General features: G+C 45.7%; 1 protein-coding gene and 2 long non-coding RNA genes across 4 annotated transcripts; all 3 read right to left on the bottom strand.

Moving 5' to 3' along the window:
• Positions 1-50,358: 50,358 nt before the first annotated feature.
• LOC129386732 (uncharacterized) lies at positions 50,359-199,100 on the bottom strand. 2 transcript variants are annotated; one of them, XM_072284029.1, is made up of 16 exons: positions 198,302-199,100; positions 193,348-193,365; positions 188,413-188,436; positions 188,095-188,107; positions 186,525-186,631; positions 178,609-178,760; positions 174,140-174,332; positions 173,176-173,404; positions 172,306-172,471; positions 167,325-167,440; positions 164,302-164,470; positions 134,419-134,598; positions 128,938-129,075; positions 128,349-128,384; positions 50,722-50,809; positions 50,359-50,534 (listed from the first exon to the last, which is right to left on the bottom strand). In XM_072284029.1, exons 1-16 carry the CDS (start codon positions 198,303-198,305, stop codon positions 50,461-50,463), a joined length of 1,707 nt encoding a protein of 568 aa, XP_072140130.1. In that variant the 5' UTR covers positions 198,306-199,100; the 3' UTR covers positions 50,359-50,460. The 2 variants fall into 2 exon arrangements, with proteins under 2 accessions (XP_072140130.1, XP_054930869.2); XM_055074894.2 differs by lacking the exons at positions 50,359-50,534; positions 50,722-50,809 and having other exon boundaries at positions 127,921-128,384; positions 173,176-173,368.
• On the bottom strand, positions 115,987-117,486 carry LOC129386759 (uncharacterized). The gene is made up of 2 exons (XR_008614067.1): positions 117,329-117,486; positions 115,987-116,119 (listed from the first exon to the last, which is right to left on the bottom strand). It is a non-coding gene; the product is annotated as an uncharacterized lncRNA (long non-coding RNA).
• Positions 199,101-232,183: 33,083 nt separating the features above from the next.
• LOC140212914 (uncharacterized) lies at positions 232,184-234,409 on the bottom strand. The gene is made up of 3 exons (XR_011889886.1): positions 234,305-234,409; positions 233,076-233,277; positions 232,184-232,673 (listed from the first exon to the last, which is right to left on the bottom strand). It is a non-coding gene; the product is annotated as an uncharacterized lncRNA (long non-coding RNA).
• Positions 234,410-284,938: the final 50,529 nt, after the last annotated feature.

The raw sequence follows: 284,938 nt of genomic DNA, 5'->3' as shown, positions 1-284,938 counted from the left end.
GAGGGCGCTCAAGCTAGCCTTTTAGACTGGAACTCGAGAGCATTCAAAGATCTGCGTTTGTTACGCTTCCCGATAACTGGCGCTTATGTTACCAAATGTTTTCCGGGAAGTGCTGGAGACGAACGCTATGCATGAACGCGAGCTTTCCCGTAGAAACACGGCTTCATGCATGCGCTGCGAATGCGCGGAGCTGATCGCCATCTGCATGGTGCTGTTGAAAGGAACCGAGCTCGGCGCGCCGCTCAGTGATTGGTAGACACGCTGGAAAATGGGTTTATGATTGAGTTGCCGCATAGAAATATCACGTTTTCTGGTACATTGAAATTACAATCCGATGTGATCATGTCTGTCGGTTGTGTGTAAGTCGTATTTAAGATTTCCTTGACGCATTTTACTCTCCTGAATCCAATTAGTTCAGCCACGTCTTCGCCCAACACAGCGGGTCTGCGTGCATGGGTATGCGTGGTTCGGAATGAATTACCCGTCCGGTCCGCTCTGGACGCCAGCTCTGCATTTACTGCGACATGGGTCCCTTGGCGACATGCTGTCGCGGTAATTTACGTGTCTTGCACTGCTTTGATGGGACTTATATTCGGCTCAGGTGTTCACGGAAGCATTTGCTCGAGTGCAGTCCAATTTAGTTGCCATAATAAGATGTGTTGCATGGCCCTTACAAAGGCACATGCTGTGTTGCAGGTTTGCGACAGGTAAGATATCAGTATTATTGAAACATCAGAAATATTGAGATGGGCTGGTTTGAGATAGTGGACCTCCAGATCATGAATACAATCATTATTGATGGAATAACCGAGGAAGGATCTTGTGAAGAAATCAGTTATGTCGCAAACGAAAAACAAGGCTGCTTCCTAGGCTACGCGCACTCGGGATCTCGCCTGCTGAAAAGTTTTCCCTTGAGGTAGTTAAGATTCCGGCACGCGATGATGAAATTCGTAGTTACATAATGCAAATTATCCTGAATAAAAAAAATCACAGGCCATTACGGCACTCGTTAATGCGAATATTTCAACACAAGTCTATGAGCGTTTTCATTTCGCGATATATTCGCTGGTGCGGACAATTTGTCTCCTGCTGCAGGTTGCAAATGCAGCGAAGTGCGGCGCGACTGCCTCGATAATCTGGAGATCGCGACCGCCAACGCGTGGGTGACGCGTGGCTGTGATTCACAGGAGCCGGTGTGGCGCCATCTGTCACGTCACAACGCTTTTCTGCTCACGCTTTCGCCGTACCCTCCGGCGCTTTCCGCCCCATGCTTCCGCTGCACCCTTCTCTCCGCTTTCCTCCTCTCGTCTTTCCCGCTTTCCTCCTCTCGTCTTACCCCGCTGCGCTCTGCGTTCGCCTTCATCTTTGGCTGTGCTTGTTCACTCGGTTATGCCGAAGTACGACGACCTCAGAAATGTGCGCCTGTGAGCTGCGCTCTCAAATTTACCAATACTAGAACTTTACTTTGTTATCTGAGCTGTATATTTGATTGTCGAAGCACTGCGCGCCAGATCAAGTATTACACGTGAAGAAAGAGCTTTATGCAACATGTTGGTTTCAATTTATATAAAAAATACGTGTTAGCGTATGTGTGTAGCATTATGAAGCATTCACACGCTACACTGTGAGTGTTTATGGAGTAGCAACGTAGTTTCTGATGCACAACCCGCCATACCATACTGTAGACGAAGGCTCTCGTTCAATGTGGTTTGTGAGGCCCCAGAACTAATCTGTACAAGTATGCCCACCAACAAAACACGTAAAAGAAAGCAGGCGTCTAAAAATTGTACTTCCTTAGGCTTAGTCTAGATTTCAGATCTTGATTGAGTGTACAAACCAATCGAATAACACGAAGAAATTCATCCTAACCAGAGATGAGCCTTCACATAGTGTCACTCGAATAATAAGCTCACCTTTAATTTTGCCGAGCAGCTATGGACCGGTTAAAGCAAAGTTACCTACAAAGTGTGCTATCACACTTCGATGTCTTTAGTGTCGCAATCGCAGGGCACTCTATGTGACGACACATAAGCTTATGTTAAAAGTGCTCATTGATTTAGGGAAGAGGGGGGGGGCGCTCCCAGCACTCTTTAAAAAAACCTATGGTAGCGTAGGTAGGTACTTGAAATTTAGTCCGTCCCTTGCACCGCTGGCATGAAGCCACTTCAATATTAGATTTTTGCACGTTATTCCAGTGCCTTTTAATTCCGTTATAGAACATCAGCGTACGGTATGAGCAAGAAAGACATACGTATAAACACAAAATTAAACACGCACCAGCATTGCCACTCTTATGGAAACATGTATTTATAAAATTTTATTAGTTTTGAAATATGTGAATTGAAGCATCATTGACGTCCCATAGAAGAGTAAAACACAGAAGCGGTACTTGAGAAAAGTCGCACAGTTACGTATAATGGACTTTCGCGAGTAGAACCTGCACGGCGGACATACAGATGATACGTACGCCGATTGCGTTTTACAAACAGCACAAATCCAAAGTATATTTAAACATATCTAACAATGTTTATGTTATGTAGCATACCTCTTCAGATCTGAGGGGCTGAACTGTGACGTGTATTTTAGTCGTTAACGCGGCAGTTGTTCCGAGGTCCTGAGTTGTAGTTGCTGCGCCGCTGCCTTCTGGACCTTTGTGCTTCGGTGGTTTGTAGGTGGCGGTACCATCGATGTCCTCCTCTGCAAATTCATGGTCATTGAGCGCCGATTGATATATCGCTGTAGTAGCGAAATTGCTCACATACACGGTTGTCATAAATACCAATTAGTTGTATGCTACTACGTGAGCAGCTTAATAGGTACAGCTCATCAATTGTCCTTAGGCACAGAAAACATTCCCCGTTCAAAGCCATGTCATTTAAAAGTACAGTGAAGTCACTTACGGAAAATAGCAGCCACTTACAGATATATAGAGAGATAATATAATCTTATCTCGCACTGATGAACGTGTCCGAGAAATAAAAGATATGCACGTGCCACGTAGCTCGACAGAAATAAGTTAATTGTGTTTTCAGTCACTTTTAGCATGCCGGTTAGTTTATGTATTTCGCCCTATTGCATAATTATTTATTATTCTGTCTATAACTGGTCCAATGCATATTTAGAGCAAAATGACCAATGAGAACATTGCAGACCATCATGAAAAAATGCACAGCCGTTTTTCTATTCCTACAATACGTTTTACACAACAAGTTTTTCCAATGCTGATAGAAACCTACCGAACCACAAATAAATTACTGCAAACACTTCCTCGTCGGACTTATTAAAGATAGCGTAAGCATACCTTCCAGTGGCCCATCTCGGACGCATATTCTGTGAAGCATCGGAATGAGCCTGGTTGTATGATGCAAACGTTTGCACGGTTTCTTTGATTGTTTCTTAAAAGTGACTAATTATTTACTCATTCAGGTGAAAAGTAATAAGTATATGTCAATAATCATAACTAGAGTGAAGTCATCTTCATTAGGCTTAAATATTCTTGATCGGCTTTAAACTATTTGATGTTGCTTCTATCAATGGAAATTTCGCCGAATGAATAAAAACTGCACGTGGTGATAAATGGAACGTAAAATGCTAGTCGCAAAGTTAACAGAGAAAAGTACATCGCTGTTGAATAGAGCAAGCAAGGACAGCCAATGTTTTCATTAACAATAAACGAAAACAATGCGGTGAGGCAAGCCATGTAATCGTAGGGTATGATGGCTCGTGTGTTATAGTCACAGAAAAGGTGCCAAGTTATCGTAAACGCAGTCGAGGCTGCCAGAGAATCAGGTTGTGTGACGATACAGTTTTCACTCTTAAGCATGAATGAGCTGGCGTAACAAAGGCGTAAAATAATATTGCTTAGAGATGCGGTGCAGGGATTTGAACCAAGTACCTCCGGAATACGAGGCAGATGCTCTACCTTTCGCCACCGCTGTTTTAGTGAATAATGACTCCAGTGAGATAATAGTGCTCCAAAAATATATAGGAAGACGATGAGATGGTGGATCCACTGCGGTGCTGGAATATCAGAATACCTCGCAGCAAAGGCGATATAACATAATAAAAAACACGCACTCACTATGGAATGGTAGGTGTGCATAAACAAGAAAATGTAAATTCTCTGCGATTGAAATGAGATACATGGACAGCATGGCTGCGGAATTTTTTACGCCACCTGTGTGTGCCTGGACACCGAGCTAATGCGTCATGACATAAAATTAATACGGCGGTCATTGTTGCGCATTGTGACTGCATTTGGCACCTAGCGCTTTGCAGTGCTGCGAACAGTGCCCTTAGCCATGAGCTTCAAGTATCGCGCTTGAATAGCTTAGTGCTGCAATAAGACTAGACGTCGTTGGTCGACCCGATTAAATTGAACATAGAACATTAAAGTGTACAACTGTAAAACGCAAGGTTTTAGAGATTCAATACTTCCCTCGAACCAATCGATAATTGAATGTACCAGCTGCAGAGGCGGTTGCCTGTCAATCTGTAGATATATTTATAGATGAGCACCAAAAATAACGTACATGTTCGGGATACATCGACTGTGCTCTATCCTTCGCATATAAATCTGTCCTTTTACGTCACCCCACGCATGAGCTTTTTCGTGCTTCTGCCAGCGTTTAGTCGCCTTATAGACGCCAATTTCGCTCTGTCAATCTACATCGCACGACGACCGCTGTCACATATCATACAACATATTTCTTCTAGCTTTCTGCGTGTTTTTTCGAAAACAGAGTGCCAAGGGTCGTTTACTTCCCCCCCTATGTATGTTGGCTTTTTTTTTATTGCTTTAAGAAATACGTTCACACTACGGGCGAATTTCCGCTGCGACCGTCGGCGCAGCCGTGATGTTCTGTGTAAAATCCAAGTGCGGCAACACCGCACGGCATGTGCTGTAGGTGCATGAGAGAGTGGGCGAGGGTTAGCCTAGGACGGCGCCGTCATCTCGCGCGCGCAAGGGCGAATGGTGTGGAGGAAGTGCGCCGTCTTCCACACGCGCTCATGGCCTGAGGCCTGGAGGGGGTCTTCTCCGGCGGCGGCTGCGTATAGCACGATTGAGCGCGGTCGCGCCGCAACTACCTCGAAAGCGAGCTGCAATGATTACAGAGTGTGGATGTACCAAGGGCTGATAGCTTCGTGCGCGCGGCCTTCCCGCCACTTAGTGCGGGTTGAAGCGAGAGGTCAATTCCGCTCACTGCGGCCCCTGTTCCTCACGACAGCGTTGTGACAGGGAGGGTCTGCACTCATCAAGTGAGATGTGTTGATGCTTGCCTATGCACACGCGACGCTATGCTTAATTTATTTTGCAAAGAAATGCTTACGAGCTTATACGGACGATAAAACTGCATTCGTTTTATTGTGTAGCTGCCTAATAATCTGTTTTCCTTATCAATGCTTCAGCTTTGGGCGATACTGCGACTTGTTTAGCGAATGCGACGCCTTTCATGCCTTGTCTTTTTACTTACTGCAATGTTATTGATGTCAGCCAACCCGCCTTGCATTCAATGTATTGTTAGTGGCGCATTTTTCGAATACGGCCAGGCTTTTTTCTTGGAGATATTGCCAACAATGAGCTAACGGCATACATTCGTGACAACAGAATAACCACCTATCTTCGTGAACAAATACAGCCAGGTCACGGAGCCAAAAGTGTTTCTCCGTTACGCGTGCATTAAAATCAGTTTCGATAATACTTACGCTGGCTTTTAGAAATGCTGGATTTCTGACGCACTCTCAGCACTGAGGACGACGTCATTTCGGAGCTGGGACACCTGCGACACCTCCCAGCAAGGATACCCTTCTGGGATTTCTGGCGAGGACGTAGCTTGTAGCGTTCTCTTGTGATTTTAACTAGCAGAGGTTAATGGTAATAAAAGTGCGCCATGCTTAACGTTTTTCTTATGTTTTCTCAAGATATATGGGTTTACCTATATTCTATTTACATGTTCTTATCTCTTGACAATTTCAGTATGTGGCGGCCGACCTATATTCCTGGTAAAACTAAGTTTGAATAATTACTGCTTTGTAACCCTGTGGTGACGGTGACAAGCACAGTACCAAAACTGTATATCATAACATTCTGTTTTGCTGTGGTTCTGAAATGAAAAGCGAGTAAGACTCAAAGCAACACATTAGTGGCGAGCCCTGTTGGCGATCTTCGAAAATCTAGATCCGCGCGTCGACATTTATGCATGACTCGTCAAACTGTCCAGAGTAATCGCTAGTCTCGAATACCTTACAGAAAGTATAACAGTGTTCGAGGCGGCTTTGCAATCTTACCACACAAGATTCGTTGAGAGCCTACACAAATGATAGGAACAACGCTAGTATTCGAGTAAGTTCGAATTCAGGCAGGCGTCTTTCACTCCGACCGATAACATAAAGTAGGAAGTGGGTCTGATGGAGCCCCCATAACAAGGAGAAGTTTGTACGCATGGTAATGCCACCCTTATCAACAGCATCGTCGTAATACTAGAAATACGAGAACAAAAAACTTAATCGACCGTATAAGACAAACACAATAGACAAAAATAGACACAAAGTCTTACACATCGTTAGCAGTGTCAGAAGAGCTTAAGGTTCAATAATCGACGATTTCCGGCCGCGAGCAGTGCAGCTGTATTGCGTAATGTCACGTGGCAACCCCTCATAGGCCAGTGCGCCAGTACGCCGGATGATCCTGTAGGACCAGAAATAGCGTCGATCACTGGGTATTAACCGGCATTTGGGTCCTAATGCAAATGTAGTTACCGGGCTGGTATTCCTTGTAGCGTTGCCGAGAATTGTGGTGTCGACTGCTCGTGTTCTGCTGGCTTTGAGGCGCAGATGTGCAAGTTGTGCTTCTCCGGCGCGTTGTAGAATGGGGCTGCGTCGAGATTCTCTTCGTCGGTGATGCGCAGTCGGATGGCATCCAGAGTCGTCGTGGCGTTTCTTCCGTAAACCAGCTTGAACCGCGTGAGGTCCGCTGTTTCTTGCACTGCAATTTTGCATGCGAAGGTTCTGTACGGAATGTCGGCATCCTCCCTCTTGTGCTAGGCGTCGACACACATTGCTCACATGTCGGTGAGGATCTTGTTTAGCATTCCTGCAGGACAATTCGTCTTCGGGTTGCAGGCAGTTGTCCTGCTGTGGCTTGTCTGGCTGTATTGCAGAATGGCTTGGGTGGGCTTTGCTGCAAAGGCTATTCTGTCGGTGATGAGGACTTCCGGCGCACCATGTTACATCGGTATGCCCTCGATGAAGACTTTCACCACTTCGGTTGTATTTCCCGTCGGCAGAGCTTTCGTTTCAGCGAAGTGAGTAAGGTCGTCCATGCGCACGACAACCCACTGATTTCCGTATGTTGACGTGACAAATTGCGCCAATAAATTCATCTCGGCAAGGACCCACTTTGACTGCCTGAAGCAATCTCGCTAGTCCTGTTAGTACCGTCTTGCGTCGCTGACAGTCTCGGCATGTCCTGAATTAGCAAATAACGTAATCGGCGGTGCGTGTCCAATAATGCAACTTTTGTATCCTCGCGAGCATAGGGGAACAGATAGGTGCTCGGCTGTGTGATCATCAAGCAGGTCGTGCGATTTTTGTGGCCGCAGTGTTGAGATCACCAAGAGAAGGTAAGTTGCATGTACAGCAGAGAAGATCTTAAATACGAGGGCGTATTTTTGCAGTACAAATGATAAGAATGATGATATGTACTGTTTAATAGCGCAAAGGCCAAGTGTGGCAAAATAACGCCAAGGCAGTGGTTATGAGTACGGAATGGTGTAATGGCTGATGTGACGTGGCTAAAACTAAAAGCTATCAATTGCTTAAAATAAAAAAGGAATAAAAAATATGAGAATGAGTGAAGTAGGGTATGCTGCAATTATATAATGTAGAACAATGGGTGTCATAGCGTTACATGAATAAGAATGAACAAGTGATTGTTGATGGCAAGTAGCACAACAGCCCCATGCGGGTGCCTTGAGTAGAAGGGCCCGGAGGCATGTGCTGTAAAAACGGTTGACATCGCAAACGTGGCCTCTCGCAAGATGCCGTGCTACGAATTTCTTGGAAACGATGAGAATCCACGATTACACACCGTTCGGCGAAGTCGGTCACGTCTTTCAAGTACTCGACAAGGCTTCTTAATTCCGCTTCAGCGTGTTGATGCTCGGCGAATTCTTTTGCCTGCATTGTTCATACGAATTTGTTTGACTTGTTCGTCTTGCAATGGCAGCTCGGTGGGGCGCGAAAGAGGCAGCCAGCATGAAACTTTTAACGTTCGAACTGCTAAATCACTGTGGTATCCCATTCTTGCAGTTTCAGGCTCTTCTGTGAAATGTGTTCTGTAGGATCCTTGCAGTTTGCCAGCCGCGACATGGGTGAGGTTGGCTTACAAATTGGAGGTACCTGCCCTTTAGATATTGGCCAAATTTTACAGTAGCTCAATAAATGGGAAGGCATTCTATTTACATCGGTGAATATTTGGCCTGCTGTTTCGATAACGTCCTGGTAGCATGAACAACGACCCTTTCTAGTCCGTCATTTTACTGAACAAGCACTGCAGCGGGCCCGACGCGACTTGCTTTGGTACGGACTTACGTATCGGCGTCATCGTAAAATTGAGCAAGCATCGGTGGGAATGCAGGCATCGTTTGAGTTCTTGAAATGTTTTAGCTCGCGGCGTACCACAGCTATACTTGACGTCGCATTATGCGCGATGGGTCAGTGGCTAGGTGAAGCGTGAGAACTACTTGATGGAGCGCCAGTAAGAGGCACACAGACCCCACTACTACACTACTCGTCATTGGCAAAGCGGCACTTTTCCGGCTTCAGAGCGAGCCCTGGTGACTTGATGGCCTCTAGTACTGTCCCTGGCCACCTAAGGTGATCGTCAAAATTCCCGGAGAAGACGACTCATCTAAGTAGAGAAAACAGGTCTGCCACTTCAACCGCGCAAACACGGTGTTGCAGGGTGCCCGGCGCCTGCAACATCGCAGGTACAGAGCACAGTCCGAATGGCATGACCTTGAACTCATCGAGGCTCTCCGGCGTAACGAAGGCGGTCTTTTCGCGATCCCACTCGTCGACGAGTATATGCCAGTAGCCAAATTTGACATCCATCGACGAGAAGTACTTAGCGTTGCAGTGCTGATCCAATGCGTCGTCTATCCGTGGTAGGGGGTACACTCCCTTTTTTGTTGTGCTGTTCAGTCGACGCTAATCGACGCAGACGCGCAGGGTTCCGTTCTTTTTATTCACAAAGACAACAGATGCACACCGGCTTCAAATTCCAAAGTATTCAGGTTCCATAATAATCGCAAGTGCCCGCGTGTGTTCCAGAAAGTTCAACATAATTCCCTTCGCTAATACATGTAATAATCATATTGTCACGTGGTCGTGACGTCAAAGAACACAGTAGCAATACTGTTAAACACAAAACTAACTTTTAATGGGTGAACCTGTGCCCACAAAAGCGGCTACACTTATAGCACAACGATAGCGGCGAACAGGGTCGGCGATCGTCGAAAATCTTATCAGCCGGTCAAGCGCGTCGGCTTTTATACAGCAGTCGTCGAATGTTCCAGACTGATCGTACGGACCCGCGTGCCTTCCACAAAGTTCTACACCATTCGCGTCACGCGATGAAATCAGATAACACAAGGTTCGGCGACAACAGACAGCCGGGTAGAAGCATCGATAACTTCCTAGAAACTTCGTATACATGCAGGCGCGACCCGCTCTGCGATTACATTTGTTAGGCGGCGAAACGCGGTCACCTGATAAAGATAAGTACTCGTGCCAATATTACCCAATATTCGCCAGAACCTCCTCCCCCACCAGAGAGTGGATAGAACCATCGAAAACACCATTCCAGAAACTTCCGATACATGCAGATGCAGGCACGGTCTACGCTGAGTGAGATCATTTGTTTACACGGTGAAATGCGGTCACCCGAACAAGATAAACAAGTACACGTGTCAATATGTCCATATAATTGCATATCATATACGCCATTTTATTTTAATATCATTGGGGATTAGAGATACACTTAAACAGACACTGTGCTTCATATTTCATGCTTCACGTAGGGGTTAATTGAGTACAAAGAAGAAAGGAGGTCTCACTGGCATTAAAAATGTTTCAAGCTTTCGCCTTATGTAGGCCGGAGAACTCGGTGGCACATAATCATTTCCACAAAAAAGGTGTAGTCGAGAAAAAGCAAATTTGATGCGATGCATAAAGAAACCTAACGCCGTTTGATATAACCACGTTTTCATTACGACACCTGGGCTCTTGAATATTTGTATGAGCCGACGTTATTTTTATGCAATCCTGTAATGGTTTCACATTTTTTTGTTTACACGCATGGAAGGTTAGATCACTCCCAATGTTCTGTGGATCAATTCTCCGCTCTACTAGCCGGTCTTTTGTGCCCCAACAAGTGAGATAACCACTGTCTGACTGAACGGGCGACACGGAATGTGGCAGTTAAAAAAACTGTGCCGTTTTAAATGTTAGCCCACGCGAAAATGAGTGATGCCTTAGTACCCTGCTCTAAGAGGAGCAATAATTCTGTGCTAGGCAACATTTCGAGTAAAACATGACGACTACTCACATCCTAACCGGCAACAGTAGTTATGATGCCGTCGTCAATTACCGCGGCGTTTATGCCCTTGTAAAAGTTTATTTATGAAATATTCAGCCGTAACAAAATCAGTGCAAAGAAATTTATTCTGACGAGCCTAAATATTCATCATATCGCACTTGCAGAATATGGTCCGATGGGACCATCAAACCGCAATGTTACCTTTATAGAAACTGCGCAGGGCCTGGCATTTGTCGTCTACAGCTTGGTTTTCCATTCGCTGCTTCCTGTGACCTAACGGTAACACTTACCCACATTTCATCGCAGTTTATTGCCCTTAGAGAAGAAACACTCATACAGATCAAAACAGCATCACTCACCCTGACTCAAATGGGATGTCCATAAAAACAGACCTATGAGCACCGCGATGAGGCAAACGGCGCAGCAGAACAGAAGTACTTTCTTGCCTGTGTCGTCTGCTTCGTCACTGCGAACGACAATTGCCCCATCAAAATATTCCTTCGGATTAATAGGCTCTGCATGCTTGCCTTTCTCTATTCAACTAATATATTTCTCTCTCTGCGCTATTGCAACAGATTTTCTAGAATTTGCGCCAACAATGCGCGGTAATATGCGATAACCTAAAAAAAAACGCGATAAGCGATTTCATAAAACTTTTCCATTGGATTGCATTTGTTTCCTTTACGAGGAAGTTTTATATTGGGAGCTTCCATCTAAATTAATTTAAAACGATGATTTTCTCCCCGCGCAACTCGCGCACCAAATTTGATGAGACTTGTTAAATTAGGAAGAAGGAACTTAGTCCAGTTGTACTGGACTACTACGTGCCAGAATGGTCCGGTCACTAAAGACGATGACGACCCGTCCAGCACGATGACTGTGTGCGAGCAGTGGAATCTTCGGAATCAGGCTCCAGCCTGATAAAGGGGGTTTGTTTAAAAATATAATTCGTGGACGCAGACACCAGCTTCTGCCTGGTTTTCCTTCGCAGTCTTTAAAGAACGGTGTTACAAATATATTGCACTATTTTTTATAAATAGATCATTGAAAAATAAAACAAACGTTAAATATAATTTTGCAAACTCTCCAAAGCACCAATAAAAGCTATATTCTAATTTCGTCAACAGCAATTGATACATATAAAGCATACCGAAATTAGGCTAAGATGCACGACCCTCAATTCTACCTGTAATTTTCCAATACGGGACTTGAAATGCCCTTGTAATCCATGCAACAGATTTGCGCAAGTATTTTATAGCCCATTTATCATGTCGAGCAACTAAGGACCGTCGTCTTTCTTTCGTCTCCTTTGCTCGGGGCTTGTACACGTCTGCGCGCACTATTGATCTTTCGTTTCAAGCACGCGTGAATACACACATGGCCTTGAGTGCAAGCACCCAAAAGTAAATGGAATTTCGTTCGTCTCTTTCCCCGAATCATTTAGTGCACCCCAAAAATAAAACGCCAAGAACAATCTGTATTTCGAGCGACCGTTAGAATATTTCTAAGTGAGCCATAAAAATTTATCAGTGGGCGTTCCGTTGGAATCCCAAATTATTAAAGTCGGTTTATAAATATATATATATATATATATATATATATATATATATATATATATATATATATATATATATATATATATTTCAGAAGGACGTACTTCAAAATTTTCAGTGCCACATTAAAGCTTAAGCGTTGGGTGCATAGGTATACCACACGCTTACTATTTTGTTGTAGGGCTTGCATATGTTAATTGAAACAGCGCTTCACTTAAAGGGAATCGCCGATGTTAGGTTGAGATGAGAGGCACAGATGCAATTATTGCTCTTTAGAACCAAGAGACGTGCATAATAAGGTAACACACATGTGTAGCTACACGAATAAATGCAGGCGCGTTGTTCTTACCTTAGTTTTATTTCTGTAATAATAACAAGAAAAACTTCGATAAAGCATTTGAAAAATACCGTCAAAATAACGGATTACGAGATTTATCACAAATCGAAGTTCGAAGGTATCTACCTTGTCTCTTTGTTTTCATAAGTTGGGGAAATATTACACGAATTCTTACGTTTACAGTATGAAGTAAGCGGACATTGCCTTAGTCTTGCTGCAGTCAGCAATTCTCTTGAGAATTTTTGAACGTAAGTATAACATTTCTTAACCTATTGTTAGGTGTAAAGTTGTGGGGTGTCTGAAATTGCTAAAATTACTAGTGAGACTCATCTATACCCACAGTTGAGGCGATTTCTGAAACGGCAAACAGCAAAAGGTGAAAAAATGTGAAATACTAAACTCGAGCAACGCCTTCACTCTGCCACTAAAATCCGGCGTCTCATTCATGGAATTGAAGCAAAGGTATTGCACGAGGGTCTGTGCGAAGCTTCCATGAAAACGAAGTGTCTCAGGTGTGCATCTTACGCAATAAGCTGGTGTTCGAAACCCAGATTCCGCACATTTCATCGCATTCTGTTGGGATTGTAATTCTTCCGCCTCGGACCATAAACTTGCAAATGCGGCACGTATTTTTAATACTTGGTTGTTGTGCGCACAAACCAGATTCTTCGTATTTCTTTTTTTTTGGGGGGGGGGGGGGGTGGATGAAAGAGGCGGGAAGGAACGTGAAATTAGGACGCATGTTAAAATATAACATAAAGTAGTGGGTAAATAAAATATATAGAAGCCAGCACTTTTAAGAACGGTAAAAGCTTAGGCAGCCAGTGATGGCAACTCAGGCTAAAAACGTTCGCTGTTCGGGCTAACCACGTCAACAAAACGACCAGTGCGAGAAGATAAACTTGCAATATTTGGTGAAAATTTTTCTACAGCAAATTTCAGTGCACAGAGGTCAAGAAAATATAAATTTCAGTTCTAGTTTATTAAGCTTACCTTTTCACGAGTATAACGGGTAAATGCAAGTATGTAATACACTCATATAAAGACCTAAGATCTCGTGTAAAGGTTGTTTGCGAAAGTATTAACATCCTTTTAAACGCAGGCTTCTGGAATAATGAGAATTCACAGGGTGTCTCGTTGCGTCTCTGATCAAAATCATAGTACCATGTTCATACACTGAAGTGGTTTTACGGAGTTGCTGATGAAAAGGAACAGCATGATGCCTCTCTACAAGCAACGGCCCGTACATAAATGTGCATACATTGCTTGAACACAGCGGCTGGCGAAATTCGCTAGGTGAACAGAATGTTTTTAATACCTCAAGCGCAAATACTTTTTGCTTATACCGGGTTTCTGGCCTAAGCTGCGATAGCGAAATGAATTACAAGACACCATGCTGCACAATCTACAAAAAATCGGCAGTATGTTACACTCCTGTAACACGTGAAGGTGAAGCCCTGCTGGCACAAGTGGTAACGCATCAAGTTATTCGATAGGAGAGGTCATATTGTTGAACGACATAATGAGCTGCAGTGTGAAGTAAACGCATTGTGCTGTCGGTTGATTTCCTCAACAACACATGTGTGCACATAACACACTATCTAAAGGTACTTTTATTCCTTCTTTCGTTCTCTCTTTCATTGTTTTCTCCTTCTTTGCTCTTTCATCGCTCTTTAATTCTTTACTTAGTTCCTTTTCTCGTTCCTTCTTTCGTTCTTTCTTTTTTTCGTTTGTCCTTTCATATTTAGCCATTGCATCTCTGCTTGCTTAGGGGGAATGAGCCATTTCAGGTTATGATTTCCGTTTTGGATATGAGCCATTGCTCATGGCTTATGATATTTCAGAATCACTCGACTAAACGCCGCTTTTTTCGAGTATGAGTCATTGTAACGAGCCACGTAAAGCTTTTGCCCTAACATGCAGCCATTTGATGTAGGTAATACAATGCAAGGGTGTTGTCGCACATTATTTGATTTGTACGTCTTTGCGAAAGTGTGGTTCCGAAGCTCGAGTTAAACCATATTGAAATGGAACGTGCTCATGGTAATAGTTATCTATAGAATCTTTTTATGGGTGCGTTGTCCGTAAAAACAAAAATCTCAGCTTTGTACTTTCCTGTCCCCTCATTACCAGCTAATTTGTAAGGTGAGCATTCATTAAAAGAAATATTCCTTAACAAGAGGACACTACTTTCATAGTTTTAATGCGCATATATTTATGTGACAACTTCGTACAACGCGTCGAAACGCTCCGGGTTTATGTGGGTGGGAACAGTTACTTCTTGTGTAATGAAGTCATCCTGGTTCTATTTATGAAACAGATTGAACAGACACTGCTCCATTTTCGTGGGTGACCTTATTCCATGATTTCAAATGTAATTAGCACATTGTAACAGCAGAACTTTGAACGTCTATTGAGTACTTTATACTTTCTTTATTTTAGATTAGCAAAGCCACCTTACCTGTTACAAGCTTGCACAACTTTTGGCAGCGTAGTAATTTTGCATGTACAACATACGAGTACAGTTGGCCTCTGCTATGGCAGGCAACATAAAGACGTGGCTACCGTCATCAAGTCATTTGCAAGTGAGAAGTACGAGCATGAGCATCTAGCACCTCGATATCATTTCGACAATGAAAATTGCCGCCACTTGTTTCGCAAATATGTGGTACCAAGACGTTCACATGCGAACTATGAAAAGGTTCTATTCTTAATATTATGTAGCCACTCACATGAAACTGATAACTCTTTGTGAGAAACCTGTTTGTCTCAAATTCAACAATGCATAATGCAATTTACCGCCGTTAACGCAAGGGAAAATGTTCGCGCTACCCGACAGAGCGTCGATAAAAAAAAATTCCTCATTATTTTGCAGTGTTCTTAACCACTTTGCTGCCAGTGGCCACATTTGTTGATACTTATTGTAATGCCAGGTACTCTTGAGAGAAAACTAGCGGTTCATTAAAATCATGCGCCTTATTTAGCCTGGAATATGGTCAAGGAGCGAGATAACGGGGGAGGCAAACTCGTAGCCAGCACTTTTTCTTTCTTTTTTTTGGGGGGGGGGGGGTTGAGGGAGGGTGTAGGGTTCGATTAATCTCTATTGTGTTTCTCATTGATGGGGCATCATAATACAAGTACAGTTGAAATTAGAATTAACGAAGGGATGACCTCGCAAGAATTATTTCAATAAATCAGGAAGTTTGCAAAATTGAGAAAGAACTTTTTGGTCCCTCAAAATCTAAAACTGTAACGTAGCGCACCCGAAAAGGCTATCGCAGCATCGCATTTGCCGCTAATCTAGCCATCTGTCACACAAACCATGAAATAACCAAAGCAACCACCAGTGCCCATACCAAGGCGGTGTTGAGTCGGTGGTTCCGTGAATGGGCACATCGCGCAGCCTCGTCAAATTAAAGCTACGGATGTGACCATGGCACCCTGGATGTCTTAACGCGATAACTTTAGAACGCGTGCTCGAAGAACCCGTCTGTGTCGAAATTAGGAAGGAATCACCGTTTTTTTAAACATTTGTTTCATGGCAAACGTCTTCAAATCGAGTTCGGCCAAGTTTCTTTCATTAATTTGGGTTGATGGAAAAACTGAACCCAATGAGTACCTGCCGGGAAGTGGAAATTTCTTCGTAAGATCGCGAACTTCGTAAAATCGCGTTTCGTTAGATCGAGATTTAATTGCATTACGTTGAGCGAGCCGCTGGTCTGCCTGAAGACGTGTACCGTCCTGTAGTTGTCTGGGCGGGCGTTCTAAGGATATGCGCCTTTGTTCAGAAGCGACTTGCCAGGAATAAAAGTGAGCAGGGCGCACGCCGGAAAAAAGGTCTGGCTGGGGGGGGGGGTGGCTCAAGTGCCGTCGGCCCACCCTGGCTACGCCACTGTCCCGAGGGGAAACTCTCCCGTTCCTCAAGGTCAGATGACGTCACGATTAATACACGCCCCGCGCTCCGCGAGCTGGCTTGCAGGATGCGGTATTTGTCGCAGGCATTTAAAAACGTTGTGCATTCAACTCCAGTCCGGCTCCCGAGAATACCTGGTGCGACAGCGCAGCCTCAGAGACCGGGGCTTCCCGCTTGCGGGTGGGCTTCGTAGGCCACGTGCCGAAGCTCGTCGAAATCACGTCCAAAGCGCTGAGGTGGCGAACGTGGCACAATATAACTGTGGCTCCGACAAACAAATGTGTGTGAGCAACTCACTAGGCGAGCACACGGCGTGTGGCGGAGCGCTCGATATCTTGCCTCGGGGGCAACATTTGCACTGCACCGCGAGCGGTGATCGACTAAGGTGCCTCAATATGACCGATATCACCATCGTGCTGTTTATCGCAGGGTGCTCGAAACCTGCTTCCTCCTCGCCATATGTGTGACGCTCAATCGCCGCTCACGCACGCTTGGTCGTGGAGTTTGACTGCCCCCGCAGCTATCTTGATACGTGGCCACAGTGTTTTCAGCTTCCAAAGGGGAACACCATGACATGGCCCGGGCGGCCGCTAAAGAAAAGAACACTGCTGCAAGCGTTTTCGCAAATCCTTGTGTTCACTTCCATTGTCATCGGTTGTGGACATTTTTTCTGAAGCCAAGTACACTTTCCAAAGCCAAGTACAAAGGAGCACGCCACATGTTGGATGAGGTGTCCATTAAAAAAATATGCCTACGAGTAGGTCACGAGGCATTTTGACATCTTGTGTCTGCATTTGCGGAAATTTTTTCCGGTTGCAGAAAGTAATATAGATCACTGAATTATTTTCATGAGTTGTTGCAACTGTGAAAAATAAACAAATAAGTTTTAAAAAGACACATTTTCTTGCCTACACTGTTTTCCGCAGGCCCGAGGTTAGAAGTGGGGCTGTTTGTTCAAAACGGAGTATACATTCGTCGGCGATTTAACGAACTAATGGGTGCATCTCCACAAGAAATTCTGTCACACTGAATACAGCCTACAGCTCGGTGTGGCTGTGCGCAGACTTGGTGCACTATAGCGCATCAACACAATCTCTCTCATTGTATCCTAAAACCGGTCTTTCGTACGCTTTGAAGATTTTCTGCTTGAAGCGGTCGAGCTGTTTCTGACGAAATCTAGAATTTATGATGGCTGCTGCACTGCTGTCCGACCCTTCCTCTTGATCACCCTTCATCTTGATAACGTAAACTATTATGCTTGTGATCATCATCATTTTTTCTTTCCTTTATACGTATACTACACAATTCTTTTCATGGTAGGATTTATAGCGTCGCAAGAAAAAAAAAACGCTGCGGCTGAAATTACATAACGTAGATATGCAGCCGCCGTCAGACTTGGCATGAACACTGAAGTTCCCTTTCTAGCAGGTAACGTGGACAAACACTGCTTTGCAAAAATCGTTCGATGTTTCGGGAAAAATAAGCCTGAAGCTGGGCAATTTAAGGCAGCCAATTCAGGAATCACTAGCACTTCCCACAATAAAATCTAGAGGTTGCTTGATGCGTCTTCAGGCTCAGTATGATGGCGGTTGTAGAATTTACTTCCGTGAGAAAACTAGCTTTTTTTTTCTCAAACGGTTTTTAACAAAAACGCCGGCTCTCGTGCTTCTGAGACGCTTCGTTTGGGGCTGGAACTACTGCATCAGCCAGTATATATGCACTGGCTTAACGGAACTTTTCAATCACCCGCCGCCGTGGCTTGGCGGCTGCGGTGTTGCGCTGCTAAGTGTGAGGCGGCGGGATGGAGTCCCCGCCGCGGCGGCTGCAACTCGAGCGGAGCGAAATCCAAGAACGCCCGTGGCCTGTGCATTGGGGACATTTGATAGATCACATAGTTGCCAAAATTATTCCGCAACCCTCCGCTACGGCGTGTACAATAATCAAATCGTTGTTCATTCTAAGTTTATAATTTATTACAACCTTTAATGCGTGTTTCCTTAGCGAGAACAGTGAAACGCCTAAGGTGTTGCGCACACATTTGTGAGCTAACTTAAGTGACTTATTTGCGCTATTACCCGGTGGAAGGAATGCGGCTGACGTGGACAGTAGTATATGCAAACGATTTGCGTGATCCTTGTAAATAATGCATTTAAGGCCGAAATATTTTTGTGCATTTTTCCAAAAAATTAGCAGCTAAATTGTGATCATTAAAGTTGGAAGATTTCAAATGCACATACTTGATGCTGCACAAAACCCTGTGGAAGAAGTTTGGGAAGGCGTTTGGAAATGCAGAAACCTATTTCTGTTGACAATGCGTGGTGCCGGTTTATATTACGTTGTATACGCACAAAACTTACCATTTTCAGTTTCGTCCCCTGTAAAGGGAAAAAATAGCGGAAAATTTACTGAATTGTAAAACATTATAGATTCACGCTTTATACACATCTTGAAGCATTGGTTGAGAATTTGGCCAGCTGCACTGTTTAACCTAATGCCGGGAGCAGTACCAACACTTAATCTTTCTTAGGCGTTCTATTTTCTACGTTCAAGCTGTAAGGCTTCTATTTTATCAGAATGCGACAGGACCCTCAGAACACACAAGACAGGAAACCATGCCAATGTATTCCGCGTCCAGCACCCAGCCGCAAATTCTTTATTCAGTTGTATTTTACATTTTATCTAGTACTTTTTCATACGGAAGTAACTTTAACTTTAACTGGCCCTCATATGTAAATATAGCTTTTCTTAATCAAGAAGCAAAATTACTTCTTTTATTTGCAGGGAGACCAACTCCTTAAGCTCCTCTGAAGTGGTTGAGGACGATTTCTTAGAACTCATCAAAAATTCTCAAAAACTCATCAAAAACAGTATCATGCCCAGCTTTTTCTAAACCACATAAAACTCGTTGCCTTAGCTTTTTGTAAAACGTTTCCTAGGTTCACCTTAGCATTAGGAGAACTATACATATATATATATATATATATATATATATATATATATGTTTATTACGACAAGTTGCGAAGAAGTGGCTTTATTTACAGGCGATTGATGATGGTCGTAGCGTGATCGTAGCGCAGCCCGGCCTCTCCAGCTCTTCGTTCTCTTCGTCTTTCCTTCTCTCTTCATGTCCGCGCATTTCGTATCGGTTGCAATATATATATATATAAATTGTCACGTGGTGGTGATGTAGAACACAGTAGCAATACTGTGAACGAGAAAACTTTAATTGGGCGAACCTGTGCCCACAAAAAAGGCTACACTTATAGAACAACGATAGCGGCGAACACGGTCGGCGATCGTCGAAAATCTGATCAGCGGGTCAAGCGCGTCGGCTTTTATGCAGAATCGTCGAATGTTCCAGACTAATCGTTTGGACCCGCGTGCCTTGCACAAAGTTCTACACCATTCGCGTCAGGCGAATAAATCAGATAACACAAGCTTCGGCGACAACAGACTGCGAATAGAAGCATCGATAACTTTCCAGAAACTTCGGATACATGCAAGCGCGTCCCGCGCTGTGCGATAAGATTTGTTTGGCGGCGAAAGGAGGTGGCCCGATAAATATAAGTACACGTGTCAATATATATAAGGTATGTAAAAGACTTAGTTTTCACATTATAGCTAGAAACGAAACTATGACATGGCAAAAGCAATTGATGTACATAACGCAAACCTGCAATTTTTTGATGATCGTAAATCGAACGCGTCAAAATATTCAATAATAATCTCCATTTATCGTTAGGTGTTGGCTTGGCGATCATTTCAATGCTGACCGCCTTGTATTCAGGACTGGATCACGAAAGCAGGAAACTGGCCTGAATACTGGCACGTAAAGGTAGTGTTCCAAATGTGGGCTGCGAATAGTCTGAGCATCACCTCCGAGATTTGGCAGCACGGGTGGTCTCGAAGGCCATGACTCGATTCAGTATACTTGCTTCGTATATTAAAGGCAATTCATGGTGGCATGGAAATCCTGGAGTCGCAGCATAAGGCCGTGCTGATATCCACAGCACCAGATGTTTGGTCGGACGATAAAAATACAAGGTGTGACATGGTGAATTTAAACCACAGTGCCCTTAAGTTTGTTTTTAGCTAGACGTTTGTTTTTAGCTAGAGGAATAGTTAAAGCGTGTCTTTTATTTCCCAGGTGGACAGCTTTATTACCTACCATCTGCAGTTGTGCTAGTTCAATGGCTTATCTGAGGCGAAAAAAATACGCAGATCCCACACACTGTAGGTATTACTGACATTATTTGGCGGTGATATATTGACGGAATACGACAGTCGCGACGGGATGTAAGATGTTACCATGCCTGCTACGCTTAAGTTTGTTGTTCTTGCTCCGCTCGACCCTTTATGCAAGCCTTCATCTCGTCGGCACTAAGTGCAAGCTTCGGCACCATTGTGGGTTTTCGCTTACAAAACTGCCTCCTCCCTCTCTCTCTCTATTTCCTGGCTAACATTCTTCCCACTACTCTACTCCTCTAATGTCGTTGCTGTTGCAGGTGAGCACGGAGGCAAGCGCGGCAGCTTCTGCACAGCATTTGAGAGGGGTCACGCCTATGTAGGCGTCCAGAAGGCATTGTACAAATGCGACGCGGTGTAAATATTGATATGAGCTTCTCTCGTCGTGTTTCCTTTGTGCCACACTACTGGCATGTACTAAAGGCCGCGCCACATTCAGCGTTTTTACCAGTGTTTTCTGGCGCTGCGTCTCTCGGCGTCGACGCATGTACGCCACCATAGAAGGCTCCCACCCACACGAGCGGCAGGTGAACCAGCTCTGATTGGCTTGCGCTCAAAAGGTAGTGAACGCCGGGAAAACGCTGCATGTGGGGCGATCTTACCGCGATAGCGGGAAGGGCCGTGTGTCGCAGGACATTCCGTGTCGACGCCGCGGGCATTGCTTGGCGAATAATCATTCTGAACCACAACCGCGCAGGCCCTCCATGTGGAGCATACCCTGTCTTACATTCTTTATGAAGTTATTCCTCGGAATTTTGAGAATGACAGCTCATAAACAAATGACATGAAACAAAACACCAACAGCGCATGCCTTTTGTGTTTTTTTTTTGTGTGACACAGCCATGTCTCGACCACGTACTGACACGGCCGGCGTTAGTGACGTGCGTCTCAACTACCTCCTGACGTGACCGGCTTTAGCGGCGTGGCGAACAGCAGCAGCAGCAGAAGAACCAGCAATGGGAAAGTCGAAGGAAAAGGCAAAGTAAGCTTCGTATTTAAAAAAGAAAACAAGGGTAACGCGACCATGAGGAGGACCGCAACGAGGTATTCAGGGCTCCAAACTACACAGAAGAGAAGCACCACGATTGTTTGGCGTTGAACCGATGTTGAGAGGCAAGTTCACTGGCCTCGGCTCGGACACGTGACAAAGTATTTTCGCCAGCCAAAGCAATTTGCACCGCTGGAAACGCTTCATGAGATGATTCCAACAGCGTGTTCACCGGCTGAAATGCAGAACGGGCATTGCGCGTAAAGCACACGCCGCGTCCCTTGGTTGAGTACGACGCACAATACTGGAACAATGGCAGGATACTAAAGCGTCGGCTGGAGACAGGGCTCATATGGTGCCCGGCATCTGCGCATGACGACAGGGCGTGATTCCATCAAGCTTTATATTACTGAAGTCGCCGGATGCGCCTTATTAAGGCGACAGCCTTATACGCCCCACGAAGCGAAAAATCCAGCGACCGGCGTCAACCCCGCATGGCAAGACCACCGACGTGACAAAGTGTTGACATCACGTTCCCGGCGAAGGACCTGCTGCCTCTAGCACTGTGAAATCACCCAAAAAGCCGATCTGGCCCACTTCCAATATTGCTCTCAGGGGCTATAATTCAGATTAAAGTAAATCAAAGTAAATTAAAAGAGAATAATGTGGATCAAGGTAGACTAAGGTTGGTACAAATTAAAGCAAGGTGGAGAGTGCACTGTTAAAACAGTGTACACGCTTTCAGGCGTATCTTGTACGACAATAATAATCTCCATAAGTCTTGTTTGCGTTTCGTTTCCTTAACGGTGTGAGCCCAGTAATTCCAGGTCACGAATGGCATGAGCGTTGTCAGCATGAAATAGCATTCTCGACATGAAAGTAGCGAGCGCAGATTTTTCTCGGAAGGAAACGCAAGCAAGGCCGATGGCTATAGTTGTGGGACAAGATACGCTTCAAAAGGCGCCAGCATATTCAGTTAAGTAGTCTACTAGTAAAAGAGGCCGTTAGATTTCTATAGCCTCTATTTAGAAATATACACAAATTTCAAAACATCGGTATATTTTTTGCATAAACTAAACCGAATTCATGCGGTAGCCCGTATACATGAAACTCACGGCACATATTCACGGAACTGCAGGGAAACCCTGCGTGATCGTTCTTTATACCTTCGCGGCTGGTGGTTCTGAGTAATATGCTGTCGGTAGGCACGTCACCAAGCGTCTGACGTCCACTTAAAGCGAAGCAAAGCCGCACTTAAAATCTTGATAGCAGTGTTGCGCGCCCCACCAAAAAGAGCACTTTCTCTTGAGTTCCTCATTGGCTCACATTGTTGTTCAAGGGCCCCTGAACCACTCAAAAGTTGAAGGCATACGATTGATTTCTCTCTCGCATTTGTCACGTCCCCCACGGACCATCGCATTTTTCTACAAGACACGTGGACACTGCGTCCGTAGTGAAAGGCACCCAGCCATTCTTTCTTGATTGACAGAATCATTCACTTCCGCTCTTCAGGACTCCGCGCGCTTTGCCTACACGACGATGGTGCCGCACGGTCGGTGGAAAACTGAGTGAACGAGGTGACATTAGTTGATTGCGCGTAACAGGAAAGCTAGACGACGAACAGAAGTGGGTGTGTGAAATGTATGCTAAATGTGTGCTAGCAGGCGGATTGGAAGTGATGTCCCTTGTATGTGATAACTTCGGCATCTTTAAGGTTTCATGACCTCACACGCTTCACCTTGTTGGAGTCAAGGTGCGTGAAGAGAGAAACCAATAAATTTCGGAGAGGAGCGCGCCATTCCTTTTAGTCAGGGAAGCCGCATATCACTTGGATCCCGGGATTTCTTCCTCCACGCCACCAAGAACTTAACCAATTACAGCGGAACGCAAGCGCGGCGTTCCTTGTGAAAGAGCAAGGACCGCGCCTTCCAAGTAACTTGGAAGGAAGTGGCAAGTTTAGCGCAGGAAGCAGAGAGTGACGTTAGTACTTTCATATTTGAAAAAAGAACCGGCCTAGCATTTGATTTCATTTGTGTTGTGATAGCGCTATGGAAGCGCCATGCATGACTCCCGAAGAGCAGCACGAATACCATGAGTGACGAAAAAACAGCAATGTCAGTATGCAGAACAGTGTCGTGCTCAGGCGGGGCAGAACCCAGTTCAAGGCTACGTCACTTGTTCTATTGGATCACGTTATACCACAGCCTCTGGCCAACCACCTTCATAGCGTGGACTGGAGCCCCATTTTCTTTCAGTATTAGCGGATCTTCAAGAACCCTTTAAAAGCAGCAACACCATAACTGCCATCGTCTTTGGGTTAAAGGTAGCTCTTCTTGTGACAAATTTCTTTTGGCGCGACCTGTTTCCTTCCTCCGGCAAGCTTTATTTCAGTGTATCGCAATAAGGAAGCCGTTTCTAAAAAAGTTCATGAGCTGCAATCGTTGCTCGCGTACAAGCGGAATTGATTGTACGGCGCAAGGCATGCGTTCAGTGCGCGTGCGTAGGCCTCAACGCAAACTAGCCAAGCCGTTTCGCAGAAAACATCTCACTGCTCTTTTTTTTTTTTGGTAGTGAGTGCACTGCAAGGAAGAAAGTATTGTAGTCCGTGTTTGCCCAGCACAGCACGCCTCAGTGCCTTTAAAAGCTCAACGCCAAGTACGACACCGGTATGGGTCGATTTTGTACCTGCCGGGCAGTCGTGGGTTACAAGACGAAGCAAACTAAACTCTGAATTAAACATTCACTTACCCATGTTTGGCGCCGGAACCGCAAATATTCACCTGAGCGACTGGAAAGAGGACAGAAGGAGGAGAAACCTTGAGCGAACGTCGTGGCTCAGACCTCGCGCAATACTGCCTTTTCTTCTTCTCCTTTGATAGCCGGGCACTTGCTTGCTTGGTTGTTCTTCATTGGTGGCGCTTACCCACTAAGGGGAATTGGCAAAAATCCGGCGGTTCAAGAGAAAACTACAAGGGGGACGAGGAATGCCTAATAGAAAAAGTAAATCAAGGTGAAGTATAACGCCTATCGCACTTCACTCACGAAGATTTGGATTAACTTTCATTTTCCTTCAATGATGGCGCACATCCACAGTGCGGGATCGGCCAAGATTAGGATAGTATTCCGCAACTTCTATTATTACTAAAATTGGTAAAATTGTCTGAATAGAATGAATAAACATACCCTATGAAGAACTTAAGAAAATCTCCCTGAACCAACTATACATTCCCTCACGGCTGAACAAACATCTCTGTGGCAGCTTTTCTTTTTTTTTTTTTGTGCCCTAAAATCTAGGTTCATGCCCATGAGACTTATTGGAGAAACGAAAGACGATAAAATTACCGTACAGCGCGGAGGAATATTAGAATGAATACCTATGTATTTATTTATTTATTTACTTATTTGTACATGCTGCCGCCAACGTATGGCTATTGCAGGAGTAAGAAAAGAACAACCAATTTCACAGATACATTACGAGTAATAAACAGCAGCAAGAAATTCATCTCAAGTGCATTCGCGTACATTCCCGGGCAACACATTCTGGCACTGAATGGTACGAAGAAAAATAGCACTCTACAAAAACAAGTCTGAACAAGAACTATAAGGAACAATATTTAGTGGATGATATTGACGATTATTTGAGGCTGCTGAAAATGAAATATAATCACAAGAAGAACAACGTGGTGAATTCACATTATTGTGCAAAAACTTCAAGCAGTCAAAGTGGACACTTTTCCGGAGTGTGAATAACTTCAGGTTAGAAAAGTTGAAAGAGAGAGAAAAATATCTATCATAACGACGACAGATAAATCTGACAGGTTTTTTTTTTTCTGTAGTGAGTCTAAGAATTTGACGTCTTCTTTTGTGATGGGGATCCCATATGATAGAGGCGTGCTCTAATATTGAACGTAATAGGGTATATAAGTTAACAATCTAGTGCGTTTTGGTTCGGATGGGTGGGTGCACTGCAAATAACCAAGCGTCGAAGACCTTTTTTGCAAGCTAGTTCAATGTGCGAAGACGAAGACGTATCGTGTGAAAAGGGAACTCCCAAATATTTATATTGGTTAACTCTGTTGAAGGTTTGGCTGTTAAAGGCGTATGTAAAATGTGATAAAGAACGACGCCATGAATATGATAAAAGGACAGTTTTGCTGAAGTTGATTATCATCTGCCACTGTTTGCACAAGCTGCAAATCAACTTGAAACATGTGTTAAGAGTGACGTGATCAGATATTCCTTTGATGACATGGTATATGACACAATCGTCCGCATTTAAGCGCATTTTTCAGGAAATAATGCAAGGGAGATCATTTAGATAAAGTAAGAACAGCAGATGGTCGAGCACGGAGCCTCGCGGTACACCTGAGCACCAGGGATTTATTAGAGCTAAAAAGTACGCATTGTGACCGTTGAGAGAGAAAACTAGACAACTAGTAAACAATATTACAGTTATTTAAAATACTTTGAAGTTTATGCAAGAGTTTTGTGTGAACTACTACATCAAAAGTTTTTGAAAATCAATAAATGAAGCGTCAATTTACACCGACATCGAGAGACTGGCCTAAGGCGTGGGCGATTTCTACGAGCTGTGAGACTGTGCCCAGGCCTTTTCTAAAACCATGTCGAGAAGTAAACAGGATGTCACTAGACTCAACAAACCCGGCTATAAGCTTATATACGATATGCTCTACTAACTTGCCACATTGGGACGTAAATGAAATTGGCCCTTAATTTGTCAAAGTGTGCTTGTGCCAAGATTTGTATAATGGAATAACCATAGCAACTTTACATAAATTATGCGTTTCACAAGTGGGCAAGAATATTTAAAATATAATGGTAAGGAATTCGCAAGTCTATAAGGAGTAATGCAAAAGAAATGTGTTTGGAATGTCATCAGGGCTTGGATTCTTTTTTGAATCAAGATTTAAAGCACCTTACTCGCTCACTTCTATGTCATCTATGGAAGTATCTGCAACGCAATCAAAAGGGGCAGCCTCAATATTATCTCAAGTAAAAGTTCATTTGAAATGCTGTTAAACAATTTTGAAATTTCAAATGGATCACAAGTAGTTAGCCCGTTAAATGTAAATAAATTTTGTCACTTTCTGTAGGCTGGAAATGAGTAAGGCTGTCTCTGAAATATAGCAGGAAGATCACAGGAATAAAAAAATTTGTTGATGTAAAAATCTGTTTATTATGCAAAAATGAACGGAATTGGAATGACTCCGGAATAATTCCACATTTTCACGACCCCGTCGTAGAATGGGAATGGAATGGAGCGCATTTTGCCCCGATTGGGATAGGAATGGAATTACGTCTTTTCCGGAAATAGAGCGCTTTCTATGTACGCCTTGCCGAAGAACCAACCAGTCCACGTTGAAACATTAATAAGTCAGAACCTGGAATTTAACAATACAGCAGTATTGTTAAAATCGCTTAGCGGGTTACAAGCACGGTAGATTTATAAGAAACACGGTTACTACAATCATGTCGATATAGACTGAGTTGCTTCGAAGTTTGTCTCGATTCTTCATGTAACCGCGGTTCTATGCCGCTGGTATCCGTCGAGCGGAACTGCGGCGGTGGCATACGCCTCACCCTCCCGCCCTCCCCTAACGCCTCGTGATCTTTTTTTATTGCGAAGCAATACTACTTTAGGTCGCACTTCAGCCCGTTCCGTGGCGAGGCGGTGGTAGGCACCATTGACCTTTAGTGTGACCTCGCTGCGTGACGTCACACCACGTGACCTAGAGTGACGTCACACCAGGTGTGTAAAAACGGGGCCCCATCTCACGCCGTCGCGAGGCGAGGCGGTAGCCACCAACGGCGGCCTAACTCCCGCTCCTCTCACCAGGGGCGCTACGGCGGGTGTGACGTCACATCAGCTGTGTAAAAACGGGGCCCCATCTCACGCCGTCGCGAGGCGAGGCGGTAGCCACCAACGGCGGCCTAACTCCCGCTCCTCTCACCAGGGGCGCTACTATTGCTTCGCAATCACCAGGCTTAACCAAGCTAAGCCACGGCCGCTTTTCTTTTTTACCTCGGCGGCTTCGCCCTGGCCGCCTGCTGTCTCTCCACCCTTCATTTCTTTGTTTTTGCTTCTGTCGCCGTCGGCGACTCAGACGCATACACGATGAACTGTGCGCCCTCTTGCTCAATACAGAGAGAGAGAGAGAATAAACTTTTGAAAGCATTGGTTCGCGAAGCCACCCGAAGCAGGAGAACCCACGTAACTGTGGCCACGGCGGCGCTTCCCCGAACCACTATGCGACGATTCGCGCCAAAAAAAAAAAAAGAACCCACGTTGGGTCTCTTCCAGGGAGCTCTGTTCTACTGCAAATGAAAAGCGCTTACCGAATACACTGCCACACTGGCTCCTGCGCCCAGCGGCTCACGAGCGCAGTAGGTCCGCCAACATGGCACATTGTAAACGATTCTTTGGAAACTACGCGACAAGAAAACAAACAAGCTTCACGCGGCAAGCCTTGCTCCGAAGCTATAGATTTGATTCGGCACCTGAAAAGTAAGAGACGGACGTGAGCACGCCCAACAAGAGGCAGGGCTGGCAAACCAGCCGAAGATAACGTCGGCCTTCACCGCTGGTTGCAGCTCTGTGCCTGTTCATCGAAAGGCTGCTCTTGACGACGCCATAAGCAACGTGATTTTCACTTACATGGAGCCCCCTTTCATGTTGTCGAGTGGGAGGGATTCAAACGGTTCGTAATGGTAAGTTTGACCATATTATAAGCCACCTTTCATCAATGTAACTGCTTTGTATTCTTTCAAATTCAGGTTGGCGTCTCGGGCTACAAGTTGCCTTCGCAGGATGACCTCAGAGAGAAGTTCCTGCACGGGTAGGCATCAACGCTGCAGACCAAATTATGATCGTCTTTGACGGCAGTGGAGTACGTCTGTATCGCACTGGACCTGTGGACGTCGAGGTCTAGGATGGGCTTCCTGGCTGTCGAAGCAACATTCGTGGAGAGCGACTGCACGGCTCACACGTACCTCCTCAGTTTCACTCGCTTGAAGGGGAGCCATACAGCTGCTCGGATCCGCTCCGAAAACTACGCAGTATTGCTGCAGTGGAACATCGCTGCCAAGGTGAAATATGTATTTGCGTACAATTTTGCCTCCGTTAAGTGTTTTCATCTCATTTTCCAGGTTCTTAGCGTGGCCACAGACAACGCTTCATGAGTGAAAAAGGCATATGCATTTTTCATTTACAAGGTGGGAGACTGAAGAGGACGATGATCATTACAATTTTGATGACTGCCCGGAACTCTTAACCAAGCAGCTTTTATTAGAGTTCCATCAGTTACAGCAATTTCGATTTGGCTCCACCGCCCACTGCCTGCAGCTTGCCGTACAAGATGCCATTCGGCAAGTATGCCCTATTAAAAAACATATTAACGCTATAGCGTTAAGGAGCTCGTGTCGCAGAAAAGCCGGTGTCGTCGGTGTTGGCGTCCGCGGCGTTGGCCGTGAGCGATAAATCTAGGCAGGCACTTCATGAATAAAAAAAGAACTTGCAAGATGGGCTGGGTGGGAATCGAACCAGGGTCTCCGGAGTGTGAGACGGAGACGTTACCATTCAGCCACGAATTTTTTTTTCTTTATTCCACTCAGCCACGAGTTCGATGCTTCAAAGCGGTGCAAAAGCGCCTCTAGTGAATGCGGTGTTGCCTTAGAAACGAGCCGTAGAAAGTTATACTGTGGTGTAATTCGGTAATTATGAACATGTAACTTACAGAAGTCGCAGTTACACGAGTAGTGAAGTGCGTTTCCGCTACATTTCTTCAGCGCTTTCCGCACACGGAAAGCCATCTTGCGGCAAACACAGCAGACCCCCTCCTCTCAATGTACGTCGCTGCCCCGACCGGTGGCGCGCCACGCGCGCATTCGGGTTGTGCGGGGACAGGTGCGAGGCGCGTCGCGTCCCGGACTCCCTCTCCCCTAACGACGTTTCTCCTTGCTCCCTCACGGGTTGCAGAATCAAGCCAGGCCCCGCACACTCTCAAGTTCAACAAATGGCCACAGAGGGCGAAAAATCAATCGAGGCGCGTTTCAGCGTAAGCGCGCAAGTGGAGCTACTGTAATTTGGTCGACTACTTTAATTTGTGCTTTCTCTGCTAGGGGCGCTGAACATGCTGAATTTTTTAATTTACACAAACCATTGACATGAACAATCGAGGTGTATAAGGATGCTTTTTTACCTCAGGCAAATAGGCAGTTGATTTTTTAAATATTTGATTGTTGAAGCTGCTTTTTAGTCATAGCGTCAAGGTTTTTGTGCTCGATTAACCACCGACAGCCGACAGCCTATTGGTATCGATGTGTTTCCTGGCCGTTGGCGTTCGAATACTACGGCGGTAAAACATTTTCGAAAGCATGCTGGTTTCGTCTGCGAGTCATTACATAGACTTGCTGTAAAAAGGTCTACTCTTGGCAAAGAATAGTGCCTCATTTTGTTTAGGCGTTGATTATCATAATGAATGCGGCGGAGGTTGAGGGAGTACGCTTGAAGGTACGTTTTTATGCCGTTGATCTCCATAACACCGCAAGTACGCAAACCGATGTCACAGAACACCCGATGCATCATTGTGTGTTCTCCGTCATCGCTTGTTTGCTGTATGCCTACTAATTCTTCATTTCTTCAAGTGTTGTATCCTCCTTTTGTCCTTGCTCTCTTGTGCTTCACTTACAGTATGTCGTTCCGTCAGCTGTAATGCGCATTTGCAAAACCAATACGTTTGATAAGACGCAGTGGTTATCATAATTTCACTACACGTGTATTAAGCTGGCACATATGGTTCAGATACAGATACCTGTATGCGAACTTGCACGACGTTGATGCGGAGATTAGGATAATTATGACACCCGTAAGGAAGAGGCAGCTGACGGCCGTATAAGCGGTTGCGTTCTTTCCGCCAAACTACCCGGCCTGGTAGTGCTGTAACGATGCTGTATAAAAGTGACACGCGGTGACAGGGAAATTATTATACTTAGCAGCCGACCGTACGTTTTGTAGCTTAGGTCTTCTTTCTTGTGCGTTTGTGCTACCCTTATTAATGAGCCATTTCTTGACTATGTTCTTGACTATGTAACCGCGTTTGTGTAGATGCGTAGACGTGTGCTTTTTGTTGTACTTGTAAAATGCAAATAAAATATTTTCAGGCTTACTCAATCTTTGGTGTCGTGTGCGTTTATTCCAGTCGAGGCCATCGTGCCACCTGGAAACCGAACTCTGTCAGTAACCCTACACGAAATGCAACAGCTGGAGCGCGGCGGCACAATTTAACTCAGGGTAACGGCGGCGTAATAAACGAAAAACCGCTCGGGATGCCCTTAAAAGTCAGTTTAGAGTGTGCCTTAACTCGATATGACTCAGCGCTACATGTATTCTGCTGCGCCTCGATCGTGCTCCCGCCAGTTTGGTTGCTGTGTGGCAAACGTAGCGCCTACATTAATATGTAGGCGCTACGTTTGCTACACAGCAACTAATCTGGCGGGAGCACGATCGAGGCGCAGCAGCCAGAAACCCAGTAAAGCCACAGAACACCTGGTGAAGCGTGTGCAAAACCCCGTTTCCGTTTCCTGTTGTACAGCGCCACCTGTGGTCGCATACTTTAGTTCACGACGCCACCGCTATGCTTATTTCCGTAGCACTGTGGAAGGTACAGTTTCCCTTCTCTAAGTTTGTATAGGTGTTCTGTGATCAAGCGTCCTTCCATTCTTTAGATCACTATCTGTCTATCTCTTTGCCCGTGCCGATCACGACGTTTGGCTGGCGTGCATCGTTTCCCCGGGGCTCCGAGACACCGAGTTCTTTGGTTCGTTCCGCTTGCTCAGGCGCACGTTTCGTTGCCGCGCCGAACGCTCCGTTGTTCGACGCTCACCGCGTCCTTTGCGGGGCGCCTCGTAAGTGATCGCTGCGCCTTAGCCCATTGTCTTACACCCCTTGGCGGGTCGACGGGAACGCTCTCGCGTTCCACTCTTGAAGGCGAAGCTTAAGCGTCCTCCAATTTTTGATTTCATCTTATGTGCATTGATACGTCGCTCATTTATTACTATTTTCATAAACGATTGTCTGGGCAAAGCTCTGCTAAATAAGTCGCCATGACAGCATGAACAAAGAATGCATGAACATAATAGTTGCAGTTTGAAAAGCAAGAGAAGAGAACTGTGCTTATTACAGTTTCGGTGGTTTAAAGCTTTATAATGCAACTACACCCTGGGCATGTATAGCTGAATTTTCGACCACGCTTAACTTTTTCATGTTGGAAGATTGGTGGGGTATTTGCTGTCATGGCCGAGATCACGAACTCTACTTCCTTTCGTTTTTCTGCCGCAGGCCAGGCACCAACCTTACGTGACTTCGAGGTCTGCTCTCACCGCGTCAATAAACCGTTCTCAAATATCTCTATAGACAAAGAACAGTGCTACTAGATGGTGCAGTGTGTTCAGAAAGAAGCCCGAGAGAGGAGCGCGTGCGGCATGACGCATGATGGTCCGGCACGCCATGCTAACCACGTGGTTCGAGGTGGCCGCCCTAGATGGCGCTGAGTGTTTCTGAGTGAAGTGCGAAAGGATATTCCCGCTGCCGCACATGCCTCTTACATAATTCTTTCCACGAGAAGCAATACGCTGTATTCCTATGTAGATTTGATGCTAACGCATTACTGTCGAGAGTGATCGTGAGAAAGCCGCAATTTTCTACATTTGCAATTCATTGCTTTTTTTGTGTTGGACATGTTTATTCCATTTTCTAGCTCATGCGATATGCCGTGGTGCATGCAAGTTGACGTGTAAGAAAGCATTTTTATTCTCGAAGGTTGTAGCTGGTGAACCGTGTGTTTTAGCTTTGTGTTCTTGCCTCTACGCTAAATTATTAGGGCCAAAATATAAAGGGAGTTCTAGCGAACACTATCAACTTCTTTTTCTTATGCCCTGTGGCAAATATCACAATTCCATTCCAAAAGTTGGTCTACTGAAAGATGGAGACATTTCTCGCCCAAGAAATTGAAAGTCATAATTTTCTAATTAACAAACATTCACGAATTTCGTTTTTTTTTAATACCCAATGGCATATATTGCAATTAAAAAATTCTGGCTCGTGAGACTAAAAGGCATAGCCACTTTAAATGTTCACTTGAATACAATTCTGTGGTAGACTCCACTTACGAGATATGCGCCGTCAAAATTTGCGATACAAATGCGCTCTCATACCTATTACTTTGTTAGCAATACGTCGTTTTATGCGAGAAGCACAAAAGCAACTGCAACGCCAATGAATTGATCTGAAAATTTCGCGAACTAATATCTCAAAAGTGGTGTCATCCTGAGTATTGGTTCGAAGTGGTTTACCCTTGAGAAAGCGCCTGCTAGAATATGTAAATTGCAACATTTGCTGTAAGGTAATTCATTGAGAAGTTAAGTAGTTAATGTTTGTTGATTAATCCATCATGCATTTCAATTTCTTGCGCAAGTAATGTCTGCCTCTTCGAGTGGACCAGCTGAAGGACTGGAATCGTGCTATCTGCCATAGACAAAATTAGCAAATTTTTGGGACTGCTCGTTGAGACATCCGGTGCTATACGTTTTATTATAAGTAGTAATAACGGTTATAGTATTATGAACAACTATTATTCTCGTTCTCATGTATTATCGCTACTACTGTCGCGATTTATCAATTTGTCACGAACTGACAATCAGCTTCAAGACTGGCGGCTGTTATAATAATTTAGCCTAATCTTGTGGCTCCTTCAATCATTGCAATATACTGGCGTTTCCATACCCTAAGAGCGAAGACCAGTTTTATTAGAGCGAGGTATCTACCGAAATCTTCAGTTTAGTTCTCCTGCCGCACTACAGCGTAGCCTTAAAAATGGGTCTGAGTAGCACTTCGTATGCTTGTTCTTATTTCATGCAAGCATAATATTCATTTTTAAACGTGTAAATTCGACCAGGTTTATCCGTTGTCCACCTACACCTTGTTTTCAATTCTGAGGTAGGTGACTCATTCGGTTTTTGAGAAAGTAGCACCCTTCTGCATTGTGTCTGAGCTATTCACACGTAAACATCTGCCTGCAGTATTTTTGCGGGTTTAATCGTAATAACAACTTCACTATCTTCTCATGTAGAGAGGCGCATTTGCAAAGATAATATTATGGACCACATATATTTCTAACACATTTATATAGCTGCAAACTTGTTGCATAAGAAGAGCGCGTCCATCTTAGAAAAAGGCACGAAATACGTGAGCCAGAAAACACGTTTAAAGGTATCCCGCACACAATAATTTAGCCCGGGACATGGCTAAGCATAACAACATGCAGGCACGTACCCAGGATTTTTTTTCGGGGGGGGGGGGCACCACCTCCATCATCATCATCATCATGTCCGCTGCAGGACGAAGGCCTCTCCCTGTGATCTCCAATTACCCCTGTCCTGTGCCAACCAATTCCAACTAGCGCCTGCGAATTTCCTAATTTCATCGCTCCACCTAGTGTTTTGTCGTCCTCGATTGCGTTTCCTTTCTCTTGGTACCCATTCTGTAACCCTAACGGCCCAACGGTTATCTAACCCGCGCATTACATGACCTGCCCAGCTACATTTTTTTTTCCTCTTGATGTCAATTAGAATACCGTCTATACCCATTCGCTCTCTGATCCAAACCGCTCTCTTCCTCTCTTAACGTTATGCCTAGCAATCTTCGTTCGATCGCTCTTTGCGCGGTCCTTAACTTGCTCTCAAGCCTGTGCCCCATATGTCAGCACTGGCAAAATGCACTGATTGCACACCTTACTTTTCAATAATAATGGTAAGCTTCCAGTCAGGAGCTGGCAATGTCTGCCGTATGCGATCCAACCTATTTTTATTCTTCTGTGAATTTCCTTCTCATGATCAGGGTTCCCTGTGATTAATTGACCTAGGTAAACGTACTACTTCACAGTCTCTAGTGGCCGACTGGCGATCCTGATCTCTTGTTCTTTTGCCCGGCTATTTATCATTATCTTCATCTTCTGCATATTGATATTCAACCCCACTCTTACACTTTCTCTGTTAAGGTCTCCAATCATTTGTTGTAACTCGTCTGCATTGTTGTTGAATAGAACAATGTCATCGGCAAACCGAAGGTTGCCGAGATATTTGCCGTCAAACTTTACTCCTAAGCCTTCCCAGTTTAATAGCTTGAATTCTTCTAAGCACGCAGTGAATAGCTTTCGAGAAATTGTGTCTCCCTCTCTGACCCCTTTCTCTCCCTGCTTTTCTTGTGTAGAATTAAGGTAGCTGTAGAACTTCTGTAGATATTCTTACGTGAAGGACGAGTCAGTACGACGAGAAACTATTTACAGATTATATTTACAAGGCTTGCAGCGCTGACCGGTTAGATTCACAGCGCGAGCCCAGTTCGTTCTTCCTCCTCTTTTCTGGAGTGATGGCGCCTACGCGCCTCGTTCAAACAAACAAATACCACACACATGTAGCAATATTTTCCAAGCTTTTTACGTAGGCGTTCTGTACTCCTTGATTACGTAGTGCCTGTACGATTGCTGGTATCTCTACTGAATCAAATGCCTTTTCGTAATCTACATAAGCCACATAGAGAGGCTTATTGTACTCTGCAGATTTCGCGATAACCTGATTGATGACATGGATGTGATCCATTGTAGAGTATCCCTTCCTGAAGCCAGCCTGTTCCCTCGGTTGACTAAAGTCCAGTGTTTGGAGATTATTTTGGTAATATTTTATATAATACTGGGAGTAAGCTAAAGGTCCCATAATTTTTCAATTCTTTAATGTCTCCTTTTTTGCGGATTAGTATAATGTCTGCATTCTTCCAATTTTCTGGGACCCTTGCAGTCGATAGACACTTCGTATAAAGAGCCGCAAGTTTTCAAGCATTATGTCTCCTCCACCTTTGATTAAATCGACTGTTATTCCACCTTCTCCTCCCGCTCCTCTTCGTTTCATGTCTTGCAGGGCCCTTTTGACCTCATCGCTAGTTATAGAACAGTTTCTGTATCCTGTTCATTACTGTTTCTAAGTGAGGTATCGTGACTCCTCTGGGTACTGTATACAGGTCAGCTTAGAATTTTTCCGCTGCTTTTACTATATCTTCGAGATTGCTGACGATATTATCCTTCCTATCTTTTATGCTAGGTTTCTTTTTTACTGATTTCAGGCAGCGTTCATTTTTTACGGCTTCTTCAGTCTTTCTCATGTTATAGTTTCGAATATCAGTTACTTTCGCCTTGTTGATCAGTTTTTACAGTTCCGCGAATTGCGTAACGCTGTGCGGCCGCCAGTCCCATACAACCACGTAGAGCGCAGGACTCTGCGATTCTAGACGTACTGCGCTCACGGCGAAAGGTTAGAAAAACACCCACATAAGCATAGCAGAGAAGTGGCTACGTGAGGCGGTTCGACCGATAACTGTAGAAGCGTCATTCAAAACAAGTAATTGTTCTCCACTTCCGGCGGCGTTTTCTCTACTTCCTTTTCAAATAAAAAGATGTTGATCCATAAATATTCTCATAAACAACGGTTAACTTCTTTATTATTCGCTTTTGCTTGCAGTTTGGTTGTTGCCTTGGCTCTCTCCCTTAGTAGATCGCTTAATTTCTCAACTCCTTGCGATTTTTGTTTCCAGTTGCCAATTTTGCACGAAAAGTGCTATACAATTAGGGAAAAACAGACCAGGTAACGGGCGACAGTCACCTTGCTTATAGATTTAAGGGTTATTGCAGGGTTTCATGATGGACGCTCTTTCACATTATTTTATTTCCCACCTTATCTAACCCATATCACGTGTATATTGTTCCGGGCATCTGCCAGCGTCGCGGCGAGCCGTAACTCAAAAAAATAATGAAGCAAATGGATAAGTTAAACGCAATTGACGTTTTCTCCCGCCGCAACTTGTTCCATGAGAGTGCAGACCAGCTGAGTAACAGCCGCATCCCTCTCCTGGTCCCAGGATCAGCCTAAACAAAGAAGGTTCAACTAACAAAAGCAACAGCTATGCGCGTGACGGTTGAATAGATGGTGACAACTGAACGCATCTCGACTTAATCGCGCGGGTGCAGAATCTGAGAAAACTGCCCTTCACATTACAAGAGATGCCGATAACTACCACCATCTAAAAGGAGTGAAAAAGGCAGCATAATGCTGACCGATGAGCAGCTGCCAAGCCTCAACATTGATCTGGCGGCGCTTTAGGAATGTGTGAGGAGTGGTGGCGTGGGTGGGGAGGCGGGGGGCATGCCACTTGATTGCGAGGGGGGGGGGGGCCGGGCCCCCCCCGGGCCCCCCCGGGCCCCCCCTTGGGTACGTGCCTGACAACATGCATAATTATTGGTTTCCTTTTCATAAAATGACATAAGTAACTTATTCACCTGTAAAAGGTGACCTTCGTACTTCAGCTTTATTTTTTTTTTGCTCCAACTCCACCTGGTATAGAGAGTAGCTAATTTGCGAAATGGTAGTTTCAATGAAAAGTCCTCCTCCACTACGCGGGTTGCTATGTTTTATGACTATACTATGTTCTCTGAGATGAACACTTACTTTAGTTTGGCGCCAACGTTATGTTTATTTCGGCGCAGTTGACGTTCTCAAATGTTCAAAATTTATTGGAAAACTATTTGCATATATGAAAACTGACTACTCGATTGGAAGCCCAAATCGCACGGGACACTATTCGATTCGTTATTCGACAGTTTCGTGCATTCGCCCACCTCTGGTATTATTTGTCACTTGCTAAAAGCTGCTACTGTTCTTTTTCTCAAGAAATTATTTTCATAAAATCATTAATGCCGCTAATCTCATGAACATTCTGTGTGTACAGAATACGAAAACATTATAATTTTGTTGGTTATGCGGGTTTCTAAATTTAGAGGTGGACTGTACAGCAGACGGCCGCCTTTCCGTATACAGCATTATAAGTTTATGTGGCTACTCGCATGTCTCGAACATCATCACAAGAAGAGCTACTGGAATTTTTTTAACGTTTCACAAGCATTTAACCCACAAACATATCTTATTAGATTTCTGACTGCGCAAATACATAGAGTCTGCCCTGGTTTGCTACGTTGCATTTACAGGTAGCACAGAGAGTGGCTTATGTACATTCGCTTTCTACTGTGTAACACTGAGGCGTCTCGTAGTCATTTCCTACCGGAGTGTCTGCACGAGTCTTCACCTGTTCTCTAGAACAAAAAAGTGCAGTAGAATAAAAAGGGTTTGCAAAACCAAATGCAATTTGGCGTAGTCACCGATTTATCCGCCAGCAAACTTTGCCATATCGCATTGAGCTGGCACTAACAAGTGACGAAGTCACTTGATGCCGACTCGGGAGGAACACACATGCCCATGTTTTTCAAATGAAGCAGACGCGGCAAAGAGCACACATGTTCGTGTTTTTCTCGTCGAATGGCAGCGCTGAGAAGACTTCTCATAAATTGGTTTGTTGGTTTGTTGGCTACCTTCGACAGCTATTTGCAAGGCTTTCTGGGAGCAGGAATGAAGAGCTTATCGTTCTTTCGCAAACTTGCTCTATTCAATCTTCAGAGGTAGCGATAGGGCTGTAAACAAATGAAAATTTGGTTGTTCGAATACTTTTGGAGTATAATATGAGCTACAACTACGAACTTCGTGTTTTAAAATGCAAATTACTCGACCGCACGAGCACTCGTGAAAAGGAAGCACCCATGATACTCGTGAGCTTTCTGCAATTGCAAGCTTAGAAGCAAATTGTTTAAGCCGTCAATAGCGTCTCGTGAGTAATTTCGGCCACTTAAGACTACTCTCTTGCAATTATTCTCGTAGGGTTCACGCCCAGCTACCGTGCATATTTGCGGGAAAATGCAGTGGAATGTATGAAGGGTATACGCTGCAAAGAAGCTATGAAATTGCCTCGTGGCTTTGGCTGTGTGAGTCAAAAGAGTGCTTGTCTAGGTGCCAACCGAACTCTGCCGCGTGAGGTTCGTCGGTGGCGCTGAGCATTCACATTGTGAAGAATGTGAGAAGCGCTACAAAACTGCTATGAAATTGTCAGCACCCGAAGTCTGCAAATTGTGTACATGAGAGCCCACTTGCTCCTAAGTAGTCATCTAAGTCACCAGGGGAGTAGTCTATCTGAGAGATGACGGCGTCAGGCAAGTGCACGGTTTTATGACTGCCGGAGGTTGGAGATTTGGGCGCGAACTGGTTGGTGTTCCATTCCAACCTTGACTTACAGTGGGTGCATAGAGAAAAGCATCGAAAGAACGATGAAGACAAGGGGTGTCTTTCCTGCCATCCCCTGCCTTCCGGCTAGCTGAGTTGTAGCGCGGCCACTTGCGATAATTGTTGCCTCTGATAGACCACCAGGAGCCAGAGGCAAACTTATCAGGCTTACTTCATGATCAGACAAAAACGATGAAACTATAAAGCAAAGGCCGCTGAGAAGAAAAGGCTCTTATAGACAGCAACGCCCGCGGCCCACAGCGCGCTCGGTGACGAGGTTGATGGCTACGCGACGAGCACAGGCTTTGCCAACTGGAGCACAGTTCAGTGGAAGAAAAGTGATGGACGAGGATGAGTAACGCAACATTCCGGCGCTTGGAGTTTACGGTAAACATTCCAGGCCAGGTCTGTCCACGACGTTTAGAAAAAAGCTGGTCGACAGAAACGTTATTTTATAAGACGCCCCACCGAATCGGCATCCAGCGTTGTTTCCCAATCGTTTGCGTTTATGCGCAACATGCTCAATACGGCTCCTTTCAACGTACTTTTTTCTTGGTGCTCCTTGGCGCGTACATACATAGCATAATAAACGCTGAATCGTAGCACCCGGCGGGCACCGAGCTCAACTGGGCTAACGGGAAGCACGGGGGTCAGGGAAGAAATGACTTCGATCGATCGACAAAGTTCTTGTTAAGATGACGGGATGCCTAAATGGTACGACTTTACAGAAGTGAAGAGGATTGTGAAATCACAGTTTGACGACGATAGCAAAATGACAACGGTATGAAGACCATGGTAAAGTTTGATGTTAAAGTGGCAAGGCCGATGATGGAATGACCGTGACGCCATCACGACGACGATACGGCAGCGAATGCACAATAACGGTGCAATGACGATGATGGCATGAAAGCAGCATGAGGATAGTGGCATAATGATGAGTGCATGATAACAATACTCTAACAATGGCTTCTCTTCTTCAAGGCGACATATGCTTTCCTCGCCACAGTATATACACGTGGGGTTCTTCTAAAGGAGAGGGGGCGTAAGGCGGAGGGTTGCGGCAACGAGCGAAGGTGTGTTAGCAGCGAGGGTGTAGAACTGAGAATAAAGGAGTGCTGTGGCACAACGCCAGTGACGCCGTCGTCTCTCAATCCCGTGTCAACAGCCTTGTGTCAGCGGACGCGTCAACGGCGTGCACGACAGCCCTCCATTACCTCTTTCCATGGTGGTCGTGGGCTATCGTGTCTCTGAAAGAGATAATAGAAGGAGCGGCAGAAACCTGGGCTCGCAAAAAAAATTTGAAGAAAATACGAAAATGGAATCAGTAAATGAAGGAAAAAAAGTGGAAAAACAAAAAAAAAGACCGCCAAGCAATCAAACTAAGCGTTGTTGCCTACAGTTTGAAATTTGGCATAGCGAATCGACTCTAAAGCTCCCTTCGAAGCATTTATGCCTATTGGTTGCAACGTCTTGAACTCATGAATAAGGTATGATTCTCTGTATTAACGCGATAGCGTTAAGGAGCTCGTGTCGCAGAAAAGCCGGTGTCTTCGGTGTCGGCGTCCGCGGCGTTGGCCATGAGCGATAAATCCCGGCAGGCACTTCATGAATAAAAAACAACTTGCAAGATGGGCTGGGTGGCAATCGAACCAGGGTCTCCGGAGTGCGAGGCGGAGACGTTACCACTCAGCCACGAGTTTTTTTTTTTATTTATTACCGGCTTGGCAAAAGAAAATACAATGTGACTATTACATGGCCATAAAAAACAACTAGTCAATGCCGGATCAGTGTGGTGTGATAAGAACGATTAGGCTAGTCACTTTGTCCAAAGCACTTAGCCAATCAGGAGGATCACTCTGTGCACAGAAAAATTCGCGTGGTATATATACTCAGCCACGAGTTCGATGCTTCAAAGCGGTGCAAAAGCGTCTCTAGTGAATGCGGTGTTGCCTTAGAAACGAGCCGTAGAAAGTAATACTGCGGTGTATATCGGTAATTATGAACATGTAACTTACAGAAGTCGCTGTTACACGAGTAGCGAAGTGCGTTTCCGCTACATTTCTTCAGCGCTTTCCGCACACGCAGAGCCATCTTGCGGCAAACACAGAAGACCCCCTCCTCTCAATGTACGGCGCTGCCCCGACAGGTGGCGCGCCACGCGCACATTGCGGTTGTGCGGGGACAGGTGTGAGGCGCGTCGCGTCCCGGGCTCCCTCTCCCCTGACGACGTTTCTCCTTGCTCCCTCACGGGTTGCAGAATCAAGCGTCCTTCCATTCTTTAGATCACTATCTGTCTATCTCTTTGCCCGTGCCGATCACGACGTTTGGCTGGCGTGCATCATTTCCGCGGGGCTCCGAGACACCGAGTTCTTTGGTTCGTTCCGCTTGCTCAGGCGCACGTTTCGTTGCCGCGCCGAACGCTCCGTTGTTCGACGCTCACAGCGTCCTTTGCGGGGCGCCTCGTAAGTGATCGCTACGCCGTAGCCCATTGTCTTACACCCCTTGGCGGGTCGACGGGAACGCTGTCGCGTTCCACTCTTGAAGGCGAAGCTTAAGCGTCCTCGAATTTTTTTCTATCTCGTTGAGAACGGAAATTTTATTGTAAGATGTGGAGTTCAAGTTCATGAAAGTTATGACCTGGTTGGCTGAAATGCTTGATGACGGCTTTGGGAAGCTTTTTAGCTGTGTCCGTGCGATGTCTATTTAATCTGAAGTTCATTGTCCCGTTTCACCGTTATGTTGTTTTTTTCACAAGGAACATTCAAGCATATAAATCACATCCGAACTTGTACAAGGTAAGCAATATTTCACTTCGTGTGTATAATTATTTGCGGTGCTTTTCATTTTAATGTCACTCTGAAGGTGCCTGCAGATTTTGCACCTGGGGCGACAACATGTCTTTACTACGGGGAAATCATGTTGGCTGATTTTTGCGCGCACTAACGCGCCTTTAATGTTCCTGTTGCGGCGATAGGTAACCCTTCGTGCATCCGGAAACGCTTTTCTCAGATGCTCGTTACTTAATAATATTGAGTGGCAGTTTCGTAGGATGTTGTTTATGTCTGGAAGTGCATTCGAATATTTTAATATAAAGACTGGTGCTCTGTCAGATTCTGGTGTAAGCTGTTACTTCGCTAATTTCGACTGTCTCTTCAATCCTGACGCGACATCATAAGCTCTTTCGAGAGCTACTTGTGCATAGTTTCTTCCCGCTAGTGTCGTTTTAAGGTCATTTAGGTGGTGGATATAATCGTGGTCTTCGCTGCAGATTTTTCTTCGCTTGTGCGACAAAAATTGCTTGCTTGCAGTATCGCGGGTGATGGCTGTTGATGTATAATTATTGCTGGCTATCCGTAGGCTTCCGGTAAAGTGTCGTTCTCAGTTTTTCATTTTCTGTGTAGACCATCGTGTCGAGGAAGTTGATATGACTAGGAGAGTGGTGAGCAGTAAATTTAATAATCGGGTAAAAGCAATTGAAATGGCTAATTAAGTCGGTTAACGCGCTTGTGTCGTGTTCCCATATTATAAATATGTCGTCAATGTAACGAAGATAGGCATTGCGTCACGACGACGGCACGATGAGAATGTGATGACAAAGCTGCGATGACGACGATGCAACGACCACGATGGCATCACGTCAAGCCAGCTCTTCAAACCATTCACTGCGTCCTCACAGTGGGCTCTGCATTTTTAAGCAACTCTATATATTACAGAGGATCTCTACCACGCAAATAAATATGGCCATAACGTCACCTTTCAGTGGATAACTGCGCACTTTGACATCAAAGAAAATGAACAGGTAGACGCCGAAACGAAAAGTGCTTTAAGGCGACAGGGTAAGCGAATATCATGACAAAAAGCGCTTTTTTGTTTTTTTTTTAAACATGAAAGTACATGCTTTTCTGCATCGTTTTCAGTCTCACACTTTATTTTGCGCAAGTTATATCAAGGCAAAAAAAGAAAAGCTTTCTGAAAGCAAACCAACCAGCGACACGCCCCTTTTTACGCACGCTGTGTTTTCGTAGCATTGTTTCAGCGTCATACTGCAAAAAAGCCTACAGTTTTCTTAATTTTAGCTGAAAGGACAAACTGTCTGGCAACAGTGTTCAAGTTGTTAGCCAAGAAAAGCCCGAGACGCTGTTTCCCGCTTTTCACGCGTTTTCCATGTGTTGAGCTTTGGTTATAGCTTATAGCTTTGGATATAGCTTCTGAAATTCTCAATGCGCACGCACGAAGAGAAACAAATGTCATTAACTAACGCGCCAAAGACAAAGGACGACAGCAAGAAGCACACAGGACAGAACGCTACTCTCCTGTGTGTCCTAGCGTTTTGCCCTGTGTGCTTCTTGCTGTCGTCCTTTGTCTTTATCGCGCTATGTGATGATGTGGGAAGTCTGTAATATACACCAACTAGCCCAGCTGTCTTCTCTAATCACGCACAGTGTCTATGGCACGGATGGTTCACTTCTAGCCCGGCTAAGTTTTTCATTTGGTTTCACCTGATTACCGACGAAAGCGAGCGATTTGTAGGTTGGAGAATAGCAGTACATTCTTCCAGAAATAATTGCTGTGCATAAGCGATGGAGTATTGATGTAATGACGGTGCATTAAAGGCATGGCAGAGTTCATGCCCTAGTGTTCACTGCTTTGCCGTGAGCCCGAAGCCATCATCCAACTATTCTACCGCCGCCGTCATCCCACTGTAGTCGTGTCCTCGTCTTCACTATAGCTAGATCTGGTTGTCATCTTAGCGAAATGGTCACACCATCGTACTCACAAGTCGTCGTCATCTCGACGGCCTTATTTCGTCATCGCCACGCTATAGTCGTTACATTATCGTAATAACTTAAGAATCAACATGTAACTGTAATCAAGCCGTTGTCGATATACCGACTTGGTCGTCTAGTTAGCATCATTCCGTCTTGGTCATTTCATTGTAACTGCTTCGGCATGATAAAGTCGTAATCATTCCGTCATGCTTATAACGACCTTGGCAAGCGAATTCCCTAAAAAAGCTGCACAATATCGCAGTGTGTGGCATATAACCAAAGCCATGAAATCCTCAAAAATACCAGTACACACGGTAAACAAACGTCGCTTCACGAATGCGATCTCTCGCTACATTGCTCGAATGCTATTCGCATTACCATCGAAAGTGATTGTGAGATGAGATCTGCCGTGATTTTTTTACTTTTATTACGTATCGTGATATAAATAGAAAAAACGTATATCTATGTGTAATTCTGTTGCATGAACAGAGGTGTCCGTGTTATTGGATACAACACAGCCGAATATCAAAACCGACGGAGACACCCAGAGGCAAAAAGGTCCTAGTAAATAAAGTCCAATATAAAAAATTTCTTTAGCTTGCGTGACTTATCAGGTTCCAACATTCCCAATTTAACAGCTTGCGTTCGTCCGCCAACCTGTAATATTTGGCGACATATAACACTGCGTGACGCGAATATTATGAAAGCGAGAAACAGCGTGATACACCGATATGGATCAGGTTATTGCACCCGGTGCTAGTGAGGCAGCGTACACGGCTACGTTAATGCGGGACAGAAGACATCGGGTTAGTAACCAGAGGCCCATCTAATGAAGCAACCTTTGCTACTGTAGATCGCCTCCTATTATAGAAGTGAACCGAATATGAACCGCAACAGCAGAACTATAGGACACACTTGCTCCAGTGATAAAATTCAGTGGTATTCGTACCATGAACCAGATCACCATCATCAGGTGACGGATTATTTACAGCAGAACGGTGTCTCCCTATCTGAGCATCACGGAGGTGGCTCACCACGCCTCTAGTGGTAAGCTGTGGGCTCGGCATGCCGGCTACCTGCTGCTACTCCATTGAGGAATCAGTCGGACCACGCTTGCTCCGGTGTGCGTGAGGTTAGCCAACAGGTTCAGCGCATTCAGGTAGCGGTGAGCGGTGAGTGAGGTAGCGGTAGGCCCTCAGTGCCGCAACGCGAATCGGTTTATCAGGAACCATGTTCTCGTTCCTTACTGCTGCTTCATGTTTTCGAGAGCCTACGCAGTTGCTTTTGCAGGGTGATGAGCAATGTGGAGACTTCGTCCATGAGCCACGTGCGCTAGAGATCCTCTGCGACACGGTGAAATCGCACCTTGTCAACGCAGCAACATTTGACCAAGTTTGGACATTCTGGTCGCCATTCTATAGTCGCGCCATCTTTACAAAAGATTACTTAATCGCTCGCTTTTGTTACCAACTTGTACGTCTTCAGTCAATAAAGCATTGGAAGCATCTTTCTCAGTATGCAAGAAATTGAAGCGCGAGGATGTAGGGCACTGTAATCCCGTTTTTATTCGGATACCTTTATATGCTGCAGAATGTGCTCAGTCAATTTGCGCCGTTTATAGACTCTGCATTAACAGCGCTATAGGTAGTTTCTCTCCTATTACACTCCCTTCATAAACGTATTCATCCGTCTTCAAACGCTATAACGTCCTGCCCTTAGAATGGACGACTTTTACTTTTCGGCATTATATGGTATTCGATACAGCTGCATGACTGTCCACGCAATTGATGCCATGTATTAGGCAGTTCGTCCCGTGAATGTGCATATAATTTTCGCACAATTTACTCTCTAGTGCACGTGCCCTTAAAGTAACATATATGTGGATACTTTCCTGGGCCCTTTCTATCACCAGGAATTGGGACATTTTTCCAAGCTTGTAACGGCTTTCTATTCCTCTTAGTGCTCGTTCATACGGACGGAAAGAGGCAAGGAAACCTAGCGCAGCCTCCTAACATGGTGGGGGTGGCGATATTGCTTCAATTAAAGCAGTGAAAATGCCTGTTAAACGTGTTGATTGCACTGACGCCGTGTTTGTATATAATTAAGTTCCCTTCCATCTAGGATAGATTAGTACGAGGCTTTATTATCTAGAAAGCTTACGCTGCTGTCCGTTTAGTTTTCATGCGTGCCTATTCCTAACAACTTCGCTGCAAAGTAGCTTGGCTCAATAGCATCCTTGTTATTGCAAGGTTATGAAATTTTACTCAGCACTTCTCCAAGAACGGCAATGTTGTTGAATGAAAAGAATGTCCTTATCTGACGAAAATACTTCAAGTACGTAAGCACGTCAAAATGTTGTATAATGACATGTACACAATACTTTTGCATTTGCATGTTAAGCGAAACTACATATTATTGGTGATCACTAGCTATTCGTGAATTTGAAACAGTAAAATTATTCACTCCTGGAAAATAACCTGCCTACTTTGATGTTTTCCTAGAATGGTTTGGTACTGGGCCTGTTGGTACATAGATTGACAAACAAACGACGAAACCCAGCCTTTGAAGGCGCGTACACTAGAGGAGAGAAAATACAACCGCACAAGCCGGGACTAGCAACAGAGTTTAATGAAACACTTCGGTACCCGCCGTGGTTGCTCAGTGGCTATGGTATTGTACTGCTGAGCACGAGGTCGCGGGATCGAATCCCGGCCACGGCGGCCGCATTTCGATGGGGGCGAAAACACCCGTGTACTTAGATTTAGGTGCACGTTAACAAACCCCAAGTGTTCGAAATTTCCGAACTCCTCCACTACGGCCTGCCTCATAATCAAAGGTGGTTTTGGCACGTACTACAACAAAATTTAATTTTTAAATTTTTTGAAACACGTCGGTCGAACAGAAAAGAACATCCACACGCGCATGCGCCATACAAAACGACGCAGTCATCAAAAACATAAAAGACTGGTAAATGACACATTAATTCTGTATACGCGTCTTCGAAGACTGGGTTTTGTCGTTTGTTTATCAAGCTATGCTTTCCTAGCTACAGCTCTAGTGAAAACTGAAAATTAAGCACCGAAGTTCCCCAATGAGAAAACTGCACAGAAAATAGGAAATGGTCACAATATTCTACAACTACTGGTATGTATGTACTTAAACGAGACGGCATTCTACATCGCTAAAAGTATATATCCGATCAGCAACGTGAAACTTACACTCAGCAACGAAATGAAAGTCTTCCAAAATATTGGTCAACTGGGCAGTAGTGTTGCTGGTATGTTTATCAATATTTTCCTAGCATAAAGTGTTACATTTCTGAAATCTGAACGACAGGCAGCGTGCCCAGGATGCTAAATTGCATGTATTTTTGGGTTACCGATATCCGTAAAATTTAGAATGAGACTCTTCTCCACACAGCCAGGTTTGCACTCAATACGGTCAGTTGATGTTGCTAAACGGATGATGTCACCTTTTACAACAGAAGTGTATTGAAGTTTTCTGTAATTCTTCACACTACCTTATTCCAAAAACGTATCTTTCATATTCTTGACTACCAACAAACACAGAAACCAATGACAACATAGAGGAAATTGCTTGTGCTTAATAAATGAAATATAGAAACTAAACATTAATGATAATGAAAATGGATGAAAAAACAACTTGCCGCTGGTAACGAAGAGTCCGAAAACGTTGACAATTCGGATCATTTCCCACCCGCGGCAAGTTGTTTTTCCGTCCAGTTTCATTTCCATTATATTAGCGTTTATTTCATTTAATATGCACAAGTAATTTCCCCGATGTTGTCCTTGGTGTCAGTGTTTGTTGGCTTCTTTTGATATGACTAATGGAAATTGGGCTCCTCGGTTAACCCTCTTTCTTCTTGTATAATCTTGACGGAGCAGACATATGGCGCCAGAAGTGGTGATATTTGCTGCATGTCCAGGTGGCGTGGAACGTGGCTAATGTGCGCAGTAGTTATCTTGTAGGATACAACAATGTGACCTATTTATTGTCTCCCGAGGTCTGTGCAAGCATCTTGCCTAGTTCACCAGAACAAGGAGAGCAGCAAATGTAGCGCTTCCAATGAACTTTTATTTTTATTAGTTCACTACGCCAAGAATCCAACCTTCACGTGATCCAATTCATTATAATTCATTATAACTGCTGCTGTTTATACAGGAAAACTTGGTTCACCGCAAGACAATGCAACTCGCAAAACATGAGGCAGACGTGCATACATATAAGCTGAACGTTGCATTGAATAAATTTACCAATCACACAGTTCCTGTATTTACAAATTGGGCAACCTATGGCTCCAACTATCCGCATAGAAATACTAATCGTGCTCCTGAGAACAAAAACATAGACAACTGGCTTACATTACTTCTGATCTTGAATCAAGCATGACGATAATGAGCACATCACTGTTATTTTTAATAAAGAAAGCATCCTCTCAGAATATGTTTATATATACGGCAAGCTCTGAGGTAACGTAAGCACCAAATCAGGCTTACGTGTTAATATACCAATGAATGATGTTCAGCAGCAAATTAATATTCAAGACGTATAAGATCTGAATCGTTGAAGCATCTTGTCAGTCGGTTCAAGCTACGTCGACTATAGACGCGCATTGTATCCGTACGTTTAAAACAACTATTCTACGCTATTCTAAACCAAAAAGAGAAAATACGGTGCCAAAAGGCACATGGAATAAGCAACCGCTTTAAAATTCAGCTTCAATTTTGAGCTCGTAACCTCCAGACCCCAGTGCGCATTGCCAAACGCCCGCGTGTCTATAAATTATCTGCACTCACACATACGTCCACACACACATACACACATTCACACATGTACAGAAGCACCCAAAGCTCTACGCTTTTGTTTGTGTACTATTGTGCGCCGTATTTAGTGTGTCATGTATCCCGGACTCGCTCGAGATTCGCAGCTGGAAAGTTTATTTTCGCTTATAGTAGTGCAGAAAACCAGCTATCATCATTGTCTTTGCTATACCACTTTAATCTCTCCACCCTACGTAGATAAGTTCTCCAAAATAATCCCACAGTGTGTAGTAGCAGACTCGTCACAACATTCAGGCCCACCTCACCATAATTCTACCATTAATGTTCTCTTCTCTCTTTTACTTTTTCTTTCATTAGCCCCTGCTTTAAATTTCCTTCAAGTCGGATAAGCTCGCTACACGGGACGTTGTGACACGGCACACTTTAACTACCTGTTTGAGCATGTTATGAGATGAGACAGAACAGCAACGAAAGGGAGATTGAAATACGCATTAGGTCTCACGTAGTCTTGCTGAGGAATGTGAGCGCCTACGGCCCACAGCTTTCCTATATGCGCTGGCCACGTTGGTTCCCCAATGGTCGCTTAAAATGAAATGGCAGACCATGTCCATCTACATTGCTTGCAGCTGAAAGCAAGGACGTAACAGTTACTGCCTATTTTCATGAAGTATAGCTTAATCTTAAAAAAATACGACGAAACTGACTTAACATCTTGTAATCTTTCGATTCATCCCAATAAAACCGATTCTGATTCTAAGGAAAATTGTGGGATAAATACTCAAGACTATTTAAAGTTCTATTTATAAATACTGCAGAGCTGGCCAGTTCAGCGGACAGCTTGAGAGCGGAGTTTTTTGAAGAACACAACGTGACGTGTTGGGGAGCACATCAGCACTAGAGATCCAGGAGAGACGTGCACGTCTCGGTGTTTTCCGTCGTACGAACACTGTTGGTTGACTTGGGACGTCAGGAGGCTAGTGTGGGCAATTTCGTGTGTTTTGACTGCCCTAGTCGAAGCGTCAAGTGCGTATGCATGGCCTCTGCTGAGGCGAATGGAAGGGACGTGTCCAGTGGCAATGTTGGTTCTCGGCCGAACAACAGAAAGAAAGCGGATTAAGTTGCAGTGTCCTGGCGTGAAGAATTCATGCAAATGTGACATAGGGTAGAATAAGAACCGAATCAGTACTGTCGGACAAGACATGTTTTGCAGGGACCTCTGTAAGAGATTGATTCGGAAGCTCCGTGAGACCATTAGTTTGCGGATGTTAAGACGTGGTCAACTTGTTCATAGTTGAGCAGGCCTACTGGATGTCGGGGAAGACTTTCGAAAGAAATGTATGGCTACGGTCAATGCGCAGTTGGCGTAGAGCTCCATGTTGTAAAATTATGTACTGCTGAAGAAAATCGGTGACATCTGTGGCGCAGGTTGTTAGATGCGCTCCGTTGATTCCCTAGCGCATGGTGTAATCTGTCGCTGCAGCGAACCGCTTACTGCCAAATTTGGTAGAGGAGAATGGCCAAGTCAAAGCCGACGCAAAAAAAAATGGTTCCGATGAGATGTCGAGTGGTTGAAGGCGCGGCGCAGGGAGCATAGATGGTGTTTCGGTGGCACTGGCATTTCTCATACTTTCTGATACATATAACAGTGGCATCCTGAAGCCGCAGAAGCGCGAGGGAGCGTGTCTCTGAGCCGTAAATGCCTTTGTGAAAACCAGAGAGGGAGTGTGTGATTCGGAAGATGAAGACGCCCTATTTGTGAAAACCTGGAAGACAGGGCTGCAACTTGATGTCGGCTTCTCCGTCGCAGTTCTGCGAAGGTAAGTGCATCAGTACTTTCCGCTAAATGAAATTCTAAGAGCTGCAAAACCCGCTCAAGATGTGGCTAGTGACAGCGACATGAACATGTCTGAAATAGGCGTGTGAACGTTGCAAAGGTAGTTTAATGATATCAGCTTTTCTTTTCGCAAACGAAAGAAAATTGTGCGCTCTTGATGCGCTCATCATGTGGTGACGGCAGTACCTGCTTAAAATCTGAGAAGAAATCGATGCGTCCAGAGGCACTGCAGGCATAGGAAGCGATACAATGTTGATGAAGAAGCTGTAAGGAAAATAGAAAAGATTGTGGAGGCGCATACAGATTTAAACAAGTATTACACGTTTGCAAAACGTTAAGACGAAAGCATGATTGCACTTGGCACACTTGTGGTAGCAAGTTAAACATGTTTATGAAGAATGGTGGACTTTCCATCGGAGCGCACGACAGAAACTCAGTGAAACTGCCAGACCTTCTGGTAGTGGGCCAGTCTCGGCAGTGCATTCGAAGACGGAGCGGCAGTATGGGAACGCTGGCAAGATGAGCTGAATTGGAGCCACCTGTAAAAGAAGACAACAATGAACGCGCGAGCAGTGGCACGAGCACGAGGGACAGTATGAGAACACTGGCATGAGAAACATCCGAACCAGCTGTGAAACAAGACTTCGGCGAACGCGTGAGCATTGGCACAAACGCGATTCTGGACCACGTGACAAGTGCAATGAGGCACGCACAAGGCCCACCCTTAGTTAGCCAAAAGAGCGGAAGAACCGTGACTTGAGGCAACCTTGTTCGTCTCGCAGCATGGATGCCTGGATTCGATTACCACCCAGACTGAAATACACCCAATTTTCTTTTCAAAGCCAATTTATTTTTTTACAGAAATTTCCCTGAAAAATGGGATGTCAATCCAAGCATTTGTTGCCGTGATTTTTTATGTAGATCGTTATAAGATAGAACAAAGGTTTTTTTGTAAGGTGAGCATGATTGCGCATGACGCCGACAACAGAAAGACGACCATAGTATGACGACCACGGCATTATGGCCCCGCCTTCGTACTTGTACCCTCCACTCCCGGCCACGAATGCCTGTTTATATGATGTAAGCTTGGCAGTGGTGGGACCAAAGGCGCCAATTGGCATCAGTTGACCGTACAACTGAATGAAACTTACGTGCCTTAAATTCATCCATTGCTCAGCGGAAGCAATCCCACGTGACAAGGGTTCCTCAAGGCAACTAGCCCGACGTTTAAGCAGGTGGCGCCAAAAATTCACTGGGTATATGCCACATTTCATTTCACGTCTTTCGCGATCATGCTTTAGTGAGCTGCGCCATGACTTTACAGGTAATAAGCCGCTCTTCAGACAATCTCTCGGCAACTTATGTCACTGAGCATTTGTTTGACTGGGTTTGTGACACGCTTCGGTCTTCGCGGAAGCCACGCGTGCCACTGGATGGCGCAACAGTTATAGAAAGTAGCGTGAGAAAGGAGCCCGCTAGCCACATGACGCGCTCCTCAGCTTTGGCACTCATCAGCGTGCCATGAATACCCGAGGCCATGCGCAGACGTCCCGGTGTCAGCTCTAGATGTCGCCACATGTTCTTAGAGATGCGTGAAAGAGGAGCCCCGCTGCAGTGCTACGCCTCATACATAACTCGATTTGACTATATGTTGATGTCCCTGTATTGATTCAATGCTTCACGAATTACCGTCGACTGTCATGGTGAGAGGCAGAGATGATTTACTTGAAGCCAGAGTTATTATTTACGGCCAGAGCGAGCGCGCTCTAGCCTGCAACTCATTACCGGGGGAGGTGGAAATGGGGAGGTAACGGTTGCACGAGGGGCGATGATGACATCGAAGTAGAATTCACGCAGTTTCCGGGGACTGTCTTTGTATCTATTTGTTTGTCTAACCTCAACGCTATAGCCAGTGGTTCCAAGAGTAAACTGAGTATGTGCCGCTCTTCAGTGACCACTCGCCAACTGGGGTCACGGAGTATATCTACTTATTCTGCTGCAAGCGAAGGAACCATCGTCAGCACTCACAGACACCGGTCTGCCACGTTTCTCGGCTCGGAGACTAGGCGCGGTCTTATCGGCAGTCCTACTAGATTGCGCAGTGCGTTCACAAAGAAGCCCGAGTGAGGAGCCCGCGCCACGTGATGCATGATGGACCGGCCCGCCATGCTACTCATGTGGTTTGTGGTGGCGGCCTTATATGGTGCCGGGGGTTCTGAGTGGAGTACGAAACAATATTCCCGCTGCCGGGCATGTCCCTTACAAAATTATTTTCGTGTGGAGCAATACGCTGTGTCCCTATGCTGATTCAATGCTAATGCATTACCGTCGACAGTTCTTTGTGAGATAGGTGCGGCCGCAATTTTCTTTTATTTGCAATTCATTGGTTTTGTGTGTGCACCTGTTACTTCCATATTCTAGCGCCCGCCATATGCTGTGGTGCATGCAAGTTGACGTGTAAGAAGAAAGCATTGTTCTTCTCAAATGTTGGAACTCGTGAACCCTGTGTTTTAGGTTTTTGTCATTTTCTCCACTTAATTTATTAGGGCGAAAATAAAAAGGGTGTTCCAGAGAATGACCTGTTACTAATGGCAAATTCTAGTCCTTGAGAGGATCCACTCAAACAGGCGAACATTTCTTCGACAAACAATTGAAATTCACGATTAACTCATAAACATATATTCACTAATTATATGTTTACTAATTAGCTGATGACACATATTGCAATTTACAAATTCTAGCAGTTGGAACTACAAGGCATATCCTCTTTGAATATTCCCTTGAATAGAATTGTGTGGCAGACACCATTTACGAGATATGCGCCGCCAAATTTGCGGTAAAAGCGCACTCGTTCCACTTACTTCCTTAACAAAACGTCGTTTTATGCACTGAAGCACAAACGTGACTGCAACGCCCATGCAGTTTTCTGCAATGTACGGGAATTAATATCCGGGAACTGGTGTCAGCCTGAGAATTGGTCCGAAGTGGTTCCCCCTTGCGAACTCCCCTGCTACAGTTTGTAAATTGCAACATTTGGTATAAGGTAACTTGATGTGAATTTACCTGGTGAATGTTTCTTAATTAATCCATCATGCATTTCAGTTTCGTGGGCAAGTAATCTCTGCCTCTACGAGTAAACCAGCTCAAGTACAGGAATTGTTCTATCTGCCAGAGGCAATTTAAGCAAATTTGGGGACTGCTCGCGAAACACCCGGCGTTACAAGTAATAATAATTGTTATAGTATTAATAAACAACCATTATTCTTGTTCTTATTTATTATGGCCACTACTTCTGTGGATATTTATTGACCTATTACAAACGAATATTTAGCCTCAAGGCTGGCGGCTGTTGTATGGTATGGTATTGTATGGAGAACTCTATTGGGTCCTGAAGGTCAACCCTACGTTGACGCGGGCCGCTCCCACGTTGGGAGTGTCAGGCCGAGCCCTTCAGCCACATCGCGGGCCTTCTGGACTGCCCGTAATTGGTCAGAGAATGATTCACTCTGTAGCATTTGCCGCCGCCATTCTTGTTCCTTGTCACAGTCTGTGAAGACCGCGGGGCACTGCCAAGGCATGTGGTCAAGAGTAATGATGTCATTGCACTTATTACAGTTGGTTTGAGTTTCCCTCTCCGGATAGATCCTGTTAATAAAATCTGGACTTGGGTATGTTCTTGTCTGTAGCAAACGTAATGTGACCACTTGGGCTCTGCAAAGCTCACCGTGTGGCAATGGGTATTCCCTTCTGCTTAAATAATAATGCTTCGTGATTTCGTTATATGTAAATAATCGATCCCTGTGTTCCCCGGGTGAAGTGTAAGTTGCTCGGTCTTGAAGAGCACGGCTAGAATGTCCTCGTGCTGCTTCATTTGCCACCTCATTGAGGTTTCTCCGAGCTCCGTCCACCACCCCCAGATGTGCAGGAAACCAGCGGATTTCAATCCTCTCACTGTTGACCTTCTCTAATAATTTTGTTGCTATCCGTGTCACATATCCGTTCGTAAAGTTGCGTATGACTCTTCTAGAGTCGCTGTAAATATGTGTCCACCGATTAGCCCGGATGGCTAAGGCGATTGCTACTTGTTCTGCTACTGTTGGGTCCTTGGTATAGACGGTGATGGCATCCCGTATGTTACCTTGAGTGTCTACAACAACGGAGGTATGTTGTAAAAATTTTTCTTAATCGTACGAGCCGTACGATTCATTCATTGCAATATGTTGAAGCTTCGGTGCGCCAATATTGACACGTTTTATTCGAGTGAAGTCTCTACCTAATGTTCACGTTAGTTCTCTTGCCGCGCTATAAAGGGGCCCTATAACGTAAAACTATTCCAATATGTTTCTATTCCAATCTCCTGACGTCAGATTTGCGTAACCGCCAACGCAAGCACTGGGCGGTCACCCGCAGGGTTGTCTGAACAGACCAATCAAACGCTCTCCTCGTTCATAGGAGGTCACCTTTGTTTGTTTGAAAAACGAATAACATTGCCTACACTGAGCGGCTTGTCGTATCTAATTGGCTAACAAGAGGCGAGGAGAACGCTCAAGTGGAGAGGGATTCGATGGGGCCGAGCCAGTGCACTGAAAGTCGATAACCGGATGAAGAGGGTGGTGCCGGCGTCTACGACTGGTCGGCTTTCCCTTACTTAGCTTGCGGTGGCTGGTCGAAAATCGCGGCGGCATGCAACGGAAGCTCAAGAATGACGCTAAAATGGACCCTCAGCAAAGAAGAGTTGGCCGAATGAGGGGGTGAACGTGCCGAAAGTGCTCGAAAACGTTACACGGCCACGCAAGAAGCTTTATAATACTAAATACACCCATGCTCTCCGGCAGGTGCGAGTAGCCAGCGCCTGAGCGATCGGTGCCAGCCATCTTTTATTTCTTTCGGAACGGGGCAGCTTGCGGCTATTCCGAAGAAAATTCAGTTTTGTTCGGCATATTAATGCATCTTTATCGCGTACACGTCACTTTGACGCGGTGAGTTCTTGCGGTTTTGTGACGTCGCGTGACAGGCAGGTGATGTGGGTGCAGTCCGAAAACTTTTTACCAATAGCCGAGGGCTAATGGCGAAAAGGGGTCGAATCAGAAATAACTGTTTTTCTTTTTTCTGTAAAATCATGCATAATCAGTGTGTACACATCATATCAGATGCGGAGGTATCGCGGTTTTCGTGACGCCGCGTGACAGACAGGTGAAGTGGGGGTGGTTGAAAAATATTTTTGACCAATGGTGTAGGGCTGATGGCAGAATTGGAATAGAAAAGTTTGGAATAGTTTTACGTTATAGCGCCCAAGGAGCCTTAAAAATGGGTCTGGGTTCCACGTCACATGACTGTAGATTTTTTTATGTAGGAATATTATTCATTCTGACGATTGTAAATTCGACTAAGCGCATCCATTGTCCACCTACACATTGTCTCGAATTTTCAGGACCATGGCGCACTTCGTTCTTGAAAAAGTAGCACCTTTGTGCATTTTGTCTTGAGTCATACGAGTCTCTTTCACACGTAAACACGTCTTTTTGGTATTCTTGCAGGTTTATTCGTAATAACCACTTCACTACATTCTCATGTAAATGGGCTCATTTGCAAAGATAACGTTATAGACCATACGTTTTCCCGCAGCACCTTTCTATAGCCAAAAAGGTGTTTTATGAGAGCAATGTTTTCACTTCAGAAACAAGGCATGAAGTTCGTGAGCCAAAAAAACACCTTTCAAGGTAACCCGCAGACAATAATTTTACCAAGGAACCGTCTTAGTGGAAATACGTGCATTGTTGATAGTTTCCTTTTCATAAAATATAATAAGAAAATACTGCACTTTAATAGATGACCTTAGTTCTTAGTTTTTTTTTTTTTGTAGCTCTAGCTTTTTCTGGAATGGAGAGTAGCTAATTTTCCAAATAGGAATTTCAGTGCAAAGTACCGCACATAGAATTAGTAATGATTGCTCATCTTTGGGTACATTTATGCGAAATTTCGTAAAGCACACTGTCCTACCATCGCCTAAAAATATATATTAAATCGGAAAGGTGATCCTTACACGCCGGAAGAAAAGTAGAATCATTTGAAACATTCATTTGTGTGTGAGTAGTGTTTCTTGAGAACAAATCGAATACGAAAGGAATAATGCTAAAAAAGAATCGAATAGAATCGAACATCAAATCCATATCGAATAGTTTCGGAAATATGCTTAGACGTTATCACCATTAACATGAAACGGTGCTCACATCCCAGTATTCGTAAGGTTAACTAATTTCCGTCATTGCATAGTACGTAATGAAGCTTTGTTTATTAATAGCAGCAGTAGAGCAATCGGAGCAAACGAGTTGTTTTGTTGCGTGTACTGGACTATTGAGAGGGCGAAAATCATAGCTGTATGGCCTGTAAAGTATGGCTACCTTACCGACGTAGCCCGCTCGACTGAGGAAGTTGTTACGTTTTATTGCCATAGTATGTGCTCTGGGATGAACATTTGCCATATTTTTGCGTTAATTTCGTGTTTATTTCGATGCAGCTGACGTTTTCCCATACTCGAAATGTATTCAAAAACTATTCGCACTTACGAAAAGCGACTATTCGATTTGAAGCCCGAATCGCGTACGACAAAATTCCGTTCGTAGTTCGAAAGTTTCTAATAATCGAACACCCCTGGTAATACTTGTCACTTGCTAAATTCTGTTATTGTTGCCTTTCTCAACATATTTTCGTAAAACAGTAAAGGCCGCTAATCTGAACAAGCTGCATTGACAGAATGCGAAAGCATTATAATTTTTCTTTGTTTTGCGGGTATGCGAATTTAAAACGCGGACGTTGCAGCAGATGGCCACCTTTCCGTACACATATTAGTTTCTGTTGCTAAATGCATGTCTGGAATTTCAACACTAGGCACATTTACTAGAACTTTCTTTAATGTTTCACACATAGTTAACTACAAACCTATCTTATTAGGTTCGTGACTGCGCAGAAGGCGTCCGCTGGTCTGCTATGTCGCATTCACAGGGATCCGGGAAAGCCGCTAATGTACGTTTTCTTTCTTCTGTGGGGCACTGGAGTGTCCCATATTCATTTCCTCCCTGGATGTCCGAACAAGTCTTCACCTGTTCTCCAGTACAAAAACCACAGTCGAATAAAAAGGGTTTCCGAAAACGATGTTATATTTGAGTACGAAATACACTCGAAGCCAGCGTCACTATCACTTCATTCATTTTACTTCAGCTGGTAATACAGGGCAGCGATTGGCATCGCAAGATATCGCGTCACGTACAACACCACGCTGTAGTGCAGACATAAAATAAGCGGTAGACAAAATTCCACCCTAAAATAATACCGTGGGAGCAGAGGGGAAGAAGGACGAGCTCGACTATGTAGAGCACTCTCTGAATTTCAAGTCTGGTGGTACACGCAGGCACCGGCTGGACGTGCTATGGTGCGGCCGTGCGTACTAATGGGCCGAAAAAAGGCGTCATGACTTTTCGTATTGAGCGGCATAGTTTTTCGGCAATTACAGATATGGCAGCAGCTGTGTCGATGAGGGCAAGCACAGAGACACCTTCAACAGAGACATCATTATTGTGTGCCAGCGAAAGAAGAGGGCTTGAGCTTAGTGACAATGACGCAGTTCTTGTCCCGGTAAGTGCGCCGCTTAGTTTTCCGAGTCAGCGGTAAAGGGACGTCGACGCATCGGGGAAAGGAAGCGATGAGGGGGAGCAGGAGAACGGCGGTCAGAAACTGGTGGAAGGTATGGAAGTTGTAATTTGCGGTCTCTAGCGTAAGACAACGGATGGTCGTAGGCAGCTGTGCATAGGTAGTCACGTGGATTAAGTGGATGGCAGTGGCACAGGCATGGAACGGGTTCGGGAAGTCCACAGAAATAGCAGATGGGGCGATGGCCCGCTGTGCGCCAGCGAATAATTATTCGATGACCTGGAGGTCCTGGCGGCATGGAGATGAAAACAGGGCTAGGCATCGGAGGTGGAGCCCGGAGCGTCGGTGGTCGTAGTCGTGCGACAGCGTCGTCGTAAGTCAATGGCGCGGTGACCTGAGGCGCCCGCTCCTGTGGAAGGACCTCGGACGCTCGTCCTTGTATAACGTGTCGTAGGTTCGGACTGAGAGACGAACTTGACTCCAGTGGATTGGAGATGAGGGAGAGCTGGCGAGCAATTTCTTACGACACGAAAGTCTTTATCTGCGAGAGAAGGGTGAAATCTTGAAGAGGTGGGGTTAAGCCAGACCACCATTCCTTATGTTGAACGGGGCGGCGGGTGGCGAGGCGTTGTCGGCGAAGCTCGTCATAGCTTTGGCACAGCTGAATAGTTTGGGCAACCATAGAAGGGCTCTTCCAAGTCAACATTTTAAGCGTGTCCTAGTCAGTACCCTTTAATATACGCTTGATTTTACTGCCCTCGGTCATTGGCGAATCTACCTGTTTATAGAGGTCGACAACATCTTTGATATAGCTGCTAAAAGTCTCACCAGGTTGCTGAGAGCACGACGGCAGAAGCTTGTCAGCAGCAGGGCGGCCGAGGATCTCGCGGAACTTTGTTTTGAACACAGTCCCGCTTGGGATATTGTTTTCGTGGTTCCGAAACCACTAGTGCGCAATTCCGGTGAGGTAAAAAGGACAGGGGTTTATTTATTGATGTCATCCCATTTGTTGTTCACGCTGACGCGTTCATAAGATGAGAGCCCGTCATCAACGACGTGGTCGGCAGTGCCGCTGAATACAGGTTGGTCCCGCTGACGGAGAGTCCCAGGGCATACGTTTGACTGGTAGATGGTGGTGGTCAGCTCGTGGTGATTTCGGTGGTCATGATGGCAGGGAGAGTCCGGTTGCGCAATTCCAGCGTTACAGGCATTCCACCATACGGGCATTTCACCAATTATTCCACCTCCCTTCTTTCCTCCTTCTTTCCCCCCCCCAGTTTAGGGTATCAAACCGGGTGCTCTTCTAGTGGACCACCCTGCTTTTCCTGTCCTTCCTTTCTCTCTCTATAATAAAGAAGTCTAACATGGCTATGGACAACACTAACGACGCCGACTGGAAGGCGCAACCGCGTAGGCTTAGCAAGTCACACCAGGAACAACGTCTAGCCCGAGCCCTACTTGCGTAGGGCCGGTAATACGGCTTCGGAGCTCTTTACGGCTTCTTCAAAGCAAAGAAAATGGAACAAGAGAAGGACGTAGGATGGTGTAGCGTTGGTAGAGTGACAGGTTAGGCAGCCTTCAGATGTTTCGTAGGCGGCGTGCGTTTGGGTTTTAGAAGAGATGGTCAGTCGGCCAGTGCGCCAGTAACAAAAGGACAGGAGTTAAATGACTGACTTGAGAAGCATGATAGCAATGCGTCGGGTAATTTTGAAGGTGTTAAGATTGCGACGCAGAGTTTTCGGGCGATAGAAAGGGTAGTTGCGAGGCAGTGGCTTGGTCTCTGAAGGGACGTTAGCGTCAGTAGTTCTGCATAGGATTCGTCGCGGTGGCATACAGAAGTGGCGCGACTCTGTGTGGTCTAAGCACCGAAAATAGTATCCGGTTGTTTCGCACTTTGGATTGTGTCAGCGTAAGACTTTAAAAGACAAACACGCAATAAATACCAGTATATACAGCCTAAGTAAAACTAAATCGTTAGTTCAATGTCAGCGCCCGTCCCGTATAGTTTTTACCCGGTGTTGCTTTTTACTTTCATCAGCGTTCGTACTTTTAAACAATAAATTCACAGCGTCATTCTGATACAAACAGATGTTATTTAGCTTTGCATCATCGTCCCCCGGTTGTTAAATTCATGGTCTATTTTTTTCAAGGCTGGCCAGTCCCAATAAAGCTATGCACCGCGACAATGGTCATAAGGGGCCGTGGTGGCAGTCAGCCTGGTTCGTGTGGCATGTTCTGAGCTGTCTAAAAATTTGATTCGAAACTACAGAAATTTGTGTCATCGTTTGGCGCACATCCAGAAACTTCTCACGCCTTTATTTATATGTCAAGTGCTCAGTGGTAGTTCACTCCTGCGAGCAGCGTGAACCACCCCTGGAAATCCCACAATATGTGCTTGGATTACCCACACTTCATCTTACTACTACGGTAATCATGTGTGCTTTGGTACTTCACCAAAGTTTTCCAGTGTGTGGCCAAGCGCCCGACTAGGGTAGAGAGTCATACATTCAGCATCACAACAATGCTCTCTTGTGTTATGTAAAAAAAGCGCCTCGTCATATTGAACACGTATCCTGTAATGCACCTTCACACATTCAATATAGCTTTGAGTGTGTATATTGGTAGAAAGTGCTTGGCTAGCGGAAATTTTCAGACAGTTCGATTACCCAGAACATTTGTCACTTTGCAACTTGACAAATGCAACAGAAAGCTGATACCACTTAATCTTTAAGACCAGGCGAACGGTTCCGCTTTGGAGACAAAATATGGCTGTCCCACAATTTATAACAGAATTACTGTACAATTGAGCTGCTCAACATCCTCAAGGATATATAAATCTTGTACTACGTAAGTATACCTAAATATGCAGTTTCCCGTTTGATTTTGATGTCCGTGTTTTAACTTGTATTACTGACCTTCTCGATCTTGTTATTGTGATCATTTTGTATCATAGCAGTAATTTTTGTACTTGGCTTACACATATAATGATTATTGCAATGTATACATATATATATATATATATATGTATATATATATATATATATATATATATATATATATATATATATATATACATATATATACCGTAAACTTATCAGAGTGTCTACAGGCATTAGCCTGGGAACATGAACCTTGCCCATCTGTCATACGACAAGCATTTTTCCTGCTTTCTGCCTTTTCTGGGTAATCAACTATTTTAATGTGTACTTGCTTGTACGAGGGCACATGTTTAAGTGGAATTCGGGTAATTCTGCTGCTGAGTCTGGTAGCTAGTTTCGGCAGGCACGCAGGAGACACATAAAATAAATAGAATTGAGTATTATTAGCCACTCTATATATCAGTTGAGAACAATTTTGAGTTTATAGGGGCGAAATTCACGCCCCTCATATATTGCGAAGATAATGACAAAGTCGTCCGTAATTTCTATGTACAGTTTTCATGCAAATCATCATCATTCTCTGCCTTTTTATGCTCACTGGAGTATTTAGAGCTGTCTCAGCGGCCTCTAATAACTCCTACTTTACGACAGCTTATTCAGGGTATCCCTGCATGTTGCCAGAATTCACCACACACCACATGTATGTGTCGCCCTGCACTGTTGAGTCTGAAACTTTAATAGGCCACGTGTTATCTGGGCTAATCATCAGGTGTCCGTGCTAGCTCATTCTTTTTCTCCTAACATCGGCTAGAATATCGCCTATACTCCAGTTTGCTCCCTAATCCATCGCTGTGTCTTCTGTCCTTTAATGTCAAGCCATATTTTTGTCTTCCATTCATCGTTGTGTGGTCGTCAACTTTTTTTTCAAGGTTCTTTGTTAACTTCCCAATATATGTCGGATACGTTAGTACAAGTAGACTTTAGTCATCATATCTACACATTTTTTTATGGAATAGAAGTAAAGTGGCTGTCATGACTTTGTAATTTCTACGCTAATCACAATCACCAATTTTCGTCCTGAATGTTTTCTTCTCCTGATCACGGTCACTTGTTAATATTTGGATAAATAAAGGTCCTCCTGCGCAGATTCTTGCGGCTTTGTGTAAGTCATGACTTTGCGTTTTACAGCCAGTCTCCTGAAAATTTGACCAGTCACGGGATCCACATGTCACGGTTTCACAATATTTCATGGACTAAACACATCACCTCCATTTCAGCTAACGCCTCCAGATCATTAGGATTTCTGAGCCGCAACTTAAGAAGTGCGCCTTCACCACTACGAAAACTAGCTTACGTAACTATTGTACGGCCTCAAATTGAGTACGCTTCTTGTATATGGTCTCCTCATCAAAATTACCTCATCGAACTGCTGGAGAGCATCCAGAATAGAGCGAGCCGTTTCATTTATAAAAATTATAGTAACCAGTCAAGTGTAACCCAAATAAAAATTGATCTTTCATTGCAACCACTAACTAATCGCCGTGATATTTCTCTTCTATTAATATTTCATAGATTTGTTCACACAGTTGGCCTAACCTTATCAAACCTGAAAAAAGCATCCTCGACGTCACAACGACTGAACAATCAGTTCAGCTACACCCAAATTTATGGCAACACACACGCTTTTAATTTTTCAGCTTTGCCCCGTGCGGTCCATTTATGGAACGCACTACCAGATACCATTGCATGCCAATCTAAACACACTACATTTCGCAATCTGCTAACCGATCAATATGCCGTTTGAACCGTCTAAACACGTCATCTCTTTTGTAATCTTCTTGCATTTTTTCTACAATGTTAAAGAATTTCAGTGCTGCCAATTTTTTTACAATGCTTACTAATGTATACCATGCAAAAACGTTTACCGTATTATTATGCTATTATGTTGTGGTTTACCATTAATTGTTATTGCTCCACATATTGTATTTGCTAATGTATTAATTTTCCATGTTCTGTGCGTACTCCTTTCATTATGCTGATGTTTATTTCTTTCCCGATCCCATACTAATATGTTACCGTATTTCCCCCCTTACACTATGCCTTCTAGAAGGCCTGTAAGGTACATGTAAATAAATAAATAAATAAATAAATAAATAAATAAATAAATAAATAAATAAAACTGACCTGCGACAAGAAGCTTGGGCAAAAACTCGTAGTTTCGGAGAAGAATGAAGCACTGACAGCGATAGCAAGGTGTTATTGTTGCCACGGCAGCCGCATTTAGATGGGGCGAAATGCGAAAATACACGTATACTTAAATGCAGGTGCACGTTAAAGAACCCCAGGTGGTCGAAGTTTCCGGATTCCTCCTCTACGGCGTGCCTCATAATCAGAAAGTTGTTTTCGCACGTAAAACCCCATCATATAATTAAGGTTTTATTGTTGCACTTAGGCTCGTGGGACGGTGCTTAATGTATACTAGAGTGCCACATCTTGCTGCGACATAGTACTCAATCGAGCTCTTGTTGGTGCAGAAACAGCAGCGCCATGGTAGCAACGTAACGCCCTCACAACGTTGGCGCGCGATGAAGAGCACTGCCAGCAGTGTTGCAGGCATCGCTCCTTTGTGATGCACTAGACGAGCGGGCCATCGTCAGTGTGCGTTTCTTGTGAAACTGACGTATCATCATCATAATAATGATCATCATCATCACAACACTCATCATCATCAGCCGGGTTGCGCCCACTGCAGGGCAAAGGCCTCTCCCATACGCCTCCAACTGCCCCTACCGTGTACTAATTGTGGCCATGTTGTCCCGACAAACTTCTTAATCTCATCCGCCCACCTAATTTTCTGACGCCCCCTGCTACGCTTCCCTTCCCTTGAAATCCCTTCCCTTCCCTTCCCGGCCACGCCTCCCTCTTCAACACGTCACACGCAACGTCACAGCGGTGCCACTACTTAAAGGACTGGCACGGCCTAGCCGCCTTCAGTGGGCACGGAGGAGCAGCCAAAATGCGCTCGCCGCTCAATGTCTCCTTCTTCTGTGTGCAGGTTAGTGGCAGTCCGTCACTGCATTGCAAGCGTTCAAATAACGTCTTTTTGCTGCTCCTGCCGTGCCCGAGTGTGTTATATACCATTTTTTGTGATTGTGCGCACGTTTCTAAACTGCTCGTTCTCTGCGGGGATGTAGAGATGAATCCTGGGCCTGATGATGTAACTAGCCCAGTCCTTGCTGCCATTGCTGCTTTATCCGCTTTAGCTGAGTCCCGTCATGAAGACGTAATGCGTTCCTTTTCGGAACTTAAAGCAACCCAAGAAGCCCTCACTCACAAAGTGTCTGACCTGTCAACCAGATTGCTAACCCTTGAAACAGTTGTGGCAACACTTCAATCTTCCACGCCTCCCACGGACATATCCAAAATAGTTACTACTGCCATTAGTACCGAAAACTCTGAATTAAAATCAAGGCTTGACGACTTGGAGGATCGATCCCGGAGGGACAACCTTTTGTTCTATGGGGTTGTTGATAACGCTTCGGAAACATGGGCACAAACTGAAATCCTCGTGCGCGATCTTATTAAAAACCATCTAAAATTAGACATATCTGATGAAGCGATTGCTAGGGCACATCGTCTTGGTTCTTTTGTGGTCAGCAAGACTCGCCCCATTATTATCAAGTTTTCGTCATTCAAGACAAGAGAAAAGATCCTGTCACTGAAAGGCCTACTAAAGGCCACAAAAGTATCGGTGGGAGAAGATTTCTGCAGGGCTACACGCCAATCTCGAAAGAAACTAATTGAATTCGGAAAAGCTAGCGGGCAATCATTTTCTTTGCGGACAAATAAATTAGTCATGAACAAGAAAACCTATGTGTATTCTTCTGTCACCGATACTATCTGCGAACTTCATTCTTCCGATTTCGCCGCTGAAGTAAATAACGATGCCACAGGTCCTATAAATCCTTCCTCTCATTCCGCATAGCTATCTTCGAGTCGACCTTGTCAAAATAGCGTGTCTGTTCTTTTCACTAACGTGCGTAGCGTTTCCAACAAGCGAACAGCTTTATCTTCAACTATCGATTCTTGCTCCGCTGACGTCATTGTCCTTACTGAAACTTGGCTTTCCGCAAAAATAAAGAACAGTGAAATATTCGACTGCGAAAGTACTTATAATATCTACAGGTGTGACCGCGATATCCGGTCAGGAGGGGGCGTTTTGATTGCCCTCAAAGATAACCTAAATTCATCTATTATTGACATTACATCACCCCTAGAATTAGTCTGTGTGCGCGTGAGCATTTCAGACCGTCCCTTCATATTCTGTGCATGTTATAGACCACCAAATTCGTCCTCTACATTCTCTGCAGATTTCCATGATGTCCTTAACAAATTGATTGTTAGGTTTCCCAACTCTCCGTTATTTATTTTGGGGGACTTTAATTTTCCAGATATAGTATGGGAGACTGACTGTGTTAATTTTAAACGTACTTCAGCCGAGTCCATTGAATTCTTAAATTTGTGCTTTGACTTCAACTTAACACAGCTGGTCCACAGACCAACACGAGTCACTCCAACATCTTCTAACACACTTGACCTAGTGCTGACTACTACCCCCGACTTAGTTTCCTCCTTAACTTATCTTCCTGGGATAAGTGATCATTCATTGCTGCAGTTTGATTTAAAAACACGCTTTTCTTACACAAAGAAGGTTAAGACAATTCGCGATTATTCCAAAGCTGATATTCCCGCAATTACGCAAGAAATGGAGCATTTTATGGATGCAGTGATGCCCGATTTCGACCAACGAACACTTGAAGAAAACTGGACCCTTTATAAATGCAAACTGTTATTCCTAATTCGAAAATATGTTCCGCAACGAAAAGTACACTGTAATCCCCAGTCGCCTTGGTTTACGGCCGCCTTGCGCCGTCTTCGGAACAAGAAAAAACGGTTATTTCGTTCCGCAAAAAACTCTAACAACCCGATTCGTTGGTCCGAATATCACCGCATCAACGATGAATATTGTAGCGCTATTTCCCAAGCTAAGCAAACATTTTTCAACATTACATTACCATCATACTTGCATGTCAACCCACGTAAATTCTGGAATGTTGTTCGTGGTAATACACCAGCCGCAATACAATTGTCCCAGTCTAACACCCCTGTTCAAAGTGATCAGTGTTGCACAATTTTTAATAATATCTTTGCTTCCTTTTTTCATGACGCTGCACCTATGCTTTTGCCGCCTCCAACGACAGTTTATGATACCCCTATGGATTCAATTCTTATAGACTGGGTGGGCATTAGAAAACTAATCGGTAATTTGAAAATATCTTCATCGGCGGGTTCAGATGAAATTAATTCAAAAATACTAAAGTGTACTGAACTGTATTCATCAATTATTCTTTCTAGGATATTCCAACAATCATTACACTGCTCATCACTACCAAGCGACTGGAAGGTGGGGAAGGTGGTTCCTGTTCACAAATCAGGTAACACACATTGTCCCGAAAACTACCGTCCCATATCACTAACCAGCATTCCCTGTAAGATTCTGGAGCACATAATACATTCCCACATAGTTGATTTTCTTGAGACGAACTCCTTTTTTAACAACAGTCAGCATGGCTTTAGGAAATCCTTCTCCTGCGAAACGCAACTAGCTTGCTTTACTAACGACCTCTTTTCTAACACCGACTTAGGATTTGACACCGATTGCATCTTTATCGATTTTGCTAAAGCCTTCGATACCGTATCCCATAACCTACTAATCTATAAACTTAGTCTTCTTAACATTGACCCGCTAGTACTGGACTGGATTAAAAACTTTCTTGCTGATAGAACACAATACGTAATCGCTAACAATTCGTCGTCTGCGCCCCTCGCGGTAACGTCAGGCGTGCCGCAAGGGTCGGTTCTCGGTCCTCTACTTTTTCTAATCTATATTAATGATCTTGCTTCCTGTGTGAAATTTTCTACTATTAGACTTTTTGCTGATGACTGCGTTATATATCATAAAATTACTGACCTCAATGATTCTCGTAAACTCCAAGACGACATTAATAACGTTCTGCTATGGTGTAACAAGTGGTCTATGAAGCTTAACTTAAGCAAATGTAAATGCATGCGGGTATCACAGCGTACTAATACTACTAATCTGCATACATATTTCCTGAATAATAGCCCTCTCTCAGTTGTCTCGTCGTACAAATACCTTGGACTAAACATCACCAGCAACCTTTCCTGGCACATGCATGTCGACATTATATGTAGCAATGCCAATCGCATGTTGGGCTATTTGCGCCGAAACTTCTCATTCGCACCATCGTCACTCAAACTAACTCTCTACAAAACATTAGTTCGCTCCAAACTAGAATACGCATGCGCCATTTGGGACCCGGCTAACATTACACTCATAAACAGCATAGAAGCCATTCAAAATCGTGCAGCGCATTTCATCTTATCAAACTACTCCCGACATGCTAGCGTTACCTCAATGAAGACAACACTTAACTTGCCAGAACTTTCTTTCCGTCGTAGATGCTTCCGCCTTTCGCTATTCCATAAAATCTACCACCACAACCCTTTGTTGAAAGAACAGCTTATCACCCAACCGTCATACATATCATCTCGCTCTGACCATAGTTTCAAAGTTGGTGTGCCGTCTTCACGTACTAAACTTTGTAGTAATGCATTCATCCCTAGCACAAGCAAAGATTGGAACCACCTTCCCGCCACCGTTGCAGCCATCCTGGATACCGACACCTTCAAAACCAGCATTCATGAAACGCCACGTTGAATCTGTCTTTGTATATTGCACAAATGTTTTGTTATGTTCACCCACTCCTTTCTGTAATGCCTTCGGGCCCTGAAAGTATCTTAAATAAATAAATAAAAAAAATAAATCCAGTCCGTAACCCTTAATGACCATCAGTTATCTTCCCTCCTCATTACACGTCCGGCCCATGCCCATCTTTTTTTCTTGATTTCAACTAAGATGTCATTAACTCGTGTTTGTTCCCTCACCCAGTCTGCTCTTTTCTTATCCCTTAACGTTACACCCATCACCCTTCTTTCCTTAGCTCGTTGCGTCGTCCTCAATTTAAGTAGAACCCTTTTCGTAAGCCTCCAGGTTCCTGCCCCGTACGTGAGTATTGGTAAGACACAGCTGTTATACACTTTTTTCTTGAGGTATAATGGCAACCTGCTGTTCATTATCTGACAATGCCTGCCAAAGGCACCCGAGCCCATTCTTATTCTTCTGATTATTTCAGTCTCATGATCCGGATCCGCGGTCACTACCTGCCCTAAGTAGTTGTATTTCCTTACCACTACCAGTGCCTCGCTACATATCGTAATCTGACGCATACCTGACGACAACTTTCTGTGGCAGCACGGCGAAGGCTACGTGGGTGGAGCCTATGCAAATGTATATACGCGTAGTAGTTCGACCGTTTCGTCCGTGGTTTCGGTTTCACCAGCGCCTTCCGCGAAAATGCGTTGTTCATAACGTTGCCATGTGAGCATGCAGTGAACATGCATGATCCCCGTGAAAGTAGCGTAAAGCCTAATCAAAGCTATATAACAGTTATCAATATATATATATATATATATATATATATATATATATAATTTGTAACAGTGGGATAATTTGTGTATTCATAAAGTTTAGGGATTCCGTAATGATGTGTTCAATTTCGAGTTGACCTCGTCTGAAAAAGATACTATATATCCTTTTTCGGTAACCCCTTCGCTTTTGTGCTTTGCTGGTATATGTAATTCACTGTTTGTTGCAACGCAGCACAACGACTTTACGACTCACTGCAAAGGACTATAGTAAACCCCTCTGCGAAAACAGACTTCCTTTCCAATGTCGGCACATTTCGCGGTGTGTACTATACATAAGCACCAATGCACTTATATTGAAGCGCACGTTAAATAACAGAAGCTAGTATGAAGTCTTCAAGTCTAGGCTACACCGCGCCTCATCATATTGTGTCCCTTTGCACTTAAAACTTCAGCATGAGACGAATATAATACCGTGGGATAAGTAAAAGCGTGAAATGGGCAAAAGTACACAACAAAATGTTGGGGTGGCTTCTGCGACTGCGTTGACATTCTCTTCCACTCCGCTCTTCCATGACATGAGCTCTTCCACTCCGGTCATGTCACTTGTCAGTCGCATCTCTCTCGCTGCTCGAATCCGATCCGACTGAAATGAGAAGCTGGTCGATGCTTGCAGCAGTGAGGCCATCACGTTACCAGAACTCCTCTTCGATTTTCTGAACATGCGCACATACAAGAAGCCACGTGTCTGCCTTCACAAGATTACCGCTTTCATGCAGCACTTTTTCGATGCCGGCAAGGGTGAATGCGGTATTGTTAGGAGGGATGTAACCTTTGACCTGGCTCCATATCAGTTCGATAGGATTTAACTCGTGATGATATGGATGAAGCCCCACAAAGTCGTCACTGGCAGCGTTAGCGACAACATCCACGCGATAGGCAGAAAACATCTTTTTCTGTTGGCTCACTAGCTCCAATGACCCTACCTTTAATTGGTCCTGGGAAAATGAGATGTTTTCTCCGTTAGCCAAGACTGAATGCCACTCTTTTGTGTTGGTGACGTTGGAACTTTCTGGAGGCAAACGCTATGGTTAGGGGCATTGTTCATTACTGTGACACTTCGCGGTTTGACGTTAAGCAAAAGTTATTCAGTGAACTACTTCTCGAAGCGCCGCCCATCCATTTCCTTGTAGTAGACAGCAGTTCCTTTCGCTGCACCGAAAACGACGCACACAACATTTAAGATACCATACTCGAACGGCCATGGTTGCTTAGTGCCAATAGTGTTGGGTTGCTAAGCAAGAGGTAGCGGGATCGAGTGCCGGCCACGGTGGCCGCATTTCGATGGGGCGAAATGTGAAATCACCCGTGTACTTAGATTTAGGTGCACGTTAAAGAACCCCGAGTGGTCTAAATTTCCGGAGACACCCACTGTGGGGTGCCTCATAGTCAGAAAGTGGCTATGGCACGTTAAACACTATATATTTTTTAAATACTATACTCGCTACCGGCGTGCAACAGGATTAGCCTGCCACATTTGCCCCTTGGTGCGCCAAGCCTTGTTCTCAAACCTTGCCGAGAAGAATCGTCTCTGTGATGGCGTTCACGTCCTCTCATGCTTCATCGTTTGTGTGGCCGGCACTGACACGAGCGTCGTGAAGGTGTACAAAAAAAAAACAATAAAATTTAACTGAAGCATGTCATTAGCTACAAACACCGAATTTTCGCAAGGTAGGAGATGCAATCGGACAATTGGCACTGTTCAGCTAATATGACCAATCGATCCACCGGCGCCGCTTGTTCGTGCTACCCAACAACCAAGGCACATCGCTTAATACATCATAAAAATGTGGGTTGCTACCGTCGAAATGCGGTCATGCATGACGTGAGGCTGTGAAAAACAGCGGCGTTTGTAAGTTCCACTTTAATGTGTCTTCCGCTGAAATAATGCATCTGCAGGATTGGCAAGCAAGAACGCATTGTTTGTTTCGATCGCGAGAACCGAAAGGTTAGACGCTATCGTGTCCTCGCTCAAGAGTATTGGGCTGGACGTGACGGCGCGTACTGTATGATTCCACGAAATTGCATCCATACGGGAATCGCGTCTGTTGCTTCTCCAGAACAATGTTTTAAAGGTATATGTTGCTGGGTGAATAAAGTATTATTCTACGCACTACAATTCTTCTAAAGTTGACTGACTCTCGTATGTACAGTTATTCAGTGCGAAGTTCCCGGACGGTACGCAAGTACTGCTGTGGCCACATCATGATGTCTTCTCTCGTAGAGAGCACGATTTCTCTTCCGTTTCGAACGGAATAGCCGATATCATTAAGTAGCCTTTTCATTGTTCGTGCGCTCATTTTCGGCGTGTTCATGTCACGGTCACTGGCCCCATCTTGAGCGAGTTTTGCAGGTGTAGGAATTTCATTTCGCGCAAAGTACTCATGCACTTTTCTCGTATAGCTGAAAAGAAAAGTCTCTCATGACGTTGAAGTCTTGTTCTCCCGGTTTTCCCACGGGCATTTATGGCTGGGAGACACAGGTGCTCCCGCTTCGGTGGCGATAGGGTGCCACAGTTTAGGCCGAGCTTAATTCGGAAGATACCGTGTTCGCTAACGCCAGTGAGCTCGCTGACATCTCGACATGCGGCTCTCCCAGACAGCGGCCGGTCGCTCTTCCTTACTTGCGCCTAAGCGTTGAGCATCATTCTTTTTCTTTTTTTTTTTGCTTATACAGACAGCTTTTGGGTTGAGAACTCTTGGTGCGGCTGCACGTCTGGTGGACTCACGAGAAGCGGCGGGCTTTTTTCCGTAGGCGACGTTGACTAGCTGCAATGGGACACCATCTTTGTTTGAAGGTGATAGAAAAAAGCTGCGGACTCCGGAAAACCACAATACCTGAGAGAACGTGAAATAGAATTCATTCTACTCCGCAACATTTTTATACAATGAATAATAAGGAAATTGTATGAAAAACAAAGAGTCACCGGCAAATCTTTATGTACCCTCAATAGTCTACGGATGTTTTCATTACGGGACTACCTTTTAGGGCGCAGTAAAACAAGTGTTCTTCGGCTCCGTTAGCTTGGCAGTGCAGCCACAGAAAGTTGTCGCCGGGTATACCATCGGCATTCTAAAAACGCGGCAAGCGTCTCAGAGCGCTAACATTTATTTAAAGGATACGAAAATATAAGGGCCTGTTTCCTTAAGCCTATCCCTTGAGCGGCCGGTGCAAAACGCAATGCTCCCATTGGTGAAGGTCAGGCGGCATGAAGCATGGGCGGCCATCTGGGCTGCTAAAGAGCGATGGATTCACTGCACACGGACAGACAGAGGCACAATTAAATGAGGCACTGCACATCGAAAGATATGTCAAGAGAGCCGCTAACGCGCCGCGAGGAATACATCTTCAGAATCACGCATTATGGGAAATATGTGTAAATATACGGGCTTACAAAAGACAGCGTCTCCCGGATTGCTACAACTTATGCCGCGACAGAGGGAAGCGACCCTTCCGTAATATAATTACCGCGAAACCCAACAATGACTGTCGACGGTAATGAGACTATCATTGGAGCAATGCAGCTATTCGGTGTTTTTCCGAAGTCAAGTTTGTTTAACATATCTAGTCTTCGTTCATAGAGTTACGTTTTATTCAGCTATATGCGACAAGTTTCGCTGTCGTGTCGCTTTGCTTGGCACTCACTTTCCATGGTAGCCCTTCAGCATGGCGGCATGAAGATGACTGCATAACGTTGACGCAGTTACGAAGATTTAGTAACGCAAGAGGAAGGACGCTATGCAACGACAAAGGTGGTATGACGACGTAATGTAATGACGACAATGTAATGACGACAATGAGATAAAGATTTTTAAATAATGTCGATGATCTAATTGCCAAAACTGGACGAAGGCACAGCTATGGGAACAAGTTTATGACGACGGTAGTGTGACGAAGAAATGACGATAACCAAAGCACAAAGTGCGAATGACGACAATGGTGTGACCACGAGGGCACTATGACGACGCTACGCCAATGCATGTATGACAGCGACTGTCTGACAGTGATGCAATAAGCACACTCGCATGACCATCGTGGCATAATTAAGCTAGAAAGGCTACGAATGAATGACGTAGACGGATAGATAAAGGCTTATGACGACTGCGGCATCACGTTAATGAAATTACTTACTGTAGGGATGACGAAGGATAAAACCACAGCGATGACATAACGGCGACGGTTCTGCAACGAATGAATGCCGATTACTGCATGACAACGACGTAAAGAAGACCATGGAATGATAAAGATATTAGGACAATGCCCATACAATGAAATCGATGGAATTGTGACGACAGCTTGAAGTCGACGACATGCCGAGTGTCGCATAACGAAGCTTAAGGGTGACGATGGCACAACCAGGATTGCTTGACGACTGCTGTAGACCCCGGTTTTATGATGGCAACAGTCTCACCGGCACGAAGACGGCGATGGAATTACAACGGTAGTGTAATAACGATTGCATGACGACAGTATATTTACGATAGAATGAACAAGAATGATTTGTGTTTGTGGAACGCGGAAGAAGGTATGACAATAACGACAAGCCGGCAATGGGAAGACATTAGAGGATTGACCACGATTGGCCACGTGATGAGGACGGCATGAGCACAGTGGTGTAACGACGACTGCGTGACAACTTCGGCATCAGGAGACTCGAATGAGGAAGCTGGAATGACGACGTTGGAACGTACCACGACGGCAATACGATGGCATTGTGACAATGCATGCAAGATGAGTGTATGACAAGGATGTCATGGTGATGACGGCATAACGCGAGTTAAATGACAAAGCTTGAATTACGACTGTGCAATGACCATGACAGAACCCCAACTAGGAGCACATACCTAGCTTCTCAAGGTACTATACAACTTGGGCCAGTGGGTAGGCTTTAAAGGTCTGACGATGACGACGACAAGAGTAAGATTATGAAGCTCCAATGACGACGATGCGACGATTATGATCTGATACCTAGGGGCCTAAGGTGGTGGACAAGATGGTTCACTGGGTCGCCGTAAGGGGATGGACGGACGGACAGACAGGCAGGCAGACATACAGACAGACAGAGATAGATAGATAGATAGATAGATAGATAGATAGATAGATAGATAGATAGATAGATAGATAGATAGATAGATAGATAGATAGATAGATAGATAGATAGATAGATAGATAGATAGATAGATAGATACTCAAGGCAGTCGAACTAGGCAAAGAATGTTAACCGTATAAAGGAGATTTATTGAGGTTCGTAACGACAGCCGGTTCTAGGATGCACCGAGCACAATCCTCTAGCTCGAGACTTTGCCGCGCGCTTGATGCTGCCGATGCCACCGACTCTGCGCTCACGTTCGTTATTTTGCTTAGAATGACCCCGCAGAAATAACAAAGCAATCCTGGCGACTTGGTTTTCTGAAAGGACGGTAGAATGGTGATATGGCTTGAGACGCTGAACCTGAAAGTCTTCGCGGTTACGACGTCGCATGTTGGACGGCGGCGTTAGCGGCTCAACCAGGTAATTAACGGGTGATGCTTTCTCGAGAACGTGGTATGGCCCGTCGCACTTCGGAAGGAGTTTTGAAGCGAGCCAAGGCGTGCGGTGTGGCACCAACAATTAGACGAGGGTGCCCGGGATAAAAGGTGGAGTCGAATTCTGGGCATCGTGAACGGCTTTTTACGGCTCTGGTCGTCCGAGGTGAATTGACGGCCTAGCTGGCCACAGTCTTGGGCGTGTCTGGTGGCTTCTGAGATCGGCAGGCATTCGGCTGGGTCCGGCCAGTAGGGCATAATGATGTCGATTGTGTGCAAACGACGACAGCCATAAGGAAGGCAAAAGGGTGAGAATCTGGTAGTGGCCTGAGTTGCGGTGTTGTAGATGTAGGGGAAAAACGGAAGAACTAGGTCCCAATTAGAGTGATCAGATGAGACATTCATGGTGAACATGTCACCAAGAGTTTAATTAAAGCGTTCCGTGGTACTGTTAGTCTGTGAGCGATAAGCAGGGCATTTACGATGAACAATAGCACATTCAACAAGCAGTTGTTCGAGGACTTCAGATGAGAAGGCGTGGCCTCTGTCGCTTAAAAGTTCACGTGGACTTTCATGACGAAGGAGAAAACGGCTTAGTATGAAATTGGCGACCTTCGGCGCTGTAGCATTTGGAAGAGCAGCAGTCTCCGCATAACGTGTTAAATAGTCTACCGCAACGATTATCTACCTGTTGCCGGTAAGAGTCCACGGATGTGGCTCGTAGAGATCTATGCCCACGCGTTCGAAGGGTCGGGATGAACATTGTAAAGGCTGGAGTTCACCGGCTGAGCTGTGCGGTGGCGCTTTACATTGTTGGCACTCATGACAAGAGCGGACGAAGTTTCGAACGAAATTGTACATTCCCCGCGAGTAATAGCGGTGTGAAAGTGATTCGTAGGTCTGGAAGGCTCCCTCGTGGGCTCACTTAGGATCGACGTGGAACGAGGAGCAGAGTTCTGATCGCAAGATTCTCAGAATGACGAGTAACCAGGTGCGTCCCTCTGGGCCATCACGCCGTGACCTCGTGCTTAGGCATCTAAGCACAAGGTCACGAGATAGAAACTAGGCCACGGCCGGCGCATTTTCACAGGGTTCAAACGCAAGGACACTGGTCTAGAATTCTTCTGTGGACAAAAAGAACCGAAGGTGGCCAAAATTATTCCGGACATTCCACTACAGCGTGCCTCATAATGAGATTGTTGTTCTGCGTCGTAAGAGTTAAGGATGTTTATTTTTCTCACGGCATCCTTGTCCGTGTATTGGCGTCCAAATGCAAACATGGTCGCCAGACTGGTGTCCCACACAGCACAGCCAAAAGTTGTAGTGCATTCTGTTCATACTTTGCTGGTTCTTTATGCGTAGGCTGGTGAGTTGGCACATAGGAGGTCTTTACACCTTGAGAAAATATTTTGGTGCGTCACCTAGCCTCCTGTGTGAGATTAGTATGGGCTTCTAGAGAAACAAAACCAAGAATGTGGCTTAAGAGTGCCGTGCACAAAAAAAAGTGGATTAGTTTTTACAATATGATATTCTTTCATCAGCAGCGAAAGTCTGTCATTTTACAATGGGATCCTAACGATCCCATAGGAGTGCGGCCACCATGCCTGAAAATGAAATTTATAACACCTTCTTGAAATCTAGCACGCTGTAGCCACATCAACAATGCGGCCTTTACCTTGCGTGTGCAGCGACTTGGTTGATATTATCACCACATTTACAAAAAAATTCGTAAATATTGATACCATGCAAACCCAGAAGCAAAGCCGCTCTGCTATAAACACCCTCATAGTGTATTGGGAATTGTGCTAAACAGATCCGTGTCTTTCTAAAACCTTTCGCACCAATCATTGATGTATGTAAATGTTGCTTGTTATTATAAAGGTTCAAATTGAAAGAACGACTAAACGAAGTCATCTTCTCTTCTTGCAAAGTGCTCTTTTACGACTCCAAAGAAATCACGCTGTCGCTTAGATGTTGTTTGTTTGGCATAAAAGATTCGTTTCTGCAACAAAATAAACTGAACCATCTCACAGACTGCTATTAAGGAAATGCTTCTGATTCATCGGTGCATTGTATTTTGAGAAACATGAACCAGACTGTGAAGAAGATACGTTGTGAGATATACTTAAATTTGTTTACGCAACAAAATAAACTCAACCATTTCGCAGACTGCTATTAAGGAAACGCTTCCAATTCATCCGTGCTTTGTATTTTGAGAAACATGAACCACACTTTGAAGAAGATACGTTGAGAGATATAATTAAACCCATGAATATATTGATCAAAACGGGTGTTTTCCGTTAGGGTAAAGCAACAGTTGTCGCAAATGTGAAGCATTTTCAAATCGGGCTAAGCATTATATCAGCAACTGCTTCTTTTCAAGGTACATTTTAAAAGTACTACATGCAGAAGCTACGTGCCCTTAGAATTTCTTGGAAGTCACTTTTTTCGTAGAATCTGCACGTGTATGTGTTTTCCGGCTTCTTTCCGAAAATAAACTCAATGATATGAATATAAACAATACAATGTAATTGAGTTTGGGTTAAGTGCTTCAGTACCATGAAATAAGTTCCATATAAAAAACGCGTCCGAAAAATTTGCGAAGGACAGCAGAGCAAACTGATGGTGTTGCGGTGCCTTTAGCAAGGCAACGAAGTATCGTCATACTAACAAAAACGTAAGTTTGTTTTGGTGCCTTCAAAGACAATACTTGAACAAAAAAAAGCCATGTTGCTCCAGGTTTTTCACCTTGGACTAAACATGAGGCGCACTGAATTGTCGCGGAGCCTTCGAAACAGTGCTCAATTTAGAGACATGCGCAGATGGAGAAGCAAATATAAAATAAACAATAGAGGAGCGTTTTGGGTAGGTTTTTCGTAAAGAACCATTGTTCAAACACTCCGATCTTCAAATAATCGTGTACGGTTGTTCGATATCTTGCCCTTTATATACATTTCAATCAGCCTGTGCCCAACAAAAACATGGCGCATTTGTGCAATCACTGTGATTTTACACTTGACTTTGGATGATTTCTCGCTGAGTGGCGAGGTTTCCATAAAGTAGACAATTATATGGTAGAAGTCTGAAATAAAGAATTTCAGAGTGTGAGTACTACACACCTCAGGGACGTATAGCTATAAGGTTCTTGCCGCACTAATGTAGGTTATAAGCACCGCCGTCACTTTGCACAGTGATACCTCGAATTTGCCTTGTCCCGTTTCAAAAACTATGCTAACGGCAAGATGGTCACCAAATTTGCAGAGAAAGGTGTTTCAAAGTGAACGCTGAGGTAACGTCCTGGCTATCAGATGCATTGGCAATTAAACTTCAAAGCAACTCGTCAAGTGTAGTCCAGAAACGTAAGTGTTTTGCCTCGTTCACTGCGCACTACGGATCATGCTAGCACAGGCATCAAAAATTCTCGAAACTTCATTTACTCGGCGTTTATTGCCGACATTTAGGTAATAAAGAATCAAACAGAATGCAATATACTAGACTATATAAAACTATAAGAGAATTCATGGTTATTACCGAAAGATTTGCTGCTCCTAGCGTCGGTGCGCATATTAAAGCGACAGCTTTAATTAGCCGCTTCACTCACGTTGGATATACTTCAACGAATTTAGCGCCATACAATTCTGGTGGACGCAATCTCGAGATAACTAAGATGCACTGCAATTGGTATTCAAGCAGTGTAGTGCGAGAATTTGTGGCTTCGGCCGAAACGCGTCATATATGAACCGAGTACTGCGGCCGGGCCCTTCTCTCGCGCCTCCCTGTAGACAAACTACGCCATCTAGAGGCGCCCAGACAAGGTCATCTGTATATAATGCGAGCTGGACTTTGCCCTGCAGCACACAAAAATAAAATACATTTATTTTGAAGAGCAATACACCCAAAGGCACATACCCAATCATCTAAGATGGCGTGAAATCCGCCCATTGTTGTGCGGCGCATACCTAGTGGCAAACTCTCAGTTACCCAAGTTAACGCCCAAAGGTTCATCGAAGAGCGGCACACACCCGTTGACCGAATTAGTACCAAGGGTGGTTTCGAGCCCGTAGGCTCAGCACCACATCGGAACACTTTACTCACTAAAAATAAATTACTCGTTCAATACAGTAAACATGAAAGATGTCAGGCACGGCCAAACGAACAGTGACACAAGCTTACGCTAACTGGTTAAAGTTCATGAAGACTGCTAACAGCATTAAAATGGTTGGCTGATTGCTGGCCGATTTCTTGCCGAGAAAGTGTGCGCCGCTATCATGCACCGTAACAGAAAACTTGCTGCTGGGTTTACTGTGTATGTGTCTCTGATTATGTGCTCCAGCAGATATTGACATGTATACTTGTATACTTATTCAGGTGAGCGCTTTTCACCGTCTAAAAATTGATATGGCTCAGCGCGGGATGCTCCCGCACTTATCGGAAGTTCCTCAAATGTTATCGATGGTTCTTGCTGCTATATGTTGCCACCGAAGCTTCTGTAATCAGAATGCATGTATGCGCGATACCAAATGGTGCAGAACTTTCTGGAAGGCACCGGGGCGTCAGCGATTACTACGGAGCCTTCGATGGCTCATGTATAAAAGCTGACCGCGATTGACTCACTGATCAGATTCTCCAAGATTGCCGACTGTGCTCGTCGCTATCATTGTGCTTTAAGTGTAGCATGTTTTGGCCGCATGGGTTCCCCCAATAAAAGTTAGTCTTGTCTTTCACAGAATTGCTACTGTGTTCATTACCGTCACTACCATGTAACATCTGGTGGAGGTGCGGTGCACACGACATCACGAAGCCACCGTGATCCGACGCCACGACTTAACTACAATGCAAGACAAAGAACCACCGACATCGACGTGATTCTCGATGACCACGCAGTCACCGCCCTAATGGACACAGGAGCCGATTAGTCCATTATGAGTGGACCCCTTGCCACCCAGTTGAAGAAAGTTAGGACTGCATGGAAAGGCCCTCAAATCTGGACAGCTGGGGGACACTTGATAACATCAAGTGGAATATTCCTGGTCAGAGCTACCATTAATGACCTCACCTACACTGCCACCTTCGTTATCCTTCAACAGTGCTCACGAGACGTAATTGTCGACATGGACTTCCTGAATCAACACGGCGGAGTCATTGACCTGAAGTCGAAGTCGATAACGTTATCCGTAGATCAAGCGATACCACCAGAGAGCTCTCGTAGTCACCATGCCTGGAGCGTGCTCGAAAATCAAGTGAGCATCTCGCCCCGCTCTCGCGTTGTCGTTTGCGTCAGCACCAAAATACCTGCCGACGTAAAAGGCGTCATCGAGGGTGGCCAACGTCTGCTGCTCGACCGTGAAATTTGCGTCGTAAGAGGGATCGCTCGACTGCACGGAGGAAAAACGAAGGTGTTGCTGACAAACTTCAGCCAGGAATTCAAGCACATCAACAAGGGCACGACCATCGCACATACCGAGAAAATTCTGGAAATCAGCAATGCGTTTGTCCTCTCACATTCTGCCACATCTACCCCTGCGACGGCAGTTCCCATACCAGACTTAGACATAAACCCGAATCGCCCCATGATTAAGCAGCAACCGCTCAGATGCCTGCTCCGACGATACAAAGGCTGCGTTTCGACGTCATCGAGAATTCGAAAAATACCAGTCACAAAGCATCGCATAAATACCGAAGAGTGCGCTCGACCACTCCGCCAGAGTCCTTACCGAGTTTCGTTGCGATAACGCGAAGGTATAAGACAACAAGTCGACGAAATGCTGCGCGGCGACATCATCCAACAGTCCAAAAGCCCGTGGGCATCCCCTGTTGTATTGGTAAAGAAGAAGGAGTGAACCTTACGTTTCTCATGATGATGATTAGATTTTATTCCCGCAAAGGCATATAAGGCTATAGAGCGCGAGGACATGTGCCTTGATTTAGCAAAGTTATGAGTTTAGGACTATGATTTAAAATAAAGGCTCTATAGAGGCCCACGCGTAAGATCTATCTATAGATATTAGTGCATCAATTCGAAAATTATTACTAAAATAAGGCCCTAAATGCATTGGCTACAGGAACACATATTAAATTATTGTGGATAGTCCGAGTCCCTTGCTGTACAATTCTTGCTTACGTAAGAAGCGCGAGAGCTCATACATACTATTCTGTATCAGATTGTACCTCACCTGTGAGGTACAATGTGACAATTAGGATGGAATGAGATGATGTCTAGAAAGTTGCACAATATAATTAAGCACTCTTTTAAAGTTGAAAAGCGATTCCTCTGATAAAAACATCGAGGGATGGGGGTATATTGTGCGAGTACAGTTCCCTAAATGGTGCCACTCGCTCTCGGTGAAGTTCAGGGCGCTGAAGGAGGACATGTAGGACGGTTAGGTTCTCAACGCAGCGTGTGCACGTCAGTGGGTCAGTTGCAGTGAAGAAGCACGTATGTGTGCCATAGGTGTGTCCTATTCTGAGTCGTGCCAGAGTGACTTCAGTGAGTCTATCAAGCTTCAGTGGGAAAGATTTGGTTAACTGCGATTTAAGCAAATGCAGCTTATTTTCAACTTTGTTGTCCAATTCTTCTTGCGAATGATTAGGGAGTACTTTCGTACCGCATGTTTCGTGTCTACACCAGGCACCCTGCTTACATCTACTGTATCCTGATGAGCGGCTTGTGCAGCATTTTTGACCGCCATTTCATTGCCTGCGATCTCAGAGTGACCTGGCACACATCATACAACAAGAGCAAGGTTTAGTTTATACGCTACATGAATGTCTTTAAGGAGCTTGTTTAATACAGGCTTTCGGCTTGCTTTGCCACATGAAAGGGCTGTGACAACGCTTAAGGAATATGTGTACATTATAGATATTTCTAACTTGTGCTCTACTGTGTACTCAACAGTAATCAGAATACGGCACGCTTCCGCTGTAAAGATGCTGCTATGTTTATGCAAGGTTTTAGAGTCGGAGAAGTTTGGGCCACTGGCTGCACGTGATACCGAAGTTGCAGACTTTGAAGCATCAGGGAAAAATGCCATATATCTGTACTTGTCTTCACGGACCAAAAGATGTTGCTGCATTAGGGCACTTGGACAACTCTTTTTGTTAAGCTCTTTAAAGGACAACTCACAAGTGATTAGACATTACTCCCAACGTGGGATGAGTTTAGCGTTGTCACTTTCCTGCAGATCTTTGAAAACTATCGCGAGTTTTTCCGCAACAGATTTTACTGCTAATGGAAACGGCGGGGCGTTTGAAGGCCGGTTTAAATTCAACTGATTTCTGGACTGATCATTTATGTGTGCTTTGCATGGATGTTATTTTATAGACATGGTTCTTATTGCATAGGTGACTCCGAGGTATGTACGCTGATAATCCAGTGGCCACTGATCCAAGTCTGCATAAAGCCTTTGGACAGGGATCGTACGAAAGATACGAAGTGCTAGGCGGATACCTGAGTGATAGAGAGGATCGGGTAGCTTAAGTGTTGTCTTTGAAGCTGACTGGTAAACAATACATTCATAGTCTATGCGTGACAACAGAAGGCTTTTAAAAGAAGATAGGAGAAAATACTTTTCTGTTCCCCACGACTGGTGAGATAATATCTTTAAAAGGCTCATTGTTTTATGGCATTTCCGCATCAAGTGTTTTATATGCTGCCTGTAGGTTAGCTTATTATCGAAGATTACATCCGAATTTTTTTTTCTTTTCTACTTACCAAGCTTCCCCCATTCGTTGTAATGCAAGGGTCAGGACATACACCTCTTTGTCTGGAAAACAGCACACAGGTAGTCTTTTCTGCACTGAATCTGAACCCGTTTTTTGTCTGCCCATTTGGCGAACCGATTAACACTTAACTGTATTCGGCGTTTACATATGGACAGGTTGCAATATTTACACCTGATTTCGATGTAGTTGGCACAGAAAGAATAAGATACAATGGACTGCATAACAGACCGGAGAGAGTTCAGTTTAATTATACAAAGTGCGCAACATAGCAGTCCTCCCGCCGGTACACCGTTTTCTTGAGCAAAAGTGCGCCATAGTACATTGCCAAATCTTACGCGGAACTTCCTTTCAGATAGGAAATTTTGCAAAATGTTGAGCATACTACCACAAATTCCATAGGCTGATGGCTGTTTAAGAATGCTGTATCAGAAGGCAGTATCATATGCCTTCTCAAGATCAAAGAATACAGATAGACAGTTTTGGCTATGTACAACTGCATTACGTATATATGACTCAAGGAAAACAAGATTATCAGTTGTAGACCTCGCTCTTCGGAAGCCAGATTGGTGAAGCTGCAATATACCACTATATTCCAAAAAGTAAACAAGGCAATGGGTAATAATTTTTTTCAAATACCTTAAGTAAACAGCTAGCTAGACGTAGGAAGGCTCTTTGCCGTGTTTCAGTACTGGCAGGACTATTGCCTCCTTCCAACATGATGGTAGTATATGACCAGTTGCAAAATTCTTATTGTAAAGACCTAAAATACTGTTTAGGGTCTCACTAGGCAAACTGTTGATTATTTCGTGCTATTGTGTCAGAACCTGGGGCCGAGCTGCCACAAGAGCCCAGGGCAAGCTTGAGTTCATGGAACGTTAATGGTTCATTGTATCCTTCTGATGACAACTTGTTTGGACGCAGAGGAATATTTTCAGCCATTCTTTTTGCAGTGTAAGAACATTTCGGAATATATTTCCGAGCTTGATACCCTCTTAAAGTGCTCACCAACAGTGTTTGCTTGATCGTCTGTTGTATCACCAGAGCCAGTGACGAGAGGAAAAGGATTTGGACGTTGTCTGTTTAGTTAACAGTACCCGATTACATACTTTGTTAACATCCGTGTATGAGTTTATTGAGGATACGTAGTTTTCCAGCTTTCTCTTTTGGATATTCGGCGGATACGGCCGCCGTCTGGTTTGCATCGCTTAAAATTTATTAGATTTTCTGTTGTGGGGGGTAGCATGAAAAGCTGCTCCATGCTTTGTTCTGGCATTTCTTTGCAGTTTCACAGTCTTTGTTCCACCACGGTTTCAGATTAACTTAATCTGTGCAGGACTCAGGTATACAGCTTTGAGCGGAGCAGAGGATATGTTCAGTGATGTAGCTGGTCAGTTCCTCTACACCTAGGTGGTCCACATCTTCCAGGCACAGTTTTTATAGGTTTCGAAATTTCGACCAGTCTGCACATTGAAACCTCCATTTTTGAGGGTAAGCTGGTCCATCGTGCCACTTTGTTGTTTCTAGGAGTTTTGGGAAGTGATCGCTCCTGTATGGATTACTAATAACTCTCCATTACAGGTATGGAATAAGTGATGGTGATCCTAAGTCTAAATCTATACATGAATGCGTTTTGTGTGTATAACTGTAAGAAAGTTGGCTCTGTCTTTTTTTTAAATATTGGGGTTTTACGTGCCAAAACCACTTTCTGATTATGAGGCACGCCGTAGTGGAGGACTCCGCAAATTTCGACCATCTGGGGTTCTTTAACGTGCACCTAAATCTAAGCACACTGTCTCTGTCTTGTTAAATCGAGAGGCTCCCGATGAACGAGGGAACTTTTCTATTGCCCGTCCCCTTGTATCACATCTTGAGTCACCCCAGAATTTGCTGTGAGCATTAAAATCTCCAATTACTATATAGGGCTCAGGAAGCTGGTGAATGAGCTTTTCAAATTCTGATGTGACAAGCTGTTCATCAGGCGATATAAATGGAGCAAATCGTTATAAAGTGATTGAACAATATAGCCTGAACAGCCACTGCCTCAAATGAACTCTGGAGCGATACACGCTGGCATGCTACTGACGTTTTGGCTAAATTGCCACATCGCCCGAAGAAGGCGATGTGGCATTATTGTGACATTTGTCATTATTTGCCATTATTTCGAAAGTTACGGAAAACTATCTACTGTCTAAAATTGTTGTGTGTGGACATTAAATGCGTTTTTTGAATACAGAACAGTAGTGGCTGATACTCCTTTAGTAGATCTTTGATATCATCTACATTGTGAAATAGCCCCCTGCCATTCCACTGAATTATTTGTGCAGCCATATTGTGGAAGATTTTTGTTGTCTGTGTTCAAGAGCACGTGGTAAGGATAGATAAATATGTATGCAAGGACAGTAACCCTTTAGGGTAGGGGTCCCTTTCTCAGAGAAGTTACATGAGTTTTATGCCTCCTAGGACGCTCCTGAGACCGTTGATCTTTCGACGTCGATGACTCCGGGGCTCTTGGACCGACTTCCATAACCTTCTCTGAAGCGCTGGAGGATCGATAACTAGGCGCTGAGACTCGCGTTCCAGGCCGTGAAGTTCGGTTTGGGTACGGGCTAGTTGGTATTCCATTGTTCACCATTCCATTGTTCAATGTGGAGTTCGGTTTAGCTTCGGGACCTGCGGAACCGAGGTCTGCAGGCCCACCTTCGTTGATGATGGAGCAGACTTGCTCCTGCCACCTGGTAGGCAGGCGGACTGATTACCGGACCACTATCAGTGACCGCACTAGACTCCCGAGGCATTCTGGCGCTACCCTTCGTCGCGCCACCCCGGAAAAGATGGTGTGATATAAGTACGAAACGCGTTTCTTCGCTTTGTGAAATGTTATATATTCTTTGACCTTTAGTGCAATGACTTATGTTTCTTTATTTGAATTCATGGCACGTCCTGGAGTAGGCAGGATGGCTTCTATTGCAGTTCACACAACGTGGAGATGAATCCCAAGCGTCTGATGGATGATTCGAGCTGCATTTCGCGCAAGTCTGCCTTCCTCGGCATGTGTGAGATCCATACCCATACCACTGGCCCTTAAAGCACCGTCGAGGATTTGGGATGTACAGCCTCACACGTACTTTGATGTAGCCTGCATCCAGTGTACTAGGGAGCACACTAGTACCAAAGGATAGTACAATGTGCTTTGTTCGAAGTTGTTCATTATTCCTGCGGAATAGGGCTATTTCTACCTCGATTACATTTTGATCCTTAAAATCTTCAAGCAGCCCTTCATCACCTAGGGCCAAGATGTCGCCTTCGGAGATTACTCCACGGCTCTTGTTCATGGTTAGATGTGCCTGCACAGTGAATGCTACATCGCCAAAGCATTTCGAGTCATTCATTTTTTTGTATTGAGTTTCGTCCTTCAATTGAAGGACTAGGTCTTCATTGGTTATTTTTGTGGCTTTGTAGCCAGGTCCTGTCATGTTTGCAAAGCATTTCACCACCAAGAAGAGGAGACTTTACGCATGCTCGTGTTGCCTTCACTGTGGATTACATGATATTTAGGGGAGTGTTCTTCATTGTTATTTACAAAGAATTGAAAGGTTGCATCGGTGCGCCCTACTTTTACAGGGAGATCAAGGAAAAGCAGTTTACTGGAAGCCATAATATAGCGATGATGAGTTCGGCAGCAGCGCCAACCGCCCACCACTAAGCCCAAAATGGAGACGGAGTACATTTTAGGAGTAAGACAAGCCCTTGCCAGTTGAACGGTGCTACTACAACCCAATCTGGAGTACTCAAGGTTGTCCACCCACACAAGGTTAACCCTCACTCCCTGGAAAATTGGAAGTAAGCAGAAGAGAGGAGAAGAAAAGAAAGTTGGAAAGGGAGAGAGAACGACGCAAATTACAGTGGGAGACAAAAAGGCAACTACCGATTTCTCTCCGAGTGCGTCAGTCTCAAGAAAAAAGAAAGGCGTGAGGCAGCGAGATACCATCTCTCCAATGCTATTCACAGTGTGTTTACAGGAGGTAGTCAGAGACTTGGATTGAGAAGAATTGGGGATAACAGTTAATGGTGAATACCTTAGTAACTTGCGATTCGCTGATGATATTGCCTTGCTTAGTAACTCATGGGACCAATTGCAATGCATGCTAAGTGACCCGGAGAGGCAAAGCAGAAGGGTGGGTCTAAAAATTAATCTGCAGAAAACTAAAGTAATGTTTACCAGTCTCGGAAGAAAACAGCAGTTTACGATAGGTAGCGATGCACTTGAAGTGGTAAGGGAATACATCTATTTATAGCAGGTAATGAGCGCGGATCCGTATCATCAGACTGAAATAATCGGAAGAATAAGAATGGGCTGGGGTGCGATTGGCCGGAATTCTCGGATCATGAACAGCAAGTTGCCATTATCCCTCAAGAGAAAAGCGTATAACAGCTGTGTCTTACCAGTGCGCACGTACGGGGCAGAAACCTGGAGGCTTACGAAAAGGATTCTACTTAAATTTAGGACGACGCAACGAGCTATGGAAAGAAGAATGATGGGTGTAGGGTTAAGGGATAAGAAAAGAGCAGATTGGGTGAGAAAAGAAACGCAAGGTAACAAAATCTTAGTTGAAATCAAGAAAAAGAAATGGGCATGGGTAGGATGCGTAATGAGGAGGGAAGATAACCCATGGTCGCTAAGGGTTACGGACTGGATTTCAAGGGAAGGGAAGCGTAGCAGGGTGCGTCAGAAAGTTAGGTGAGAAAATGAGATTAATTAAGAAGTTTGCAGGGACAACATGGCCAAGATTAGTACATGGCCGGGGTAGTTGGAGAAGTATGGGAGAGGCGTTTGACCTACAGAGGGCGTAACCAGGCTGATGATGATAATGAATATGGGTCAGTGTGGGGGTGCCGTCTACGTGAAGCCGAGGACAACGAGATGTGTTGCCTCCGCCGAGGGGCCGTAAAGGTGCAAACACCTGGCATGGATCACCTTTTCACACCCAGGATCCTCTTTTCCCTGGACACGGCTAAGCCAGGCACAATTATACGCGGGAGGATCCAACGCTCGGGTGCTCGGGTGTGTGGCGTTGCAATACACCAAACACTTGCTGGTGCAGACGCCCCTGAGGGCCTTACGTTCAGGCATCGTTTATCATCGACTGAGCAAGATCACAAAGAAGGATGTATACCCCCTAACTCGTATACACGACGCATTGGATCGGCTCTGCAACGCTAAATACTTCTCGTGGATGGATCTAAGTCTCGCTACTGGCAAATAGAAGTCGACGAGAGAGATCGCGAAAAGACCGCCTCCATCACGCCAGCCGGCTTCTACGAGTTCAAGGTCATGCCATTCGCTGGCACCGAGGCCACCGAGGCCACGATTTCTCCGTGGAACGCAGCCTTCTCCAGACGCGTTAGCTGGACGTCGACGCTGTCACGAACTTGATGTTCGCATGACTTCTCTAGAGCAGAGCGGATGCAGTTTTTTGCTATAGCTCTTTTTACGAGCTTGTAGTGGGCCGATTGATAATTAAGAATTTGTTTTTTCTTTGACCGTGGCTTGTACTGCCAGCAGACGCGCGCTCCATGAAAAATCACTCAAAAAAACTTCATTCCAAAGGCAAATTCCTGATTATCAATCGGCCCACTACAAGCTCGCAAAAAGAGCTGTAGCACAAAACTGCATCCGCCCTGCTCTAGAGAAGTCAGGCGAACATCAAGTTCGTGGCAGCGTCGACGCCCAGCTAAGGCTTCCGGAGAAGGCTGGGTTCCACGGAGAAATCGTGGCCTTGGTGGCAGAGAGCCAGATTCGCGAAGTAAAGGTTGGTGGGAGGCGCAGGCTGAAAAAAGACGCACGCTCGCTAAAGCGTCCTGTCGTAGTGCCCTATTGGCACCAAGTTTCTCACCGCCTCAAGAAGGTTGGCGACAGGTGCGGGGTGCGTGTTGTGTTTTCAGCACCGGAAAAGCTGGGACGAATGTGTCGCCTAGTAAACGAATCCCAGAAGAAGGCAGCCTGCAAAATAAAGCACACCAAAGCCCTCGTTGAATGTCACGTCGGTGTTGTGTACAGTATTCCCCTCGCCTGTGGTAAATGCTATATGACCAAACCGGGCGCTGTCTGAATGAACGCTTGCTAGAGCATCGCAGGAATGCTACTTCACTAAGTGGCGCTGGTCATTTAGCCGACCACATTCGCGGTTGCTCGCACAAGCCAGCATGCAAGGCGTTTTTCGAACGAACACGTGTGTTGCGCAAATATAGCAATCAGAAAATCCGGGAAATTTTTGAAGCGTTTTGTATCTCCAATGAAAATGATTACTGTGTCACTGCTCCTTCTGTTGTACTCGGGAAAAAAGAACTTGATTATCTCAGGGCAAACGGGTGTGTCGAGTCAGCTAGGTAGGGCGGGAGATCAGCAAGATTGTATTGAGTGATGTAAAAAAGTGAGGGAAAGGTTTTTCTCGCCTTCTTTTCACTTTTTGCTCTTATTCCTTTCTTATTTTGGTTAGGCACTTCTGATGACTGTTGCCTAGACCAAGGAAATATTTTTGAGTGGTCCTGCGCACTAGCAGCTGCCCACTCCCTCCCCCTGTGCACATAAAGCCCTGTTGTCCACGAATAAAATTCAGTTGAAGTCCGGCGTTCGCGTTGTCTTTCTCTTCTCGTCCGTGTTCAATTGTGCGCTGGAACGATGTTTCGTAATGTTTATCTATGGATTGCTTTGATTTGGTTTTGGGAAAATTTTTACCTTGTACCTATCGTTCTGCTAAAATAAAGAAGTGGTTTCTTGTTAAAAACAAAACATATCCATTACGTACGCTGAAGAGTTTATTAGAACAATAAAGTTATTCAAGCTTATTGCAGCTGTATTTGGGCGGATGAAGGAATATTGGTCTGTAAGCTAAGGCCATTTGCACAGTTTCCTTTTAAAGAAAGCACTCGAGCCATCTGTCTAGCCCAAAAAAGTATGTTTTGTAGATGCGGCTTGCGTGAGATGCCTATATTTGCTGTTGCCTTTTACAGCGAAATTAGGACACAAGTGGTTTTTCAGTTCTTCATTCTGGTGCGGCTCTGTGAACCTGCCTGCAATGCTCATGGCAAATATGAGATCTGCATTTAATATTTTTGCCATGGTATTTCTCAATAAAAATGTTGCTGGCTGTGAGTATTTGCAACATCATTTTTTTGCTTGAAATAGTACGCCATAACTACGCTTTTTCTGAGGATAGCAACAAGGGAACTGACTATTTCTTTTTATCAAGACGAAAGCCTTGAGAGGCTCGTTGCAAATGTCTCATACCCGAAAAAGAAAATCGGCGTCTGGTGCAGTGATACAAAAAAACGTTGACTAGAGGTACAAAAACTATCGCCATCAGCAATGGCTCGTACATTGACAAATTAGCACCCAGCGTTGTTGTAAAAGTGAAGTACCATTTGCACTTGTAAATATATAAATCCCAAACGCACAGAGCTCCCGGGTACGCCATTTTGCTAAGAATGTTTCTGCGAACACGCCCGTGTAGTAGGTTTTTGTCAGCTGCATGGTGTGTTTGATTTATTCATCGCCAAACTTGGAAAAGTGCTGGACATAGCAGGTGCTGCTGTACACGCAGCTTCTTTCTTTTTTTGTCAAGGATAGCATAAGGACGTGGCACAAAATAACTATCCGCGTGGCTTCCACACACAACTGTGCTTGAACAACTGACTAGGTGAGCACACGACGTGCGGCGGAGCGCTCGATATCTTGCCTCTGGGACGCGAACAATGGGGTTACCCTGCACCGCGAGCGCTTATCGACTGAAATCCCTCAAACATGTTTAAAGTACGGTCGACAACGCCAGCAATAGGCTGATCGGTGACATGTGACCTGGCTCCGCCCCTTTCCCGCCGTGAAAGTTCGTGCTCGCCGGGCGAAGAGCGCGCGTTTCACCTGTTGTAGAATTTACTTTGCTGCGATAATTCCCTCCGGGAGGGCCAAAATGCCTTGTTACGGTGCGCGTGGGTGCCGAAACTGGACGGAGGACGGCAAGAAGTTATTTTGTGTCCCGCAGGCAAACAGAACCTAAGCGGAAGAAAAGTATGGTTGCACAGAATTGGACCGAAAGACCTTGAAGCGTCGATAACAACACGGCTGTGCCAGTAAAGCTATACAAAGGTTCCAGAAAAAGTACACACGTGTGTGTAGAGCTGTGGTAGTATTTCATTGGCGCGCGTGAATGTTGACGGCCGAGGTGTGTGGAGATTATTGATTTTAGTGCACTTTGAGCCCGTTGACTTAGCACATGCATTCGTTGAATTAACAAGCAAGCAAATAGTGTGGCAAAAGCGCATTAACTCGCTGACAAATAACAGCATTGCGTTACGCGCGATAAACATTCGTCAATTTCAGCAGTGAATTCTACTTTTAGGCTCTCGTGTGTTTGTGCGCGAGTTGTTAACTGCGCTTTACAATATGTCCAAAAAGTCATTTCACATTCTGCATATTCTAATCGTATTTTGTGCATTGCACATGTGAATGAATATATTCCTAAGTGCCTGCAATGCTCTGCTTTTAAAACCAAATACTGTATAGCCTCTGCCACTGGACATCAGATAATAAAAATACAATGCAACAAATCAAAGTACATGACATTCAGCTGTGAGCTCGTTCCTTCCAAGCTTCCCCTACACTCGAAAGTGGTTCAGTAACCGACGATGCCATTTTACTGATGAAAAACACACAACTGCAACTTAACATAAGAAAGATGCCAGAAACGATGCACGGATTGCCAGCAAAACAAACTGCAATATAGCCAGGCCAATCCACGTAAGTTTCGTAAAAGGTTCCTGTAATTCTTACGGGGCTTTAGCGGTGCACGGTGGTGAAGCGGCATAAAGACAACAAAGCGCGTCATGATTCAAGTTTACGTGACGACGTCGCACGGTTTACGAGAACGGTGAACCGCATTCACGCATGCGCGCACACTACGCTCTATGTTGGTGTGCCGGGAGATTAGATCGCGCGCTGGCAGCCTGAACACGACCGAGGAGACTCGCTGGCACGATCCATACCGCCGCTTTAAAATGCCACGACAGTTGCACTGCCTCTTAGCACTGATCCACAAAACACAACAGTCGTCCAGTAATCGCTACACGACAGACACAGTCAGCGACAAGAAGTCTGTTCGCGCACTCGTTTCGACACACACACAGGATGTTGTTTAGTTGGCGTGAGCGTAGCACGTTTCAGCGGCGATATGTCGAAATTTTTCGGCCCGAGCTACTGTCAGCCTTCTTTTTTACACGCATTCTTCGTTAAAAGTACCGGCTATCTGTACGCCGCCAACTTACAAGCAACAGAAGTCACAGAACAAACAGAATCAAGCGCAAGCGATCACCAAGCCTCGCGCAGACAGACACGAAACACGTCTCGCGTTGTCTTCGCCTCGGACTCCGTGCTGTTCATCGTCAAGTGCTTCGACTCTTTTATGAAATGCAAGTAAGTCAACACTTTCCGCTCTTCTTAACTAGATGAAGATAATTTACGCTGTGAAAATGTAACGCAATTTAATTCGAGTGCAAACGAACGAAATGTCAAGATGCGGAATCTAGGCGATCAAGCACTCGTTCCGTACTCGAGCGTTTTTCTTTCAGCGCTCATTGCAAATTAAAAGGCTACTTTTAGCAGTTAGGACCCTTTCGTATTTCATCGCAGTCAGGCACCAGTAGGTTTTATATCCGCCTTTGCGCAGATATTTTTTCACCTCGTGAATGTCGCTGCGCCGTGGTTTAACGTAGGCGCCGTCTGCTACAGGAACTTCCTAGGTGGGTGCGCGGCAGATGTCGCTACCTCAAAAATTATAGAGGGACCTTATGATCCACATAAAGCCCTTCAAACTTCGTAAAGCAGTGCCGCGCTTTGAACAATGCCACCTCCTCCTCGCGCGCTCTGGCCGAGGCCGCCACCGCGTCGTTATTGGCCTAATAGCATCACGTGGGCCCACGCGCCTTGCTTCAGCTTCATGTTTGCTCGAGAAGGGTTTCCGGAGTGGCGACGAGCGCATGTTGGGGCCGTTCCTACGCTCGAGCAGTGTAGCTGGTGCGACGGTCGAGGAGGGAGCGTGAAAGAGAGGAGAAACGAGGAGGAGTGAAGGTGGAGGAGGAGAGTGTCGCTAATTTACGAAGTTTCAGGGGCTTTAGATTGACATCACCAAGTGTGCCATTTATCGCAGGGTCCTCGAAACCGGTTTCCTCCTCGCCATGTGTGTGGCACACAATCGCCGCTCACGCATGCTGGCTCGTGAAGTTTGACTCGACTCCGCAGCTATCTTGATCCGTGGCCACGATGTATTGAACTTCCGAAGAGGGCACCATATCGCGGCCCGGGCGGCCGTTAAAGAAGGGACATGGCTGCAAGCACGTTTTGCAAATCTTGCTGTTCGCTGGAACTACGAAATCAGGCAATATATATATATATATATATTGTACTGTAAAATAGGGAGTAGTGGTGCTGTGGCTAGGAGAGAGACAACGGCGACGAGAACAACCTTTTTTCGGTGCTCGGTCGGCTACACTACCTGTCGCTGCTGCAACGTTCTAGTCGCGAACGCTTACTGCTCAAAGAGTTTCGCGACATTTGGTGGAAGGTGGTGGACTTTTTGCAAACCTGGAACTCCGAAGCCGGACGATCCCTGTCACATCTCCCATGCCTGAGGAGACTAGTCCTACCGCGCCACCCATGGCACCGCCTCCAGTCGTCTGTCCTGGTGCCCCACGCCAACGGTATCCTCCCAAATTCAATGGCACTGACGATCATGACGTAGAGGACTGGCTGCCATTATACAACCGAGTGAGTGCCAAGAACAAATGGTCTGAAGCTGACAAGCTTGGTTACGTACCATTCTACCTTTCCGGGGTCGCCCATCTTTGGTTCCGCCACCATGAGGCTGACATTTCCACCTGGACAGCATTCCGGACGGCACTTCAAGTAGTATTCGGTCGCCCTGCTGTGCGCAAACTTCGGGCTGAACAACAGCTTCGCTGTCGTGCCCAACAAAGGGGCGAAACTTTTACGAGCTACATTGAAGATGTAGTTGACATCTGCTGGCATATCGACCCAGATATGACCGAAGATGACAAGGTCAAGAACATCTTGAAAGGCATAGAAGATGACGCCTTCCAAATGCTCTTGGCAAGGAATCCTCAGACAGTCAACGACCTCATAACGCTTTGCCAGAGCTATGAGGAGCTGCGCAAACAACGGCTTTCTACGTGCCAAGCACTCGCTCCGGACGTCGCGCTTTCAGTTCTGAGTGATGGTGTCACTTCTACTCCTTGCAGTTCAGAAATTTTCGACAGAATCAAGCAATTTGTACGTGAAGAAGTGGCGCGCCAACTCTCTCTTCTGCCAGTGCTCCAGCCTCAGAGCCGTGCTTGTCTCCAAATCTCCGTCACATGATACAAGAACAAGTCGCTAACGCAGTACCGCTTGCTCATCAACCACCTCCTACGCCTGTGCCACATACGTACGCTGCCGTTGTCGCTAATCCAAGGCCTCCTTCTGCAGGTAATCAATCCAGACTTACCAGCGCCTTTCCCTCACCTCCGAAAGCAGCTACAGCATACTCTCCTGCCTCCCCAAGCAGCTACTGGCCGCCACAGCAGCCCGTGCGCCCACCTCACCAATGTTTCCAACAGTCTCCGCCCGCCGTTCTCAATCCATGGCGCACCCACGACAATCGGCCTATCGGTTATTCGTGCGGCCTACCTGGGCATGTAGCACGGCTTTGCCGCCGGCTTGGATGGTATCCTTCGGATTCTCCGTGGGCACAAAGTAACGGTTTCGACTCTCCGTCCCGTTCTGCTACTGCCACTCAGCCGTTCGAAGCCTCGTCTCCTCTTTCCCGACCCTACAATACCCGTCGGTATCCGTCTCCCCGTCGGCGTTCTCTGTCGCCGCTTATCCGTCGTCCTGAAGCTATCTGAGAAGAAAACTAAGGACCGCAGTTCCGGAGGCAAGAACTGCGATCTCAGCGAACTCCTCAAGACCTCATTTATTTCCTGCGAACGTCCTTGAAGTTTATGCAGAAGATATTGCCGTTCATGCGCTTGTAGACACGGGAGCAGCAATATCAGTGATTTCGGACAACTTCGTCTTACCCTTAGAAAATTCGCGACGACTTATTCAGCCATTTCATTACGTACAGCAAGCGCTGCGCCGATTGAACCCTTAGGGAAGTGTACCGTGCGTGTTGTTATAAGCGGCGCTTTATACCTTATTGAGTTCGTTATTCTTCCTCACTGCTCCCATGCCATGATTTTAGGATGGGACTTTCTGTCCTCTCATCATGCCGTTGTAGATTGTGCCCGTGCTGAACTTGCGCTGTCGCCATTCGGCACCAATGTTTTTGAAGGTACTGATGACATTTCCGGGCGTGTGTTCGTCACCGCCGACGCCGAGATTCCTCCATACTCTGCCACACTTGTGCCCGTTTCCAGCGTTGGGTTTTCCGACTCCACAGTTCTTTTCACGCCGTCTAAGCTTGTTGCTCGCCGCCATCCTTTCTTGATTCCTTTTGCCCTTCTTGCCATTGGACAAGGTATGAGCGCACTTTCTGTATCGAACCTGTTTCCTTGCCTTGCTAGGCTGCTCCACAATGAGTGTTTTGGTTATGCCGAAGAAATCGAGACAAGCTTCCTTTACGATGTGCCTGACGACCCGGCTTCTCCTCCAGTTGACGCTCTGGCCCTTCAAGTTTCTCCTCCCACGCCGCCGTGTGACCCAACATTTTACCAGTGTATTGATCCCAACCTCACTCCAGCGCAGCACGCCCAGATCGTTCATCTTCTAGACCGCTTTCGCACGTCATTCGACTTACAACAATCTCGCTTAGGCCGTACTTCCACTGTTGTCCATCACATCGACACCGGCAACCATGCGCCTTTACGCCACAGATCGTGTATCCGCCACGGAGCGTAGCATGATCGCTGAGCAAGTTGCAGACATGCTCCAACGTGGTGTCATACAACCTTCGCACAGTCCCTGGGCTTCTCCTGTAGTGCTGGTAAAAAAGAAAGATGGCACAATTCGCTTTTTCGTGGACTACCGGCGACTTAATAAGATCACACGCAAGGAAGTTTATCCGCTACCCCGTATTGACGACGCGCTAGACTGCCTCCAAGGCGCCGAATTCTACTCATCCTTAGACTTACGATTCGGGTACTAGCAAGTGCCAGTGATTGAGTCAGACCATCAGAAAACGGCCTTCATCACACCTGATGGTTTATTTGAATGCACCGTGATGGCCATGTGACCTGTGTAATGCGCCCGCCACATTTGAAAGAATGATGGACAACATCTTGCGCGGCCTTAAATGGCAAATATGCCTGTGTTACCTGGATGACATCGTTATCTTTTAACCGGACTTTCCTTCCCACTTACTTCGACTTGAACGCGTCCTAAAGTGCATCGCCGATGCTGGCCTCCAGCTTAACTTGAAGAAGTGTCACTTCGCTGCCCGGAAGCTGGTCATCCTCGGCCATGTCGTATCGAAAGAAGGTGTACTCCCTGATCCGGCGAAACTACAAGCTGTTGCCCAGTTTCCCCGACCAACGACTTTGAAAGAAATGCGCAGCTTCATTGGATTAGCGTCATACTTTCGGCGTATCATCCGCAATTTTGCCACTCTAATATCACCTTTAACGCAGCTTCTTCATGGTGGCCATAACCTTTCAACCTGGTCACCGGATTGCGATGCCGCCTTCACAAAGTTGCGTCTTCTCTTGAAGTCACCACCAATCATGCGCCATTTCGACCCAAGTGCTCCAACTGAAATACACACGGATGCCAGTGGCGTTGGCCTTGGGGTCGTTCTCGCTCAGAGAAAGGCTGGCTTCGATGAGTACGTCGTTGCCTTCACCAGTCGTGCACTCACTAAACCTAAATCGAACTGTTCTGTCACATAAAAGGAATGCCTGGCTCTAATTTGGGCCATAACCAAATTCCTTCCGTAGCGTTATGGCCGCCCGTTTGACGTCATAACTGATCACCATTCGCTGTGCTGGCTGTCGTCCTTAAAGGAACCGTCCTGTCGTCTTGCTAGATAAGCCCTTCGACTGCAAGAGTACGACATTCGCGTGCTGTATCGTTCTGGCCGAAAACATTCGGACGCGGTAGCCTTGTCTCGTTCGCCACTAACAGACGAGGCTAGGTTCCCGAAGGCCTCATTGTCCGAGTCTTCCCTTGCTGCCACGGACATTCTTCTGGAGCAGAAGAAAGACCCATGGATTGTGTCCATGCTGCGTTTTTTGTCCAGCCCATCGACACCCACTACCAATCGCGCATTACGTCGCCAAGCACATCACTTCTCCATTCGCGACGGGCTCTTGTACCGTCGCAACTACCTCCCGGACGGTCGCAAATGTTTGCTTGTCATCCCGCGACACCTGCGTTCGGATATTTGCGCAGCGTTCCAGAACGATCCCCAGTGCGCGCATGCAGGGGTACTGAAGACATACGCGCGTCTACGCCTTCGTTACTACTGGCGGGGGATGTATCGATTCATCCATCATTATGTCCGCTCCTGTCTGGTTTGCCAACGCCGTAAAGATCCCCCTCGTCGTTCAACCGCCCCATTGCAGCCTTTGCCTTGCCCAGCACGTGCTTTTGATCGAGTAGGCATCGACATTTATGGACCTCTGCCAACCACATCAGATGGCAATCGCTGGGTAATCGTGGCCATCGACCATCTTACGCGCTATGCGGAAACTTCCCCTTTGTCCAGCGCTTCTGCACGTGACGTCGCCTGGTTTCTCCTGCGCCACATCATCCTTCGCCACGGAGCTCCCAGGCAATCACTCAGTGACAGAGGCCGCGTCTTCCTCTCCGACGTCATCGAGGCTCTCCTTAAAGAATGCCACATCATTCATCGCACCACTACCGCGTATCATCCGCAGAGTAATGGCATGACCGAGCGCTTTAATCGCACTCTTGGTGACATGCTGTCCATGTACATTGCATCCGACCAAACCAAATGGGACCATGTTCTACCTTTTCTGACCTATGCTTACAACACCGCCACGCAGACTACCACGGGATTTTCGCCCTTCTTTCTCCTGTACGGACGCAAACCTTTTTCCACAATAGATACTATTCTTCCGTACCGCCCTGACTCCACGGAAACAACTACCCTATCCGAAGTTGCTGCACACGCCGAAGAGTGTCGCATGCTTTCCCGTATATTTACGTCAGAAGACCAGCAACGCCAGAAGCACCATCGACAAAGTTCCAATGCTCCTGTATCCTATGCTCCTGGCTCGCTAGTGTGGCTTTGGGTTCCAGCCTCTACTACTGGACTGTCACCGAAACTCGCGTCCAAGTACCAAGGCCCATACCGCGTGATCAACCAAAGGTCTCCAGTCAACTATATTCTGGAACCCCTCGAGCTACATTTGGATCATCGCCATCGTGGACGCGAAATTGTGCATGCACAGTGTCTCAAAATTCTACTATGATCCGCCTGTGCTGTCCTACCCGTAGGTCACCGGGACGGCTTCCTTTTCCGCGGGGGAGATAACTGTACTGTAAAATAGGGAGCAGTGGGGCTGTGGCTAGGAGAGAGACAGCGACGACGAGAAAGGCCAGCCTTGTTTCGGTGCTCGGTCGGCTACACTACCTCTCGTCGCTGCTCCAACGTTCTAGTCGCGAACGCTTACTGCTGAAAGTGCTTCGCAACAATATATATATGTATATATATATATATATATATATATATCCTAAATGGGAATTTTGGATCAGCCGCTGTGATGGCTAAGCGGGAGGTGGGTGGCGGCATCAAATCTCTCCCGCGGCGGCGGCTTCATCCCGACGGGGGCGAAATGGAAAACCGTCCGTGTCCTGCGCATTCGAGACAGGTCATAGATAACATAGTTGTCAAAGTTGATCTATTGTGCCTCACTTCGGCGTGCATTATAATAAAATCCTGGTTTTGGCACACAGAACGGCATATTTTATTACAACATTTATTGGGTGTTTCCTTAGCGGGAACAGGAACGCTTAAGGTGTTGCGCACACATTTGTAAGCAAACTAAAGACACGTATTTGCGCTATACTCAGTGGGAAGAATGTGGCAGACGTGGACACTGTTGTGAGAATATTTTTTTTTATTCAGCATTGATTTAGACACAGTGAAGGTCTTGGATGGCAAGGCTAAACGCAGTACATTGTCTGCCTGACTAAGGCCCTGTCACCCATACATTGCTCAACAGTGCGGTAGCATACAACATACAGATAGTGTACACACATATCAATAGCGTGGATTAGACATACATAGCATACATTGCAAACATACGTGCACTAAATACAACAATCACTATACAACTTTCTAAGTAGAAACAGTTTAGGATCAACAGAGTAATATGAACACGAAAATAACTTTATATATATACAAGCACAAAATGAAACGCACTTAAAATAATTGTACATAAAACACACAAAAAAACAATTAGCACAATGTCAATCAGAAAGGGAAAGCAAATATTTTTTCACGGCACTTTTAATGTACCTTAATGATCTGAAGTTTTGCGCGATAGTGATCGTGCTAGGATGTGCATTTATGAAGGATGGGACTAAGTATGCTAGTTGTTTTTTACCGTAGTTCGTCCTGCAAAATGGAACTCTAATATGGTCATGCCTGAAATTGTATTGGGTGTAACTTGAGAGGTGGTTTTAATAAAAAATGAGTGAATTTTTCACGAGTTCGCCTCGTATGCATATAGCGAGCTTAAGTTCGTACAGTTGATTAATTTTTAAAAGTGCATGCTTTATGAAAAAAGGTGCCGTGTGATCGCGGGGTCCAAGGTTCTCAACACAGCGAACTGCTTCTTTTTGGAGACATATCAATCGATCCAAGTTTGATTGGAATGTAGTCCCCCATACCAACAGGCAATAACTAAGATGAGACTGAATTAAAGCATAATACAGACGGCTTTTCAACCAAGTAGGAACAAGGTATCTAATTTTAAACAATATGCCTATTGACCTACAAATGCTAGAATGAATCTTCGTTACATGAGGTGTAAAACTCAGGTTCTCATCAAAAAGCACACCTAAAAATTTAAAAGCTGAAGTCCGCTCGATTACACAACTATTGAACTTTACACAAAAAGCACAGTCATCAGGCCTAATTCTAGGCTTAAAAACCACATATTTTGTTTTATTGACGTTTAACTGCAGGTGGTTTGCTGATAACCAAACTAAAAGTTGATCTAACCAATTATTAGCTGTAATTTCTAGCACTCGTAGACTGTCACCTGAGAAAAACAAGCTTGTGTCGTCAGCTTACAAGACTATGTCTGGAGTAAGCGGTATGTTTACAATATCGTTTACGTATAGAATAAAGAACAGGGGACCCAAAATTGACCCTTGAGGGACACCGAGTGCAATTTCTTTCTTGTGTGAACAAAACCCAATATAACACGTGTATTGCTGTCTGGTAGTGAAGTAATCTTGAATCAGTTTCAGGGCCACTCCGCGAACTCCGTAGTATGACAGTTTATTAAATAGGATGGTGTGTTCAATGGAATCGAAAGCTTTCCTAATATCCAGGAAAAGACCAACCGTATATAGTTTGTTCTCGATGTTACTGAGGAGTTTTTCTTTGATCTTAACAAGTGCCATTTCAGTAGATCTCTGTTCACGGAAGCCAAACTGTTGGTCCACAAGGGCGTGGTTTTTATCTAGAATTTTAGTTAGTCTGCACTTTACGAGTCGTTCCAACACTTTTGAGAAAAGAGGTAGTATGGATATACTACCTCTTTTCGATGAATGGATATACTACCTCATGCGATGAATGTCCGTGATCTTCGTAATTATTGCCTTTATGGCCAAAATATTTTTGCACATATTTCTAAAAAAATACGTTTAGATTCTGATCATTCAAGTTGGGAACGCCAATGTCCCAGACTTTAGATTTCAGATGGACGTACTTGGCGCTGCACGAAACCCAGTGGACAAAGTATGGAAAAGCGTTTGGAAATCGAGAACCCTTCTTTTGTCGACCATGCATGGTGCAGGATGGATATTATGTTATCTATGCATAAACTTACCACTTTCCCGTGTTTATTACGTTGCGTCCCCTGTAAAGTGAAAAAATAGAAAAAATTTGCTCAATTGGAAAATAATATAGATTCACGCTTTATGCACTTCTTGAAGCATTGGTTGAGAATTTGGCCGGCTGCACTGTGTAATCTAAGCCGGGAGCAGTACCAATACGTAATCTTTCTTCGGTAGCCTATTTTCTACGTTCAAGCTGTATGTCCTTTAATCTTACCAGGATGCGGCAGGACAGCCCCCAACACAGGAAACAGGACACGAAGCCAATGTATAGCGCATTCAGCAGCCAGGCGAATTTTTTTATCCTCTTGTTTTATTTTTCTACGCTTTAATCTGGTAGTTCTTCATATGGAAGTGATTTTCAAATTGCATAAACCCTCAACTGTAAGGCGCTGCTTTTTCTTACTTACAAAGCAAAATCATTCCTTTCATTTGAATGCAAAGCAACTTGTTAAGATTCTGTGAACAGGTTCAGGACGCTTTCTTAGAGCCCGTCAAAAATGCATTTACAATATTCAGTTGATGTTACGAGCTGAAATGCACAGCTGTTTCTAAGCTACATAAAACCCTTTGCCTTAGCTTTTTCTGAAACGCTTAGTATGTGTATGTTGGGCTAATGATAATATATATATATATATATATATATATATATATATATATATATATATATATATATTTAAGGTATTTAAAGGGCTCACCTTTCACATTATCGCAAGAAACGAAACTATGACATGGAGAAAGCAGTTGATGTACATTGGGCAGAAAACTGACACGTAAAGGGGCAGTGTTCCAAATGCAGGCTGGGCATAGTATGAGGACCAGCTCCGAGATTTGGCAGTCGGTGTGGTATCGGAGGGCATGATTTGATTCGGTATACTTCTTTCGTATATTAAGGGGAATCCATGATGGCATGAATAATCCCGAGTCGGAGCATGCGGCTGTGCTAACATCTAGCGCAACGTATATTTGGTCTGACGATAAATATACAAGGCGTAACACCGCGAAATGAAACGACAGCGCTCTCAAGGTTGTGCCTAGAAGACATTTGTTTTTTGCGACATCAATATATGGACACTGCAGGCGGAGTTGCGCCGTTGCGTCACCGTGATGTTTCGTATGGGTGAAGGTGTATGAGGGTGACGTCACACCCTGGTGACGTCACTGTGTGACGTCGCCGCCGTTCACCGCGTGTTTCGGGACCGGTACGTCCCCAATGTGCTTTGGTACCCGATGCATAGCTATATTAAACAGGGTCGGTGAAATAACCATGCCCTGTTATGGTAGATTAAGGTTGGTACAAATTAAAGGAAGGTGGATTAGGCTGGAGAATACGCGGTTAAAAGTATTTACACCCTTTGGGTCTGTCTTCTCCCTCAACAATATTTTCACCAGCCTTGCTTGCGCGTTCTCATTCATTAATGCTGCGGGCCCGGTATTTATAGGTCACGAATGGCATGTGCGCTGCCCCCCCCCCCCCCCCCCCCCCCAGCATGAGATAGCATTCTCGAAAAGGGAGTAGACACCGCACATTTTTTTCGGAAGGAAACGCAAGCAAGGCTGATGATTATTGTTGTGAATGAAGATACGCCTTAAAAGCTGCAAACATTATTAATAGTGTAGTTCTTAATAAGATTCTTAATAAGATGTCGAGAGGTTTCTTAGCCCCCTTTTCGAAAAATACCCAAATTACAAGGCACCTCTATGTCGTTTACATTAACTAAAGCGAGCTCATGTGGAAGCCCCTATATGTAACTCAAAGAACATATTCACGGAACTGCTGGAAAACACTGCGTGATTGCTCCTTACACATTGGCTATTGGTGATTATGAGTAATGGAGTGCTCCCGGTCGACACGTCACCAAGCGTCTGGCGTCCTATTGAAGCGAAGCGAAGCCGCACTTAAAATCTTGACAGCACTGTTGCGCGGCCGAGCAAAAAGAGCACATTCTCTTGGGCCCCTCATCGGCTCCCGTTGTTGTTAAAGGGCCCCTAACTCACTCGAATGCCGAAGGCGCGCGATTGATTTCTGTGTCGCATTCATCACGTCCCCCACGGACGCTATCTTCCGCTACCATTGCATTCATCTAGAAGACACGTGCTCATTACGTCAGTATTGAACGTCACCCTGTCAATCCTTCTTGATTGACCAAACAATTCACTTCCACTCATCAGGACTCGCGTGTTTTGGCTACACGCTCTGGATGCCACACGAGCGGTGGAAAACAGACAACACAAGTTGACAACAGTAGATTGGGCACAACAAGAAAGCGAGAGAGACGAACAGGGGCGGCGTATGAGTGCATGGTAATAGTGTGCTAGCAGGCGGATGGGAAATGTCCCTTGTAAGTGGTTTCTTTGCTATCTTCAAGGTTTGGTGACATAACACACTTGGCACTGTTAGGGTCACGGCACGTGAAGAAAAATCCGATATAGTCGGGAGAGCTGCGCGCAATTCCTTTTAAACAGCGGAGCTGTATACGACTGGCGTCCGGGAATTTCTTCCCTTCCGCAGCCGAAAACTGAAACAACTGCCTTCCAAGTTCCTTAGAAAGCAGTTGCAGAGAAGCGGCAAATGTAGCATAGAAAGCAGAGAGTGACGTCACTGCACTTTCATATGTAAAAAAACAGAAAACCTTGTGAGAGCGCTATGGAAGAGCCATGCATAGTTAGGACTCCCGAAGAGCAGCGCGAATACGATGAGCGAAGTCAGGAACAGCCACGTCAGTATGCACAACAGCGTCGCGCTCAGACTCGACAGGACCCAGTTCAAGGCGACGTCACATTGTTCTATATGATCACGTGATACCACACCTTCGCTAGCCAACCACCTTCACAGCGTGGGAGCCCCATTTTCTTTCAATATCAGGGGATGTTTAAGAGCCCTTTACGAGCAGCCACACCATAGCTGAAAGCGTTTTTGGGTTAAAGATGGCTCTTCTTGTGACCAATATTTTTGACCCGACCGGTTCCCTTCCTCCCGCAAGCTTTACTTCAGTGTATCGCAATAAAGAATGTGTTTCTAGTTCATGAGCTGCAATGGCTGTTCACGCACAAACGGATTTGATAGCTCGGCGTAGAATCAGCGTTCATAGCGCGTGCTATGGCCTCAACGCAAACTAGCTAAGCCGTGTTGTGAACAAACATGTCACTGCTCTTTTTTTTTTGTCATATTGATTGCACTGGAAGTAAGGAAGTATTGTCGGTGGTGTATGCCCAGCACAGCGTGCCTCAGTGCCTTTAAAAGCACAACGCTAAGCACGACACCGGTATGGGTTAATGTCACACGTGTCGGGGCGTCGTTGGTTACAAGAGGAAGCACACTGAGCTCTATAATTAAAGTTCACTTACCCATCTCTGGTGCCGCAATCACGAAGATTCACTCGAGTGGCTGGAAAGAGGCCAAATCCTGCAGTAACCTTGAGCAAATGCCGTGGCTGATGATGATGACGATGAATCCTCAATAAATGGCACAAACCCACTATGGGGGATAGGCCACGAATCGGGTGGTAATATGATTGAATGAATAAAAGAATTTGGTTAATGAATAACTAACACAAAAAGTAAATTAAATATATAATCCAAGATGAAAAATAAACTGTGAATACATGAGTAAAACTAGTGATCAATACTATGGTAAACCTTGCTTTGATAGGAATACTAAAAAAAAGAATAATAATTCTTAAAAAAACATATACTTAAACTTGCGTAAGCTAAATTTTTCAATAACAATACTAGAAGGATTTAAGCTGTGTATTTGTGCTTTTATATTTTTGAATTTCTTAGACTGAAGTAGAACTAAATCAATTGTGGAAACCAAAAACTATTAACAAGGCATTATTTTTGTGCCACATAGAAAATTATAAATGGCTAGGCATACGTTCCTGTGGCTGTATCCCAATACTGTTGCTCCAAGGGAGAGAATAGTGGTGCTGTTTAAAGGCAATCTTAAATTTTGAAGTGGGATTTCTAGACATAGCTTTCGATGAACAAAAAATCGCCGATAAGATAATAAAAAAATGATCTATAGATTCCGGTTGATTGTAGAGGTAGCATAGAGGGGATACCGCCAGACCACACATGTACAAGTAAAAATTAAGTGTTGGGAGTACAGCAACGCAGCCTATTAAATGAAACTTCGAATTTCCGGTTAGGACACCATTTCCGGTTCCAAGAATAATTTAGGTGAGAAAAATTTGTGCATTTTGCTAATGACAGGGCTTTTTTGTCTTCGCTCAAGGAAAATTGTCTATACCTGGCTGCAGTGACGTGCGCCGTTGCCGGCAGCACAGATAGCACAGGGCCTGTTAAGGAAGCTAGGGCCAAGGAATCGGCTATTTCATTAATATGAATGTCTCGGTGGCCTGGGACCCATACCATATGAACTAAACCTAAATGTGGCGGAGCTAATGAATAAAATGTGTTCAATGTTGTCGATTTTGAACACGCAGTAAGTGCGCTGCATACAGATAGAGAATCTGTGACGATAATAATTCGTGTATTATCAACGGGTAATTTCCTCAAGGTAAGAATTATTGCCAGAAGAAGTTCGGCATGAAAAATTTATGTGTAATCTGGTACGCGAAGTGAAAAAGACCAATCGAGGGATGGTGAGTAGATACCCACGCCTGCCTTCTCTTCACACGAAGAAGCATCAGTCGCTATTACGTTTATGTTGAAACGGGCCAAATATTCTTGTAAACGGTCATTCAGATATGTTGTGGGCAGAAAGTTTGCATTGTTAGGAAAAATGTCTGCAAATTCAATTTTGAGCGATCCTGTAGAGCTATGAAACGGAATTATTTCTCTAAGGCTAACATTTAAAGGTGTTAATTGTGCTTGCACAAATACAACTTGTGGGGTATGCAACTGTGACCACGTGCAACCGTGACCACGTGGCTGAGACCTCGCTGAGTACTGGCTTCTTTTTCTTCTCCTTTGATCGCCGTTCGCTTGCTTGCTTAGTTGTTCCTCATTTGTGGCGCATACCCACTACAGGCGATTGGTCAAGAAGCCGGCAGGTAATAGTTAAAGGATAGGGGGAGCGAGAAAAAACCGAAACGCGAAAGCAAATCGCGGTGAGGTAAAACCCCTGTCGTAGATCACTGACGTGGGTTTGGTTTGGTTTTTCTTCAATGAATGCATACACCTACTGCGGGGAATAGGCCAAGATTTGGATGGTACTAGGCCACTTCTATTATTCTCAAATTAGTCAAATGGTCCAGATCAAATTAATAAAAATAACCTATGAACAACTTCAGAAAACCCTCCGGAACCATCTATAAATTCCTGCACGGCTGAGCAAACATCTCTGTGGCAGCTTTAATTCTTTCTGCTTATTTTTGTCGCCTAAACTCTTGGCTCATGCCCGTGAGACTTATTGGAGAAACAAAAGACGATAAAATATACTATATTATATAATAATTTTAAATATATTATATACAAAACATTTGGAGCTAGAAGGAAAGTGCTAATAGCTTTAGCATGTGACACCAATTACACCCCAATTGCAATAATGCACCCCAACGTGAACATCTGGCCTTGCAAGATTGCGGAAACTGTAAATTCTGAGAGCCACTATAATGAATTTTCCCTAATGACAATTGAACTGAAGTAGCTGAACGTGCCGTGGAAACTGTCCTCTAATAGTGGATAAAGCAACCATTGGGAACTGGCACAATATCGGGTGAGTTAAGAAAATAATTGTATGTGTCTAAAAAGACGCAATATACAGAAATGTTTAGTAGCTAAAATGAATGGTCATGGAAAATCTTCAGAACGTATCAAAGAAATCGTCCTTATACAACTATATACCTAGCCACAGCTACACGAACATCCCTATAATACTTTCCTAGAATGGAGGCTACCGGATGGGAAATATTTGTGATAGTGGTGCAGGCTTGAATAGGGTGCCTGATTTCGATTGCATGCATGTATGGTGGCCATCATTTTTAAGTTTTACGGAACTGATAAAAATAACCCGCCTGCAGATAACAGAATTCTAGTCCTTCATTTTAATTATTCAGAGAAGCGGACATTACTAGCAAGAATATCAGAACACAGAGTCAAGTCATTAACAAAACGTCACTAATTATATTCTGAACTCATATTTATTATATATCAATTTGCGAATTGTAGCCGGTGAATTTGTGGGGCGTGTCCATTTGGAATGAATTGCCAGACAGAATGACGCCATATTGGAGATATGCGCCATCAAACTTGCCGTAAGAACGAGAGTGTCAAGAAGCGTGAAGGATGACAACGGACGTTGACGGAGTTACGACTGAGACTTCTCGATGGCGTTATTGTTCCATAGTTACCGTTACCGCTTCTTGCTCACCCCAATTCAGCTCATGTCGTAAACCTTGCAAATTGGTATTCGATGGCAGATGGATTAGGCAGCGGTAAAGGAGAACACTACAATAGCTACGCTATAGGGCGAGTGCTAAACATACTAAAATTTTGTACTTTGAGAGCGTAGATTCAACTGAAAAAAGGAATATAAAAGAATTGTGGCAGAGCCCATCTCGCGATGACTGTCGGCGGTAACGGGTTAGCATTGGATCAATATAGCAACACAACCTGTCTCCACTTTCGAAAACAGTTGCCTGTGAGGCGTTTACTACAATGGGACTCGCATTTCGCGCTTCGCTAAGAACACTGGGCGCAATCTAGCGCAGCCGTCGCGACGCCTGTGCGTGGGCTCCGAGGTGCATGGAAACGCCGCTGCGTGCGAATGCGTAAAAAATGCGCCGAGCGTAAATTAGGCTCTTCTCTCGTTCCGTCTTGTGGCCACGCTACTCCATCCAGTGACGTTGCCGATAAATCCACGCGTGCCGTCCCAGACGAAACAATTAGGAGGCCGCTTGAGCATCGCGTTTAGGAGTGGAACGCGATAGCATTCAAATATCTCTGACTGCTTCTCACGCTTTCGGGCAAAATGGCAGCGTGTCCAACCGTGATGTTTACCAGAAATGGCCGCGGCAAATGATATATGCACGAAGGTGGGCTTTCTGGTAGAAACGTGGCCTCTTGTGTCATCCGCATTCCGGTGGAAGCGAGCGCCATCTAGAAGGGTTTCGAGGAAGCGGGCACGTCGTTCCGTGGACTCCTAGATATTACCGCGCCCTCGCTGGTCTACGAATGGTTAAAACGAAGGAAAAGGGGTGCGAGTTTTTGCGTAACAGAATGTGTTTTCTCTTACATTCAAATTACAATACGAGGGTTCTCATTTCTGTAGGTTGTGCGTACGTCGTACTTTACGATTTTTCTACGTCTTCTAGCTTGAGAAATACAATTGGTTAAGTAACTTCATTGCGCTAGTTGGACGGCCTGGTTATGAGTTGTTCGAAAATCGCTTTGCCGGAACGACTTCCTATGCTGGAAGCCGACACCGGATTCTCTGTGACACGGGGCCCTTAAACCTTAAAACTGTAGTGCTCCGGGGCCTGGCAACGCCGATAATTGTTCTCCTGCTTGCCGTGCACTTTGTGCCACGTACTCAGTAACCCAAGTTCTCGAGAGGCTCATTGAAAAGCGGAAGATATCTAGTGTATTTACTCTTTGCACAGCTTTCGAAAACGTGGGCATGAAAGGTGTTCGATGAATAGCCGAACGTAACCAATCTCTTTGTTGCGCAGCCAAGCAGGCGGGAAAACAGTGTTAAGCACACGTAGTAACATACATAGCGGGATGATTATGGATAAATAGGCAGACAGCCCACAGACAATGCCCGAAGACAAGGCTTAAAAATCCATGAAATATCTCCGGTGGCGCGCATAATCGAATCCATGTCACAAGGCCTCCTCAATGACAGCACTCCGACGCTTTCGCAAGCTGCACTACAAATACATTGGGTAGGTTGCACTTTTCAATGAACGCCTTTCGCGGAAACAATTTAGTGACCAGCGAGATGAGTGAATTGGGTATGTGCCCACTCTGACTTGGAGCAACTTTCACTTAACCTGAAGTAGAAACGATGGGAAATCGCTCGAGTTCTACGGAAGGGAACTTTTTTGAAGTATCGTCGAAGTCGTCTTTCAGAAACTGGAGAACATTCTTCATGCGCATTGTCCATATAAAGTTGCTGACATCGGAGAGCTGGTAGCAAAGGAACGTCTACTTGTCCTAATTCATGTCATACGCTCATTCATGTCATTCACCGACCAATAAATACTTCATGTGGTAAATCCCAATAAGTGACCGCGCAGTTGTGAGTATGGTCTCTTTTGAAGATGGTCTAGGTATCACTCACAAACAAAATTCTTTCCATGAGAGCGCTTTATGATCTTGTATTCTTCAGCAATAACTATAATTAAACAAAGTGGCAGTGCACACATCCTCTGGCCTCTCAATTAGTGCCAGTGAAAATGCATTCCATTTGCATTACCGTTGTCAGGGTTGTGCAAGATATATGCATTAGAAAGGTGCAGGAATTTTTCCGCCAGATTGTACATAGAAGAAAATATAATAGTTGAGCTGAAGCAAGCGCAGTAAACTATGAATACAGCAGAGTAGCGATGAATGCTAAATTTTTAATTCAAATGACACAAATTCATGTTGTTCTGACAGCTTGCCATTCGATTCTTTTAATTATATTTCCACCGGACTAGAGTGACGGGGCGCCTAATTACGAACTGTTATTCCTTGAAACCCTGTTTAGCATTGTGCTTGACGCCCTTCAGCGCCGTCTGCTGCGCGCCATTGTGAGCGCCATTTCCAGCACCTGAGTGGTCACGTGGGCGGTGATGGGGTGGTGTTTCTGGTGGATAATTCTACAGCAGTGAAGGAAGGTGTTCGCAGAGACCACGCGGGATATTGGCCCGGAATAGTCTCAGGCCCGTCAACAAAATTTCATGAAAGCTCGGCATCGACAAACTAACCAATATTCTTCGAAAGCGTCGGCCCAATTCCACGAAGACCGGAAACGGCTCGTTCGCAAAGCAAGGCAGCGACCCGGCCAGTGTACGAGAATTGCATCTACGTGGGCGCGGTGGAGTTTCATCAATCGCCCGAGTGCTTAAGATGCGAGCAACCGCACCACTTATCCGGCAAGGTGATCGTGGAGTATGGTGGCGAAGGGGAAAACGGCACTTTGATTTGAAACAGAGGAGACGTTTTAGACACGCTCAATATTTGAGCGCCTAGTTAACCTTGAGCGTAAATAAATGCATGCTCCTTTCCCGTTTCTTAACGCTGACATCACTATGTTGTGGTTTAAGGCTCGCCTCCGAGAAGAACAAAAATACGATCAACACTGGTGTCACGATCGCAACTCATGGGCAACATGAAATCAAAACAAGCGATCTTGTTTTCTCTACCTACGACAGTTATCAATGTGATTATTTATTTTTGTAACATCAAGAAGCTTACGTGGCAATTTCTTTTTGAAAGCTAAGCCTGTTTCTTGTGCTTGTAAAACAGCCAGATTGTAATCCGATTTAAGTGCAGTTTATGAGTACAGAACTTGCGCAGTTTCTCCACTAAAAAGTTTGTCAATTTACACCTGCGCAGCTGTATCGGCTTTAGCTGTGAGCAACGTACCCGTACAAAACTTATTGAGAAGGCATTGGAATATCATTGGTCCAAGTTGACTTTTTTGTTGAGGAACTATTGAGAGTTTGTTGGAGAATTGTTGGGTTGAGTGTTGAGGGCTCTTGAATATTGGCCGCTTAAATTTAATTGGAACACCATTGGGTACCTCAATGTTAATTGCTACCATTGAAAGTCCATTGTGCTTAGACGGCCCGTTGTGTTTGTTTTGTTGAATGGTTGTTGAGTTGCCATTGATTCTGTGCTGAGCTGACGTTGTGGTAGTTCTGTTGAACTGTTGTTGAGTTATTGTTGCCGCAGCACTAAAAAGCACATTGTGGCACAGTTGAGATGGCATTGAGATTTCAGAAGTCGCCATTGAAATATGATTGACGTTTAGTTGGGCTAGTGGATTTTTATTCATATATTGAAATGGCTTTGCTGTTCACATTTGCATGCCCCGGTGCCTGCTCATAACTTTCCCAAACACAAACAAAATCACAGGAGACACTGATAAACTTGAAGTTCCTTTATTTACACTAAAGATGCGTGCACGTGAAACATTATTACAGTACATAAGGCACCACTACATCGAACCTGGAGACATAGGCTAGTACCTACAGCACTCTAGCAGTGTATACACATCTGAAAAAACCTACACCTATGAATTCAATCAAAACGATCATTGTGGTCTTCACTTTCGACTTAAGTTGATGACTAGAAGGCAAAGCGACTCAAAAGGCAGGGCTTAAGCATACCCTTGTAACAACCAACTTTGAACACATGAACACTTTAAGCTGCTTGCGTGTGAATACACAGAAGACATCTGAATATGTTACATTAAAATGTTTCCCACACTAACACATTACAGGAAGAGCTACGGCTGACTGTGAGAGGGCAAAATAGCAGACTTAAAACAAATGACTTCACGTAAATATATACAAGCTTTAGCACGCGTCTTTCACCACGATTAAAATTTAATGAAGTACCAAAGTAGACTTGCCTGAGCTTTGTCTTCGAGATGTATATATTTTCATGTTGTCCAATTGTTTTATAAAATAACATCACTCAACATCTTTTAATTGACGAGACATCATTTAGAAAGTTGTCGGGCATGGTGAACACCTGAACCATATGTTTCTCACGTGCCTGGTTTGCTTTCTTCGGAAATAAACTTGTAAAACTTTTGTGTAATGAATGCAGCTTATCTCCCTGGCACAAGTGAAGAACAAACAGTACACCATTTGATTATGTTAATTTGGGGTACAGAGAGTTTGTTGGTGGCATTTGCTCAATTTTGTGAGCTCATTTTCAGGTAATTTTTCTGGACTTGCACAAAGCTCATTAGAGCACTTTTTGGGGCCTTTTTCCCTATGCCCAGCAATTAGGTGGTACCTCAGTCAATAAAGAGATAATGCAAGGCTAGTACCTTGAACGATAAGATAAAAAATAATTATTTAGCACAAAAAATTGGTAGTTACACACGGCTAACACAATTCCAAACAGACAAATAAATGGTCACCTGCACTTTCAGTATCAAGTACCCCAAAAATAGTCATAAAGGATGAGAAAAGGTTCCAATGACTCGACAGCCAGATTGGTGAGACAGTGAAAAACGCAAAAAATGCATATAGGAAACACAAATTACCTCAATTTCGGAGGTAAAATACTATTAAAATAGCACCAGAATTTTGCCGCATAATATACATAAAGGTGGCATAAAATTTCGTACTAAGCAGTAACTGAAAGACGGAGGGAGCTACAGCACTCGTGTTAAGAAAAATTACAAGGACAATGATATACATGCATATTTAAGCTCACAATTTTCGCTCCAACATATAGAAAAACATCGCACGCACTTAGACCGTAAAAAAAGGTTCATGTGCCTGCAGAATGCAGCACAGTACAAAGAAGCGTCATGGGAACCGAAAAGTAGATCTTACTACGAATGCTTGCAACCTACAATCAGGCATGTGCCATGTCATGCCTTGAATGGATGAAATTTATAAATCTTACACACAAAGAAAGTTACCACCACTCTGATTGGCTTCGTCAGGGGACTCCTTTAAGTTGAACTAGAAAAAAAGTAGTCACTTTTAAAAACAAAGAGAAGAAAAGACCCTATAGCGTTCTTCCTGAAATAAACAGCGCAAATAACTTCATGTATCCATCTATTGACACTTGGCCAATTCGGTGTACATTTATATTTGACAACCACCCAAACAGACGAGAAGGATGAATTAAGGTAGGAACACACATGAACGCTGACTCAACTAGAAGTTTAATCCTGAAGACAAAGATTTTAAACACACTGGCTGACTTCACAAAGAAAAAGCCATGGATGCGCAGCAGATACAGCCCGGCACAACAAAAAAGGGCCGAAATATGCCCTGTAGCATAAACATGTGCGTCAAAAACTAACAAACACATGAAAACTGAGAGGTTTGTCCTGTAATTGATATTAACTAGAAGTACTGCAGCAACTCTTTCCCACTAAGTGTCACAGATATCTTTCTTATTAATATTTCTTCGTGATCAATAAATAATGATTCCATAAGCCCTCTTGTGTTCTGGTCTTTGTGATGAAACAATCGTTCTTTCTGCTCTATACCGCAACACCACAGGAGTTCCAGAAGCAATATTTATTGATCACAAACGAAACAATTGCATAACCAAGTAATCTGTTGCCCTTTTGGGGAAAATATTGCAGTTCTCAAAAGAGTATTTCTCGTTGGGCAGTATCGCTTATCGGACAAATCTTTCGCTTTTTCGAAAGATTTGTCCGGTAGTTCTCGTTTTTCACGCACGTTTATTCTACATGACATGGCTTCTTCATATTTTTTTCTTGTCGCACGTGGCTGTTTCTGCCACGTATGCACGGATTTTTACCTTTGTCAAGTTGACCAGTGCCTTTAATACCTCTGTGATGAAAAGTAAAACTTTAGTAGAGCTTGCGATCGTGTGTGCTCCTACCTATTTCGTCGTCCGTCGTCCGCCTCTGTTCGTGCTGTTGTTTACAGCACGCACTTATCACTTGGTTAGGCTGGTAAACATTCTCACAAACAAAATTAAATGCCTCCCTTCAAAAGGTAGCCCATCCTTTATTACTAAGCGCCAGAGCAAATCGAAAGTAAGCCTTCAGAGCGTCCATGTGGCAGTTAGTACACCGCAGAGCAGCACACAAAATAGTTGAAAATCCCGCTTGATGGAAAGTGGCAACAGAGATGTGAGCTTGCTAGTGAATCAGTCACATATCAACGAATGTCTCTTGCACGACGCCAAGGTGCTTTTGGCGTAGAACACTTTAGCACCTGGGAATTTGCTGCATGCGTAACCTGTGAGAAGGGAATGTGGAAAGAAAATGAGATTACGCGGATTAAGTATCTGCCACACACTGCACATCACTACGCACTAAATAGAAGTACACACTATACTGGCAAGTAAGAATTTGCCACTCTTTACGAGTGCCGTCGAGAAAAGGAAGAAATGGGGAAAATATTCCCGGCTGGGGAAAGCGGGGAAAAATATTCCCGGCTGTCTCGCAGAACCAAAGACCACGCGACAGTGCATAGCCGATACCAAGCAGATATCGAATCTTTGGGTAGAAGTCCAGCAGAAGGAATGACCTAAAGATACGCCGAGAGCGGTGCGAGCGTGAGCGTGCCTGTACGAGTGACAAGTACCGCTCCTTTGAAGCTATCCGCTCCGGCGTGGCTCCGATCATCCCGCGCGATTTGTGTGCAGAACGTCGCGTACACGCCCCTGCGCGTTTTGCTCGGTAGCGTCCGCGCAGTGAGCTAGCTTCATGCACGCGTCATTCTTCACCGCGCAAATGGTGCTCGAGTGCGACCCTTAGCTCGAGGCGACAACACGCCGATTGGCGCTCCTTTCGCTTCTCCAAGAAACGCACATTCGGGTCGATCCAACTAAAAGAGGCAGCAAAGAACGGTGGCATGTTTCGGTTATCACCAATTAAAATTGTACAGTACGCCTTCAACGGCAACCCGCCGGGCTAGATAAGCATGCTCACTGCGGTAGTTTTGGCAGTGATAGGCGATAAGGTGAGCCCGTCGACGGCTGTGTTCTTTGTCGACGTCGTCACCACACCTCTGTTCATTTGCGCTTTGTATACGTGTACAGTCACCGCGCGGAAGCTGTGAGTAATTGGTTGGCGGTTCTCCGCAAATCCCAAAGAGGTGAAATATATTTCGCGGTGCGCCGCATCATTAGCCGAAACCTAAATCGAGGCGCGCTTAACTGCTACGGCACAAAAAGTGATCAGTTGAATAGAACAACACCAATGGGAAATGAAAGACTTACAGGTAACGGACTCATATCACACTTTACTTGTCGCGTCGTCATCTGTAAAGAGGCTATAAACCATTCTAGTAGCGTTACTTTTGTAAAAATATTAATATTAGTAGTAATTTTTATTTCTAGGTGACGCCACAAACGTCAAGGTAGCGTTCGGGTGTGTGTGTGTGTGCGCACGCGGTTGCAATCGTTGTAGCTTCGTTTTGAGTACACTTTTGCAACAGTACACATTGTTACTGCTAGTTTCGTAGCCACATATTTTTGTCGTAGTATTTGTTGTTAACGCTACAAATTAGGTTGTTCTTAAAAATTTATGAAGGTTAGTTGACGAAAAATTATTGCTAATTAACTAGCGGTTTTTCAGTGCCGTTATAGTGTGTTTGAAAGGTTTTTATAACTGATTACAATAGTGAAGCTGTGAACGGCTTTCGGACTCAGTTACTTAGTGGCAGTTGTGCGGTTGTTCACGCCTCGTGCTTTTTCATGAAAGTATTCTTTTTTCTTTTCGGACATCATGACGCACATTTTAGTGAAATACTTTAACGACGATAAGTGGGACGTTTATCCGTTAAAGTGCTTGGCTCACCCAGCTACTAGTCTTCGACTGATGTGCGAGCCTGGCTGTTTTGATGAGTTGCGCGGCAGAGGTCATGATGCCTGTTGGAGAGAAGGCACCCCGAAACAGACGCAGCCGAACTTCTGCAAATAGGTAAGTAATCTCATTTTCTTGGGCACGTAGCCTTTTTTCTATTTTGACAATGACAAGCGTGAGATGTGAAACACACCGTTCACTTTCTTCAAGCAAACCGTATGCCCCGGAGCGAAAGCGCGCGATACTAACGCTCGCTGCCGCCGTCACTTCGTTTGAAACAATAGTAGGCGAAGAGGCAGCGGCGCCCCACGTGCGTAAAATTGCATTGCTTCATTTGTTCCTCTCTAATGACATTTCCTTAATTTGTATGAGAGAACACAATTGGAACGTAATGATCAGCTTCTCTGAGCAGTGGTAATTTTGTACAGTGGCCACGCCATCTTTCATAGGGGCTCTCGTGGGTCGTCTAAGCGCTTGTTATCGCGTTCCGATACGTGAGAGGCGCGCTGCCTTTCAAGGTATTTAGGCAGGCACTACGAGCTTAGTAGAACTGTGACAAATGATTGTGCAGCAGGTGTGCAGCTGTGCTACTTTTGTGCCACACTCGTACCGGCAGGCGGTGTTGCACGTCACGCTTAAGCATTTCGTAACTATGGCGGCCGCCGTGGCAATTTGGTGCTCGAGGTCGTGGATACGATCCCTGCAGCGGCCGCATTCCAAAGGAGCGGAATGCAAAAACGCTCGTGCACTGTACATTGTATGCACGTAAAAATTTCCAGGAAGTCAAAATTAATACGGAGTCGCCAACTACGACCTGCCTCATAATGAGATCGTTGGTTTAGCACGTAGGACTTCATAATTATTTTTCTTAATCAGTAGTGGCTCATCGCATACCATACGGTTAGTGTAATCACCTTTTGTGCCGTAGCGGTTAAGCGCGCCTCGATTTATGTTGCGCCTAATGGTGCGGCGCACCACAAAATACATTTCGCCTCTTTGGGATTTGCGGAGAACGGCCAACCGATAAGTCGCAGCTTCCGCCCGGTGACTGTAGACGGATACACAGCGCAAATGAACAGAGGTGTGGTGACAACGTCGGTAAACACAGCCGCCGACGCGCTCGCCTTATCGCCTATCACTACCAAAACTACCGCAGTAAGCATCTTTATGTAGCGCGGCGCGTATCTGTTGAAGACGTACTGTACAATTTTAATTGGCGATAACCGAAACATGCCACCGTTCTCAGTAGCCTCTTTGAGCTGGGCCGATACGAATGTGCGTTGCTTGCAGAAGCGAAAGGAGAGCCACTCGGCGCGTTGTCGCCTCGAGCACCGTTTGCGCGGTGAAGAATGACGCGTGCATGAAGCTAGCTCACTGCGCAGACGCTACCGTGCGAAACGCGCAAGGGCGTGTGCGCGACGTTCTTCGCACAAATCGCGTGGGTTGTTCGGAGACACGACGCAGCGGCTAGCCATAGAGAAAGAAATTTCAACAAGAGCGGACACTCCCATAGAGCCCAGCGGCCGAATTGACTGTAGCACACCAAGCGGTTGTTGTTGACTCCTTCCGGTTTCGGTATTGGGCGCGCGCGTTTTGAACACAAGTTGGTACCCGCTGCTTGGCGCGGCATTCATTTTTTTTTTCGCTTCTGCTGAACCTCGCGTGGCCTTGGCGTGGAATCGCCAAGGCCACGCGAGTAGAATTAACAAGTAGAATTAACAAGTAGAATTGATTGCGATTGACCTTTACAAGACTGCGCCGAATCTGTCAGGTGCAATTTCATAAAGAAAACGAAAGACGTCTTCTCAAATGATGAAATGTTTATTTTGCTCTATATAAATGCTCGTTCCGGGCTCCTTCTGCATTCATCCAAAGTTGTGGCACCAGGTAAGTAGCAGTCGTTGCCGTACGATGCTCCACAGGATGCCATCAGCTGAAAGAAAGTAAATTACAAGCATGTATCATTTCGGTATATTGACCTAACAGGAGTATTGCGTGTAGAGGCGAAACGTGCGTAAGTGGTGAATGAGCGGCATTACAGATAAATTCACTTTTACGTACATTTCGCAGCAAAGACAATGCCATAAAATCTGAACATCCGATTTTCAAGCACCCCTCCTTTCCCATGCATTATTTCCTGCACTTTGAAGTGCACAAATACACGGGTGATTGCGCGTTTCCAAAACAACTTGTCCTCAGTCGACACGATGGTACGCCAAGTACACAAAGGTGGCTACAACACAGGCTCAGCCAGACCATGTTACACGCTCGCAGAATGCCTTCTAATCGCACTCAAGTCAGACTCGTGGGTGCAAAGCCTGTTTTCAGTCGCTCAGAATACATAAATGTCATGTTCTTGAGCTCCTCCGTGTTATCTTCTACGCGTCCTGCCGGCGCATGCAACACTCCCGTGTTATCACTCTTGGCAATCGCTCGTCGCGTTTTCGAGAAGCGTGAGTACCGAAATAAGGTATATGTTGTTGCAGGGCTATAAAATGCGTCACAAACTTGTCCCACTAAAATTCCGTACACGCAAAACTAACTCAATATGGCCGGCTTGCTTTTTTGCTAACAGCTTCACAACCCCAGGCGCGGCGAGCAAGCCTCAAGATATCCCAAAAAGTTACCAAATAAATTACAATACTTTTTCGGGTCAGAGAATGCGTCACGAACTTCTACCAGTAAGATTCAGTACACGCGAAACTAACTGCGGCACACAGCCGAGCTGCTATTCGCTAACTGCGTCAATAAGCCGGGCCCGGTAACCGTGCTTCTAAACTGCCCCAAATATAACGACGTTAGTTACAATAATGTTTGGGGCCACAGAATGCGCGAAAACTTGTCTGTCTTAGGCGCTACGACGTAGTACACGCATGTACACGCGCAAATGCGTCACACGGCCGAGCCAGTTTTCGCTTACTGCGTCAATAAGCCGGGCACGGCAAGCGTGCCCCAAAACTACCGAAATAAGTTACAGTAATGTAGGGGCTCATAGAAAGCGTCGCAAACATCTCGCAGGACGAGGCATTACCTCAAATTAACTGCGCCAGGACGGCGGAGCTGTTTTTCGCTAACTCCGCCACTCGAACTAAGCCTAAATGTGCTTAAAATGTGCCGCACGCTGTCAAACACAATTTCTCACCTCGCCGTTGTCCAGTAGTGCAGTGGTGCCGTGTCGAAATGCAGACGATACGCAAGAGAAGCATAGAGAAGGCCGGGAGCCCCTAAAAAATGGGCTATATCCAAAACAGACGGGTCGCCGAGCACGCGAGCTTCGCACGTACGACAGTCCTCGCTCACTCCTGCCGCTTGTCTGGCGCATGACGTATGCACGCGCGTCTGGCGTGCCGCTAGCTTGTTGCTAGGCAACGCAACAAAAAGTTGCAAAGTATAAGTTCATTTACACGCAAAACTTTCACTTTTAGCGGGAAGAAATAAAAAAAATAAGACGTTGTCTGGAAGTTTATTTCACATTCTTTTATTCTGATGCTCGCGTCAACTAACGGATGTTGTTGAAATTAGGCGTGACGTGTTTCCTGTTGCCAGTTTTTGAAGAGTGTCCCCTCTTGTTGAATTTCTTTCTTTATGGGCTAGCTGCAAAGAAGCGGCGCATGTTCTCACTCGTACAGGCACGCTCACGCTCGCATCGCTCTCGGCGTATCTTCAGGTCATTCCTGCATCTGGACTTCTACCCAAAGATTCGATATCTGCTTGGTGTCGGCTATGCACTGTCGCGTGGTCTTTGGTTCTGCGAGAGAGCCGGGAATATTTCTCCCCGCTGCGAAACATCGCTGTGCGTGTCTTAGCTAACATTTACCGTAGCAACCCATTTCTTCCTTTTCTAGACAGCACTCGTAAAGAGTCGCAAATTTTTACTTGCCAGTATAGCGTGTACTTCTATTTCGTGCGTAGTGATGTGCAGTGTGTAGCAGATACTTAATCCGCGTAATCTCATTTCTGTCCACATTCCCTTCTCACAGGTTAGGCATGCAACAAATTCCCAGGTGCTAAAGTGTTCTACGCCAAAAGCACCTTGGCGTCGTGCAAGAGACACCCGTTGATATGTCACGTGGTCGTGACGTCAAAGAACACAGTAGCAAAACTGTGAAAGGCAAAAACTAGCTTTTATTGGGCGAACCTGTGCCCACAAAACAGGCTACACTTAAAGCACAACGAGAGCGGCGAACACAGTCGGCGATCGTCGTAAATCTGATCAGCGGGTCAAGCGCGTCGGCTTTTATAGAGCAGTCGTCGAATGTTCCAGACTAATCGTTTGGACCCGCGTGCCTTCCACAAAGTTCTACACCATTTGCGTTACGCGATGAAATCAGATAACACAAGGTTCGGCGACAACAGACAGCCGGGTAGAAGCATCGATAACTTTCCAGAAACGTCGGATACATGCAGGCGCGTCCCTCGCTGTGCGATTACAGTTGTTAAGCGGCGAAACGTGGTCGCCCGATAAAGATAAGTACATGTGTCAATACCCCCCTCTTAAAGAGCATCGACCCGATGCTGCAAATCAACGAAGGTAATAAACAAAAGCACTCGTAGCAAAGAAAAAAACAAAAATGACGAAGTTCGTCAGCGTCCGTAAAAGGGTTTAAGGCGCACCACGTGGACCACTTCAGATAGTGCGCGGCGCCGCTGTGAATGCGAAATGCCGTCTGGCACGACCTCATAGTCCAGAGCGCCAATACGTCGGATGACCTTGTAGGGTCCGAAATAGCGTTGGAGTAGTTTCTCACTGAGTCCTCGTCGGCGTATCGGGGTCCAGACCCAAACACGGTCGCCAGGCTGGTACTCGACGAAGCGTCGTCGGAGGTTGTAGTGTCGGCTGTCGGTCCTCTGCTGGCTCTTGATTCGCAGGCGGGCGAGCTGTCGGGCTTCTTCGGCACGCTGGAGATAGCTAGCGACGTCGACATTCTCTTCGTCAGTTACGTGCGGCAGCATGGCGTCAAGCGTCGTCGTCGGGTTCCAGCCGTAAACCAGCTTAAACGGCGTGATCTGTGTTGTTTCTTGCACCGCCGTGTTGTACGCAAAGGTTACGTACGGCAGGACCGCGTCCCACGTCTTGTGTTCGACGTCGACGTACATTGCTAGCATGTCGGCGAGGGTCTTGTTCAGGCGCTCCGTGAGACCATTCGTCTGCGGATGGTAGGCAGTTGTCCTCCTGTGGCCTGTCTGGGTGTACTGCAGAATGGACTGGGTGAGCTCTGCTGTAAAATCCGTTCCTCGGTCGGTGATAAGAACTTCTGGGGCACCATGTCGCAGCAGGATGTTCTCGACGAAAAATTTCGCCACTTCGCCTGCGCTGCCTTTTGGTAGAGCTTTAGTTTCAGCAAAACGGGTGAGATAGTCCGTCGCCACGACGATCCACTTATTCCCGGATGTTGATATCGGAAACGGCCCCAACAAATCCATCCCAATCTGCTGGAATGGTCGGTGAGGAGGTTCGATCGGCTGTAGTAATCCTGCTGGCCTTGTCGGTGGTGTCTTGCGTCGTTGACAGTCTCGGCATGTCTTGACGTAACGGGCGACGTCGGCGGTCAGACGCGGCCAATAATACCGTTCCTGTATTCTCGACAGCGTCCGGGAGAATCCGAGGTGCCCAGCGGTTGGATCGTCGTGTAGGGCGTGCAGTATTTCTGGACGCAGCGCTGACGGTACAAGAAGAAGGTAGCTGGCGCGCACTGGTGAGAAGTTCTTTTTCACGAGCAGGTTGTTTTGTAGCGTGAACGAAGACAACCCGCGCTTAAATGCCCTAGGGACAACGTCGGTGTTCCCTTCCAAATACTCGACGAGACTTCTTAGCTCCGGGTCGGCTCGTTGCTGTTTAGTGAAGTCTTCCGCGCTTATTATCCCAAGGAAGGCGTCGTCGTCCTCATCGTCTTGCGGCGGGGGATCAATGGGGGCGCGCGATAAGCAGTCGGCGTCGGAGTGTTTTCTTCCGGACTTGTATATTACCGTGACGTCATATTCTTGTAGTCTGAGGCTCCACCGCGCCAGCCGTCCTGAAGGGTCCTTTAAGTTAGCTAGCCAACACAATGCGTGATGGTCACTGACGACTTTGAATGGCCTGCCATAGAGGTAAGGACGGAATTTAGCTATAGTCCAAATGATGGCGAGGCATTCCTTTTCAGTCGTAGAATAGTTGCTTTCCGCTTTTGACAGCGACCGGCTAGCATACGATATCACCCTTTCAAGTCCTTCTTTCCTCTGGACTAGGACGGCACCGAGGCCTAGGCTACTGGCGTCAGTGTGGATTTCGGTATCGGCGTCCTCGTCGAAGTGTGCAAGTACCGGCGGCGACAGCATGCGTCGTTTGAGTTCTTGAAATGCCTTGGCCTGCGGCGTTTCCCACTTGAACGCGACATCACATTTGGTTAGATGTGTTAGCGGCTCCGCGATGCGTGAAAAGTCCTTGACAAAGCGCCTATAGTAGGCACACATGCCAAGGAATCTGCGCACTGCCTTCTTGTCGGTTGGCTGCGGGAACTTTGCGATGGCAGCTGTCTTCTGTGGGTCGGGGCGTACTCCTGATTTGCTGATCACGTGGCCTAGGAACAAAAGCTCATCGTAAGCGAAACGGCACTTTTCCGGCTTCAGAGTGAGCCCTGATGACTTGATGGCTTCTAACACTGTCGCAAGCCGCCTAAGGTGATCGTCGAAATTTCCGGCGAAGACAACGACGTCATCCAGGTAACCAAGGCACGTCTGGCTAACACCGTGTCGATGACGCGCTGAAACGTTGCAGGCGCCGAGCACAGTCCGAATGGCATGACCTTGAACTCGTAGAGGCCGTCTGGCGTGACGAAGGCAATCTTTTCGCGATCTCTCTCGTCGACTTCTATTTGCCAGTAGCCAGACTTGAGGTCCATCGACGAGAAGTATTTCGCGTTGCAGAGCCGATCCAATGCGTCGTCTATCCGTGGAAGGGGGTACACATCCTTCTTCGTGATCTTGTTCAGTCGACGATAATCGACGCAGAAGCGTAGGCTTCCGTCCTTTTTCTTTACCAGGACTACAGGAGAGGCCCACGGGCTTTTCGACGGCTGGATGATGTCGTCGCGCAGCATTTCGTCGACTTGTTGCCTAATAGCTTCACGTTCTCGCGTCGAAACTCGGTAAGGGCTCTGGCGGAGTGGTCGAGCGCTCTCTTCGGTTATTATGCGATGCTTTGCAACTGGTGTTTGTCGAATCCTCGATGACGTCGAAAAGCAGTCTCTGTATCGTCGGAGAAGACTTCTGATCTGTTGCTGCTTACTCATAGGAAGACTTGGATTCACGTCGAAGTCTGGTTCAGGGACAATGCTCATCGGGGTAGATGCGGCTGAATCCGAGAGGACAAAGGCATTGCTGGTTTCCACAATTTCCTCGATGTATGCGATTGTCGTGCCCTTGTTGATGTGCTTGAACTCTTGGCTGAAGTTGGTTAGCATAACTTCCACTTGTCCTCCGTGGAGTCGAGCGATCCCTCTTGCGACGCAAATTTCACGGTCGAGCAGTAGATGTTGGTCGCCCTCGATGACGCCTTCTACGTCAGCGGGTGTTCCAGTGCCTACGGAAATAATAATGCTGGAGCGCGACGGGATGCTCACTTGATCTCCGAGCACACTCAAGGCGTGGTGACTACGACAGCTCTCCGGCGGTATCGCTTGTTCTTGTGACAGCGTTATCGATTTCGACTTCAGGTCGATGACTGCGCCATGTTGATTCAGGAAGTCCATGCCGAGAATGACTTCTCGTGAACACTGTTGGAGGACAACGAAAGTGGCAGGGTAAGTCCGGTCATGAACGGTAATTCTTGCCGTGCAGATACCAGTCGGCGTAATCAGGTGCCCTCCAGCGGTCCTAATTTGAGGGCCTTCCCATGCAGTCTTAACTTTCCTCAACTGGGCGGCGATGGGTCCACTCATGACGGAGTAATCGGCTCCTGTGTCTACTAAGGCGGTGACTGCGTGGCCGTCGAGAAGCACGTCGAGGTCGGTGGTTCTCTGTCTTGCGTTACAGTTAGGTCTTGGCGTCGGATCACGGCTGCGTCGTGTTGAACTGAAGTTGGAAAGTCGTGTCGTCAAGTCGTCTTTCGTCGGTGTAGTCTTGGCTTGCTGACTTCGTCGGGACGGCGGCGTGTCGTCATTAGGTCGTCGAGATGGTTTCTTTGTCGTCTTCGTCGGCGGCGGAGGATCTTCGTCAGTTCGACGAACAGCAACCGCACTCCATCGGTTGCTGCTTTTAGTTTTCCGGATATGGGCTCGCTGACCGGCCCCGGGCTGGGCCAGTGTATGGTCGGCGCTGCGGCGACAGGTAGCGGCCTGGTGATGGCGAACGCGACGGTCGTCGAGAACTCCACTGAGTAGCGGCGAGGTAGTCGGCGATATCGCGAGGTCTTTCGCCAATCTGTGGTCGCGGCGCGTTAACGGCGAACCCTCGGAGTCCCATCTCCCGGTATGGGCATCGGCGGTAGATGTGCCCCGCTTCTCCGCAGTGGTAGCAGAGCGCGCGGTGGTCAGGATCGCGCCAAATGTCCGTCTTCCTCGCGTAGGTGCGCTGGGCGACGGGTGGTCGTGCTGGCGCTGGCGGCGGCGGACGACGGAACTGCGGCGTGACAGGGCCCTGGCGCGGTCGCGGAGGGGGACCTTGACGGCGTGCGACGGCGGCGTAGGTCATCGCTTGCGGCTCAGGCTGGGGCGATACAGGGGCTACTCCAAGTTGTTGTTGGAGCTCCTCTCGCACGGCGTCGGCAATCGAAGCCACTTGAGGCTGTGATGGTGGGAACAGCTTTTGTAGCTCCTCCCGCACGACCGCTCGGATAGCCTCGCGCAGGTCGTCGGTGGCCAGTGATTGAACTCCAGCGTAGTTCGTCGAGCTTGTGCGGCGGTCGAATTGCCGGTTTCGGATCTCGAGTGTCTTTTTGATGGTGGTGGCCTCGCGAAGAAACTCGTCGACGGTCTTCGGTGGGCTTCGTACCATTCCGGCAAAAAGTTCCTCCTTCACACCACGCATCAGCAGGCGGACTTTCTTCTACTCGGACATTTCAGGGTCGGCGTGGCGGAAGAGACGGCTCATTTCTTCCGTGTAGATCGCGGTCGTCTCATTAGGTTGCTCCACCCGGGTTTCTAATAGCGCTTGGGCTCGTTCTTGGCGTACGACGCTTGCGAACGTCTGCAGGAAGCCGCTTCGGAAAAGTTCCCAGGTCGTTAAGGTGGCTTCTCGGTTCTCGAACCACGTCCTGGCCGCGTCTTGCAAAGCGAAGAAGACATATCGCAGTTTGTCGTCGCTGTTCCAGTTGTTAAAGGTAGCGACTCTCTCGTACGTCTCAAGCCAGCTTTCCGGGTCCTCGAAAGTTGAACCGCGGAACGTCGGAGGCTCCCTGGGCTGCTGCAGCACGACGGGTGACGCTGGGGCTGCCATTGGGGTGGACGTGGTGGCCATCTTCCTAGTCGTCTCAGGCAAAAGTCCGTGCTCCGGGGGCAGTCCTTGCAGCCTGCGGCTACCTCGCTGGTTCTTGGCGATGTTGGTGTCTTCCGAGTGAGGGCTTGGGTCACGGCTTTGTGGGGGCGTCCGGGACATGAACGCAAAGCACCTCCACCAGATGTCACGTGGTCGTGACGTCAAAGAACACAGTAGCAAAACTGTGAAAGGCAAAAACTAGCTTTTATTGGGCGAACCTGTGCCCACAAAACAGGCTACACTTAAAGCACAACGAGAGCGGCGAACACAGTCGGCGATCGTCGTAAATCTGATAAGCGGGTCAAACGCGTCGGCTTTTATAGAGCAGTCGTCGAATGTTCCAGACTAATCGTTTGGACCCGCGTGCCTTCCACAAAGTTCTACACCATTCGCGTTACGCGATGAAATCAGATAACACAAGGTTCGGCGACAACAGACAGCCGGGTAGAAGCATCGATAACTTTCCAGAAACGTCGGATACATGCAGGCGCGTCCCTCGCTGTGCGATTACAGTTGTTAAGCGGCGAAACGTGGTCGCCCGATAAAGATAAGTACACGTGTCAATATGCGACTGATTGACTAGCAAGCTCGCATCTCTGTTGCCACTCTCCATCAAGTGGGATTTTTAGCTATTTTTTGTGCTGCTCTTTGGTGTACTAGCTGCCGCATGGACGCTGTGAAGGCTTACTTTCGATTTGCTCTGGCTTTTAGTAGTGAAGGATGGGCTACCTTTTGAGGGGAGGTATTTCTTTTTGCTTGCGAGAATGTTTACCAGCCTAACCAAGTGATACGTGCGAACTGGAAACAGCAACGCGAACAGAGGCGGACGACGGACGACGAAATAGATAGGAGCACACATGAGCGCAAGCTTATTTTTGAAGACAGAGGTATTAAAGACGCTGGTCAACTTGAAAAAGGTAAAGAGCCGTGCATGCGTGGCAGAAACAGTCACGACCGACAAGAAAAAAAATATGAAAAAGCCATGCCATGTAGAATAAACGTGCGTAAAAAATGAGAACTATCGGACAAATCTTTCGAAAAAGCGAAATATTTGTCCGATGAGTGATACTACCCAACGAGAAATATACTTGAGAACTGCAACTCTTTCTCACTAAGGGCCACAGATAACGTGGTTATGCACTTGTTTTGATCAATAAATATTGCTTCTCGAACTCCTCTGGTGTTGAGGTACAGAGCAGAAAGAACGGTTGTTTCCTCACAAAGACCAGAACACAAGAGGACTTATGGAATAATTATTTATTGATCACGAAGAGAAATGCATAAGCAAGATTTCTGTGACCCATAGTGGGAAAGAGTTGCTGCAGTATTTCTCGTTAATATCAGTTAGAGGACAAACCTTTCAGTTTTCATGTGTTTTTGTTTTTGACGCACATGTTTGTTCTACAGGACATGTCTTTCGGTCCTTTTTTGTTGTGCCGGGCTGTTTCTGCTGCACATCCATAGCTTTTTCTTTGTGAAGTTGGCCAATGCGTTTAAAATCTTTGTCTTCACGAATAAACTTCTAGTTGAGTCACCGTTCATGTGTGTTCCTACCTTAATTCATCCTTCTCGTCTCTGCTTGGGTGGTTGTCAAATATAAATGTACACCGAATTGGCGAAGTGTCCATAGAATGGATACATCAAACATTTGCGCTGTTTATTTCAGGAAGAACGCTATAGAGCCTTATCTTCTCTGTTTTTAGCACTGATATACATTTCTCTAGTCAACTTCAAGGAGTCCCCTGAGGAAGCCAATAAGAGTGATGGTAACTTCATTTGTGTGAGATTTATGCATTTCATGCATTCAAGGCATGACATGTCACATGCGTGTAGGTATGCAAGTAATCGTACTTCTTAAACATAATAAGCTCTAGTTTTCGGTTCTCATGACGCTGCTTTGTACTGTGCTGCATTCTCCAGGCGCAGGAACCTTCTTTTATGCCGTCAGTGCATGGGTTCTTTTTGTATATGTTGGAGGAAAAATTGTCTTCAGCTTAAATATGCATGTATATCAGTTGTAATTTTTTTTCAACACGGGTGCTGTATCTCCCTCCGTCTTTGTTACTGATTTTCCCAATTTTTATGCCACTTTTATGTGTATTATGCAATAAAATTTTGGTAGCATTTTAATAACATTTCACCTGCGCAATTGAGGTCATTGGTTTTTCGTATATGGATTTATTTGTATTTTTCACTGTCTCACCAATCTGGCTGTCCAGTAATTGAAACCTTTTCCCATCCTTTATGACGATTTCTGGGGTACTTGATATTGCAAGTGCAGGTGACCATCTATTTGACTCTTTGGAATTGTGTTAGCTATGTGTTACTACCAATTTTCTGTGCTGAATAATTATGTTTTCTCTTATCGTTTAAGGTATTAGCCTTGCCTTATCTCTTTATTGACTGAGGTACCACTTAGTTGCTGGGTATAGTGAAAAAAGCCCCAAAAAGTGCTCTAATTAGCTTTGTGTACGTCCAGAAAAATTAACTAAAGATGAGCTCACTAAATTGAGGAAATATCACCACCAAAGTCTTCTGTACCTCAATTTAACATATACATATGGTGTACTGTTGCAAACCTGGCTCGTCAGAAACATGATTCAGGTGTTCACCATGCCCAACAACTTTCTAAATGATGTCTCATCAATTAATAGCTAAGCTAAGTGATCCTATTTTATAAAATAATTGGACAACCTGAAAATAGATATATCTCAAAGACAAAAAGCTCCGACAAGTCTACTTTGGTACTTCATTAAATTTTAATCGCGTGGAAAGACGTGTGCTAAAGGTTGTATATATTTATGTGAAGTCATTTGTTTCAAGCCTGTTACTTTGCCTTCCCACAGTCAGCCGTAACTGTTCCTGTGATGGGTTAGTGTGCGAAACATTTTAATGTAACGTATTCAGATGTCTTGTGTGTATTCACACAAAAGCAGCTTCAAGTGTTCATGTGTTCAAAGTTGGTTGTTAAAAGGGTATGCTTAAGCTCTGCCTTTTGAGTCGCTTTGACTTCTAGTCAAAACTTAAGTCGCAAGGGAAGACCAGAATGATCGTTTTGATTTAATTCATATGTATAGGTTTTTTCAGACGTATTTACACTGTTAAGAGTGCTGTACGTACTAGCCGATGTCTCCAGGTTCAATTTAGTGGTGCCTTATGTACTGTAATAATGTTTCATGGGCACGCATGTTTAGTGTAAATAAAGTTACTTCAAATTGCTCAGTCTCTCCTTTGCTTTTGTTTGTGTTTGTGAAAGTTATGAGCAGGTACCGGGGCATGCAAGTGTGAATAGCAAAGCAATTTCAATATATGAATAAAAATCCACTAGCCCAATGAAATGTCAATCATATCTCAATGGCCATTTCTGAAATCTCAATGCCATCTCAACTGCGCCACAATGTACTTTTCAGTGCTGTGACAACAATAACTCAATAACAGGTCAACAAAACTACCACAACGTCAGTTCAATACAGCATCAATGGTAACCCAACAACCGTTCCACAAAATGAACCCAATGAGCCGTTTACGCGATATAGATTTTCAATGGCAACTTAACAATTATTGAACATTGAGACACCCAATGGTGTTTCCATTAAATTTCAGTGGCCAATATTCAAGACCACTCAACAGTCAGCCCAACAATTCAACAAAATTTCCACAATTCCTCACTGAAACACTCAACATTCACCAATAATAATTCAATGCCTTCTCTATAATTTTTTGTACGGGTTCAGAGCTTACTGGTTTTCGAATGAGAGGAGTATGTGCGCGCTCGTGGCCTATTGGTTAGAGTACCGGGCTTGTCGGCCGACGTTCGATTCCTCCCAATCGGTCACACATTATTTTCTTTCAATGAAAGCGAGGCGAAAGAACATACCTGCCGCAAAGTGACAGGAATGAGGTTGGAACACATCGTAATAAATTTTTGGAATGTCTTCATATGCGAGTCGTAATTATTGTATACTGGACTCAACTGCTACACAACAATAAAAACAACTAGAAAAATCAACACAAATTACCCAATAGTTTATTGAGAACACTCAACGGTAATATTGTTGTGCAAGGGTTGAGTGAACTCAATTGCTTTTGAAAATTTGTTGAAATCCGTTGTTTCAACAATTGCCCAACAACATATCAATGGTTAATCAACAGTCATTTTTGTACGGGTATTTCCGTATAACCGCAGGAGGGGCGATACTTAAAGGAGGAAGAGTGTAAGGGAGAATAGGAAAGGTTGGGAGAAGTTGAAGAAATGACAAAAAACAAGGATGGCTACCATGCCACGCAAACGTATCTCAGTTTTATTGAATAAAGGTACTGTGTGTGATGTTACCACGCCCGGTCTTTGGCGTGAGTACGATTATGGCGGAGTTGTACGGTGCCCGCGTGATAATGCATAGTCAAAGACGACAGCGGCATTTTGGTAACAATCACAAACACACAGTTCACTTACACTTAGAATTTGCAATGCTGTACACAGCAACAGCAACAAGACACGATGACACGACACCAAAGTTAGGTCGAATTTATCGGCCAAAAATCACTTTTCCAAGAGCATTGCAACCCTTTTTTTTTGAGTCGTCAGTGAAACGGTTCTTAATAAAGTCTAAAACAGTCGTCGCGATGTGTGCAGTCCTTGAAAAGTTGCTGACGCTGTTGCAGTAGAATGAATCAAAGTCGTAATTCACGTCGTAAGGAGCTAGGCTTACGGTGAGATCCAGTGCTTGGTATTTCAATTGACAGATCTGAAGAGAAACAATGCCGTAGTGAGTGCGAAATGTTATTATATAAAATAAAAGCGAAAATATAAATAGGCTGTTTTTCTATCAGAACATTACCATACTAATTTGGTAAAATTAAGAAGTCTAGGACGCGCGCATCTTTGGCAAAAACTCAATAAAAAGGAAATCGCCATGTTTTATCACAACAGTGCGCGCACATGCACCGAACTGAAAGAATTGAGAGATGCGTAAACGGCTTTTAGATCATGTTTTGAAGCGTTGAAGAAGTACTTCTTGCTTTGTGTAATATATATAATATTACAATAGGTCAATGTAATATATAGGTCAAAGATGCGTAACTGCGCCTCCAATGTTCGAAGCATGCTCGGGAAAGTTGCCAAGGAAGTTGAGCTTCTTAAATGTCAAAACAGATTCCTTTCGAATACAGTGTCAAATTGAAATTTGTCAGAGAGTACATGTATGACCTCTATGTACTACACCTATACTTCACGTGCATTTGCACGTGGCCAGAGAGCCTTTGGCTCATACTATATTCACTATTGGCAGCACGACTCACCTTTATACGAAGCGTGTCCTTACTGTCGAAGTAGACGACTGTGGTCCTTTCCGGTGTTGTTACGAAAGCAATGATCGCTTTGTCAGCATTCGCGAAGGACGGCCCAAGGACGGAGCCTTTCTTGGGAAAATCGCAGAACTAGGAGAAAAAAAAATGCGGCAGTGCTGAAGGCACGCATACCTTTAGACTCTTTGATGAAAGCTGCATGGTCCGATGTTCAGGGCATTTTACGGCTAATCAAGCTGACCACATTCTTAAAGCAGCTATTTGAAATTTCTCAGAAATAAAATACAAAATAATAATAATTTAGCTACTCTTATAAGCATGTGCCCGAAGGTCTTTTTCACTGCTCTTCGCGCGTTCTGCGCAACAACAGCTGCAACGATGACAGAAGATCCCATTAAGCTGCTGCGCCTCTGGTATAGACGCTGCGTGTAGGCGGCTGCCGCGAATCGTGCATGAAAAATTCTTTACTCTAGCATGTGTGATGACTGTTCGAGCTACAGTCGACACCGAATCGTATCACAAACTAGCGCCCAGCTCCAGCTTGTTCGTATAAACCGCTATGTGAGGAAGATTCGTATGTCGAAGGAACAATTCAAAGCGAAGCACTTATTTGCTCATTTTCGAACCGAGGTAGCTCCTGGGTATAGCTTACTATCGAACAATTTCTGAAACAGCCGTCAGCGCATCACAACCACCTGCTACACTTGCAGCGACAATTATCCGCAGGTTGAGCACGCAACATCACTGAAGCTGTTGCGGCGCAAACTAGGCAACGAAACCGCGATGGCCATTTGCCCAGATACACCGCCCTCCACCCACCCCAGAAAGAGATATACGAAGCAGGAACACGACAGATTAATTTTCACGCCCTGGAGAGCATTGCGGTTTGACAAACCGCAGCTAAAAATAGTTGTCACTCTCTCTGGTATCAAGCTGTATTGTACAGTGAAGACTTCGCCCTATCGTTTCCACAATTTTTCCACCATTAAGCGGAACATTTTTGTTCATCCTGAAAGCCCGCTCCCAACCGCCCACGCCCTGTTAACGCTCCTAATAGCTTTGAATACTCGCGCTTCTGCATTGGGCCGTTTCCTTAGATGTTAGATTGATTATTATCCAGGCATTGTTTTACAAGACTCGAAAAGCAAGACACGGTCAATGTATTCTGTCAAGGTGTTTGTTTAGATTTTTGTTTTGCAAGGTAAACATATATGAACATTCTTGCGCCCAAACTTTGTACCTTGCTTGCTGTCGCTTCTTCTTTTGCCTTCTAATGATTAAACCGGGTCATCTATTTTAACTTCCAATTACATTGGGTGTGGTCGTCGACTTTTTTTCTGGTTTTTCAGGTGCAGCCCTTTGTAAATTTTAGACGCTCGTTTCTTTTCAACCACGGAACTCACACTTTTTTGAAAACCAGTTTCGCTCAGCGCTTCGCCTCCAAAAACGCCAAGCCTATGGCTACCTGCACTTCTTCTGTGATTTTAGCATGGCCCGTTGTGCCGTTGATAGCACCGACCCTCGGTAAAACGTAAGGTCTTGGGATCTGCTGTGATATTGAGCAGACTTTATTTGCGAGTGTAATAGAGAAGATTGTCATCCAGGCAATTGTAGCACGAAGCTAGAAAGGAAACTATGAAGCTTTTGAGAAACCCAATGCTCTATTCCCTAGCTTCGTGCAACAGTGGGATGGACGACAATTGCCTTTTTCTTGATTCTCGCTCCACCATACTGGCCTCTGCAGAACTCGTTTGCGTTTGCAAACGGCGATGAGCCAGCACGTCCCCATGGTCGGCGTCTCTGCTGAAGTTAACGCGATCTGGCTCGTGGTCTCGGCCATACTTGAAGTATTCCTAAACTGCGGATATGCCTGTGGTGCTAATATACATCCTAGATCGTGACGCCAAGTGAGTCTGACAGGAAGAAATATTTTTCCTCAAGTGACTAAACAATATTGGGTCTGCTCAGCTCTTCACAGGCATCTACGATGAACTGTAAACGTCGTGTAGTTTATCGCCTATAACAGCGTCGCAGTACTGATCAAGTTTCTACACCGATAAAGTAATGAATAGATTCTCTAAGCTATCCGGGGGTGCTGTACTGCCGACAAAATGCACCAGTTATATTACGCTTCAAGTTATGGACGCTGTGTATATAATAAAATGCATAAAACAAATGTCACCTGCCAGATACACACCCGCCTTTCTTTTACATTTCCGACACAGATACATACCTGCATTTGTGTGGCCACAAAATCTTGCGGCCAGACCAGTACCTATCCCTAAGATCGATAACAAACAATGATAAATAGACATTTTTGTTCTTTGTTTTTTCGTTTGTTTTTTATTTATTTCTATTTTAATGCCATCACCCTGATGCTTGATGACATAGCCACATGTCGGGTTTACATAACCTGTGACCTTCCGAATAAACTTTCAATTGCAAGTAACGCCGTGCCCTGTCTTTTCTTGTGCCTTAGCTTGCGTCGCAGTAGTTCGCGCTCTGAATTTAGCCATTCCTCCATACCAACTCAATCATTTTTTTTCCCTTTTGACTTATCCCAACCCCGTAGACTATGTCTACTAAAATGCGTACTAATACCCTAATACCTGTACCAGTGCAAGCAAAAACCGGATCAGTTCAATATTACGTGGCCGTCCACATTACGAGACCACACGAATCACGATATAAGTAATAGCAGTGGAAGGCCGTGTTGCAGTGCCCCCACCCTGACCAGCAAGTAAAGCTAATCAAGAGAGCTGAAGAAGTTGTCAGGGTCCAGGGTCTCAGGGCCGCGCCAACTCAAGGTCAACATTAGTTTCGAATGAAGTATTTACTCACTCACACACTGTGACAGCGAAGTTCCGTGACTCCGAAATACCATCGCTGGACAGAAATGTCTAGGCTGGCGCAACCCTTTTAAGAACGGTTTCGAGTGTTATACTATTTCGAATCATGTTGCCACGAGACCGTCCTTGGGAATTATGGGACAGCAACGCAGGAAAGCTTAATGGTTCTTGTACCTGACTAGGGATGAATGAGGGCAGACTCTGTCCATACCATGCGGTTTGCATAACGCCTGTCACGTAATTTTACGTCCGTATGGCGATAATTATACGCAGCTACTATTTTCTACTGAAGTACATATGAGTGATGCCTCTATGGGACATATTGCATCATGACAGTGTATGTAAATCTTCTAAATCTTACTTTTAGGAGCTTCATGATATTTTACCACGTATTGAAAAGGTCTGCAAGAGTTTTCGCGCTACGCTAAAATATGCAACAAACCTATTGCAATACAGAAGCACTTGAGCTTAATATAGCAATCGCGGTAGAGTAAAATGCAATTATTTCTTTACCGATAAGTGCGAGAAAATATTTGATTGGATGTTTGTGCTAATAAGATAGCGGGGTATTGCGGAAAAGAAAGCACTGTGCATGAAAATTTGTCATCACAATAAGAACTGGCAGTTTCGCATGAAGAGCTATGAATTGACTGCGGTAACAAATTATGGTATTTCCATTAATGTCATCGAAAATGAGTTGGAACTATATCCTGTTGTGACAGGACCGCTCAATTACTAACTCACCATTGCAATTTATTGAACTCCTTGCTTTATCCTCTCCGAAAAGATACCAGACTGACCTTCTCCGCCCGAATGAACTGAACCAATGTTTATTGCGATGTCAACTGCGTGAGCATACGACACGCAATCCGCGCCATATTGGCGCCGCCACCATCGTGCTTTCTCGTTATTGACAGCGCGTGCGCAACCAGCTCGTGAATGGTTAGAAAGCGCAGAGGGATGCAAAGCGCACTTGGCTGCAAAGAAAAAAAATATAAGATTGCAGGACCTACCGCATAGCAAGGTTTTCTCGCCTCCGTAGCAACAGCTCATTGTTCTTGTTTCCGCAACAAGCAAGAACTTTGCGCACACAGCCAAGGTCTGTGCTCACGAGCGGCGTGAGTACCACTCCCTACTACGATTACAGTGGTGGTATAACGCGAAGTATTCAGAGCTCTTTCCATTTCAAGTCTTTATTTGGTCCTCCACGATTAGTGAAAGCATTGTTGGCCCACCTCCATGTAGCCTATCAGTCATGCGAGGCCTGAGAACCACGATGATTCCCCATTCGAAATGACGTCTAGATTGTAATTATGCATCAGTGGACAAAACAAAAGTAAAGTAGGTATTTCCGATTCGGCGCCTTCTTTGCCGTCAGCCCTCTGCATTGACGATAGGCTTGCGGATGGCGCTTACTTCACCAGTCTGTCACGCGACCTCACAAAACCGCGAGAACTCACCGCCTGAAAGTGACGTGTACGCGTTAAAGATGCAATAATACGCCGGAGAAAACAGATCTTTTTAATAGCGTAAGAATGCGTGGTTTCTAAAAGAATAGAAGGCGGTTGGGCCCTGATTCCTTTGGCACGGACTGCTAGGAGCTACCGGAGAGCATATTTGCGTGTAGTAAACTTTGTCGCGTTGCATATAACGTAGCAGAGCTCTTCGCGAAAGTATACAACAACGCACTGACCAACTGTCGTCCGATGAACATTCGTTTTAGTCACATTTTTAAACTTCCATCACGGAGGCGCGATTGTTGACCAGGAACCACAAACTAAGTACGGGAGAGCGGACCATCGCAGACGAGGGCGCCGCCTTCCTCATCCGGGAATCTACTTTCACTTAGCTGCTTCGGCCCTACCGAAAACGAGTGCACTTGAGCGTGCTCCTCGCCTCTACGACGGCCACTTAGGTAATTAAAATCGCTGAAATTAGGCAATCCTAAGCTCTGTGAAAGGCTAGTGGATGTGAGCTCCCATGAACGTCGATATCATTTGACTGAACTCGTAAAAGAATGCTGCTGATTATTGCCCGTTGCTTCCTTCGGTGGCTGCGTTCTTCACTGCGCCAATGCTGTGACACGCCTGGTGACAGCAGGGTGCCAGTACTACTGTGCACTACTGGTTGTCTCGCGTGCAGCGTCGTGCCATGTTGACTACGCGTACAACTACGACACCGTATAAAAAGCTGATGTGTAATTCTGACCACTGCAATTGCTATCAGTGCAGCTTTGATGCATTTATACCATTCTGGTGAATTCATGCGTATGTAGCGTCGTTTTGCATTCGCGCTAGCTGATTATATATATATATATATATATATATATATATATATATATATATATATAAAAGAATGTTCTACTCCAGCAAGATCCTTCAAAGGCCGAGTAATGGAGTGCTTCGTTAGCATATTGGACAGACGAAAGCTAGGCGCAGTGGGCCGATAAAAACAGCTGTGAATATATATATATATATATATATATATATATATATATATATATATATATATATATATATATATATACATACTTTTTGTGAAGATTCACGAGACGAATACAAAAAACAACTAAATAACCGCTTTGCTGAGGAAGCGTAGCGACGATCGGTGTGGCCGTGCAACGTACCTCAAGGGGGTCCACGTCTTGCGAAAAATTTCCTGGAATGCATTTCTTGTACATCGTTTCGTCGATGGACTCTTGTACTTCAGGCTCATACATCCGGGCTTTTAGTGTAAAAGAAATTGCAAGGGGACTTTGGATGTCTTGATCCTGACGAAGACAATTTGCAAGGACCGCCGCATCTCCCTGACGAAAAGATCAAGGGATGGTACTCACACACACGCACACACACACATATATATATATATATATATATATATATATATATATATATATATATATATATATATATATATATATATATATATATATATATCTATATATATATTCTCAGGCAGACTAATGGAGCATTTCTTTAACCTATTGGACAGACGAAAGCTAGGCGCAGCGGGCCGATAAAAACAGCTGAGCCAGCGAAAAGCAGTTCCTAGGTTTCTTCTGAACCTCTCTATGTGTAAAGTTTGATCGATGTACGGTTCTTTGCTGCCAAAGATAGAGCGATCAAAATGGCGGAATTTAGCGCTAGATTTTTTTTTTTTTTGTACCAGGCTCATCGCAGAGCAAAACTGAACATTTCGTTGTTTAATGTTTTCGACACCATGGTTTTAAGTATCAATTACTGGTCGCGATGATTGAGTGACTGTTTGAATATAAATATATTTGTGGCGAGCGCATTAGCTTTCTTGTAAGCTATGTGTTTTTTGTAATGTTCAATGTATTTTACTTTCGATATGAACGACAACAAAACCTTGACAAAATGAGTTTGCAGCGTGTTGTACTTACAGTGTAAAAAAAGCGAAGGCTGAGTCTTTCGCTGTACTAAACTCCAACTTAAATGTCTTTGCCCCGTTGGAGAAGCTGTAGATCTCAGAGCCAGTAGTAAATGCGAAAGACCCTCGATATGTGCTCAGTTATGTGCTCTGCTTCGTATGCTCGCCCGTAATGTCATTCGCGGTATCGAATGCGCATGTACAAAGGTCATGTAACGTATCGCGAAGTCTAAATTTTTCAACCGCCAATATTCAGACAGGTGTGTCTGGAATTGTATTCCGGCCCGCAAGGATATTATATGCGTATGCCTGATATCTTCAGTAGTGCTGCAAACGACTTTTGAAATTGAGTACAATAGCATTGTTTCGCTACATTTTCTTTCTATAGAACAGATAACGGTTTAGTGATACAACAAAGCATAATTCCCTGACTCGTCTTGAAGCCAGGCAGGCCTATAAGAATTTGCCAATTGCTCAATTTGCTGGCTCGCCAAATGCTATTTGCTGCAAAATGAAGAACTGCGGCATAAATAGCTGTTAGTGCCCTTTCAAAAGCTGAAAACTACTTTTGCGATCTATCACCCGTCAACGCAAAATATTCTTTCAATTTTTTTATTATATTGCATACGGGCACAAATAAAGTATTTTTACACTGCTTGGTAAATATTTTGTTACCTCTTACAGATACAACCATTCATTTTTTATAGGTGATATGGACTGCCTTAAATACCAATATTCAATACATTGGACATTGCAATGCTCACTAGCAACAATTCGAAACACAATAAAGAGTGCTTTTCTGATGCATAATTGGCAGCCAAAAAAAAAAACATATTCTGTAAGCAAAAAAGAAGAAATGAAATATGAGCGAGACACAGTACTCACTGCGGGCCTCAGAAGCATATATGTGATGTCAGGACGGAGGTACCTATGCGTGCGGGAAGCTTATTAACTAAATAGTCTGCCGCACTTCTTAAAAAAACTGTTTATTGCGAGTTTTCGGCCACAGACCGACCTCTCTAAAGACCAAAAACCAAGTCTGTCTTTATGCCACTTTTACAGCTTAAGAGGTAAAAAGAAAAAGAAAAAAAGGAAAGAAAGAAACAAACAAAGAAGAAAAGTGTGAAAGCGAATTACAAAAGTATTTATGCCAATGGACACTGAACAGATTGCGTAACAATGGCTCACTTCAACGAGTGCCCGATTTACGAAGGCCACCAAACAGGCCAATCACCCTGTCACACGGACAAACTAGAGTGCACTTTGAGCAAGTGCAATTCAGCGCGCTGAGCGTCATTTTGGCGGTGCACTGCTACACGAGAAGGAAAAGTTTTTTTCTTGAATTGGTGGCAATACATATGTTAACTTATAAATGGGTGCACAAAAAGTGCTTGTTATTGTTAGAAACAGCATTTAGAATCAACTTCATAACAAGCGAAGTAATTTATTGCAACCTCGATAACAACACTATTCATCACGAACCAAGACAACACAGCAAGACTTAACCTGTACCGGTCCAAGCAAAGTGTCCCACGAAACAACTGCGCGGCCATTACAAGGTGCGGCTGTAAGCAGCCCACTTCAATATGGTTTTAAATTTCTGTGTGAACACCACGCAGCTAATTTGAGGGCGCTGATTGGTGATGCGGTTGGAGCGAAGTCGCGTGTTACTTTTTATCGTCGGCTTTCTTTACCAGTCAGAAAATTTGGTACGCCACCAGTACTTCGCCAAAAATACCGCAGTTAGATGTCCCTTCGCTCTGCCTGCAAATATTTCAGTGAAACTTTCATAATTAGGAGAGTACTCGCGGCTACTCCACTGTACTGGATACCATGTGCACTAGGTTTTCTTCGAGTACGTCGCTGAAAATGCCGCAGTTAGATGTCCCTTGTCTGTGCCTGCAAATGCCGCTTTGGCACTTTTATAATTAAAGGAGTACTCGCCGCTTCTCCAATGTACTGGATACCATGTGCCCTAAGTTTTCTTCGAGCACGTCGCTGCAAATAGCGCAGTTAGATGTCCCTTGGGTGTGCCTGCAGAATGTCTCTGTGATACTTTTATAATTAGGAGAGTACTCCCGGCTACTCCACTGTACTGGATACCATGTGCACTAGGTTTTCTCCGCGTACGTCGCTGAAGATACCCAGTTAGATGTCCCTTGGCTGTGCCTGCAAATGCCTCATGGACACTTTCTTGATTGGCAGAGTACTGGCGGCTACTCCACTGTTCTGGAAACCATGCGCAGTAGGCTTTCTTCGTGTAACGCAATTCCAATTTCTTTAAATACATGGTGCATGATAGTTGGGGCACCCTGTGCAATTCACTCAATAAAGGAAATGAGGCCAAGCCGAATTCCCTCCAAATCCGAATCAACAGCAGTCATGCATAGCAGCACTTGTACTCGCACTCACGTTAAAAAAAAAGATATAGAGAGAAACACTGCAGTTTCTGCGGAAAGGAGAAGCAGTAGTAGCGATACCGATTTCTACGACAATTTCACGAAGAAAGTTTACTCCATCGAAAGACGTCAAATGTTTGCTGGTGCTTGAAGGCTTATGCTGTGAAACTGATCTGCCTCCTATTATCAGGTCTTGTAAATACTGATGCAAGGCCTTAATAATATATATATATATATATATATATATATATATATATATATGTATATATATATATATAAATATATATATATATATATATATATATATATATATAATGTCGTCCCTGCAAACTTCTTAATCTGATCCGCCCAGCTAACTTTCTGCCGCGCCCTGCTACGCTTCCCTTCCCTTGGATTCCAGTCCGTAACCCTTAATGACCATCGGTTATCTTCCCTCCTCATTACATGTCCTGCCCATGCCCATTACTTTTTCTTGATTTCTACTAAGATGTCATTAACCTTCGTTCGTTCCCTCACCCAATCTACTCTTTTCTTATCCATTAACCCATGAGGGACCGGTTTCATTTTTTTCTTGCTATATTGAAATAAATCTAATATATTAGCTTACCTTTGTACTAATAATTCACATGCACGAATTTATTACTCTTGGCTAATTAGTTTTTGAAATATAGCCCGTGACCATATGGTCACACTGGGCCCTTACGCTACAGCAAAATACGCAAAGTTAAAACATTTAGTTCAAGCCATGAAACATCACAAAAAAAACATACATAGCGAATAGCCGAGCACTTATCTAGTGTGATATGGTTTAAATCATGGAATACACATGCCGACATCATACTTTGTGTAGTGTGTGTGCACCGCGCTGTTGCAATTATCTCATGCACACCTCCACATCTTGCCATTAGGTATTGTTGCAACAAAGTGCGCCGCTTGGTCATACCGTGTACCATTCAAGACATCACCAGTCTTTGGGATTCTTCGTTGACCAGGTCCTCTAGGCTTATTGTCCGATCGCATCAGGTTGCTTTGTGCAATTTGCCTGCGGAATTCCACCTGCGTGACGTTGAGCCCTGTGCTACGAATCAGCGCCCAAGCGTTGCTGATAGCGAATAGTCGAGCACTTATTTAGTGTGATATGGTTTAAATCATGGAATACACATGCCGACATCATACTTTGTGTAGTGTGTGTGCACCGCGCTGTTGCAATTATCTCATGCACACCTCCACATCTTGCCATTAGGTATTGTTGCAACAAAGTGCGCCGCTTGGTCATACCGTGTACCATTCAAGACATCACCAGTCTTTGGGATTCTTCGTTGACCAGGTCCTCTAGGCTTATTGTCCGATCGCATCAGGTTGCTTTGTGCAATTTGCCTTCGGAATTCCACCTGCGTGACGTTGAGCCCTGTGCTACGAATCAGCGCCCAAGCGTTGCTGATAGATTACAAAGTCATATGAAAATCGGCCACTAACACTTTTTGCCATGGATTGCAATCCTATAGACGCGTACATTTGCATCCATCTGGTCCGGACCTCCTATAAAGCTTGTACTGAGCGACAGTGTTTGGACGGGCCACCTTCATTCGCCTCTTATCAACACGAGAGTACCTGTCTGCAGATGACATTGGCTCTACGCCGTGAATGGTGCTTACGATCGTTACTACAGAATCGTCCATCCAGCGGACCGCAATTATCCCGTGGTCACTCAGCACAGGATCTTCGTGCCCGTGAGGTTGGCACTTAACATATTCTGATCAAGCGATGGGGCACTCTTTGGGAACACGGTTCTGCTTCACTGTGCTCGTGCCTTCGCAGCCCTGTGCCTTGAGATGCCTGAGTAGCTTCATGCTTGTGAATAAATTATCAAAATAGAAAAAGAAAGGAAAGTCGTGCGTCTCTGCTTCGAGTTCTTCCACCATTTGAAGAAGTCGCGCCGCTGCTCTTCCGAAGTCCTTTTCATATTTTTGAGATGTGCTGGGATCTCCCCTAGCTGCTTGCCTTGATACACTTTCAAGCTTGCAAGGTATCTGTTCTTGGCATTTAGGCACCATACTTTATACCCGAAGCGGATAGGCTTTCAGTATTTCAGCGCCGGCTCATAGCTGCCACCTGCTTAGATTGTCAATGAGCCCACCTGAGTCTTCATCGACCGAGTCTTCATCCGAATAGGTGCTAGCCTCTGGCGGCTCGATATAAATCACTGACACGACGTCATCATCCTCTACGACTATCTTCGCTATATTTTCCAACATCAGCCTATTCTGACAATAAAATAAAAAATAACCACTGCGAGAACGTGGCAGCAGACGTGCAAGAGATGAGAATGAAGTTAAATAAAAAGTTCGGTAGCCTAAAGGCCCAGCGTGACTATATGGCAACGCGCAAGATAACACGTTCGTTCATGGATAAATCAAACATTAATCTTTTACAAATGCTCATCGAAGGTCACATATGCAAAGGGCAATACGGAGGTAAGGATATCTGACTATTGCTTAAACAATAAGTGAAAAAAAAAACACACTTATCCCTTGGAGCGATGCATGGCAACGCTACTCGCAGAGCAACACTTATTCCCGCCTTTGCGAGGGGCTCCCACAGAACGACTGACAGCTGCTGCCACTTGGTATCCGTAAAGGGAACTGTAATCTGTCAAACGGCACGTCAAAGACGATTTTGGTGCCGCTTTGTTAATCTTAATTCATTGAAATCCACTGTGAAGACTAACGTGAGTATATGGTCACGCTGGTCTTTAATGGGTTAACGTTAGACCCATCATTCTTCTTTCCATAGCTCGTTCCGCCGTCCTCAATTTGAGTAGAACCCTTTTCGTAAGCCTCGAGATTCTGCCCCATACGTGAGTACTGGTAACACACAAATATTATACACTTTTCTCTTGAAGGATAATGGCAATCTGCTGTTCATGATTTGAGAATGCCTGCCAAACGCACACCAGCCCATTCTTATTCTTCTCATTATTTCACTGCCATGATCTGGATCCATGATCCGGTCTGTTAGCATGCATTGCAATTAGTCCCCTGAGTTGCTAAGCAAGGCAATATCATCAGCGAATCGCAAGTTACTAAGGTATTCTCCATTAAGTCTTATCTCCAATTCTTCCCAATCCAGGTCTCTGAATACCTTCTGTAAGCACGCTGTGAATCGCATTGGAGGGATCGTATTTCCCTGCCTGACGCCTTTCTTTATTGGGATTTTGTTGCTTTCTTTATGGAGGACTACGGTGGCTGAAGAGCCGCTATAGACATCTTTTAATATTTTTACATACGGCTCGTCTACACCATGATTCTGTAATGCCTCCATGGCTGCTGAGGTTTCGACTGAATCAAACGCTTTCCATAATCAATGAAAGCTATATAGAAGGGTTGGTTATACTCCGCACATTTCTCTATCACCTGACTGATAGTGTGAACATGGTCTATTGTTGAGTAGCCTTTACGGAATACTGCCTGGTCGATTGGTTGTCAGAAGTCTAAGGTGTTCCTGATTCTATTTGCGATTACCTTAGTAAATACTTTGTAGGCAATGGACAGTAAGCTGATCAGTCCATAGTTTTTCAAGTCCTTGGAGTCCCCTTTCTTATGCATTAGGATTATGTTAGCGTTCTTCCAAGATTCCGGTGCACTCGAGGTCATGAGGCGTTGCGTATACAGGGTGGCCAGTTTCTCTAGAACAATCTGCCCACCATCCTTCAACAAAACTGCTGTTACCTGATCTTCCCCAGCTGCCTTCCCCCTTTGCATAGCTCCCAAGGCTTTCTTTACTTCTTCCGGCGTTACCTATGGGATTTCGAGTTCCTCTAGACTATTCTTTCTTTTATTATCGTCGTGGGCGCCACTGATACTGTATAAATCTCTATAGAACTCCTCAGCCACTTGAACTATCTCATCCATATAAGTAATAATATTGCCGGCTTTGTCTCTTAACGCATACGTCTGATTTTTGCGAATTCCTAGTTTCTTCACTGCTTTTAGGCTTCCTGCGTTCCTGAGAGCACGTTCAACTCTATCCGTATTGTTGCAGGAAGAAAGCAGGCCCAAGAGTGTAAAATAATGTATATTTGCAACTGAGGTATATGGAGGTCAGGCAACTGCCAGACTTCGCCTTCCTCTAGTCTAATTCAACTTCCTTCTCTTCACCATAACATCACCCTCCCGGCAGAGTAGCTCCATCCCGGTGCAAGTTAGAGAGCCTCACTTAATGGGGGGACATAGGGCTTAAGCCTGACGACGTGAACAACATCGCTGGTTTCGTTAGGACGCATGAAGACTGACCGACTGGGGCGATCTCGTATGTCACGTCGGACAGTTGGCGTAAGACCTGGTACGGACCAGAATAACGGGAAAGTTGTTTTCCCGAGAAGCCGACGCGACGTTAAGGCATCCATAGAAGGACAAGGGAACCAGGTGGAAAATGGGTGTCGCGGTGCCGAAGGTCGTAGTGTGGCTTTTGAGAAGCTTGCGATACTGTGAGGCGATGACGGCTGACTTCTCGGGCCTGGGCCGCTAAGTCAATAGCATCGCGAGCGTAACCAGTGCTGGTTGATTGTACTGTGGAAGGCAGCAACGTGTCAAAGGGCAAGGTGGGGTCGCGGCCATACAACAGGTGAAATGATGAAAATCTGGCAGTGTCGTGACGGGACGAGTTGTATGCGAAAGTGATGTATGGTAAAGAGACGTCCCAGTCGCGGTGATCGTCGGAAACCTACATGGCCAGCATTTCAGTTAGCGTGCGGTTGAGTCGCTCGGTGAAGCCGTTCGTTTGAGGGTGGTACGCGGTAGCAATCTGCTGTTCTGTAGAACAGGAGCGGAGCAGATCATCGACAATCTTCGATGGAAAGTAGTGGCCGCGATCCATCAGCAACTGGCGAGGGGTGCCGTGGTGCAGGATGACGTCATATAGTAAGAAGTCGGCGACATCTGTAGCGCAGCTGGTTGGTAGCGCTCCTGCGATGCTCTATCTCGTGGCATAATCGGTTGCTAGCAATCCATTTGTTTCCTTTGATGGAAATTGGAAAGGGGCCACGGAGGTCATTGGGCGAGGAGCTTAGGCGTTGCATAAGTGTTCGAAGAACCGGATCTTTGCGCTGTTCGTGGCCAATATGGAGGAAGCCGTAGAGCGATAGAACACTGATGTCCGAGTCTGCATCGGTATCGTCTGGTTGACCCACGGGATTGGGGGACAGGCAGTCAGCGTCCTTATGCAGGCGCCCTGATATAATATAAAATGTATATTCTTGAAGACGCAATGCCCAACATGCGAGTCGTCCAGTTGGGTCCTTCAAAGAGGAGAGCCAGCAGAGGGCGTGATGATCGGTTACGACGCAGAAACTCCGACCGAAAAGGTACGGCCGAAATTTCGCGAACGCCCATACGAGCGCGAGACATCCTCTCTCAGTAATGGAGTAATTTCGCTCGTGCGTGGAAAGAAGGCGGCTAGCGTAAGCGATGACACAATCTTGGCCCTGTTGAGGCTGAGCGAGGACAGCGCCGATGACATGACCACTCGCGTCAGTTCGTACTTCAGTGGGCGCAAAAGGGTCAACGTGTGACGGAATTGGGGAAGTTGTAAGCCGCTCAATCAGGGTAGAGAAGTCTTTCTCCTACAGTGGTCCCCAAGAGAAAGAGACGTCTTTCTTAAGAAGGTCAGTGAGAGGGTGAGCAATGGCGGCAAAATTTTTCACAAATCGCCGGAAATAAGAGCATAAGCCCAGAAAACTACGGACATCGTTTATTGAACAAGGTACAGCAAAATTTCGCACAGTGTGAACTTTCTGTGGATCAGGTTGAATTCCGGCGGGGTTTACGAGATGGCCGAGCATGTGAATTTCACGGCGACCGAAATGGCACTTGGAGGAGTTTAATTGAAGGCCAGCCCTGCGAAACACGGAGAGTATGGTTGTGAGGCGCTGCAGGTGGCTCTCAAATTTTGGCGAAAACACAATCACATCGTGGAGGTAACAGAGGCATGTAGGCCACTTCGAACCGCGCAAGAGAGAGTCCATCATGCGCTCAAATGTAGCTGGCGCATTACATAATCCAAAGGGCATGACTTTAAGTTTGTACAGACCGTCCCATGTGACGAAGGCGGTTTTCTCGCGGTCCATCTCATTGACGCTAATCCGCCAATAGCCGGAGCGGAGGTCAGTTGATGAAAAGTATGGGGATCCGTGAATGCAGTCAACAGCGTCAGCAATGCAGGCAGGGGATAAACATCCTTCTTTGTGATTCTGTTGAGGTGACGGTAGTCAACGCAGAAGCGCCACGAGTTGCCTTTTTTCTTTACTAAGACAGCCGGTGATGCCCACGGGCTACTGGAAGGTTCAATGACGTCCTTGTCCATCATCCTGTCTATCTCTTTCTGTATGATGGCTCTTTCTGTCGCCGAGACACGATATGGCCGCCCATGAATGGGGCTGGCGTCACCGGTGTTGATGCGATGCGTGACAACAGATGTCTGGCCAAGTGGTCAGTCGTCGAAATCGAAGATGTCCCGATAAGATGACAGGAGGTGACGAAGAGCTGCTGTTTGCTCGGAAGGAAGGTAAGGGGCGATCATAGAAGCATCGTCCGCAGAGCTCGAGTATTGAGGACTGGGTGACAAATGTCCATTGGTACTGAGGAAGGATTCAGAGGACAAAGAAGAAACATCAGTCTTCCAAAAGAGTGATATGCGCTATGGCGATACCGTGTGACAGCACATGCGATGAAAATGCAAAATTGAGGATGGGCACTCGAGTGCAGTTTTCGCAGATCCAGATTAAGGTGCTCGGCAGGGCAATATTGCGCGACAAAACTACGTCAGTAAGCGGCGACACGACGTACTCGCCATTAGGTACGGCAGGAGAGGGCGTCGGGAGGACATTTGTAGCTGCTTGTGGAGACAGCCTTGCAAACTCAGCAGAACATAAGCGGTGTGAAGCACAAGTTGTTGTGTCGGCAGGAAGCGGCAGATCCAACTGTACAACACCTGCGGAGCAGTCAATTTGGGCAGAGTTTTTCAAAAGGAAGTCGAGGCCGAGATTTAGGTCGTGCGGAGAGTGTTCAAGGACGATAAAGAGAACAACGGTATAATGGCCCCCAATGGTCACACGTGCTGTGCACATTCCAAGGGCAGTTTAAGTACTCCCATCGGCGACTCGCACTGTGCCCGGTCCGGCAGGTGTCAGAACCTTTTAGAGCCTTCTTCGGACAGCAGCGCTCATAACTGAAAGCTGCGCTCCTGTATCAACGAGAGATCTAACAGGAACGCCATGAACTTCAATGTCCAGTTGGTTTCCATTGGTAGGCAGGGTCAACAGAGGGTTTGTGGGCCGGGTAGGAGTTGCAGCTTCACCTCCGGGAGCTGCACCGCCTAGTTTCCCGAAGCGAACGACCGTTTGCAGAGGGGGACGAAGAGCGGTGAACGAGAGGCGAACGGGACCTACGACCTTGCGGAGACGGGGAGCGGCTGGATCTTGGTGGAGCACTGTCGGCATTGATGTTCCTAGTCGTCGTATACGGTGAGAAAGTGCGATTGTCTGGTACTTGGCGGTAGTGACTCCGAGACAACCACCGAGCAGGCGACGACAAGTGGTTGCGGCAATGACGGGCGATCTGTCATACCGGAGCAATTAAAACAGATGGGTTTATCACCCGCTGTGCACCAGTCAGTTGGGTTGCGACGGAGTGGCGGAAAGCTTTGCGTCTTTACTCCTTTATAATTGCATCCCCAGTGGCACAACACTTACACATCAGTAGATTGAAGGCATCGTCTGCAATACCGTTCAGTATGTGACCAATGTTGTCTGCCTTGGTCATGTTATCAGCCTTGCGATAGAGGGCCAACGCATCCTGTATGTACATGGCATAGGATTCTGTGGACGTCGGAGCGCGGCACGCAAGTTCATTTTTTGCTGCCAGCTGACGACCGACAGTTCTGCGAAACAGGTCTCGCATTTTTTTTCTTTGCAGAATTCCCAGCTCGTTAGGTCAGCTTCGTGTGTGTCGTACCATTGCTTCGCAGTTCCTCTAAGATAAAATATCACGTTTGCTAGCATGATTGTTGGATCCCACCTGTTGTCACACACTCGCTCGTACATCGTAAGCCAGTCCTTGACGTAGGCGTTGTCCATGCCACAAAATGTCCCTGGGCCCCACCAATAAGTGGGGATGACCGTCGGCACGCGCTGCTCAGGTGTTGTCGCGTGTGTCGGTTGATTTGCCATTGTGGTGGCAGGTAGATGACGTCCGCTGCAAAGTTCCGCGATTGTATCCCGCACCTTCCACCAAAATGTTGCAGGAAGAAAGCAGGCATACGAGTGTAAAATAATGTACGTTTACAACTGAGGTATATGGCGGTCAGGCAACTGGCAGACTTCGTCTTCCTCTAGTCTAATTGAACTACCTTCTCTTCACCGTAACAATATTATACTTCCCTATGTCAGCTGTCTTACGCTTGTTGATTACCTTCGAAAGTTCGGCCACTTCTATTCTAGATCTGGGTTAGAGGCTTTCATACATTGGCGTTTCTTGATCAGATCTTTGGTCTCGTGCGATAGCGTACTGGTATCTTGTCTAGCGGAGTTACCGCCGACTTCTCTTGCACACTCCTTAATGATGCCCATAGGATTGTTGTTCATTGTTTCAACACTAAAGTCATCTTCCTGAGTTAAATCCGATTACCTGTTCTGCAGCTTGATCCAGAATTCCTCCATTTTCCTTCTTACCGATAACTCATTGAGCGGCTTCTTATGTACCAGTTTCTTCGGTTCGCTCCTCAAGTCTAGGCTAATTCGAGTTCTTACCATCCTATGGTCACTGCAGTGTACTTTGCAACGCTCGTCCACTTATTGGATGATGCCAGGGTTAGCGCCGAGTACATCAATTTCATTTCTAGTCTCGTTATTCGGGATCTCCACATCTGCTTTCACCTATCCCGCTTGCGGAAGCAGGTATTCATTATCCGCATGTTATTCTGTTCCACAAAGTCTACTAATAACTCTCCCCAGCTATTCCTAGAGCCTATGCCATATTCCCCTACTTACTTGTCTCCAGCCTGCTTCTTGCCTATATTGGTATTGAAGTCGCCCATCAGTATAGTGCATTTTGTTTTGACTTTACCCATTGCTGATTCCACGTCTTCATAGAAGCTTTCGACTTCCTGGTCATCATGACGGAATGTAGGGGAGTAGACCTGTACGACCTATAATTCGTACCTCTTATAAAGTTTCACAACAAGACCTGCCACCCTCTCTTTAATGTTATAGAATTCCTGTATGTTCCCAGCTATATTGTTATTAATCAGGAATCCGACTCCTAGTTCTCGTCTCCCCGCTAAGCCCAGGTAGCAAAGGACGTGCCCGCTTTTTAGCACTGTATATGCTCTATTTGTCCTCCTAACTTCACTGAGCCCTATCATATCCCATTTACCGCCCGCTAATTCCTCCAATAGCACTGCTAGACTCGCCTGACTAGATAACGTTCTGGCGTTAAGCGTTGCCAGGTTCAGGTTCTCATGGCGGCCTGTCCGGACCTCATATATATATATATATATATATATATATATATATATATATATATATATATATATATATATATATATATATTTACAACCCGGCATTGGTAGGGTGGGACTGCACCTATGAAACACACGATGCTTTGTTTCCGACATTTCGACCGGGGTCCGGCCTTCATCAGAGAGTACACGCAACGTCAAGTCCTGTTTAAATACGTACATGGCATAGGGTGCCACCCTATGCGCTTAACCACTCCCAAGACACATAGCTGCTGTAAGGATCTTGCACACGTGAGTAATCGACATATTAAAAAAGAAAATTCGCGATCGGGAGGGTTGTTACAGGTTCGCATGAATATATATATTTATATATATTAGGGGCTGGACCAGCTTCCCAAGTCCCCCTCTCCATATATATATATATATATATATATATATATATATATATATATATATATTAGGGACTGGACCAGCTTCCTAAGTCCCCCTCTCCCCCATATATATATATATATATATATATATATATATATATATATATATATATATATATATATATATATATATGTGGGGGAGAGGGGGACATAGGAAGCTGGTCCAGCCCCTTAACCCCCCCCAACCCCCCCAGCACATATGATCAGTTGCCTCCTATGCTTAAGCTTGCCCGTCGGACAGGGACATCATAAGCGCGCGGACGCAACACAAGAAGCGGTTCCGGGTAAAAGTGTGAACAGAGTCAGTACACGCTGTACTGTATCTTGTCTGCTGGGGTGGCTGGCGTTGTTGCCACCATGCGCGACTGTTTTGTTCGTTTACACATTGTGGGCTTCGTTCCTGCAGTCAGAAGAAATGCTTGAAAAACATCGAGGAGGAAGGGGGGGGGGGAATCCTGATTTCATTGAAATAGTCCTAAATGTTTTGATAGGCTGGCGCACACTCTAAAACAGTCGCATTCTTGTGGGTGCATATTTGCCACATAACGATATTCGTCATCTGTCTTGCGTGCCCTTCCTTTCTTGAAAACGCGTCGCTCGTCACTTTCCTGTGGAGAATTCTCGTCATGCTCATAACGCGAATACCATTCTTGAATTGGAAGTACCGGGCTGGAAGAGTTAAAGAAAGGAAATGCGGGCAAGACAGCTGACGATTAATATTGTGTGGCAAATATACTCTTCAAAGGGTGCAACTGTTTTTAGAGTTTAGTGCGTTCAAATGACGGAGGAAGGGGAGCTGCGGTACAGATATTACATGTGATGTCTCATAAATGAAGCGTAGCGTGAAAGGTGGTTCTATTTATCCAATGGTTAGATGCCGATTGGTCATTCTAGGATATATTGAACGTTACAAGTGTTTCAGCTCTAATGCTCTTCCGTTCCATTTCATTTATTTACCCTCAAAGCCTTTAGCCAAGGCCTCAACTTTGGCGGTACTTATATTCGGCACAAGTTGCATCGAAGTATTCTGCATGACGCGCCACCTTTGAAGTTAGCTGAGTTAATTATGGAGGACGTGACATTATCTATGATGGTGGTGACCCGTCTCTGTACCACTCGCCGATGTTGAAAAACAATCTGGCGCATTTTGTCGCTGTGTAAGAGTGTGGTATGATGATTGCGTAGGATACGATTTATGTTCGGTGTTGAGCTGAATACCTGAGGACAAGGCTACCCTGTGAACCTAGAGGAGCTGGTTTGCTGTTCATAAGTGCATGATCATCAAAGTTGTCTACTTTTTGAATGGCGTCACTCATAAAAGGAGGAGGATAACACTGCATGGTCTAGTAAGTAGTTTGCATGTTGTTCAGAATTCGATGCAAAGCCACCTTTTTAGTGTATATCGACTTGAAACAATATGCTTAATTTTACGACATTGCGGTTCTACAAAATTTTACATAGTTTCTGTGAAAATGTGAGTATCTGAAAGGTTTTTTTTCTAAACTGACATGACAACCTTGTTGCTGTGCAGACTTATAGCAACACCCTAAGAGGTGACTGCGGTAGCCAAACACGTAGTGGAAATCACATGATAGGATGGACTGCATTGAACTAGAAATGAATTTCAATAACTCTTCCTCGCTATAGTACCAGGTTACGAATACGTCGTCTATGAGTCATTAGTAACACATTGGTTTAGGACAGTATTGGTATAACACAGTCAAACACAGCTCTCGATAAACTCTGACTCCAGTATGTTCAAGGACATGTTGGCGCAATAGCCACATATTTTAGCGCCCACTGATCTGCGGTTGACATGCCCAAAGTGCTTCCGAATAAATTCAAAATTATTTTCCGTGAATACCAATTTTATATGTCAGTTTTATTGCCAATATAGTAATATGAAGTGAGTGACAATAAATCGATTCCTCAAACAACGACTTTGAAATGGCATGCACTACAGCGCTAATACAATCCGGATGCTGTTGATTTGTACATGTGGATACACCGTCCAGGGTCACTAAGAGGCTGGCTGTGGGCATAAAAAGAACAATTGTCTGGGATAGGAAGGAAGTTGTGTCTTTTATGGAAGAAGATATTCAAGACGGAATTCATCTAATGAGGCCAGCTACGTAACTCGAAATTTTAAAAGCGCAAGCGTTTCTATGCCTACCCAACGAGCAAACGCGGCCACCCATCCGTCACGTAGCAGGAATCGCTATAACAAAATGACTGTATCAAACAAAATGATTTCGAAAAGGAAAACGTTGGTTGTGGTGAGTTTCGAACGTATCGACGCCCCGCTCAGAAGCCGAGTTGTTCGTTGGGCCATACACCCACACTTGCGCAAGGCAAATATATCCGAAGCACACGAACGTTGCGTGATTGACCGACATGCCCCCATCTATAATGGTTCGTCAACTTCACGTCGCGCAACACGCACAGATATGCAGTCAATGAGTTCATGAGGGTAATAAGGAGTTATGACGGGTTATATGGGTCTAATCGCTATTGACAATGGTTCGACGCACATGGATAAGGTGCTAAAGATGGATAATGGCTTACGCAGGTCAAAACAATTACAGTAAAGGTCGGATGAATTCGTTAACACCGAAAACTGTCATTCAGGTTCGTTAAAAGTCGGACCACGTCAAATTATGCGGATAATGTTGGTTTAAATTGCTAAGTATCAGCTCGAGTACGATAAGGCTGCTACCGTCCCATTAGAGTTTATAAGACTCTGATCAACTCCGGCAAGGTCGAAAACAACCGATTACAATTTATGATGGTCATAATTATTCTTACGAGGTTGATAACGACCGATAAGGGTTTATACTGGTCGGAACAAGTGTGACAAAACTGATAATGACACCGGGCTGCATGCAGATAAGCTAGTGGCAAAATGCTTAAGTATCCTTGAACAACTACGAGAGGTGTCTTTCGTGATTTTTTTCTCTGATAGTTCCTGTAGAAAAAGACGAATAAACGGAAGAGGTGGGCACAGCGAAGAAAAGAAGTTTGAACAATGAACACCTCTGTCTGGTTTCTTCGCGTCTCGTAAGTTTTATACATTTTGGTGTCGAAAACCTCCGTGCGGACTTGTTACCTTCATCGCACGTCTCCAAAGGCCTTCTACTCCATCGCTTCGCGCTGCAAGCGGCGAGGAATGACTGGATAACGCATCGTTCATGATCGGCGTGGAGACCAGAGATCTATCAAGAGCTAATCGGATGGATCGCATCAAGACCAAGCGGTCGGCTGGACGAGCACAGAATACGAAGATTCTGCAGGAAGCACAATTGCGACTTACAGATCCTACCATGAACAAGCGCAAGCTTTCAGGTATTTCGGCGACGCAGGTCCGTAGGGGGCGTCAGAGGTTCGATGACGTAGTTCACCGGAGAAGTTTGCTGCAGAACCCGGTAGGGCACATGGTATCGGAATACAAACTTGGAGGAGACGCCTGGTGTCGAAGTAAGGGGCACCCACAACCAAATGAGAGCGTCAGGCGAAAGCTGGTGGTGGGGACGCCCGTCGTCATGACGAAATTTCTGTAGGGTTTGTTCTTGCGTTGTAAGGGAGTGAGCTAGCTGCTGACAATCTTGTGCATACCGGGCGGCTTCGGAAACAGGTGTACCCTCTGATAAGTCGGGACGGTAAGGAAGAATATTATCAATGGGTAATGGTGGTTCGCGGCCATATAGAAGAAAGAAGGGAGAAAAGCCCATCGTTGACTGGGGTGCCGTATTGTAGGCGTACGTGACATAGGGAAGGATGAGGTCCCAGTTGGTGTGGTTGGAGGCGACATACATCGAAAGCATGTCGCCGAGAGTTCGGTTAAAGCGTTCTGTCAATCCGTTTGTTTGCGGGTGATATGCAGTGGTACAGCGATGAATAATGCGGCATTCAGCGAGAAGTTCTTGAAGGACATCGGCGAGAAAGACGCGGCCACGGTCGCTCAGGAGTTCGCGGGGAGCGCCGTGACGTAGGACGAAGCGTTGAAGGAGGAAGGAGGCAACGTCACGAGCCGTCGCGGCTGGTAGAGCGGCCGTTTCTGCATACCTCGAGAGGTGGTCAACAGCTACAATGACCCAGCGATTGCCAGCAGCTGTGTATGGCAGAGGCCCGTAGAGGTCTATCCCAACCCGGTCAAAGGGTCGCGAAGGGCACGGCAAAGGTTGCATTGGTCCAGAAGGGCGGCAAGGATCAGGCTTCCGGCGTTGACTTTCTGTGCAAGAGCGACTGTACTTTTGCACAAATGTGTACATACCACGCCAATAAAACCTATGACGTAGTCTCGTGTAGGTCTTAAAGAGACCAGCGTGTGCGCATTGAGGGTCGGCGTGGAAAGCGGCGCATACATCAGTGCGGAGCTGCCGGGGTATTACAAGCACCCATTTGCGGCCGTCGGAAGTGTAGTTACGGCGATAGACAATTCCGTCGCGGATGGCGAAGTGCGAAGCTTGTCGGCGTAACGCTCGGGATGGTGGGCGTGTAGGTGAATTGGAGATGTAATGTATCAAAGATGAAATCCAGGAGTCCTTGCGCTGCTCCAAAGTCATGTCGACAGAAGTGAATGGGAGTGGGTCGTCTAGGATGGACACACTGACAATGTCGGCGTGGACAGGCGAACGCGAAATAGCATCGGCATCGGCGTGCTTCTTGCCTGAGCGATAGACAACCCGGATATCGTTCTCTTGGAGCCTCAGTGCCCACCGGGCTAGGCGGCCGCAGGGATCCTTGAGAGACGACAACTAGCAAAGTGCGTGGTGATCGGTAACGACATCGAAGGACCGGCCGTGCAGGTATGGGCGAAATTTTGTGGTGGCCCAGATGATCGCGTGACGGAATAGTTCGCTTCAGCTTTCGTCAGAGTGCGGCTCGCGTAAGCAACAACATATTCTTGGCAGCCGGGCTTTCGCTGGGCGAGCACAGCGCCAAGACTAGACTGCTAGCATCCGCCAAGACTGCTAGCATCCGTATGGATTTCCGTGGGAACAGCTGGATTGAAATGGCAGAGTATCGGTGGTGTTGTGAGCAGGCGACGTAGCGTTGCGAAGGCATCATCGCAAGTCGGGGACCACGCGGAAAGATTGGGGTCTCCCTGAAGAAGCTCTGTCAGAGGTGCCATAATCGAAGCGAAATTTCGAATAAAGCGGCGGAAGTACGAGCAGAGCCCAATGACACTGCGCAAGTCTTTTAGAGACGTTGGCCTCGGGAATTCTTTAACAGCACGGAGCTTAGCGGCATCAGGGAGAATGCCGTCCTTTTACACGACATGTCCGAGATTTGTCAGCTTGCGTGCCCCAAAGTGACATTTTTTCAGACTTAGTTGGAGGCCAGCGTCACTGAGACAGCGTAAAACCTGCTCCAAGCGATGAAGGTGAGTAGGAAAATCGGGTGCGGACACTACTACATCATCCAAGTAACACAAGCACGTGTTCCATTTGAGGCCTCGAAGAATAGTGTCCATCATCCGCTCTAAAGTCGCGGGCGCGTTGCAAAGTCCGAATGGCATTACACGAAATTCGTATAAGCCATCTGGTGTGATGAAAGCAGTTTTAGGCTTATCTTCTGCAGCCATAGGCACCTGCCAATAACCAGAGCGTAGATCGAGGGAGGAAAAGAACTCTGCACCTTGTAAGCTGTCGAGGGCGTCGTCAATCCGCGGCAATGGATAAACATCCTTTCGGGTTATTTTGTTTAGGCGGCGGTAATCCACGCAAAATCGGATCGAGCCATCCTTCTTTTTAACTAAAACAACTGGCGATGCCCGTGGGCTGTCGGACGGTTCAATGACACCACGCTTTAGCATGTCACCTACTTGCTCATCAATGACGGGTCGTTCTGCCGAAGAGACGCCGTAGGGTCGCTGCCGCAGCGGTGAGTGAGAACCGGTGTCAATACGGTGACATACAGTCGTCGTTCGGCCCAGAGAAGTGCTATGACTGTCAAAAGCAGGGCGAAATTTCTCGAGGAGACGGAGAAGGTCATGGCGTTGCGTGGGGCTTAAGCCGTTGTCGATGACGTGGCTGAAAACGTCTTCAGGCGATGCGGCAGGTGCGGGACTACAGTAGAGGGTGTTGACCTCTGACGATCCAACAAGCTCGTGGCACTTGCGGTGGTCTCATGATGGCAGGGAGAGTCCGGCTGCGCAATTACAGGATGACAGGAGACCCAGCAAACCTCCACCAATTATGGCAAAGAACTACGACACGGCTGTGGACGGCTCGATGGACGCGGGTAAGAAGACGCAACAGCGTAGGCTTAGCCAGTCACACCAGGAACAGCGTCTAGCCCGAGCCCCACTTCACTGCCATTGGCGATCCGGCTGCGGCGCTCTGCACGGCGCACTTCTTGTTCCTTACAATATATATATATATATATATATGTATATATATATATATATATATATATATTATGGTAAAGAAGTCCGACACGGTTGTGGACGACAAGAAGGACGCGGACAAGACGACGCAACAGCGTAGGCTTAGCCAGTCAAAAACCAGGAACAGCGTCTAGCCCGAGCCCCACTTCAGTAGCGCTGGCGATCCGGCTGCGGAGCTCGGCACGGCGCACTTCTTCTTCCTTACAACTTCCCCCCTCGCTGAAGACGGAGCCGCACAGGAGGCCTAAGGCGTCGTGAGGACGAAGGGCTCGTGATACGGCTTGAGCCGATCTACGTGCACAATTTCCCGGCCTCGGCGGCGCAGGTCCGTAGGGGGCGTCAGAGGTTCGATAACGTAGTTCACCGGAGAAGTTTGGCGTAGAACCCGGTAAGATCCATGATATCGGGATACAAACTTGGAGGAGACACATTGTGTCGAAGTAGGAGGCACCCACAACCAAACAAGAGCGTCAGGCGAAAACTGGTGGTGGGGGCGCCCGTCGTCATGACGAAATTTCTGTAGGGTTTGTTCTTGCGTTGTAAGGGAGTGAGCTAGCTGCTGACAATCTTGTGCATACCGGGCGGCTTCGGAAACAGGTGTACCCTCTGATAAGTCGGGACGGTAAGGAAGAATATTATCAATGGGTAATGGTGGTTCGCGGCCATATAGAAGAAAGAAGGGAGAAAAGCCCGTCGTTGACTGGGGTGCCGTGTTGTAGGCGTACGTGACATAGGGAAGGATGAGGTCCCAGTTGGTGTGGTTGGAGGCCACATACATCGAAAGCATGTCGCCAAGAGTTCGGTTAAAGCGCTCTGTCAATCCGTTTGTTTGCGCGTGATATGCGGTGGTACAGTGATGAATGACGCGGCATTCAGCGAGAAGTTCTTGAATCACGTCGACGAGAAAGACGCGACCTCGGTCGCTCAGGAGTTCGCGGGGAGCGCCGTGACGTAGAACGAAGCGGTGAAGCAGGAAGGAAGCAACGTCACGAGCCGTCGCGGCTGGTAGAGCGGCCGTTTCTGCATACCTCGTGAGGTGGTCTACGGCGACAATGACCCAGCGATTACCAGCAGCTGTGTATGGCAGAGGTCCGTATAAGTCTATGCCAACCCGGTCAAAGGGCCGCGAAGGGCATGGCAGAGGTTGCATTGGTCCAGAAGGGCGGCAAGGATCAGGCTTGCGGCGTTGACATTCTGTGCAAGAGCGAATATACTTTTGTACAAATGTGTACATACCACGCCAATGGCGACCACCTGTGGCGTAGTCTGGTGTAGGTCTTGAAGAGACCAGCGTGTGCGCACTGAGGGTCGGCGTGGAAAGCGGCGCATACATCAGTGCGGAGCTGCCGAGGTATTACAAGCAGCCATTTGCGGCCGTCGGAACCGTAGTTACGGCGATAGACAGTTCCGTCGCGGATGGCGAAGTGCGGAGCTTGTCGGCGTAACGCTCGGGATGGTGGGCGTGCAGGTGAATTAGAGATGGAATCTATCAAAGATGAAATCCAGGAGTCCTTGCGCTGCTCCAAAGCCATGTCGACAGAAGGGAAGCTCGTGGCGCTTTCGGTGGTCATGATGGCAGGGAGAGTCCGGCTGCGCAATTCCAGGATTGCAGGAGACCCAGCAAACCTCCACCAATTATGGTAAAGAAGTCCGACACGGTTGTGGACGACAAGAAGGACGCGGACAAGAAGACGCAACTGCGTAGGCTTAGCCAGTCAAAAACCAGGAACAGCGTCTAGCCCGAGCCCCACTTCAGTAGCGCTGGCGATCCGGCTGCGGAGCTCGGCACGGCGCACTTCTTCTTCCTTACAATATATATATATATATATATATATATATATATATATATATACATGTGCAATACAGGACGAAGACCTCTGCCAGCTATCTCTCCAATTGGCCTTTTGTATTGTGCTGAGGTGCCACCGTGGTGGGCCCCGGGAGAGACAAAATGCGCGGCGTCGGTGCCACCATAATGTCCCACGGCCGCCCGGTCTTCATCTTCACAGCGACCTGCTTTGGTGGCACAGTCTATGCGGGCCGACGGCTAGAAGCTTTGCGTGCGCCGCGTTCTCACCGCTCAGTTTGTGTTGAAACAACAGACAGCACGAAGGTCACTTTGCTCTCTACTTCTGCCGCGATTACTCAGGCCAGCGTTTTGACAGGGAGTGTCCGCAGTCATCGAGTGTGAAGTGTTCATGTTTGCCTGCGCGCGCTGACACCATGCTAGGTAACTTACATATTAAGCAAATGTTTACAAATGTGCCGCCCGTTCCGGTGGCTGCTGCATATGGTGCGGCTGCGCGAGCCCTGCCTTGAATACTATTAGCGATGCGGACACTGTAAGCGTGCTGGCGCACCGAGGCCCGATAGCGCCGTGTGTGCTACAGCACTCATGCGCTTGCGCGTCATACGTTGCATTCCAAGGTGTTTTTCCACATGTCTACAGGTAAAAAAATTAAAAAAAAACATTTCTGAATGCATAGTGCGTGATACTATTTCTTAGTAACATTCATTTTGAAAAAATTCAATGCAACTGAGCGGTAGCTGCACCGAACTGTAAAACAGATTCGACGTGAACGTTGAAAAATAATTCTTGCTTTGTGGAAATAATTTTGCATCCGAGCACTGCCGGTATTTCTATGAATCCGTACTTCTTTCATTCAACTTGGTGATGACGAGTTAAAAAATTGAGCCAATTTGGTTTCTACAGCATCATACCCAGCAGGTGCGTTGAAGGAGCTGGAGTCGAAGGCAGACGGATAAGCGGCCTCGATCTGAAGCCGGACGATGCTGGTAACATCGCCAGTGTTGTTGGGATGAGGAGCGTCGGCACAGGAAGGTGCCGCGGGGTTTTTGGGCAGACGGGCAAACTGCTGGTCGATACGTCGGCTTTTAGCGAGTTCCAGGCGGCGGCACTTTTTTATAACTGCATCCACCGTCGCCACGTTGTTGAAAACGAGGAAGTTGAAGGCGTCATCGACAATGCCTTTGAGGATGTCGGAAATCTTGTCTGTCTCGCTCATGTGTGCGTCAGCTTTGCGGCACAGCGCCAAGACGTCCTGAATGTACGTGACGTAGGGCTCTGTTGACGTCTGCATACGGCCGGATAACGCTTTCTGCTCGCCAAGTTGTGACCGTAGGTGTTGCAGAACAAGTCTCGAAGCTTTAGCTTAAGCGAATTCCAACCGGTGAGCTCATCTTCGGGCGTCCGAAACCAAACTCGAGATGTGCCACCGAGGTAAAAGACTACGTTGGCGAGCATGATAGTAGGGTCCCACCGGTTATTGCGACTGACGTGTTCGTACAGGCTGATACAATCCTCGACGTCTTCCCAATCTTTGCCCGAGAATATGCCAGGATCACGGGGAGCGGAGAGAGCGATGTAGGTCGTCGAAGTGGCAGCAGGTGTCGGAGCCGGCTGAGTCGAATGGTCGTCGCCGGGAGCCACGAAGGAAGCCTCGACGTACCTTCCAATGCGGAGCTCTGTGACGAGGTACAGGGAACATCCACCTCCACCAGATATGTTACGTAGGAAGACGCAGACGAAAAGCTATATGCAAGTATATTTACAAGGAAATACGCCGCACTTCGCCAAGAGGCAACAGCCCGCGCTAGCCTCTAGTCGTCGTCGCCGTCTTCACACTGCTCGCCGCTTCGTCATCGCAAATACTGTTCCGTAGAAATATAGAGAACAAGTGCTTTCACTTAGTGTCCTGTCGGCAGTGGGTGTTATCCCATCAGCTGAGTGGTTAACAGCTTAAAGAATGAACTCAGCAAAAGCTGCTCACAGAAGAGGTCTTTATTTTGTTTACGTAAGGCCTATTGTATAAATGCAGTCTCAATGTCAACAAGCGAAAGCAAGGTTAATATATCTAGAGAGTGTCACTTCCGCTGGTGCTGAATTATCTATTCTTTGCGGATTCGCTGACTCTTAGCTCAATGAAAAAATGTCTTATATCAACTGAGGCACAGCAAAATACAAACAGTTGCAAGTATGACCCAAAAAACAATCAAGGTTCCGCATATCTATGGCGGAAGAAATACACAAACACACCCAACATGAACACGTTTCAATCTGGGTCCAATGTTTTTTCTAAATGCATTGGCTGCAACAATTCCAAACGTTTTGTATTTCTCCAACTTTCAACACATCCTAATTGGGTCCCCTCTACCTTCAGTATGAAACGCCCAGAATTTAAGGCAGTTTAGCTTAAAATAATTTCACGAATTTTGAAAATTTTTGGTGTCCATTTCCACGCCGGCGGCGCCACCGCCGCCAAATCACAAATGGTGTGCCGTGCGTCGCCGCTGAAGACCAGAAACGACTACCACGCCACCGCTGTTCGAAACCGACACGGTGCGCTCCTCTACTTACGGTGGAGTTCGCGGCCTCTCTTCCGGTTGCTCAGCTACAGTGTACTATATAGCTACACGCGTCTTTCTTGTGGCGACTGAGAAGTAGGAGATACACTTCCGCACTTAACTCCACGGCAAGCGCGCAATTTCTGACATTCGAACGAAATGTCATCGTTACATTCTCGTGCAACGAGCTACGATTCTGACCTTGCCTAGAAGGTGTACAGCTCGGGAAGCAGACGACCTGTTCCAGTCAGATGATGGCGCTAGGGCAGGCTCGCCGCACGCCTGGAGCCACGTCAGCCGCAGAGACCAATCAGAGAGCGCGGTTTTCCTCAGCAAGCAGAACTGAGCAGCGCTATCAGGCTAGTCGCGATACGCCGTGGCGACCGATTTATCTACGCTACGCAGAGAGGCAGCCACATGCAAATGTGGCAAGTTCGTTATGGGCACGACAGGGATCGTGTGCGCCCTTGCGCTCCTGCTGCACAAGCCTAACCGATCTGAAGCGCTGTCAATCGCTCAATACAAAGCGACGTCTGTCACGGCGTCTCACCCGGGGCTACAAGGCGTGAGCGCGCCCCGGCAAGCGTACGTGTGGTCTACCTTTAGGTTCGCTGTTGTTCGAGGCTAGTTGAGTGTTCAAAACCGATATACACGAGAGATACCGGTGTCTACGACACCAATAAGCAGTCTGGTAGAAGTTTAGCCACTCAGCGGGCGGCCCCGGCCGAAGGTGAGCAGACGATAATCGATGTCTTCCGCAACTACGTATTTCTAACTGAAAGTCGAAACGCAGGTTATCGCTTATTTTTAATTTCTTATTAGGGGCGTCAAAATGGTTGTGGACGCACAAGCTTCGCCATTAACGGGAGAACGCGATACGATTCAAAGATCCCTGATTGCTTCGCACGCTTTCCAGACTCTGGAGCGGATGCAACCGTAAAGTTAACCCGGAAACGCTGGCCGCGAACGCTGTGCACGAAGGCGGGCTTTCTGGTAGAAATAAAGCATCTGACGTTTGCCGCAATGCGGCGGAGGCGACCGCCATCTGGGTGTATTGTTGGGAACCAGGCGCGCCGCTCTGTGGCCCCTGAAATACTCACGCACCGGCGCGTGGAAATGGCGGACGCTGTGGCCTATCCAGCAATCGGGTTTCTACGAGTTGTGGCATAACATAATTACATTTTCTCGCATAGTAAAATTACAGTCTTACGCTATCGTGTCCACAGGTTGTGTGTACGTCGTACTTTACAATTTTTATACGTATTTTTGCTTGAGCAATTCAGTTATTTCAGCAGCTTCCTTGCTCCGCATGGAGAGCATGGGTATGGCTGCTTCGAAAATCTTTCAGGGGGAACGACGTACGACGCTAGGCGCAAGACGAGGGACGTCGGTGCCGCATTTTTCGCGACATGAGGTCCTTCAAGCTGTCGAGTTGTGTCGACTTATTAAATGACATAGGAACAATACGAAGAAGCGCACTGATCCATAAAAGGTTCTTGAATGGCGGCAGCTTTTGGTCAACAGCAGCCGAGTATGGGAATCTGTTATTTGACAATATATAACAGCCCAAAAAGTGTGAGGAGAGGCTTCTGTTTAAGAGAGGCCGTTTTAGTAAAAAAGGTGATTTCGTGCTCCCGCTGTGAGCGCCAGGTGCCACGGCAGACTGCACAATTTGGCTGATATACTCAGAGCAGGGTATGCTCTCAGCAAAATCCATTTTTGCACCAAGCCCCAGAGATGGTCCAGAGCACCTTTATGTTTTCAAAGAACGACGGTTTTCCTTCCGCCTCATATCCAGCACTATCTATGTGCGCTGGCTGCATTGCCACTTACGGCGGTTCTCGTCGAGCGAGTGTTCCAAGACGCCTATAGCGACCAAAGTGTTGCTCCAGCTGGGAAACGGCAGTTGCCTTGCCTGAGTCCTTACGCCAACATTCCCGCCATATCCTCAGCGTACTTATTTAAGAGAAACTTTTGTTGCCTCGGTTTGAATGCAATACTATTTCTTTGGCTCTTCGAGCCATTTTTGTGTTTGATTGAAGGTTGGTGGTCGGACAGGCCGCCATTGGAATATGAACCTGGCAACGTTTAACGTTAGAACGTTATCTAGTGAGGCGAGTCTAGCAGTGCTATTGGAGGAATTAGAGGGCAGTAAATGGGACATAATAGGGCTCAGTGAAGTTAGGAGGAGAAAAGAAGCATATACAGTGTTGAAAAGCGGGCACGTCCTGTGCTACCGGGGCTTAGCAGAGAGACGAGAACTAGGAGTCGGATTCCTGATTAATAAGAACATAGCTGGTAACATACAGGAATTCTATAGCATTAACGAGAGGGTGACATGTCTTGTTGTGAAACTTAATAAGAGGTACAAAATGAAGGTTGTACAGGTCTACGCCCGTACATCTAGTCATGATGACCAGGAACTCGAAAGCTTCGATGAAGACGTGGAATCGGCGATGGGTAAAGTCAAAACAAAATACAGTGTACTGATGGGCGATTTCAATGCAAGGGTAGGCAAGAAGCAGGCCGGAGACAAGTCAGTGGGGTAATATGGCATAGGCTCTAGGAATAGCAGATGAGAGTTATTAGTAGAGCTTGCAGAACAGAACAATATGCGGATAATGAATACCTTTTTCCGCAAGCGGGTTAGCCGAAAGTGGACGTGGAGGAGCCCGAATGGTGAGACTAGAAATGAAATCGACTTCATACACTGCGCGAGCACTGGCATCATACAAGAAGTAGACGTGCTCAGCAAGGTGCGCTGCAGTGACCATAGGATGGTAAGAACTCGAATTAGCCTTGACTTGAGGAGGGAACGGAAGAAACTGGTACATAAGAAGCCAATCAATGAGTCAGCGGTAAGAGGGAAACTAGAGGAATTCCGGATCAAGTTCAGAACAGGTATTCGGCTTTAACCCAGGAAAAGGACCATAGTGTTAAAGCAATGAACGACAATCTTATGGGCATCATTAAGGAGTGCGCAATAGCAGTCGGTGATAACGCCATTAAACAGGAAACCAGTAAGCTATCGCAGGAGACGAAAGATCTGATCAAGAAACGCCAATGTATGAAAGCCTCTAACCCTACAGCTAGAATGGAACTGGCAGAACTTTGTAAGTTAATCAACAAGCGTAAGACAGCGGACATAAGGAACTATAATATGGATAGAATTGAACAGGCCCTCAGGAACGGAGGAAGCCTAAAAGCAGTGAAGAAGAAACTAGGAATAGGCAAGAATCAGATGTGTGCGTTAAGAAACAAAGCCGGCAATATCGTTACTAATATGGATGAGATAGTTCATGTGGCTGAAGAGTTTTATAGAGATTTATACAGTACCAGTAACACCTACGACGATAAGGTGAGAGAGAATAGGCTAGAGGAACTTGAAATCCCACAAGTAACACCGGAAGAGGTAAAGAACGCCTTGGGAGCTATGCAAAGGAGGAAGGCAGCTGGAGAGGATCAGGTAACAGCACATTTGTTGAAGGATGGTGGGAACACTGTCCTAGAAAGATTGGCCGCCCTATATACACATTGCCTCATGACCTCGAACGTAGCGGAATCTTGCAAGAACGCTAACATTATCCTAATCCATAAGAAAGGGGACGCCAAAGACTTGAAAAATTATGGACCGATCTGCTTACTGTCCGTTGCCTACAAAGTATTTACTAAGGTAATCGCAAATAGAATCAGGAATACCTTAGACTTCCGTCAACCAAAGGACCAGGCAGGATTCCGTAAAGGCTACTCAACAATAGACCATATTCACACTATCAATCAGGTGATAGAGAAATGTGGGAAATATAACCAACCCTTATATATAGCCTTCATTGATTACGAAAAAGCATTTGATTCAGTCGAAACCTCAGCAGTCATGAAGGCCCTACGGAATCAGTGAGTAGATGAGTCATATGTAAAGATACTGGAAGATATCTATAGCGGTTCCACAGCCACCGTAATCCTCCACAAACAAAGCAACAAAATCTCAATAAAGAAAGGCGTCAGACAGGGAGATACGATATCTCGAATGCTATTCACAGCATGTTTACAGGAGGTATTCAGAGACCTGGAGTGGGAAGAATTGGAGATAAAAGTTGATGGAGAATACCTTAGCAACTTGCGATTCGCTGATATTGCCTTGCTTAGTAACTCAGGAGACCAATTGCAATGCTTGCTCACTGACCTGGAGAGGCAAAGCAGAAGGGTGGGTCTGAAAATTAATCTACAGAAAACTAAAGTAATGTTTGACAGTCTCAGAAGAGAACAGCAGTTTACGATAGTTAGCGAGGCACTGGAAGTGGTAAGGGAATACATCTACTTAGGGCAGGTAGTGACCGCGGATCCGTATCATGAGACTGAAATAACCAGAAGAATAAGAATGGGCTGGGGTGCGTTTGGCAGGCATTCTCAAATCATGAGCAGCAGGTTGCCACTATCCCTCAAGAGGAAAGTGTATAACAGCTGTGTCTTACCAGTACTCACCTATGGGGCAGAAACCTGGAGGCTTACGAAAAGGGTTCTGCTGAAATTGAGGACGACGCAACGAGCTATGGAAAGAATTATGTTAGGTGTAACGTTAAGGGATAAGAAAAGAGCAGATTGGGTGAGGGAACAAACGCGGATAAATGACATCTTAGCTGAAATCAAGAAAAAAAATGGGCATGGGCCGGACATGTAATGAGGAGGGAAGATAACCGATGGTCATTAAGGATTACGGACTGGATTGCAAGGGAAGGGCAGCGTAGTAGGGGGCGGCAGAAAGTTAGGTGGACGGATGACATTAAGACGTTTGCATGGACAACATGGCCACAATTAGTACATGACCGGGGTAGTTGGAGAAGTATGGGAGAGGCCTTTGCCCTGCAGTGGGCGTAACTAGTCTGATGATGATGATGATGATTATGATGATGATGATGATGGTCGTGGTGGTGGTGGTGAGGCGAACGTTTGTTCGTCTCCTTTTTTCTCTTTCGTTCGTTTTTTTTTTTCACCCGCCCACTCGTTCATTCGCTCATTTGATAATTCGATGGTTCGTTCGTTCCCTCAATCATTCCTTCGGGATATTCCCCTACATGAAGAATGCTTGTCCACGGCTTGTGCAAAATGTTTAACCACGATAACTTTTTTCACCCTTTCTTGCGATTATGGGTGGTGTAAGGCGGTTGTTGGACAGAGAATGGGTACATTTTCGGTGCAGCCGAGTTGCGGGCCGCATTCGTCACTGGACACGAACTAGTTGTATCAAAGATCCTTCCGACGGGGATGCCGTGAGCGACAGATTTCGATCATCTGAATGGCTTTGATGTAATTCTTCTGCGGAGACCCTCAAGGTGGAAAGAAGTAACTAATAAAGGGAAAATCAGAGATCCACTCATACGTAGCAATTGCTACAAAGGAAACCCGTACGGGTTCCTCGAAATAAAATCCTCGTAGTTTAAGAAAAATTCGTCCTTGTCCGGGACTCGATTGCGGGACCATCGCCGGTCCGATGTAGGCGCTCTACCATGATGATCTCTACCTTTGATGATCCCATGGAGCATTCACCGTCCTTGCCACCGTCCTCTGGGGCGGTGACAAGAAAGGAGAATAGCCGTCGGCTTCCGCACTGCCACTCGCGCAGTTTTTGTCAAAACGCTACCTTGCCTAAATGTACAATCCGTTATAGTATCACTAACGGCTCAGGGACCTCACTTACAAAGCTTGGCATGCGTAGCGGCTCTATGCCTTCCTCTGGCTGCCTTTTCTGACCACATATTGATTGGTGGCAATTCACTCTGGAGAAATAATATAGCGCAACCGCTGTTTGGGAACACCGCCACTATTCACTAGCATGTATTCAATTAATAAGAAACGCCAGCTTGATATGCTCATTGCAACAAAAATGAAGATAATTTTTTCTATAGCCAAGTATATTTCTTTAGGGTATTGCCTAACATTGCTAATTATCGTCGGTGGTTTCTGCGCACGTGTATTTTGCGCCAACATTCTCTGCAATTGGTAGGTGTTTCATGCTATGTACTTACGAGTGTATGATAGTAGTGGGCGGGCTGGTTACTGTCATACAACAGACTCGCGTCCAAATTAAGCAGATTGGGCGCAAATACATAGCATTGGTAGGCGAATCCTTTGAACTTGTTCTCTTGGTACGAAAGATGTCCAAGCACGACAATCATGTCCGGTGAGAAGACAGACCTTTAAACGAGCAGGAGAGTATGTTATTAGTTGCCATTGGAAATTGTTGATCATTTTTGTAGCAGCTACTTAGTCAACAATTTACAGAAGTGAAAGTCACACGCTCAATTCCACATTCAATGCAACGCCCGATTTCAAAAGAAAAGAAACACAATTTGATAATTGCGATGCTCTCAAAAAAAATTAAATATAAGACCAACCTCCCAGCGGCGATAACGTTTAGTAATATTTTTAATGTAATTCGAAACACGTCAAACCTAAGCACATATACCTAGTACGTGGATTAATTTGCTTATTGTTCCGCTAATAAACAGTTGAAGTGCAGTGGCGATTTGCGAACAAATCGCTAACCATCACTTGGTTCTTTGTTTCCTTTTTCTTTCTGGGGAACCTATGGTAACCCTCTTACTGACATCCGACAAGCGCGTCTTACATGAGAGTGTTATATCGTGGGATGCTTAGTGTACAGGCCATGGGACAGGATGCAAAAGACTACGTGCTATCGTAAGTGTTCTTCCAAAATAGTATTCAAGCAACGATAGTGGTACTCTGTTTGGAATGCCGCATTCTAACCTTTAAACTAGCAATCATCAGCTTCACGCGCCGCAGTTTTCAGTACCGATGTTGCAAAAGCCGAGTCGTGCTTGTCCAGATTACACTTTGCGCATTGATTCCCGGGGACAAGCCGCGCGCTTGTGCTCTGCTCTCGCCTTGCATTCGTGTTCTTGTTCTTTTTTGGTGATTGAACATATTCTTTGATGCTTTCTATTGCTTCGGCCATCGTGACCATTAGTTTTTGTCGAATCTGGAAAATTGTGTTGAAAAATTTGCTGCAATGAAAATGGGCAAATTTAGGACATTCTGCAAATGGAGAGGTAGAGGGCTAATTCAAAGCATTGCTCTCTGAGTAAAACGAGGTGTGGTCATTCATCTAGCGTTCTTAGCGCAATTTTTTTTGCCAAGCAAAATGGCGCGAACTAAAAAAAGAAAGAAACCGTGGTTTGGATAGTTATCGTGCATCACCTCCCCTTGAAATAAAATAAAAGCTTTCTGCCGCGGGAGAAAGCGCGTGTAACTGCTAAATAATTCTAGAGATCAATATGGCTTTTGAGAAGCTGCCGTGCATTATAGGCCGGACACTCCTGTTCTTACTGACGTGACGCTTGATGTCTCGCAGGCAGATCATGCGTGTTGAAAGTAAGTTGATCGCACGCATGCGATGCATTCTGCAAGGATCTCCTTTTTCAACGAGCTCTTTGTGTCGATAGCGCGTCAGATGGAGAAACAGACGAGGACGAGCATCGTCCTGGCTTAGCTAGTTCTGTAAAAGGAGCCTTCAAATATGCTAAACCCAATTATTGCTGTCACTTCTTGAAGCCTTAAAACACTATGCGTTGAGATAACGGCAAAACGCATCTTCGGTCCCACGAGCCAGACCCGCATAGGCCTTCGCCCACTACAACAATTCCCACAAAGATTCGCATTACGTAGACGTCAATTGTAGTTGAGTCTTCCATTGATTTTGTTTCTGCAGGTGGATGCCATAACAACGCGTTTTTTTTTTTCATGAAGCACTCTATTTTTATTCAGCTTTCTGTAATAAAAATGAATGAAGAATATTGAGAGCCTGGAATTATTTATTTGACAGCATTCGTGCCAACTTGGTTTGAAAATAAAAGCTTGAAGCCATTACAAAGAAACAAAACCTGCGGTATAGAATATTACAAAATCCTTTCTGCGGGGCAGGCGTAATCAACGCTAAGGAATGCAGCTAAGAAAAAAGTTACTCATGAGGTTAACAAAAACATTTCATGTTCTCTATTTTACAACATCTGCCATGCAGACACCAGATGCATTCATGGTATAGTATTATAAGCAATAACCCTAAACTCGTGGCTCACCTAAAGGAACGAAAACACCGCTTGTTTTACATAACCCATGCAGTACTTTTACCAAGGATTCTCGCCAGAGAGATCTTTGCAAAAGTATCTCCATTTATTCATATCTTTCTACCAAACTGATGCATTATTAGTATTGTGAACTCTCCAACGGCCTCAAAAGCTTTTAACCGTTTGTTATTCTGTAACTTCTGCAAGGAATCACAATGAAGTGCAAGAAATAGGTCTACAGTGAATCAACGAAGGGCAATCTCATATTTCAGTGCGTGGTAAGCGTACGCATGCACTCAACTGCTTGATTTTGTAGATAAGCTTATACCTGATATCTTTACATCATCAATGTGTAGTTTGACGCCAAGATTAGGCACCTCCATTTCATTGATGCAGTATGCTGCAAATGTTCTAGTTCATCCCAAGAGAGGCACTAAACTTGTCTTAAAATAAATTATGGGCATCCCTCACACGGGTTTTTAAAATCAAACATCCGAAAAAATAAATTCATTCAGTTGATGTTAAATTTAAAAAAAATGATTTTGGCATGTTCGCAGAAATTTCGCTTTGAACATTTTATTTTTAATGATCCTGTGCATTAGGATTAAGATGCTCAAAATGCATATATTCGAAAAAGTGGCGGCAAGCGGTAGACAAAGGATTGAAGCCTAATTGATATCAGTTTTTGCGTGGCAGTACCTCGGCCAGCCAATGAATTTCCCGAGTCTCTGCGTCACAGATTTTACGTGAGATTACTCATTCACTTTGAACATATTAGCACAGCGGTGTAGTACATGCCTTACTCTGGGCGGTGCATAACAACATAATATTTTATTCCATATGTGTCGGCTAATGCCCGTTAGCGTCAGAATTCCTGTTAAGAAGTGCTAACATAATGTGCACTCTCCAGGATGTAAGAACAGCACCTGTAATTTTAATTCATGACGTAAGACTGCGGCACTTACTTCGTGTGGAGGCCGATGTTTTCACAGGGTTTCAGATCCCATACGGCATATACTCCGAGAAATGTATACGATGCCACCCTTTTTACTGCGGAAGGCTGGGAGAACTGGGCCGCTGCCTGCAAGATATATATATGTATATATAAAAGAATGTTCTACTTCAGCAAGATCCTTCAAATTGGGCAGTGTCTTATTCAGCTGCATGTCAAACCCCTTCCAGAACAGTATGCATTGTTTTCTACTTTTCTCAAAAGTAACTATAAATAGATTAAATAAAATATTCTTCCTGGATATTACGTTTAATGTATATCAAACTGTACAATTCTAGTTAATTCGTGTTCTTGCCATAAGCATTACAGGAAAGTGACCCTGATGTGAAATGGGACACTGTGTCATCAAAGGCGATCAGAAGCAAAGAATGAGAGAATTTCGATTCCACGAAACTAAATCAGAATTCACAAGGATGTCAACTATAGCAACACTGTGCTGCATCTTTTTCTTTGGGTTCATGGCAACAAAAGTATTTTCAGCCGTGCCATAAAATGAAGAGATGGTTACTTCGCCCTAGTTGACGGAGATGCTGCTCCTGTAGTGTAACAACATCCGGTAAAGAAAATAAAATCGGGTCTTTCACACTGCTAACATACCAGTCAGCGATAAAAACAGACTTCGAAAGTCACTGTGTAACCAAGTTTCATTCTAGTTTCAGGAGGACGTTGTAGTAAATTGACGCACTAACGTTGTTCACAAGGTGTGGCAATGATCTAAACTCGGAATTGCATGAAAGAAATAAATCGACATTTTTAAAAACGTCCTCAAAACAAGTGCACCCACGAAATTCTCGGACAGCGATTTCGTCACTCCTGCATAATGAGCGATATTTAGGGGTCGATAAAACGACCGCCTATTGCGCAATCCTGTCCCACGCAATTCATTACGGCTTGCATCGCACAATTCCAGATTACTAAATTCCCGCTAGTAAAGGAGAATAATGCTTGAATGATGCAAATCATGAGTGCCCACGTGACTGGCCAAGGTCACGGAGCTCACGTGAACCACCACAGCGTTGACCGCAGTGAACTTGTCCGTCTACTGAATTTCACACGTGCGCCCACGTTCGCCGACGCCGGTTGCGCTCCCGCTACTGCCTGCTGTGTTTCGGCAAAGGCACGTGCTGCCGGTCCGAATATATGTCGTCATCAGTGTCTTGAATGTTAAACTATATCGGCCTCAACAGTGACGTTTTCGTGACGGCCATCGCAACGAGTCCGAAGAAGGTATAGGCATGATTCGTTCTTATACGTTAAAACTGAGCTATATTACTTTTTGGTATCCATTATCAGTCGTGCTTCGTGAGAGGGTTAGCGAAAAACTAAATTTTTTTTCTACACTCTCTTTAAAGCCAAGCAACAGTTGGTTAGGTGCAAGGTCATTTACTACAACGATTGCTTTAGAGCTCGAAAGTTTGAAGCGATCAAGCTATTGTTTGGTGTAGTGTCATTGAGCGGAGATACGGGTGGGAAGAAACGGAGTGGACAGAACAGACGCCCGTGGTATACACGCTCATTGGAGCGTCTGTTCTGACCACTCTGCTTCTTCCCTCCCGAATTTCTCCTCAACCACACTACAAGATGCACCAACCGGCCCAACAGTCTACGCTTCTAAACCCATAGATTGTGGAGGAGGTAGCAGCTCTATGTAAAAATGGGCTGCTAATATTTTCACGAAAGTTCATATGGTCATAATGCACTGACAAGGCAAACGATGCGATATGTCATAACTTGTCGAGCTGCTGATCTATGTCCGTCAACGTGCGAACGCGGTATACGGGATCTAATAACTGTAAAACCATCCGCCATCCATTTAACAGTGTAAACTCCCAAAATAATCGTCCTTCCACCAGGCCATATTTTTTGGAACAAATTACCGAGCACTGTAGTGAGTTGCACGACACTTGACTGATTAGTAAAAAACAGCGAGAATGACATTTTCCGAGATTTAATTGTTTACATGCCCGATTACCTGAGTTTTCTCTCTCTCTCGTTTCTTCCTTGTAAAAAATACTATTTCTATGACGTTTGCCTTTCTACAATGACTGAGTTCGCCTTTATTAATATTTATAGTTTGTACCACTCTCATGTTTATTGAAGTACCCACTCCTGCTTGGGCACGGCGAGGGCCTAAAATATCTGTAAATAAATTTACAGGTTACACAATGCGAAAAGTAGAAGCATCAGCAAAATTATACGGCTAAATACATTTCCGGCTGCCTGACAACTAACTATATAAAACTGAATAAAAAGCTGGACTTGTTTTTTGTTTTTTTTAAGGTTAATAAGGAGCATAGCCGCTAGAATGTAAAATCATGCCAACTTATCATGGGGACAACCGGATTGAACTTTGCAAGTGTACACGCAGAAGTTCTTGAAGGTGTGTTTCAATGAACTCATTTCGTGAACGCCGCATGTGAATCACCTCGTAATTGATTTAGCTTCTTTTGTAGGATGTTTGAGTAATACAGCTTTTTGCTTCCCGTGTGGTTACCTAAATTAATGCATTAAACATTGTTTTAAGCTAAACTTTTATATGTTGGCACGGGAAACCTCAACTGAAGCCAGTTAGGCCAGGGTGATAATTTTGCAAGGTAGCGTACATTGTGTCCTAGAAAATAATGAGGATGCTGTAAAGGTAGCCGCTGAACCCGTTCCTTTCTTATGAAATGTGAAATTTTATCCCATGGAAAAGTGTACAATGCCAATCTGACAGAGCATATCATTGACCTTAAGTTACAGACTGCCTAACGTTACACCGTCTGCACGAGACATGGCTCCAGAAGCTCCATTCGGAAAGCAAAGAAAATCCGGACTAGGTATAGAAAGCAAGCTATTCTGTACAAGGTTGTCGAATTATTAAGCTCTCTAGAATTGAGTGTTGATTGTACACTAAACAGTAAACCATTGAAACGGGATTAACAATCCTTCCCTCTTTCTACTAACTTCATAGCATATCCGTAAACAATTGCATTAACTGAACTAAAATTCAGTCTTTTTTCAATAGTATTTCTCGTTGTTCAACTGTTCATTCATTACATGCCAGAATTGTTTCTCAAAGCACTTTATGCTCATGTACAGCCGGCCACACAAGTTTACAGACCACGGGATCTCAGAAAACGTTCAATCCCCGAGCAGACTGTAGCAGTAGCCAGTAAAACTGTAAGCGACAATGTTGTTAGCAAATTCTAGCCGAGGCCCGAAATACAAATACCAGCCTTCATTGTGAGGTTGCGGAGATATTCAGCTCTTTCTGTGATTTCATGGTCCGTAATATTTTGTGGACGGGTGTACAAACTACGGCATGTGTTCTTTTTTTGTTTTAAAACAGATTTGTTCGACGACATTTGTACGTCCTTAGTGGGTGTAGATTTCTTAATGTGATAGCACTTTAAGACAAACACGCGCTATGTGCATTTATTCAATCGAAATTTGTTATATTTACTTTCCACTCATATTTTTTTTCTTTCTCTTTTAGGCAATGCTACGGGCGGTATCTTTTGTGAGCGGGCAAGACCTCGGCAGGCTTTTCGCCGTTAATTTTTGCCTACGGATGTAATATTATAATCTCCCTAGAAATAAAGGTCTTCCACTTTGAGAACAACACTGAAATGTTCTGTACAAGCTGGTAATATAACCATTTGTACACGGCTGAGTTTTTGCAATACAAGCAGGTAATATACCGGCGTTCAACAACGGCTAAACCTGGCCGAACAGTTGTCGCATTCAGGAACTAACTCATCATCAGTTGGTAACGGGAGGAGATGTGAATATGAGGCCCGGTTTGACAGCAGAGGAAACACCGGGCTGTAGACGAAGGACTGTTCAGAAGGCATAAAAACCGCATACACACATCAATGGAACGAAAGAAAACAAAATACAGGTGGCGCAAAGGCCGAAAGCTCTGACGGGCGGTAGTTGCATGGCTGCTGCCTAAAAAACCAAAGTGACACTAGATGCAGTGGTCTATACACCTGGTCCGCAGCAGCGGTAAATATACCGAAAAGGCCGCGAAAACAAATTATGGGTGAACGCTGTGAACAAGAAGCACAGCCAAAAAGCTGGTGGGTGCAGCAGCTCTTATTGCACAAATCCAATGGGAACACGAAACAATGTCGCCTATTCCAGCTTGCCCTGGCCGGCACATCCCGCGGGACAGCATGAAAAGGTTTGCGCGCTGACAGTGTGCGAAAGGTTCTGTGCCGACAAAGGCGGCTCAATCTCAAGCGCTAAAGGCGCCGTGCGCAGGGAGAGAGGGGTCTTCCACTCCAGCGGCTGAAGCGTATCGCGCGGCTGCTCCGGCATTCATGTTGAACGCGATCTGTGATGGAAGAGTGGCGCCGAGTGCTGATAGCTTTGTCCGCGTTGTTTTCGCTGCTTAGTTCATCTTCAAGCTTTAGGCAGCGCGAAGGTCAATTCGCTCGCTGCCGCTGCCACGCTTCCCCTCTCGAACATTTCGGCAGCTAGTTTCTGCTGTCATCGAGTGAGATGTGTTCATGTTTGCTTGTGCGCGCGCGACAACATGTTTGTGATATTGGTAATTGAGCGAATGGTTGTAATTTTGTACAGTTGAGAGTACTACTCTCCCTACTTGGTACACCTGTCAACTAATTTGTTATCGCAATCGAAGGCTCCACATTTCTGGTAAACCTGCGCCTATTTATTAAACAATTCCTTTGGTTTGGTGAATATGCTTTCATTATTCCCAATCGAGCGCGCAATCTTTATATTAACTATGAAGTTCGCAGAAGTTGAAGGCCGCCACCGCACTGTCAAAAAGGCGTTTGACATTGTAGAGTTTTGTATTGGTGTATGAATGTAGCGCCCTTGCCTCAAGTCACCGCCTAGTAACCTGCCATTGGAGTCGAAGCATCTCGTTAAACATTCAAGCTGAAATGAAGTTTTAGACAGTACATCAAATGCCATGAATTTACCTTCAAGGCCTCGAGCGCTTTCTTCACGATATCCGGGTTTTGAAACAGGAGAATGTGATAGATATTCATGACGCCCCAGTGGTACACGTTGTTTGCCCACAGTTTCTCCTGAGCCCATTTCAGGGAATCTGATTTCCCGATGTCAGTGACAAATTCGCCAAGCTGTCTGCGAAAAAGGAAAGAATATAGCAGAGCCATTATTTCGAGGACCGGGCAGCGCCCAAGATACAGAACAAAATAATACATCTGCAGTCTTCATGGCTTATTTTATAGCCATGAAAATGAGTGGCCCATGTTGTTTGACATGCAGCGACTTTGGTTATTATCGCTTGATATATATCATTCTCGCAGGTCGTATCACGAAAACGAAAAAAAACGAGAAGTTTTTTTTATGTGCAAGGTCAATAAGAAGATGATATTTTGATAATTTGTGCAAATTAGGAAGCCTACAAGGTTATGATTGAGATCGATTCAGCGATAACGAATTCGCCTTTACCCTCATGCAAGCCTATTGCATATGGTACCTTGATTTACTTTCCACACAACCAATTTTGCAGCCTAAAATACCGCTCTTTCGAGGAGTACTCGTGGCTGCCTCTGAGGGTGCCTACCACTCCTTACGGTTTAAGATTGTCACCAGCTTCAAGGAGGCCGGGAGGCTAATTCCCTTCAATTCAAAGTCACGTAACTGGAAACAAGAACAAAGTTAACTAGCTACCAGTTATCAGTTCGGGCCAACTCTCTCATAATTTTACTAGAATAAATTTGCATGAGCCAGTGACATATTTTTGGATTATTATGACATACGTGTGCTACATTTTGTCGCTCGCCAAAACTTATGAACTCGGCACAGTGCATCTCACAACCTACAAGGCGTCGATGGAGCATCCAAACTGCGTGTCGTTGCCTTGAGCGGCCAGGTCGAAGAAACGCTGTAACTTGGGCGTCGTTTGCGCGTCGCCGACTCCGCCACCGCAAGTCACATATAGAGAGTCGAAAAATATAAAGTCGCAAACACCGTCCGGCGGGACCACCATCCTGATGTTGCAGTCCACGGTGCACACTACAGAGTACGAGGTCGGGGGTCCGTAAACGATGGCTTGAAAGAGAAGGCGAAGGACCATTTGCAATGACATTGTGAAGCATTCGTGAAAATGGAGCACCAGACCTCTAAACACATTTCCTAGTTCCTATCCAGTAAGTATATAATCATAATAAGTCTATAGTCCATAGCGAGTACGTCTATAGTCTTTGTCGTCCTCGATTGCGTTTTCCTTCTCTTGGTACCCAATCTGTAACCCTAATGGACGAATAGTTATCTAACCGGCGCATTATATCACCTGCCCAGCTTCATTATTTCATGTTGATGTCAATTACAATACCGTCTATATCAGTTCTCTTAACTTTATGCCTAGCAATCTTCGTTCCATCGCTATTTCCGCTGTTTTTAACTTGTTCTCAAGCATCTTTGTCAGTCTCCAAACCTCTGCCCCATATGTCAGCACTGGCAAAATGCACTAATTGTACGCCTTCCTTTTCAATGATAATGGTAAGCTTGCAGTCAAGAGCTGGCAATGTCTGCCGTATGCGATCCAATGCATTTTCATTCTCTCATCCATTCTCTCTTATTCCATGCATGTCTACATAATATAACATTATAGATATAATGCTACGCACGCGGCTTCAATTGTCGCCTATTTAGCACCTATTATAATGGACAATAAGAGATAACTGCCCCGGGCCCCGTACTACGCGCTCTTCAGTTCCAACATATGACATGAGAAAAAAAACGGCCTCATCATGAATACCAGCTGCTAATCCTGGAGGCACTCACGTGGTAACGTTGATATGGTCGTGGCCGGTGTTGTCGACACAGTCAGGGTCGTTGCTATTGCTTTAGTCGGGGTCGTAGCTATTGCTTTAGTCGGGGTCTCGGTGCTTGATGTTGGCTCAGGTGAACTGGAAGTAGCTATAATAGTTGCTGCTGTGTTCATTTCTGATGATTCCGTTACACTCTGGGTTGAATCCTGTAGAAGTACATATATTTAGCATAAACGTAAAACAAATCCCACAGACATTTCTTGAATCAAAACCTTCTTTGTTATTAACCCTCCGACCCACGTAGCAGAGGTGTTTAAGTAGACTACTGCGAGTGATCAGACCATCGCCTTGACGAGACTCATTACTCAGGTGGTTAGTTACCATGTTTCGCAATCTTACCACGATATCGACTTTGAAAGGGCACTAACACAGTTATTCGGAGTCGTGAAATGCATTTGAATGTAAAGTGTGCTTTTCTAGAAGTATTTGAAATATTTACTTGAATCGGAGTTATCAGCAATGAAAGCTCCCTCTTCATTCGCTTCGCGGTGCTCCCGCTCCTTCTTCAAAAGCTTCCATTGTGGAGGCAATGGTTGGAGCGGAGAGGTGGGCACAAAGCTCCGCCCACAGAACATCACCGCGGTGAGCATTTTAACGCGACATCGTTAAGGAGCCCGTGTCGCAGAAAATCCGGCGTCAGCTGTATGGCGTCGGCGTCAAAGGGTTTCGGACCACATATACTCAGGCGTTCATTCAACTAATTGAATTTCTCAAGCTAAAATACGTGGCAAAATCGTAAATTACGACTTACACACAACCTACAGACATGACAGGTCTCAGATTGTAATTTAAATGTACGAGAAAGCACAATTCTGTTGAGCAAAAAATCAAACACCTCTTACCGCGTTTCTACAATGCATAGACCGCATTCGCTCAAGGGGCGGACGCCACATGCGGACGCCGATGCGTACGTATCTCGGAGTCCACGGAACAGCGCGCCCGCTTCGTTGAAACACTTCCAGATAGCGCTTCCCGCAGATGGCAGTTCCAGCCGAGAGAGCGGGTCGCCCCGCGTGAACTGTCTGCTGACGCACCTACACTACGGGTCTACGTTATTCCAACCGAGGACACACGTTAAAGCGACAGGAACCCCGAAGTAATCTCTCCCCGATGCTGGCACTCTTAATCGTGGAAGTGTTGTGACAGAAAGTATATGTGGTGATCGAGCGATAGCCGTTTATATTTCCGAGGCGGGCGTGATACCGTGATTCCCAGCTTGATATAGTAAATGTGTACTGCAATTTATATGGCCTATAAAACAACGAAGCTTACTTTGTGCAGTTGCGAATTACTTTGCATTCACTTTTCTACCGACATTTTTTTTACGTTGTCACTGACTTTGCATTGCAGAAGTGCCCAGTAGTCTCGCAGTTTCGCGCTCTGCGATCATAGAAAATGCCGAGTTGCTACGTTGGTATGAATGTCAATGTGCGTAGAAATTCTGCACAAGAACAAAGATACTCTTTCACACGCAGGGGCAGATAGCGGTATCGGCAGCGTTTAACAAACTTCAACGACGCCACAATCTTACGCCGTTCAAAAGCCGGCCAATGTGGAAAAGACAAAGCACGCGAAATACCGCAGGTAAAAAACTAACTTTTTATCAACAGTTCGAACACACTAGTATTTTGCGTTTTCCTAATACATAAAACATTGCGAGTATTTCAAGTGTTGGATATGATATTGTGGATGTTCACAAACTTATTATTAGTTGACGAAATTCCACCAACAGTTATGCGCAGTAGCCTTTACGTGATAATGTGCCAAGGACAGGGTTTGGAAGGAGCCGAAGGAAAGCGTGACCTATCTTTAGAGTACAAAATATGGAGGGCGCTCAAGCTAGCGTTTTAGACTGGAACGCGAGAGCATTCAAAGATCTGCGTTTGTTACGCTTCCCGGCAACTGGCGCTTATGTTACCTAATGTTTTCCGGGAAGTGCTGGAGACTAACGCTGTGCACGAAGGCGAGCTTTCCCGTAGAAACACGGCTTGATGCATGCGCTGCGAATGCGCGGAGCTGATCGCCATCTGCATAGTGCTGTTGAAAGGAACCAAGCTCGGCGCGCCACTCAGTGATTGGTAGACACGCTGGAAAATGGGTTTATGATTGAGTTTCCGCATAGAAATATCACGTTTTCTGGTACATTGAAATTACAATCCGATGTGATCATGTCTGTCGGTTGTGTGTAAGTCGTATTTAAGATTTCCTTGACGCATTTTACTCTCCTGAATCCAATTAGTTCAGCCACGTCTTCGCCCAACACAGAGGGCCTGCGTGCATGGGTGGGCGCGGTTCGGAATGAATTACGCGTCCAACGGCGGTCCGCGTTGGACGCCAGTTCGCATTTTCTGCGACATGGGTCCCTTTCCGACATGCTGTCGCGGTAATTTGCGTGTCTTGCACTGCTTTGATGGGACTTATATTCGGCTCAGGCGTTCACCGAAGCATTTGCTCGAGTGCAGTCGAATTTATTTGCCACAATAAGAAGTGTTGCGTGGCCCTTACTAAGGCACATGCTGTGTTGCAGGTTTGCGACAGGTAAGATTTCAGTATTATTGACACATCAGAAATATTGAGATTGGCTGGTTTGAGACACTGGACCTCCAGATCATGAATACAATCATTTTTGATGGAATAACTGAGGAAGGATCTTGGGAAGAAATCAGTTATGTCGCAACTGAAAAACAAGGCTGCTTCCTTGGCTACGAGCACTCGGCATCTTGCCTGCTGAGAAGTTTTCCCTTGAGGTAGTTAAGATTCCGGCACGCGATGATGAAATTAGCAGTTACATAATGCAAATTAACCTGAACGAAAAAAATCACAGGCCATTACGGCACTCGTTAATGCCAACATTTCAACACAAGTCTATGAGCGTTTTCATTTCGCGATATATTCGCTGGAGCGGACAATTTGTCTCCTGCTGCAGGTTGCAAATGCAGCGAAGTGCGGCGCGACTGCCTCGATAATCTGGAGATCGCGACCGCCAACGCGTGGGTGATGCGTGGGTGCGATTCACAGGAGCCGGTGTCGAGAGACCTCACGCACGACGCGCGCTATTCTGGCGCCATCTGTCACCTCACAACGCTTTTCTGCTCACGCTTTCGCCGTACCCTCCGCCGCTTTCCGCCTCATGCTTCCGCTGCACCCTTCTCTCCGCTTTCCTCTTCCCGTCTTTCCCGATTTCCTCCTCTCGTCTTAGCCCGCTGCGCTCTGCGTTCGCCTTCATCTTTGGCTGTGCTTGTTCACTCGGTTACGCCGAAGTACGACGCCGAGGCACGTCAGCGCTCACCGCAGAAATGTGCGCCTGTGAGCTGCGCTCTCAAATTTACCAATACTAGAACTTTACTTTGTTATCTGAGCTGTATATTTGATTGTCGAAGCACTGCGCACCAGATCAAGTATTACACGTGAAGAAAGAGCTGTATGCAACATGTTGGCTTCAGTTTATATAAAAAATACGTGTTAGCATATGTGTGTAGCATTATGAATTATTCACACGCTACACTGTGAGTGCTTATGAAGTAGCAACGTAGTTTCGGATGCACAACCCGCCCTACCATACTGCAGACGAATGCTCTCGTTCAATGCGGTTTGTAAGGCCACAGAACTAATCTGTACAAGTATGCCCACCAACAAAACACTTAAAAGAAAGCAGGCGTCTAAAAATTGTACTTCTTTAGGCTTAGTCTAGATTTCAGATCTTGATTGACTGTACAAACCAATCGAATAACACGAATATATTCATCCTAACGAGAGATGAGCCTTCAAATAGTGTCACTCAAACAATAAGCTCACCTTTAATTTTGCCGAGCAGCTCTGGACCGGTTAAAGTAAAGTTACCTACAAAGTGTGTTATCACACTTCGATTTTTTTATTGACGCAATCGCAGGGTTACTCTATGTGAGGACACATAAGCTTATGTTAATAAAGCTGATTGATTTAGGGATGGCGCTGCCAGCACTCTTTAAAAAAAACATATGGTAGCGTAGGTAGGTACTGGAAATTTAGTCCGTCCCCTGCACTGAAGGCGTGAAGCCACTTCAATATTAGATTTTCGCACCTTATTCCAGTGCCTTTTAATTCCTTTCAAGAACATCAGCGTACGGTATGAGCAAAAAAGGCACACATATCAACACAAAATTAAACACGCACCTGAATTGCCACTTTTATGGAAACATGCATTCATAAAATGTTATTATTTTTGAAATATGTGAATAGAAGCGTCATAGACGTCCCATAGAAGCGTAAAACACAGAAGCGGTACTTGAGAAATGTCGCACAGTTACGTATAATGGACTTTCGCGAGTAGAGCCTGAACCGCGGACATACAGATGATACACATACGCTGATTGCGTTTTAGAAACAGCACAAATCAAAAGTATATTTAAACATATCTAGCAATGTTTATGTTATGTAGCATACCTCTTCAGATCTGTGGGGCTGAACTGTAACGTATATTTTAGTCGTTACCGCTGCAGTTATTCCGAGGTCCTGAGCTGTAGTTGCTGCTCCGCTGCCTTCTGGACTTTTGTTTTCCGGTAGTTTGTAGGTGGCGTTACCATCGATGTCCTCCTCTGCAAATTCATGGTCATTGAGCGCCGATTGACATTGACAGAAAACATTCCCCGGTCAAAGCCTTGTCATTTAGAAGTCCAGTGAAGTCACTTATGGAAAATAGCAGCCACTTACAGGTATATGGAGAGATAACATCATCTTATCTCGCACAGATGAACGTGTGCGAGAAATAAAAAATATGCACGTGCCACGTAGCTCGACAGAAATAAGGTAATTGTGTTTTCAGTCACTTGGATCATGCCGGTTACTTTATGTATTTTGCCCTATTGCATAATTATTTATTACTCTGTCATTTTGTCCAATGCATATTTAGAGCAAAATGAGCAATGAGAACATTGCAGTCCATCATGAAAAAATCCTCAGCCATATTTCTATTACTACGATACGTTTTACACAAGAAGTTTTTCCAATGCTGATAGAAACCTAGCGAACCACAAATAAATTACTGCAAAAACGTCCTCGTGTCGGACTTATCAAAGAGTGCGTAAGCATGCCTTCCAGTGGCTCATCTCGGACGCATATTCTGTGAAGCATCCGAATGAGCCTGGTTGTATGATGCAAACGTTTGCTCGGTTTCCTTGATTATTTCTTAAAAAATGACTAATTATTTACTCATTCAGGTGAAAAGTAATAAGTATATGTCAATAATCATAACTAGAGTGAAGTCATCTTCATTAGGCTTAAATATTCTTGATCGGCTTTAACCTATTTGATGTTGCTTCTATCAATAGAAATTTCGCCGAATGAATGAAAACTGCACGTGGTGATACATGGAACGTAAAATGTTAGTTGCAAAGTTAATAGAGAAAATGACATCGCTGTTCATTAGAGCAAGCAAGGGCAGCCAATGTTTTCATTAACAATAAAAGAAAACAATGCAGTGAGGCAAGCCATGTAATCGTAGGGTATGATGGCTCGTGTGTTATAGTCACAGAAAAGGTGCCAAGTTATCGTAAACGCAGTCGAGGCTGCCAGAGAATCAGGTTGTGTGACGATACAGTTTTCACTCTTAACCATGAATGAGCTGGCGTAAGAAAGGCGTAAAAGAATATTGCTTAGAGATGCGGTGCAGGGATTTGAACCAAGTACCTCCCGAATACGAGGCAGATGCTCTACCTTTCGCCACCGCTGTTCTAATGAATAATGACTCCAGTGAGTTAAGAGTGCTCCAAAAATTTATAGGAAGGAGATAAGATGGTGGATCCACTGCGGTGCTGCAATATCAGAATATCTAGCAGCAAAGGCGATATAACATAATAAAAAACACGCACTCACTATGGAATGCTAGGTGTGCATAAACAAGAAAACGTATATGTTCTGCGATTGAAATGAGATACATGGAAAGCATGGCTGCGGAATTTTTTACGCCACCGGTGTGTGCGTGGACACCGAGCTAATGCGTTATGACATACAATTAAAACGGTGGTCATTGTTGCGCATTGTGACTGCATTTGGCACCTAGCGCTTTGCAGTGCTACGAACAGTGCCCTTAGCCATGAGCTTTAAGTATCGCGCTTGTATAGCTTAGTGCTGCAATAAGCCTAGAAGTCGCTGGTCCACCCGATTAAATTGCGAATAGAACATTAAATTGTACACCTGTAAAACGCAAGGCTTTAGAGATTCAATACTTCCCTCGAACCAATCGATAATTGAATGTACCAGCTGCAGAGGCGGTTGCCTGTCAATCTGTAGATATATTTATAGATGAGCAGAATAAATAACGTAGATCTTCTGGATACATCGACTGTGCTCTATCCTTCGCATATATATCTGTCCTTTTGCGTCACCCCACGCATGAGCTTTCTCGTGCTTCTGCCAGTGTTTAGTCGCCTTATAGACGCCAATTTCGCTGTGTCAATCTACAGAAGGTGATATCGCACAACGGCCGCTGTCACATATCATACAACATATTTCGTCTAGCTTTCAGCGTGTTTTTTCGCAAACAGAGTGCCAAGGCTCGTTTACTTCCCCCCTATATATGTTGGCTTTTTTATTGCATCAAGAAATACGTGGACACTACGGGCGCCTTTCCGCTGCGACCGGCGGCGCAGCCGTGATGTTCTGTGTAAAATCCAAGTGCGGCAACACCGCACGGCATGTGCTGTAGGTGCATGTGAGAGTGGGCGAGGGTTAGCCGAGGACGGCGCCGTCATCTCGCGCGCGCAAGGGCGAAAGGTGTGGAGGAAGCGCGCCGTCTTCCACACGCGCACAAGGCCAGAGGCCCGAAGGGGGTCTTCTCCGGCGGCGGCTGCGTATAGCACGATTGAGCGCGGCCGCGCCGCAACTACCTCAAAAGCGAGCTGCAATGATTACAGAGTGTGGAAGTACCAAGGGCTGATAGCTTCGTGCGCGCGGCCTTCCCGCCACTTAGTGCGGGTTGAAGCGAGAGGTCCATTCCGCTCACTGCGGCCCCTCTTCCTCACGCCAGCGTTGTGACAGGGAGGGTCCGCACTCATCGAGTGAGATGTGTTGATGCTTGCCTATGCACACGCGACGCTATGCTTAACTTATTTTGCAAAGAAATGCTTACGAGCTTATACGGATGAAAAAACTGCATTCGTTTTATTGTGTAGCTGCCTAATAATCTGTTTTCCTTATCAATGCTTCAGCGTTGGGCGATACTGCGACTGTTTTACTAAACGCGACGCCTTTCTCGCCTTGTTTTATTACTTACTGCAATGTTATTGATGTCAGCCAACCCGCCTTGCATTCAATGTATTGTTAGTGCCGCATTGTTCGAATACGGCCAGGCTTTTTTCTTGGAGATATTGCCAACAATGAGCTAACGGCGTACATTCGTGACAGCAGATTATCCACCTATCTTCGTGAACAAATACAACCAAGTCACGGAGCCAAAAGTATTTCTCCGTTACGCCTGCAGTAAAATCAGTTTCGAGAATATTTACGCTGGCTTTAAGAAATGCTGGATTTCCGACGCACTCTCAGCACTGAGGACGACGTCATTTCGGAGCTGAGGACAACTGCGAAGCCTCCCAGCAGGGATACCCTTCTGGGATTTCTGTCGAGGACGTAGCTTGCAGCGTTCGCTTATGATTTTAACTAGCAGAGGTTAATGGTAATAAAAGTGTGCCATGCTTAACGTTTTTCTTATGTTTTCTAAAGATAGATGGGTTTACCTATATTCTATTTACATGTTCTTATCTCTTGACAATTTCAGCATGTGGCGGCCGACCTTTATTCCTGGTAAAACTAAGTTTGAATAATTACTGCTTTGTAACCCGGTGGTGACGGTGACAAGCACAGTACCAAAACTGTGTATCATAACATTCTGTTTTGGTGTGCTTCTGCAATGAAAAGCGAGTAAGGATCAAAGCAACACAATAGTGGCGAGCCCTGTTGGCGATCTTCGAAAATCTAGATCCACGCGTCGACATTTATGCATGACTCGTCAAACTGTCCAGAGTAATCGCTAGTCTCGAATACCTTACAGAAAGTATAACAGTGTTCGCGGCGGCTTTGCAATCTTATGAGCCTACACAAATGATTGGATCAACGCTAGTATTTGAGTAAGTTCGAATTCAGGCAGGCGTCTTTCACTCCGAGCGATTACATAAAGTAGGAAGTGGGTCAGATGGAGCCCCCTTAACAAGGAGAAGTACGTACGCATGGTAATGCCACCCTTATCAACAGCATCGTCGTGATACTACAAATACGAGAACAAAAAACTAAACCAACCGTATAAGACAAACAAAATAGACAAAAACAGACACAAAGTCTTACACATCGTTAGCAGTTTCAGAAGGGCTTAAGGTCCAATAATCGACTATTTCCGGCCGCGAGCAGTGCAGCTGTATTGCGTAATGTCACGTGGCAACCCCTCATAGGTCAGTGCGCCAGTACGCCGGATGATGCTGTAGGACCAGAAATAGCGTCGATCACTGGGTATTAACCGGCATTTGGGTCCTAATGCAAATGAAGTTACCGGGCTGGCAATCCATGTAGCGTTCCCGAGAATTGTGGTGTCGACTGCTCGTGTTCTGCTGGCTTTGAGGCGCAGATGCGCAAGTTGTGCTTCTCCGGTGCGTTGTAGAATGGGGCTACGTCGAGATTCTCTTCGTCGGTGATGCGCAGTCGGATGGCATCCAGAGCCATCGTCGCGTTCCTTCCGTAAACCAGCTTGAACCGCGTGATGTCCGCTATTTCTTGCACTGCAATTTTGCATGCGAAGGTTCTGTATGGAAGGTCGGCATCCCCCCTCTTCTGCTAGGCGTCGACACACATTGCTCACATGTCGGTGAGGATCTTGTTTAGCATTCCTTTGGACAATTCGTCTTCGGGTTGCCGGCAGTTGTCCTCCTGTGGCTTGTCTGGCTGTATTGCAGAATGGCTTGGGTGGGCTCTGCTGCAAAGGCTATTCTGTCGGTGATGAGGACTTCCGGGGCACCATGTTACATCGGTATGGCCTCGATGAAGACTTTCACCACTTCGGTTGCACTGCCTGTCGGCAGAGCTTTCGTTTCAGCGAAGTGGGTAAGGTCGTCCATCCGCACGACAGCCCACTGATTTCCGAATGTTGACGTGACAACGTGCGCCAATAAATTTATCTCGGCAAGGACCCACTTTGACTGCCTGAAGCAATCTCGCTAGTCCTCTTAGTGGCGTCTTGCGTCGCTGACAGTCTCGGCATGTCCTGAAGTTGCAAATAACGTAATTGGCGGTGCATGTCCAAAAATGCAACTTTTGTATCCTCGCGAGCAAAGGGAACAGATAGGTGCTCGGCTGTGTGATCATCAAGCAGGTCGTGCGATTTTTGTGGCCGCAGTGTTGAGATCACCAAGAGAAGGTAGTTTGCATGTACTGCAGATAAGATCTTAAATACGAGGGCGTATTTTTGCAGAGCAAATGATAAGAATGATGATATGTACTGTTTAATAGCGCAAGGGCCAAGTGTGGCAAAATACCGCCAAGGCAGTGGTTACGAGTACGGAATGGTCTAATGGCTGATGTGACGTGGCTGTAGAGAGGCCTAAACCTAAAAGCTATCAATTGCTTAAAACACAAAAGGAATAAAAAATATGAGAATGAGGGAAGTAGGGTATGCTGCAATTATATAATGTAGAACAATGGGTGTAATATGGGCGTTACATGAATGGGCGAACAATGGGCGTTACATGAATAAAAATGAACAAGTGATTGTTGATGGCAAGTAGCACAACAGCCTCATGCGGGTCCCTTGAGTACAAGGGCCCGGAGGCATCTGCTGAAACAACGGTTGACATCGCAAACCTGGCATCTCGCAAGAGGCCGTGTTACTAATTTCTTGGAAACGATGAGAATCCACGATTACACACCGTTCGGCGAAATCGGTCACTTCTTCCAAGTACTCGACAAGGCTTCTTATTTCCGCTTCAGCGTGTTGATGCTCGGCGAATTCGTTTGCGTGTATTGTTCATAGGAATTTGTTTGTCTTGTTCGTCTTGCAATGGCAGCTCGAGGGGGCGCGAAAGAGGCAGCCAGCATGAAACTTTTAACGTTCGAACTGCTAAATCACTGTGGTATCCCATTCTTGCAGTTTCAGGCTCCTCTGTGAAATGTGTTCTGAAGGATCCTTGCAGTTTGCCAGCGGCCACATGGGTGAGGTTGGCTTACGATTTTGAGGGACCTGCCCTTTAGATATTGGCCAAATTTTACAGTAGCTCAATAAGTGGGAAGGCATTCTATATACATCGGTGAATATTTGGCCTGCTGTTTCGATAACGTTCTACTAGCATGAACAACGACCCTTTCTAGTCCGTCATATTACTGAACAAGCACTGCAGCGGGCCCGACGCGACTTGCTTTGGTACGGACTTACGTATCGGCGTCATCGTAAAATTGAGAAAGCATCGGTGGGAATGCAGGCATCGTTTGAGTTCTTGACATGTTTTAGCTCGCGGCGTACCCCATCTATACTTGACGTCGGATTATGCGCGATGGGTTAGTGGCTAGGTTAAGCGTGAGAACTACTTGATGGAGCGCCAGTAAGAGGCACACAGACCCCACTACTACACTACTCGTCATTGGCAAAGCGGCACTTTTCCGGTTTCAGAGCGAGCCCTGGTGACTTGATGGCCTCTAGTACTGTCCCTGGCCGCCTAAGGTGATCGTCGAAATTCCCGGAGAAGACGACTCATCTAAGTAGAAAAAACAGGTCTGCCACTTCAACCAGCAAACACGGTGTGGCAGGGTGCTCGGCGCCTGCCACATTGTAGGTACAGAGCACAGTCCGAATGGCATGACCTTGAACTCATCGAGGCTCTCCGGCCTAACGAAGGCGGTCTTTTCGCGATCCCACTCGTCGACGATTATATGCCAGTAGCCAAATTTGACATCCACCGACGAGAAGTACTTAGCGTTGCAGTGCTGATCCAATGCGTCGTCTATCCGTAGTAGGGGGTACACTCCCTTTTTTGTTGTACTGTTCAGTCGACGCTAATCGACGCAGACGCGCAGGGCTCCGTTCTTTTTCTTCACAAAGACAACAGATGCACACCGTCTTCAAATTCCAGAGTATTCCGGTTCCATAATAATCGCAAGTGCCCGCGTGTGTTCCAGAAAGTTCTACACAATTCCCTTCGCTAATACATGTAATAATCATATTACCCAATATTCGCTAGCAACCCCCTCCCCTACCAGACAGTGGATAGAACCATCGAAAACACTATTCCAGAAACTTCCGATACATGCAGATGCAGGCACGGTCTGCGCTGAGTGAGAACATTTGTTTAAACGGTGAAATGCGGTCACCCGAAAGAGATAAACAAGTACACGTGTCAATATTTACATATAATTGCATATCATATACGCCATTTTATTTTAATATTGGTGGGGATTAGAGATACATTTAAAGAGACACCGTGCTTCATATTTCATGCTTCACGTAGGGTTTAATTAGGTACAAAGAAGAAAGGAGGTCTCACTGGCATTAAAAATGTTTCAAGCTTTCGCCTTATGTAGGCCGGAGAACACGGTGGCACATAATCATTTGCACAAAACAGGTGTAGTCGAGAAAAAGCAAATTTGATGCGATGCATAAAGAAACATAAAGCCGTTCGATATAACCACGTTTTCATTACGACACCTGGGCTCTTCAATATTTGTATGAGCCGACGTTATTTTTATGCAATCCTGCGATGGATTTACATTTTTTTTTGTTTACACGCATGCAAGGTTATATCACTCCCAATGTTCTGTGGATCAATTCTCCGCACTACTAGCCGGTCTTTTGTGCCCTAACAGGTGAGATAACCACCGTCTGACTCAACGGGCGAAACGGAATGTGGCAGTTAAAAAAACTGTGCCGTTTTAAAGGTTAGCCCGCGCGAAAATGAGTGATGCCTTGGTACCCTGCTCTAAGAGGAGCAATAATTCTGTGCTAAGCAACATTTAGAGTAAAACATGACGACTACTCACATCCTAAGCGGCAACAGTACTTATGATGCCATCGTCAATTACCGCGGCGTTTATGCCCTTGCAAAAGTTCTTTTATGAAATATTCAGTCGTAACAACATCAGTGCAAAGAAATTTATTCTGACGAGCCTAAATATTCATTCTATCGTACTCGCAGAATATGGTTAGATGGGACCATCAAACCGCAATGTTACCTTTATAGAAACCGCCCAGGGCCTGGCATTTGTCGTCTAGAGCTTGCTTTTCCATTCGCTGCTTCCTGTGGCCTAACGGTAACACTTATCCGCATTTCATCGCAGTTTATTGCCCTTAGAGAAGAAACACTCATACAGATCAAAACAGCATCACTCACCCTGACTCAAATTGGATGTCCATAAAAACAGACCTATGAGCACCGCGATGAGGCAAACGGCGCAGCAGAACAGAAGTACTTTCTTGCCTGTGTCGTCTGCTTCGTCACTGCGAACGACAAATGCCCCATCAAAATATTCCTTCGGATAAATAAGCTCTGCATGCTTTCCTTTCTCTACTCAACTAATATATTTCTCTCTCGGCGCTATTGCAACAGATTTTCTAAAACTCGCGCCAACAATGCGCGGTAATATGCGATAATTTAAAAAAAAACGCGATAAGCGATTTCATAAAACATTTCCATTAGATTGCATTTGTTTCCTTTACGAGAAAGTTTTATATTGGGAGCTTCCATCTAAATTAATTTAAAACGATGATCTTTTCCCCGCGCAACTCGTGCACCAAATTTGATGAGACTTGTTGCATTAGGAAGAAGGAACTTAGTCCAGTTGTACTGGTCTACTACGTGCCAGAATGGTCCGGTCACTAAAGACGATGACGACACGTCCAGCACGATGACTGTGTGCGAGCAGTGGAATCGGCGGAATCAGGCTCCAGCCTGATAAAGGGGGTTTGTTTAAAAATATTATTCGTGGACGCAGAGACCAGCTTCTGCCTGGTTTTCCTTCACAGTCATTAAAGAACGGTGTTACGAATATATTGAACGATATTTTATAAATAGATCGTTGCAAAATAAAACAAACCTTAAATATAATTTTGCAAACTCTCCAAAGCACCAATAAAAGCTATATTCTAATTTCGTCAACAGCAATTGATACATATAAAGCATACCGAAATTAGGCTAAGATGCACGACCCTGAATTCTACCTGTAATTTTCAAATACGGGACTTCAAATGCCCTTGTAATCCATGCAACAGATTTACGCAAGTATTTTATAGCCCATTTATCATGTCCAGCAACTAAGGACCGTCGTCTTTCTTTCGTCTCCTTTGGTCCGGGCTTTTACACGTCTGCGCGCACTATTCATCTTTCGTTTCAAGCACGCGTGAATACACACATGGCCTTGAGTGCAAGCACCCAAAAGTAAATGGAATGTGGTTCGTCTCTTTCCCCGAATCCTTTAGTGCACCCCAAAAATAAAACGCCAAGATCAATCTGTATTTAGAGCAACCGTTAGAATATTTCTCAGTGAGCCATAGAAATTTATCAGTTGGCGTTCCGTTGGAAACCCAAATTATTAATGGCAGTTTAATCTATATATATATACATATATATATATATATATATATATATATATATATATATATATATATATATATATATATATATATATATATATATATATATACTTCAGAAGAACGTACTTCGAGATTTTCAGTGCCACAGTAAAGCTTAAGCGTTGGGTGCATAGGTATACCAAACGCTTATTATTTTGTTGTAGGGCTTGCATACGTTAATTGAAACAGCGCTTCACTTCAATGGAATCGCCGGTGTTAGGTTGAGATGAGAGGCACAGATGCAATTATTGCTCTTTAGAATCAAGAGACGTGCATAATAAGGTAATGCACATGTATAGCTACACGAATAAATGCAGGCGCGTTGTTCTTACCTTCGTTTTATTTCTGTAATAATAACAAGAAAGACTTCGATAAAGCACATGAAAAATACCGTCAAAATAACGAATTACGAGATTCATCACAAATCGAAGTTCGAAGGTATCTACCCTGTCTCTTTGTTTTCATAAGTTGGGAAAATATTACACGAATTCTTACGTTTACAGTATGAAGTAAGCGGAGATTGCCTTAGTCTTGCTGCAGTCAGCAATTCTGTTGAGAATTTTTGAACGCAAGTATAACATTGCTTAACCTATTGTTAGGTGTAAAGTTGTGGGGTGTCTGAAATTGCGAAAATTACTAGTGACACTCACCTGTCCCCACAGTTGACGCGACTTCTGAAACGGCAAACAGCAAAAAGTGAAAAAATGTGAAATACCAAACTCGAGCAACGCCTTCACTCTGCCACTAAAATCCGGCATCTCATTCATGGAATTGAAGCAAAGGTATTGCACGAGGGTCTGTGCGAAGCTTCCATGAAAACGAAGTGTCTCAGGTGTGCATCTTACGCAATAAGCTGTTGTTAGAAACCCAGATTCCGCACATTTCATCGCATTCTGTTGGGATTGTAGTTGTTACGCCTTGCAAATGCGGCGCGTATTTTTAATTCTTGGGTTGTTGTGCGCACAAACCAGATCATTCGTATTTGTTTTGTTTTTGGGGAGGGGGGGGTGGATGGAAGAGGCGGGAAGGAACGTGAAATTAGGACGCATGTTAAAATTTACCATAAAGTAGTAGGTAAATAAAATATATAGAAGCCAGCACTATTAAGAAAGGTAAAAGCTTAGGCAGCCAGTGATGGCAACTCAGGCTTAAAACGCTTGCTGTTCCGGCTAATCATGTAAACAAAACGACCAGTGCGAGAAGATAAACTTGCAATATTTGGTGAAAATTTTACTACAGCAAATTTCAGTGCACAGAGGTCAAGAAAATATAAATTTCAGTTCTATTTTATTAAGCTTACCTTTTCACGAGTATAACTGGTAAATGCAATTATGTAATACACTGATATAAAGATCTAAGATCTCATGTAAAGGTTGTTTGCCAAAGTATTAACATCCTTCTAAACGCAGGCTCCTGGAATAATGACAATTCACGGGGCGTCTAGTTGCGTCCCTGATCAAAATCATAGTATCGTGTTCATAGACTGAAGTGGTTTTACGGAGTTGCTGATGAAAAGGAACAGCATGATGCCTCTCTACAAGCAACGGCCCGTACGTACATATGCATGCGTTGCTTGAACACAGCGGCTGGTGAAATTCACTAGGTGAAGAGAATGTTTTTAATACCTCAAGCACAAATACTTTTTGCTTATACCGGGTTTCTGGCCTAAACTGCGATATCGAAATGAATTACAAGACACCATGCTGCACAGTAGACAAAAAATCGGCAATATGTTACACTCCTGTAACACGTGAAGCTGAAGCCCTGCTGGCACAAGTGTAACGCATCAAGTTATCCGATAGGAGAGGTCAGATTGTTGAACGGCATAATGAGCTGCAGTGTGAAGTACACGCATTATGCTGTCGGTTGATTTCGTCAACACATGTGAGCACATAACACACTATCTAAAGGTACTTTCATTCCTTCTTTCGTTCTCTCTTTCATTGTTTTCTCCTTCTTTGCTCATTCATCGCTCTTTAATTCTTTACTTAGTTCCTTTTCTCGTTCCTTCTTTCGTTCTTTCTTTTTTTTTGTTTGTCCTTTCATATTGAGCCATTGCATCCCTGCTTGCTTAGGGGGAATGAGCCATTTCAGGTTATGATTTCCCTTTCGGCTATGAGCGATTGCTCATGGCTTATGATATTTCAGAATCACTCGACTAAACGTCGCTTTCTTCGAGTATGAGCCATTGTAACGAGCCACGTAAGGCTTTTGCCCTAACGTGCAGCCATTTGAAGTAGGTAATACAATGCAAGGGTGTTGTCGTACATTATTTGATTAGTACGTCTTTGCAGAAGTGTGGTTCCGAAGCTCGAGTTGAAACCATATTGAAATGGAACGTGCTCATGGTAATAGTTATCTATAGAATCTTTTTATGGGTGCGTTGTCCGTAAAAAAAAAAAAAATTCCAACTTTGTACTTTCCTGTCCCCTCATTACCAGCTAATTTGGAAGGTGAGCTTTCATTAAAAGAAATAAAATTCCTTAACAAGAGGACACCACTTTCATAGTTTTAATGTGCATATATTTATGTGACAACTTCGTACAACGCGCCAAAACGCTCCGTGTTTATGTGGGTGGGAACAGTTACTTCTTGTGTAATGAAGTCATCCTGGTTCTAGTTATGAAACAGATTGAACAGACACTACTCCCTTTTCGTGGGTGACCTTATTCCATGATTTCAAATGTAATTAGTACATTGTAACAGTAGAACTTTGAACGTCTATTGAGTGCTTCATACTTTCTTTATTTTAGATTAGCAAAGCCTATTGCAGCAACTATTGGCAGCGTAGTAATTTTGCATGTACAACATACGAGTACAGTTGGCCTCTGCTATGGCAGGCAACATAAAGACGTGGCTCCCGTCATCAAGTCATTTGCAAGTGAGAAGTACGCGCATGAGCATCTAGCACCTCGATATCATTTCGACAATGAAAAATGCCGCCACTTGTTTCGCAAATATGTGGTACCGAGACGTTCGCATGCGAACTATGAAAATGTTCTATTGTTAATATTATGTAGCCACTCACATGAAACTGATAACTCTTTGTGAGAAACCTGTTTGTCTCAGATTCAACAATGCATAATGCAATTTACCGTCGTTAACGCAGGGGAAAACCTTCGCACTACCCGATAGAGCATCGATAAAAGAAAATTCCTCGTTATTTTGCAGTGTTCTTAACCACTTTGCTGCCAGTGGCCACATTTGTTGATACTTATTGTAATGGCAGGTACTCTTGAGCGAAAACTAGCGGTTCATTAAAATCACGCGCCTTATTTAGCCTGGAATATGGTCAAGGAGCGAGATAACGGAGGAGGCAGACTCGTAGCCAGCACTTCTTTCTTTTTTTTTGGGGGGGGGGGGGGGTTGAGGCAGGGTATAGGGTTCGATTAATCTCTATTGTGTTTCTCATTCATGGGGCATCATAATACAACTACAGTTGAAATTAGAATTAGCGAGGGGATGCCCTCGCAAGAGTTTTTTCATTAAATCAGGAAGTTTGAAAAATTGAGAAAGAACTTTTTGGTCCCTCAAAATCTAAAACTGTAACGTAGCGCACCCGAAAAGGCTATCGCGGCATCGCATTTGCCGCTAATCTAGCCATCTGTCACACAAACCATGAAATAACGAAAGCAACCACCAGTGCCCCTACCAAGGCGGTGTTGAGTCGGTGGTTCCGTGAATAGGCACATCGCGCAGCCTCGTCAAATTAAAGCTAGGGATGTCACCATCGCACCCTAGATGTTTTAACGCGATAACTTTAGAACGCGTGCTCGAAGAGGAACCCGTCTGTGTCGAAATTAGAAAGGAATCACCGCTTTTTTTAGACATTTGTTTCATGGCAAACGTCAGCAAATCGAGTTCGGCCAAGTTTGTTTCATTAATTCGGGTTGATGGAAACACTGAACCGAATGAGTACCTGCCGGGAAATGGAAATTTCTTCGTAAGATCGGGAACTTCGTAAAATCTGGTTTCGTTAGATCGAGATTAAATTGCATTACGTTGTGCGAGCCGCTGGTCTGCCTGAAGGCGTGTACCGTCCTGTAGTTGTCTGGGGCGGGCGTTCGAAGGATATGCGCCTTTGTTCAGAAGCGACTTGCCAGGAATAAAAGTGACCAGGGCGCACGCCGGAAAGAAGGTCTAGTGGGGGGGTGGCTCAAGTGCCGTCGGCCCACCCTGGCTACGCCACTGTCCGGAGGGGAAACACTCCAGTTCCTCAAGGTCAGATGACGTCACGAATAATACACGCCCCGCGCTCCGCGAGCTGGCTTGCAGGATGCGGTATTTGTCGCAGGCACTTAAAAACGTGCATTCAGCTCCAGTCAGGCTCCCGAGAATGCCTGGTGTGACAACGCAGTCTCAGAGACCGGGGCTTCCCGCTCGCGGGTGGGCTTCGTAGGCCACGTGCCGAAGCTCGTCGAAATCACGTGCAAAGCGCTGAGGTGACGAACGTGGCACAAAATAACTGCCCGTGTGGCTTCGACAAACAAACGTGTGTGAGCAACTGACTAGGCGAGCACACGGCGTGTGGCGGAGCGCTCGATATCTTGCCTCGGGGACAACATTTGCACTGCACCGCGAGCGGTGCTCGACTAAGGTGCCTCAATATGACCGATATCACCATCGTGCTGTTTATCGCAGGGTGCTCGAAACCTGCTTCCTCCTCGCCATATGTGTGACGCTCAATCGCCGCTCACGCGCGCTGGCGCGTGGAGTTTGACTCCCCCCGCAGCTATCTTGATCCGTGGCCACAGTGTATTCAACTTCCAAAGGGGAACACCATGACATGGCCCGGGCGGCCGCTAAAAAAAAAGAACACTGCTGCAAGCGTTTTCGCAAATCCTTGTGTTCACTTCCATTGTCAACGGTTGTGGACACTTTTTTTGAAGCCAAGTACACTTTTCAAAGCCAAGTATAAAGGAGAACGCCACATGTTGGATGAGGTGCCCATTAAAAAAAAATGCCTACGAGTAGCTCACGAGGCATTTTGACATCTTATTTCTGCATTTGCGGAAATTTTTTCCGGTTGCAGAAAGTAATATAGATCACTGAATTCTTTCACTGATCACTGATCACTGACGGCTGCAACTCGACCGAGGCGAAATCCAAGAACGCCCGTGGCCTGTGCATTGGGGACATTTGATAGATCACATAGTTGCCAAAATTATTCCGCAACCCTCCGCTACGGCGTGTCCAATAACCAAATCGTTGTTTATTCTAAGTTTATAATTTATTGCTACTTTTAATGCGTGTTTCCTTAGCGAGAACAGTGAAACGCATAAGGTGTTGCGCACACATTTGTGAGCTAACTAAAGTGACGTATTTGCGCTATTACCTGGTGGAAGGAATGCGGCTGACGTGGACAGTAGTATATGCAAACGATTTGCGTGATGCTTGTAAATAATGCATTTAAATTAACATTTAAATTGTGATCATTGAAGTTGGAAGATTTCAAATGCACATACTTGATGCTGCACAAAACCCAGTGGAAAAAGTTTGGGAAGGCGTTTGGAAATCCGGAACCCTATTTCTGTTGACAATGCGTGGTGCCGGTTTATATTACGTTGTATACGCACAAAACTTACCACTTTCAGTTTCGTCCCCTGTAAAGGGAAAAAATAGCGGGAAATTTACTGAATTGTAAAACAATATAGATTGGCGCTTTATACACATCTTGATACACATCTTGATAATTTGGCCAGCTGCACTGTTTAATCTAAATGCCGGGAGCAGTACCAACACTTAATCTTTCTTAGGCGTTCTATTTTCTACGTTCAAGCTGTAAGGTTTTTATTTTACCAGAATGCGGCAGGACCCCCCGAACACACAAAACTGGAAACCATGCCAATGTATTCCGCGTCCAGCACCCAGCCCCAAATTCTTTATTCAGTTGTTTTTTACATTTTATCTAGTACTTTTTCATACGGAAGTAACTTTAACTTTAACTGGCCCTCATATGTAAATATAGCTGTTCCTAATGAAGAAGCAAAATTACTTCTTTTATTTGCAGGGAGAGCAACTCCTTAAGCTCCTCTGAAGTGGTTGAGGACGATTTCGTAGAGCTCATCAAAAATTCATTGGCAATGTTCAGTTGATGTTAACAGCTATCATGCCCAGCTTTTTCTGAACCACATAAAACTCGTTGCCTTAGCTTTTTGTAAAACGTTTCCTAGGTTCACCTTAGCCTTATGAGAACTGTATATATATTATACATATATATATATATAAGGTATGCAAAGCACTTACTTTTCACATTATAGCTAGAAACGTAACTATGACATGGAAAAAGCAATTGATGTACATTACGCAAACCTGCAATTTTTCCATGATCGTAAATCCAACGTGTCAAAATATTCAATACTAATCTCCATTTATCCTTAGGTGTCGGCTTGGCGATCATTTCAATGCTGACCGCCTTGTATTCAGGACAGGATCACGAAAGCAGGAAATTGGCCTGAATACTGCCACGTAAAGGTAGTGTTCCAAATGTGGGCTGCGAATAGTCTGAGCATCACCTCCGAGATTTGGCAGCACGTGTGGTCTCGAAGGCCGTGACTCGATTCAGTATACTTGCTTCGTATATTAAGGGCAATTCATGGTGGCATGGAAATCCTTGAGTCGCAGCATACGGCCGTGCTGATATCCACAGCACCAGATGTTTGGTCGGACGATATAAATACAAGGTGTGACATGGTAAATTGAAACCACAGAGCCCGTAAGTTTATTTTTAGCTAGACGTTTTGTTTTTAGCTGGAGGAATAGTTAAAGCGTGCCTTTTATTTCCCAGGTCGACAGCTTTATTACCTACCATCTGCAGTTGTGCTAGTTCAATGGCTTATCAGAGGCGGAAAAAAAGACGCAGATCCCACACACTGTAGGTATTATTGACATTATTTGGCGGTGATATATTGACGGCATACGACAGTCGGGACGGGATGTGAAATGTTACCATGCCTGTTACGCTTCTGTTTGTTGTTCTTGCTCCGCTCGACGCTTTATGCAAGCCTTCATCTCGTCAGCACTCAGTGCAAGCTTCGGCACCATTGTGGGTATTTGCTTACAAAACTGCCTCCTCCCTCCCTCTCTCTATTTCCTCGCTAACATTCTTCCCACTACTCTACTCCTCTAATGTCGTTGCTGTTGCAGGTGAGCACGGAGACAAGCGCGGCAGCTTCTGCACAGCATTTGAGAGGGGTCACGCCTATGTAGGCGTCCAGAAGGCATTGTGCAAATGCGGCGCCGTGTAAATCTTGATATGAGCTTCTCTGTTCGTGTTTCCTTTGTGGCACACTACTGGCATGTACTAAAGGCCGCGCCACATTCAGCGTTTTTACCGGCGTTTTCTGGCGTTGCGTCTCTCGGCGTCGACGCATCTACGCCACCACAGAAGGCGCCCGGTCACGCGAGCGTCAGGCGGACCAGCTCTGATTGGCTTGCGCTCGAAAGCCAGTGAACGCCGGGAAAACGCTGCATGTGGGGCGATCTTACCGCGATAGCGGGAAGGGCCCTGTGTCGCAGGATATTCCGTGTCGACGACGCGGCCATTGCTTGGCGAATAATCATTCTGAACCACAACCGCGCAGGCCCTCCATGTGGAGCATACCCGGTCTTACATTCTTTATGAAGTTATTCCTCAGAATTTTGAGAATGACAGCTCATAAACAAATGTCATGAAACAAAACACCAACAGCGCATGCCTTTTGTGTTGTTGTTTTTTTTTTGTGTGACACAGCCATGTCTCCACCACGTCCTGACGCGGCCGGCGTTAGTGACGTGCGTCTCGATTACGTCCTGACGTGACCGGCGTTAGTGGCGTGGCGAACAGCAGCAGCAGCAGCAGCAGAACCAGCAATGGGAAAGTCGAAGGAAAAGGCAAAAAAAGCTTCGTATTTAAAAAAGAAAACAAGGGTAACGCGACCATGAGGAGGACCGCAACGAGGTATTCAGGGCACCTAACTACACAGAAGACAAGTACCAGGATTGTTTGGCGTTGAAGCCGATGTTGAGAGGAAAGTTCACTGGCCTCGGCTCGGACACGTGACAAAGTATTTTCGCCAGCCAAAGCAATTTTCACCGCTGGAAACGCTTCATGATGATTCCCACAGCGTGTTCACGGGCACCATATGAGCCCTGTAGACAGGGCTCATATGGTGCCTGGCATCTGTGCATGACGACAGGGCGTGATTCCATCAAGCTTTATATTACTGAGATCGCCTGATGGGCCTTATTAAGGCGACAGCCCTATTCGCCCCACGAAGCGAAAAATCCAGCGACCGGCGTCAACCCCGCATGGCAAGACAACCGACGGGACTGTGTTGACATCACGTTCCCGGCGAAGGACCTGCTGCCTCTCGCACTGTGAGATCACCCAAAAAGCCGATCTGGCCCACTTCCAAGATTGCTCTCAGGGGTATTAATTCAGATTAAAGTAAATCAAAGTAAATTAAAAGAGAATAATGTGGATCAAGGTAGACTAAGGTTGGTACAAATTAAAGCAAGGTGGAGAGTGCACTGTTAAAACAGTTTACACGCTTTCAGGCATATCTTGTACGACAATAATAATCTCCATCAGTATTGTATGCGTTTCGTTTCCTTAACGCTATGAGCCCAGTAATTCCAGGTCACGAACGGCATGAGCGTTGTCAGCATGACATAGCATTCTCGACATGAAAGTAGCGAGCGCAGATTTTTCTCGGAAGGAAACGCAAGCAAGGCCGATGACTGTAGTTGTGGGACAAGATAGGCTTCAAAAGGCGCCAGCATATTCAGTTAAGTAGTCTACCAGTAAGAGAGGCCGTTAGATTTCTATAGCCTCTATTTAGAAATATACACAAATTTCAACACACCGGTATATTTCTTGCATTAACTAAACCGAATTCATGCGGTAGCCCGTATACATGAAACTCGCGCCACATATTCACGGAACTGCAGGGAAACCCTGCGTGATTGCTCTTTATACCTTGGCGGCTGGTGGTTCTGAGTAAAAAGCGGTCGGTAGGCACGTCACCAAGCGTCTGACGTCCAATTAAAGCGAAGCAAAGCCGCACTTAAAATCTTGATAGCAGTGTTGCGCGCCCCACCCAAAAGAGCACTTTCTCTTGAGTTCCTCATTGGCTCACATTGTTGTTAAAGGGCCCCTGAACCACTCAAAAGCTGAAGGCAGACGATTGATTTCTCTTTCGCATTTGTCACGTCCCCCACGGAGCATCGAATTTTTCTACAGGACACGTGGACACGGCGTCCGTAGTGACAGACACCCAGCCACTCTTTCTTGATTGACAGAATCATTCACTTCCGCTCTTCAGGACTCCGCGCGCTTTGGCTACACGACGATGGTGCCGCACGGTCAGTGAAAAACTGAGTGAACGAGGTGACATTAGTTGATTGTGTGTGACAGGAAAGCTAGACGACGGACAGAAGTGGGTGTGTGAAATGTATGCTAAATGTGTGCTAGCAGGCGGATTGGAAGTGATGTTCCTTGTATGTCATAACTTCGGCATCTTTAAGGTTTGATGACCTCACACGCTTCACCTTGTTGTAGTCAAGGTGCGCGAAGAGAGAAACCAATAAATTTCGCAGAGGAGCGCGCCATTCCTTTTAGTCAGGGCATCCGCATATCACTTGGATCCCGGGATTTCTTCCTCCACGCCACCAAGAACTTAACCAATTACAGCGGAACGCAAGCGCGGCGTTCCATGTGAAAGAGCAAGGACCGCGCCTTCCAAGTAACTTGGAAGGAAGTGGCAAGTTTAACGAAGGAAGCAGAGAGTGACGTTAGTACTTTCATATTTGAAAAAAGAACCCGCCTAGCATTTGATTTCATTTGTGTTGTGATAGCGCTATGGAAGCGCCATGCACGACTCCCGAAGAGCAGCGCGAATACCATGAGTGACGAAAAAACAGCAATGTCAGTATGCAGAACAGTGTCGTGCTCAGGCGGGGCAGAACCCAGTTCAAGGCTACGTCACTTGTTCTATTGGATCACGTTATACCACAGCCTCTGGCCAACCACCTTCATAGCGTGGACTGGAGCCCCATTTTCTTTCAGTATTAGCGGATCTTCAAGAACCCTTTAAAAGCAGCAACACCATAACTGCCATCGTCTTTGGGGTAAAGGTAGCTCTTCTTGTGACAAATTTCTTTTGGCGCGACCTGTTTCCTTCCTCCGGCAAGCTTTATTTCAGTGTATCGCAATAAGGAAGCCGTTTCTAAGAAAGTTCATGAGCTGCAATCGTTGCTCGCGTACGAGCGGAATTGATTGTGCTGGCAAGACATGCGTTCAGTGCGCGTGCATAGGCCTCAACGCAAACTAGCCAAGCCGTTTCGCAGAAAACATCTCACTGCTCTTTTTTTTTTTGGTAGTGATTGCACTGCAAGGAAGAAAGTATTGTAGTTCCTGTTTGCCCAGCACAGCATGCCTCAGTGCCTTTAAAAGCTCAACGCCAAGTACGACACCGGTATGGGTCGATTTTGTACCTGCCGGGCAGTCGTGGGTTACAAGACGAAGCAAACTAAACTCTGAATTAAACATTCACTTACCCATGTTTGGCGCCGGAACCGCAAATATTCACCTGAGCGACTGGAAAGAGGCCGGAAGAAGGAGAAACCTTGAGCGAACGTCGTGGCTCAGACCTCGCGCACTACTGCCTTTTCTTCTTCTCCTTTGATAGCCGGGCACTTGCTTGCTTGGTTGTTCTTCATTGGTGGCGCTTACCCACTAAGGGGAATTGGCAAAAATTCGGCGGTTCAAGAAAAAAGTACCAGGGGAACGAGGAATGCCTAATAGAAAAAGCAAATCAAGGTGAAGTATAACGCCTATCACACTTCACTCACGAAGATTTGGATTAACTTTCATTTTCCTTCAATGATGGCGCACATCCACGGTGCGGGATCGGCCAAGATTAGGATAGTATTCCGCAACTTCTATTATTACTAAAATTGGTAAAATTGTCTGAATAGAATGAATAAACATACCCTATGAAGAACTTAAGAAAATCTCCCTGAACCAACTATACATTCCCTCACGGCTGAAGAAACATCTCTGTGGCAGCTTTTCTTTTTTTTTTGTGCCCTAAAATCTAGGTTCATGCCTATGAGACTTATTGTAGAAACAAAAGACGATAAAATTACCGTACAGCGCGGAGGAATATTAGAATGAATACCTATTTATTTATTTATTTATTTACTTATTTGTACATGCTGCCGCCAACGTATGGGTATTGCAGGAGTAAGAAAAGAACAACCAATTTCACAGATACATTACGACTAATAAATAGCAGTAAGAAATTCATCTCAAGTGCATTCGCGTACATTCCCGGGCAACACATTCTGGCACTGAATGGTACGAAGGAAAAAAGCACTCTACAAAAACAAGTCTGAACAAGAACTATAAGGAACAATATTTAGTGGATGATATTGACGATTATTTGAGGGTGCTGAAAATGAAATATAATCACAAGAAGAAGAACGTGGTGAATTTATATTATTGTGCAAAAACTTCAAGTGGTAAAAGTGGACACTTTTCTGGAGTGTGAATAACTTCAGGTTAGAAAAGTTGAAAGAGAGAGAAAAATATCTATCATAACGACGACAGATAAATCTGACAGGTTTTTTTTTCTGTAGTGAGTCTAAGAATTTGACGTCTTCTTTTGTGATGGGGATCCCATATGATAGAGGCGTGCTCTAATATTCAACGTAATAGGGTATATAAGTTAACAATCTAGTGGGTTTTGGTTCGGATGGGTGGGTGCACTGCAAATAACCAAGGCGTCGAAGAGCTTTTTTGCAAGCTAGTTCAATGTGCGAAGACGAAGACGTATCGTGTGAAAAAGGAACTCCCAAATATTTATATTGGTTAACTCTGTTGAAGGTTTGGTTGTTAAAGGCGTATGTAAAATGTGATAAAGAACGACGCCACGAATATGATAAACGGACAGTTTTGCTGAAGTTGATTATCATCTGCCACTGTTTGCACCAGCTGCAAATCAACTTGAAACATGTGTTAAGAGTGACGTGATCAGATATTCCTTTGATGATATGGTATATGACACAATCGTTCGCATTTAGGCGAATTTTTCAGGAAATAATGGAAGGGAGATCATTTAGATAAAGTAAGAACAGCAGATGGCCGAGCACGGAGCCTCGCGGTACACCTGAGCACCAGGGATTTATTAGAGCTAAAAAGTACGCATTGTGGCCGTTGAGAGAGAAAACTAGACAACTAGTATACAATATTACAGTTATTTAAAATACTTTGAAGTTTATGCAAGAGTTTTGTGTGAACTACTTCATCAAAAGTTTTTGAAAATCAATAAATGAAGCGTTAATTTACACCGACATCGAGAGACTGGCCTAAGGCGTGGGCGATTTCTACGAGCTGTGAGACTGTGCCCAGGCCCATTTCTAAAACCATGTCGAGAAGTAAACAGGATGTCACTAGACTCAACAAACCCGACTATAAGCTTATATACGATATGCTCTACTAACTTGCCACATTGGGACGTAAATGAAATTGGCCCTTAATTTGTCAAAGTGTGCTTGTGCCAAGATTTGTATAATGGAATAACCATATCAACTTTACATAAATTTGGCGCTTCACAAGTGGGCAAGAATATTTAAAATATAATGGTAAGGAATTCGCAAGTCTATAAGGAGTAATGCAAAAGAAATGAGTTTGGAATGTCATCAGGGTTTGGATTCTTTTTTGAATCAAGATTTAAAGCACCTTACTCGCTCACTTCTATGTCATCTATGGAAGTATCTGCAACGCAATCAAAAGGGGCAGCCTCAATATTATCTCAAGTAAAAGTTCATTTGAAATGCTGTTAAACAATTTTAAAATTTCAAATGAATCACAAATAGTTAGCCCGTTAAGTGTAAATGAATTTTGTCACTTTCTGTAGGCTGGAAATGAGTAAGGCTGTCTCTGAAATATAGCAGGGAGATCACAGGAATAAAAAAATTTGTTGATGTAAAAATCTGTTTATTATGCAAAAATGAACGAAATTGGAATGACTCCGGAATAATTCCACATTTTCACGACCCCGTCGTAGAATGGGAATGGAATGGAGCGCATTTTGCCCCGATTGGGATAGGAATGGAATTACATCTTTTCCGTAAATAGAGCGCTTTCTATGTTCGCCTTGCCGAAGAACCAACCAGTCCACGTTGAAACATTAATAAGTCAGAACCTGGAATTTAACAATACAGCAGTATTGTTAAAATCGCTTAGCGGGTTACAAGCACGGTAGATTTATAAGAAACACGGTTACTACAATCATGTCGATATAGACTGAGTTGCTTCGAAGTTTGTCTCGATTCTTCATGTAACCGCGGTTCTATGCCGCTGGTATCCGTCGTGCGGAACTGCGGCGGTGGCATACGCCTCACCCCCCCGCCCTCCCCTAACGCCTCGTGATCTTTTTTTATTGCGAAGCAATACTACTTTAGGTCGCACTTCAGCCCGTTCCGTGGCGAGGCGGTGGTAGGCACCATTGACCTTTAGCGTGACCTCGCTGCGTGACGTCACACCACGTGACCTAGAGTGACGTCACACCAGGTGTGTAAAAACGGGGCCCCATCTCAAGCCGTCGCGAGGCGAGGCGGTAGCCACCAACGGCGGCCTAACTCCCGCTCCTCTCACCAGGGGCGCTACGGCGGGTGTGACGTCACACCAGCTGTGTAAAAACGGGGCCCCATCTCACGCCGTCGCGAGGCGAGGCGGTAGCTACCAACGGCGGCCTAACTCCCGCTCCTCTCACCAGGGGCGCTACTATTGCTTCGCAATCACCAGGCTTAACCAAGCTAAGCCACGGCCGCTTTTTTTTTTTACCTCGGCGGCTTCGCCCTGGCCGCCTGCTGTCTCCCGACCCTTCACTTCTTTGTTTTTGCTTCTGTCGCCGTCGGCGACTCAGACGCATACACGATGAACTGTGCGCCCTCTTGCTCCATACAGAGAGAGAGAGAGAGAGAGAGTAAACTTTAATGAACACCAGCAGTTCTGTCGGCTGGGCCTAGGCCTCCCACGATGGGACGTCGAGGTCTTGCCTCTTCGCCGCTTCGTAGGCCTGCTGGGTCGCCCAGAGTTGGTCGTCGAGATGGGAGCTGCGCAGGGCGGCGTGCCATCTCGAGAGAGAGAGAGAGAATAAACTTTTGAAAGCATTGGTTCGCGAAGCCACCCGAAGCAGGAGAACCCACGTAACTGTGGCCACGGCGGCGCTTCCCCGAACCACTATGCGACGATTCGCGCAAAAAAAAAAAAAGAACCCACGTTGGCTCTGTTCCAGGGAGCTCTGTTCTACTGCAAATGAAAAGCGCTTACCGAATGCACTGCCACACTGGCTCCTGCGCCCAGCGGCTCACGAGCGCAGTAGGTCCGCCAACATGGCACATTGTAAACGATTCTTTGGAAACTACGCGACAAGAAAACAAACAAGCTTCACGCGGCAAGCCTTGCTCCGAAGCTATAGATTTGATTCGGCACCTAAAAAGTAAGAGACGGACGTGAGCACGCCCAACAAGAGGCAGGGCTGGCAAGCCAGCCGAAGATAACGTCGGCCTTCACCGCTGGTTGCAGCTCTGTGCCTGTTCATCGAAAGGCTGCTCTTGACGACGCCATAAGCAACGTGATTTTCACTTACATGGAGCCCCCTTTCATGTTGTCGAGTGGGAGGGATTCAAACGATTCGTATTGGTAAGTTTGACCATATTATAAGCCACCTTTCATCAATGTAACTGCTTTGTATTCTTTCAAATTCAGGTTGCCGTCTCGGGCTACAAGTTGCCTTCGCAGGATGACCTCAGAGAGAAGTTCCTGCACGGGTAGGCATCAACGCTGCAGACCAAATTATGATCGTCTTTGACGGGAGTGGACTACGTCTGTATCGCACTGGACCTGTGGACGTCGAGGTCTAGGATGGGCTTCCTGGCTGTCGAAGCAACATTCGTGGAGAGCGACTGCACGGCTCACACGTACCTCCTCAGTTTCACTCGCTTGAAGGGGAGCCATACAGCTGCTCGGATCCGCTCCGAAAACTACGCAGTATTGCTGCAGTGGAACATCGCTGACAAGGTGAAATATGTATTTGCGTACAATTTTGCCTCCGTTAAGTGTTTTCATCTCATTTTCCAGGTTCTTAGCGTGGCCACAGACAACGCTTCAAGAGTGAAAAAGGCATATGCATTTACAAGGTGGGAGACTGAAGAGGACGATGATCATTACAATTTTGATGACTGCCCGGAACGCTTAACCAAGCAGCTTTTATTAGAGTTCCATCAGTTACAGCAATTTCGATTTGGCTCCACCGCCCACCGCCTGCAGCTTGCCGTACAAGATGCCATTCGGCAACTATGCCCTATTAAAAAACATATTAACGCTATAGCGTTAAGGAGCTCGTGTCGCAGAAAAGCCGGTGTCGTCGGTGTCGGCGTCCGCGGCGTTGGCCGTGAGCGATAAATCTAGGCAGGCACTTCATGAATAAAAAAACAACTTGCAAGATGGGCTGGGTGGGAATCGAACCAGCGTCTCCGGAGTGTGAGACGGAGACGTTACCTCTCAGCCACGAGTTTTTTTTTTTTCTTTTTTCCACTCAGCCACGAGTTTGACGCTTCAAAGCGGCGCAAAAGCGCCTCTAGTGAATGCGGTGTTGCCTTAGAAACGAGCCGTAGAACGTTATACTGTGGTGTATTTCGGTAATTATGAACATGTAACTTACAAAAGTCGCAGTTACAAGAGTAGTGAAGTGCGTTTCCGCTACATTTCTTCAGCGCTTTCCGCACACGGAAAGCCATCTTGCGGCAAACACAGCAGACCCCCTCCTCTCAATGTACGTCGCTGCCCCGACAGGCGGCGCGCCACGCGCGCATTGGGGCTGTGCGGGGACAGGTGCGAGGCGCGTCGCGTCCCGGGCTCCCTCTCCCCTAACGACGTTTCTCCTTGCTCCCTCACGGGTTGCAGAATCAAGCGTCCTTCCATTCTTTAGATCACTATCTGTCTATCTCTTTGCCCGTGCCGATCACGACGTTTGGCTGGCGTGCATCGTTTCCCCGGGGCTCCGAGACACCAAGTTCTTTGGTTCGTTCCGCTTGCTCAGGCGCACGTTTCGTTGCCGCGCCGAACGCTCCGTTGTTCGACGCTCACCGCGTCCTTTGCGGGGCGCCTCGTAAGTGATCGCTACGCCGTAGCCCATTGTCTTACACCCCTTGGCGGGTCGACGGGAACGCTGTCGCGTTCCACTCTTGAAGGCGAAGCTTAAGCGTCCTCCAATTTTTGATTTCATCTTATGTGCATTGATACGTCGCTCATTTATTACTATGTTCATAAACGATTGTCTGGGCAAAGCTTTGCTAAATAAGTCGCCATGACAGCATGAACAAAGAATGCATGAACATAATAGTTGCAGTTTGAAAAGCAAGAGAAGAGAACTGTGCTTATTACAGTTTCGGTGGTTTAAAGCTTTATAATGCAACTACCCCCTGGGCATGTATGTAACATGTAACTTTTTCATGTTGGAAGATTGGTGGGGTATTTGCTGTCATGGCCGAGATCACGAACTCAACTTCCTTTCGTTATTCTGCCGCAGGCCAGGCACCAAGCTTACGTGACTTCGAGGTCTGCTCTCACCGCGTCAATAAACCGTTCTCAAATATCTCTATAGACAAAGAACAGTGCTACTAGATGGTGCAGTGTGTTCAGAAAGAAGCCCGAGAGAGGAGCGCGTGCGGCATGACGCATGATGGTCCGGCACGCCATGCTAACCACGTGGTTCGGGGTGGCCGCCCTAGATAGCGCTGAGTGTTTCTGAGTGAAGTGCGAAAGGATATTCCCGCTGCCGCACATGCCTCTTACATAATTCTTTCCACGAGAAGCAATACGCTGTATTCCTATGTAGATTTGATGCTAATGCATTACTGTCGAGAGTGATCGTGAGAAAGCCGCAATTTTCTACATTTGCAATTCATTGCTTTTTTTGTGTTGGACATGTTACTTCCATTTTCTAGCTCATGCGATATGCCGTGGTGCATGCAAGTTGACGTGTAAGAAAGCATTTTTATTCTCGAAGGTTGGAGCTGGTGAACCGTGTGTTTTAGCTTTGTGTTCTTGCCTCTACGCTAAATTATTAGGGCCAATATATAAAGCGAGTTCTAGCGAACACTATCAACTTCTTTTTCTTATGCCCTGTGGCAAATATCACAATTCCATTCCAAAAGTTCGTCTACTGAAAGATCGAGACATTTCTCGCCGAAGAAATTGAAAGTCATAATTTTCTAATTAACAAACATTCACGAATTTCGTTTTTCTTTCTAATACCCAATGGCATATATTGCAATTAAAAAATTCTGGCTCGTGAGACTAAAAGGCATAGCCACTTTATATGTTCACTTGAATACAATTCTGTGGTAGACACCCCTTACGAGATATGCGCCGTCAAAATTTGCGATAAAAATGCGCTCTCGTACCTATTACTTTGTTAGCAATACGTCAATTTATGCGAGAAGCACAAAAGCAACTGCAACGCCAATGAATTGATCTGAAAATTTCGGGAACTAATATCTCGAAAGTGGTGTCATACTGAGTATTGGTTCGAAGTGGTTTGCCCTTGAGAAGGCGCCTGCTAGAATATGTAAATTGCAACATTTGCTGTAAGGTAATTCATTGAGAAGTTAAGTAGTTAATGTTTGCTGAATAATCCATCATGCATTTCAATTTCTTGCGCAAGTAATGTCTGCCTCTTCGAGTGGACCAGCTGAAGGACTGGAATCGTGCTATCTGCCATAGACAAAATTAGCAAATTTTTCGGACTGCTCGCTGAGACATCCGGTGCTATACGTTTTATTATAAGTAGTCATAACGGTTATAGTATTATGAGCAACTATTATTCTCGTTCTCATGTATTATCGCTACTACTGTCGCTATTTATCAATTTGTCACGAACTGACAATCAGCTTCAAGACTGGCAGCTGTTATAATTATTTAGCCTAATCTTGTGGCTCCTTCAATCATTGCAATATACTGGCGTTTGCATAACCTAAGAGCGAAGACCAGTTTTATTAGAGCGAGGTATCTACCGAAATCTTCAGTTTAGTTCTCCTGCCGCACTACACCGTAGCCTTAAAAATGGGTCTGAGTAGCACTTCGTATGCTTGTTCTTATTTCATGCAAGCATAATATTCATTTTTAAACGTGTAAATTCGACCAGGTTTATCCGTTGTCCACCTACACCTTGTTTTCAATTCTGAGGAAGGTGACTCATTCTGTTTTTGAGAAATTAGCACCCTTTTGCATTGTGTCTGAGCTATTCACACGTAAACACCTGCCTGCAGTATTTTTGCGGGTTTAATCGTAATAACAACTTCACTATCTTCTCATGTAGAGAGGCGCATTTGCAAAGATAATATTATGGACCACATATATTTCTAACACATTTATATAGCTGCAAACTTGTTGCATAATAAGAGCGCGTCCATCTTAGAAAAAGGTACGAAATACGTGAGCCAGAAAACACGTTTAAAGGTATCCCGCACACAATAATTTAGCCCGCGACATGGCTAAGCATAACAACATGCAGGCACGTACCCAGGATTTTTTTCCGGGGGGGGGGGGGGGCACCACCTCTATCATCATCATCATCATCATCAGCCTGTTTTATGTCCGCTGCAGGACGAAGGCCTCTCCCTGTGATCTCCAATTACCCCTGTCCTGTGCCAACCGATTCCAACTAGCGCCTGCGAATTTCCTAATTTCATCGCTCCACCTAGTGTTTTGTCGTCCTCGATTGCGTTTCCTTTCTCTTGGTACCCATTCCGTAACCCTAATGGCCCAACGGTTATCTAACCCGCGCATTACATGACCTGCCCAGCTACATTTTTTTTTCCTCTTGATGTCAATTAGAATACCGTCTATACCCATTTGCTCTCTGATCCAAACAGCTCTCTTCCTCTCTTAACGTTATGCCTAGCAATCTTCGTTCGATCGCTCTTTGCGCGGTCCTTAACTTGCTCTCAAGTCTGTGCCCCATATGTCAGCACTGGCAAAATGCACTGATTGCACACCTTACTTTTCAATAATAATGGTAAGCTTCCAGTCAGGAGCTGGCAATGTCTGCCGTATGCGATCCAACCTATTTTTATTCTTCTGTGAATTTCCTTCTCATGATCAGGGTTCCCTGTGATTAATTGACCTAGGTAAACGTACTCCTTCACAGTCTCTAGTGGCCGACTGGCGATCCTGATCTCTTGTTCCTTTGCCCGGCTATTTATCATTATCTTCATCTTCTGCATATTGATATTCAACCCCACTCTTACACTTTCTCTGTTAAGGTCTCCAATCATTTGTTGTAACTCGTCTGCATTGTTGTTGAATAGAACAATGTCATCGGCAAACCAAAGGTTGCCGAGATATTTGCCGTCAATCTTTACTCCTAAGCCTTCCCAGTTTAATAGCTTGAATTCTTCTAAGCACGCAGTGAATAGCTTTGGAGAAATTGTGTCTCCCTGTCTGACCCCTTTCTCTATAGGTATCTCCCTGCTTTTCTTGTGTAGAATTAAGGTAGCTGTAGAACTTCTGTAGATATTCTTACGTGAAGGACGAGTCAGTAAGATGAGAAACTATTTACAGATTATATTTGCAACAAGGCTTGCAGCGCTGACCGGTTAGATTCACAGCGCGAGCCCAGTTCGTTCTTCCTCCTCTTTTCTGGAGTGATGGCGCCTACGCGCCTCGTTCAAACAGAGAAATACCACACACATGTAGCAATATTTTACAAGCTTTTTACGTAGGCGTTCTGTACTCCTTGATTACATAGTGCCTGTACGATTGCTGGTATCTCTACTGAATCAAATGCCTTTTCGTAATCTATATAAGCCACATAGAGAGGCTTATTGTACTCTGCAGATTTCGCGATAACCTGATTGATGACATGGATGTGATCAATTGTAGAGTATCCCTTCCTGAAGCCAGCCTGTTCCCTTGGTTGACTAAAGTCCAGAGTTTGGAGATTATTTTGGTAAATATTTTATATAATACTGGGAGTAAGCTAAAGGTCCCATAATTTGTCAATTCTTTATAGTCTCCTTTTTTGCGCATTAGTAAAATGTCTGCATTCTTCCAATTTTCTGGGACCCTTGCAGTCGATAGACACTTCGTATAAAGAGCCGCCAGTTTTCAAGCATTATGTCTCCTCCACCTTTGATTAAATCGACTGTTATTCCACCTTCTCCTCCCGCTCTTCTTCGTTTCATGTCTTGCAGGGCCCTTCTGACCTCATCGCTAGTTATAGAACAGTTTCTGTATCCTGTTCATTACTGTTTCTAAGTGAGGTATCATGACTTCTCTGGGTACTGTATACAGGTCAGCTTAGAATTCTTCCGCTGCTTTTACTATATCTTCGAGATTGCTGATGATATTATCCTTCTTATCTTTTATGCCAGGTTTCTTGTTAACTGATTTCAGGCAGCGTTCATTTTTTACGGCTTCTTCAGTCTTTCTCATGTTATAGTTTCGAATATCAGTTACTTTCGCCTTGTTGATCAGTTTTTACAGTTCCGCGAATTGTGTAACGCTGTGCGGCCGCCAGTCCCATACAACCACGTAGAGCGCAGGACTCTGCGATTCTAGACGTACTGCGCTCACTGCGAAAGGTTAGAAAAACACCCACATAAGCATAGCAGAGAAGTGGCTACGTGAGGCGGTTCGACCGATAACTGTAGAAGCGTCATTCAAAACAAGTAATTGTTCTCCACTTCCGGCGGCGTTTTCTCTACTTCCTTTTTAAATAAAAAGATGTTGATCCATAAATATTCTCATAAACAACGGCTAACTTCTTTATTATTCGCTTTTGCTTGCAGTTTGGTTGTTGCCTTGGCTCTCTCCCTTAGTAGATCGCTTCATTTCTGAACTCCTTGCGATTTTTGTTTCCAGTTGGCAATTTTGCACGAAAAGTGCTATACAATTAGGGAAAAAACAGACCAGGTAACGGGCGACAGTCACCTTGCTTATAGATTTAAGGGTTATTGCAGGGTTTCATGATGGACGCTCTTTGACATTATTTTATTTCCCACCTTATCTAACCCATATCACGTGTATATGGTTCCGGGCATCTGCCAGCGTCGCGGCGAGCCGTAACTCAAAGAAATAATGAAGCAAATGGATAAGTTAAACGCAATGATAAGTGACGCAATGCCTATCTTCGTTACATTGACGACATATTTATAATATGGGAACACGACACAAGCGCGTTAACCGATTTAATTAGCCATTTCAATTGCTTTTACAAGATTATTAAATTTACTGCTCACCACTCTCCTAGTCATATCAACTTCCTCGACACGATGGTCTACACAGAAAATGAAAAACTGAGAACGACACTTTACGGGAAGCCTACGGATAGCCAGCAATAATTATACTTCAACAGCCATCACCCGCGACCCTGCAAGCAAGGAATTTTTGTCGCACAAGCGAAGAAAAATCTGCAGCGAAGACCACGATTATATCCACCACCTAAATGACCTTAAAACGACACTAGCGGGAAGAAACTATGCACAAGTAACTCTCGAAAGAGCTTATGATGTCGCGTCAGGATTGAAGAGACAGTCGAAATTAGCGAAGTAACAGCTTACACCAGAATCTGACAGACCGCCAGTCTTTATAATAAAATATTCGAATGCACTTCCAGACATAAACAACATTCTACGAAAGTGCCACTCAATATTATTAAGTAACGAGCATCTGAGAAAAGCGTTTCTGGATGTACGAAGGGTTACCTATCGCCGCAACAGGAACATTAAAGGCGCGTTAGTGCGCGCAAAAATCAGCCAACATGATTTCCCCGTAATAAAGACATGTTGTCGCCCCAGGTGCAAAACCTGCAGGCACCTTCAGAGTGACATTAAAATGAAAAGCACCGCAAATAATTATACACACGAAGTCAAATATTGCTTAACTTGTACAAGTTCGGATGTGATTTATATGCTTGAATGTTCCTTGTGAAAAAAACAACATAACGGTGAAACGGGACAATGAACTTCAGATTAAATAGACATCGCACGGACACAGCTAAAAAGCTTCCCAAAGCCGTCATCAAGCATTTCAGCCAACCAGGTCATAACTTTCATGAACTTGAACTCCACATCTTACAATAAAATTTCCGTTCTCAACGAGATAGAAAAAAATTGGAGGACGCTTAAGCTTCGCCTTCAAGAGTGAAACGCGACAGCGTTCCCGTCGACCCGCCAAGGGGTGTAAGACAATGGGCTACAGCGCAGCGACCACTTACGAGGCGCCCCGCAAAGGACGCGGTGAGCGACGAACAACGGAGCGTTCGGCGCGGCAACGAAACGTGCGCCTGAGCAAGCGGAACGAACCAAAGAACTCGGTGTCTCGGAGCCCCGCGGAAATGATGCACGCCAGCCAAACGTCGTGATCGGCACGGGCAAAGAGATAGACAGATAGTGATCTAAAGAATGGAAGGACGCTTGATTCTGCAACCCGTGAGGGAGCAAGGAGAAACGTCGTCAGGGGAGAGGGAGCCCGGGACGCGACGCGCCTCGCACCTGTCCCCGCACAACCGCAATGCGCGCGTGGCGTGCCACCTGTCGGGGCAGCGCCATACATTGAGAGGAGGGGGTCTTCTGTGTTTGCCGCAAGATGGCTCTGCGTGTGCGGAAAGCGCTGAAGAAATGTAGCGGAAACGCACTTCGCTACTCGTGTAACAGCGACTTCTGTAAGTTACATGTTCATAATTACCGATATACACCGCAGTATTACTTTCTACGGCTCAGTTCTAAGGCAACACCGCATTCACTAGAGGTGCTTTTGCACCGCTTTGAAGCATCGAACTCGTGGCTGAGTATATATACCACGCGAATTTTTCTGTGCACAGAGTGATCCTCCTGATTGGCTAAGTGCTTTGGACAAAGTGACTAGCCTAATCGTTCTTATCACACCACACTGATCCGGCATTGACTAGTTTTTTTTTATGGCCATGTAATAGTCACATTGTATTTTCTTTTGCCAAGCCGGCAATAAATAAAAAAAACTCGTGGCTGAGTGGTAACGTCTCCGCCTCACACTCCGGAGACCCTGGTTCGATTGCCACCCAGCCCATCTTGCAAGTTGTTTTTTATTCATGAAGTGCCTGCCGGGATTTATCGCTCACGGCCAACGCCGCGGACGCCGACACCGAAGACACCGGCTTTTCTGCGACACGAGCTCCTTAACGCTATCGCGTTAATACAGAGAATCATACCTTATTCATGAGTTCAAGACGTTGCAACCAATAGGCATAAATGCTTCGAAGGGAGCTTTAGAGTCAATTCGCTATGCCAAATTTCAAGCTGTAGGCAACAACGCTTAGTTTGATTGCTTGGCGGTCTTTTTTTTGTTTTTCCCCTTTTTTTCCTTCATTTACTGATTCCATTTTCGTATTTTCTTCAAATTTTTTTTGCGAGCCCAGGTTTCTGCCGCTCCTTCTTTTATCTCTTTCAGAGACACGATAGCCCACGACCACCATGGAAAGATGTAATAGAGGGCTGTCGTGCACGCCGTTGACGCGTCCGCTGACACAATGCTGTTGACACGGGATTGAGAGACGACGGCGTCACTGGCGTTGTGCCACAGCACTCCTTTATTCTCAGTTCTACACCCTCGCTGCTAACACACCTTCGCTCGTTGCCGCAACCCTCCACCTTACGCCCCCTCTCCTTTAGAAGAACCCCACCTGTATATACTGTGGCGAGGAAAGCATATGTCGCCTTGAAGAAGAGAAGCCATTGTTAGAGTATTGTTATCATGCACTCATCATTATGCCACTATCCTCATGCTGTTTTCATGCCATCATCGTCATTGCACCGTCATTGTGCATTCGCTGCCGTATCGTCATCGCGATGGCGTCACGGTCATTCCATCATCGGCCTTGCCACTTTAACATCAAACTCTACCATGGTCTTCATACCGTTGTCATTTTGCTATCGTCGTCAAACTGTGATTTCACAATCCTCTTCACTTCTGTAAAGTCGTACCATTTAGGCATCCCGTCATTTTAACAAGAACTTTGTCGATCGATCGAAGTCATTTCTTGTTCGTCACTGTATCCTAATCATGCTGTCGTCGTTCCATAGTGACTATGCTGCCCATCGTCGTAACTCCTTTACCGTGAGCCCGAAGCCATCATGCAACTATTCTACCGCCGCCGTCATCCCACTGTAGTCGTGTCCTCGTCTTCACTATAGCTAGATCTGGTTGTCATCTTAGCGAAATGGTCACACCATCGTACTCACAGGTCGTCGTCATCTCGACGGCCTTATGTCGTCATCGCCACGCTATAGTCGTTACATTATCGTAATAACTTAAGAATCAACATGTAACTGCAATCAAGCCGTTGTCGATATACCGACTTGGTCGTCTAGTTAGCATCATTCCGTCTTGGTCATTTCATTGTAACTGCTTCGGCATGACAAAGTCGTAATCATTCCGTCATGCTTATAACGACCTTGGCAAGCGAATTCCCTAACAAAGCTGCACAATATCGCAGTATGTGGCATATAACCAAAGCCATGAAATCCTCAAAAATACCAGTACACACGGTAAACAAACGTCGCTTCACGAATGCGATCTCTCGCTACATTGCTCGATTGCCATTCGCATTACCATCGAAAGTGATTGTGAGATGAGATCTGCCGTGATTTTTTTACTTTTATTACGTATCGTGATATCAATAGAAAAAACGTATATCTATGTGTAATTCTGTTGCATGAACAGAGGTATCCGTATTATTGGATACAACACAGCCGAATATCAAAACCCACGGAGACACCCAGAGGCAAAAAGGTCCTAGTAAATAACGTCCAATATAAATAATTTCTTTAGCTTGCGTGACTTATCAGGTTGCATGTTTAAGGAAATTAACAGTGACAGAAATATGAACAGTGCAAACAGCGTCTCCACCATCACTGTACATTCCTAATTTAACAACTTGCGTTCGTCTGCCAACCTGTAATATTTGGCGACATATAACACTGCGTGACGCGAATATTATGAAAGCGAGAAACAGCGTGATACACCGATATGGATCAGGTTATTGAACCCGGTGCTAGTGAGGCAGCGTACACGGCTACGTTAATGCGGGACAGAAGACCAAAGACTTGAAAAATTATAGACCGATCAGCTTACTGTCCGTTGCCTACAAAGTATTTACTAAGGTAATTGCAAATAGAATCCGGAACACCTTAGACTTCCGTCAACCAAAGGACCAGGCAGGATTCCGTAAAGGCTACTCAACAATAGATCATATTCACACTATCAATCAGGTGATAGAGAAATGTGCGGAATATAACCAACCATTATATATAGCTTTCATTGATTACGAGAAAGCGTTTGATTCAGTCGAAACCTCAGCAGTCATGGAGGCATTGCGGAATCAGGGTGTAGACGAGCCGTATGTAAAAATACTGAAAGATATCTATAGCGGCTCCACAGCCACTGTACTCCTCCATAAAGAAAGCAACAAAATCCCAATAAAGAAAGGCGTCAGGCAGGGAGATACGATCTCTCCAATGCTATTCACAGCGTGTTTACAGGAGGTATTCAGAGACCTGGATTGGGAAGAATTGGGGATAAGAGTAAATGGAGAATACCTTAGTAACTTGCGCTTCGCTGATGATATTGCCTTGCTTAGTAACTCAGGGGACCAACTGCAATGCATGCTCACTGATCTGGAGAGGCAGAGCAGAAGGGTGGGACTAAAAATGAATCTGCAGAAAACTAAAGTAATGTTTAACAGTCTCGGAAGGGAACAGCAGTTTACGATAGGTAGCGAGGCACTGGAAGTGGTAAGAGAATACATCTACTTAGGACAGGTAGTGACTGCTGATCCAGATCATGAGAGTGAAATAATCAGAAGAATAAGAATGGGCTGGGGTGCGTTTGCCAGGCATTCGCAGATCATGAACAGCAGGTTGCCATTATCCCTCAAGAGAAAAGTGTATAACAGCTGTGTCTTACCAGTACTCACGTACGGGGCAGAAACCTGGAGGCTTACGAAAAGGGTTCTACTTAAATTGAGGACGACGCAACGAGCTATGGAAAGAAAAATGATAGGTGTAACGTTAAGGGATAAGAAAAGAGCAGATTGGGTGAGGGAACAAACGCGCGTTAATGACATCTTAGTTGAAATCAAGAAAAAGAAATGGGCATGGGCAGGACATGTAATGAGGAGGGAAGATAACCGATGGTCATTAAGGGTTACGGACTGGATTCCGAGGGAAGGGAAGCGTAGCAGGGGGCGACAGAAAGTTAGGTGGGCAGATGAGATTAGGAAGTTTGGAGGGTCAACATGGCCACAATTAGTACATGACCGGGGTAGTTGGAGAAGTATGGGAGAGGCCTTTGCCCTGCAGTGGGCGTAATCAGGCTGATGATGATGATGATGATGATGAGAAGACATCGGGTTAGTAACCAGAGGCCCATCTAATGAAGCAACCTTTGCTACTGTAGATCGCCTGCTATTATAGAAGTGAACCGAATATGAACCGCAACAGCAGAACTATAGGACACATTTGCTCCAGTGATAAAATGCAGTGGTATTCGTACCATGAACCAGATCATCATCATCAGGTGACGGATTATTTACAGCAGAACGGTTTCTCCCTATCTGAGCATCACGGAGGTGGCTCACCACGCCTCTAGTGGTAAGCTGTGGGCTCGGCATGCCGGCTACCTGCTGCTACTCCATTGAGGAATCAGTCGGACCACGCTTGCTCCGGTGTGCGTGAGGTTAGCCAGCAGGTTCAGCGCATTCAGGTAGCGGTGAGCGGTGAGTGAGGTAGCGGTAGGCCCTCAGCGCCGCAACGCGAATCGGTTTATCAGGAACCATGTTCTCGTTCCTTACTGCTGCTTCATGTTTTCGAGAGCCTACACAGTTGCTTTTGCAGAGTGATGAGCAATGTGGAGACTTCGTCCATGAGCCACGTGCGCTAGAGATCCTCTGCGACACGGTGAAATCGCACCTTGTAAACGCAGAAACATTTGGCCAAGTTTGGACATTCTGGTCGCCATTCTATAGTCGCGCCATCTTTACAAAAAATTACTTAATCGTTCGGTTTTGTTATCAACTTGTCAGTCTTCAGTCAATAAAGCATTGGAAGCATCTTTCTCAGTATGCAAGAAATTGAAGCGCGAGGATGTAGGGCACTGTAATCCCGTTTTTATTCGGATACTTTTATAGGCTGCAGAATGTGCTCAGTCAATTTGCGCCGTTTATAGACTCTGTGCATTAACAGCGTTATAAGTAGTTTCTCTCCTATTACACTCCCTTCATAAACGTATTCAACCGTCTTCAAACGCTATAACGTCCTGCCCTTAGAATGGACGACTTTTACTTTTCGGCATTATATGGTATTCGATACAGCTGCATGACTGTCCACGCAATTGATGCTATGTATTAGGCAGTTCGTCCCGTGAATGTGCATATGATTTTTGCACAATTTACTCTCTAGTGCACGTGCCCTTAAAGTAACATATATGTGGATACTTTTCTGGGCCCTTTCTATCACCAGGATTTGGGACATTTTTCCAAGCTTGTAACGACTTTTTATTCCTCTTAGGGCTTGTTCATACGGACGGAAAGAGGCAAGGAAACCTAGCGCATCCTCCTAACATGGTGGGGGTGGCGATATTGCTTCAATTAAAGCAGTGAAAATGCCTGTTAAACGTGTTGATTGCACTGACGCCATGTTTGTATATAATTAAGTTCCCTTCCATCTAGGATGGATTAGTACGAGGCTTTATTATCTAGAAAGCTTACGCTCCTCTCCGTTTAGTTTTCATGCGTGCCTATTCCTAACAACTTCGCTACAAAGTAGCTTGGCTCAATATCATCCTTATTATTGCAAGGTTATGAAATTTTACTCACCACTTCTCCAAGAACGGCAATGTTGTTGAATGAAAAGAATGTCCTTATCTGAAGAAAAAACTTCAAGTGCGTAAGCACGTCAAAATGTTGTAAAATGACATGTACACAATACTTTTGCATTTTAATGTTAAGCGAAACTACATATTAATGGTGATCACTAGCTATTCATGAATTTGAAACAGTAAAATTATTCACTCCTGGAAAATAACCTGCCTACATTGATGTTTTCCTAGAATGGTTTGGTACTGGGCCTGTTGGTACATAGATTGACAAACAAACGACGAAACCCAGCCTTTGAAGGCGCGTACACTAGAGGAGAGAAAATACAACCGCACAAGACGGGACTAGCAACAGAGTTTAATGAAACACTTCGGTACCCGCCGTGGTTGCTCAGTGGCTATGGTATTGTACTGCTGAGCACGAGGTCGCGGGATCGAATCCCGGCCACGGCGGCCGCATTTCGATGGGGGCGAAAGCACCCGTGTACTTAGATTTAGGTGCACGTTAACAAACCCGAAGTGTTCGAAATTTCCGGACTCCTCCACTACGGCCTGCCTCATAATCAAAGCTGGTTTTGGCACGTACTACCACAAAATTTAATTTTCAAATTTTTTGAAACACTGCGGTCGAACAGAAAAGATCATCAACACGCGCATGCGCCAAACAAAACGAGGCAGTCATCAAAAACATAAAAAACACATTGGTGAAGGACACATTCATTCTGTATACGCGTCTCCGAAGTCGGCGTTTGGTCGTTTGTTTATCAAGCTGTTTTCCTAGCTCCAGCTCTAGTGAAAATTGAAAATAAAGTGCCGAAGTTCCCCAATGAGAAAACTGTGCAGAAAATAAAAGAATGATCACAATATTCTACAACTGGTATACACGTACTTAAACGAGACTGTCTTCTACATCGCTAAAAGTAAATGTTCAATCAGCAACGCGAAGCTTACACGCAGCAACGAAATGACGAAACGAAGTGTTGCAAAATATTGCTCAGTTGGCCGGTAGTGATGCTGGTAAGTTTATCAATATTTTCCTGGCAAAAAGTATTACATTTCTGAAATCTGAACGACAGGCAGCGTGCCCAGGATGCTAAATTGCATGTATTTTTTGGTTACCGATATCCGTAAAATTTAGGATGGGACTCTTCTCCACACACCCAGGTTTGCACTCAATACGGTCAGTTGATGTTGCTAAACGGATGATGTCACCCTTTACAACAGAAGTGTATTGAAGTTTTCTGTAATTCTTCATACTACCTTATTCCAAAAACGTATCTTTCATATTCTTGACTACCAACAAACACAGAAACCAATGACCAAATAGAGGAAAAAACTTGTGCCTAATAAATGAAATAAAGAAACTATACATTAATGATAATGAAAATGGATGAAAAAACAACTTCCCGAGAGTCCGAAAACCTTGACAATTCGGATCATTTCCCACCCGCGGCAAGTTGTTTTTCCGTCCAGTTTCATTTCCATTATATTGGCGTTTATTTCATTTAATATGCACAAGTAATTTCCCCAATGTTGTCCTTGGTGTCAGTGTTTGTTGGCTTCTTTTGATATGACTAATAGAAATTGGGCTCCTCGGTTAACCCTCTTTCTTCTTGTTTAATCTTGATGGAGCGGACATATGGCGCCAGAAGTGGTCTGATTTGCTGCATGGCCAGGTGGCGTGGAACGTGGCTAATGTGCGCAGTAGTTATATTGTAGGACACAACAATGTGACCTATTTATTCTCTCCCGAGGTCTGTGCAAGCATATTGCCTAGTTCCCTAGAACCAGGAGCGCAGCATATGTAGCGCTTCCAATGAACGTTTATTTTTATTAGTTCACAACGCCAAGAATCCAACCTTCACGTGATCCAATTCGTTATATCTGCTGCTGCTTATGCAGAAAAACTTGGTTCACCGCAAGACAATGCAACTCGCAAAACATGAGGCAGACGTGCATACATATAAGCTGAACGCTGCATTGAATAAGTTTACCAATCACACAGTTCCTGTATTTACAAATTGGGCAACCTATGGTTCCAACTATCCGCATAGAAATACTAATCGTGCTCCTGAGCACAAAAACATAGACAACTGGCTTACATTACTTCTGATCTTCAATCAAGCATGACGCTAATGAGCACATCACTGTTATTTTTAATAAAGAAAGCATCCTCTCAGAATATGTTTATATATACGGCAAGCTCTGAGGTAACGTAAGAGCCAAATCAGGCTTACGTGTTAATATACCAATGAATGATGTTCAGCAGCAAATTAATATTTAAGACGTATAAGATCTGAATCGTTGAAGCATCTTGTTGGTCGGTTCAAGCTACGTCGACTGTAGACGCGCATTGTATCCGTACGTTTAAAACAACTATTCTACGCTATTCTAAACCAAAAAGAGAAAATACGGTACCCAAAGGCACATGGAATAAGCAACCGCTTTAATATTCAGCTTCAACTTTGAGCTCGTAACCTCCAGAACCCAGTGCGCATTGCCAAACGCGCGCGTGTCTATAAATTATCTGCACTCACACATACGTCCACACACACATACACACATTCACACATGCACAGAAGCACCAAATGCTCCGCGGTTTTGTTTGTGTACTATTGTGCGCCGTATTTAGTGTGTCATGTATCCCGGACTCGCTCAAGATTCGCAGCTGGAAAGCTTATTTTCGCTTATAGTACTGCAGAAAACCAGCTATCATCATCGTTTTTGCTAAACCACTTTAATCTCTCCACCCTGCGTAGATAAGTTCTCCAAAATAATCCCACAATGTGTAGTAGCAGACTGGTCACGTGCAACCGTGACCACGTGGCTGAGACCTCGCTGAGTACTGGCTTCTTTTTCTTCTCCTTTGATCGCCGGTCGCTTGCTTAGTTGTTCCTCATTTGTGGCGCTTACCCACTACAGGCGATTGGTCAAGAAGCCGGCAGGTAAATGTTAAAGGATAGGGGGACCGACAAAAAACCGAAACGAGAAAGCAAATCGCGGTGAGGTACAACCCCTGTCGTAGATGACTGATGTGGGTTTGGTTTGGTTTTTCTTCAATAAACGCATACACCTACCGTGGAGGATTGGCCAAGATTTGGATGGTACTAGGCCACTTCTATTATTCTCAAATTAGTCAAATGGTCCAGATCAAATGAATAAAAATAACCTATGAACAACTTCAGGAAACCCTCCGGAACCATCAATAAATTCCTGCACGGCTGAGCAAACATCTCTGTGGCAGCTTTATTTCTTTCTGCTTTATTTTGTCGCTTAAACTCTTGGCTCATGCCCGTGAGACTTACTGGAGAAACAAAAGAAGATAAAATATATTATATTATATATTAATTTTAAATATAATATATTCAAAACATTTGGAGCTAGAAGGAAAGTGCTACTAGCTTCAGCATGGGACACCAATTACACCCCAATTGCAATAATGCACCCCAACGTGAACATCTGCCCTTGCAAGATTGCGGAAACTGTAAATTCTGAGAGCCACTATAATGAATTCTCCCTAATGACAATTCAACTGAAGTAGCTGAACGTGTCGTGGAAACTGTCCTCTAATAGGGGATAAAGCAACCATTGGGAATTGGCACAATATCGGGTGAGTTAAGAAAATAATTGTATGCGTCTAAAAAGACGCACTATACAGAAATTTTTAGTAGCTAAAATGAATGGTCATGGAAAATCTTCAGAACGTATCAAAGAAATCGTCCTTATACAACTATATACCTAGACACAGCAGCACGAACATCCCTATAATACTTTCCAAGAAAGGAGGCTACCGGATGGGAAATATTTGTGATAGTGGTGCAGGCTTGAATAGGGGGGCTGATTTCGATTGCATGCATATATGGTGTGCCCATTTCTGCAGGGCCATCATTTTTAAGTTTTACGGAACTGATAAAAATAACCCGCCTGCAGATAACATAATTCTAGTCCTTGATTTTAATTATTCAGAGAAGTGGACATTACTAGCAAGAATATCAGAACACGGAGTCAAGTAATTAACAAAACGTCACTAATTATATTCTGAACTAATATTTATTATATATCAATTTGCGAATTATAACCGGTGAGCTTGTGGGGCGTGTCCACTTGGAATGAATTGCCAGACAGAATGACGCCATATTGGAGATATGCGCCATCAAACTTTCCGTAAAAACGAGAGTGTCAAGAAGCGTGAAGGATGACAACGGACGTTGACGGAGTTACGACTGATATTTTGCGATGGTGTTATTGTTCCATAGTTACCGTTACCGCTTCTTGCTCACCCCAATTCAGCTCATGTCGTAAACCTTGCAAATTGGTATTCGATGGCAGATGGATTAGGTAGTGGTAAAGGAGAACACTACAATAGCTACGCTATAGGGCGAGTGCTAAAAATACTAAAATTTTGTACTTTGAGAGCGTAGATTCAACTGAAAAAAGGAATATAAAAGAATTGTGGCAGGGCCCATCTCGCGATGACTGTCGGCGGTAACGGGTTAGCATTGGATTAATATAGCAACACAACCTGTCTCCACTGTCGAAAACAGTTGCCTGTGAGACGTTTACTACAACGGGACTCGCGCTTCGCTAAGAACACTGGGCGCGATCTAGCGCAGCCGTCGCGACGCCTGTGCGTGGGCTCCGAGGTGCATGGAAACGCCGCTGCGTGCGAATGCGTAAAAATGCGCCGAGCGTAAATTAGGCTCTTCTCTCGTTCCGTCTTGTGGCCACGCTGCTCCATCCAGTGACGCTGCCGATAAATCCACGCGTGCCGTCGCAGACGAAACAATTAGGAGGCCGCTTGAGCATCGCGTTTAGGAGTGGAACGCGAAAGCATTCAAATATCTCTGACTCCTTCTCACGCTTTCGGGCAAAATGGCAGCGTGTCCAACCGTGATGTTTACCGGAAACGGCCGCGGCAAATGATATGCACGAAGGCGGGCTTTCTGGTAGAAATGTGGCCTCTTGTGTCATCCGCATTCCGGTGGAAGCGAGCGCCATCTAGAAGGGTTTCGAGGAAGCGGGCACGTCGTTCCGTGGACTCCTAGATATTAACGCGCCGTCGCTGGTCTGCGAATGGTTAAAACGAAGGAAAAGGGGTGTGAGTTTTCGCGTAACAGAATGTGTTTTCTCTTACATTTCAATTACAATCCGAGGGCTCTCATGTCTGTAGGTTGTGCGTTTGTCGTACTTTACGATTTTTCTACGTCTTCTAGCTTGAGAAAAAAAAATGGGTAAGTAACTTCATTGCGCTAGTTGGACGGCCTGCTTATGAGTTCGAAAATCGTTTTGCCGGAACGACTTCCTATGCTGGAATCCGACACCGGATTCTCTGTGACACAGGGCCCTTAAACCTTAAAACTGTAGTGCTCCGGGGCCTGGGAACGCCGATATTTGTTGTCCTACTTGCCGTGCACTTTGTGCCACGTAATCAGTAACCCAAGTTCTCGAGAGGCTCATTGAAAAGCGGAAGATAGCTAGTGTATTTATTCTTTGCACAGCTTTCGAAAACGTTGGCATTAAAGGTGTTCGATGAATAGCCGAACGTAACCAATCTCTTTGTTGCGCAGCCAAGCAGGATGGAAAACGGTGTTAAGCACACGTAGTAACATACATAGCGGGATGATTATGGATAAATAGGCAGACAGCCCACAGAAAATGCGCGAAGACCCTAAGCCTGCTAACGCTTAAAAATCCATTAAATATCTCCGGTGGCGCGCGTAATCAAATCCATGTCTCAAGGCCTCCTCAATGACAGCAATCCCACGCTTTCGCAAGCTGCACTACAAATGCATTGGGTATGTGGCGCTTTTCAATGAGCGCCTTTCACAGAAACAATTTAGCGACCAGCGAGATGAGTGAATTGGGTATGTGCCCACTCTGACTTGGAGCAACTTTCACGTAACCTGAAGTAGAATCGACGGGGAAATCGCTCGAGTTCTACGGAAGGGAACATTTTTGAAGTATCGTCGAGGTCGTCTTTCAGAAACTGGAGAAAATTCTTCATGCACATTGTTCATATAAGTTGCTGACATCGGAGTGCTGGTAGCAAAGGAACGTCTACTTGTCCTAATTCACGTCATACGCTCATTCATGTCATTCACCGACCAATACTTCATGTGGTAAATCGTAATAAGTGACCGCGCAGTTGTGAGTATGGTCTCTTTTGAAGATGGCATAGGTATCACTCACAAACAAAATTCTTTCCGTGAGAGCGCTTTATGATCTTATATTCTTCAACAATAACTATAATTAAACAAAGTGGCAGTGCACACATCCTCTGGCCTCTCAATTAGTGCCAGTGAAAATGCATTCCATTTGCATTACCGTTGTCAGGGTTGTGCAAGATGTATGAAAAAATTGCATTAGAAAAGTGCAGGAATTTTTTCGCCAGATTGTACATAGAGGAAAATATAATACTTGGGCTGAAACAAGCGCAGTAAAATATGAACAATACAGAGAGTAGCGATGAATGCTCAATTTTTAATTCAAATGACACAAATGCATGTTGTTGTGACAGCTTGCCATTCGTTTCTTTTAATTATATTTCCACTGGACTAGAGTGACGGGGCGCCTAATTACGAACTGGTATTCCTCGAAACCCTGTTTAGCATTGTGCTTGACGCCCTTCAGCGCCGTCTGCTGCGCGCCATTGTGAGCGCCATTTCCAGCACCTGAGTGGTCACGTGGGCGGTGATGGGGCGGCGTTTCTGGTGGATAATTCTACAGCAGTGAAGGAAGATGTTCGCAGAGGCCACGCGGAATATTGGCCCGGAATAGTCCCAGGCCCGTGAACAAAATTTCATGAAAGCTCGGCATCGTCAAACTAAACAATAGTCTTCGAAAGCGTCGGCCCAATTACACGAAGACCGGAAACGGCTCGTTCGCAAAGCAAGGCAGCGACCCGGGCAGTGAACGAGAATTGCATCTACGTGGGCGCGGTGGAGTTTCATCAATCGCCCGAGTGCTTAAGATGCGAGCAATCGCACCACTTATCCGGCAAGGTGATCGTGGAGTATGGTCGCGAACGGGAAACCGGAACTATGATTTGAAACAGAGGAGACGCTTTAGGCACGCTCAATAATTTAGCGCCTAGTTAATCTTGAGCCTAAATAAATGCACGTTCCTTTCCCGTTTCTTAACGCAGACATCACTATGTTGTGGTTTAAGGCTCGCCTCCGAGAACGAAAATACGATCGACACTCCTGTCACGATCGCAACACATGGGCTACATGAAATCAAGACAAGCGATCTTGTTTTCTCTACCTACGACACTTATCAATGTAATTAAATTATTTTTTGTAACATCAAGAAGTTTACGTGGTAATTTCTTTTTGAAAGCTAAGCCTTTCTTGTGCTTGTAAAACAGCGAGATTATAATCCGATTGAAATGAAGTTTACCAGTACAGAACTTGCGCAATTTCTCCACTAAAAAGTTTGTCAATTTACGCCTGCGCAGATGTACCGGCTTTCGCTGTGAGCAACGTACCCTTACAAAAAAATATTGAGAAAGCATTTTAAATATCGTTGGTCAAAGTTAAGTTTTTATTGGGAACTATTGAGAGTTTGTTGCAGAATTCTTGGGTTGAGTGTTGAGGAATCTTGAATATTGGGCGCTTAAATTGGAACAGCATTGGGTACCTGAATGTTGCATAATTGTTAAGTTACCATTGAAAGTCCATTGTGCTTAGACGGCCCGTTGTGTTTGTTTTGTTGAATGGTTGTTGAGTTACAATTGATTCTGCGTTGAACTGACGTTGTGGTAGTTCTGTTGAACTGTTGTTGAGTTATTATTGCCACAGCCCTGAAAAGCACATTGTGACACAGTTGAGATGGCATTGAGATTTAAGAGGTCGCCATTGAAATGTGATTGATGTTTCGTTGGGCTAGTGGATTTTTATTCATATATTGAAATGGCTTTGCTGTTCACATTTCACATGCCCCGGTGCCTGCTCATAACTTTCCCAAACACAAACAAAATCAAAGGAGAGACTGATAAACCTGAAGTACCTTTATTTATTTACACTAGAGATGAGTGCACGTGAAACATTATTACAGTACATAAGGCACCACTACATAGAACCTGGAGACATAGGCTAGTACCTACAGCACTCTAGCAGTGTAAATACATCCGAAAAAACCTATACCTATGAATTCAATCAAAACGATCATTGTGGTCTTCACTTTCGACTTAAGTTTATGACTAGAAGGCAAAGCGACTCAAAAGGCAGGGCTTAAGCATACCCTTGTAACAACCAACTTTGAACACATGAACACTTGAAGCTGCTTGCGTGTGAATACACAGAAGACATCTGAATATGTTACATTAAAATGTTTCACACACTAACACATCACAGGAAGAGCTACGGCTGACTGTGAGAAGGCGAAATGACAGACTTAAAACAAATGACTTCACGTAAATATATACAAGCTGTAGCATACGTCTTTCACCACGATTAAAATTTAATGAAGTACCAAAGTAGACTTGCCTGAGCTTTGGCTTCGAGATGTATATATTTTCATGTTGTCCAATTATTTTATAAAATAACATCACTCAACATCTCTTAATTGACGAGACATCATTTTAAGAGTTGTCGGGCATGGTGAACACCTGAATCATATGTTTCTCACGAGCCAGGTTTGCTTTCTTCGGAAATAAACTTGTAAAACTTTTGTGTAATGAATGCAGCTTATCTCCCTGACACAAGTGAAGAACAAACAGTACACTATTTGATTATGTTAATTTGGGGTACAGAGAGTTTGTCGGTGGCATTTGCTCAATTTAGTGAGCTCATTTTTAGGTAATTTTTCTGGACTTGCACAAAGCTCATTAGAGAACTTTTTGGGGCCTTTTTCCCTATGCCCAGCAACTAAGTGGTACCTCAGTCAATAAAGAGGTAAGGCAAGGCTAATACCTTGAACGATGAGAGAAAAAATAATTATTTAGCACAGAAAATTGGTAGTAACACACGGCTAACACAATTCCAAACGGTAAAATAAATGGTCACCTGCAATTTCAGTATCAGGTACCCCAAAAATAGTCATAAAGGATGAGAAAAGGTTCCAATGACTCGACAGCCAGAATGGTGAGACAGTGAAAAACGCAAAAAATGCATATAGAAAACACCAATTACCTTAATTTCGCAGGTAAAATGCTATTAAAATAGCACCAGAATTTCGCTGCATAATATACATAAAGGTTGCATAAAAATTGGTACTAAACAGTAACTGAAAGACGGAGGGAGCTACAGCACTCGTGTTGAAAAAAATTACAAGGAAAATGATATATATGCGTATTTAAGCTCTCAATTTTCGCTCCAATATAAAGAAAAAGATCGCATGCACTTAGACCATAAAAAAGGTTCATGTGCCTGGAGAATGCAGCACAGTACAAAGAAGCGTCATGAGAACCGAAAAGTAGATCTTACTACGAATGCTTGCAACCTACAATCAGGCATGTGCCATGGCATGCCTTGAATGAATGAAATTTCTAAATCTTACACACAAAAGAAGTTTCCACCACTCTTATTGGCTTCCTCAGGGGACTCCTTGAAGTTGAACTAGAAAAATGTACTCAGTTTTAAAAACGAAGAGAAGATAAGACCCTATAGCGTTCTTCCTGAAATAAACGGCGCAAATAACTTCATGTATCCATTCTATTGACACTTCGCCAATTCGGTGTACATTTATATTTCACAACCACCCAAACAGAGACGACAAGGATGAATTATGGTAGGAACACACATGAACGCTGGCTCAACTAGAAGTTTATTCGTGAAGACAAAGATTTTAGACACACTGGCCGACTTCACAAAGAAAAAGCCATGGATGCGCAGCAGAAACAGCCCGGCACAACAAAAAAGGACCGAAATACGCCCTGTAGTATAAACAGGTGCGTAAAAAACTAACAAACACATGAAAACTGAAAGGTTTGTCCTGTAAATGATATTAACGAGAAGTACTGCAGCAACTCTTTCCCACTAAGGGTCACAGAAATCTTCCTTATGAATATTTCTTCGTGATCAATAAATAATGCTTCCATAAGCCCTCTTGTGTTCTGGTCTTTGTGATGAAACAATCGTTCTTTCTGCTCTATACCTCAACACCACAGGAGTTCCAGAAGCAATATTTATTGATCACAAACGAAACAAATGCATAACCAAGATCTCTGTTGCCCTTTTGGGGAAAAAGTTGCAGTTCTCAAAAGAGTATTTCTCGTTGGGTAGTATCACTTAGAGGACAAATCTTTCGCTTTTTGGAAAGATTTGTCCGATAGTTCTCGTTTTTCACGCACGTTTATTCTACATGACATGGCTTTTTAATACTTTTTTCTTGTCGCACGTGGCTCTTTCTGCCACGCATGCACGGATTTTTACCTTTGTCAAGTTGACCAGTGTGTGTAATACCTCTGTAATCAAAAGTAAGCTTTTAGTAGAGCTTGCGCTCGTGTGAGCTCTTACCTATTTCGTCGTCAGCCACTGTTCGTGCTGCTGTTTACAGTACGCACGTATCACTTGGTTAGGCTGGTAAACATTCTCACAAACAAAGGTAAATGCCTCCCCTCAAAAAGTAGCCCCTCCTTTACTACTGAACGCCCGAGCAAATCGAAAGTAAGCCTTCACAGCGTCCATGTGGCAGCTAGTACACCACAGAGCAGCACACAAAATAGTTGAAAATCCCGCTTGATGGAGAGTGGCAACAGAGATGCGAGCTTGCTAGTGAATCAGTCGCATATCAACGGGTGTCTCTTGCACGACGCCAAGGTGCTTTTGGCGTAGAACACTTTAGCACCTGGGAATTTGCTGCATGCGTAACCTGTGAGAAGGGAATGTGGACAGAAAATGAGATTACGGTGATTAAGTACCTGCTACACACTGCACATCACTACGCACGAAATAGAAGTACACACTATACTGGCAGGTAGGAATTTGCCACACTTCAGGAGTGCCGTCGAGAATAGGAAGAAATGGGGAAAAATATTCCCGGCAGGGGAAAGCGGGGAAATATAATCCCGGCTGTCTCGCAGAACCAAAGACTACGCGACAGTGCATAGCCGATACCAAGCAGATATCGAATCTTTGGGTAGAAGTCCAGCAGAAGGAATGACCTAAAGATACGCCGAGAGCGATGCGAGCGTGAGTGTGCGTGTACGAGTTACAACCAGTACCGCTCCTTTGAAGCTAGCCGCTCCGGCGTGGCTCCGATCATTCCGCGCAATTTATGTGCAGAACGTCGCGTACACGCCCCTGCGCGTTTTGCGCGGTAGCGTCCGCGCAGGGAGCTAGCTTCATGCACGCGTCATTCTTCACCACACAAATGGAGCTCGAGTGCGGCGCTAAGCTCGAGGCGACAACGCCCCGATTGGCGCTCCTTTCGCTTCTCCAAGCAACGCACATTCGTATCGATCCAACTCAAAGAGGCAGCAGAGAACGGTGGCATGTTTCGGTTATCGCCTATTAAAATTGGACAGTACGCCTACAACGGCAACCCGCCGGGCTAGATAAACATGCTTACTGCGGTAGTTTTGGCGGTGACAGGCGATAAGGTGAGCCCGTCGGCGGCTGTGTTCTTTGCCGACGTCGTCACCACACCTCTTTTCATTTGCGCTGTGTATACGTGTACAGTCACCGCGCGGAAGCTGTGACTAATTGGTTGGCCGTTCACCGCAAATCCCAAAGAGGCGAAATATATTTCGCGGTGCGCCCCATCATTAGCCGAAACCTAAATCTAGGCGCGCTTAACTGCTACGGCACAAAAAGTGATCGCACTAACCGTATGGTATACGATGAGCCACTACGGGAAAAAAATTCTTCTGATGTTCCACGTGCCAAACCAACGATCTGATGATGAGGCAGGTCGTAGTTGGGGACGGTGTATTTGACGTCCTGGAAATTTTTACGTGCATACAAGGCAAAATGCACGAGCGTTTTTGCATTTCGCTCCTTTGGAATGCGGCCGCTGCAGAGATCGTATCCATGACCTCGAGCCCCAAATCGCCATGGCGGCCGCCATAGTTACGAAATGCGTAGGCGTGAAGTGCAACACTGCCTTCCGGTACGAGTGTGGTACAAGCGTAGCACAGCTGCACACCTGCTGCACAATTTGTCGCAGTTCTAATCTCGTAGTTCCTGCCTAAATACCTTGAAAGGCAGCGCGCCTCTCACGTATCGGAACGCGATAACAAGCGCTTAGACAGCCCACGTGAGCCCCCATGAAAGATGACGTGGCCACTGTACAAAATTATCACTGCGCAGAGAATCCAATCATTATTTTCAAATTATGTTCTCTCATACAAATTAAGGAAACGCTATTAGACAGGAACCAATGAAGCAATGCAATTTTACGCACATGGGGCGCCGCTGCCTCTTCGCCTACCATTGTTTCAAACGAAGTGACGGCGGCAGCGAGCGTTAGTATCGCGCGCTTTCGCTCCGGGGCATACGGTTTGCTTGAAGAAAGTGAACGGTGTGCTTAACATCTCACGCTCGTCAACGTCAAAATAGAAAAAAAAAAGGCTACGTGCCCAAGAAAACGACATTACTTACCTATCTTCAGAACTGCGGCTGCGACTGTTTCGGGGTGCCTTCTCTCCAACAGGCATCGTGACCTCTGCCGCGCAACTCATCAAAACAAACAAAAAGTGAGCCAAGCACTTTAATGGATAAACGTCCCACTTATCGTCGTTAAAGCATTTCACTAAAATGTGCGTCATGATGTCCGACAAGGAAAAAAATTATTTTATCAAAAAGCACGAGGCGTGGGCAACTGCACAACTGCTACTAAGTAACTGGGTCCGAAAGCCGTTCACAGCTTCACTATTGTATTCAGTTATAAAAACCTTTCAAACACACTATAACGGCACTGAAAAACCGCAAATTTTTAAGAACAACCTAATTTGTAGCGTAAACAATAAATACTACGACCAGGGGCGTTATTCTGGACATTCCGCCATTTTCTTCGGTGCGTGACGTAGGCGCGACGCAAACAAAATGGCGCTGGTGGCCAAGTTTTGCTTACGTAATGCGACGCCAACTTGACGTTTTGCCTAAGAAACTGAAATGAAGGCACTGAATGTAGCGTTATCAGTAAAGCAAAACAGTTTTCCTCCGCAGTAAAAATAAAGCCGCTATCTCAAAGCATATGATTATTACATCGAAAAGGCTTCTCGCTTTCGTCGTCTGCTGCGCACAAGCCGTCGTCTGCTTCAATAGCTAGGATGCGTGTCGCCGGAAAATGGAATGAGTCATCTCATGTTGGCGCCAACGCGCTTGTTTTCTTGCTTGAGACAACATACGGGACCTACCAGTGGTGATGCGCGCACGTGCTAGGCCAAGTTATCGCTATATCGTGAAACGCAAGTGACTCAGCCCGACTCGGCTGGCTGAGAAACGGCCGAGTATCACCGATAGCGTTGCGCGCGCCAGAGATATCCACTAGCGCGACGCAAGCGCCGGCGCTGCCATCTCTTGTTCATTTCGCTGGTTACTCGCACCGCGGGAGGAAACTTCAAGGCGCGGCCTTGCGTACATTTCCTTTTATAAATTAGAAAGACGCCGTTGTCATAACTTTTGATTGTGCGAAAAGGCATTAATCTTGATTACAATACAAATGCAGCAGTGATAAGTGGACAACATTGCCGAAAGTTTGCTATGTTCAACCAATATTATTTCGTATAGACGCGTTCTTTTAAAAAATGATGGCCCCAAACACAAATGCCAACACTACCCGAGAGCGATGCAAATACTATGAGCACGCGTTATGAACAAAAGATTTTCGTGGCGCCAAACGGCGGGGAAAATGTGGCGATACGCATTCCTCTCGGCTGTCATTGTATATGGCTGCTCTCATTAGCATAATTCGCGCGGCTCGTCGCAGGAAAAATTATGGCGGAAAATCTCAGCATTGGCGGCCCAGCGCAACGTCACGCATCGTCAAAATGACGTTTACGAAACAGTCCTTCCTGTGACGCTCCTCACGAGATATTCCTTCAGCCAATCAGCAAGCTGGCATGGCGCATATCTTGGATCGCCACCACATTTTCGCGCGATTGCACATGCATTGCACTGGTTGTGCATGCTACCGCTCACATTCTTTTTGAAGCGCTAACATCGCAATATAGCTGCCAAGGACCCAAAAGATGTATTAGTCCATAAAATTTGCAGCTCCACGTCACGTTTCGTCATCTTGATGAAAACGCAAAATTGCATTTTGCAATACTTCCGCTTCCCGGCACAAATTTTAAAACACGTGACCTCTCGACAGCCAATCAGAGAGTAAACATGGCGGATAATGGCGGCCGTGCAGCCGCCATGCGTGTCGAGAATAGCACCCCAAAAATGTGATTACGAAACTAGCGGTAACCGTGTCTACTGTGGAAAGTGTGCGCAAAATGAAGCTCGGTTGCAACCATAGAGTTTCTCACTATAACACCTAGAGGGTAATCTGGCGCCACCGTCTATGGGAGTTTCCTAAGGGGGCACCGTGCCGTCATGGGAATGATGGTATATGTGTCTGCGAGGCTCGTGTTGGCTGGTGTTGTAAGAGGCTTCGTCTAAAACGTGGATATGGCTACGCAAATAACGCGTTTTCAAAGTAAAATCTTCACAAAATGTTTCCATTCACGCATATTACATCTTTACTCACCCACGATGCATGACCAAGCGAAGAAAATCAAGAACAGACGACCAACTGTTTCAAAGCGAGCGTGAACCTTGTCGTCCGTCCTCCAACTTTAGCGGCCCGCTCATACTTTTTACGTAACATGTAGTCGTACACACAATAACAAGTTCTCATAGTTAAACAAAACATGTTTTCGCGTAATAATAAAGCTAAAACAGCTTTCCACGTGCTGTTCTAGTAGAAAATGAATCATTGTGACAGACGGAACGGCACTTGCCAAGCGCTTCTTCAAGGTGTCCTGCCTCTACGAGAACGATGCCAATCCGAATCCACAATATACCGGCATTCCCATGCATACCACAGCGCAGCAGCGCCAGATTTCCCTCTAGGCAATGTAGTGAGCAACTCTATGGTTGCAACCGCTTGCGCGCAAACATACACACCTTAACGCTACCTTGACGTTTGTAGCGCCACCTAGAAATAAATATAGCTACTAGTTTTGCTATTTTTACAAAAATAAGGCTTCTAAAATAGTTTGTAGTGTATTTGCAGATGACGAGGTGACAAATAAGGTATGATTGGAGTCCGTTACCTGTATTTCTTTCATTTCCCTTTGGTATTCTTAACTGAACATACGAGACCTGCAGGCTTCGGAGATGAGAGGACGACAGTTCGGCGAGGCTCAAATAAATCGCATTCTTCTTGCAAGCCGAGAGACGGGAGCAGCCGCAGGTACAGCGATTAGCTGCGATACTGTAACGGCCGTTCCTGAATCCGAAGCTCTTTGAAGTCAATGGTTATAGCGGGTGCGCGCTGCGATCTCAAAGCGCATTTGTTCTTTGATCTCTAGTACCACGGACATTGGATAAAAAAACTATATTTGCTTTACGGACAGAGGGTACGTCGCAGGAAATTCGAAGACCTCACCTGTGTATGTATGTAGCGTGTGCGCGCTTCCATGCTACGGTGCCCACAGCGCGTCCGATGCAAGAAGGTAGCGTCGTCGCCTGTCGGAACCTGTCTTATCGCCGGCTGCGCTGCCGCCGTGTCTACATTTGGGGAACTCCACATGCGCCTAGTCACCGTGATTGCAAGTGAATTTCGCATTCTTCTGCTCCCCAAAACGTGATCATTTCGGTTAGTACCAATGGTTATGTCATCTAGTGTATGCTTAAATGACGATGACATTTGCACACCGGCGAAGAAATAAATCGTTATGAACTTGGGCGGTCATGAATCTAGTCTAACGCTGCAAATTTTACGTAGCGAAAATGGCTACGAAAGTGGGGCGGTCCCGGAGTTAGGCGCTTCAAAGCGCCAGCTGCAGTGACAGCACCAGGAAGTGGCACGCGGCGCACGCGCGAAGCATTTCAGAGCTTACTGGGTTTCGAATGAGAGGAGTAGGCGTGCGCTCGTGGCCTATTGGTTAGAATGCCGGGCTTGACGGCCGACGTTCGATTCCACCCAATCGGTCATACATTACTTTCTTTAATTGAAAGCTAGGCGAAAGAAGAACCTACCTGCCGCAAAGTGACAGGAATGAGGTTGCAACGCATCGCAATAAACTTTTGGAATGTCTTCATTTGCGAGTCCTAATTATTGTATACTGGGCTCAACTGCTACACAACCATAAAAACAACTAGAAAAATCAACACAAATTGCCCAATTGTTTATTGAGAACACTCAACGGCAATATTGTTGTGCAAGGCTTGAGTGAACTCAATTGCTATTGAAAATTTGTTGAAATCCGTTGTTTCAACAATTGCCCAACAATATATCAATGTTTGATCAACAGTCATTTTTGTACGGGATATATTTCCGTATAACCGCAGGAGGGGCGATACTTAAAAGAGGAAGAGTGTAAGGAAGAAAAGGAAATGTTGGGAGAAGTTGAAGAAATGACAAAAAACAAGGATGGCTACCTTCTCACGCTAACGTATCTCAGTTTTATTGAATAAAGGTACTGTGTGTCATGTTACCACGCCCGGTCTTTGGCGTGAGTACGATTATGGCGGAGTTGTACGGTGCCCGCGTGATAATGCATAGTCAAAGACGACAGCGGCATTTTGGTAACAATCACGAACAGAGAGTTCACTTACACTTAGAATTCGCAATGCTGTGCCCAGCAACAGCAACAAGATACGATGACACGACACCAAAGTAAGGCCGAATTTATCGGCCAGAAATACCTTTTCCAAGAGCAAGGCAACCAATTTTTTTTGAGCCGTCAGTGAAACGGTTCTTAATAAAGTCTAAAACAGTCGTCGCGATGTGTGCAGTCCTTGAAAAGTTGCTGACGATGTTGCAGTAGAATGAATCAAAGTCGTAATTCACGTCGTAAGGAGCTAGGCTTACGGTGAGATCCAGTGCTTGGTATTTCAATTCACAGATCTGAAGAGAAACAATGCCGTAGTGAGTGCGAAATGTTATTATATAAAATAAAAGCGAAAATATAAATAGGCTCTTTTTCTATCAGAACATTACCATACTAATTTGGTAAAATTAAGAAGTCTAGGACGCGCGCATCTTTGGCAAAAACTCAATAAAAAGGAAATCACCATGATTTATCACAACAGTGCGCGCATATGCACCAAACTGAAAGAATTGAGAGACGCGTAAACGGCTTTTAGTTCATGTTTTGAAGCGTTGAAGAAGTACTTCTTGCTTTGTGTAATATACGAGCAACGCTAATTATACAGTGACTAGTTTTTTATCACTGACGAGTACGAAGCAATGGCTGATCTCATTGGGCGCACAAACCAAAGTAAGGCCGAATTTATCGGCCAGAAATACCTTTTCCAAGAGCAAGGCAACCAATTTTTTTTGAGCCGTCAGTGAAACGGTTCTTAATAAAGTCTAAAACAGTCGTCGCGATGTGTGCAGTCCTTGAAAAGTTGCTGACGATGTTGCAGTAGAATGAATCGAAGTCGTAATTCACGTCGTAAGGAGCTAGGCTTACGGTGAGATCCAGTGCTTGGTATTTCAATTCACAGATCTGAAGAGAAACAATGCCGTAGTGAGTGCGAAATATTATATAAAATAAAAGCGAAAATATAAATAGGCTCTTTTTCTATCAGAACATTACCATACTAATTTGGTAAAATTAAGAAGTCTAGGACGCGCGCATCTTTGGCAAAAACTCAATAAAAAGGAAATCACCATGATTTATCACAACAGTGCGCGCATATGCACCGAACTGAAAGAATTGAGAGACGCGTAAACGGCTTTTAGTTCATGTTTTGAAGCGTTGAAGAAGTACTTCTTGCTTTGTGTAATATACGAGCAACGCTAATTATACAGTGACTAGTTTTTTATCACTGACGAGTACGAAGCAATGGCTGATCTCATTGGGCGCACAAATTTTAATCCATGTGAAGTGACGTGACGAATATTACAGATGTAACTGCAACAACGCTTTACAGTCCTCCATATTTGAAAATTATCTTCGTTGGACCGGCCGTTTGTTGCGCTTAGGTTGTCGTGCGCCGCTATTATTCCTTCAAAGGTACCTCTAGTGTAGGGTAAAGGGGCTAAACTGTTTTTGCACTTGGAAAGAAGGTTGTCCTGTCAAGCAAGGATTTGCGCCTTTATTCAACGGTGTGTCGTTATGGTTAACTTTGCATATGTTATCACGGAACGTAGTGTGCTGAATATAGTAACGATTTTTTCATTTTATCGAGAAACCTCTGCTGATACTACGTTGAAGCGCGTCGTTTATGATCTGCAGTGCTTAGAAATCTGAAAGTTGCTAATAGCAGCTTATAAGTGATCATAATTATGCTTGAATAGGTCGAAGATGTGTAACTGCGCCTCCAATTTTCGAAGCATGCTCGGAATAGTTGCCAAGGAAGTTGAGCTTCTTAAATGTCAAAACCGATTCATTTCGAATACAGTGTCAAATAGAAATTTGTCAGAGAGTATATGTATGACCTCTATGTACTACACCTATACTCCACGTGCATTTGCACGTGGCCAGAGAGCCTTTGGCTCATACTATATTCACTATTGGCAGCACGACTCACCTTTATACGAAGCGTGTATCTACTGTCGAAGTAGACGACTGTGGTCCTTTCCGGTGTTGTTACGAAAGCATACATAGTTTTGTCAGACTTCTCGTAGGACGGCCCACTGACGTAGCCTTTCTTGGCGAGATCGCAGAACTAGGAGAGAAAAAAATGAGGCAGTGCTGAAGGCACGCATACCATTAGACTCTTTGATGAAAGCTGCGTAGTCCGATGTTCAGGGCGTATTACGGCTAATCAAGCTGACCACATTCTTAAAGCAGCTATTTGAAACTTTTCAGACATATAATACAATATAATAATAATAATTTAGGTGCTCTTGTAAGCATGTACCAGAAGGTCTTTTTCACTGCTCTTCGCGCGTTCTTCGCAACAACAACAGGTGCAACGACGACAGGAGATCCCATTAAGCTGCTGCGCCTCTGGTATAGACGCTGCGTGTAGGCGGCTGCCGCGAATCGTGGATGAAAAATTCTTTACTCTATCATGTGTGATGACTATTCGAGCTACAGTCGACACCGAATCGTATCACAAACTAGCGCCCAGCTCCAGCTTGTTCGTATAAACCGCTATGTGAGGAAGATTCGTATGTCGAAGGAACAATTCAGAGCGAAGCACTTATTTGCTCATTTTCGAACCGAGGTAGCTCCTGGGTATAGCTTACTATCGAAAAATTTCTGAAACAGCCGTCAGCGCATCACAACCACCTGGTACACTTGCAGCGACAATTATCCGCAGGTTGAGCACGCAACATCACTGAAGCTGTTGCGGCGAAAACTAGGCAATGAAACCGCGATGGCCAATTGCCCAGAAACACCCCCCTCCCCCCACCCCAGAAACAGACATACGAAGCAGGAACACGGCAGATTCATTTTCACGTCCTGGGGAGCCTTGCGGCTTGACAAACCGCAGCTAAAAATAGTTGTCTCTCTCTCTGGTATCAAGTTATCTTGTACAGTGAAGACCTCACCCTATCGCTTTCCACATTTTTTCCACCATTAAGCCGAACATTTTTGTTCATCCTGAAAACCCGCTCCCAACCGCCCACGCCCTGTTAACGCTCCTATTAGCTTTGAATACTCGCGCTTCTGCATTGGGCCGTTTCCTAAGACGTTAGATTGAGTACTATCTTGGCATTGTTTTGCAAGACTCGAAAAGCAAGACACGGTCAATGTATTCTGTCAAGGTGTTTCCTTAGATTTTTGTTTTGCAAGGTAAACTTATATGAACATTCTTGTGCCCAAACTTTGTACCTTACTTGCTGTCGCTTCTTCTTTTGCCTTCTTATGATTTTACCGGGTCATCTAATTTAACTTCCAATTACATTGGGTGTGGTCGTCGACTTTTTTCTGGTTTTTCAGGTGCAGCTCTTTGTAAATTTTAGACGCTCGTTTTTTTTTAACCACGGAACTCACACTTTTTTGAAAACCAGTTTTGCTCAGCGCTTCGCCTCCAAAAACGCCAAGCCTATGGCTACCTGCACTTCGTTTGTGTGATTTTAGCATGGCCCATTGTGCCATTGATAGCACCGACCCTCGGTAAAACGTAAGGTCTTGGGATCTGCTGTGACATTGAGCAGACTTTATTTGCCAGTGTAATAGAGAAGATTGTCATCCAGGCAATTGTAGCACGAAGCTAGAAAGGAAACTATGACGCTTTTGAGAAACCCACTGCTTTATTCCCTAGCTTCGTGCTACAGTGGGATGGACGACAATTGCGTTTTTCTTGATTCTCGCTCCACCGTACTGGCCTCTGCAGAACTCGTTTGCCTTTGCAAACGGCGAAGAGCCAGCACGTCCCCATGGTCGGCGTCTCTGCTGAAGTTAACGCGATCTGGCTCGTGGTCTCGGCCATACTTGAAGTATTCCTAAACTGCGGATATGCCTGTGGTGCTACTATTCATCCTAGATCGTGACGCCAAGTGAGTCTGGCCGGAAGAAATATTTTTCCTCAGCTGACTAAACAGTATTGGGTCTGCTCAGCTCTTCACAGGCATCTGCGATGAACTGTCAACGTCGTGTAGTTTATCGCCTATAACAGCGTCGCAGTACTGATCAAGTTTCAACACCGATAAGGTAATGAATAGATTCTCTAAGCTTTCCGGGGGTGCTGTACTGCCGACAAAATGCGCCAGGTATATTACGCTTCAAGTTATGGACGCTGTGTACATAATAAAATCCATAAAACAAATGTCACCTGCCAGATACACACCCGTCTTTTTTTTTACATTTCCGACACAGATACATACCTGCATTTGTGTGGCCACAAAATCTTCCGGCCAGACCAGTACCTATCCCTAAGATCAATAACAAACAATGATAAATAGACATTTTTGTTTTTTGTTTTTTCGTTTGTTTTTTATTTATTTCTGTTTTTATGCCATCACCCTGACGCTTGGTGACATAGCCACATGTCGGGTTTACATAATCTGTGACCTTCCTAATAAACTTTCAGTTGCAAGTAACGCCGTGTCCTGTCTTTTCTTGTGCCTTAGGTTGCGTCGCAGTAGTTCGCGCTCTGAATTTGGCCATGCTTCCATACCAACTCGCCCATTTTTTTTTTTCACTTTTGACTTATCCCTACCCCGTAGACTATTTCTACTAAAATCCGTACTAATACCTTAATACCTGTAATCAGTGCAAGCAAAAACCGGATCAGTTCAATATTATGTGGCCATCCACATTACGAGACGACACGAATCACCATATAAGTAATAGTTAGCAGTGGAAGGCCGTGTTGCAGTGCCCCCACCCTGACCAGCAAGTGAAGCTAATCAAGAGAGCTGAAGAAGTTCTCAGGGTCCAGGGTCTCGCGGCCGCGCCAACTCAAGGTCAACATTGGTTTCGAATGCAGTATTTACTCACTCACACACTGTGACGGTGAAGTTCTGTGACTCCGAAATACCATCGCTGGACAGAAATGTATAGGCTGGCGCAAACCTTTTAAGAACGGTTCCGAGTGTTATACTATTTCGAACCATGTTGCCACGAGACCTTCCTTGGGAAATATGGGACAACAACGCAGTGAAGCTTAATGTTTCTGGTACCTGACTCTAGGGATGAATGAGGGCAGACTCTGCCCATACCATGCGGTTTGCATAACGCCTGTCACGTAATTTTACGTCCGGTCGGCGATAATTATACGCAGCTACTATTTTCTACTGAAGTACATATGAGTGATGCCTCTATGGCAGATATTGGATCATGACAGTGTATGTAAATCTCCTAAATCTTACTTTTAGGGGCTTCATGATATTTTACCTCATATTGAAAAGGTCTGCAAGAGTTCTCGCGCTACGCTAAAATATGCAACAAACCTATTGCAATACAGGAGCACTTGAGCTTAATATAGCAATCGCGGTAGAGTAAAAAGGAATTATTTCTTTACCGTTAAGTCCGAGAAAATATTTGATTGGATGTTCGTTCTAATAAGATAGCGGGGTATTGCAGAAAAGAAAGTACTCTGCATGAAAATTTGTCATCACAATAAAAACTGGCAGTTTCACATGAAGAACTGTGAATTGACTGCGGTAACAAATTATGATATTTCCATTAATGTCACCGAAAATGAGTTGGAACTATGTCCGGTTGTGACAAGATCGCTCACTGCCTAACTCACCATTGCGATTTATTAAACTCCTTGATTTATCCTCTCGGAGAAAAGATACCAGACTGACCTTCTCCGCCCGAATGAACTGAACCAATGTTTATTGCGATATCAACTGCGTGAGCATACGACAGGCAATCCGCACCATATTGGCGCCGCCACCATCGTGCTTTCTCGTTATTGACAGCGCGTGCGCAACCAGCTCGTGAATGGTTAAAAAGCGCAGAGGGATGCAAAGCGCACTTGGCTGCAAAGAAAAAAAATATAAGATTGCAGGAAGTACCGCCTAGCAAGGTTTTCTCGCCTCCGTAGCAACAGCTCAATGTTCTTGTTTCCGCAACAAGCAAGAACTTTGCGCACACAGCCAACGTCTGTGCTTACGAGCGGCGTGAATACCACTGCCTACTACGATTACAGTGGTGGTATAACGGGAAGTATTCAGAGCTCTTTCTATTTCAAGTCTTTATTTGGCCCTCCACGATTTGTGAAAGCATTGTTGGCCCACCTCCATGTAGCCTATCAGTCATGCGAGGCCTGAGAACCACGATGATTCCCCATTTGAAATGACGTCTAGATTGTAATTATGCATCAGTGGACAAAGCAAAAGTAAAGTAGTTATTTCCGATTCGGCGCCTTCTTTGCCGTTAGCCCTCTGCACTGACGATATCCTTGCGGATGGCGCTTACTTCACCAGTCTGTCACGCGACCTCACAAAACCGCGAGAACTCACCGCCTGAAAGTGACGTGTACGCGTTAAAGATGCATTAATACGCCGAACAAAACAGATCTTTTTTTAATAGTGTAAGAATGACCACCTGTATTTTAACCCCCCTACGATAATGCCGTACACGCGATGTAGGTATACCGAATAAATAAATAAATAAATAAATAAATAAATAAATAAATAAAAAGAATGCCTCGGGTGCTATGCAGGATGCGCCGAGTTTGGCGAAACTCGGGATCTTCACGAGCTCTGGCGACACCCCAAGATGAAAGCACAAATGGTACCGAGACACAGTGTATCTTTCCACAAGCCTCCAGTTTCATTGGTTTATCTAGATTCACTATGGGTGGCTATCATTCCTTGGGCGTTGCCTTCTGGGCGGTCGACAAACTGGGGCTCACGTGATCATACCGTCGGTGCATGGTCGTGCCTTCTTTCACTTGTTTGTCGTTCCACTGAGTGCATTACACGGACAAGCGAGTTATAAAACAAATGCATTTAGCATAATATTATTAGTTAGTTTAACGTGGTTTAAAAGCATTTTAAAGCTTACAAGATGTAGACTGAATGTGTATTCGACTAATTTGTTATTTAGTACGCTTTGCATTATACCACGAGGGAACGCTGTGGTGGCGTCATCACATACATTCATCGGGCGAACATGGCGGCTAAACATCGAAGAGGCCCAGTTTAAACAAACTCGTACAACGAGCTTGCAGTGCGCGACGTAGTGATCAGGCTCGACGATGACCACTATTTCTTGGATAGTTCTGTTCCTCCGTGAGCAATATTTCCGTGCACCCCGAAAGACTGCCAATAGCTTCGGCGATTTTACAGATCGCAACGCGCACCCACTGTTGACGGCAGAATCCTGAACAAACAACTTATCCGGTGCTGCTTCTGTGAGTGCGCTGAGTTCCTCCCCTCTGCGTGACTGCGAGCGTCACGAATTTTGCATAGCGTGTGCCAAAGGAAGACAGCCGATATAGCTACGATGCGACAAGGAGGTGGTGCCGATGATGGATCTCGCAACCAACACAGTGAAGGAGACATCGACAAACTGCAGATAAGTATATTTCTACTGTTTCATATTTAGCATAATAATAGTGCACGGATTAAGTCACTTTCGTAGTAACGAACCGTATGTCCAGCAGTTTAAAAAAGGCATAGAGAACCAATGAGTGTTCGTGCTTTTACATGTACGTGGGCCCGCGAAAATATGGAAAAGATAAAGGTAACCATCACTAACATGGTGAGATAACAGAAATTCATCAGTGACATTCAGCCCGCAGAATCTATGGAAGAGTATCTTTATCCAGGTGACATATCAATAGCAGGTACTGATGTAAAGCAGAAAACTCATACAGAAATTTCATGGTTTGAACGGCACGAGGGAGGCATTCCCGAATCGTGATCGCCACGTTACCGATATCCTTGAAAAATGTTTAGAATCATTGTATTCTACTGGTTATGCAATATGGCACATAAACCTGGAGGTTAACAAAGAAACTTGAGAAGTCGAGGATTGTGCAGAAAGCGAAGTAACAAAAATTGTTGGACATAGCATTAAGGCAGGAAGACAGTGGCGTAGTAAACCGTGGCAACTGATATGCTAGGTGAGATTAAGGAAAAAAAATGGAATCGGCAGGCAGGTCATGCACGTCTTCAATCACTTGTTGCCAATTTATAACAGGTTATTACATAAGCGGGACAGAATGGATGTCAAGTACTGCAGCCGAGGATGGCAGAAAATTGCGCAATGGGACAAAAATATGATGCTTGTAGGCATAGGATGCAATCAGCTCGCATAAGACGGGATTGTAGGGAGCGGCATTGGTTTTGCAGTGAACAAAAATAGGTTTGTGGTGCTGACAGTAGAGACTCGTGAAGGTGCGAGGACACCTCAGCTGTTGGCACACTAATAAACATTACAATTGGCTCTGAAAAAAACAACCCGTTATGAAAAATAAAGCAACGTTGTCCCGACAAATTCTTTTGTTATGCCCAAACTAAAATCTTCCACAGTTAAGGGCATTTAGTACCAATAGTGCAATTAGCATTTTTATTTGTAAATAGTGGTTTATATGCGGTTGATTCATTCCAACAATCCACTTTTTTTGCAGCAAGACATTCTGCTGCTGGAGGCACTCAACCGCCTGGTGGCAGTAGGCGAGCGCCAGGCACGTGCTTTTGAGAGTGTGGCAAGGTCCAGAGGGCTGCTCTGCAACAGCAGAATCAGTGCCCTCACTGCTCTCCAGTCGAGCCCCCAGAACACACCTTATAAAGGAGCTTTCAGTTTATTGTTTTGTTTCTCATTCAAGAGCATGAATAAAATTATGGCAGTAAACATTGTGCTGTGCATATTGGGACACTTGTAACATGCACTTGATGTCTCTTCTAAATAGGCAAAAACGTAAGACAACCTGTGCCACTCTTGGACCGAGTAAATGAAAAAGACACTAATGCAGCATATACGTAATTGTGCTGTTTGTTCTTTCTATGTGCAAGAATACAGTGGGTGTTGATTAGCCACAAGATGAATGGTGTGTGTATTTCACAATGAAAAGACAGGAAACGGCATGAGCTTAATAATGCTATCACGTATAGACTGTGCATATGAATGCAACACTCCCCAATTTAAACGTGCCATTACATGCATGTTCGATACCACATATTCTTTAACAATGTCATATATTTGCATGTACTAATTTTCACACAGCTTAAGCCCATGCATAGCTCACTTGTGATGTATCCATGTCGTGGGCCAAATAATTGTACACTTTGTCCTTTTGTGTTGTATGAAAAGCAGCATCCTCTAGTCAGGTACAACTTCACAAGACAGGAGAGGCCCCGCCCAGATGACCAAATCGCAGCTGCCCATTGCCTCCACGTCTAAAGAAATAGTCCCTCTCCAATGAGCGGGTATTAGTGCGTCCAGCGGCACGACGTCAGTGTAGAGTGTGTGCCCAGTGGTGCAGGCTTGTGTTCACCTGCCATTGAAGTGCAGATTCTGCGGCCTCCTAAAGTTGTATCCGACTATAGAATCACGTAATGCGTTGCACTGGTTGCATAGACTTATCAACTTGATAGCACACAATGATCAGGAACAGAAATCTATAAAGGTACCCAAGCAAAGCTGGCTGGCCACACTTCCATTATGAGGGGCTGTAAACAGTTCGCACCAAATATTCCCATGATATCCTTGAAAAAGAGGTGGTGTTTGGCACTTTAGAATCAAAAACAGATTACAGTGAATGTTGTGTACCACGTTAAAACAAACTGAGCTTGGTTATCTGCACAGCATGTAATGAAAGCTTCTGCTTCACATAGGAAACAAAGTGCTGTGTCCAGTACAACTGTCGAGTTTGCTGTGGCACCTATTATGTCATTAGTGTCAACATACAAAATTTCAAAGGCCATTCATTTCACCATTATTTTTGTATGATGGTTCTTTCAATCAGTGCTTGTATTACATGAGCAGGTGGATTTGAAAGCAAAGCTTTGTTTGCAAACCTTCAGACTTCCATAATTGTGTGGCAAGGCACTGGCATGGTGTCGAATAGCTCACACTTCCTCGGTCCTGCACCAAAGAGGCCGAATGCTCTATTTGAAGTTAACCCCGCAACAATTCGACGGCACACAAAGAAGAGTAACACACACAGAAGAGCGTTCTGCTGTGTGTATTTCTCTTCTTTGTGTCCCGTCGAATTGTGGTGCAATTCAGCTTCAAGCTTCTGTACCGATACGAGTCTTCAACCTCTCCAATGATCTAGTTATTAAGCCACAATGGCGCACATCTTTGAAATGTCCCAACACGAATTAGCTCTCCAACAAATCACCACAAGCATAAAATTTTGCTGCGCAGGTGTATGCATGTGCCATATTCTGTACCACTCAACTCGCAGGAATCAAAGGGGCAAGCATTAACCAGCCTTACTGCTGCCGTTACCATCATCATCATGACACCAATAGAAAGACAGTGCTGCGTTTCAGTAAAGGGAGTGCTGGAGGGAAAGGTGTGACAGCGAGGCTTGAAGCTTACAACAAAAATAGCATTTACAAGACATGTTCAATGCCAAAATATGCTGCATATTGCTCATCCTACTTTCGCATTGCGGCAAGCTTTTACACGTTTGAGCATGCCACAGTTTGTGTAATCATTGCTCTAAAGCTGTAGAAAAGGTCTATTCGCTCTGCAATCTTTATTTTTATCATGGCGGGTTAAAGACCCACTTTTCATTGGCATCTGCAGCACATTTCTCCCGATATGTAATTTTGCCTTGGTGGTTCACGACATCTTCACGCACACCGAGTTCTGCAGAGCAATGCTACTGCTGAAGAATTAGAGCCCTATTATGAGACGAAAATATACGATTTGTCCATACAGAATAACGCTGCCCCCGCCCCCCCCCCCCTAAAGAAATACACTGAACCACTGGCACATGCACCAACAGTGAACACAGCAAACACTCTGAAGTATTTTCTTCATGCAAGCCAGCACACTCAGATTCTCAATGCATTTTCATTTCGCCATAAATGCATAGGCACTACCGGCTTGGTGCAACATCCGCATCTCGCACTGCAACGAATTTTGCAATGCCTTGCTGTTTCATAGTGCGGCGGATAGATGACGCATGGCCATAATTCAGCATTAGCATACTAACTTGTAGTAAGTACTAAGTAATCTCATAAAAAAACAAGTTCTTTATGAGATTAGCATTCGCAGGGTACTTCACACAATTTGTGATATCCATTTATCTATTCGTACTTCATTAACCTCTTTCCCCAAAAAGTGAGCCATTTGGAAGGCACCCGATAGATAAGTAGAACAATCTGTAAAAATTCAGCAACCAGCGAAAAAGTCATTATCATAGGCTGTCGCATGTGTGATGTCGGTAACACAAAATTTAAGTCGGCTACACAGAAGTGACAAATTTGGCAATATGGTGCGTCTAGATATTGCTTCAATGATAATCACAGTAACGCTGACTTTGAACGCACCTTAATTCCTACGTACGTTCCGTCGACACACCCGATTACGTTTGTAATGTTGCCGCGAAGTAAGAAGCGTTCTTTTAAAAATTCCCGCTCAGCCGCAGTCTTCGGGATAGCCAGCCACCGCTTCCGCACTGCCGCATCAATAAGCGCATCAGACATCTCTACCACAGAGGCTCACAGTAGTTTGATGACGTCCAATGTAACGTTTGGCGCCGACGCTTCCCTGAAAACTCCCAGTCCCGTAGAAACTGAGGGCGCAGAGGACTTGCTCTTCGACGGTGAGCGAATGAAGCCCGCCACGCTGTCTCCATATACGAGAGTCTTCGCCTAGCTCGTCACACAGCCAGCGCACTGATGTCTTCGACAGGCGAAAATGACGCTGAAACTCCACGGCGGTCATGTACGTGAACGGGTCCAGACGGTCATACTGACGCTTGCTGCCGCTGGATGAAATAACACAGGCTGCTGATGCCGCCACCACGTTCCCGAGTTGAACTCGGAAGAGGTTTTGCGATGCACGAGTTTAGCACGAGTTCGCCTGTCAATCAAAGCCATAGGTCACGCCCCGCGCGAGGCATGTAATTCTTGTGTGCGCACCCACCACGGTTGGGCCACATCTTTTGGCAACAGCGACACGGTGCCGAGCTGACAGGCATCAACAATATTCACCACCGACATAAAACACGCGCAACGCACTGTCATCGGTGTTGTACTGTGCACTACTATCAAAAACAAAGCGTTGACTGTCGCTGGCTTATGCATATATCTTCTCGGTCTGAGATGGCCCCACAGCACGGTTTCATTGCCTGCATTGTGGCGACGTAGCGCACAGTAAATAATTATCGGCACGTCACTGTAGCTGCTTGCAAGGCGTCGATGCACCGAGGGTGACGACGATGCTGAGGAGTGCGTATCGCAGCAGTCGTTTCAGATGGCTGCTCTGTCATCGGTGATGCATCGGAGCCACAACGTCGTAAACACGATCAGCGTCCGAGGATCGCTCGCTCTTCTAGACCCAGTGCAATGGCATTTCTTCATCACAAGCACTGCGCACTCAACAGTTCCAACACCTTCCTCAGTTCGAAGCCTCATTTCATAACCGCACACAAGAGCCCTCACCTGCCAAAATGCGATTGCTGCGGTGTCGTTACGATATCCTTCTGCGATCGCTGCTGCCTCCAGCATAAGTAATCCGCAAGCACCTTGGTGCGCACAAAACACTGAAATACTGCGTACATGCGCTCAGAGGCACTTTCACTGGGCAAGCGATGAGAAGCGATGAATTGTGTCGCTGGGAAGCACGCACTTCTTCGCAATGCATCGCCGAGGCTTCGCTCACAAAGATAAACTGGTACATTTTCACTGAACTGCGTCACAGCGGGCACTACGGACCGCCATTTTGCAGCGACAGCCGTTGTTCCCGTATTTATGACTACTGTGTCGTTTTTAGTTGGTAAAGCAGGGCCCTTAAAGTGCCTTCAATGAAGAGCCGTACCGCGGCGCTGCGTTTCTATTCCCCTAATAGAGAAAGAGTGGTGATCACTGACATTACTGAGAATAGTACTGTAGCGCCCCTAGGTGACTTCTCACCATATGAACTGCCTCGGGCCTGCGACCCGCTTCAATGTATCCGCTTCTAAGCTTTCGCCTCACTGTCGCCACTCGCGGCAAGAAGTGCAAAATTTAATAATTACCTCGATCTCCATTTGTCATCAGAAATTTCTAGCATTCAAAACGAAAAACAGACACTTAAAGAAATAAAAATGTTCGTTATTTTATTTGTTGCATTTTAACGTATTCGTTTGAGCGAAAGCGTAAGTGCAAGAATGCGCCGCATGTACGCTGTTCGCATTCGATGGAGGATAGAAAGATAGTGCCCGAAAGAGGAGGCACGCCCTTGACGCGCCCGCGAAAGGCGTGGCAAGCGGCTCACGGCAAGTGTGCAGACAGACAGCGGGACAGTCACGGTGTTGATAACAATACGCGGCGCTGGCGCGTTTCGTTGTGCAGCCGTCTGCGCTTGAAACATGGAAGCAGCGTCCCGCGCAGGGTGCGCTCATGTTGTCATACACGGGTTTTTGTCTACGTATTTTTTTGCCTGCAGCCTTTGCGCGTCCCGCGCTATCTCCGTTCACTGACTGCCGTCGAGCAAACTCGGGTAAAACTCGGGTGAACGAGAAACTCGGCGCATCCTGCATAGCACCCCTGGTTTCTAAAAGAATAGAAGGCGCTTGGGCACCGATTGCTTTGGCACGGACTGCTAGGAGCTGCCGGAGGGCATATTTGCGTGTAGTAAACTTTGTCGCGTTGCATATAACGTAGCAGAGCTCTTTGGGAAAGTATACAACCACGCACTGACCAACTGTCGTCGGATTAAGCTTCCATCACGGAGGCGCGATTCTTGACCAGGAACCACAAACTAAGTACGGGAGAGCGGACCAATCGCAGACGAGGGCGCCGCCTTCCTCATCCGGGAATCTACTTTCACTTCGCTGCTTCGGCCCTACCAAAAACGAGTGCACTTGAGCGTGCTCCTCGCCTCTACGACGGCCACTTAGATAATTAACATCGCTGAAAGTAAGCAATCCGAAGCTCTGTGAAAGGCAACTGGATGTGAGCTCCCATGAACGTCGATATCATTTGACTGAACACGTAAAACAATGCTGCTGGTTACTGCCCGTTGCTTCCTTCGGTGGCGACCTAAACTTTAAGCCAGGAGATAGGAATAAGAACATATTGGAACAGTTTTACGTTACACGGCACCAGGCTTGAACTAAACGAGCGTAACTGTCAAGCTAAATCTACCTGATCATTTGATCAACGGTGGCAAACTCCGAATGTTTCTCCGTAATCCTCATCTTGTCGTCCGTAGAGGCGCAACGGCCAGTAACGCCATTGGCTGCGTTCTTCACTTCGCCAATGTTGTGACACGCCTGGTGACAGCAGGGTGCCAGTGCTACTGTGCACTTCGGGTTGTGTGGCGTGCAGCGTCGTGCCATGTTGACTACGCGTACAACTACGACACCGTATAAAAAGCTGATGTGTAATACTGAGCACTGCAATTGCTATCAGTGCACTTTGATACATTTATACCATTCTGGTGAATTCATGCATACGTAGCGTCGTATTGCATTCGCGCTAGCTGATTACACACACACACACACACACATATATATATATATATATATATATATATATATATATATATATATATATATATATATATACACATATATATGTTCTTAGGCCGAGAAATGGAGTATTTCGTTAACATACTGGACTGATGAAAGCTAGGCGCAGCGGCCCGCTAAAAGCAGCTGTGGGTATATATATATATAGATATATATATATAGATATACATATACTTTTTGTGAAGATTCACGAAACGACTACAAAAACACCTAAATAACCGCTTTGCTGCGGAAGAATAGCGACGATCGGTGTGGCCGTGCAACATACCTGAAGGGGATCCACGTCTTGCGAAAAATTTCCGGCAACGCAATGCGAGAACATCGTTTCGTTAATGGGCTTTTTTACTTCAGGCTGATACATCCGGGCTTTCAGTGTAAAAGAAATTGCAAGGGGACTTTGGATGTCTTGATCCTGACGAAGACACTTTGCAAGGACCAGCGCATCTACCTGACGAAAAGATCAACAGATGGTACACACACACACACACACACACACACACGCACATATATATACATATATATATTCTCAGGCAGAGTAATGGAGTACTTCTTTAACATATTGGAAAGACGAAAGCTAGGCGCAGCGGGCTGATAAAAACAGCTGAGTCAGCGAACAGCAGTTCCTAGGTTTCTTCTGAACCTCACTATCTGTAAAGTTTGATCGATGTACGGTTCTTTGCTGCCAAAGATAGAGCGATCAAAATGGCGGAATTTAGCGCTAGATTTTTTTTTTTTTTTGCACCAGGCTCATCGCAAAGCAACACTGAACATTTGGTTGCCTAATGTTTTCGACACCATGGTTTTAAGTATCAATTACTGGTCGCGATGATTGAGTGACTGTTTGAATATGGATATATTTGTGGCGAGCGCATTAGCTTTCTTGTAAGCCATGTGTATTTGTAATGTTCAATGTATTTTACTTTGGTTATGAACGACAACAAAACCTTAACAAAATAATTTTGCAGTGTGTTCTACTTACAGTGCAAAAAAGCGAAGGCTGAGTCTTTCGCTGTACTAAACTCCAGCCTAAATGTTTTTGCCCCGTTGGAGAAGCTGTAGATCTCAGAGCCAGTAGTAAATGCGAAAGACCCTCGATATGCGCTCAGTTATGTGCTCCGCTTCGTATGCTCTCCCGCAATGTCATTCGCGGTATCGAATGCGCATGTACAAAGGTCATGTAACGTATCGCGAATTCTAAATTTTTCAACCGCCAATATTCAGACAGGTGTGTCCGGAATTGTATTCCGGCGCGCGAGGATATTATCTGCGTACGCCTCATATCTTCAGTAGTGCTGCAAACAACTTTTGAAATTGAGTACAATATCATTGTTTCGCTACATTTTCTTGCTAGAGAACAGATAAGTGTTTAGTGATACAACAAAGCGTAATTCCCTGACTCGTCTTGAAGCCAGGCAGGCCTATAAGAATTTGCCAATTTCTCACTTTGCTGGCTCGCCAAATGCTATTTGCTGCAAAATGAAGAACTGCGGCGTAAATAGCTGTTAGTGCGCTTTCAAAAGCTGAAAACTACTTTTGCGATCTATCACCCATCAACGCAAAATATTGTTTTAATTTTTTTAAGTACATTGCATACGGGCACAAATAAAGTATTTTTACACTGCTTGGTAAATTTTTTGCTACCTCTTACAGATACAACCATTCATTTTTTATAGGTGATATGGACTGCCTTAAATACCAATATTCAATAGATTGGACATTGCACTGCTCTCTAGCAACAATTCGAAACACAATAAAGAGTGCTTTTCTGATGCATAATTGGCAGCCAAAAAAATATAGTCTGTAAGCAAAAAAGAACAAATGAAATATGAGCGAGACACAAAACTCACTGCGGGCCTCAGAAGCATATATGTGATGTCAGGGCGGAGGTACCTATGCGTGCCGGAAGCTTATTAACTAAATAGTCTGCTGCACTCCTTAAAAAAACTGTTTATTACGAGATTTTGGCCACAGACCGACCTTTCTAAAGACGGAAAACCAAGTCTGTCCTTATGCCACTTTTACAGCTTAAGAGGTAAAAAGAAAAAGAAAGGAAATAAAGAAGCAAACAAAGAAGAAAAGTGTGAAAGCGAATTGTAAAAAGTACTTATGCCAATGAACACTGAACAGATTGCGTAACAAGAGCTCACTTAAACGAGTGCCCGAATTACGAAGGCCACAAAACAGGCTAATAACCCTGTCACACGGACAAACTTGAGTGCACTTTGAGCAAGTGAAATTCAGCGCGCTGAGCGTCATTTTGGCGGTGCACTGCTACACGAGAAGGAAAAGTTTTTTTCTTGAATTTGTGGCGATACATATGTTACCTTTTAAATGGGTGCACAAAAACTGCTTGTCATTGTTAGAAACAGCATTTAGAATCAACTTCATAACAAGAGAAGTAATTTATTGCAACCTCGATAACAACATCATTCATCACGAGCCAAGACAAGACAGCAAGACTTAACCTGTACCGTCCAAACAAAGTGTCCCGCATTACAACTGCGAGGGGGTAAGCCCGAGCCCCCTCCGGAGTTTTCCGGGGAGGATGCTGCCCCCTTCGGCGATGCCCAAGCCTACTCCGCCCCACCCCACCTAAAGTTCGTTACCTGAGTTTTGTTGCCCTAATAATTTGAGCTTTCTCACCTGAACTTCTATTGCTGCTAATAGCTCACTGCATCATTACTGGCGCGGTGATGCATGGCTCCTATTTTGAGAATTTCGCTTTCTGAAAATCCTGACAATAGGATGACAAGCGCACTAAAAGCGCAAGCGGCGGCTGGCTCATCCGTACTTTGTCACTTCAATATGGTTTTAAATTTCTGTGTGAACACCACGCTGCTAATTTGAGGGCGCTGATTGAAGATGCGCGTGGAGCAAAATTGCGTTTTACTTTTTATCGTCGGCTTTCTTTACCAGTCAGAAACTTTGGTACGCAACCAGTACTTCGCCGAAAATACCGCAGTTAGATATCCCTTCGCTCTGCCTGCAAATATTTCAGTGAAACTTTCAAAATTACGAGAGTACTCCCGGCTACTCCAATGTACTGGATACCATGTGCACTAGGTTTTCTTCGAGTACGTCGCTGAAAATACCGCAGTTAGATGTCTCTTGGGTGTGCCTGCAAAATGTCTCTGTGATACTTTTATAATTAGGATAGTACTCGCGGCTACTCCACTGTAATGGATACCATGTGCACTAGGTTTTCTTCGCGTACGGCGCTGAAAATACCCAGTTAGATGTCCCTTGGCTGTGCCTGCAAATGCCTCATGGACACTTTCTTGATTGGCAGAGTACTGGCGGCTACTCCACTGTTCTGGAAACCATGCGCAGTAGGCTTTCTTCGTGTAACGCAATTCCAATTTCTTTAAATACATGGTGCATGATAGTTGGGGCACCCTGTGCAATTCACTCAATAACGGAAATGAGGCCAAGCCGAATTCCCTCCAAATCCGAATCACCAGCAGTCCTGCACAGCAGCACTTATGCTCGCACTCACGTTAAAAAAAAAAGATATATAGAGAGAAACACTGCAGTTTCTGCGGAAAGGAGAAGCAGTAGTAGCGATACCGATTTGTGCGACAATTTCAGGAAGAAAGTTTGCTCCATTGAAAGACGCCAAATGCTTGGTGGTGCTTGAAGGCTTATGCTGTGAAACTGATCTGCCTCCTATGATCAGGTCTTGTAAATATACATATATATATATATATATATATGTATATATGTCGTCCCTGCAAACTTCTTAATCGGATCCGGCCAGCTAACTTTCTGCCGCGCCCTGGTACGCTCCCCTTCCCTTGGATTCCAGTGCGTAACCCTTAATGACCACCGGTTATCTTCCCTCCTCATTACATGTCCTGCCCATGCCCATTACTTTTTCTTGATTTCTACTAAGATGTCATTACCTTCGTTTGTTCTCTCCCTCAATCTACTCTTTTCTTATCCAGTAACGTTAGACCCATCATTCTTCTTTCCATAGCTCGTTGCGTCGTCCTCAATTTGACTAGAACCCTTTTCGTAAGCCTCGAGGTTTCTGCCCCATACGTGAGTGCTGGTAACACCCAACTATTATACACTTTTCTCTTGAAGGATAATGGCAACCTGCTGTTCATGATTTGAGAATGCCTGCCAAACGCACACCAGCCCATTCTTATTCTCATTATTTCAGTGCCATGATCTTGATCAATGATCTGGTCAGTTAGCATGCATTGCAATTGGTCCCCTGAGTTGCTAAGCAAGGCAATATCATCAGCTAATCTCAAGTTACTAAGGTATTCTCCATTAACTCTTATCCCCGATTCTTCCCAATCCAGGTCTCTGAATACCCCTGTAAACACGCTGTGAATAGCATTGGAGGGATCGTATTTCCCGGCCTGACGCCTTTCTTTATCGGGATTTTGTTGCTTTCTTTATGGAGGACTACGGTGGCTGTAGAGCCGCTGTAGATATCTTTTAATATTTTTACATACGGCTCGTCTACACCGTGATTCTGTAATGCCTCCATGGCTGCTGAGGTTTCGACTGAATCAAACGCTTTCCGTAATCAATGAAATCTATATAGAAGGGTTGGTTATACTCCGCACATTTCTCTATCACCTGACTGATAGTGTGAACATGATCTATTGTTGAGTAGCCTTTACGGAATCCTGCCTGGTCCTTTGGTTGTCAGAAGTCTAAGGTGTCCTGATTTTACTTGCGATTACCTTAGTAAATACTTTGTAGGCAACGGACAGTAAGCTGATCGGTCCATAATTTTTCAAGTCTTTGGAGTCCCTTTTCTTATGGATTAGGATTATGTTAGCGTTCTTCCAAGATTCCGGTACGCTCGAGGTCATGAGGCATTGCGTATACAGGGTGGCCAGTTTCTCTAGAACAATCTGCCCACCATCCTTGAACAATACTGCTGTTACCTGATTTTCCCCAGCTGCCTTCCCCCTTTGCATAGCTCCCAAGGCTTTCTTTACTTCTTCCGGCATTACCTGCGGGATTTCGAGTTCCTCTAGACTATTCTCTGTTCCATTATCGTCCTGGGCGCCACTGGTACTGTATAAATCTCAATAGAACACCTCAGCCACTTGAACTATCTCATCCATATTAGTAATAATATTGCCGACTTTGTCTCTTAACGCATACATCTGATTTTTTTCAATTCCTAGTTTCTTCACTGCTTTTAGGCTTCCTCCGTTGCTGAGAGCACGTTCGACTCTATCCGTATTGTTGCAGGAAGAAAGCAGGCCCACGAGTGTAAAATAATGTATATTTACAACTGAGGTATATGGCGGTCAGGCAACTGCCAGACTTCGCCTTCCTCTAGTCTAATTCAACTTCCTTCTCTTCACCATAACATCACCCTCCTGGCAGAGTATCTCCGTCCCGGTGCAAGTTACAGAGCCTCACTTAATGGGGGGACATAGGGCTTGAGCCTGACGACGTGAACAACATCGCTTGTGACGTTAGGACGCACTGAAGGCTGACCGACTGGGGTGATCTCGTATGTCACGTCGGACAGTTGGCGTAAGATCTGGTACGGACCAGAATGACGGGAAAGTTGTTTTTCCGAAAAGCCGACGCGACGTGAAGGCATCTATAGAAGGACAAGGGAACCAGGTGGAAAATGGGAGTCTCGGTGCCGAAGGTCGTAGTGTCGCTTTTGAGAAGCTTGCGATACTGCGAGGCGATGACGGCTGACTTCTCGGGCCTGGGTCGCTAAGTCAATAGCATCGCGTGCGTAACCAGTGCTGGTTGATTGTACTGCGGAAGGTAGCAACGTGTCAAAGGGCAAGGTGGGGTCGCGGCCATACAACAGGTAAAATTGTGAAAATCTGGCAGTGTCGTGACGGGAGGAGTTGTATGCGAAAGTGATGTATGCTAATGCGACGTCCCAGTCGCGGTGATCGTCGGAAACGTACATGGCCAGCATTTCAGTTAGCGTGCGGCTGAGTCGCTCGGTGATGCCGTTCTTTTGAGGGTGGTACGCGGTAGCAATCTGGTGTTCTGTAGAACAGGAGCAGAGCAGATCATCGACGATCTTCGATAGAAAGTAGTGGCCGCGATCCGTCAGCAACTGGCGAAGGGTGCCGTGGTGCAGCATGACGTCGTATAGTAAGAAGTCGGCGAAATCTGTAGCGCAGCTGGTTGGTATCGCTCGTGCGATGGTATATTTCGTGGCATAATCGGTTGCTACAGCAATCCATTTGTTTCCTTTGATGGAAAGTGGAAAGGGACCAAGGAGGTCTAGGCCCACACGGAAGAAGGGCTCTGTAGAGATATCAACTGGTTGCAGCAAACCAGCGGAAGGCATAGCAGGCGTCTTCCGGCGCTGGCACAGGTCATAAGAAGCGACATAACGGCGCACAGAGCGATAAATGCCGGGCAAGAAGAAGCGGAGCCGCAGGTGGTCATATGTACGAGTGATGCCCTCATGGCTGGCAGTAGGAGCGTCGTGAAGTTGCTGGTGCACGGCGAGTCGAAGGTGCTTGGGAACGACTAGGAGGAGCTCCGGGCGGTCAGGACGAACGCTACGACGGTGTAAAGCTCCATCGCGCAAGGTGAACATCCGGAGGGACGGGTCATTGGGCGAGGAGCTTAGGCGTTCCATAAGTGTTCGAAGAACCGGATCTTTGCGCTGTTCGTCGCTAATATGGAGGAAGCCGTAGAGGGATAGAACACTGATGTCCGAGTCTGCATCGGTATCGTCTGGATGACACGCGGGATTGTGGCACTTGTAGTCAACGTCCTTATGCAGGCGCCCTGACATATTTCGCGAACGCCCATACGAGCGCGAGACATTCTCTCTCAGTAATGGAGTAATTTCGCTCGGGCGTGGAAAGAAGGCGGCTAGCGTAAGCGATGGCGCAGGCTTCGCCCTGCTGAGGCTGAGCGAGGACAGCGCCGATCACATGACCACTCGCGTCAGTTCGTACTTCAGTGGGCGCAAAAGGGTCAACGTGTGACGGAATTGGGGAAGTTGTAAGCCGCTCAATCAGGGTAGAGAAGTCTTTCTCCTACAGTGGTCCCCAAGAGAAAATGACGTCTTTCTTAAGACGGTCAGTGAGAGGGCGAGCGATGTCGGCAAAATTTTTCACAAATCGCCGGAAATAAGAGCATAAGCCCAGAAAACTACGGACATCGTTTGCTGAACAAGGTACAGGAAAATTTCGCACAGTGTGAAATTTCTGTTTCCTGAGGTTGAATTCTGGCGGCGTTTACGAGATGGCCGAGCATGTGAATTTCACGGCGACCGAAATGGCGCTTGGAGGAGTTTAAATGAAGGCCAGCCCTGCGAAACACGGAGAGTATGGTTGTGAGGCACTGCAGGTGGCTCTCAAATTTTGGCAAAAACACAATCACACCATCGAGGTAACAGAGGCATGTAGGCCACTTCAAGCCACGCAAGAGAGAGTCCATCATGCGCTAAAATGTAGCTGGCGCATTGCATAATCCAAAGGGCATGACTTTAAGTTGGTACAGACCGTCCGGTGTGACGAAGGCGCTTTTCTCGCGGTCCATCTCATCGAGGCTAATCCGCCAATAGCCGGAGCGGAGGTCAATTGATGAAAGGTATTGGGATCCGTGAAGGCAGTCAAGAGGGTCAGCAATGCGAGGCAGGGGATAAACATTCTTCTTTGGTATCCTGTTGAGGTGATGGTAGTCAACGCAGAAGCGCCACGAGTTGCCTTTTTTCTTTACTAAGACAACCGGTGATGCCCACGTGCTACTGGAAGGTTCAATGACGTCCTTGTCCATCATCCTGTCTATCTCTTTCTGTATGATGGCTCTTTCTGTCGCGGAGACACGATATGGCCGCCCATGAGTGGGGCTGGCGTTACCGGTGTTGATGCGATGCGTGACAACAGATGTCTGGCCAAGTGGACAGTCGTCCAAATCGAAGATGTCCCGATAAGATGACAGGAGGTGACGAAGAGCTGCTGTTTGCTCGGAAGGAAGGTCAGGGGCGATCATAGAAACATTGTCTGCAGAGGTCGAGTACGGAGGACTGGGTGACAAAGGTCCATTGGTACTGAGGAAGGACTCAGAGGACAAAGAAGAAACATCACACTCTTCCAAGAGTGATATGCGCCATGGCGATACCGTGTGACAGCACATGCGATGAAAATGCAAAATTGAGGATGGACACGCGAGTGCAGTTTTCGCAGATCCAGATTAAGGTGCTCGGCAGGGCAATATTGCGCGACAAAACTACGTCAGTAAGCGGCGACACGACGTACTCGCCGTTAGGTACGGCAGGAGAGGGCGTCAGGAGGACATTTGTAGCTGCTTGTGGAGACAGCCTTGCAAACTCAGCCGAACATAAGTGGTGTGAAGCACAAGTTGTTGTGTCGGCAGGAAGCGGCAGATCCAACTGTACAACACCTGCGCAGCAGTCAATTTGGGCAGAGTTTTTCAAAAGGAAGTCGATGCCGAGATTTAGGTCGTGCGGACAGTGTTTAAGGACGATAAAGAGAACAATGGTATAATGGCCCCCAATGGTCACACGTGCTGTGCACATTCCAAGGACAGGTTAAGTACTCCCATCGGCGACTCGCACTGTGCCCGGTGCGGCAGGTGTCAGAACCTCTTAGAGCCTTCGGCGGAGAGCAGCGCTCATAACTGAAAGCTGCGCTCCTGTATCAACGAGAAATCTAACAGGAACGCCATGAACTTCAATGTCCAGTTGGTTTCCACTTGTAGGCAGGGTCAACAGAGGATTTGTGGGCCGGGTCGGAGTTGCAGCTTCACCTCCGGGAGCTGCACCGCCTAGTTTCCCGAAGCGAACGACCGGCTGCAGAAGGGGACGAAGAGCGGTGAACGATAGGCAAACGGAAACTACGACCTTGCGGAGACGGGGAGCGGCTGGATCTTGGTGGAGCCCTGTCGGCATTGATTTTCCTAGTCGTCGTATACGGCGAGAAAGTGCGATTGTCTGGTACTTGGCGGTGGTGACTCGGAGACAACCACCGAGCAGGCGACGACCAGTGGTTGCGGCAATGACGGGCGATCTGTCCTACCGGAGCAATTAAAACAGATGGGTTTATCACCCGCTGTGCACCAGTCAGCTGGGTTGCGACGGAGTGGCGGAAAGCTTTGCGTCTGGGAGCGAGCGGCAGGAGAAATCTAGTAGGTATTTGTATGGCGGACCGAGCAGAGAGACGGAATGCCCAAACTTGCTATTTCCTCCTGAACGACTGCTTGTATAAGGGAGATAGCTGGCACGCTTTCCCAACAGTCGGAACGAACTGGAGCCGGAGCCATGGCCTCAAGCTCACGGCGAACGATGCGCGTGATATCTTCCGGGCCTGTGGGCTGAACGAACCGCGGCGGGTCTTCGCAAAAAGATGTCGCGGCGGTATTGGTCAATCGGTCGAAAGTTTGAGCGGCGCGGCGGCCCTTCGCTTCTTCCAAGCGCCGGCACTCCTTTATAATTGCATCCGCAGTGGCACAATACTTACACATCAGTAGATTGAAGGAATCCTCTGCAATACCTTTCAGTATGTGACCAATCTTGTCTGCCTCGGTCGTGTTGTTATCAGCCTTGCTATAGAGGGCCAACGCATCCTGTATGTACATGGCATAGGATTCTGTGGACGTCGGAGCGCGGCACGCAAGTTCATTTTTTGCTGCCAGCTGACGACCGACAGTTCTGCCAAACAGGTCTCGCATTTTTTTTTTCTTTGCAGACATCCCAGCTCGTTAGCTCAGCTTCGTGTGTGTCGTACCATTGCTTCGCTGTTCCTCTAAGATAAAATATCACGTTTGCTAGCATCATTGTTGGATCCCACCTGTTGTTGTCACACACTCGCTTGTACATCATAAGCCAGTCCTTGACGTAGGCGTTGTCCGTGCCACAATATGTCCCTGGGTCCCACCAATAAGTGAGGTTGACCGACGGCACGCGCTGCTCAGGTGTTGTCGCGTGTGTCGGTTGATTTGAAATTGTGGTGGCGGGTAGATGACGTCCGCTGCGAAGTTCCGCGATTGTATCCAGCACCTTCCACCAAAATATTGCAGGAAGAACGCAGGCCCACGAGTGTAAAATAATGTACATTTACAACTGAGTTATATGGCGGTCAGGCAACTGGCAGACTTCGTCTTCCTCTAGTCTAATTGAACTTCCTTCTCTTCACCGTAAGAATATTATACTTCCCTATGTCAGCTGTCTTACGCTTGTTGATTAAAAAAATTAAATTGTGGGGTTTTACGTGCCAAAACCACTTTCTGATTATGAGGCACGCCGTAGTGGAGGATTCCGGAAATTTCGACCACCTGCGGTTCTTTAACGTGCACCTAAATGTAAGTACACGGGTGTTTTCGCATTTCGCCCCCATCGAAATGCGGCCGCCGCGGCCGGGATTCGATCCCGCGACTTCGTGTTCAGCAGCCTAACACCAACGCTTGTTGATTAACTTCGAAAGTTCGGCCACTTCTATTCTAGATCTGGGTTAGAGGCTTTCATACATTGGCGTTTCTTGATCAGATCTTTCGTCTCGTGCGATAGCTTACTGGTATCCTGTCTAACGGAGTTACCACCGACTTCTCTTGCACACTCCTTAATGATGCCCATAGGATTGTTGGTCATTGTTTCAACACTAGGGTCATCTTCCTGAGTTAAATCCGATTACCTGTTCTGTAGCTTGATCCAGAATTTCCCCATTTTTCTTCTTACCGCTAACTCATTGAGCGACTTCTTATGTACCAGTTTCTTCCGTTCCCTCATCAAGTCTAGGCTAATTCGAGTTCTTACCATCCTATGGTCACTGCAGTGCACCTTGCCGAGCACGTCCAGATATTGTATGATGCCAGGGTTAGCGCCGAGTGTAAGATATATTTCATCTCCAGTCTAGACATTCGGGCTCCTCCACATCCGCTTTCGCCTATCCCGCTTGCGGAAGCAGGTATTCATTATCCGCATGTTATTCTGTTCTGCAAAGTCTACTAATAACTCTCCCCTGCTATTCCTGGAGCCTATGCGATATTCCCCTACTGACTTGTCTGCAGCCTGCTTCTTGCCTACCTTGGTATTGAAGTCGCCCATCAGTATAGTGTATTAAGTTTTGACATTACCCATTGCCAATTCCACGTCTGCATAGAAGCTTTCTACTTCCTGGTCATCATGATGGAATGTAGGGGAGTAGACCTGTACGACCTATAATTCGTACCTCTTATAAAGTTTCACAAGACCTGCTACCCTCTCGTTAATGCTATAGAATTCCTGTATGTTCCCAGCTATATTCTTATCAATCAGGAATCCGACTCCTAGTTCTTGTCTCTCCGCTAAGCCCAGGTAGCAAAGGACGTGCCCGCTTTTTAGCACTGTATATGCTCCATTTGTCCTCCTAATTGCACTGAGCCCTATTATAACCAATTTACCGCCCGCTAACTCCTCCAATAGCACTGCTAGACTCGCTTCCCTAGATAACGTTCTGGCGTTAAGCGTTGCCAGGTTCAGGTTCCAATGGCGGCCTGTGCGGACCTCATATATATATATATATATACACACATTTACAACCCGGAATTGGTAGGGTTGGAATGCACGTACGAACCACATGATGCTTTGTTTCCGACGCTTCGACCGGGGTCCGGCCTTCATCAGAGAGTACACGCAACGTCAAGGCCTGTTTAAATACGTACATGGCGCTTAACCATGTACTATGCGTACTATGCGCTTAACCACTGCCAAGATACATAGCTGCTGTAAGGATCTTGCACACGTGAGTAATCGACATAATATTTAAAAAAAATTCGCGATCGGGAGGGTTGTTACAGGTTCGCATGTGTATCTATATATATATATATATATATATATATATATATATATTGTTACGTTTCGCCTACGACGCGCGGTATAGCCGGCGCGGATGCAACGGACGCCGGGGCTTCGTTCAAAGCGGCGGACATTTTGGCCCGTTCAGCGCCGCCGATACGCCTCCCCGCCAAGCGCGTCCAGGCGTGTTTCAGTGCCACGTGTCTTCGTGTGTGCGTGTGTGTGTGTGTGCCCACGCTTGTCAAAGCGCGGCAGCCGGGGAGAGGAGCTCCCCAAGAGTGAAGCGAGGAGGTCTGACCACGGCGCCGGCCTGGCGATGCGTCACTACACTCGTCTCAACCTGTCTCTCAGCATGTCCGTGGCGCCGTCACGTGCGCCAGTGACGAGGCGTTCCTTCTCGCCCTCAACTCCGAGACTATAAGAGCAGCTGCCCCCGGACGCCGAGAGGGAGGCTCCGATTTCTTCTGTCGAGTTACGTGCTCTCCCGTCTCTCACTTCGGTCGACCTGACCGCCCGCTCTTTTGCGATGTTAGAATAAACCAGTTGTTCTGTTACCAGTCGACTCATGCTTTGCCGGGACCTTCGGATGAATCCAGTGCCCCAGGCCGCCAGGCCAACGCTACCCTTGGGGCTTGCGCTGAGTTTGCAACAACTCGTGCCAGCGGTGCGATTCTAACAATATATATATATATATATATATATATATATATATATATATATATATTGTCACGAAAAGACAATGGACGATGTACCCGGCGTCGGCGAGGGCGGCAGTTGTACAAGATGGCGTGCAATATTTCAAGCCAGCGTCCTCAGCTTCTACCTCTTCTACTTCAGCGCCCGTCTCTTGCTGAGCGCCTGTTCCAGTCCCAACTTCGTTTTTCCAGCGCTGGCTCATGACATCTAGCGGCATTACTCCCCCGCCAAAAGAAAGGCATCGACCCGATGCTTACTAAACTAGAAGGAGGAAGTGTGGAATTCGTATGATATCGGATTGGCGTCGCCTTAACGCGCCGAAATACGGCTTGAGGCGAATAACATGCACTATCTCTGAGCGGTGCTGTCAACGCCGAGGCGACGCGGCACCGTCGGGAATGACTTCATAGTTCACTAACGCGGCGTATCACTTTGTAGGGTCCAAAGTATCTACTAAGGAGCTTCTGAGACAACCCATGGCGACGGACTGGAGTCAACACCCAGACTTGGTCACCTGGCTGGTACTCGACTTGCCGATGTCGAAGGTTGTAGCATCGTGCGTCTGTACTCTGCTGCTTCGCGATGTGTATGCGCGCGAGTTGACGAGCTTCCTCTGCGTGTTGAGTAAGTTGCTCGGCGTCGGCAGTAAGTGACGCGTCGGTGTCGTGCGGGAGCATAGCGTCTAGCGTGGTCTGGACCTCGCGCCCGTAGACAAGACGGAACGGTGTGAAGCGTGTGGTTTCCTAAATGGCGGTGTTGTACGCGAATGTAACGTACGGCAGGACTTGATCCCATGTTTTATGCTGGACGTCCACATACATAGACAGCATATCAGCAATGCTTTTGTTTAGCCGTTCCGTCAGTCCGTTGGTCTGCGGATGATAGGCAGTCGCCTTGCGATGCTGCGTGCAGCTCAGCTCGAATATGTGGGGCTGTAAAGGCAGTGCCTCTGTCGGTGATGACATGTGAGGGGGCACCATGTCTGGCGACTATGTGCTCGATAAAGAACTGGGCAACTTCGTAGGCCGTGGCAGGTTGTACAGCTTTCGTCTCGGCGTAGCGTGTTAGAAGGGAAACACAAGGGAAAGGGTACCAGAAGATCCATGCCGATTTGATCAAACGGTGCACTAGGTGGTGCGATGGGTTGGAGTAACCCCCCGGGCTTCAAAGACGGCGACTGCCTGCGTTGACACTCACGGCAGCTTTGCACGTAACGCTTCACCGTGGAAGAAAGTCTGGGCCAGTAGTACGTCTGGCGTACTCGTGCAAGAGTGCGTGAAAATCCCAAGTGTCCAGACGTGGGCTCATCATGGCAGGCTAGGAGAATGTCATCACGAAGGGCGGCAGGTACTACCAATAGATACTCTTTGTCGCTGGCACTCGAGTTTTTCTTGTGGAGGACACCCTTTCGCAGGCAGAAGGTCGAGAGACTGCGAGAAATGTGTCGTGGGACTGTAGCATTCTTGCCTTCTAGGTGATCGATGAGAAGGCGTATTTCGGCGTCCTCGCCCTGCCGTATGATCAAGTCAGATGCGGTGAGGGCCCCAAGGAATGCGCCGTCTTCGTCCATGTCCTCATCGCAAGTTTTGACGGGAGCGCGCGACAACGTGTCGGCATATTCGTGTTTTCGGCCCGATTTGTAGACGATGGTAACATCGAACTCCTGCAGACGGAGACTCCATCGAGCAAGTCGTCCGGACGGGTCTCGTAAGATGGCTAACCAACACAGGGAATGGTTAAAAATTAAATTATGGAGTTTTACGTGCCAAAACCACTTGCTGATTATGAGGCACGCCGTAGTGGAGGACTCCGGAAATTTCGACCACCTGGGGTTCTTTAACGTGCACCTAAGTCTAAGTACACGGGTGTTTTCGCATTTCGCCCCCATCGAAATGCGGCCGCCGTGGCCGGGATTCGATCCCGCGACCTCGTGCTCAGCAGCCCAACACCATAGCCACTGAGCAACCACGGCGGGTACACCGGGAATGGTGGTCTATCACCACCTTAAAAGGGCGACCGTAGAGATAAGGCCGAAATTTCATGATGGCCCACACAACCACTAGATACTCTTTCTCGGAGGTGGAGTAGTTGATTTCGGCGCGTGAAAGGGTGCGACTGGCGTAAGCGATGACTCGCTCGACGCCTTCCTGGTGTTGAACGAGTACAGCGCCAAGACCGATGTTGCTTGCATCGGTATGCACCTCGGTGTCAGCGTCCTCGTCAAAGTGAGCGAGGACAGGTGATTCCTGCAGGCGTTGCCGTAACTCGGTGAAAGCTGAGTCCTGCTCATCCGCCCAAACAAAGGGTGTGTCTTCTCGCGTGAGGCGTATGAGTGGTTCAGCGATACGCGAGAAATTGGCGATGAAGCGACGATAGTACGCACACAGACCGAGAAAGCGGCGTGCTGCTTTCTTGTCACGAGGAGTCGGAAAAGCAGCAACAGGAGATGTTTTGTCTGGGTCAGGCTGGACGCCGTCGGCGTTTACGACATGCCCGAGGAACTTCAGCTCTTCGTAACCGAAGTGACACTTTTCTGGCTTTAGTGTGAGATTAGCGGAGCGGAGCGCCTCAAGTACCGCCTCTAAACGCTTCAGATGTTCTTCGAAGGTCGCTGCAAACACGACGACGTCATCTAAGTATACTAAACAGCAGAACAGTGTCCATCATTCGCTGGAATGTGGCCGGTGCAGAACACAGGCCAAATGGAAGTACTTTAAATTCGTACAGACTATCCGGGGTAACAAAGGCAGTTTTTTCGCGATCTCGTTCGTCAACTTCGATTTGCCAATATCCGCTCTTCAGATCTATGGATGAAAAATACCTGGTTCGCCAAAGTCGATCTAACGCATCATCGATCCGCGGAAGCGGATAAACGTCTTTTTTGTGACGTTGTTCAACTTTCTATAGTCAACGTAGAACCTAAGGGTTCCGTCTTTCTTTTTGACGAGGACCACCGGCGATGACCAAGAGATTTGGGATGGTTGTATGACGTCATCGTCAAGCATTTCTTTAACTTGTGCATTAATCACGTTGCGCTCTTTCGCCGATACGCGATAAGGCAGCTGTCGTATGGACGAGGCAGCTGTCGTGATGGACGTCTGGCGTACCTTAGAAGAAGATGCGAAGCACTCCTTGAACCGAAGGAGCAACTCGCGCAGCGCTTTCTGCTTTTCCTCCGAAAGGTCTGATTTGATGTCGATATTGCTGAGTGTCTGAGCTGGGTTCTCCTTCGTCACAGAGGCAAAGCATTCAGCAACGTCTGCTATGGGCTCAGCGAAAGCGATAGTAGTACGACGAAAGAGGTGCCGATGTTCCTGGCTGAAATTAGTCACGAGGAGCGCCGAAAGTCCACCTCGAAGCATAATAAGACTGCGGGCTGCACATACACCATGAGTCAGCATAAGGGAGGAATTGCCCTCTGCAACAGCTTCGCCGTCACGCAGATCGTCGCATACGACCATTACCAGGACACTTGCGCGTGGTGGTACAGTTACACTGTCGGCGTAAACTCGAAGCGCGTTACGTCGGCAATTGTCGCGGTTGTTCGCTGCTCTCTCTGTCGAAAAAGTCACTGTGCGCTCCCGGAGGTCTATAATGGCACCATACTCTCGCAGAAAGTCGACGCCCAAGATAAGGTCCCGAGAACAATCGCGGAGTATAAGGCAGCTGGCTGAAAACGTGGACCCACGAATTTGTACTCTGACCGTGCACATGCCCAACGGTGTTACGACATGCCCGCCAGAAGTACGAATTTGCGTTCCAGACCAAGGCGTGATAACTTTTCTAAGTTCCGTCGCTATTTTTGCGCACAAGATTGAGTAGTCGGCCCCCGTGTCCAATAAAGCACTAACGTGGCGGCCGTCGAGCACAACAGGTATGTCAAGCGAGAGTCTGTCGCTGAGTTCGGCTGCTGTCGTCGTTGAATCGTGCTGAATAGACCGTGCTGGCGTCGATGGGAGGTCTTCGGAAGGGCGATTATCAACGGGCTCGCCCCCGAAGGTCGCTGTTCTTAGTTTTCCCGGCGAGGGCTTGGCGATCGCCCCTGCGCTGCCATTGGAGGGCTTTTAGGAGCGGGGGAAGAATGCCTGGGGGACGGCGAGTGCGACTGCCGCCGCGGGAACAGTGGCATACTCTGCTAGGTCAAGCATTCTTCAATCACCCTAGGCCTTTCGCCATATCTGGGCCTTGGTGAATCCACGGCAAAACCTTGCAGTCCGAGGCGGTGGTATGGGCACTCGCGGTATACATGACCGGCTTCTCCACAATGATAACACAGAGGCCTTCTGTCCGCGGTACGCCAGACGTCAGATTTCCTTTCGAGCGGGCGACGATCCTCCATACGTCGGATTGGTTGCACAGATGGGAGCGGCGGGCCGTATGACGCGGCGTAAGACGTGACGGGGTCGAAATGGGTCGGAGCGGGGACAGGGACTCGTCTCAAAACTTCCGCATACGATGGCCGCTGCAACTGTGCTGTCACAGGCGGCGCATTGTTGCTTGGAACGGGACATTGGATCGCTTGCTGCACTTCGTTCCTCACAAGGGCAGAAATGGAACCTAGCGTGCGCTGAGGCGGGCAGGTGAGCCGTTGAAGCTCGTCACGCACCACGGAGCGGATAAGATCTCGGAGAACGTCCACGTTTCCAAAGGCAGTCACGTCCGTCAGTGAAGCAGCGTTCGCGTACCTGTCATACGGAGCTGAGTGCTGGTCCGAAGGTGAAGCTGGGTTCAATTGCCTTTCATATAAAGTTGAGCGCTGGTGTAACATCTTTTCCATCGTGGTGGCTTCAGTTAAGAATTCAGCCATGGTCTTCAGCGGGCTTCGAACAAGGCCAGCAAATAGCTGTTCCTTAACTCCCCGCATTAGATGGCGCAGCTTCTTTTCCTCGGACATGCTTGGGTCTACCAGACGGAACAGGCGCGTCATATCCTCGACGTACGACGTCACGCTCTCGTTCGGCAGATGAATGCGGGACTGGAGCACCCGTTCGGCTCGTTCGCGGCGATCAGCATTGGTGTAGGTCTCCAGCAAGGCACGACGGAACTCGAGCCACGATTTGGTGAGCCCTTCTCGGTTCTCGTACCAAGTGCGGGCACCGTCATCCAAGCTGAAGTAGACGTTCCTTAACTTCGCCGCGTCGCTCCATTCATTAATCTCGGCAACGCGCTCAAACTGGACTAACCAGTCTTCTACATCCTCGAAGATATCTCCGTGGAACACTTTCGGCACTCGGAGATTCTGCAGCAGATACTGCGTTGCCATTGTGGCCGTACCTTGCCTAATGGTCGGTGGGGACGTCGACGTTCCTTCCATACCGGCGTGTGGGGGCGTCGATGTTGCTGCGGAGAGATGATCCAGCTCCGGAGGCAATCCTCGGATTCTCCTGCTTGCCCGGTGAACAGGGGTGTCCACTAGGATAGGGCTGGTACTCCTACTACCAGGAGGGGTTTGTGGCATCGGATAAACCGTACCCAACACCTCCACCAGTTTTGTCACGAAAAGACAATGGACGATGTGCCCGGCGTCGGCGAGGGAGGCAGGTGGTATAAGATGACGTGCAATATTTCAAGCCAGCGTCCTCAGCTTCTACCTCTTCTACTTCAGCGCCCGTCTCTTGCTGAGCGCGTGTTCCAGTCCCAACTTCCTTTTTCCAGCGCTGGCTCATGACCTCTAGCGGCATATATATATATATATATATATATATATATATATATATATATATATATATATATATATATATATGGGGGGAGAGGGGGACTCCTCCCCCCCCCCCCAGTACATATGAACCGTTGCCGCCTATGCTTTAGCTTGCCCGTCGGACAGGGGCATCATAAGCGAGCAGACGCTACACAAGAAGCGGTTCCAGGTAAAAGTGTGAACAGTCAGTACACGCTGTACTGTATCTTGTCTGCTGGGGTGGCTGGCGTTGTTGCCACCATGCGCGACTTCTTTGTTCGTTTGCACATTGTGGGCTTCATTCCTGCGGTCAGAAGAAATGCTTGAAAAACATCGAGGAGGAAGGGGGGGGGGGGGGGAATCCCGATTTCATTGAAATAGTCCTAAATGTTTTGATAGGCTGGCGCACACTCTAAAACGGTCGCATTCTTTGGGGTGCATATTTGCCACACAATGATATTCGTCATCTGTCTTGCGCGCCCTTCCTTTCTTGAAAACGCTGCGCTCGTCACTTTCCTGTGGAGAATGCTCGTCATGCTCATAACGCGAATACCATTTGTGAATTGGAAGTACCGGGCTGGAGGAGTTAAAGAAAGGAAATGCGGGCAAGACAGCTGACGGTTATTGTTGTGTGGCAAATATACTCTTCAAAGGGTGCAACTGTTTTTAGAGTTTAGTGCGTTCAAATGACGGAGGAAGGGGAGCTGCGGCACAGATTTTACATGTGATGTCTCATTAATATAGCGTAGCGTGAAAGGTGTTTCTATTTGTCCCATGGTGAGATGCCGATTGGTCATTCTAGGATATATTGAACGTTACAAGTGTTTCAGCTCTAATGCTCTTCCGTTTCATTTCATTTATTTACCCTCAAAGCCTTTAGCCAAGGCCTCAACTTTAGCGGTACTTATATTGGGCACAACTTGCATCGAAGTATTCCGCATGACGCGCAACCTTTGAAGTTAGCCGAGTTAATTATGGAGGATGTGACATTATCTATGATGGTGGTGTTCCGTCTCTGTACCACTCGCCGAGGTTGGAAAACAATCTGGCGCATTTTGTCGCTGTGTAAGTGTGTGGTATGATGATTCCGTAGGATACGATTGATTTTCGGTGTTGAGCTGAATACCTGAGGACAAGGCAGTCCTGTGAACCTCGAGGAGCTGCTTTGCTTTTCATAAGTGCATACCCATCAAAGTTGTCTACTTTTCGAATGGCGTCACTGATAAAAGGAGGAGGATAACACTGCATGGTCTAGTAAGTAGTTTGCATGTTGTTCAGAATTCGATGCAAAGCCACCTTTTTAGTGTATATCGACTTGAAACAATGAGCTTGATTTTACGACATTGCGGTTCTACAAAATTTTACATAGTTTCTGTGAAAATGTGAGTTTCTGAAAGTTTTTTTTTTTGTAAACTGACATGACAAGCTTGCTGTTGTGCAGACTTATATTAACACCCAAAGAGGTGACTGCGGTAGCCAAACACGTAGTGGAAATCACATGATAGGATGGACTGCATTGAACTAGAAATGAATTTCAATAACTCTTCCTCGGTATGGTACCAGCTTACAAATACGTCGTCTCTGAGTCATTAGTAACACATTGGTTTAGGACAGTATTGGTATAACACAGTCAAACACAGCTCTCGATAAACTCTGACTCCAGTATGTTCAAGGACATGTCGGCGCAATAGCGACTTATTTTAGCGCCGACTGATCTGCGGTTGACATGCCTAAAGTGCTTCCGATTAAATTGAATATTATTTAGCGTGAATACCAATTTTATATGTCAGGTTTATTGCCAATATAGTAATATGAAGTGAGTGACAATAAATGGATTCCTTAAACAACGACGTTGAAAAGGCATGCACTACTGCGCTAATACAATCCGGATGCTGTTGATTTGTACATATGGATACAACGTCCAGTGTCACAAAGAGGCTGGCTGTGGGTATACAGACAACAATTGTCTGGGATAGGAAGGAAGTTGTGTCTTTTATGGAAGAAGATATTCAAGACGGAATTTATCTAATGAGGCCAGCTACGTAACTCGAAATTTTAAATGCGCAAGCGTTTCTATGCCTACCCAACGAGCAAACGCGGCCATACATCCCTCACGTAGCAGGAATCGCTATAACAAAATGACTGTATCAAACAAAATGATTTCGAAAAGGAAAAAAAAGGTTGTGGTGAGTTTCGAACGTATCGACGCCCCGCTCAGAAGCCGAGTTGTTCGTTGGGCCACACACCCACACTTGCGCAAGGCAAATATATCCGAAGCACACGAACGTTGCGTGATTGACCGACATGCCCCCATCTATAATGGTTCGTCAACTTCACGTCGCGCAACACGCACAGATATGCAGTCAATGAGTTCATGAGGGTAATAAGGAGTTATGACGGGTTATATGGGTCTAATCGCTATTGACAATGGTTCGACGCACATGGATAAGGTGCTAAAGATAGATAATGGCTTACGCAGGTCAAAACAATTATGGTAAGGGTCAAATGATTTCGTTAACACCGAAAACTGTAATTGAGGTTCGGTAAAAGCCGGACCACGTCAACTTACGCTGATAATGTTGGTTTAAATTGCTAAGAATCGGCTCGAGTACGATAAGGCTGCTACCGTGCCATTAGAGTTTATAAGACTCTGATCAACTCCGGCAAGGTCGAAAACAACCGATTACGATTTATGATGGTCATAATTATTCTTACGAGGTTGATAACGACCGATAAGGGTATATATACTGGTCAGAGCAAGTGTCACAAAATTGATAATGACACCGGGCTGCATGCAGATGAGCTAGTGGCAAAATGCTTAAGTATCCTTGAACAACTACGAGAGGTGTCTCGTGATTTTTTTCTCGAATAGTTCCTGTAGAAAAAAACGAATAAGCGGAGGAGGCGGGCACAGCAAAGAGAAGAAGTTGGAACAATGAGCACCTCTGTCTGGTTTCTTCGCGTCTCGTAAGTTTTATACATTTTGGTGCCGAAAACCTCCGTGCGGACTCGTTACCTTCATCGCACGTCTCCAAGGGCCTTCTACTCCACCGCTTCGCGCTGCAAGCGGCGAGGAATGACTGGATAACGCATCGTTAACGATCGGCGTGGACACCAGAGATCTATCAAAAGCTAATCGGATGGATCGCATCAATTCCAGGCGGTCGGCTGCACGAGCACAAAATACGAAGATCCTGCAGGAAGCACAATTGCGACTTACAGATCCTACCATGGACAAGCGCAAGCTTTCAGGTATCTTTGACCGTATATCTGTAGCAACAACGAGCTCTCGAAACCTAACGATACACTCGAAGAGGACATTGCCGACGAAGAGCTCGAAGCAGGATAAGTAACTGCTGCACAATATAACGATCCAGCTATCAGCATGCTTGCCTAGATTGGGTGCAAGATCGACGCTTTGGGAAGCGTGGACAGCACAGTGTAGTCTGATCCTCAGAATGCAACGCCGACAGTTCCCCACGCTATGCCCAGAATTGGTCCAAGGCTACCAAATCTTGATATGCCGACATTTAAAGGGGACATTCACAAATGGGCACCTCTCTGGAAGCAGTTCGAGCAGACTGTTCATGTCAACAACGCTATATCTACTACGACGAAGTTTTTCTATTTACGGCATTAACTTGCCGGGTAAGCGGCAGTGGCCATTGCCGCTTTGCCGACTTTTGAAGCTTGCTATTCAGACGCTGTAGAACTTCTCAAAGAACGTTTTGGTGATCGTCAAAGAATAGTGCAGCTCCACCTGACAGTCCTTCGCCATCCACTTCATGCCTCGGAGCGACGTACGCGGCCTCATGCAGCTGCATGATGCCGCGCCACTAAATATCCGCTGTCTGACTGCACTACAAGTACCCACTCTCAGTTTCTCTGCAATGCTCATAGATGTTCTACAGAAGGCATTGCCATACGAGGTCCTTCTTGCATATACGCCAGGAAAGCGGACTCACACTTCACGTCAACATGGGCCTGATGAGAAACTGTCGGAGCCAGCACTGGCAGCTGCAACATTGGAAGCGGAGTTAAAGGAGTCGTTCATGTTCACACGTTTAGAGTTAGAAAGCAGAGACCAGTGCAACACATTGTCACAGCGATCTGTCGATGATCGTGCTGAAAGAACTCGAGGAAGCAGCACCGCTTCCATACTGCACAGTTCATCATACAGCTGCGGCGATTGTTTATTCTGTCGATCTAAGAAGGATAGTACACGCGCCTGCGACGTCAACCTATCTCTTGTTTCCAAAAAAGAGAAGCTAGCTATGGATAACCGCTGTTATAGATGTACATAACGAGGTCACCAGGCACGGTCTTGCCATGTCAAACTCACGTGATCAGCTTGTCACGGAAGACACGCCTCGAGTATTTGTAACCCAAACTACAAAAAGAAAGATACTACAGCGGAAACTTTGAGGCCAGCGGTGGCTTCAGGTAGCACAGCAAGGATAGTCTCGACGCAATCAGCAATGCTTTGCGACAGAGATTCCACAAACGCTTGCGCAAATACGGAGAGAAAAGTTTACCTGCATACCTTTCGCGCTTTTTTCTTTAAAAACAACAGGTCGAGATACATCAGAGGGATTATGGATCGAGGCAGTCAGAGATCATTTAAAACAGAAGATCTGGCTGTAAAACTACAACTGCAGCTACTGGGAGAAACCAAAATTTCATTCAACACGTTTGGCAGCGCTTCCCCAAGTTCTGCTGAAATACGAAAGTTTGTTGAAGCATCACAGGGCAGTGAGCACGGTTCCGACATCCATAATGTTCAATCAATTATAGTTCCAGATATCTGTCACGACATTGTAGTGCTGACAGCTGATAACTTCATTCGCAAGCTGCGATGTGATGGCAAATTTGTTGCTGATGACAAGAATTTTCTTGTAGCTGATACTGAGAACGGCCTCAACTTGTTGATTGAAGCTGACCATCTTTGGGAAGCATGACGAGAAAAGTAGCAAGGAGCATAGTAATTCTAGGACTGGTCACGATCAACACGGCATTCACATGGACACTGCAAAGACCGAGTGGACAAAAAGCCTTTCTTGACTGCGAGGCTAAAGTTCTGGTCTGCGTTCTGCGAGTGGAAACGATTACTGACGATGACACAACCTCGCAGGTTCCACAGTCGTTCTGGCAGCTCGAAGAAATGGGCATCACGAATTCTGGCCAACCTCCCTCTCCGGAGTTTATTGCACGGTTCTGAGGAACAATTCGCAAGAAGGGTGGCAGATACACCATGGCGCTGCCTTGGAAAGATCAGAAACAGCGACTTGGAAGCAACCGTGCTGCCGCGCTCGCACGTCTACAAAAAAATGGCAAAGAGGCTATCAATCAATGAAGGACTACTGGAGCGATACAACGCAGTCATCCGACAATACCTGGATCTACGGCACGCTGAAGTGGTACCTAAGAGTGTTCCTATTAAAGGGGCCACCTATTTTATGCCACATCGGGATGTTATACGAGAGGAATCGCTGAGCACCAAGCTCCGGGTCGTGTTCGACGCATCGTCGCACGCTCAAGGCGTTCCATCTCTCAACGACTGCCTTTATAAAGGGGTGAACCTCAACCCAGAGTTGCTACAAGTACTGCTTCGTTTTCGGTGTTTTCCGGTTGTCATTAGCTAGGATATCGAGAAGGCATTCTTACAAATCGAGATACACGCGACAAACCGAGATGCATTCCTGTTTCTCTCGTTTGATGCCATTCCCGTCAATCAAAACAGTAACATTCTCGAATGGTGCATGACCCAAGGTACCATTTGGACCATCGTCAAGCCCTTTCTTGCTCATGGCGACTATTCATCCCAACTTCGACAACGCTTGTGAGGACAAAGCGCTTGCTTCTATTCTGAAGAAGTCCTTTTATGTAGACCCTTTGCTGGTGGGCTCAGAGATATTCGAAAATGGTCGCAGTATCTATGAGCGATCGAAGGTAATTATTAGAGATGCAGGCATGAGTCTCACAAAATGGAAGACCAATAACCTGCAACTACAGAACATTTTCGACAACCAGGAGGAGCAAGTGGAAGGTGCATCAAGGGAATCAACTGCAGTTTTGGGAGTGCAATGGGATACAGAAACTGATTACTTCCAATTTTCTTCCACATCCATAGGCCAATACTTAGCCAGCTCAGCCGGACACAAAACGTAGACTTCACAAGGCTGACTCCCGAATTTTCGACCCTCTTGGTATTATCTCACATTTCACCGTCACTGTAAAGCTTTTGGCCAGACTTAAGATGACCAGTTAACAAAGGAGATCAAGACGACATGGACTGTATGGTGCGCATATGTAACCCAGCTTATCTTCATCAAGATTCCGCGCAGGCTAAGAGATGGGCTATATGGAGCGGTCGAGAAGGCAGAGCTGCATTTATTCGTCGACGGCTGCCTTAAGGCTTTTGGAGCATGTGTCTATTTGAGAACAGTTGATGACCGTGGAAATACAGCTACATCACTAATAGTAGCGAAGTCTCGAGTAGCACCTACCAAGATTTTAACACTGCCGAAGCTCGAGCTTATGCCTGTGGTAGTAGGAGCCAGTATATTAAAATACATCCGCTCATTGTGGTATTCACTGCATTTTCCCTGCATCATCTGGAAGACTAAACGATCACTCTGAGCTGGATCCGGGGTGACCTTAACAAGTTGGGTGAGTTTGTAAAGCACAGAGTGACTGAAATCGCAGCATTTGCTGACCCACTGCTATTGCCTTCCTGCCCAAGAGAAGACAACCTGTGAGATTTATTGACTAGGGGCGTATGTTTAAAGATTCTATGTACATGCCGCAGTTGGTGGAGGGGACCTGAATGGTTATCCCAGCAAAGATCAACTTGGCTACATACTCGGACATGAGCACACCGATCTACGAAGAGTGAAAGTTTGACGTGCAACGTACTTCTTCAAGGGCCGATAGTAGTGGACACCGTGATTAACTTAATTAGGTTGGCAACCTAGAGAATCTTCTGCACGTCACCGCCTGGGTTTTTTGATTGGTGGATCGATGTCGTCGTATTCAAACGTCGCTCGGTGGAACTATTTCGACAGAGGAGCTGAATAAGGCTGAAATTTTCTGGATCTGTCGTGTCCAGCTCGGAGTATTCACGAACGACATTGAACACCTTCGGCTTAGAGACACTGTCCAGAAACAATCCGTACTGTGCGATCTACACCCTTACCTTGAACACAGCGGCCAGCTTCTACTTGGTGGCCGACTGGAAAGAATGAACGCTACGTATGACGAAAAGCACCCGGTTATGCTCCCGCAAAGGCATCTATCTCTTCATGGTGTAAGTTGTTACTGAGGCTCCCTGCAGAGTTTTACATGGTGGTGTGGCCAGCACAGTGATGCAGATTCGACTGCGTTACTTTGTTATACGTGCTCGACAAGAAGGTAAACTGATGGAGACTGATGGAGTTACATACAAAGCTTATATATGTGGTTCACATGTGCGACCGCGAGAGCTGTACACCTTGAATTGACGAATGGAATCTCTACATGCTCCTTCTTACTAGCGTTGCGTAGGTTTTTGGCTCGCAGAGGAGTGCCCGCTACACTGTACTCTGATAATGCTCTCGCATTTAAGAGAGCATCGCGAGACGTATGGGACATTTGGAACACCATGAAGAGCTCTCCTTTTGCATCTTTGATCTTGACGCATCGCATAGAATGGAAATTTATTACGCCAGGTGCACCTTGGTGGGTCGGCTGGTGGGAGAGACTTATCCGATCAGTCAAGTCATCTTTACGCAAAGTGCTGGGACATAGCAAGCTCAACAGTGAACAAACCGAGACTGTACTGCTGCAGGTGGAGGCGCTTATCAATTCAACAGCCCTAACCTATAGGTATACGGAAGTTAGAGAGCCCTCTTTACTATGTCCTGCTCACTTTCTGGTCGGGAGCTCATTGCTTGGCTCTCCAGAGAAAACCAAGTGTGACGCCGAAGCTCGAAGTGCACAGGCTACGCGACGCGACATCAGCAAGAAGTTGCGAATCCGTCTGGAGGTCGTGTACTACCTGTGGATCCGATGGAACAAAGAATACCTCCTCGAGCTGCGCGCACTTCACCTCTACCCATCGCATTCTAGTAGCAGTCTACAAGTAGATGATGTAGTACTCATCGAGGAATCTGTCATCTCTAGATGTATTTGGCGACTGGGACGAGCCTGCCATGTGAAAGCTCAAGAGGGCATGCTTATAGGAAGGCCAGTGCAGAAATTGCACAAACTAGCATTGGACAACGCTACTGGGGGGCGGGAGTATGTAGAAAAAGACGAATAAACGGAGGAGGCAGCGCACCGCGAAGAGAAGAAGTTGGAACAATGAGTAGCTCTTTGACCGGTTTCTTCGCGTCTCGCAAGTTTTGTACAGTTCCTATACCACACTGGGTCGACCCAGATTACTTTTCTTTGTTTTACGTTTCGTAGAAGATAAAACCTGCCTGTGGTATGGCTCAGAGAAAGCAGGGATTTGGCAATGGCATCACGGATACTGTTTTCTTTTAGAAGCCTACTGAGGGTCCTCCGAGCGACTTCTTTAAATGCGGAAGTGTCAGCTATGTCTACCCGTTTCGAAAACATGGTGCTGTCTAGCTGGCCATCGGCTTCGTTTAGGTCATCCGTGGTACTTATAAATACAATGGCGCCTCCTTCATCCACCGGCTTATAACTTCATATGTGTCTGCTAACTTTGAGGTCTCTTAATTCTTTATAATGCGAAAGTATTAAAGGGTCATGAGGCGGAAAATCCTACCTTCTCGGCGTGACCAAATGATAGCCCAAAAAGGCAACGAACCCTCAACCTTGGGGGGAGTTGAACCCACGACCTTTGGTGATAATGATGGCTACGAATGTCGACCTTTAGAGGAAGTCAAACCCAGAACCATTGGGGCTAACTAGATCGAAGGTAATGAAGCCACAGTTACAGAATACAGAGTTAATCCACTCGCACCCACGACCATAAGTGGTCGTGGGTGCGACCACCTATGACGTAAGGCGTTGGATATAGCTAGGCTAAGTACGGCACAGCAGATTACAATAGATTTATTACACCGAAACGAATCACCTTTGGTGGGAGACGAACCCATGACATATGGTGTTAACACGAAGTTCATTAAGGTACAGTTAATTAGGATATAATTAATGAAGGTACTATAGCCCACGACCTTTAGTTGTCATCAACCCTAGGACAACTGGTGTCCAGGCGCAGTGAATTAAAGTAGAGTTGATTAAGGCACTGAACCCACATCCTCTGCGGGGAGTCAAAGGCTCGCTCTTTGGTTGGAGTCCAACCCCCGACCTTATGTCTTGCCATAATGTCTAAGCATCGCATGGTGGTCGCAGTGCTTTCACATTCATCGCGTACGGATAAGAAAGTTAGCGAGCGAGATAACTTTATTTGGAATTCGGCGACTGGGATGCCCGGGCCTGGAGCGGCCTAGATGGCCACAGGGAGCTGCTGCTCTTTGAAATTTTCTTCTTCGGTGAGGTTTCTGGGGCAGGGCATTTTCTATCTATTCTCCGACATTAACTTCCGCTGAACTGCCTTAATGTACATGTCGAGAGTGACATGAATTATCAACAAGCTAGAGACAGGTTTCCAGGAATGCCGACATATTTCGTCCACCAATAACTACGAGTACATTTCCTGTCCTTTTATGCATTTTAGAACAGTTATGCATGGTATGGGGGGTTATATATAGCACGTTTATAAAAGTATATGAATATCTCCTCTCAGTTTGTTACAGATGCTTCTCGTTGTTCTCTTATGATGACGTTTATTACTTCACTTTGTCGCATAAATGTGTCATTTATCAATTATTTAAATACATGGAAATACTTCGTATAAAAAACAGTTTACCCATAAGCACAATGGAAAACATCTGTGCAAGGAATGCAATGAAAGGCAGTTCCCGGAACTCATAGGTTGGTGGGGATTACAGTACGGGTGTGAAATAACAAAGTAGGGGTGTATTGCTTCTCTTTGTGGGCCCACGAAATTTCTCGTATATTTCAACAAACAACAGCAGAAACCCTCTTCTCACATCATCTACCATTCGCGTGTTCTAAAGTGAGCCTTGAACTCTCGCGCCTACATGCCACTGTCTGCGTCGTTCCAGCGCTTTTTTTTCTCACACTCATCGTTGTAGTCACCACTGAATGAATGCGTATTAGTATTCATAGGCTACGTACGCTCATATTGTTTTCTTCACTTTTACAGGGAGATTGTATAAATAGAGCTCACGGTACATGAAACGGTACTTTGGATGAACGGCGGACGATGAAGTCTTGATGGAGCTTGATGATCACGATGCTTCGAAATTAAATCTTATCTTTTGCCTTTTTTAGATGCGCCTGCAGTTGTATTAGTTTATTCAACACATGATGCAAATAATTACCTCCTTGAAACAAGCACATACACAAACATACTCACTGATATATATGTTTATATATATATATATATATATATATATATATATATATATATATATATATATATATATATATATATATATATATATGTATATATATATATATATATATATATATATATATATATGTATAATATGGCAAAGAACTGCGAGACGGCTGTAGACGACACGATGAATGCGGACAAGCAGACGCAACAGCGTAGGCTTAGCCAGTCACGCTAGCAACAGCGTCTAGCCAGAGCCCCACTTCAGTAGCATTGGCGATCCGGCTGCGGCGCTCTGCACGGCGCACTTCTTCCTTACAACTTCCCCCCTCGCTGAAGATGGAGCCGCACAGGAGGCCTAAGGCGTCGTGAGGACGAAGGGCTCGTGATACGGCTTGAGCCGATCTACGTGAACAGTTTCGCGGCCTCGGCGACGCAGGTCTGCAGGGGGCGTCAGAGGTTCGATGACGTATTTCACCGGGAAAGTTTGCTGTAGAACCCGGTAGGGCCCATGGTATCGGGATACAAACTTGGAGGAGACACCTGGTGTCGAAGTAGGAGGCACCCACAATCAAACGAGAGCGTCAGGCGAAAACTGGTGGTGGAGGCGCCCGTCGTCATGACGAAATTTCTGTAGGGTTTGTTCTTGCGTTGTAAGGGAGCGAGCTAGTTGCCGACAGTTTTCTGCATGCCGGGCGGCTTCGGAAACAGGTGCACCCTCTGATAAGTCGGGACGGTAAGGAATGGGAAATGATGGTTCGCGGCCATATAGAAGAAAGAAGGGAGAAAAGCCCGTCGTTGACTGGGGTGCCGTATTATAGGCGTACGTGACATATGGAAGGATGAGGTCCCAGTTGGTGTGGTTGGAGGAAGCATACATCGAAAGCATGTCGCCGAGTGTTCGGTTAAAGCGTTCTGTCAATCCGTTTGTTTGCGGGTGATATGCAGTGGTACAGCGATGAATAATGCAGCATTCAGAGAGTTCTTGAATGACATCGGCGAGAAAGACGCGGCCACGGTTGCTCAGGAGTTCGCGGGGAGTGCCATGACGTAGTACGAAGCGTTGAAGGAGAGAGGAGGCAACGTCACGAGCCGTCTCGGCTGGCAGAGCGGCCGCTTCTGCTTACCTCGTGAGGTGGTCAACAGCTACAATGACCCAGCGATTTCCAGCAGCTGTGTATGGCAGAGGCCCGTAGAGGTCTATCCCAACCCGGTCAAAGGGTCGCGAAGGGCACGGCAAAGGTTGCATTGGTACAGAAGGGCGGCAAGAATCAGGCTTCCGGCGTTGACATTCTGTGCAAGAGCGAATGTACTTTTGCACAAATGTATACATCATCATCATCAGCCTAGTTACGCCCACTGCAAGACAAAGGCCTCTCCCATACTTCTCCAACTACCCCGGTCATGTACTAACTGTGGCCATGTTGTCCCTGCAAACGTCTTAATGTCATCTGCCCACCTAACTTTCTGCCGCCCCCTGCTACGCTTCCCTTCCCTTGGAATCCAGTCCGTAGCTCTTAGTGACCATCGGTTATCTTCCCTCCTCATTACATGTCCGGCCCATGCCCATTTCTTTTTCTTGATTTCAACTAAGATGTCGTTTACCCGCGTTTGTTGCCTCACCCAATCTGCTCTTTTCTTATCCCTTAACGTTACACCCATCATTCTTCTTTCCATAGCTTGTTGCGTCGTCCTCAATTTCAGCAGAACCCTTTTCGTAAGCCTCCAAGTTTCTGCCCCATATGTGAGTACTGGTAACACACAGCTGTTGTACACTTTCCTTTTGAGGGATAGTGGCAACCTACTGTTCATGATTTGAGAATGCCTGCCAAACGCACCCCAACCCATTCTTATTCTTCTGGTTATTTCAGTCTCATGATCCGGATCCGTAGTCACTACCTGCCCTAAGTAGATGTATTCCCTTACCACTTCCAGTGTTTCGCTACCTATCGTAAACTGCTGTTCTCTTCCGAGACTGTTAAACAGTACTTTAGTTTTCTGCAGATTAATTTTCAGACCCACCCTTCTGCTTTGCCTCTCCAGGTCAGTGAGCATGCATTGCAATTGGTCTCCTGAGTTACTAAGCAAGGCAATATCATCAGCGAATCGCAAGTTGCTAAGGTATTCTCCATCAACTTTTATCCCCAATTCTTCCCACTCCAGGCCTCTGAATACCTCCTGTAAACATGCTGTGAATAGCATTGGAGATATCGTATCTCCCTGTCTGACGCCTTTCTTTATAGGGATTTTGTTGCTTTCTTTGTGGAGGACTACGGTGGCTGTGGAGCCGCTATAGATATCTTCCAGTATTTTTACATATGGCTCATCTACACCCTGATTCCGTAATGCCTCCATGACTGCTGAGGTTTCGACTGAATCAAACGCTTTCTCGTAATCAATGAAAGCTATATATAAGGGTTGGTTATATTCTGCACATTTCTCTATCACTTGATTGATAGTGTGAATATGGTCTATTGTTGAGTAGCCTTTACGGAATCCTGCCTGGTCCTTTGGTTGACAGAAGTCTAAGGTGTTCCTGATTCTATTTGCGATTACCTTAGTAAATACTTTGTAGGCAACGGACAGTAAGCTGATCGGTCTATAATTTGTCAAGTCTTTGGCGTCCCCTTTCTTATGGATTAGGATTATGTTAGCCTTCTTCCAAGATTCCGGTACGCTCGAAGTTATGAGGCATTGCGTATACAGGGTGGCCAGTTTCTCTAGAACAATCTGACCACCATCCTTCAACTAATCTGCTGTTACCTGATCCTCCCCAGCTGCCTTCCCCCTTTGCATAGCTCCTAAGGCTTTCTTTACTTCTTCTGGCGTTACCTGTGGGATTTCGAATTCCTCTAGGCTATTCTCTCTTCCACTATCGTCGTGGGTGCCACTGGTACTGTATAAATCTCTATAGAACTCCTCAGCCACTTGAACTATCTTATCCATATTAGTAACGATATTGCCGGCTTTGTCTCTTAACGCACACATCTGATTCTTGCCTATTCCTAGTTTCTTCTTCACTGCTTTTAGGCTTCCTCCGTTCCTGAGAGCCTGTTCAATTCTATCCATATTATAGTTCCTGATGTCCGCTGTCTTACGCTTGTTGATTAACTTAGAAAGTTCTGCCAGTTCTATTCTAGCTGTAGGATTAGAGGCTTTCATACATTGGCGTTTCTTGATCAGATCTTTCGTCTCCTGCGATAGCTTACTGGTTTCCTGTCTAACGGCGTTACCACCGACTTCTATTGCGCACTCCTTAATGATGCCCATGAGGTTGTCGTTCATTGCTTCAACACTAAGGTCCTCTTCCTGAGTTAAAGCCGAATACCTGTTCTGTAGTTTGATCCGGAATTCCTCTAGTTTCCCTCTTACCGCTAACTCATTGATTGGCTTCTTGTGTACCAGTTTCTTTCGTTCCCTCCTCAAGTCTAGGCTAATTCGAGTTCTTACCATCCTGTGGTCACTGCAGCATACCTTGCCGAGCACGTCTACATCTTGAATGATGCCAGGGTTCGCGCAGAGTATGAAGTCGATTTCATTTCTAGTCTCACCATTCGGGCTCCTCCACGTCCACTTTCGGCTAACCCGCTTGCGGAAAAAGGTATTCATTATCCGCATATTATTCTGTTCTGCAAACTCTACTAATAATTCTCCTCTGCTATTCCTAGAGCCTATGCCATATTCCCCCACTGACTTGTCTCCAGCCTGCTTCTTGCCTACCCTGGCATTGAAGTCGCCCATCAGTATAGTGTATTTTGTTTTGACTTTACTCATCGCCGATTCTACGTCTTCATAAAAGCTTTCGACTTCCTGGTCACCATGACTAGATGTAGGAGCGTAGACCTGCACAACCTTCATTTTGTACCTCTTATTAAGTTTCACAACAAGACATGCCACCCTCTCGTTAATGCTATAGAATTCTTGTATGTTACCAGCTATTTCCTTATTAATCAGGAATCCGACTCCTAGTTCTCGTCTCTCCGCTAAGCTCCGGTAACACAGTACATGCCCGCTTTTTAGCACTGTATATGCTTCTTTTGTCCTCCTAACCTCACTGAGCCCTATTATATCCCATTTACTACCCTCTAATTCCTCCAATAACACTGCTAGACTCGCCTCACTAGATAGCCTTCTAACGTTAAACGTTGCCAGGTTCAGATTCCAATGGCGGCCTGTCCGGAGCCAGGTATTCTTAGCACCCTCTGCAGCGTCACAGATCTGACCGCCGCCGTGGTCAGTTGCTTCGCGGCTGCTGGGGACTGAGGGCCGGGGTTCGATTGTTGTATTCATATAGGAGGTTGTGGCCAAGTACTGCACCAGGGTGGCCAAACCTGCTCTGGTGAGAGAGTGCGTTACCGGTTCTGGTCACCGGGATCAGGCCGCACTCCAGGCCTGTTTGTGCAATTTTCTCAACACACGTTTTTTTTTTGTATTTTCAGGTGGAGAATAGCGCGGCACCGGGATTTGAATCACGGTCCTCTTGCACTGGAGACGGATACTCTACCGTCCCCGTAGGAGTTAAATTAAAAATTAATTTATGGGGTTGTACGTGACAAAACCACTTTCTGATTATGCACGCCGTAGTGGAGGATTCCGAAAATTTCGACCACCTGGGGTTCTTTAACGTGCACCTAATTTTAAGTACACGGGTGTTTACGCATTTCGCCCCCATCCAAATGCGGCCGCCGTGGTCGGGGTCCGATCCCGCGACCTCGTGCTCAGCAGTCTAACACCATAACCACTGAGCAACCACGGCGGGTCCCGCAGGAGTTGTACGCCTCATTTAACCTACAGTGGTGCCCTATTTGGTCAGTCAAGGTGGACGAATCTGAGTTCGGTTGTACCGCATGGATGACACTCGGCTAGAGAACCTGGTAGTTATGACCTGCACATGTGAGTGTGAGGCCATACATATTTGAAGATATATATCTTTCCTTTTTTTTTTAGGAGGGTTCCCGTACAGTGATAAAATAAAGGAAAAGACTTTAAAAGAAAGAAAAAAAAAAGAAAGAAAAAGGGGCGAAAAAAAAAAAGGAACATAACAGGTGATTTGAACTCGAGACCCTTCGATGTTGCACCGAAAGATAGCTCAGTCGGTTGGTTCGTCAGGCCCCAGGCTACTTTCAAGCGCCACAGCTCCTGCTCCGAGCCTCACACTTGCGTGGAAAGAGACTCATGCTGTCCGCGATAGTCGATTCCGAGTAGTTGGAAGGCATACTTTCTAGAAAAAATGGCCGCTCGAGGAGAAAAGCGAACTCGAGCGGCTTTAGAGGCTAGGAAAACTGCCTTAAAATATTTAGACTTGAGGGGAAAGCTTCGTTAACAAACTATAACACGGCAATACCACGCCAACAATAACACGACATACCACGCCAATAAAACCTATGACGTAGTCTGGTGTAGGTCTTGGAGAGACCAGCGTGTGCGCACTGAGGGTCGGTGTGGAAAGCGGCGCATACATCAGTGCGGAGCTACCGGGGTATCACAAGCAGCCATTTGCGGCCGTCGGAACTGTAGTTACCGCGATAGACAATTCCATCGCGGATCGCGAAGTGCGAAGCTTGTCGGCCTAACGCTCGGGATGGTGGGCGTGTAGGTGAAGATGAAATCCAGGAGTCCTTGCGCTGCTCCCAAGCCATGTCGACAGAAGTGAATGGAAGTGGGTCGTCTAGGACCAACACACTGACAATGTTGGCGTAGACAGGCGAGCGCGAAAGAGCATCGGCATCGGCGTGCTTTTTGCCTGAGCGGTAGACCACCCGGATATCGTACTCTTGGAGCCTCAGTGCCCACCGGGATAGGCGGCCGCAGGGATCCTTGAGAGACGACAACCAGCAAAGTGCGTGGTGATCGGTAACGACATCGAAGGACCGGCCGTACAGGTATGGGCAAAATTTTGTGATGGCCCAGATGATCACGAGACATTCTTTTTCCGTGACTGAATAGTTCGCTTCAGCTTTCGTCAGAGTGCGGCTCACGTAAGCAACAACATATTCTTGGCAGGCGGACTTTCGCTGGGCGAGCACAGCGCCAAGACCAACACCGCTAGCATCCGTAAGGATTTCCATGGGAACAGCTGGATCGAAATGGCGCAGTATCGGTGGTGTTGTGAGCAGGCGACGTAGCGTTACGAAGGCATCATCGCAAGTCGGAGACCACGCGGAAAGATTGGGGTCTCCCCGAAGACGCTTTGTCAGAGGTGCCATAATCGAAGCGAAATTTTGAATAAAGCGGCGGAAGTACGAGCAGAGGCCAAAGAAACTGCGCAAGTCTTTTAGAGACGTTCGCCTCGGGAATTCTTTAAGAGCACGGAGCTTAGCGGCATCAGGGAGAACGCCGTCCTTCGACACGACACGTCCGAGAATTGTCAGCTTGCGTGCCCCAAAGTGACATTTTTTCAGATTTAGTTGGAGGCCAGCGTCACTGAGACAGCGTAAAACCTGCTTCAAGTGATGAAGGTGAGTAGGAAAATCTGGCGCGAACACTACTACATCATCCAAGTAACACAAGCACGTGTTCCATTTGAGGCCTCGAAGAATAGTGTCCATCATCCGCTCAAAAGTCGCGGGCGCGTTGCAAAGTCCGAATGTCATTACACGAAATTCGTATAAACCATCTGGTGTGATTAAAGTAGTTTTAGGCTTATCTTCTGCAGCCATAGGCACCTGCCAATAACCAGAGCGTAGACCGAGGGAGGAAAAGAACTCTGCACCTTGTAAGCTGTCCAGGGCGTCGTCGATCCGCGGCAATGGATAAACATCCTTTCGGGTTATTTTGTTTAGGCGGCGGTAATCCCAGCAAAAGCGGATTGAGCCATTCTTCTTTTTAACTAAAACTACTGGCGATGCCCATGGGCTGTCGTCGGACGGTTCAATGACACCACGCTTTAGCATGTCACCTACTTGCTCATCAATGACGCGTCGTTCTGTCGACGAGACGCGGTAGGGTCGCCGCCGTAGCGGTGAGTGAGGACCGGTGTCAACATGGTGACATACAGTCGTCGTTCGGTTCAGAGAAGTGCTATGACTGTCAAAAGCAGGGCGAAATTTCTCGAGGAGACGGAGAAGGTCATGGCGTTGCGTGGGGCTTAAGCCGTTGCCGATGACGTGGCTGAAAACGTCTTCAGGCGATGCGGCAGGTGCGGGACTACAGTAGAGGGTGTTAACCTCTGACGATCCAACAGGAAGTTCCGGCGTGGTAATGGTGTTGTAAGGCTCCACAGTGCCGAGAGATTCACCGCGAAGCAACAGAATCGAGAATGGGAAGTGGTTGTGTATAGGAAGGTGAGTAGCACCAGCTTGAAGGCTAACCAGCGCAGTCTGGAGTGATGAGAGGTGGCGGTGAACGAAAGCAGTCGAAGGCGTGAAGAGTACGGTAGAGTCGGAGGCAACGGAACAGGATACAGGTGCCAGAACGGATGCGTGCGGAGGTATATGGATGTCGTCAGTGAGGGACAACTTGGTGCAGGAAAGCGAAACGTCATCAAATATGGCATTGCCAAGCGAAGAGAAGGCGACTTCTGCACGGGAGCAGTCAATAACAGCTTGGTGACGGGAGAGAAAGTCCCAACCTAAAATAATATCGTGGGAACCGTGGGGAAGAACGATGACCTCGACTGTGTAGACCACTCCTTGAATTTCAAGTCTAGCGGTGCACGCAGCCACCGGCTGGACGTGCTGTGCTGTGGCTGTGCGGAGTAAAGGACCGAAGAAAGGCGTCGTGACTTTTCGTATTGAGCGGCATAGTTTTTCGGCAATTACAGATATGGCGGCACCTGTGTCAATGAGGGCAAGCACAGAGACACCTTCAACAGCGACATCAATAACGTTGGGCGGCGAAAGAAGAGGGCTTGAGCGTTGTGACGATGACGAAGTTCTTGCCTCGGGAACGGCGCCACTTAGTTTTCCGTGTCAGCGGTAGAGGGACGTCGACGCATCGGGGAGAGCGAGCGACGACGAGGAGAAGGAGAACGGCGGTCGGAAACAGGGCGAAGGCTTGGGCGGGGAAGGGGTAAATCGCGGTCTGGAGCTTGAGACAAAGGATGGTCGTACGGGACTGTGCGTGGGTCGTCACATAGATGAAGTGCACGGCGGCAGCACAGGCGTGCAACGTGCCCACAAGTACCGCACGAATAGCAGATGGGCCGATTGTCCGGTGTGCGCCAGGGATTAATTACTCGATGGGCTGGAGGTCGTGGCGGCATGGGAGTTAAAACAGGGCTAGGCCTCGGAGGCGCAGCCCGGAAGGTCGGCGGTCGTGGTCGTGCGACGGCGTCGGCGTAAGTCAATGGGGCGGTGAGTTGAGGCGCCCGTTCCAGAGGAAGGACCTCGGACACTTACTCTTCTATAACATGTCGTAGGGTCAGACTGAGGGACGAACTTGAGTCCGGCGGGTTCGAGATGAGGGACAGCTGGCGAGCTACATCTTCCCGGACGAAAGCCTTGATCTGCGAGAGGAGGGTGGAATCTTGAATAGGGGCGGTCAAGCCGGACAACGATTCGTGATGGGGAACAAGACGGCAAGTGAGGATGCGTTGACGGTGGAGCTCGTCATAGCTTTGGCACAGTTCAATAACTTGTGCAACAGTAGAGGGGCTTTTTGAAATGAGCATCCGAAATGCGTCCTCGTCGATAGCCTCACATTATATGCTTGATTTTATTGCCCTGAGTCATGGACGCATCGACGCGTTTACAGAGATCGATGACTTCTTCGATTTAGCTGGTAAAGGTCTCACCGGGCTGCTGAGAGCGCGACTGCAAGCGCTGTTCGGCGCGAAGGTTTTGAACAGCAGGGCGGCCGAAGACCTCGCTGAACTTTGTTTTGAACACCGTCCTGCTTGGGACTTCGCTTTCGTGGTTCCGAAACCACAAGTGGGCAATTTCGGTGAGGTAAAGAGGGACGGTGGTCAGTTTCGTGATGTCATCCCCTTTGTTGTTCAGACTGACGCGTTTGTATGATCAGGGCCAGTCATCAACGTCGTGGTCGTCAGTGCCGCTGAAGATGGGAGGGTCCCGCTGACGGATTGTGCCGGGGCATACGGAGGCCTGGGGAGCAGGTGGTGGTAAGCTCGTGGCGCTTGCGGTGGTCATGATGGCAGGGAGAGTCCGGCTGCGCAATTCCAGGATGACAGGAGACCCAGCAAACCTCCACCATTTATAGCAAAGAACTACGACATGGCTGTGGACGGCACCATGGACGCGGACACGAAGACGCAACAGCGTAGGCTTAGCCAGTCACACCAGGAACAGCGTCTAGCCCGAGCCCCACTTCAATAGCATTGGCTATCCGGCTGGGGCGCTCTGCACGGCGCACTTCTTCCTGACAATGTATATATATATATATATATGTCCAATACAGGACGAAGACCTCTGCCAGCTACCTCTCCAATCTGCCTTTTGTATTGTGCTGTGGCGCCACCGTGGTGGGCACCGGGAGAAACAAAATGCGCGGCGTCGGTGCAACCATAATGTCCCACGGCCACCCGGGCTTCATCATCACAGCGACCTGCTTTGGTGGCATAGTCTATGCGGGCCGACGGGTAGAAGCTTTGCG

The sequence above is a fragment of the Dermacentor andersoni genome, chromosome 8, assembly GCF_023375885.2.
Source record: "Dermacentor andersoni chromosome 8, qqDerAnde1_hic_scaffold, whole genome shotgun sequence".
Classification (NCBI taxonomy): Eukaryota; Metazoa; Arthropoda; class Arachnida; order Ixodida; family Ixodidae; genus Dermacentor; species Dermacentor andersoni.
This window is presented reverse-complemented; position numbering and strand designations above follow the sequence as displayed.

What these genes read in the sequence shown, in the direction of transcription:
- LOC129386732 (XM_072284029.1), bottom strand. An exon ending in GACATCCAATTTGAGTCAGG is followed by an intron (nt 178,761 to 186,524) that starts GTGAGTGATGCT and finishes ATGAATTTGCAG; the next exon opens with AGGAGGACATCGATGGTAAC. An exon ending in AAGACGTGGACCCCCTTGAG is followed by an intron (nt 129,076 to 134,418) that starts GTACGTTGCACG and finishes TTTTTCTCCTAG; the next exon opens with TTCTGCGATTTTCCCAAGAA.